The 259,504-nt window shown below is 36.7% G+C and overlaps 11 protein-coding genes across 26 annotated transcripts; 7 read left to right on the forward strand and 4 right to left on the reverse strand.

Annotated features, from left to right (window-relative positions):
• Window positions 1-538: 538 nt before the first annotated feature.
• On the forward strand, window positions 539-15,345 carry LOC306861899 (protein FAM180A-like; the record flags this gene model as incomplete). The annotated part of the gene is made up of 3 exons (XM_079404381.1): window positions 539-617; window positions 11,581-11,678; window positions 15,010-15,345. The coding sequence occupies 3 exons, from the start codon at window positions 539-541 to the stop codon at window positions 15,343-15,345; spliced, it is 513 nt and encodes a 170-aa protein (XP_079260507.1).
• Window positions 15,346-17,644: 2,299 nt separating this feature from the next.
• LOC306861807 (regulator of nonsense transcripts 2-like) lies at window positions 17,645-42,377 on the forward strand. The gene is made up of 22 exons (XM_079404293.1): window positions 17,645-17,730; window positions 19,298-19,666; window positions 21,072-21,851; window positions 22,667-22,827; window positions 22,904-23,080; window positions 23,521-23,658; window positions 23,860-23,963; window positions 24,841-24,926; window positions 25,083-25,191; window positions 25,364-25,477; window positions 26,688-26,804; window positions 26,888-27,073; window positions 27,810-28,013; window positions 28,717-28,992; window positions 31,938-32,121; window positions 34,503-34,648; window positions 35,516-35,617; window positions 35,691-35,789; window positions 36,976-37,140; window positions 38,259-38,400; window positions 40,074-40,194; window positions 41,203-42,377. The coding sequence occupies exons 1-22, from the start codon at window positions 17,726-17,728 to the stop codon at window positions 41,210-41,212; spliced, it is 3,795 nt and encodes a 1,264-aa protein (XP_079260419.1). The 5' UTR covers window positions 17,645-17,725; the 3' UTR covers window positions 41,213-42,377.
• Window positions 42,378-44,762: 2,385 nt separating this feature from the next.
• On the reverse strand, window positions 44,763-54,994 carry LOC306861808 (uncharacterized protein). Its single transcript, XM_079404294.1, has 5 exons — window positions 54,885-54,994; window positions 53,981-54,154; window positions 49,813-50,062; window positions 46,885-47,571; window positions 44,763-46,329 (listed from the first exon to the last, which is right to left on the reverse strand). The coding sequence occupies exons 2-5, from the start codon at window positions 54,035-54,037 to the stop codon at window positions 45,605-45,607; spliced, it is 1,719 nt and encodes a 572-aa protein (XP_079260420.1). The 5' UTR covers window positions 54,038-54,154; window positions 54,885-54,994; the 3' UTR covers window positions 44,763-45,604.
• Window positions 54,995-61,506: 6,512 nt separating this feature from the next.
• On the reverse strand, window positions 61,507-66,177 carry LOC306861317 (mitochondrial inner membrane protease ATP23 homolog). Its single transcript, XM_079403515.1, has 6 exons — window positions 65,123-66,177; window positions 63,617-63,662; window positions 63,459-63,540; window positions 63,237-63,374; window positions 62,106-62,189; window positions 61,507-62,038 (listed from the first exon to the last, which is right to left on the reverse strand). The coding sequence occupies exons 1-6, from the start codon at window positions 65,310-65,312 to the stop codon at window positions 61,835-61,837; spliced, it is 744 nt and encodes a 247-aa protein (XP_079259641.1). The 5' UTR covers window positions 65,313-66,177; the 3' UTR covers window positions 61,507-61,834.
• Window positions 65,347-78,978, forward strand: LOC306861316 (RNA polymerase II-associated protein 3-like). 3 transcript variants are annotated; one of them, XM_079403513.1, is made up of 17 exons: window positions 65,347-65,789; window positions 68,197-68,381; window positions 68,449-68,595; window positions 68,678-68,788; window positions 70,527-70,654; window positions 70,728-70,849; window positions 71,855-71,925; window positions 71,996-72,127; window positions 72,202-72,329; window positions 73,517-73,638; window positions 73,721-73,791; window positions 75,087-75,179; window positions 75,261-75,391; window positions 77,050-77,173; window positions 77,251-77,345; window positions 78,217-78,317; window positions 78,388-78,978. In XM_079403513.1, exons 2-17 carry the CDS (start codon window positions 68,232-68,234, stop codon window positions 78,471-78,473), a joined length of 1,812 nt encoding a protein of 603 aa, XP_079259639.1. In that variant the 5' UTR covers window positions 65,347-65,789; window positions 68,197-68,231; the 3' UTR covers window positions 78,474-78,978. The 3 variants fall into 3 exon arrangements, 2 of the variants coding, with proteins under 2 accessions (XP_079259639.1, XP_079259640.1); XM_079403514.1 differs by having other exon boundaries at window positions 65,710-65,789; window positions 68,197-68,366; XR_013783464.1 differs by having other exon boundaries at window positions 65,712-65,789; window positions 76,073-77,173; window positions 78,388-78,791.
• A 1,041-nt stretch (window positions 78,979-80,019) lies between these two features.
• On the reverse strand, window positions 80,020-130,127 carry LOC306861318 (epidermal growth factor receptor kinase substrate 8-like). Of its 7 annotated transcripts, none has more exons than XR_013783465.1 (25): window positions 112,629-112,676; window positions 106,786-106,854; window positions 105,613-105,674; window positions 104,439-104,489; window positions 104,091-104,158; window positions 101,501-101,662; window positions 99,600-99,749; window positions 98,440-98,522; window positions 98,227-98,363; window positions 98,054-98,127; window positions 96,521-96,647; window positions 96,346-96,434; window positions 96,167-96,241; window positions 95,927-96,075; window positions 90,352-90,520; window positions 90,241-90,272; window positions 88,916-89,024; window positions 88,699-88,839; window positions 88,521-88,556; window positions 88,069-88,092; window positions 87,081-87,312; window positions 84,976-85,159; window positions 83,946-84,078; window positions 81,646-82,092; window positions 80,020-81,463 (listed from the first exon to the last, which is right to left on the reverse strand). XR_013783465.1 is itself a non-coding variant. In XM_079403519.1 (25 exons), exons 2-24 carry the CDS (start codon window positions 106,842-106,844, stop codon window positions 83,672-83,674), a joined length of 2,358 nt encoding a protein of 785 aa, XP_079259645.1. In that variant the 5' UTR covers window positions 106,845-106,854; window positions 112,629-112,676; the 3' UTR covers window positions 81,261-82,225; window positions 83,631-83,671. The 7 variants fall into 7 exon arrangements, 6 of the variants coding, with proteins under 6 accessions (XP_079259643.1, XP_079259644.1, XP_079259646.1 ...); XM_079403519.1 differs by adding an exon at window positions 83,631-83,683 and having other exon boundaries at window positions 81,261-82,225; XM_079403517.1 differs by having other exon boundaries at window positions 81,111-82,092; window positions 90,142-90,272; window positions 112,629-112,678.
• Window positions 130,128-133,262: 3,135 nt separating this feature from the next.
• LOC306861391 (serine/threonine-protein kinase TBK1-like) lies at window positions 133,263-148,785 on the forward strand. 3 transcript variants are annotated; one of them, XM_079403616.1, is made up of 21 exons: window positions 133,263-133,317; window positions 134,656-134,761; window positions 134,906-135,046; window positions 135,902-136,031; window positions 136,591-136,772; window positions 136,847-137,007; window positions 137,214-137,324; window positions 137,395-137,574; window positions 138,107-138,303; window positions 139,978-140,036; window positions 140,813-140,904; window positions 141,061-141,162; window positions 141,246-141,324; window positions 142,331-142,452; window positions 143,512-143,588; window positions 143,664-143,703; window positions 143,792-143,893; window positions 145,312-145,408; window positions 145,488-145,588; window positions 147,388-147,459; window positions 148,007-148,785. In XM_079403616.1, the coding sequence occupies exons 2-21, from the start codon at window positions 134,675-134,677 to the stop codon at window positions 148,056-148,058; spliced, it is 2,184 nt and encodes a 727-aa protein (XP_079259742.1). In that variant the 5' UTR covers window positions 133,263-133,317; window positions 134,656-134,674; the 3' UTR covers window positions 148,059-148,785. The 3 variants fall into 3 exon arrangements, with proteins under 3 accessions (XP_079259742.1, XP_079259744.1, XP_079259743.1); XM_079403618.1 differs by having other exon boundaries at window positions 133,265-133,317; window positions 143,682-143,703; window positions 148,007-148,199; XM_079403617.1 differs by having other exon boundaries at window positions 133,265-133,317; window positions 141,246-141,315; window positions 148,007-148,199.
• Window positions 148,786-149,615: 830 nt separating this feature from the next.
• Window positions 149,616-160,165, forward strand: LOC306861380 (putative G-protein coupled receptor 19). 2 transcript variants are annotated; one of them, XM_079403605.1, is made up of 3 exons: window positions 149,616-149,830; window positions 150,088-150,154; window positions 157,789-160,165. In XM_079403605.1, exons 2-3 carry the CDS (start codon window positions 150,111-150,113, stop codon window positions 159,059-159,061), a joined length of 1,317 nt encoding a protein of 438 aa, XP_079259731.1. In that variant the 5' UTR covers window positions 149,616-149,830; window positions 150,088-150,110; the 3' UTR covers window positions 159,062-160,165. The 2 variants fall into 2 exon arrangements, with proteins under 2 accessions (XP_079259731.1, XP_079259732.1); XM_079403606.1 differs by lacking the exon at window positions 150,088-150,154 and having other exon boundaries at window positions 149,616-149,795.
• A 1,161-nt stretch (window positions 160,166-161,326) lies between these two features.
• On the reverse strand, window positions 161,327-163,772 carry LOC306861513 (cAMP-responsive element-binding protein-like 2). Of its 4 annotated transcripts, none has more exons than XM_079403807.1 (3): window positions 163,575-163,772; window positions 162,765-162,962; window positions 161,327-162,695 (listed from the first exon to the last, which is right to left on the reverse strand). In XM_079403807.1, the coding sequence occupies exons 1-3, from the start codon at window positions 163,584-163,586 to the stop codon at window positions 162,558-162,560; spliced, it is 348 nt and encodes a 115-aa protein (XP_079259933.1). In that variant the 5' UTR covers window positions 163,587-163,772; the 3' UTR covers window positions 161,327-162,557. The 4 variants fall into 4 exon arrangements, with proteins under 4 accessions (XP_079259933.1, XP_079259931.1, XP_079259934.1 ...); XM_079403805.1 differs by having other exon boundaries at window positions 163,644-163,753; XM_079403808.1 differs by having other exon boundaries at window positions 162,809-162,962; window positions 163,575-163,744.
• Window positions 163,773-167,665: 3,893 nt separating this feature from the next.
• LOC306861591 (dual specificity protein phosphatase 16-like) lies at window positions 167,666-191,198 on the forward strand. 2 transcript variants are annotated; one of them, XM_079403960.1, is made up of 7 exons: window positions 167,666-167,914; window positions 177,347-177,861; window positions 181,409-181,544; window positions 184,659-184,822; window positions 186,375-186,534; window positions 187,721-187,844; window positions 188,298-191,198. In XM_079403960.1, exons 2-7 carry the CDS (start codon window positions 177,637-177,639, stop codon window positions 189,043-189,045), a joined length of 1,557 nt encoding a protein of 518 aa, XP_079260086.1. In that variant the 5' UTR covers window positions 167,666-167,914; window positions 177,347-177,636; the 3' UTR covers window positions 189,046-191,198. The 2 variants fall into 2 exon arrangements, with proteins under 2 accessions (XP_079260086.1, XP_079260085.1); XM_079403959.1 differs by having other exon boundaries at window positions 177,350-177,861.
• A 1,491-nt stretch (window positions 191,199-192,689) lies between these two features.
• Window positions 192,690-196,798, forward strand: LOC306861723 (large ribosomal subunit protein eL20). Its single transcript, XM_079404145.1, has 5 exons — window positions 192,690-193,628; window positions 194,834-195,013; window positions 196,061-196,190; window positions 196,425-196,534; window positions 196,651-196,798. Exons 1-5 carry the CDS (start codon window positions 193,611-193,613, stop codon window positions 196,741-196,743), a joined length of 531 nt encoding a protein of 176 aa, XP_079260271.1. The 5' UTR covers window positions 192,690-193,610; the 3' UTR covers window positions 196,744-196,798.
• The last annotated feature ends 62,706 nt before the right edge of the window (window positions 196,799-259,504 follow it).

The following is a 259,504-nucleotide window of genomic DNA, read 5'->3' on the forward strand; positions in this document are numbered from 1 at the left end:
ATATATATAGAACATTTATTAAAATATATTAAAATTGTATTTTTACACATTTATCTTTTTTATGAAAGTATTTTTTTTATGTTTTAATCAAGCCTATTCATATGTTTATTTTTTATTTGTTGTTTTCTTATATATCTTAATTAACGTTTTTTTTTAATATAATAAACTATATTTATTTTATTTATATATTATTATTTCATCACAGTTAATGCACTATATATAAATGCATGCCACAGAAAGCTGGAGCTGATGAATTTGGTGCCTTTGAGGAAAAACAGACAGATTGTGTTTGAGTTGAGATTATTTCCAGATGAAACACACACACACACACACACATTCCAGCCTCGTCAAAGAGGGAGGAGAAATAGGTAGTATGTTGAAGGAAGAGGGACAACAGAAGGAGACAGATGGGGCCAGACTCTCTCTCTCTGTCTCTGTGTTTATCTGTCTGTCTGTCTGTGAGCTTCTGTTTATTTACCGCTGAGCTCCACGGTCTCTCGGCCTGACTGAGAAGCAGCGAGAGAAGAGGAGAAACAGCATGACAGCCCTTCGGATTCTGTCTGTGTCTGCACTGATGTGTCAGATGTCCATCACTGCGTCTCTGCACTGGAGGAAAGGTACGACACTGCTTACATCAGATCACTCACTTACAGAGCATGTGCACTTCAAATCAACACGCTTCTGCTGCTTAAATGCTTGAAATGAGTTTTGTGGACACATATAAACTGTGCCAAAAAAGTTGAGAAACATCTGAGGTCAAGATAAAAAAATAAAACATTTTGTTACCAAAATTCGTATTTCATTGGAACTGAATATGTGGTTTCAGAATATGGAAGCCCATGCAGAATAAAAGAAAAGCAATTTTGACTTTTGACTTGAAATCTCACAGTTCTGAGCTTTTTCTTGCAATTCTGACTTTATTTTCATTAACTCAGAATTTATATCATCTTTTTTTTAAGTTAGATAAACTTTCAACTGCAAGGAAAAAGTCAGAATTGTAAGATTAAAAAGTTGCAATTACCTTTTTATGTTTTTATGCATGCAGAAAAAATAGTGAGAAAAAAGTCCAATTTTTTTTGACAATTTCAGAATTCAAAACAATATAGTCAGAATTAATTATGTAAACTCTTGCAAGAAAATTGCAAGAAACTAAGTCTGCATTGTGAGATATATACTCAGAATTGCAAGAAAAAAAAGTCACAAATGTATTTTTTTTATTCTGTAATTTTTTTTTAATATGGGCTTCCAGTCCAGTTTTTATCGTTAAAGCTGCAGTCCATAACTTTTACCTCTTTGTCGCCCTCTATGTTTGAAAATCTAGAATTGCAGTTTCTTGCAGAATTATCTTCCGTGCGCGGGGTTGTGATCCGGTGTTCTGGCACGACTCCAGCGCAGATGAATCTAATGTTTTGAGGTGAATGTGTGTCAGTCAGTCACTGCACCGGTGTGGATATTTACTGTACTTCGCAATCACAGATTCTAGCCTATGTCTTGGAATATATGACCCAAATCAGCATTTTCACCGTATATTGTCATCTGAACAAGTAAGTAACAAGTCTGCCACGTTTGTTCTGACCAACTGAGGAAAAAAGCATTACAATAAAGATCAGTTTGCTCGTATCACATCTGAGTGTGCAAAGTATTATCATTGTTATACTTTGTTCTCAAATTATTATTGTTAACAACATCAGCATTGCGTGACTATGAGTATAGTATATGCGTGTAGATTTCAATTTTTGTACAGTCTAATATCTAATTGTCATACCATTAAAATTTCATATTAAGAATTTCTTTTAATCCAAAAAGCAAGTTAATCTTACTTCAAACTGGTTCTATTTAAAATACCAAAACTTGTGTAATCCCACGTTGGCTATCTGTAATCAGAAGCACATTTAAAACTGGAATATAATTTAATTTCATTCACATGTGTTTCATAAACACATAATCCTTTCTGGATTACAATCTGCCATCAAAATGATACACTTAATTATTCCAGCTGCTGTGAGAAAAGGCTATAAATGATCCGCCACCTGCAGGATCCTCACGTGCGATAGCCTACTAGCCGGGACAACTTCTTTATGTTTACAGACCTGATGTAATGACGCAGTGCCATGCTCCAATTTCCCACGGAAACCTACCCGTGCCACTCAAATCAGAAAACATTATAAAATAGCCGTTGTGAATCGGGCTAAAGTAAAGTGATAGTTTTGAACACTGGCTGGTTTTGTAATTTCTCAAATATTGATTTCGGATCATTTTTAACCAAAAAACGGACTGCAGCTTTAACTAAAACTAAAAGCATTAAAAAAGTCATTAAAAAAAACTAACTTAAAACTGGCTTAAATTAAATGAAAAAAAAAAAAAAAAAAAAGTTGCCACGGAAAATATTTCTAATTTTTGTTTACTTTATGATTAAGTACTAAAATAACTAAAAAATAAATAACTAGAACTAAAACTATTCAGATGTTAATATAACTAATAAAAATGACAAAAACACACAACAAAATAACAAAAAACTTAACTAAAATTAAAACAGAAAATCTAAATCAAAGTCATCTCAATGACAATAAAATATTAGTGTTTGACCTGCAGCCAGCGCTTGAGTCTCTGACCTCCAGAGGAACAAACACAGCAGATGTGATGGATGAGGTGGTGTCTGTTGTTTGTGGGATGTGAAGTGCTAATCATGTGAGATTGGTGACCTTGCACTTTTAAGGTGAGATCTGTGGAAGCGAGCGCTCGGCGGGATGACGGGGGCCGATAACGGCAGGATGCTGGCGGTGCCGGTGGCTCTGAGTCTCCCTATATCTGTTCTGACATTTCATTAGAGTCCTCCGCCATCCAAGGTCGCGAGCCAGGCCTCTGGCGTCTGTGTTTGGACTCAAAGTCAAGCATTTTTGGGAGGTTTTGCTGGGATTTTATGAGCTGTAATTGCAGCCGCTAACAGATGTTCAATTACTCCAGCGCTTGTAGGACGTTCACCTCCGAGTGGAATTTGGCAAAGCGTCCACCAAACAGTTTCCACCTCACGAGTCCTTTAATCAAAACAAAGTCGTAATGATACACACTGTGAGTGTGTGAAATCACTGGAATAAACACTCAAATACAAGATCTTCATCGGCTCGTTGCAGCACTTTAGTTTCACTTTATGCCTCTCAACCTCCTTTTTTTGTTAATTTATTGGGTTGTTGAGTCAAAATATGGTTATTTGTTTAGATTAAAGTCCTTAAAGTTACAGTCTTATGCATTGGTATGCATTTTTAGGAGTAATTGACCCAAAAACAACATTTACTCAATCTATGTTGTTCAAAACCTGCAGGACGTTCGAGTGAATGAGATTTTAGAGGGACGATCTTCCAGTAGCGTTTATATAATGTTCGTTATCTGGTCTTTAATAATGTCCAGGTGATTTGTGTAAAATTTGAGGTGTATGTTCACTTTTTCATAAAAGCATGAAACTTGGTACAATTGTACAGGTTAGGACCCTGAACATTTTCAGAAATGGAGCCATCAGAAAAACACCTCGTGTTTGTCATGACGACCATTTTACTTTCCACCATAAAATAAAAGATTGTTTTAATTCATTAATGATTAATTTGTTACTTTTTTCTGCGTACTCAAAGCGCTTTACATGGAAGGGGGAATCTCCTCAACTACCACCAATGTACAGCATGCACCTGGATGATGCGACAGCAGCCATATTGAGTCAGGTAGACGATAGTATGTTTCCAATACATTATTGTTCTGTCTCAACAATGCTCTAACATCACACGCAGCAGGCAACGCAATTTTGCTAAACTGTGTCCTATCTGCACTTCTTCTGCTGCACCTCTGTCATTTTCATCAAGAAGACTCCACAACCACTACTGTTCTCTCTAACAACTTCTCTTTCTCTCACACCCCCCATCAAATTGGAAGGGTACTGGTCTTCTCATTTCTAATAATTGGAAATACTCAACACACGCTTCCCTATGCAATACCATTTTTTTGAGTTTCATGCTATTATGGTAACAGCTCCTGTTAAACTCCATATTATAATGATTTATCACCTTCCTGGTCAACTGGGCACCTTTATATAGGAGCTGGATGGGCTGCTGTCCTCATTCTCTGTGGATGGCAGTCCACTTGTAGTCTTTGGTGACGTCAAAATCCATCTGGAGAAACCTTACACTGCAGACTTCCACTTCCACTCCTAGCTTCATTCGATCTCAAATGGCTTACCACCACAAGCACCAACAATCAGGCAACCAGCTTGACTTAATTTACACATGCAATTGTATCACAGACAACATTTGGTAAAACAGATATCCTCTCTTCCCTCACCCACCTATTTCTCATCTCTGGATGTAAATACAGCAACGGACACTTTATGATCCACTTTAACTTCTTGTCAAGGCAATATTTGTCTAGACTGGCCAGTGCATACTACTCCTTTTAACCTAAAAAGTCGTCCCAAGCACCATCATTACTGTATGTTTGCTGAGCAGTCTTTTGGGTGGCTCACCAATGTAATCGATTTCTCTAATACAAAAAATTAAGTAGGCTTGACCAAACTTTTTGTGGGGAGAAGAATTTATTGAAGATGGTAGTTTAAGATGTAAGCATGTCTTCCTTCAAATAATCTTAACCCTTGTATGAATCTTCGCTTCTCCCAAAGTTCTGTCTGTGGGATATAATTGTATTCCTGAAGACAAAAGGGCTAGAAACAATACTGTTAGGACCTTCCCGCTGGAGATCCTGCAATCTACAAGACGTTCCTGGGGAATGCTGTTCCTTTGTTATTCTAATGGCATGGAGCATTTGGTTCACACCTTTAAAGACAAAGTTACATTATTTCTTTCACAGAATGACCAGCTGAGCTTTAACCAATCAGGTTTCAGCAGTGACCATTCAACTGAGACTGCTTTACTGTCGGTCAGTATAGCCCTGCAGAAAGCGAAAGCGGATTCCAAATCATCAGTTCTTATTCTGCTAGATCTATCTGCCACTTTTGAGACTGTGAATCATCAGATTATCCTGTCTACCATCAACGGATCTGCACTGGTTTGAATCTTATCTCACAGGTAGGTCTTTCAGGGTTTCCTGGGGAGGAGAGGTATCCAAAGAACATCAACTGGCCACAGGGTTTCCTCGGGGATCAGTTCTTGGACCCCTCCTCTTCACCATATACACTGGGACCCATTATACAAGCACTTGGTTTCTCCTACCATTGCTATGCTGATGACACACAGCTCTATCATTCATTTCAACCAGATGATCCAGCGGTCAGGCTGCCTGGCAAACATCTCAGCATGGATGAAAGAACATCACATTTTTGTATATTTGTACATTATTTATTTTATTTTTTATTTTTATTATCTGTGTCCTGTCCTGTTGCTGTTATTCTGTCGCACTGTGGAGCTACTGTCACTAAAACAAATTCCTCGTATGTCCAAACATACCTAAAGCTGGGACCAATATGGGTTTTGTGCATGTTGCCCACTAGGGTCCCACCTAGTACGAAGTACAATCCTACATGAAATCCATCTGGGCAATTAACATGGGGCCATTATGTAACCCGCGGACAATCCCATACAGAGCCCATTTTTCAGCCCATTTCAAACCCACATGGGCCCCACATACAAATGTTGACTGGGTTAAAGCTGGGACCAATATGGGTTTTGTGCATGTTGCCCACTTGGGTCCCACCTAGTACGAAGTACAATCCTACATGAAATTCATCTGGGCAATTAACATGGGGCCATTATGTAACCCGCGGACAATCCTACATGGGGCCCATTTTTCAGCCCACTTCATACCCATATGGGCCCCACATACAAATGTTGGCTGGGTGGCAATAAAGCTCATTCTGATTCTGATTCTGATTCTGATATGCAGGTAAAATCGGAATTTCTCCAGTTATTATTAAAAAACAAGATAAACAGACTTCATAGCTAGCGTTAGTGAAGCAGTCAGAGGAATCTTTCTGCCTCCACCTAAGCTCCGCCCACAGAAAAAGGGTCTATTGCAGTGTTCTTCTAGCTGGACTTCCATCACGCGCAATCAAACCTCGGAAAAAATTTCAGAATGCAGCAGCACGACTAGTCTTCAAAGAGCCCAAAAGGGCCCACTTCTCTCCTCTGTTTATTTCCCTGCACTGGCCCCCGATTGCGGCTCGCATCAAGTTCATGATATTGATGTTTGTGTACAGAACAGCCACAAGCACCCGCTTACTTCCTCCTCACTCTTATGAATCTACATCCCCTCCAGAAGCCTGAGATCTGTAAGTAAGCGATGCCTCGTGGTAACATCACAGAGAGGCATGAATTCGTTCACCTTTCCTGGCTGGTGAAATGATCATCCAACACTTGCAGTAATTAACAGAACACCCGACACGCTATCTGACAGCAACACTAATTTAATCCCATACCCAACCCGTTTGACATAAAAACTGCGACCCAAACCACACCTGCATTAAATCTTCTACATGAGGTAGACAAAACTCATTTATTAAAACTTTTGTTCAAATTGTGAATAGATTAAATACAGAAAGCAATCAAAGAGTGCTCCCTTTAATATAACAGAGTGTCTATTTACACTAAGTGCAAACAGCCCGCCTTGTTGGCAAAGGCTATTCACATTAACTCCGCCCACTAATGTGTGATTGGAATAGTCAACACTGAAAAAAAGACAATAATTTGCCATTAGTTTCAGTGGGTAGATGGTAAGATGCATACTTTTTGATGCGATCGACCCTTTTTTTCTCCTTTTTCAAATCTCATATCGCATCGGAAAGGCATTTATTTTCAATAAAAATGAAGGAAATAATCAAAAAGTTGAAAATAAAAGTATCGGGTGGGGTTAGGGTAGGTGTAGGGAGGGCTTTATTGTCCCAAGAACTGTTTTATAATGTACTACAATACTGAGGAGCAGATAATTGCCACTATTTGCATTAAGTAGTATAAATAGCAGAAAAAGTTGCTATTTTCACTTGGTGTAAATGGAATACATTGCTATTTGCAATGTATTCTAAGAAAATATGCTATTTGCACTTAGCCGCTGCCAAATATTGCTCAGTGTGTACTGTACATAGTCAAAATAGTCTTGGTTACTGGACCTGCACCGCACCCTACACATAAATATTATTCCACCCGTCACATCAGATATTAGCGATTCACCTGCTTGTACCCGCATGCATGCAGGACTCAGGCTTCCCCCCTGTGGACAACATAATATACAACTCTGGCCCCAGAGAGTGCTTGTAAATTAAGTTTATATGAAATATGTTTGAAATTTCATTATGCATCTTCTGATATTTCATTGTAATCCTTCTCATAAAGTCACTGAATTAACCATTAACCGTTGACCTGATTGGGTTGCTGTCTGTGTGTGATGTTAGAGCGTTCTTGAGAGAGAACAAGAATGTATTGGAAACACATACCACCTACTCTGCCTGAGAGGTAAGGAAAAATACACTTATCTGAGTTTTTTTATATATATATATCTCTGAAATATATGATAGTATTCTTGAAAACAATCTTTTAATGTATTATTGAATAAAATATTAGTTAATTATCAAAGAAAGAAAAAACGAATAGCCATAATTTGGACTTTTGTAAATGCTGTGATACTGTGATGCTCAGATATTGCTCACATTGCTGATTTCACCATTAACTCTTCACCTGAACAGTTTATGTTGCTATATATGTATTCCTTGGCCATCAATTCATAGGGGTAGACATCACCTTTTCTGTGTTATCATGTTTGGTTCAGGAGATATGACAAAATACATAATTTGGTTATGGCGGAAAGTAAAATGAGGTGTTTTTGCAATGGCTCCATTTCTGAAAATATTTAAGGCCGCAAACTATACAAGTGTACCAAGTTTCATGTTTTTATGAAAACGTGAACATTATTTTCACATATCACCTGGACTACTAATGATACATCGTTAACTGAAGGTTGTTTTTTTTCCTGAAACACTTTAGTTGGATGTTCGTGTAACGTTTCATCTAACCAGTGATTTGTGTATGGGTTCAGTCATTTTAGACACTTTCAAATCTGTTGCAACACAGATGGAAATACAGTTTTTAAATACGTGAATTGTGCTTCCATCTTTGTTGCCACAGTTTTGGAAGTGCCTTCTTCTGTTCTAAAGAAGGGGGTGTCCCAATACTTTTGTCCTTATAGTGTATGTACAAGTCATTGGTGTTTGTGATGAGTTTTCGGCTCAAGGTCTGCATATAAAGTCACACCAGAGGTGTTCAGCTGAGATTAGGACTTGTCTTTCTGCAGACCAGTCAAGTTCTTCCACTCTGACTCAATCAATCATGTCTTTCTGAACCGTGTCTTATACACAGAGACACTGTCATGTTAGACCAGAAAAGGGTCCTGTCCAAACTGTTGCTATAAAATTAAAAACACACAATTTCCTGGAATATCCTTATATACTTAAACATTAAGATTTGTACTCATAGAAATGACTAAAGTAGTCAAACCTGTTCATTAGAAGGGGTACCAATACTTTTGGCAATATTGTGTGTGTGTGTGTGTGTGTGTGTGTGAGAGAGACTTAAGTGTCCAAATACTATATGACCAATCAAAAGTTTGATCAGTAAGATTTTTTTTATGTTTATGAAAGAAGTCTCTTCTGCTCACCAAGCCTGAATTTATTTGATTAAAAATGCAGTCAAATTGTGAAATATTATTACAATTTAAAACAACTGTTTTCTATGTGATTACACTGTAAAATGTAATATATTTCTGTGATCTGCAGCTGTATTTTCAGCATCATTACTCCAGTCTTCAGTGTCACATGATCCTTCAGAAATCATTCTAATATACTGATATGCTGCTCAAGAAACATTTCTGATTATTAGCAATGCTGAAAACAGTTGTGATGCACAATATATTTGTGGACACGATTCACAAAAATAGAAGTCTTAACATTATCAATGTTTTAATGCATCCAGAATGAAAGTGTTAATTTGAAATCTATTTCTGTGAGTGTGTGGTTAATCTTTGAGGACTTACTGAGGAAACTATGAAGTGTTTTCCTCAGAAAAATGTTTTGGTGAAGTAACATCATCCACACGCCTGCGTCTCATTTCCATGGAATTGCGGTGGTCACGAGGAGAAGGTTGACGGCGGCGGCTGTATGCTTTGGCTCGGCTGTGTTTATGGGTTTTAAAGGTCAGTTTAGAGCAGGAGGATCAAGTTTGCGAAGGTGAGAGTCTCAGGACCCACCGACACACATCTGCAGCTGATCGGTGCAAACAGATGTGGAATGTGTGTGATGTTGGCGACATCCTGAGCGAATCAAACACATGACCAGCTCCCGCCAACTTCAGCTTGTTTTAGGCTTGAGCCTGTTGTTCCTGCGAGTTTCTCTTCACTCAGACTTGTTATAGCACTTGGATAACATTGCTCTTTTGTTGCTTTTGATTGCTTCCATTGTCCTCATTTGTAAGTCGCTTTGGATAAAAGCATCTGCTAAATGACTAAATGTAAATGTAAATGTCATTAACTAGATAATTTCACTTGCTAGTTGTTTGGATGACTAATAACCCACCCGTACTTACGAGATATCATCCTGCATTATTCACAGTCAGAGATGTGTTTTTCAGCTGCAGGCCTGTAATGCAGATGTTAAACGCAGCCGTCATGATAAAATAAGACCAATATCTTCCAGCAACAGGCGCCTCGCTGTCCGTCAGCCGCTGACATGTGCAGAAGAGACACAGATGCACAGCTGCCCAACACATGTGCTAAAACATCAGGAAATAAACAACACTGTCAAAACTATTGTACCAGTAACCTTAAAAGACTTTTAAAATCAACAAAAACCTGTTTATTATTATCAGTAAGGTCAAAGGTAATATATACGGTGAGAAATGAACACAGGAGTTGCAGAGTAAAATATTGGCTGCGTCCTAAAGTCTAGGCAGCTGACTTGCAACCTTATCAGGCAGTGACTTTGCAGGCAGCGTTTTTGCACAAAGGACCTCATGAAACTGTTTTTAGAAGCCATAGAAGAACCTTTTTGTCTAAATGGTTCCATAAAGAACCTTTAACATCTGAAGAACCTTTATGTGTTCTTTGTGGCGAAAGGAAGTTCTTCAGATTATAAAAAGGTAGGAAGAGATGGTTCTTTGACTGAATGCTTCTTTGTGGAACCAAAAATGGTTCTTCTATGGCATCGCTGTGAGGAACCTTTTAAGCTCCTTTATTGTGTTGGACAGGCTTTTGAGGCAGCGTAACGGTTTAATGATCTACAACAAAATAGAACGAGTTTTGGTGATGACTAAATTAATATTTATTTTCAGGAAAACTGATTTCTCGCTAGAAATAATATCAAAAGTGCAAAAAGTTAGTCAGAAATATACATTTACACACAAAGTGACCACCAAACGCAACTTTAAGACGCCCACTTGAATTTTTTAGCTCAACCATCATGGAATGGATCGCACAGGATTGTGGGATATCAAAGGCAGAGAAGGATACATCTATGCTGCCTTCAAAATTCGATCAGAAGACGGTACCTCCGGAGACAGGAAGTGAAGCAGGATTTGGATTTGAACGTTCCTTGATGCCTTCTCGCCTTTAGCGCTTTGGGACGCAGCCATTGTTAAATGCTAATAGGCTACTAGAACTGTGGCAAACGTTCTTCAAGGAACATTAATAGAATGTTTGCTCAAAGTTATTGGGTCTTTAATAATGTTAGCACAAAAACATTTGTCATGGAATGTTTTCCTCAAAAGTTTTAGCTGAGTGTTCATTTTTAAATGCTAATGTAACGTTTTTAAATGTTACTAGGCTACTTGTTTTAGAATGTTCAGAGAACATTCAAAAGTAACATTCACATAATGCTTGCAAAATTATCAAATGAAATGTTCACCTAATGTTCACATAATCAAGAGAAAACATTTTAAAAACTGGACATTTCGAACGTTTGAGAACATTTGGAAAAAAAGCCCAGTTTTTATTGCTTAAAACAGAGTTTTGTTAACTGGGAAAGAATAAGTCATAATTTAAAGTTCATATTTGATGGTTTTTCATTGCAATAACTACATTTCTTCTTAATTCTCAGGGTTTTATGTGTTATGCTGTTAAATGAATGTTTATTGCATTATTTTAGTGTCGTGTGTTACCAGGACGCTGTTTAGTGTATGACATGTTGTTCTATATATTTGCTTGTGTTGAAGTTTAATTCATCATTTATCTTTATCTTTATCTCCCTATATTTAATGAGTTTGTTGAAATATGGTCAGAAGTGTTGCTACCATATTTTTTTACGGTAGAGTTCTGGCGCCCACCACAGCTGCTGTTTTTACTGTAACTTTCAATGCTTTTTTTCATTAAACTGACCCAATCCGACATAAACAACCCTCTCAAACACCTGCTTGTGTCCAAACATTAGCAGTTGCTTTAGTCTGAGAATCTGCTGGTTGAGGACGTTATTTTGAGGCGACTGCACTGCGGTAGAGAATCACTGTAGAGGATCTAAACAAGCAACAGTTGTTGACTAGAGAACTTGCTGTGAGAGTTTTAGTGTGTGATCAGTCACATAACACATTACCCATTATCCTCTCTGTCTCTCAGCTCTGTTCCCATCAGCCTTCAGAGTGAAGCGAGGGACGCCAGCACTGCTCAACCCCACATTTCAGAAATCAGCGGAGGACGCCAGCCTTCTGTATGAGGTACAGATCACGCTGGTGTGCAATATGCCGTGATATGTACCCATAACAAGAGTATTTAATATGGCAACTCTTTCTCCAAGACAGCAGAGAGATTAAATGGAGATTCTAGGGCAACATCAAACAGCATTTGTAACCCATTTACTTTAGTAATGTGACGAGATTTCAGAAGCAAACTGATTATTCAGTATATTTGATGTTTCAGTGAGACTTTTTACAGATCAGGGTTATTATAGTTAACTAAAACTAAAACCATTAAAAAAAAAATTGTTACTTGAAATAAATGTTAACTGTAATACAATTTCAACTGCTTATAGTGAAGTAAAATAAATAACATATTCTTTAAAAAAAACATATTTTATTTCAGCTAGTTTCCAAGGCAAGATGTATTTTTTCATTTAGTTTAACTGATGTACTGAAAAAAAAATAGAAAAACAAAAATAACAAAATTGAAAAAGACACACAATAAAATTACTTAAAGCTTAAAAAAAATTAACATGAATGCAGAAAATATGAAAATAAAATTAATTACAAATATTAGCAAAAGTTGATACTAAAATATCACTGATGCCAAAGAGACATTTTTTTATTTTAATTTAACTTTAACCTGATTTACTTAACTAAAACTAAAATAAAAAATAATGAAAACTATATAGACAAAAAATAAAACAAAATAACAAAAACAGCAAAATTACTAAAATGGAAATTGTAAATAAATAGAAACTATAATAGTATCTCAATAACGCTGCTATAAATCTCAACAGTGTCTCAAACTATATTCATCATCATGATCAATATAGCAATATGTGCGATCTACAGCTTTTTATTTGAGCTCAGAGAAGATTTATCAGTTTCTATCAAGCTCAGAAGAGCTCTGTATTGGCTGACTTGTTTCTCACTAGGAACTTTAGCAGAAACTGAAGTTTGCTGAGCTCCGAAACTTTCATCTGTGTTGTTTATCTGCCGTCTTTAATGTGCTTTTCAGCATCTTTGGTTGAATGAAGGAAGCGATCAATAGCTCAGCTCTTATTAGCTCTTCATACACTTGAGTTTATTCGGTTATTGAGTTGTGCTGAGTTCTGCAATCTCCTGCGCTGTCAGATCCATCAGTTCTCTGTTTAGATTCAATACAAAAAACAAAAAAGACATATTATTATTCCAGCGGTGTGAGTCTGCATGATATCAGAGCCAAACTAAAGCCTGTCGATCGGCCTCGTCACACACTAAAGACAGATTGAACGAGACGATCAGATATGAGGCTCTGCAGAATCGTCCAGATCTGCTGTTTTATTGAGCTCTCAGTCTGCTGAACGTCACGGAATCAATCCGAGCCAATCAAGAGTTCATTTATATTCTGGTGCTTCTTTTAAAAGATGCTAAATATTCAGTAATATTATCAGTTTAACTGACACTGACACTATTAGATGAGAACAAAACTCAATTGAGCTGGATGATACCCAGTTAACAAGGAATGATCTCAGAAGATTCCCTCAAAGTTATGAACAAACGGTCTTCTTGTGACATTCGTCCAAAATATCTGGTCTTTAATAATGTACTCAAAACAAAAGCATTATTCATACATCCTTCATGGAACATCTTTTCTGGAATGTTAAAAGTTAGAACGTTCAGAGAACATTCAGAAATAATGTTTTCCTGTAAATGTTAGCAAAACTTTCTCTTTGTTTGCTAGATTACAGTCGTATTCTGTAGAGCTGCTTTATAGCGAAATCAAATTTATTTCATTGATGAAGTTTCCCAGGCAACGATATTTGTTAACGTTTTGCTGATGTTCCCATTTAGCTTTTTTAAAGATCTCTGAACATTTTTTTGGTCATGTGAATAACCCTTACCAAAAAGTAGTATACTTCAAGTTTTATTAAGTATACTTAAGTAAAGTTCAAGTATATTTTAAAGTATACTTTATGTAGTAAGTATACAAATATCAATGCACTAGTAGTATACTTGTAAGTGTACTATTTCAATTCTCCTTGGGACTAAATTGGCCCACTTTCTAGTATATAAAAGTACACTTTTAAGTATAACAGTAGTAACTTTGAGTTGTACTGCAACTATACTAAAAGTGAACTTATAGGTATACTGATAGTTTACTAAGTAAATACTTGTAGTAGCATTTTTAGTACACTTTGAAGTATAGTCTCAGTAAACTTTGAGTTTAGTAGTTTTATACTGCAAGTATACTCGTAAGTTTTCTTTAAGTGAACTTTACGTCATTAAGTATACTACTATGTCCCTATTAGGTATTAATTTGTATATATTTTGTTATATGAATATCTGAACATACAAAACATCAAAAGAAAGAATCTGCTTGTAAACAGAAATATTTTATTTTAGCTTCATGCACTCTTTTTTTAAACACTTAAGTGGGTAAGTTTCATAAATAAAAAATAAAGAAATAAACAACATTTTGAACAAAAAGCTGAAAAAAGACTATGAATTGGATTCAGAATGATAATCAAAATGTAGATGGAGTCGATCAACTCCACAAAGCTTGACAGTCATTATTACCTCTTCAATGGTGACATTTTATTCCATAACGCTAAACAGTTTTGAGTCTGTTTTATGTCAGATGATCGTGTTAGATTACATGTAGAAGCATCTGTTGTTTCGGTTTCTTCTTCACATGTGTTTTTTTGTGTGGAAATTCTGTACAGAAGATGTGTACTAGTAGGAAAGTAGACTAAAAGTATACTTTCCTATTTTATAGTTTAAAAGAAGTATACTAATAGCACACTTGAACTTCTTTTACATTTATCCATTATATCATTTTGCAAACATAATGGGAATGCTACTGTTGAATGTTCTCTGAATGTTCTAAAACAAGTAGAAACATTTAAAAAATGTTAGACAAATGGCCAACTGAAACGTTTCAGAAAAATAAAAAAACATTCCATGAACAATGCATAAATATCATTTTTGTGGTAGCGTTTTACTTGTGAAAATGTTATTTCTGGATGTTCTCTGAACGTTCCAAAAAATGTGTTATTTGAATGTTACATTCCACTTTAGACTTTTGCAAACATTTTGGGAATGTTACGTTTGAATGTTCTCTGAACGTTCCAAAACAAGTAGAAACATTTAAAAAGACATTATATGAACATCCAACTAAAACATTTAAAAAAAAAAAAACATTCCAAGAATAGCCTGATGTTTTTGTGCTATTTTGAGAACGGTATTAAAGACCAGATCACTTTGAATGGGCATTCTGTTAAAGTTACTGGAAGAATGTTGGATCTATAATACTCTGTATTGTAGAAAGCGCTGTATAAAGAAAGGAGCTGAATCTCTAGTTATTTACAGTGGTTTTGTTTCACAGGTGTTGTGGTCAGGAGGGCACATGGATGCGGTGGACGGGACGCTCCACATATCTGATCAGGAGCTGGCGTCCATGAGGAAGCTGGAGGTTCTGGAGGTCCTGTGTGAGGACGTGCTTCCCAGAAGCCTCTCTGAGATCCAGCGGCTCAGTGCTCAGCTGGAGCAGCGCCGTGGCTTGCTGCGGATGGACGACTTTGAGCGCACCATCCTCACGATGGTGTTCACCGCTCAACAACTCCCCCACACCAGCCCCGGCCACCAGAGGGAGCTGTGGGCGAACGCACTCCTACGACTCTATAAAGCTGTTAAAGGAGACCTGCGGCCTGCAGATGACTGACTGACAGACACTGAGGAGCGTCTCACTTCACATCAGTCCTCTTCTCAGCCAGGAGCGTGGGTTGCAGGACTGTCCCAGCTAACAGGGAATGCTCTGGCAAGGTTCTCTCAAAGCTATGAACAAACCAGTCGCTTTCATTCAAAGTGATCTGGTCTTTAATAAGATTATCAAAGCATTAGCACATTATATATTTATTGCTCATGGACGTTTTTCTGAAACATTTTAGTTGGACGTTCATCTAACTTTTTAGATTCAGATGTTTCAGAAAGAAATTTTTCCGTAATGTTTGCAAAATGATAAAAAAGGAACATTCCCTTAATCTTTTCTCTACATTCACTATGTTCAGTATATTTATATATAATATAGAATATAAGAATATAAATGTATACATGTACATATTTTCAAAATATTTACTGTATGTGTGTGTATTTATATATGCATAATAAATATACACAGTACACACACATATATTATGTAAACAAAAGCTTTTATTTTGGATGCGATTATTCGCGATTAATCGTTTGACAGCGCTACTTTTAATTCCGTAATTCTGTTATAGTACTTTTCACAAATAAGTTGTTAAAAAACAATTAAAAATGCTAAAAATAAAATAAAAACAAAACACCCACTTCTCAAAAAAGTGCATTTATTTCACATAATACTTACAAAGTTACTTACAATAAATAAATATAAATATCATATTTGATCTTGATTAAAAAACATTAATTGGTAAAATTAACAGATTTATTGTTTAGATAGCAACTTTTTAATTCTGTGATCCTATTATAGTATTTTTCCACAAACAAGGTGTTGAAAACACAAATAAAAATTCTTAAAATAAAATTAAAAAATAAAAACAAAACACATCATTCTCAAAAATGAAAAAAAAGGTCCAAAATACAGTCCAAACTTACAAATAATGTTTTTTATAGTGGAAGAAGGTTCTTTCGATTGTTCAAATGTTCTTTACACATAAGAGCTGATCACTGAAAGGCTCTTTAGGGGACCAAAGATGGTTTTTCTATGAAAACAGCCTTCATTCTGAAGTGTAAATCTGCTTCCGGAAGCAAAACCCTGTACTGGACTTCTCTAGTTACAGCGTGGTCAGATGGATATGAGGTGCATCTTAAGAACTGTGTTTGCATAAGTTCACCTTCACAATGACAGATCACAGTCTTTGCATAAGCGTGTTGTTGGTGCAGTTGATGGCACATTATGCTGCAGAATGAGCTCTGGTGTCCTTGCAAGGCTTGTCATTTTTCCTGAGATAATGCATCTCCTAATAGAATCATTATCACGTCCTTGACCGTGTTTCCCTGGCATGTCACCTGGAAATATTCCCAGTGGCACATCAAAACCTGCTCTCCGCTCGGCTGATATCTGTGTACAGGAGAAAACATTGCTGAGAATGTGACTGATATTAAACTTCACAGCATCTTCACTGCATTAAACGAGCCCCCCTACATGAGACAATAAAGGACTGGGGTTTTCATTTCACCTGTGTTTTATTGAACACCTCAGGCAATGTTTCAGCATCTGCACCTGAGCAAAGACACACTTATGAGACACAGATGATGATGATGATGAACAAATGATCAAAACCCAGTGGATCCAGACTCATCAATTCTTCTAAATGTGTTTGTCGCGTGTCAATAGCGCCATCTGCAGGCCACCAATATAACAGTTTTGTGGCATTAATAACACATTTATATAGGCTAGATTTGCAAGCTTTTTTCGTTTTTTATATTAGATGTTTCTCAGGTTTATGACACTTTCTGATGTAAAAATGTATTTTATAAGTAGTTGTTTGAATAATGAATATGTAGCTACAACTGTATGTTTCTTTTAAATAAAAAAAATGCCATTTGTAACTATTTGTAACTTTGAAATAACTACAATCTTTCAGGTGGTTCATGATTACATAGCTAGCTAGATTTATTAAACTAAATAAAAATGACACTAAACGAATCTGAAACCTTACATTGCTAATATTAGGCTATAAATACATGCAATATATCGTTCTGGTGATTAATGATAGATAGATAGATAGATAGATAGATAGATAGATAGATAGATAGATAGATAGATAGATAGATAGATAGATAGATAGATAGATAGATAGATTTATTAAACGGGTTAAAGCTAAACATTGGAGGTGTGATGTGTATTTGTTTTAGGGATATTAGGATATATGTACGTGTTATATGTATTTTTCTAGGTTTGCAGTTTTATCATTTTTTTCCTCACGTAGGCTATTTTTGAGGTGAATGATATATTTTGATCAGGCACGTTTGGGGACGCCATATTCAGGGGTCCTATTATTGAAAACTGTCGAGCGCCGTCATTTTCAGACTAAACTTATGAATATTAACACAAGCGCATGAGGTAAGACTGACATTTCATTCAAAACACAATAATGTTCATATGACTGACAGAAAATTTCTTTGTTTCTATCATTTCCGTCTGTTTGCGGCATAAACGTGTTGATATTTGTTGATATTTGACATATGAGCGGCCTCAAACAGCTAACGGCTAATGCTAATTCATAAACACTTAGTTAAAACATCAAATCGCTTCATTAAAATGATCGCATTTATGTTATATATGAACTGCATATTATTAATTGAGATGACAGTGACAGAAAGTGTTTATCTGGTGTATTTGGCCGGCTTTTGTTAATGCAGCTGTTGCTGATTGTTTTTATTTGGACGATGTGTTTGTTCCTTGTTTTGTTTGTTATTGAGGGTCTTTTTTAGGGCATACACAGTAGGATACGTGTGTGAATGTGTTCTGAGAGTGTTTGTGTGTGGCTTGGCTTGTATGAGCCTGGAACACGGAACCGGAATCTGTCTGTAGATCAGATCCTGCAGAGTCTCTAGAACCATTAACTCATTAAACACACCTGAGCGTGATTGACAGATGTGTGTTTGAGGTGCTGACACCACCTGACCTGGACTACACCTTACATGTCTGAAATAAACCAATCAAATAATCACGGCATGGCCAAAATGTGGGGTATACATATACAACCAGAGCAGCCTGGGATGATATATATATCCCATAATGCAGTAGTACAGCTTATCCAGAGTGACTAACATTTTTAATGAATTTGATCTGATAATAGTTTTTAAAATGTGATTAAAAGTGCAAAACTTAAAAACAAAATAAAACAAACTAAACACAAACAAAAACGTGCACTGTATACAGCATAAATTTAACATATAGTAAAAAATTTGATTAAAATTGGAAAATCTTTTTAAAAAGAGACGTATTCTGTATACGGTACATTTTTCAATGCTAAATTAGATTCAAATTTGACTGCAAAATATAAAAAAAACAGTATGCTCTTACAAATATTTAAAAAAGTATGCCGTATACAGTACAATGGTTTTTTTTATGCATAGTTTGTTCAAAATGCAAAATATTTTTAAGAACAGTATGCCTTGTGCAAAATTTGATTACAAGTGCAAAATATATATAAAAAAGTATACAGTGTAATATTTTAAATGCAAAATTTTTATTAAAAGTGCAACTTAAAAAATTAAAATGTTTTAAACAGTATGCTGTATACACAACAATGTTTTTTAATGAAACTTGTATATATTTTATTTTATTATAGTATTATATATGATTATTTAAAGTATTAAATTGCAGTATAATTTTTCAGTGCCAAATTGTTTTCAAAAACGTAAAAATATTCCATGGTCATATGCAACATTTGATTACAAATATTTAAAATAAAATAAAAATGTGTACAGTGTAATATTCTTAATGCAAAATTTAGTTAAAAAATGCAGAAAAAAATTAAAAACTATGTATTTCAATACAAATAATTTGTAAATCATGTTCCATATGCAAAATTTCATTTGTAAACAGTATATTTTTCTATGCAAAATTTTATTAAAAATGCAAAATAATATGGTTGAATTTGTTTTATTGTTTTGTTTTGCAGTTGCAGTATGCCTGCTGAGCGTAAGAAGTCCGTCAACATGGAGGAGAGAGAGACGGGCTCCTTCAGCAACAAGGACAGAGACGCAGACAGACCGGCCGCCGCGTCTCGCGACAAGAGCAAAGATGAGACCAAGATGAGCGGGAAGAAGGACGGAGGCAAGACGCCGGAAGATAAGAAGAGACGGGCTGAGGAGGACAAGAGGAAGAAGGAGGAGAAGGAGCGAAAGAAGAAAGAGGAGGAGAAGCAGAGGGCAGAGGAGGAGCAGAAGAAGAAAGAGGAGGAGGAGAAGAGACAGCAGGAGGAGCAGGAGAAGAAGCTCCTGGAGGAGGAAGCCAGACGACAGAAAGAGGAAGAGGCTGCACAACTCAAGTAAGAGGGCTGGACAATATAGCACAGTTCTCTATATTTTTTCCAAAACACTAAAGGAACATTTAAGGTCATATTTATTTCAAATCATATTTACCAATAATAACATATGAAATATGATTAAATATAAAAAATGTAATATTCCTACAGAAAGTTGGTATTGTTGCAAATAAACCAAGTTCTTTGAAAAACATAATTTTCAATACAGCATTCTGATTAAAGCTCCACTTTTTATTTGTTGTTATATTTCAATTTATATATATATATATATATATATATATATATATATATGTGTGTGTGTATATATATATATATTTTTTTAAACATTTAGAATTGTTAGAACTTCTATTTAGAATTTAGAACTTCTACTGTTTATGAAATTTTGACTAGCTACTATGAGATTGATAGCCTAATTCAGATGGGCTACCTGTTATTTTTATGGTATATCAAAAAGTGTATATTTTTAAATGTGATTGTTGGTACATTTTACCAGTATTTACCATACTTTCAAAACAAAAATTAAAATAGGAAAAAATATGCAATATAAAAATTTACATTTAGTCATTTATCAGACGCTTTTATCCAAAGCTACTTACAAATGAAGACAATAGAAGCAATCAAAACCAACAAAAGAGTAATGATAAGCAAGTGCTATAACAAGTCTCGCTTAGCCTAACACAGTACACGTAGCAAGATTGATATATATATATATATATATATATATATATGAAAGAATAGAGAAAGTTAGTGTTAGAGGCTTTTTTTGTTAAAGAAAACAAGCAGTTGGAAAACGAATATAGAGTGCAAGTGTTAGAGGGTCAAGTGTTTTTTTTTTTTTTATATAAAACTAATTAAAAAGACAAATAAATAAAATCGAATTAAAATAGAGAGTGCTAGAGTTAGAGGGTCAAATAAAGATGGAAGAGATGTGTTTTTAGCTTTTTATACATATATATACAATACACACCACCGAATCAAGACGTTGCTATATGGAAAAAAATCTGTTTATTTACTTATTTCTGATTATTTTAGTAAATATTACGTAAAAAATATTTCATTTCAGCAATTGTTTAAATACATAAATTATTTACATAATGCATGATATTTTTTTTTTTTAAAGTGATATATCAGCTTTATATTGTATATTTGTAAAACACATAATAGTTAGACAACTAATACGAATACCAAAGATGAACCTCTTAAGTGATCATCACACTCACTATAATAATTTAAATATAAAAATAATTTAAGAAAAAAAAAATTCTTAATAACACAAGATTTTTATTTTTTTTGGTTTTTTTGGAAAAAGCGGGGTGGTCTTATATTCGGGTCAATACGGTAATAGCATCTCATTGCTACTTAATTAACTCTGATTCTTTGTAATCACAGTTTGTTTGTTTCTCATCAGGGAAAAGGAGGAGTCCGAACAGCTCCAGCAGGAGGCGTGGGAGCGTCACCACAGCAGGAAGGAGCTGCGAGCGAAGAACCAGCACGTGCAGGAGACGCGTCCCGAGGAGGCCTTCTTCAGCCGCCTGGACTCCAGCCTGAAGAAGAACACGGCGTTCGTCAAGAAGCTCCGCACGCTCACGGAGCAGCAGCGTGGCTCGCTGTCGCAGGACTTCGACTCACTCAACCTCAGCAAGTACATCGGCGAGGCCGTGAGCTCCATGGTGGAGGCCAAGCTGAAGATCTCGGACGTAGGCTGCGCCGTGCATCTCTGCTCCCTGTTCCACCAGCGCTACGCCGAATTCGCACCGCTTCTCCTCGGCGGCTGGAAGAGGCACTTCGAGGCCAGGAAGGAGGAGAAGTCGCCCAACGTGAGCAAACTGCGGACCGACCTGCGCTTCATCGCCGAGCTCACCATCGTGGGTCTGTTCACGGATAAAGAAGGGCTGTCGCTCATCTACGAGCAGCTGAAGAACATCATCGGCACCGACCGAGAGACGCACACTCACGTTTCTGTCATCATCAGCTTCTGCAAGCACTGCGGAGACGATATCGCCGGGCTGGTGCCGCGGAAGGTCAAGAATGCGGTGGAGAAGTTCAGCTTGTCCTTCCCTCCCAGTCAGATCATTAATGCGGAGAAACAGCAGCCGTTCCAGAACCTGCTGAGAGAATATTTCACCTCCCTCACCAAACACCTGAAGAAAGACCACCGAGAGCTGCAGAACATCGAGAGACAGAACAGGTCCGTCTGGATATTGAAGTCTTCCATTTACACAATGTTAATAACTGTGGAAAAAGAAAAAAAACATATTTCACCTAGTTGACAAGTCAGCATTTCTCATTTTTTTAAAATGATATACAAAAATAACTAAAAATGAAATAAAGAATAAAAACATGTTAAAAAAATTATAAAATTGACAAAAACACCTAAGAAAATTACTAAAACTTGAACTAAAATGAAAATAGACAAATAAAAACTACTTCAAAATTTTAATTAGAAACTATAATAAAATGTAACTAATAAAAATGACAAAAGCACCCAACAAAATGACCAAAACTTTCAAATTAAAATGAAAGCAGAAAATATGAAAATGAAATCGAATTAAAAATATTAATAAACCTATAATAAAATTTAAATATTAAAAATATTGAAAACACTCAACAAAATGACTAAAACGTTTAACTAAAATGAAAACAGAAAATATGAAAATAAATCGAATTCAAAATATTAATAAAAACTATAATAAAATAACTGATATTTAATGAAGCTCATAACTGGCATAAATGCGTTTACTTAAATTTATCCCTATCTGATCCATTTCCTTAAATCTTAATGAGTGAGTCAATGATTCATTAACTCAGTCCAGCTGATCCCTTCAGAAAGTTAGGCTACGTCTGTCTTTATGAATGGGTTATTGAATTATTCACTCAACCGATTCATTGTAAAATGCAGATTCAGAACCAGTGCTGTGTGTTGCTCTGAGATGTGCTTCAGCTTTGGAATTGTTTTCATTGATTGCACTTGAATAGTAATAATAATGTTTTGTGTCTCTGCAGGCGTATCCTGCACTCTAAAGGAGAGCTCAGCGAGGACAGACATAAGCAGTATGAGGAGTTTGCCACCTCCTATCAGAAGCTGCTGGCAAACACACAAACGCTGGCCGATCTGCTGGACGAGAACATGCCTGAACTTCCTCAGGACAAAACCATCCAGGAAGGTGCGACAGTCGGCACGACTTCATCCGTGTAAGAGTTTGTCTTGGCATGCGCATGATTTGTTGATTTGTGTGGCAGAACACGGTCCGGGCATCGATATCTTTACGCCGGGGAAACCGGGAGAGTACGATCTGGATGGAGGGATCTGGGAGGACGAGGATGCAAGGAACTTCTACGAGAACCTGGTGGATCTGAAGGCGTTTGTACCTGCTATACTCTTCAAGGACAACGAGAAGGGCAGCCAAACCAGCAAAGGTACCGAATGCTTCCACTATTACTTATATACTGTCATAGTATTTATTAATATTTAGAATTAGCCTTTATTTTTATATTATTTTTTTTTCCTTTTTGGTAATTGTTAGTAATTTCCTTAGTAATTTGTTAGTAATTTGAATAGGTTGGTATTTTTTAAAATCATTTTTATTGCTTTTATTTCCCCATTTAGCATGTATTTTATTTCAGTTGTTGTAATATTAGTACCAGTGTTGTTTTAGTATCATTGAGATATAGATTATAGTTTTTATTAATGTTATAAATCAGTTTTTATTCATACATTATTTTTTCCATTTTCTGTTTTTATTTTCATTGTAGTAATACATTTGCATTTATTTTTAGTGGTTTTGTCATTTTTAGTTTGTTTATCCAGTTTTTTATTTTTTTAAGTATGTGAAACATTATGTGGTCTTTGTGTGCAGAAGGACAAGAGGTAAACAGCACTGAGGAGTTGGAGATGGAGTTGGAAGCGCTGGACATCACTGATGACCCTATAGATCTGGACACACCTGAAGAGACTGAAAGTGAAGAACTGGCCAAAAAGTTACTGGATGAGCAAGGTAAACATGCTTTCTCAATGAAACACACTGATCAATGCACCTCCTAAACCTCCAGAGGGCACTGAAGGGGATGTGCAGGATCTTTCCAGCAGCCCGACTTTATCTGTATTTTGCTTTTTTTCCCCAGTGATTGCAATCAGATTCATTATCATAAGTCAGTGTTTGAATTGTCATGTCATTTGTGTGTGTGTGTGTGTACAGAGCAGGAGGATGAGGAGGCCAGCACCGGCTCTCATCTTAAACTCATCGTGGACGCTTTCATCCAGCAGCTCCCAAACTGCATCAACAGAGACCTGATTGACAAGGTTAAGAGTTAAAACACACACACAGTTTTAACACACAACTTTAGTACTTCAACCTAAAACTTCTTCCAATTATACTTTTTATTCAATTTTTTTAATTGAATACTTTTATTTTATGTTTAGATTTGTTTTTATTTTAATTTTAGTAATTTTGTTGAGCTTTTATAATTTTTTATTCGTTTTTTTTATATTTTATTTATCATTGATTTACTTTTATGTCAGTTTTGTAATTTTAGTAATAAAACTTTTTCTGTTATAATTGTAAATTTTTGATAAAGCTTTGCATACTTTTATTTTGTTTATATTTCAGATTTCATTTTAGTTTTAGTATTTTTGTTGTTTTTAATCATTTTATTAGGTTATTAATATTTCTATTCATCTTTAATACACTTATATATATTAGTGCAGTCTAACGATTGATCGCGATTAATTGTTTCCAAAATAAAAGTTTTTGTTTATATAATGTTTACTGTGTATATTTATTATGTGTATATATAAATACAAATGCATGCATGTATATATTTAAGAAAAATAAGTTATGTTTATATATTAAATATATTGATGAATAATATAAAATATATTAAATATATGTATAAAGTATATATATATATATATCAGTTCTATTTTTAAGTTTTTCATTGAATACTTGTATTTTTTGTTAATATATTTTCATTTTATTTGTCATTTTATGCTTTTATCATTGTAATGATTTAAAAAAAAACGTAGATTTATCTTAAATCTATTTATTTTCCACATCTAATTTTCATTTAAGAGTAAGTTTTTAATTTATTACGTTTATATTATTTCAGCTTTATTTCATATGGGGCTGATGGGTTGTTATGCTTGTTTTGTGTTCAAACGTGTTCCTGTGTGTTTTCAGGCTGCTATGGACTTCTGTATGAACATGAACACCAAGTCCAATCGCAGGAAGTTGGTTCGAGCTCTTTTCACAGTACCCAGACAGAGGTGTGTGTGTGTGTGTTTGTTTGTTTACAGCATCTGTAAATGTGAACACTAGATGGAGCCAGAGCTCTTGAGTTTTCAGTCATTTGATCTTATCAAGTGTTCATTCAGATTTGAAGTGTGGCTGTGCATTAATAATTTTACAAATGTGTGTGTCAGGCTGGATCTGTTGCCGTTCTACGCTCGTCTGGTGGCCACTCTACACCCGTGTATGTCTGACATAGCTGATGACCTCTGCTCAATGCTCAAAGGAGATTTCAGATTTCATGTGAGTGTGTTTCTCATTGGCTAAACGCTATCAAACTAGGTATTTTAGTACCAAAACAAGCTATTTTAGAGTCAGAATGCCCTAAAATGAGTCTGGGTCTGCAAGTCACCAGAAACTAGTTAACACAAATAACACATGAAAGTGAGTGTGTGTGTTTGTGTGTTTCTTACAGATCAGAAAGAAGGACCAAATCAACATTGAGACCAAGAATAAGACGGTGAGGTTCATCGGGGAGTTGGCCAAGTTCAAGATGTTGTCCAAAACGGACACGCTGCACTGCCTCAAGGTGAGCTGATGACACCTACAGTGTGTACTAGCTAGGGATGTCAACAATCCATACTAAAATAAAAAATGTAATGATAGCAATCTCTTTTAATTTGATTTATTTTTATTTAATATGTGCTTTATATTAAGGAGTGAGTTCAATACAGTGTATTTTAGTTTTTGGTCATTGAAATTAAGCTAAAATAAAATATAAATATTAGATGAAAAACTTAAACTTAAAAAAACTTTAAAACAAAATTAGAAATGTTAATAGAATTAATGAGAGAACTGAAAACTAAACAGACAAGCCAGGGTTTTTATAGTTACCTATAACTAAAACAAAAACAAACTCAAACCATAAGAAACACATTTGTTACTTGAAATAAAATTAAAATATTAAAAAAATATGTATTTCTTATTTATTTTAACTTGAAATAACTAAAAAAATCATATAGACATAAAAACTATCTAGAAAAAAAATAATAAAAATGACAAAGAACTAAGTAAAATAAAGATGCAAACTAAATATAAAAAATATTAACAATATCTCAGTGATACTAAAGTTACATGGGAACTAACTGATAAAAAATAAATACGTTTAACTTGAGGCACTAAAATAACAAATGAAACTGAAATAAAAATTAATAGAGCTATGTAGACATAATTAAAAAAAACTAATAGAAATGACAAAAAAACAACAAAATACTGAAACTTTAAGTGAAATTAAAATGATAACAGAAAATATAAAAACAATATCTTGAAAATATAAATAAAACTATAATAGTATCTCAATGATACTAAAATTACACTGGAACTAACTAATATATAAAATAATTTTAAATGGAAGTACTAAAAGTACTAGGACTAAAACTGAAGTAAAAAAAGATATAAGATATTTAAAAATAAATTAATTAAAATAAAAAAAAATTACAATGTTTTTTTTTACTAAAAATTTAAATGAAATGAAAATATAAAAAACCCTGCAAATATTAAAATTAAATTTTTAATACACTAATAGTATATCAGTAATAGTAGAATAGCACTGGGTCAGTAGCATTCTATCTTTGCTGTGATATTAAAGTTCATGTGCTGATAATAACATAGGCTGCTGAAACTTTGGTATCATCATAGCCTCAATACAGACATTTATTCCAGCATGTCTAATGCTCTCTCTGTGTCTGTGTGTGTGTGTGTGTGTGTGTGTGTGTGTGTGTGTGTGTGTGTGTGCGCAGATGCTGCTGTCTGATTTCTCTCACCATCATATCGAGATGGCCTGCACACTGCTGGAGACCTGTGGACGCTTTCTCTTCCGCTCGCCGGACTCTCACCTGCGCACGAGCGTCTTACTGGTCCGTCTTCACACAAGCAGACACACTAACATGCAAACCTGCAGCCACCCTCTTCATGCTGTTGATCATGTGTGTGTTCACAGGAGCAAATGATGCGTAAGAAACAGGCTCAGCATCTGGATGTGCGTTACGTGACGATGGTGGAGAACGCCTATTACTACTGCAACCCGCCCCCCATGGAGAAGACGGTCCGCAAGAAGAGGCCGCCGCTGCAGGAGTACATCCGCAAACTGCTCTACAAAGACCTGTCCAAGGTCACCACTGAGAAGGTGTGTCACGCATGCGGTGGACGCAGGGGTACCGCATTTATTTTGTGGCCCACATCATGCTAAATATGAACATATATTTATTATAATTTGTGGCCAAAAGAAGCATGAACATAAGGCAGTGTGATTGTCAATTATGTCACTCCTGACATGTAGCAATGTGTATGTGGTCATTAGTCCTATTAGTAGCTTGAAAATAAAACTTAAAACTGTGAATAAAAATAAAACTTAAAGTTATTATAATTGTGAATGAGTTGTATCAAGAAAGCACAATCTTAATAATCACTGAAGCCGTCAAACCCCTCAGTTCAGTGCTATATATATATATATATGATCATTTTTTAACTAGTCTATATATTATTGTAAACAAATTTTACATATAATATATAACATATAAAAATACTGCATTAACTAATATATTATGAAAAAATATTGTAAATGCTTTAAAAACACATTAAAAACAAAAAATATATTTAAATATACTTTTATAATAATGCATAATAAAATATATCATGTTTTATAATAATAGTGTGTGTGTATGTAAAGTATAAATACAATGAAAAATTGTATATATAACATAACAATATACATATAAAGATTTATTTATAAAATGTATATCATTTAAATGTATTAATGTTTGTATTAGATTTATTTTAGGCTGTTCCCAATCTACAAAGCAAAATACTGGAGGAGTGCATTTAGCTTTAGTTGTGTGTAAAATCAGTTTTGTTGTCTGTAGGTGTTGAGGCAGTTGAGGAAGGTGCCCTGGCAAGATCCTGAGGTGAAGAGTTACCTGATCTGCTGTATGATCAACATCTGGAACGTCAAATACAACAGCATCCACTGCGTGGCCAACCTGCTGGCCGGACTGGTGGCGTATCAGGAGGACGTGGGCATTCATGTGGTGGATGGTGTGCTGGAGGACATCCGCCTCGGCATGGAGGTCTGTGTGTGTGTGTGTGTGTGTGTTACAACCCATTACTTGATTGCATTACTTCTAGTCAAGTCGCTCTTATTTCTATAGTGCTTTATGCAATACAGATTGTTTCAAAGCAGCTTCGCAGTAATAAACAGGAAAAATATTTGAAATATTTTTACAATTTAAAACAGCTGTTTTCTGTGTGAATATCTGTTAAACTGTCATTTATTTCTGTGATCAAAGCTGAATTTCCAGCATCATTACTCCAGTCTTCAGTGCCACGTGATCCTTCAGAAATCATTCTAATATACTGATTTAAGATTAGATAAGATAATATAAACTTTATTGTCCCGAAGGAAATTTGTGATTTGCGAATGAGATTTGCTGCTCAAGAAACATTTCTGATTATTATCAGTGTTGAAAACAGTTGTGCTGACAATATTTTTTGAAAAAACTATGATACATGGATTATTCAAAATTCTTTGGATTATTTGGATCTGTTTAGTTCAGTGTTGATCAAGTTTAGTACTAATATAGTAACTGATTCTATAGTTCTAATTATAGTGACATTAAAAAGAGAGTTGTTTAATTGCATTTGTCAGTGCACTTATAATAATAGAACAATGTTATATGATGTAAATTCTAGTCAGAATCAAAAAACAATTATCTAATGCTTCGATTATAGATTTTTCAATGCTTTAGATGTTGATGTGTGTTTGGTTCTCAGGTGAACCAGCCCAAGTTTAACCAGCGGCGGATCAGCAGCGCTAAGTTTCTGGGTGAGCTGTATAACTACCGTATGGTGGAGTCTGCCGTCATCTTCCGCACGCTCTTCTCCTTCACCTCGTTCGGCGTGAACACAGACGGCTCTCCCAGCCCGCTGGACCCCCCCGAGCACCTGTTCCGCATCCGCTTGGTCTGCACCCTGCTGGACACCTGCGGACAGTACTTCGACCGCGGCTCCAGCAAGAAGAAGCTCGACTGCTTCCTCATTTACTTCCAGGTGAGCGTTTGCCTTTGGACCAGCCAATCACAGACGGATGATCGTGTGCGACGTCTCCTGTGATTGGTGGTAAAACCTGGGCTGTCAACAGAATAAAATCATAAATGTTGTTATCATTCTGAGCTCATAGATGATATTTCATAATTGAATTTCAGCGATAATTAAATTCCACCATACTAAAATAGTATTTGTCAGTAATATTGTAAAAAAATAAAAAAGATTAAAAAACATATAAATATATTATTAAAAATATATTAAAATTATTATAGAAAATTATATATTATATGTGACCCTGGACCACAAAACCAATCTTAAGTCTGTATTGCTTATTTGTAGCAATAGCCAAAAATACATTGTATGGGTCAAAATTATCATGGCATCTTTTATGCCAAAAATCATTAGGATATTAAGTAAAGATCATGTTCCATGAAGATATTTTGTAAATTTCCAACCGTGAATATATTAAAACTTAATTTTTGATTAGTAATATGCATTGCTAAGAACTTCATTTGAACAACTTTAAAGGAGATTTTCTCAATATTTAGATTTTTTTGCTCCCTCAGATTCCAGATTTTCAAATAGTTGTATCTCAGAAAAATATTGTCCTATCATAACAAACCATACATCAATGGAAAGATAATTTATCCAGCTTTCAGATGATGCATAAATCTCAATTTCGGAATTATGACAGGTTTTGTGGTCCAGGGTCACATATTATATTATATAATACTAGATTGCATAAATGTGTTTTTGTAAAATGTTTCGTATTTAAAAAAAATACAGTGACAGCAAATGAGTTTTCTTCTGTCTGAATTCATTTTTTTTAACAATACATTAGCTGTTTAGATGTTGTTTTTAAATCCATCATTTACATTCAAATTCCTATGCAGCAATTATAACTTGCCTCCCAAAAATAATTATAAAAATTTAAATAAAAAAAGATATTGCATAATGAAATTGAAGCCTATTTTTAGTTACATTTACTAATTTATTTTGCATTGTGGCATCATTATTATTATGGCAATTAAACACATTAAGCAAATGCATTAACTCTTAATTACACAAATGTAACATTGTTAATCATATATGATTTGGTGCTCAAATATGATCTATTACTGGTGCTCAGTTATTAATAATGGTTCTTATCAATGTTAAAGTTTTTGCTGCTTCATATGAAACTGTGATACATTTTATTTTTCAGGATTCTTTGATAAATGTAAAGTTCAAAAGAACAGCATTTATTTGAAAGAATTGTTTTGCAACATTATAAATGTCTTTTGATCAATTGAATGCGTCCTTGAATGAAAGTATTAATTTCTTTTTTTAACTCTTAATTTTTGAATGTTAGTGAATTATGGTTTCCACAAACATATTCAGCGGCACAACTGTTTTCAACATTGATAATAATCAGAAATGTTTGTTGAGCAGTAAATCAGTATATTATAATGATTTCTGAAGATCATGTGACACTGAAGACTGGAGTAATGATGCTGAAAATTCAGCTGCGCATCACAGAAATAAATTACATTTTAATATACATTCACCGGCCACTTTATTAGGTACACCTGTTCAATTGTTTGGTGTAACAAATTGCTAATCAGCCAATCACATGGTAACAACTCAATACATTTAGGCATCTAGATGTGGTGAAGACGACTTGCTGAAGTTCAAACCGAGCATCAGAATGGAGAAGAAAGGGGATTTAAGAGACTTTGAACGTGGAATGGTTGTTGGTGCCAGACGGGCTGGTCTGAGTATTTCAAAAACTGCTGATCTACTGGGATTTTCAAGCACAACCATCTCTAGGGTTCACAGAGAATGGTCCGAAAAAGAGAAAATATCCAGTGAGCGGCAGTTGTGTGACGAAAATGCCTTGGTGATGTCAGAGGAGAATGGGCAGACTGGTTAGAGATGATAGAAAGGCAACAGTAACTCAAATAACCACTCGTTACAACCAAGGTATGCAGAATACCATCTCTGAACGCACAACACATCGAACCCTGAAGCAGATGGGCTACAGCAGCAGAAGACCACACCGGGTGCCGCTCCTGTCAGCTAAGAACAGGAAACGGAGGCTACAATTCACACAGGATCACCAAAATTGGGCAATAGAAGATTGGAAAAACGTTGCCTGGTCTGATGAGTCTCTATTTCTACTGCAACATTCAGATGGTAGGGTCAGAATTTGGCGTAAAGAACATGAAAGCATGGATCCATCCTGCCTTGTCTCAACGGTTCAGGCTGGTGGTGGTGTAATGGTGTGGGGGATATTTTCTTGGCACACTTTGGGCCCCTTAGTACCAATTGAGCATCGTTTAAACGCCACGGCCTACCTGAGTATTGCTGCTGACCATGTCCATCCCTTTATGACTACAGTGTACCCATCTTCTGATGGCTACTTCCAGCAGGATAATGCACCATGTCACAAAGCTCAAATCATCTCAGACTGGTTTCTTGAACATGACAATGAGTTCACTTTACTCAAATGGCCTCCACAGTCACCAGATCTCAATCCAATAGAGCACCTTTGGGATGTGGTGGAACGGGAGATTCGCATCATGGATGTGCAGCCGACAAATCTGCAGCAACTGCGTGATGCTATCATGTCAATATGGACCAAAATCTCTGAGGAATGTTTCCAACACCTTGTTGAATCTGTGCCACGAAGAATTAAAGCAGTTCTGAAGGCAAAAGGGGGTCCAACCCGGTACTAGCAAGGTGTACCTAATAAAGTGGCCAATGAGTGTATATTCACATAGAAAACAGTTATTTAAGTTGCAATAATATTTCACAATTTTACTGTTTTTACTGTATTTTGATCAAATAAATGCAGGCTTGAAGAGCAGAAGAGACTTCTTTCAAAAACATTAACAAACTTGAATTATTCCAGACTACAGATTTGGTGTTCAGCGCAGTGAAACGCTGTTTGTTTGCGTGTGTTTTAGAGGTACGTCTGGTGGAAGAAGAGTCTGGATGTGTGGACTAAAGATCAGCCGTTCCCCATCGACATCGAGTACATGATCACAGACACGCTGGAGATTCTGCGGCCCAAAATGAAGCTGTGCTCGTCTCTGGACGAGGCCTGTGCTCAAGTCACACAGCTGGAGAGAGAGTTCCTCGTCAAACTCGGTAAAACACTCGTCTGATACTGTGTCTGTCTGTGTATGTGCGTCTGTCTGTGTCTGTGTATGTCTGTCTGTGTCTGTGTGTCTGTGTCTGTCTGTGTATGTGCGTCTGTGTCTGTGTATGTCTGTCTGTGTATGTCTGTCTGTGTATGTCTGTCTGTGTATGTCTGTCTGTGTCTGTCTGTGTGTATGTGCGTCTGTGTCTGTCTGTGTATGTCTGTCTGTGTCTGTCTGTGTATGTGCGTCTGTGTATGTCTGTCTGTGTCTGTGTATGTCTGTCTGTGTCTGTGTCTGTCTGTGTATGTGCGTCTGTGTCTGTGTATGTCTGTCTGTGTATGTGCGTCTGTGTATGTCTGTGTCTGTGCGTCTGTGTCTGTGTGTGTCTGTCTGTGTCTGTGTGTCTGTGTCTGTCTGTGTATGTGCGTCTGTGTCTGTCTGTGTATGTCTGTCTGTGTCTGTCTGTGTGTGTGTGTCTGTGTATGTCTGTCTGTGTCTGTGTGTCTGTGTCTGTCTGTGTATGTGCGTCTGTGTCTGTGTATGTCTGTGTATGTGCGTCTGTGTCTGTGTATGTCTGTCTGTGTATGTGCGTCTGTGTCTGTCTGTGTCTGTGCGTCTGTGTCTGTCTGTGTATGTCTGTCTGTGTCTGTCTGTGTGTGTGTGTGTGTGTGTGTGTCTGTGTATGTCTGTGTCTGTGTATGTCTGTCTGTCTGTCTGTGTGTGTGTGTGTGTGTGTGTGTGTCTGTGTATGTCTGTGTGTGTGTATGTCTGTCTGTGTGTGTGTGTCTGTGTTTGTATGTCTGTGTCTGTGTATGTCTGTCTGTCTGTCTGTCTGTCTGTGTGTGTGTGTGTGTGTGTCTGTGTATGTCTGTGTGTGTGTGTGTGTGTGTGTCTGTGTATGTCTGTCTGTGTCTGTGTGTGTGTGTCTGTGTCTGTGTCTGTCTGTGTGTGTCTGTGTGAAATTGTGTATTGCATGAGGTAAAGAGTGTTTTTGATAATCAGTGAATGAAGTACTTTACAAATGAATGGTGCTTCATCAGTTGATTAACTTCCTTTTATTTCACAAAATATCAGAGGACTCATATATGTTCCAGAGTTATTTTTGTGTCTAGTAGTATTTTGAATATATATATATATATATGTGTGTGTGTGTGTGTGTGTGTGTCAGTTTTCATTTTACACTTTAATTTGTTAAATGTTTAATAATGTAGTCATGTGTTTTGACCATTTTATTAGTTTATTATATTTTCTGTATTTTTTTTATATATTTGTATATATTTTAGTGATTGTATTATGTAGATTTAAATTATTTTATTTTAGTTTTGCTTTTGTCATTTTTTAATATTAGTGTTTAAGTTTAATATATCTTTTTGATTTTTAGTCATAGTTCAGTTTTAAAAGTTACTTCTAATAAAATTTTCTGTTTAATTTTTAATAACTGTTGTTGTTTTGTATTAGTATGTTGATTTCATTTCACATGTTTTAGTTTTAAATTTGAGTTTAATTAAAAGTGGTAAGTGGTGTGATTTTTTTTTTTTTTTTTTTTTTTTTTTTTTGTATTTAAGTATTTTGTTTGTGCTTTTGTCAGTTTATTTTTATATTAGCATTTAGGTTTAACTTATTTTATTTTGTTTTTTATTCTGTTTTAGTTCTGTTTTCAGGTAGTAATTTTAGTGCTTCAATTTTATTTCAACTTTTATTTTTCATTTGTTTAATTTAAGTTATTCATCTTATTATTATTATTTTTATTTATTTAACAGAAATGTTTTTAATAGTTTGACTGTTCGTTTACGATAATGGTCCCGATATGATTCATAACAAATGAATCAATCAGTCTGACGTCAGTGCAAAGACAGTTCAACATTTTAAAAAGGAGGGTTCACAATTTTAGATTGTGATCAGATGAGACATTCACTGTTAGACCGTGGAGCAGACTGATTAAATAACCGAGTGCTAGTGTGTTTTATGCAGTGTTTTGCTGAAGTCTTCAGGGCCAAATATGGCCATATTTGAGGAAACACCCACATACCGTCACACCGCCCAGCCCTAGTGTGTGTGTGTGTGTGTGCAGCCGTTCTTCTAGTTGTTCCGCTCATGTTTCTGCTCTCCCCGTCGAGCAGCATTCCTCACAGGGACACACTGGTTTGTTTTAATGCGTTCGGTCATTGACGCTTCATGCCTGACGTGTGCTGAGAGAAAGACACACATACCTGCAGCGAGTGTAAGAGTATCAGTATTAAAGCAGCTCAGACCCAGAATAGCTCTTCAGGAATGCTGTCGTGTGTGTGTGTCATCCGGCTGGTTTTAAACAACAATCGTTCTGTAGTACTGGTTTATTTTTATCCCTTGTGGTCTGGTTTAGTCAGTTATTCCTGTGTGTGTGTCCAGGCCTGGAGAAAGACGGCCGCTCCTCCAGCGCCATGGGCGAGAACGAGCCTCTGGATGAAGAGGATGATGATGATGAAGACGAGGGAGGAGCAGAGACCGAGGAGCAGTCTGGAAACGAGAGCGAGATGAATGAACCCGAGGAGGAGGTGACTGTTTTTCAGACGTGTGATTGACAGCTGTAAACTCCGCCTCCTCTCTCATACATTATAGTTTACTGATGATGCACAGAGATGGAGAAAAACACACACCAGCATGAGTCACTACAAAATCAAAATAGAATTTAATTTGCAAATAAAAAAAACACCATTTGAATTGTATTGATTTATTTATTTATACACACACATATATATGTATGTTATAAAAATAAACCATTTCATATATAAAATTATAAATTCTATATAAATTAAATTCTATGCATAACATTATTCATAAATACATTTTATATATAATAATTTTTTTATATATAATTATATGTACTAATTCAATTAATGTTAATCCTTTAAAATACAAACACATTTATTTATTATTCATTTAAATAAAAAAAACTTTGACCACGTGCCAAAAGGTACAAATTACTTTACTTTGAAAAAACCACTTTTGTTCATTTATAAATAAATACACTCACAAATAAATAAATATATATATATATATATAAGATATTCAGCTATTATATTAATTTTGGTATATATTTATTTTTTAATGTTATACCTTTTAAATAAATTTAATATTAATTTACATTTAAAAATACTTTGATAAGAGTACTTATGCTCATTTATAAATAAATCGCACACAAACACATTTTATACACTTATTTTAAACATAAAACTTAGCCATTCAGGTTTTTTTCTGTTGTCTTATGATAAATGTGCTTGATAAAAAAAAAAAAAGAGAGATTTTTCACTTCACCTCAATGGAGTGTTTAGAGACAAATTGATGCTTAGAAACAAGATGGATTAAACATTAATGCATTATTTAATCAGCTTAACTGTGTGTTTTGTCGTGCACATGTTCAGGAGGGCTCAGAAAATGAGGAAGAGGAGCGTGAGGAGGAAGAGGAGAACACCGACTATCTGACCGACTCCAACAAAGAGAATGAAACGGATGAGGAGAATAACGTGAGTGTGAAGTCGGGCTGAAGCGGGTGTTTGGCGGTTTCTCTGAGCTAACGCTGATGTTTGTGTTGGTCAGGAGGTCACTATCCGCGGCGGAGGACTCAAACACGTGGCGTGTGCCGAGGACGAGGACTTCATCCAGGCGCTGGACAAAATGATGCTGGAAAACCTGCAGGTGCACAAACACTCGAAACAAACCATCAGGATTTTGCTCTTCTGTATCCTTCTGAGAGCAAAACCGACCCTCTTTACTTACTTAATCTTAAAATTTGTAGCTTTAATCCACAAATGGATATTGTAAAGTCACATATACTGTATGCTAGTGTAGTGCTGGAAGTATGGCTCATTTTCTTTTCTTTTATAAAGCTACACCAAGAAAGTAGTCAGTAGCACTTGTGTGCTCTATTCCAAGTCATATGGTCTATTAAATGGTGTTTTTTTTCAGTTTTGGGGTTTAAAAGCTCTGGTCACTAACACTTTATATGAAAAACAGCTGCTTCAAGATTTTCTGCTATAAATCACACAAAAAATAACAGCATTCAAGTTTGAAAACATGAAGAGGAATAAAAACTATCGGCTTGAATATTTAGATCTATATTTTTAGCATATAGCTGTGCATTGAGAAATTATGCATAAAGTTCAATAACAATTCTGTGACAATGGTGCAAATAAAATGCATTTAAAAAAAATATTTTTGAAGTTACAAAGTAAAGAAAGTTTATTATTTTACAAGAAAATACGATTTCAGTCTTTCTACTTTAAAATTTTGTTACTTGCCAATTCTTTGTAATTATCTGTGAAATTTACTAGATGTTTACTAGACGTCTTAACAATTACGTTAATAATTAAAATTATATATTAAAATGTTACATTTTTAAAATTGTTTTAAAATAAAATTCAGGTTATATAAATATTAAATAAATTACAAAATTATAAAGCAGATTAAATTCCTTGTTTAAATAATGTTTATTGTTTTTGTTTCTTTTTTGCTACTTGGTGCAAAATAAAATAAATGTAATTAAATATTTTATTTAATTATAAATTAGGGCAAAGTCAATTTATATAAAAATAAATAAGTAGCAAAGAAAGGAACAAAAAATGATAAAAAATAAATACTTATAGCTAAACCTCAGTTTATCCACAGAAATTACATGCATGATCTTTAAGAATAAAATTAATTTAATTAAAAATCTGATTCAATGCACATACAATTTTAAATAAATTGTAAAACAAATTTTATTAAAGTGCAAAGAAATTTGCAAGAAATGTCATATATGCACTATATATTCCAGCTTCATATCTGCTTTATAATATCTTTGTGTGAGCTGGATAAATGTGTTGTTGACTGTGTGTGTGAGCAGCAGCGCAGTGGAGAGGCAGTGAAGGTGCATCAGCTGGACGTGGCCATTCCCCTGCAGTTAAAGAGCCACCTGAAGAAAAGCCCTGCCCCCTCGTGCACCGCAGACGCAGACATCAGCGACACCATGCAGTTCGTCATGCTCACGCGCAAGGGCAACAAACAGCAGGTACAGCGTGCGTGTGTGTGTGTGTGTGTGTGTTGGAATGGTTCAGTTCTGCAGGGTGTGTTCAGGATGTGGCTTTGGGAGTGTAAACTACAGCACACGCACACACACACAAACACACAGCATCTTTGTTTTCATTCTGCTGGTGTCTCAGTGATCCAGTTTAACCCTTCACAGTCTTTCAGAAACTTGACATTCATTCATTTTTGTCTGTCTTACTACATTTGTATTGCCAGAGCGTTTTTAACAGATAGCTGTGTGCAATGAGAAATTGTGCTAAAAAGGTACCAATGTAATAACAACAATAGTACAAGTGAAGTATTAATATATACAATTAGTGTATATAAAATAAATGTAATTAGTTTAACATTCAGTAAAAGTGCAAAATATTTTTGTGTTCTTTTTTATGTGATCTTTAAAAATAATTTAATATTTAATTAATTAAAAAATGTAAGTAAATTCTAAAATTGTCCAGAATAAATTTAAATTAAGTTAAAAAAAATAATAAAATTATTTAAATTAAGAATTAAGCTAGGAGAATCGTATTTTAACTAAAAACAAGGACAAATATTGCCTTTAATTTTGTTTATAAATAATACATTATTTTAGTTACTTTTTGATACTTTCTTAGAGCCAAGTACAATAATTTTATTTTAATTTAAACCGTTTTAAATAATTGAATTGTGATATTTGTATATGTTTTGTTAAAGTATCACATACTTTCTTATAGCTTAATATCTTCATCCACTGAAATTATATGGAAAATCTTAAATTAATTAAAAATGTAATTCAAATATTAATTATTAAGTAAAATGTAATATAAAAAAAGGTAATAAAAAATAATTAAAGGTGATATTTGTCCTTTGGTAAAATACGTTTTCATATACTTCCTTAGTTTAATATATTAGTTTATCCACAGAAATGGCATGTCTTTAAGAATAAAATTTTAAATGTAAATTTTATTTCAATTTATTTTTCACTACCAAAAAAGCAAAAAAGTAAAAAAAAAAAAAATTGAATTATTTAAACTAGGAATTAAAAGTGATATTTGTCATTTCATTGTTAAAATACTTTCTGATAGTTTGTCTCTGTGATCTGATGAGGAAACTCTCTGTGTGTAGTTTAAGATCCTGAACGTGCCGCTGTCGTCTCATCTGGCGGCGAATCACTTCAGCCAGCAGCAGGTGGAGCAGGAGGAGCGCATGCGCATGAAGAAGCTGACGCTGGACATCAACGAGCGGCAGGAGCAGGAGGACTATCAGGGTGAGCCGCTGACGCAGCTTTCTCAGGCCCTGTTTACACTAGTGCGTGTTCGTTTTAAAATCAAAACAATCCTCGTCTACACTGGTGTTTTCACAGCGTTTCAGAAACGCAAAACTCATGTCACATGACCATTCATGCAGGTACAACCATAGATGTGTATAGGTAGATTCCCTATTATTTAGATGGCGGACGCATCTACGTGCTTGGAGCGGTTGAATTGGAAATCTACCTACATATCTATAGGTACAACTATGAGAATGATGTTATTGTGTACACGGTCATCAAGGATACGCAGAGCGAATGTGGGTCCCCGTTTTGGCCCGTTTACACTGAAACGCAACCCCGGAGTTTTCAAAGGGACAAATCACTTTGTTTGAACACAGTTGTGTGGCTGCAGTGTGTGAAAACAACCAGTCTATAATGTTAAAAATCCACCAACTCATTTTTTTTATAAAACCAATAAATCATGAACAGTCTCTCCAAACGAGCTGTTTCAGATTCTCCCTCTGTTCACGTCACCGAGGGGACAAAGTCCCGCCCATTTGTGACGCTCTCTGCCCTATTAGCATAAACACAGCCCTGAGTGAGAAGCTGCGGTCCGCCATTACTGCAGATATATATAATGTCAGCGCCAAAGAGGCTTTACAAGTGTTGTGTTTTGGGATGCACTAATGAACATGGGAGTCTCCATAATCTCCCCTCATCTGAGCCGAGGACACTGTGGTTAAATTTTATTTTCCAAGGAAATATCCTCGAACAAATCGGTAACGTCCCCTAAATGTTTAGGAATCAATCCCAATGCTTCGTGCGTGAACGTCAGCTCCAGGCAAAGTAAGTATCACACGTTTGTTTTCCAAATTGCCCTTCTGAAAGAGCTTCTTGGCACTCTGTAAGGCTAATGATGCTAAAGCTAACATTGTCTCGTGTGTTTGCACTGATGCTGCCTTCAAGTGCTGCCAGAATGATTCTGAATAGGAATGTGGTGGTTAAAGTTGCATATTAAAGCAATGTGAGTCGATCGCTTGAAGTTGTCGAGCTCATAATCAGAAGTGGGACTTATAACGTTTGTGATGGCATGAGACCAGCTATGTTGTTATTTTTATCCCGTCTGTGTAATTCATAAACGCAAATTTATTATGCACAGTATAATCAGATGACTGACTTTTAAACAGAGTATGTTTTCTGTAAAGATAACAGGCTTGTATTAATAGTGGAATGCTTATTTGTAAAGACTAGTACTGCTATTGTCGAGCTTGCGCTCTTGAAGCTCCGCCCACTTCTCCGGGAGCAGCAGCTCATTTGCATTTAAAGCAACATACTCAAAATCAGTGCGTTTTGGCTCACACCCTAAAAGTAGCAATTTTAACAAGCTATAAAAAAATGTATCTGTGAAGTGTTTTGAGCTAAAACTTCACATATACGCTCTGGGCATATCAGAGACTTATTTTACATCTTGTAAAAACGGGCATAATAGGTCCCCTTTCAAACTAAAACCAGGGTCTGCAGCGTTTTCAAAAGTCTGCATTTTCAAGGGTCGAAAACGCCGGAGTAGTGTAAACGACAGGCGTAACCGTAGCAAAAGTTATGCGTTTTAAAATGAAAACGCTCTAGTGTAAACAGGGCCTCAGTGTGTCACAGCTGCTGATGGAGCGTCTGCTCGTGTGTGCTTTCAGAGATGATGCAGTCGCTCGCTCAGAGACCCGCTCCCGCAAACACCAACAGAGAGCGCCGGCCGCGCTACCAGCACCCCAAAGGAGCGCCCAACGCAGACCTCATCTTCAAGACCGGCGGCAGGTCAGACTCTCTCACACACACTCACACACTCACTCACTCACGCAGGAGCTCCATCTGTCTAATGACCACAGAAATCAACAAAACACTCAAATATTATAACATTAAAATTAAGCAGTAAAAGAAATTTGATTTTAAAACTTTTTACAAAAGGGATAGTTTCTAAATGGATTTGATTTTGCTAAACATACAATATGTCAGTTGCAAAGCATTTTGGGATAGTAATGCCCCAGCAAAAACCCACAACTAGGGATGCACTATTAAAACCAAAATCATGATATGACTTCTCAAATCACAAAGGCAGCATTTTATTTTACTGTGAAATATAACAATAGTAGTAATTGTTTTGGTTAACATTTTCATTAGTAATATTAATATTGATATTTTATTTAGTTTTACTTATAATTACATTTAAAACCTTTATAAAAAATTTATTTAACTATTATTATCATTATTTATTTTTATATATATATATATATATATATATATATATATATATATATATATATATATATATAACCCACAACTAGGGCTGCATAATTAATCAGAGTAAAACCTAAATCAAGATATGGCTCAGTGCAATTATTCCAAAGGTTGCATTTTATTTTACAGTACAATATACAGTAATATTTTCTATTTTAATATTTTTTAGTAGTAGTAATATATTTTTATTTAATAACATTTTATTAATTTAATAAATTAATTAATTAAATATATTTAATTTAATATATTAGTATGAATTATATAGTATTATTAAAATATTTTGTTTTTTATTTTATTATATATTGTATTTATGATTGTATTTTATTATTCTTTTAAAAATAAATAACTTTTATTTTATCATTTTATCATTACTACTATTATTTTATAGTAATATTGATATGTAATCAACATGTTTGATCTATAAAAATAATTAAATTATTAAATCATAAAATCACTATTACATTTTTTCCAAATTGTGCACCCTAGATCAACTCACTAACCCCTGACCTTTGACCCTGTGCACTGCAGGAGACGCTGATGATGTCAGACTGAGCAAACGACGAGTCAAAGACAGCAAGAGAGACATGTAGAGATGGACAGCGGTGCTGCTCTGGGACGACAGGAGACACACCCACCTGACTGCAGCGTCACCACGGCAACCAGAAGAGCCGCATCAGCTGGTGGACACGGATGGGAACGCGCACACACACACACACACATATATGCGAGACTGAAATGTCTCTTCATTGACACACACACACATACACACACACATAATGCGGAGGTGGTTTAATTGTGTCAGGGACAGTTTGATGGTTCAATAGCGAGCGAACCGAGACTCTAACGGAGGAAAACTCAAGTGTTTTTGTTCTTCAGACAAACTTTGGGATGTGTTCTGTTCTTTCTCCTGCTGTTTAATTCTGTTTAACCTCAGCCGGTCCGCAGTGACCGTTCCTGAGCGAGACGTGCATGGGCTGAACGCAGCTGTAAACCTGTTCGCTGTTGCAGTAAAGTGACTTCCTGTGACCGTGAGAATGTCTCTCTTTGTGTCTGTGCTCTCAAACACACTCACCAGCTTGTTTTACAGCCGTCGTGAGTCGCTGAACTCACTAACTAGTGCAGCTAATCAGAAAGCAGTCGAACCGGACGCCTGTGGGTTGAACAGGTAAGATCTAACCTGAAGAGGTTTCTGGTGATATACGTTTGAGCCGAACGTTTGTTTCAAGCATCTTTAGTCACAAATTTGATGAAGAACAGCTTAAATCGTCAACGGAGGATGTTTTAGTACTAGATTTGCAGCTCATTCTGTCCAGACACATTATTAAAACTCATAAAACCACAACATAATTAAATTCAGGTTTACAAAATAATGTACTTTAAATATTGCTGTAATGAGACATTAGGGATTTAATTGTCATTAAAAATTATTTTTAAATGCAAAAAAAAAGTATTTTGTTTCTAAATTTCTTAATGCATAGATTTTGTGAGATCCACCTTTCTGTAGTTTTTGATTTAGTTCATCTCTATTCTGTGTTTTTTGTTTGTATTGTGCTTTGAATTTGTGATTTTTGTTTTCTAGTATTTTCATTGACTTGATTAAATGTTACTGTCAAATTTGGTGAACGTTTGTGAAGTCCCTATTTTTCATCTCCAAACTCATAATCTGTAACATTCGGTTGCAAATAAACAAATTCGGACACCATAATGAGTTTCATTGAATTTATTCAGAAACAATCAGTGAAAATTAAAGATCTTCACCAATGCAAGAAAATAAGTTTACACAGAGGTGGAAATAAACTGTTGTTTTTTTTCGTGTGTGTGTTTATATAGTGTCACATTCACAATCATGCATTCTGTATCCTTCAATAACTGCTTCAATGAAAGCAAAAAACCGGAGTCGCAAAAAAAACTAAAAATCAAACACGCATACATAAACTAACACATGCTCACTCATACTGGAATCCACATTACACACTACAGGTCAAAAAACAACAGCATGTGATTGGTGGTGATTTCAGTCCAATGTGACTAACAACATGTTCCAGATCTAGATTTGGATGGCTGTGGTTTAGTGTGGGAGGAACTAAAGATATATTTACAAGACCTTCTGCGTGTTTGAAGGCTGGGGCATGCTGGGAGAGAAAGAAGAGAAAGATCTACGCCTAACAACCACCGTCCAAACCCACAATTCAACATCCAGAGAATAAAAATACATTATCATACAAACTAACCTGCTAAAATAAACATGAGAGATGACGTGCAAGATATTTCTCTAGGAAGACCCTTGAGGTATTTCTTGTGTACAGTCTGGGTTCTTCAGATATAACATATCAGACACAAAAAGTAGAAGATATTAAAACATAAACATTTAAGAAACATGAAAGTGAAAGTAAAAAAGAAAAGTAAAAATGGAAGAGCAAACAAAATGAAAGTGAAAGTAAAAAGGTGAAAAAGTAAAAATAGAAATAATAATAAAAATCTGCAAAATAAAACAGTAAAAATAAAAAAACTAACCAAAAGTCAAAATAAAACAATAAAAATCAAACTTTAAAAAAGAAAAGAAAAAACAGTAAAAAAAAGTCCAAATAAAACAGTAAAAATAAAAAAACTAACCAAAAGTCAAAATAACAATAAAAATCAAACTTTAAAAAAGAAAAGAAAAAAACAGTAAAAAAAGTCCAAATAAAACATTAAAAATAAAAAAACTAACCAAAAGTCAAAATAACAATAAAAATCAAACTTTAAAAAAGAAAAGAAAAAACAGTAAAAAAAAGTCCAAATAAAACAGTAAAAATAAAAAAACTAACCAAAAGTCAAAATAAAACAATAAAAATCAAACTTTAAAAAAGAAAAGAAAAAACAGTAAAAAAAAAAGTCCAAATAAAACATTAAAAATAAAAAAACTAACCAAAAGTCAAAATAACAATAAAAATCAAACTTTAAAAAAGAAAAGAAAAAAACAGTAAAAAAAGTCCAAATAAAACAGTAAAAATAAAAAAACTAACAAAGTCAAAATAAAACAATAAAAATCAAACTTTAAAAAAAGAAAAGAAAAGAAAAAACAGTAAAAAAAAGTCCAAATAAAACATTAAAAATAAAAAACTAACCAAAAGTCAAAATAAAACAATAAAAATCAAACTTTAAAAAAAGAAAAGAAAAAACAGTAAAAAAGTCCAAATAAAACATTAAAAATAAAAAAACTAACCAAAAGTCAAAATAACAATAAAAATCAAACTTTAAAAAAAAGAAAATAAAAAAAACAGTAAAAATAAAGTCAAAATAAAACAGTAAAAATCTAACTTTAAAAAAAGAAAAAAAAAACTGTAAAAATCCTTAATGAATAATGTTAAATAAAAATAATGTCAAAATAAAACAATAAAAATAAAAACTGTAAAAATCCAAAAACAAAGGCAAATAAGTTAATTAGTTAATTGGTATTTGAAGTTTGCTTTTTGTATTATTAAATATAGCAAAAATATAGGAATTAGAAGCATAACTGCAGTGACTGGAACTCTGAAGCATCGGGGGGAGGAGTCATCAGTCACATGACAATTAAGACTCAAGTGATTGGCTCAGTTCTGGAACCATGTGCCCATTAAGCAAAGATGGCTGCTTCCAAAGAGAGCATGCTCAACAACTTAAGCAACTACGTTTAAAATAAAGATACATGTATTCAGAAATATAAGAACTGCTTGGGTTATTTAAAGATTTGAGTATTTTGATCTATAACTTATAAACAGACAAAAAAACAACAGCTGACACCAAACAAGATGTGTGAGAGTTAGTTGTGACTTTCTTCAAACTTGCATTTGAAACTCAATCAAGATGATCATAAACCCTGCTCTGACCTTCTGGAAATCTTAAGGTAATGCCAATATTGTTTGTGTATATGATGATTGGTTAAAATCAGTGCTGGGTAGTAACTGGTTCTCTTTAAATCTGTATTAAAAATTGTTTTAAAATACTCAGACTACAGTTACTTTAGTATTAGATTAAATATTCACAAAATAACAGTAAACTATTCATAATTTATTCATTCTCCCTAATAATCCACTATTTACAGACATCATTTCATTCGTTTTCTCAATATTGCATATCTAATCACCTCCTGATGAAAATGTATTATTTTAATTATCACTCAGTGAGTCATTTAACCCTTTTAATGCTTTTTTTTTTTTTTGTCAGCTGAAACTCTGACTTAATATATTAATATGTCTCCCTGAGATTTTAGGTAGATAATTAAGAATTAAGTCAATAAGTAACACATTCTCTGATGTTGGTTACTGGTTGTTTTTTTATTTTAAACTATTGGTTTATGTAACATTTTTAAGATTGAATACATTTATCATGAACTTGCTACAGTTCCTTCACAAACCTCCGTTCTGGAAACCATAATGTAGTGCTTATGTGTACAATTAATGTAATGAGATTTATTCTATTTTACTTTTCTATTTGTGTTTTTATATCAATATGGTATCAAATTATCCTATATAAAAGTTAGGTCATCTAGTAATCTAAAAGTAATCAAAGAGTAGTCTGATTACATCAAATATGTAATCTAACAGATTACTAACTACCATTTTTGCCATGTAGCAAACTACAGTTTCTAAGTGATCTACCCAGCACTGGTTAAATGATAGCTTATCAATTGTTTCTGTACTAGAGTCTAGGCATTATTAGTTAGGGTTAGTGAACATTTGTGACCCTGGAGAACAAAACCAGTCGTAAGTAGCACGGTTATATTTGTAGCAATAGCCAACAATACATTGTATGATTCCAGATTTTCAAATAGTTGTGTATCAGCCAAATATTGTCCTATCCTAACAAACCATACATCAATGGAGAGATTATTTCCAGCTTTCATATGATATATAGATCTCAATTTAAAAAAATTGACCCTTATGACTGGTTTTGTGGTCCAGGGTCACATTTAAGACGTGTTCCTCAGCAGTCCTAGTCTGCGTAGTGCATCACGTCTGGCCTCATCTGTGGCTCCTCTGCCAGAAAACTGCACCGTTACTCCCTGAGTGCGGAAGGACGGCTTTGGCAAAGATTTGCAATGTAACTCTGGGGATTGCGGAGCGGGGCGTGACCCGGTGGGACTGAGCGGACTTTGGTGGCGCGATGGTTTTGGAGCCGGAGCGGGCGGCTGCTTCATGGGCGCTACGGGGTGCGATGCTTTCCTCTTGGGTAAGTCTTCTTTTGAATTCCTGTTTGAGCTGGAGATTTCCTCTTTTACTGGGGTGATGGTCTTGGTTTGGGTGCGATGGTTTGGCTGGGATGGAGTCATGACTCGTGATCTGCCGCCGAAGTTGTTGCTATGAATCTCTGAAGACTCTGTTCTGGGCATTGAAGATGAGAGGCTCTCGCTCCTGAAGGATGTTGTTGGGTTTAATGTGATGCTCTTACCGCCATAGCTGTTAAAATCACTGTGCATGACTTCAGCACTCGTCAAAGTTGGTGCAGGGCTAGATTTGGTTTGGCAGTGGTTTGTAGTGTCTATCACGTGGACGTTGCCGCTAGCGTTAGCTGGATTGGTAATGTTGAACGTGGTGCCACCGGTCTTGATGTTTTCTGAATCCCTCGGAGATGAATGCATGACGGATTGCCTCTGAGTGAGTCCGACTTTTGACAGCGCCTCCATCCTATTGGATCCTAGGACATATATAAACACAGTTTTAGTTCAATTCAATTAGATTTTATTGTTGGAATTTCTTCCAAAATTTGTCTTGCATCTCAAAGCGTCTCACATCAATTCACATTATTACAATTACACCAATTTAAACAAACACACCTTAATACAAAAACCAACAATACAAAAATATATATACAAACACAGCCAGAGTGCATTAATACAGTAGCGCTTTCTATTTTACAGAACCCAGAGGCCTACCCCCAATTCTGATTTATTAATTTTACAGACTGATAAACTAAAGATGTACGTGTTCTGTTCAATGTGAGAAGGGTCAGATCATTTTTCCTGACAGGGTCAGCATTTTTTTTTTCTATACAGATCTTGGCTCAAGCACTTGTCCCACAATTTTAGAACAAATAGTGCAGTTTTATTTATTTATATTGATTTATTTACAAATTATATAATTTATAGGTAGAAATTAAGTCTGGTTGACATTTATAATTTTAATTTAGTTAGTTCTTCATTGAATATTTTAATTTATACTTTAATATTAATATTTAATGTGATGCTCTTACCACCATTACTGTGCGTGACTTCAGCACTCGTCAACGTTGGTGCCGGGCTAGATTTGGTTTGGCAGTGGTTTGTAGTGTCTATCGCGCGGATGTTGCCTGGATTGGTAATGTTGAACGTGGTGCCACCGGTCTTGACGTTTTCCGAATCCCTCGGAGATGAATGCATGACGGATTGCACTCGCCTCTGAGCGAGTCCGAGCTTTGAAAGCGCCTCCATCCTAGACTTGTCTGGTGTCGGGTCTCGAAACGAAATGCTTCGCATGGGAAGGTTGCGCACACAGGCCGGTTCTCCACCGTCTAATGGGTGCTCTGGGCCGGTGATGTTAGAGAGCATCTGCGCCCGGCGCTCCTGAAAGCTGGCGGCTTCGGTGGCGATCGAGTGGGGAATGTGTTCGCGGCTGCTCTGCAACATGCTGATCCCGTCGGGGAGACGTGTGGGTTTGGCGTGGGTCGGAGGGCCGTGTTTGGCCGAGGGGTTCGTTGGCAACTCTACACTGCGTCTGCGCTGGAGCAGCTGCGATGCAGACAGGTCCTGGTGCTCGGCGATCTTGTTGGCGATTACAACCGGGGTGGGAACTGAACTTGTGGGCGGCTGGTGACGGGCTGGCGGCCCGTCTGGGACGTCCAGGTCACGTTTTGGCTTCAGCTCAAAATGGGTTTCAGGGGGTACAGTCAGCTCTTGGAAATCTGACAAGGCAAACACATTTACAATTGCGTTAATGGACCGCTGATGGTGCAAAAACATAATCTTGTGTAATGACAACACAATGTATATATGTGGCCCTGGAGCACAAAACCAGTCATAAGTAGCACAGGTATATTTGTAGCAGTAGGGTCAAAATTATCTTTTATGCCAAAATCATTAGGATATTAAGTAAAGATCATGTTCCATGAAGATATTTTGTAAATTTCTTACCGTAAATATATCAAAACTTCATTTCTGATTAGTAATATGCATTGCTAAGAACTTCATTTGAACAACTTTAAAGGTGATTTTCTCAATATTTAGATTTTTTTGCACCCTCAGATTCCAGATTTTCAAATAGTTGTATTTCAGCCAAATATTGTCCTATCATAACAATAAAGCTTATTTATTCAGCTTTCAGATGATGTATAAATCTCAATTTAAAAAAATTCGACCCTTGTGACTGGTTTTGTGGTCCAGGGTCACATAAATGTAATGACAACAATATGGCATCTAAAGAAATTTCTTTTAACAAATTTAATTTAAAAGTGCCAATTGCTTTACTGGTGAAAACATTGGGTCTCATTCACTAAGTGTGAATATCCACAAATCAGTGTGTGTGAATTCAGCATACAAGTGTTTTCATTAGCATCGTGATTCATAAATAACGCTCTTACTTTTTAATTATTTTCATTAAAATGTATATCTCACCATCAGCTAATTGCAACACTCATGTAGAGAGAACTAAAATGTCTAAGCTGTGCAAAAAAAAAAAAAATACTAAAATTAAAATTTGACTAAACTTCAATTTTTAAGGCAGCATTAATATTTGCATCAGTCTTGCGAATAGGTTTGTATTAACTGAAACTAAATCTATTAAAAACATTTTTGTTAATTGAAATTGTAATTAAATGATATTAAAAATCAATATAATTAAGATTTTAAATATTAAAGTATACATTAAAATATTAGATGAAAAACTTAAAACTAAATTAAAATTATAAATGTTAACCAAATTTAATTTCTACCTATAAATAAAACTGAATACACACTTTTTTTTTTTTTTTTTACATGACCTAGCAATGGAAAATAGTTAATTTCAACATTTACAAATACATTATTAAAAAACAAAAGTTTTGTCTGTTAATAATGTTAATGGATCTGAGCTAACATGAACTAACAGTGAACAGGTGATTACAACCAGTGTCAGAATTAACTAACATTCACAAAGATTAATGAATACGGTAACAAACTGCTCATCAATGTGAATGTTACTTCATTAATGTTAAGTAATGGGACCTTGCTGTAGAATGTTTTACCAAAAAAGCATGTAACAAAATGACTAAAACTACAAATTAAAAGTATGAAATTAAAAAGCTAATATTATGAAACCATAATGATAAATAAATGACACTAAAATAAGACAGGTTATGAATTTGTAATATGTCCTCCTGTGCATATAAATATGAAATATTCTACACTGTTATTAGTGAATGAGACCCATTGTCTGGTCTTTTGCTGTACAACGCTTATGAACATTAGCTTGAACACTGAAAACATATTTAGCATGTAAATTTGTCCTTATTGCAGCTAAAGACGCAATGACAGCATCAGCTGGATATCACTGCAGATTACTCATTTTATTTATTTATTTATTATTTGTCAATTAGCAGATGCTTTTATCCAAAGTGACTTACAAATGAGGACAATAGAAGCAATCAAAATCAACAAAAGAGCAATAAAATATAAGTGCTATGACGAGTCTGTTAGCTTAACACAGTACACATAGCAAGGTTTTTTTTTATTATTATAATATAATAAAGAAAAAAGATAGAATAGAGCAAGCTAGGCCTTTTTATGCTTTTGTTAATTGTATAATAAACTAAAAAAACGAATAGAATACAAAAAGAGTAGAAAAGCTAGTGTTAGTTTTATAAATGAGTTATAAGTATACAGTTCTTGTATACTTTGGTTATGTTTGCAATAGCCTACTAACATCCTACTCATGCTGTGTTTATACAGTGTATATATGCAAATTATACGCAAACAATTCCCTCTCTGCATTTAGTGCATTTAGTCTATGCTAAAAATTGTCAAATGGGGGAGATGCATGTTTTTCATGGGATTGTTTACATTTTTAAGAGGACAACTGGGCCTCGCCTTAATGCACTTGAAGTCATGTGACAACAATGCGTTATTATAGAACTTTATCTTAATGCATTTAGTTGGTGTTTTTTGGATACCTGGCATGACGGGCAGCGTGTCCCTCTGTTTGCTGGGATCGGGTGTAGGGTGCACCAGGTCAGTGATGTCATAATCTACAGGGCTGGGATGTCGAGCTGTAATGTATGCGGCTGGACGCTCCACCGCAAGCCTGTGCTTCCATGTGGATATTCCTGTCCTCTCATCGTCCTCCTCCAGGGAGCCGATGGTCTCCTCGAAGAACAAAATACACTCCCGCTCCTCCAGACTGAGGAACTGCAGATCATCATCCTACAAAAGCAGACAAGTGTCAAGTAATGCGCAATGTTTTTGAAAGAAGTCTCTTCTGCTCACCAAGGCTGCCTTTATTTGATCAGAAATGCAGTAAAAATTGTGAAATATTATTGTAATTTGAAATAGGTGTTTTCTATGTGAGTATATGTTAAAATGTAATTTATTTCTGTGTATTTTCAGCATCATTACTCCAGTCTTCAGTGTCACATGATCCTTCAGAAATCATTCTGCTCAAGAAACATTTCTGATTATTATCAATGTTGAAAACAGTTGTGCTGCACAACATTTCTGTGAAAACCGTGATGCATTGTATTTTTCAGGATTCACAGGTGAATAGAAAGTTCAAAAGAACAGCATTTAATTAAAATGGAAATCTTTTGAAACGATATAAATGTCTTTACTGACACTTTTGATCAGTTTAATGTGTCTTTACTAAATAAAAGTAGGCTATATTTCTTTTTTAATCTTACAAAACTTTTGAATGGCACTGTATGACTATTCCCACAAAAATATGAAGCGGAGTGAACTTGAGAACTAAAATAATATATAATAAAGATTTTATATATGAATATGTAAATATTAAATGAAAAACTAAGTGAATATTAGAAATGTTGCTTTGGCTTGACTAACTGAAAATAAATAAACTAAAGCTGAAATATAAATGGTAATATTAAATAGATTTTATTTAATATTCATTGACGATAAGAAATAATTCTTGAGTTAATAGTAACCACGTTAATAGTATGCTGTGAGTTAATAGTAACGGTCCATTACAGCTGCACGATTCATCCAAATAAAACAGAAATCATAATTACTGAATCAATTATTTATTTACTTTTCCTTCACAAGATACAGGGCTTTTACATTTGTATTAATGTAATTTCTTGTATTAAAAACAATCAAGCCCTGCTCATATTTCAAAAGTAACGCAAAAGTAACGTAACGCATTACTTTCCATAAAAAGTAACTAAGTAACGTAATTATTACTTTTTTAGGGAGTAACGCAATATTGTAATGCATTACTTTTAAAAGTAACTTTCCCCAACATTGCTTGTTAATGATGTTGTGTTATGCACATTCCAATCTACACGAAAGTCTGAATGACTGAATTTGTTTCCCATAATCATAAATCTGTTGATTATTAGGCTATTATTTAAATATTAACCCAAAAATCGGGGTTGCCTTAAAATCTAATATTTAGCTCAAATGGGTTCAGCTGACAAATAGTTTGGGAATCTCTAGTGTGTTAATGTCATGATGCATTATGCACTGTAATCTACACAGCTGCATTTATTTCCCATAATCTTAAGACTGTTGATTTTAAACAATGCATGTGCTTCAGAGATCAATCGGCTGTGTTTCAGAGGTTGACCCCTTGCTGAAGTGCCTCTCCCTGCTCAAACAGCAGAACACAGACTCCACTCACACTCTCGCTCAGGTGTGTGTGTGTCTGTGTGTGTGAGAGAACAGTGGGCTGCTTGTTCATCGCCCCGTGAACACACCCTTCACCCTGAACAGCCCCTCTGTAAGCCGTGCTGTCCGTGCACACATTGCATCACCTTTGTGGGCTGCTTTTAGTCTGTGCCATTAGATATTCAGAGACAGAAGCAGGACCGGCTTTTCTTCTCTGTAGAGAACAGCTGATGGTTTGAGTGCACTTTCTTTATCTCAAACACAGGTCTCTGGAGTCTTTTGTTCGAAGAGTTATCAAGTTACAGTCAACACAACCATGTCATGAAGAAATGGAGTGTGTGAGAGAGACCCATCAGAACGGTTTGTGGCACATAAATATAGTTTGTCTAAATAATAATTAAGGTTGTATGAATTCTACTATTTATACACCGTATATATGTATAATTGTGCATGGCACAGTATGCACTTTTATGCACATAATTTCCTGATGACCTATTTTTTGCTAAAAGACTGCCAAAACTGGAAATGGATAAAAAAAAAAAAAAGTTGCTGTAAACCTTTGCAAAAACATCTGTAAACAAAATTAATTGAAAATAATCATTAAACATCTTTTTGATGCACAATTCAGTCAATAGGAAGAGCTCATCATGTGCTAAATATGTGTATTTAATGCTGGATACACACCACAAGATAATCAGGCTGATTTTGGGCATGTAATGTCCCGATTATCTTGGTGGATCTAAAGATTATCTGATCAGATTTTCCTGTGGTGTGATGTGTGTTAAGAGTGACTGAATCTGCTCGGAAGAACATCGGAGGCGAATCGTAAATATTCTACATATCAGAAATCCAGATGTGTGGGGGGAACCCCCGAGGATCTGCAGATTATCACGTGAAACAAAGCCATATCCAATCAGAAAGTGAGCTGACAGAAGCAGAACAAACACAGTCAAGGCGCAGCACAAAAGGATTTGGACACTACCATCACAATTTCTTCCTGCCATCACCAAAGACTGGGACTTTAAAGCCTTCAATCTATTCTTTGAATAATTTGTAATTATTTATACTTAAGGAAATGCTTTTCCTTATTTATTTATTACTGTTTTTTTGTTTATTATTGTATTTGATGTCATTTATAAGTTATTGCCCTTGTATGTTCTTTGTTCTAAAATTGCAATAAAAAAAAAAAGGTTTATTCTCAAGTCTCCAGAGATTTTGTGAGGACTCTGATTGAAAATCTGTTGGTGTGCTGTCTGTCACGACACACTATAGGAGCAAAACGGTTCAATCTAGGATTTGTTTTGTCCATGTATGTGGTCTCTCACTTTTTGAAGATTTTTTAAATCTTTTAGTGTGTACCCAGCATAAGATGCATGGTTTTCACTGGATTGTTTAATCCTTATAAGATGACAAATCTTAAAAATACAAGATGTTAAAATAATGTTTCCAAAAGAAAACATGAGTGATGTTTGCACATGCGAAAGCTGCCCCACAATACTAGTCATTAATGTACTATAAAATATTCCATTCAAAATATGAATAACTATGAAAGTAATTAATATTCTGAAGATTTCATTTGTTTTTTTATTTTAATTTGTTACATTTGAATTTTTGTTTATTAGTTAATCTATGTTTTAGTTAGTCTTTATAGTTATTTTTTATTTCAGATTTAATTATTTTAGTACATCAACTTACACTAAATGGAAATTAGCCTTGGCAATTATCTGAAATAAAATATATTTATAGATTTAAAATATATTTAATTTCAGCTCAAATGCATCGCTTTAAAATTATTTTATTGTATAACAAATGTTATATAATGCTTTTTTTTTTTTTTTTTATAACCCTAATTGCAATGTGGTTTCATGAAAAGAATCAGGTTTTAATAATCTGGTCTCTAAATATGACTCATTTAAATCGGTGGGATGTTTTCACCTGTTTTATCGTCCACCTTCACAATTAAACAGCTGGGAAAATGCCACAGACTTAATTGTAATTGTTTTCTGATTACTTGGAGTAATAGTGCACGTCTCCTCAATAACACACATGAATGATTCGTGTCAAACAGACATACTTTAGGGTTTGTTCTAATCACTAATTGTGTGAGCGGTAATAATAGTGATGTGTCATTCAGAACCTGCTGGTTTTGAGTAGATCATGTCATGTTTCTCATGCTGCTCGACTGGATTCTTGTCTTTACTACAGAATCCCGTTCCTCTGGGAGTTCAGCGTATGAGACGCAAGCTCTCTAACACACACACCTGTCCTCCCAAACACAATGAGTGCCCTGTCATGCTTTAGAGACGAAGGAACTGGTTTCTCTGCTTGTGTGATTTCGGCATGAATCAGTGTTTGTGAATGTGTGGGTTATTTCCTTCCTTCATGGAAAAAAACACGCTTCATATATAATGTTTCAATCATAAATAAGATAGGGTTGGGCTCAGCTGTCAACATTATAATGAGCTTTATGTAAAAGCAATACACGTCCTGATTAATACTCACAGGACAGTTGTTCAGGCCGTAGTGAAGCGTCCGGCTCTTGTGCATGAGAGCATCCATGCTTACAGCATCCAGGGCTCGGCGTATCGAGAAAGAGTCGGGCAGTAAAGGTCAGGGGTCGCGTGAAATGATCCGAGCATTTCCACGAACCCGACTGACCAGTTTCACATGATACACCTGGAAAACACAACATAAAAATGATTAAAATGAATGAACTAACACACACAGAGCTGCTGGTGTCAGATCACTGAGGAATATAGTGTTTGTCACAGATCCCAGACTTCTGATCTGACAAAAACACATATACTTGGAAAATCAGAATTATATTGGAATATAGTTACTAATATTGGCTAAACAATATTGATGAAAACAAATAAAGCACTAAACTATTGATTGGTACACTGTAAAAAAAATAATTCTTTAGTACATAAAACATTTCAAATATTTCAAAGTCACATTTCTTTGTATTTACTAGTAATTATCGAGTGAAGATGTTGTTTTTCAGTGTAATTGTGAATCACATTCTTAACACAATTCATTCCTCAATAAACAAAACACGAACAATTAAATAAGGTATTTTATGTTACAAAATAAAACTTTTTTTTTTTTTTTTTTGCAATGTCACTATTTTACATGCATTACAGTATTTTAGTATTACAAATTATCAGTTCAATTAAATACAATAAATACACTGTATACTTCTGTAGTTTTCAAATGTACGTCATTGTCATGAACATAAGTAAATAACTAAATACAACAACATATTGTTTTGTATGTATGTGTATATATATATATATATATATATTCCGGAGTGAAATAACAACCTGGACATGTTTTCCTGAGATTCACCAAACTCTGAAAAGTTTAAAAAATTTAAAAGACTTTTAGAGAAAAAAGTTGAACTTACTGAAGCATCGTGAAACATCTGCGCAGAGACGAAGTGAAGTGAAGCAACGCGTTTAAATCAGACCCTGAGCCGCGGGAGCGCGCCGCGCGTCATCTCGCTCATCAGGTTCTGCGGGAGCGCGCGCGTCTCCTCTTACGTACAGCGCGCTCATGATGACGCGGGTTTCCTCATAAATCTCAAAGCAAACACGGCTGATAGATTCATAATTGATAAATAAGTGGTTTAGATTTAAAATGACTGAAACATTTAGTGTTTTTGTGTGTTCAGCGCCCTCTCGTGGCAAGTGCCTTCTATTACTGTTAGTCAAACACTATGATTGATTGATATTCTCCATGTTCAAATATTTAAAAATATATTTTTAAGCATTTAAAAGACTTCATGCATGTGTTATAGGTTTCATGCATGTGTTATAGCGCTTCAAAGCATCACACATTTTAATAGAATTATTTTGTTGTTCAGTAAAACATACAGATATAATTTATACTTCACACCAAATCCAAGTTTAGCATAAATTACCACACTGAAATATTAAAGTAGGAGGTCATTGTCATGAAACATTTTTTATCAATACAAAAAAAACAACTGCAACTGTTTATTGGCCTTGCTTTATGCAAAAAAAGCCTCCCAAGCAAGTTTTATTATAGGTTCATCAATTGTAAATATTTAATGAAATGCATGACATTTTAACATTGAATATCTGGTTCTAGAAACCTTGAAAATATTGTAAATGCCACACAAAAAAAATAAAAGTTCGAAAGATTGAAAACAGTGGGATACGGTCCTTGATTTATCAGGAAGAGCTCTGCATTGGTAATATCCGTGCACAACACTTGATTGAGCTTCCTTTGCTTTTTTTAGGCAGTAAAATAGTTTAAATCTCAGACCAAATCTCATGTGAAACCATATTTGGTTTTAACTGAACTGTATATATGGTGGATCACTGGAAGCAAAGCACTGCAGCTCTAAAAACCCTTAAAGGTGGCATCACCTGATCTCATCATTAAAGCCATGAAACAGGACTGAAAAATATTCTGATTAATACTCATCGCTTTGCATAATAATTGTACATTTATATATCATCTTAAGACATATTATTGGAAATATAGATTGTGTTTTTTATGTAACTATCTCCTGTGTTGTTATAAAGATCTGACTGATTTACATGACAAGGATTTTCATCATAAAAACATAAACATAAGTAGCAAATGTCATATTTCTGCTCCGTTTGAGTCTCTGAATAAAGCTGAGCTGTTTTTTCCTTGATATTCTCATTATATCACACGGTTCGAGCCAGGTGTATCAAATATGACACATAACATACAAACATCTCGTCTGAAGGTTCAAGATCCTGTTCCATTTAACCCAAAAAATTATATTTCTGATTATTGTTTCAGGCTTTAAGCATTTATTTTTTCAAATGTTTTGCTTGTGCACTATTTTTCTCTATAAACCACGTGCTTTAATTTTTGGTTATTAAATACAATGCATTTAAGACAGAACTAATTATGATTTAAGTGTCCAAATAATGTTATGGTCACAGTATTAATATCGATGGACTCTGCTGTGAATAGTTAAAACAAACTAAAAATATTTTACAGTACAATTGTAATTTAAAACACTAATATTAGTCTTCATTTAATAACCAGTTAACATAATAATAATAATAATAAATAGGATAACTGTTCACACTGATTTAGTTAGAAAGGCCAGACTATATAATGATTCCCAAACTGAGGCTGAAGTGTATGCTAGAAATTTCCCTGAAGAAATATAATATATAGTGCATATCATAACTAGAAACATGCATGTTACAAGCCTAATACACTTAGTGTCAGTTGTTTTGTTTGTGAAATGCACTGTTTTCTCTATAAACAATAGCATTTGCTTCAGCACAGAACCAATTATGATTTAAATGTCCAAATAATGTTAAGGTGCTCAGATATAAGAATAGATTTCTACTGAAGAAAAGGGCGGTTTTCCAGGTGTTTTATTGTTACAGAGGGTCGTGATTCATTTATTAAATTTGATAAAATCAATGCAAACTAATTTGAGTCAAGGTTTTCCTCTCACTCGCGTTATATCTGCAGAAATACATCACTTTAATATAATTCGCAAGATTCACCACAAGATGAAACTCCAATTATAAATGTAGTTTGTCAAATATATTAGTCAATTAAAGGGGTACATTTACATGCTTCTCGTGGTAACTGACAATTCATTAAAAATTAAATCAAAGCAAACTATTTGAATGCATTTAATGTTTTCCCCTATGGACCAGAATTAAAGATGTAGAAATAATGAAGTATATATTTTGTGGACGCACAGTAGAATCAATAACTTATTAAATAATTACAAATATTTAACATGAAGTTGCAACGGTGTAATTCACAGATATAATTCGAATATAAGTCGTGACGTATTGTCAATGGTGACCCATACTCAAAATTGGTGCTCTGCGTTTAACCCATCCAAGTGAGTGCGCGCACACACACGCGCGCGCACACACACACACACACACACACACACACACACACACACACACACACACACACACACACACACACACACACACACACACACACACACACACACACACACACACACACACACACACACACACACACACACACACACACACACGACTTTCGCCACGACTTTCCCTAAATATATCTCTAACGAAGAGAATGGCACCTAGAGAGAGTTTGGCTTGAACTCGTGCTTTTGTCTGGTTTTAGTTCATGTGTTGCAGATGATCAGGTGAGCGATACATTTCAAACAGTGAATAAACCTTGTTTTTCTCTTTTATTCTGAGTCTGCAGCTCTACATTAAAGATGAAAACGTTTAGTTTCACAAGTCTTTTAAAAAAAGACGAAAATCCCCAAAACACAAGTGAAAAGCCCGTGGAAGAGCCTGTGGAAGAGCGGTTAAAGCATCAGTTTGTGATTCCAGGTTCAGTCCCATATTGAGCTGGGAAAAAAATCTGTAGTTTTAAAGAAAAAAAGACAAAAATCCCCCCAAAAAAGAGAACTCTTGTGGAAGATCCTGTAGTCTGAGCATCAGATCTGGGAATTCCAGGTCTGAATCCAGTATGGTATTGAGCTGGAGAAAGCTTGCTTTCACTAGTGCTTTTTTATTATTTTTTTTAAGATACAAATCCAAAAAAAAAAAAAAGGGAAAGCGTGAAGGAGCCTGTGGACCGGCGGTCTGAGTGTCAGGTCAAGATCTGGGAATTCAAGGTTTGAATCCCATATTAAACTGGAAAAAAAATTAGTTTCACTAGTCTTTAAATAAAAAAAAGAAAAAAAAGAGAAGCATGTGTGGAAGATGTAGTGGTCCAGTGGTCTGAGCATCAGCTCTTTACCTGGGAGTTCCAGGTTCAAAACCTGCATTGAGCTGGAAAATAAAGTTTAGTTTTATTAGTCTTTAAAGAAAAACAGAGACAAATGTTGGCTGGTCGGTGTGAAAGAGCCTGTGGCCAGGGGTCTGAGCGTCAGGTCAGGATCTTCCAGGTTCAAATCCCATATTGCACTGAAAAAAAAAGTTTCGTTTCACTAGTTTTTAAAGAAGAGAATAAAAAGACAAAGTCTAAAAAAAAGCAAGTAGTAAGCGTGAAAGTGCCAGCGGCTCAGTGGTCTGAGTGATCCTCTCTGAACTGAAGGATCCTGGGTTCGAACCCCAGCCTGGTCACAGAAGCACGGTTACGTGACGGTCGTGAGCTTGTGACAAGCTGCAAAGCGGATCAGATCATGACCAGAAACGAGAGAAGCTGAGATGTGAAGGGGGAGTAAAGATCCAGACGCTCCCCCTGGGTCTTCCCAGACAAGATCCAGCAGCGGTTATGCTGCACCTATCAAAGTTATTTTGTTCGACTTCTAAATACTCCAGACACAGGCCAACTCCTTTTGTTATTATTAATCAGCGGCCTCAGTCTCCTCCACGCAGCAGAGGTTACCTGCTAAACGCTCAGCAGGATCTGATCCAGACACCTGCACATGGAGAAGGGGGCGTTTGGCCGGATTGTAGGAACAGAAAGGAGTTGTTTTCTCACAGAAATCAATATCAGCTCCAGACTCTTTGATCCGTGCCGGAATCACAGACAGCTCAACCATTAACAACACAACTCCATCACATTACAGCAGCGCAGATACAAACGTCACTGATCAAATGTCCATTATTTGAAGACATGTGCTGTTAAAGACAAATAAACTGGACTGTTTTAACTTTAACCTACAGATCAAACCCAGCTTATCCAGAGAAATCTCAATCTGTCAGACGCACACAAACCTTACGTGAAAACATTCAACTAACAGCACATGTTTGGAGATCAGATGATCTCTGGAAATCATGAACAGCACACAAACGTCACATTTATCCTTTTATTATTAATACACACACAAACTGATGTCCTTCTCTAATGATCATGTGTTTAAACAAGCGGCCCATCGAACCCAGAGAACGAGTCCGAGAGCTGGAAGAGTCCAGAAAGAGGTCAGAGGTCACTCAGGTCAGCGGTTGCTGCTTCTCCTGACCTCCAGCAGCTCTGAAGCAGAAACTCAAACGCCTCTCATTTCACAAACATCTTCCTGCAAGAAGCCACAAATCTCTGACAGACATACAAATTAATGTGGTGAAATGATCATGTCTCTATGAATAATAATAAAACAGGTCACTGATCTGCAAAATGTCCATTTCTACAATTATGTGGAGCTTAATGTGAAAACAGCACGATTCAAATAACACACATCTTACCTTGAAAATGTGAGGACATGCTGAAACTAATCGATCTCAGGAGACATCTTACAGATATCATTATTATTTAATAGGTCAAAGGCATTTTCTGTGATCTCAAATTCATCAGCTGCTAGAAACAACTACGAGAATAACAAGTCTAAAAATAATTACTTTAAATTAACCATGTTTTTATTTTAATGAAAGCGTAGCGAGTATGTGTTGTTTTTCTGATTAATTGATTTGTATAATCACTACTTGAAAACATTAATTGGTTAAACATCGGTTAGAAAATTAAACATTGGTGAAACTTCAGTGCTGCACAAGCCTTGGTAATTTATATAATAACCATGTTTCTTTGGCTTTTTTTAAAAAAAGAAGATTGTTTATAGGATTACAACAAACATCAGTTCGCAATATCAGCAGCAAAAACAGACTAACAAAACTAAGAGCAAATATAATAGTTGTCATAAATGTGAAGAAAACGTATTTACCGCATTCAGAGATGAGTTCTGTGTTCACGCAGTTTCTAGTTTGTTATACTAATCTAATCTAATCTCTGGCAGGTGTCTGTTATTAATCACATTATCAACCAATGGCATTACTAGCTCTGCCCACAGTCTCTCTCATAAAATACTCTTCTCTTCTATTTACTTCTGAACATCATCACTTTATAGGATCCACTGATCTATAACAGAGAATTATTTCTAGATCGGTGATAGTAACTCAGATGCTAAAGGTATATGGAAAGATGAGCTTGTTTGGGTTTATTGCGAGTCCATTAGACTCGACAGCGCCACCGTGTGGATCAACGACGCAACTGACTCTAGAACCCTATCATATACGATTTTAAAATAATATATTGATAAAAATATCTGACTTAAAATGTTAAAATTTTGTTTTTATATTAAAAAAGGGTATATTACAATTAATAAATTAATTCTTCAAATATTTATGAATTGAAAATGAATTAAATTAAAATATTAATGTATAATGTATGTACTTAAAAAACAAAATAATAAATAAATTCCTTAATTATTCAAATATTTAATATTCAATCAAAGGAATTAAAGTGTAATATCAATATTGATATAAAAATATCAAACTTAAAAAAAAAGAATTAATTTAAAATATTACTGTATAATGTATGTATTTGTATAATATAAAATAAATTAATGAATAAATTCCTTAATTATTCAAATATTTAATATTCAAAGGAATTAAAGTGTAATATCAATATTGATATAAAAATATCAAACTTTAAAAAAAAAATTAAATATCAATGTATAATGTATGTATTTGTATAATATAAAATAAATTAATTAAAAAATAAACTAATTCCTTAATTATTCAAATATTTAATATTCAATCAAAGGAATTAAAGTGTAATATCAATATTGATATAAAAATATCAAACTTAAAAAAAAGAATTAAATTAAAATATTAATGTATTTGTATAATATAAAATAAACAAATAAATTCCTTAATTATTCAAATATTTAATATTCACAAGGAATTAAATGTATGTGTAATATCAATACTGATATAAAAATATCAAACTTAAAAAAAAAATTAATACAATTAAAATATTAATGTATAATGTACTTGTATAATGTAAAATAAATTAATTTAAAAATAAACTAATAAATAAATTCCGTAATTATTCAAATATTTAATATTCAATCAAAGGAATTAAAGTGCGTGTAATATCAATATTAATATAAAAATATCAAACTTAAAAAAAGAATTAAATTAAAATATTAATGTATAGTGTATTTGTATAATATAAAATAAATAAAAATAACTGAATTAATTCTATAATTCAATGTAAATTTGAGTCCATAATCAAACTAACAGCATCAGCGCCGCCGTGTGGATCAACTGAGGAAAAACACTCATGTAAAATAACTTTTATTTAATTCTCTATTATTTAAAAATGGAAAGGTTTTCAGTTTTGTGCAGAACTCAGATTTATTATAGAAACCTGAGGCTCCATGAACACTGAATGTTTGCAAGAATAACACATAAAAACCTGTACAATCATATACAAAGACGGATTTGATCGCCAATCCATCAATAAATAATCTCCTCCATTTCAAACTGATGCTCAGATAAAGATCAACATAAATGGTGTTGTCAAGCATTTAGTGATGGAAAAGGCAAGTATGTGGTTTTATAATTCTTCCTGAACATGAATGAACAGCACAGGATCTTATATTTCTCAGAGGTTTGCGTAGTATCGGTCTCGGTTCTCGTAATCCCTGTGTGCGAACTTGGCGTCCTTCTTGCTGTGTGGGATGCGGCTGAAGGGGGCGTGGTCATGGAAACAGCTGTCAAACACCTCGTCAACAACTTGCTCCGCCTCCTCGCGGCTCACCTTGCGAACGGCGAGGATGGAGCGCAGCGCTCGGCTGCGAACACACGCCTGAAACATAAACACACGTGAACACACATCCAGAAACCATCCACGACACACAGACAAATCAACAAACCTGGTGGTGCTCTTTCAGGCCAAAGTTAAATCTGGACATCTCGTTAACGAACGAACAGTCTCCGCTCAGATTGGCGGCTCGGATCTGAAGGGAACAAAACAAACACACATTTCAGATTGCTGTAAAACGCCTCACGCTATACATTATTTTAACACAGTTTCCATCACAGTCTGCAGTTTGGTGTAGTTTGGGTTTTTTGCAGTAAACACAATGTTAACAATATTACCAGGGTGACATGTTTTAAATGTCTCTAAATAGTTTTATTTTAGTTTAAATATTTTTAAATATTAGATGTGGTTTTTAAAAAGGTTTTAGTTTAGTTATAATTCTTTAATTTCAGATGCAGTTACTAAAACATTTTTTTTGGTTTATTATTATAATTGTTTTTAGATGTAGTTTCTAAAATATTTTAATTTTGTTTATATTATTATTTCGCTATTTTTTTTTATTTTAGAAGTGGTTTCTAAAACATATTGGATGCTACTTTTAATTTTACATGTGATTTCTAAAATGTTTTATTTTGGGTTATATTTTAGATGTAATTTCTAAAATATTTATTTTTTATTTTAGATGTAGTTTTTACATTTCTTTGTTTTGATTATATTATTTTTTAAATGTTATATGTGGTCTCTAGAATTTTTTATTATGGTTACAGTATTTTTTTTATTTTTCTAAAACATTTTAATTTTGGTTATATTACGTTTCTTCATTTTAGATGTAGTTTCTAAAACGTTTTACTTGGGTTGCATTATTAAGATGTAGTTTCTAAAACATTTTGGATGCTATTTTTTATTTTATATGTGATTTTTAAAGCATTTTATTTTGAATGATATTTTTAATTTTAGATGCAATTTCTAAAATTTCTCTTTTTTTAATTTTAGATGTGGTTTTTAATTTTATTATATTATTTTTAATTTTAGATGTTAATTGTAGAATGTTTTATTATAGTTAAAAAAAAGTTTTTTGTTTTTTAGATGTGTTTTTTAACATTTTATTTTGGATTCTAATCTTTAATTTTATATGAGGTTTTTAAAAGCATGTATTTTGGTTTCAGTATTTTATATTTTAGATGTGGTTTCTAAAACCAATTTATTTTTTTAAACGTAACTTGTCCTGCCACTGTTTGCTCACCTCTGAACAGGCCAGGTGTCTGAAGTTGCTGAACCAGTCGACTCTGGCCCTGCAGTGATCGAAGGCATGGATGAGTTCGTGGGTCACCACGCGGTTCATGTGAGCCTGCTGATGGATGTTGTTCTGGCATAAGACGATCTGCAGCAGATAAACCCACATACACTCAGTTCAGACGAACATCACGATGAGTTTGGGCTCATGAAGAGGTTTTAGGGGACTCACCTGAGAGGTGACAGCATCAAACCCACCGCTGACCGTCCCGTCGCAGTCCTCACAGGAGAAATGTCTGTCTTTATAAACTGTACTGAGAGGAAATCAGATAACAACACGTCAGCGACACGCAGCTCTAGAGGAAGAGTTCATGTGAAAGAAGCTCTTACCAGCCGGAGCTCTTCATGGCACCCAGCAGGAGTTTAGCGTAAGGACCTGAAAGAGACACACACCGCTTCAGTTCATGTCTGTAGCGACTGCATACTTTACTGTAATCTGTGGAAGCTTGTTTCCGCCATGCAACAAAAAATAAAGGTAACTACAACCTATTTCATAATTGTGACTTTTTTCTTAGAATTATGAGAATTATGAAATAAAAAGTTGCAAATACCTTTTTAATTTTTTATTCTATTGTAGAAAAAAACAGCATTGCCAGACGTAAACTCAAAATTCTTAGAAAAAAAGTCTAAATTGTGATATTAAAATAGTAAGAATCATAATAAAAATATAATTGGAATTACCTTTTTTATTTTTAAATTCAGTGGCAGAGACCAAAAAAGAATTGCAAGATATAAACTTATAACTCTGAGAAAAAGTCAGAATTGTGAGATTAAAAAAAAAATACAATTAAATTTTTTAACTTGGTGGAAAAATAAAAAAATAAATACAAATAATAATAATAATTGTGAGATATGAACTCAGAGTTGTATATGTATACATATTGTGCGGCAGAGACAAATACACATCTTGTCAAATGTAAACTCAGAATTGCAAGACAAAATCTAAATTGTGAGATTCCCCCAAAACAACATCATAAATCACCCTTTTATTTTTTCCTTGTATTTTGTGATGGAAACAAGCTTTCATAGTAATGCAGAGATGATCTAAAACATGACGTGTGTGTGTGTGAGAGAGTGAGTGAGTATGTGTGTGTCTGTCTGTGTGTGTGTGTGTGTGTGTGTGTGAGTATGTGTGTGTGTGTGTGTGTGTGTGTGTGTGTGTGAGTATGTGTGTGTGTGTGTGTGTGTGTGAGTATGTGTGTGTGTGTGTGTGTGTGTGTGAGTGAGTGAGTGAGTCTCTGTGTGTGTTTGAGTCTCTGTGTGTGTGTGTATATGTGTGTGTCTGTCTGTGTGTGTGTGTGTGTGTGTGTGTGTGTGAGTATGTGTGAGTGAGTGAGTGAGTGAGTGTGTGTGTGAGTGAGTCTCTGTGTGTGTTTGAGTCTCTGTGTGTATATGTGTGTGTATATGTGTGTGTCTGTCTGTCTGTGTGTGTGTGTGTGTGTGTGTGTGTGTGAGAGTGAGTGAGTCTCTGTGTGTTTGAGTGTGTGTGTGTGTGTGTGTGAGTGAGTGAGTGAGTCTCTGTGTGTGTTTGAGTCTCTGTGTGTGTGTGTGTATATGTGTGTGTCTGTCTGTCTGTGTGTGTGTGTGTGTGTGTGTGTGTGTGTGTGTGTGTGAGACTGTGTGTGTGTGTGTGTGTGTGTGTGTGTGTGTGAGTGAATCTCTGTGTGTGTTTGAGTGTGTGTGTGTGAGTGTGTGTTTGAGTGTGAGTGAGTAACGTTAAGTGTGTGTATACAGTTCTCTACAAACACATTATTGCATACTTCTGTAAGTTAAAGTCTAGAAAGTCTTATTTTAATATTGCAATAATGGAAACAAATACTGCTGCTGTTCCCTTACTAGTGTCCATGGCGAACTGCAGCATGATCTGACACTTGTGTTTAAAGGTGAAGAGACTCTCTCCGATCGAGCCCTGCTTGAACTTGCTGCTGCCGCGCTCGGGATATAAGTTGTAGCCGAAGTCCTCCTCCTTCTGCTCTTTGTTCTCTTTATTAATAGATTCTTCTTCTTTTGCTCTGTTTTGAGCCATAGCTCTGAGCTGCGCGTGTACGCAGAGGTCACGCGGGTGTCCGCGAGTCACGTGACTGAAAGCAGCCGAAGGGTGATGGAGGGATCAAAGAAGTCGCGTTTTTACTGAACCTACTTAGTGTAGGCGGTACTTATTGTTGTATTGTTTTGCTTTTCGAAATAAGATAATTTTGCTTAAAATAAGATCTCGTCAAGGTTGTTTTTGTTTTCAGAATAAAAGTCCCCCCGACTAAACGACACTATTCTTTAAAAATATATATATTTCATATTTTGACGAACATTATAAACACCAAAAAATGAGTAATGAAGAAAATAATTATTTCTAGCCTTTTCGCTTTTTTTCGGCGCCAATACGTGCGCGCAGTGCGTTTCGCGTGCGTGACGTAGTTCGCGCATGCGCGCAGAGCAGTTTGTGCTGTCATGGCGCTGAACACAAACTCCTGATCAGAAGTCTTCTTCATCTTCACTAACGCTACAGGTATGACACACACTTCTGATTCTGATCAAACCGCTCGTTTAAACCCACCTGGATGAGTTTCTATAACATGCGTTTAAGACAAGTTTATAATTAGCAGTGAAATATCCCGCATGTGCGTTAGCATGCCAGTAACATTAACCCGTGTGTTTACTAAAAAACATTTGAGATCAAGTAAATCATAATTTAATGATCAGAGTCGTTTATCTCTGTATTTAACTCCACACAGCTCATAATAATGATGTTTCTGTCGCAGATACAGCGAATATTCTAGATTTAACTTACAAACCGACGATTTTTAATTTCGAGTCGTATTGTTTTGCGGAATCGCTTATTAATCTGTAGTTAGCAGGATTTTTCAGGATCGCTTTGTTGTTAGTTTAACTTTAATACGGTTACCATGGTAACCGTAGCTTCCGCTAGCGTAGTTACTATAGTTACCACCATTGTTTCCTAAAATCATTAAAATCAGAATTAGCGATAACGGCCGTAATAAGTAATCATTGTGTTTTAATTATATGACTCTAAAGTAATATAGATATTAAATACGAATAATTATTATTTTGATGACAGTAGTTTTCTATGGTACCCGGTGCTAATTATGGTCAAACTGTTAAACTTTTATTTGATAGATATCACCATAGATTCCTAGTTAATTAATCACAGTACATTAAGACGTTACATCTTATACTGCAAGTTTTCTGAAATGTTATATCTCATGAAAAATGCACTGATTTGCACACACACTCAGACTCACACACACACACACACACACACACACACACACTCAGACTCTCTCACACACACACACACACACACACACACACTCAGACTCTCTCTCACACACACACACACACACACTCACTCAGACTCTCACACACACTCTCAGACTCTCACTCACACACACACACACACACACACACACACACTCACTCAGACTCTCACTCACACACTCACTCAGACTCTCACACACACTCTCAGACTCTCACTCACTCACACACACACACACACACACACACACACACACACTCACTCACTCAGACTCACACACACACACACTCACTCAGACTCTCACTCAGACTCTCACACACACACACACACACACACACACACACTCACTCACTCAGACTCTCACTCACACACTCACTCAGACTCTCACACACACTCTCAGACTCTCACTCACACTCACACACACACACACACACACTCACTCAGACTCTCTCACACACACACACACACACACACACACACACACACACTCACTCACTCAGACTCACACACACACACACACACACACACACACTCACTCAGACTCACACACACACTCACACACACTCACTCAGACTCTCACTCAGACTCTCACACACACTCACTCAGACTCTCACTCAGACTCTCACACACACACACACACACACACACACACACTCACTCAGACTCTCACACACACTCTCAGACTCTCACTCACACACACACACACACACACACACACACACTCACTCAGACTCTCTCACACACACACACACACACACACACACACACACACTCACTCAGACTCACACACACACACACACACACTCACTCAGACTCACACACACACTCACACTCACTCAGACTCTCACTCACACACTCACACACACACACACACACACACTCACTCAGACTCTCTCACACACACTCACACACACACACTCACTCACTCAGACTCACACACACACACACACACACACACACACACACACACACACACACACTCACTCAGACTCACACACACACTCACTCAGACTCTCACACACACTCTCAGACTCTCTCTCACACACACACACACACACACACACACGCACACACACTCACACCTTCAGAATATAGCTAGAAATAAAACTGTTAGTTTTGGTGTTTGTAAGTGCTGCTAAAGTGGAGAAAGAAGCTCAACCTTTAAAGATATGCATTTTCACCATGTTTTTACAGATAAAATGTTGTATAAAATCAGGAAAATTATGGATAAACAAACCCCTCTGTAGAAACCTTCAGAATATAGAGAGGAATAAAACTGTAAGGTTTGGTGTAAGTGCTGCTGAAATGGAGATAGAAACTTAAAGATATGCATTTGTATCATGTTTTAGGAAACAAATGTTGTATAAATCAGTGTAAATGATACATGAACAAACCCCACAGTGAAACCTTTCTAAATATAGAGAAGAATAAAACTAAGTTTTAGTGTAAGTGCTGCTGAAGTGGAGATAAAAACTTTTCTACAGATGCAAATAGATAAAATGCAATAAATAAACCCTTTAGGATGTTTTTGTTTCCACTGGTCTGAAAGACAATGTTATGGAGCGGTGGATGAATGAACAGTGTTTGTATTGTAGTAGTCTGTAGTTGTTTTAAACTGGTGAAATCATGTGTGTTGCAGGGAATCTGTCTGATGTTGTCTCGAAGAGCTCAGTAATGTCAGGAAATAAAGCGGTGGAGCTGCAGATACAGATGCGACAGAACGCAGAAGATCTGCAGAACTTCATGAAGGAGCTGAACAACTGGGAGGAAGAAATCAAGAAGAAAGACCAGCAGCTTCACACCGGAAACGTCAGCGAACCGCCGGTAAAACTCAGAGATTCTGAGCACTTCAGATTCGGCTGTTTGTTTGCTAAAATGTGTTTTATTCCAGAAAAATCTCCCGCCGGTGAGGAACAAAGATTATAAGAAGGTAAAGAAGAGTGTGAAGCATCAGACTAACGGCGACGGCCCGAAGGAGCAAAAGGAGGCACAGCGCATAAAATCCTACGATTATCAGGCCTGGGACAAATTTGATGTGGTAATATAATATGTGTTCTGATTCAATCTCTGATGTGCATAAAGATGCAATGATTTCACCGATGAATGCTGTATGTTTGCAGGAAAAGTCTCTGGAGGCCATGGACGCAGAGGAGAGCCCGGTCCACTCCAATGAATCAGACTCTGAAGGGCTTCAGGTGGACAGAGATCTGGCGCTGACCGAGAAAGAGAAGGTCCGTTAGTGTTCACTTTGTTAGACAAAATTTGACCCTGGACCGCAAAACCAGTCTTAAGGGTCCATTTTTTTAAACTGAGATTTATGCATGATCTGAAAGCTGAATAATCTTTCATTGATGTATGGTTTGTTATGATAGGACAATATTTGGCTGAGATGCAATTATTTGAAAATCTGGAATCTGAGGGAGCAAAAAAATCTAAATATTGAGAAAATCTCCTTTAAAGTTGTTCAAATGAAGTTCTTAGCAATGCATATTACTAATCAAAAATGACGTTTATGGTAGGAAATAGGGGTGGGAGAAAAAAATCGATGCATCGCGATTCTCTCTGCAACGATTCTGAGCTTAGTTTTTAACCAGTCATGGCATGAAATGTTGCATGCATTGCGAAACAATACAGTGAATACAATACAATGAATCTAAACATCCTTAAATCAGGGATTCTGGAGAAATTGAATTGTTAATCAGTTAGGGTTAAATTGAAAAGCGAGTTTATGCTTAAAACAAGAACAGTGGAAAACTTTTCCACATTTGTCATTTTTGTAAAGTGAATTAAAAAGTAATGAAGATCGGTTGGAAGTTGTAACTTAGATTTTGTAACCCTAACCTCCCGGCTCTTAATGCATCGTGTTTCCTTCTGGAGCATCAGTGAGTGTTTGAACCTTTTATAATAGTTGTGTTTGAGTCCCTCAGTTGTCCTCAGTGTGAAAAGATGGATCTCAGAATCATACAGTCACTGCTGGAAAGGGTTCAAATATGCAAAAGATGCTGGAATTTCTTTTTGTCTTGTGGACTATATGTAAACATATTTAATGTAAAATATCTTATTCAGGACAGTACTAAATAAAAAATAGCATGCATTTTGTATGATCCCTCTTATTTTGTAAAAATTATTCACATTTTGACAGATTCTGCAAGGGGTTCACAAACTTTCGCATGATGCCCCTGTATCGAGTTATTATGGTCCCTTCAGTTTATTCCTTAAGGCGAGACACTGCAGGTGAATAGGGGAAAAAATAACTAATAGTTATCGCCTTCAATACCTAGTTGATTGATTACATTGATAATTGCAAACATTTTTTGTATTACAAGTTTTCTTAAATGTTAGGTTTAAATATGCAAATGAGGCGTTATTTAATTAAATATGTGCTAAGTTGCATACATTTATAGTACAAAAATCTAAAGACTGTATGAAGTCAGTTTCAAAATTCAGGTTTAATTTTTTTGACATATTAGAGTCAAACGTTTTTACAGAGGGAATCTCATTTTGTCACTCCATAATTCAGAAAAAAATAATTTTTAAATACTATTTTCACAATTTTGGGGGAATAAAATGTATATAATCAAGCAAATTATATATGAACAAATCCCTCTGTAAAAACCTTCAGGATATAGACAGGAATAAAAATGTTTGGTGTGTAAGTGCTACTGAAGTGAAAAACTCATTTTGAGAAAACGGCCTTTAAAAATATGTATTGTAATTGAAATCTATTGACACACAGATAAAGTGCAATAAAAGAAACACTTAACAGTGTCTTTTGGATGTTTTCTTTCCACTAGTCTGAAAAAAACACTATGAAAAAAACAAAAATTAATGAAAAAACAGTTTTTGCCTGCAGTGTCTCCCCTTAAATGTTCTTAGAAAGGCCTTGAAGTCTTCAGTTTACCTTCATAAAACCTTCTCATGATGAACTGTAATAAACCAAAATGATGTTGACCGTTTGTTGATGTTTAGGGGAATGAGTTCTTCCGGGACGGCCGGTACGACAGCGCCATTGAGTGTTACACCAGAGGAATGGACGTCGATCCGTACAGCCCTGTCCTGCCCACCAACAGAGCGGCCTGCTTCTTCAGACTGAACAAGTACAGCGTCTCCCGTCTTCTTACAGGTGTGTTCTGGTGGATCGGTCCTGATGAGAGTGTTTCTGTGCCGCAGGTTTGCTGTGGCCGAGTCCGACTGTAATCTGGCCATCGCTCTGGACGGGAAATACATCAAAGCGTACATGAGGAGAGCGGCGGCACGCGCGGCGCTCAGCAAACACCAGGACGCTCTCGAAGGTCTGAAGCTCTATCAGGAAATCATGGAAGTGAATAAAGTTACTGTCGTGACTGAATATTTATCTAGTTCTGCTCTGATCTGAAATAATCCATCAGCAAAAAAGTGCCTGAATTTGTGAGTCGATTGAATCTTTTTAATGATTCAGTTGAACTGGTTCACAAATCATTCTAAATGATTCATTGCACATTTCACACACAACGATAATTCAAAGTGCTTTAGATTTTAAAGCCTTTTTAAAAGGACATATTTCTGCCCTGGCAACTGTTCACATATTTATTTATGAAATTTGCAATGTACAACAATAGTCAAAATTTTCAAATAATTAAACAATTTTGAAAGAAGTGTCCTCTGCTCAACAAGCCTGCATGTATTTGATCAAAAATACAGTAAAAACAGTTAAATATTATTACATTTAAAATAACTGTTTTCTATGTGAATATATTGTGAAATGTAATTTATTGCTGTGATCAAATCTGAATTTTCAGCATCATTGTCTTGTTTTAATTAAATGTGTTCTAATTATTTTGTTTTAACTTATTTAATTTTTATTTAATTTTATTTTGTAAAAAATACAGTAAAAACAGCAATATTGTGAAATATTATTACAATATAAAATAACTGTTAACGTGTGTATATATAGTTAAATGAAATGTATTGCTGTAATTAAATTTAAATTTTCAGCAGATAATACTCCAGTCTTATTTTAGGTTATTCTGATTATTTTATTCTAACTTATTAAATTTTTATTTTCATTATTTTGTCATCCTATCTTTAAAATATTAAGCAGCAGTTTTCAAATAAATGCAACATAAAAGACCTTCAAAAATCTTAATTATTCCAAATTGATTAGTAGTGTAATTTTCCTTTATATATGTTTTAAATAATGTTTTAAAAAATGATCACGCATTTCAACAGATGCACAAGAAATAAAAATGACAATAAAAATTGAGTAAAAATCCAGTCTGAATCTAATCATAAAACCCAGTCTCTGTTCATTGGTCCAGATTATGAAGTGGTTCTCAAACTGGATCCTGGAAACTCGGAGGCCCAGAATGAGATCCAGAAGCTCCAGCAGGTCTGTAGCCGATCCGGTTTGACAGATGTGTGTGCGGTGAGATCTGTCAGTGACCGATGCTTTGTTCCAGGTGCTGGGATCGAGTGGAAGAACGGCGGAGAAGAGCGAGAGCGATGCTGAGCAGACAACAGCGGATCCCTTACAGCAGCAGCGGCTGCAGGAACAGCAGAGGAAACAGGAAGCAGTCGTGCAGAAGGACAGAGTGAGAAGCGTCTCTTCTTCTTCATCGTGTGATTGAGCTGATCTGAACACTGACGCCGTTTCTGTGTGTTTCAGGGGAATGCTTACTTTAAAGAAGGCAAGTACGAGGCGGCAGTGGAGTGTTACTCCAGAGGAATGGAGGCAGATGGGACGAATGCGCTGCTGCCCGCTAACAGAGCCATGGCCTACCTCAAACTCCACAGGTGACACATACCTCAGAAGTGCGCTCAATGTCTAGTGCAGTGTTGGGGTAATGCATTACAAGTACATAATCAGATGACTTTTTTCAAGTCACTAGTAAAGTAACGCATTCCTTTTTAATTTAGAAGGAAATATCTGAGGTACTTTTTCAAATAAGTAACACCAGTTATTATTGACTGACAGCTCTCGTGTTACCATGTTCAAAATGAATAAAAACATAAAATATGATGCAAAACTGCAATAATTAAATATGTGACCCTGGACCACAAAACCAGTCATAAGGGTCAATTTTCCGAAATTGAGATTTATGCCTCATCTGAAAGCTGGATAAATAATCTTTCATTGATGTATGGTTTGTTATGATAGGACAATATTTGTCTGAGATACAACTATTAGAAAATCTGGAATCTGAGGGTGCAAAAAAATCTAAATATTGAGAAAATCTCCTTTAAAGTTGTTCAAATGAAGTTCTTAGCAATGCATATTACTAATCAAAAATGAAGTTTTGATATATTTATGGTAAGAAATTGACAAAATATCTTTATGGAACATGATCTTTACTTAATATCCTAATGATTTTTGGCATAAAAGAAAAATCAATAATTTTGATCCATACAATGTATTGTTGGCTACTATTGCTACAAATATACCCCAGCGACTTAAGACTTGTGCTCCAGGGTCACATTAAATAACATAATAATAAAAGAAATCCCATTTTATTAACCAGTGTCTTTGCTTCTGACCTTCGATGATCTAATGCAACCATACTAATGAACCAAAATGACTTTAGATAAACATAATATTTGTGTTTCTTTCTTTTACTTTTTAATTGCTGAAGAGTTGTGAACTGTCCAGAATGCACAAGCCCTCTACTGTACAGACATATTTACATTACCTTCACCCTGAGGCTTATTCATTTCACTTTTGGTGTGAAAGGGCTTTTACATTTGCCAAAAATATAATAGTTTATATTAAAAACAAACAAGCAAGCCCAGCCCTGACGAGAAAAAGTAATACAAAAGTAACGTGTAACATTACTTTCCAAAAAAAGTACCGAAGTAATGCAATTAGTTACATTTTTAGGAAGTAACACAATATTGTAATGCATTACTTTTAAAAGTAACTTTCCCCAGCTCTGGTGTAGTGCGTGTTCGTTCTGTGTGTGAGCGTGTGGTTTGTGTTCGTGCAGGTTCAGCGAGGCGGAGCAGGACTGCAGCGCGGCCCTCGCTCTGGACGCCACCTACGCCAAAGCCTTCGCCAGACGAGCCACGGCCAGAGCCGCTCTAGGCAGGGTCCGAGAGGCCAAAGAAGGTTCATCATCCATCGCTTCGCTCACTTTCACAGCCTAATCCATGTTTCTGAAGAGCTCACATGCGTTTGTGTTTGTCTGCAGATTTTGAGCAGGTTCTGAAGCTGGAGCCGGGAAACAAACAGGCCACGAGTGAGATCGAGAAACTCTCAGCGGTACGTGTGACCATCATGGTTTCATGTTAGATCTCAGGATGATTTGGGGACAAAAATCTGATTGCAGTTTTATGATAAAAATTATTGTGATTGTGTTTTTAAATGCTTGTTTGTATCAGAACAATTTGACCAAAATATTTTGATTATATTTATCAATATGGCTACACTATTATTATTATGAAAAAAATGACTAAATAAAACCAAAATAAGAAATAATGCTATTAATACAATTTCTTAGGTAATTCACTTAATAAAAAGATACTTGATAAAACTTTTAAGATAAGTGTGTACATTTTTTTCATTATAGCTGTAAAATTGTTTTTATTAAGTGCACATGCAGCTTTTCTGATAAAAAAATTGGCCAAAGATTTGTGATTATGTTTCACTATAGCTATATAATATTAATAATAATATTATTATTAATAATTAAACATATAAAAAAGACAACAAAAAATATTATTATTGTGATATTTCACTAAAATAAAAAATTGTATTTAAAAATAAAATAATTATTTATTTAATTATAAATATAAAATAATAATTATTCATAATAATAAATATAAAGTGACTAAATAAAAAAATATATAATAATAATTAGTAATTGAAAATTTTATTTTATTCCAGTATTTTGCACAAATTTAAAAAAATCAAGTATTTAAAAAAATATATTATTATTTACATTACAACAGTAAAATGACGAAGCTAATATTTTTGACTTGACTAATTTTGATACCATAAAGGTTTTATTTTGGTTGAAACCCACAGAGAGCCTTCTCTTTTGTTGCAAAACTAAAAGCAAATAAATATAACCCAGCAGTCTTTAACCCTCAATATATTCATCTGTATGAGAGCAAACCAAAAAAGCATCAGACCTTTTGTTGTTCATATTAAACCACATTTACATCATTTAAATATGAACTTGGATATTTTCAATCAAACACACTTCAATTTTTTACCTCCTTGGAAATTATATACATATTTTATTATTATTATATGTAGAAAACTCTTTTATGAACTCACTTAAAGAGTTATTCAGTATAATTTTGCAAGAAAAAGTTAATGTAAAAAAACTTTAACCTATGATATATAATCCACATTGGATCTCAAACAGAAAATAGCCTACGATGCTGGCTAAAGAAAAATATACTACTGCTACTCTCTTGCTGCATGTTATAATTAGTGACTCAAACCTGGAGTGCATGCAGATAGAGTTGGTGTTGTTCATGTACTGTTATTGGTTTTGATGAATCTCACAGCTCTAGTGCGATCTGTTCACCTGTGTATCTGTTCATCAGGAGATGAGGAGCAGCGGTCTTCTGGCTCCGGAGGAGAACAAACAGAGGAGAACCATCCAGCCCATCAACAAACCTGAACACCTCAGATCCACCGTGAGTCTGTAACCAGAGAGCCTGTCTAAATATGAAGGTCGTTGAAGTGTCAACACATCATGTGTGTTTGTGTCGTCTCAGAAACCCTTGAGGAGGATTGACATACAGGAGGTGGGTGGAGAGATCTCATCGTCCACGTCTGCCGTCACGTCTTCACCGCATCACAAGATCCAGAAGATAGAGGAGATCATCTCAGACGCTCCTCTGTCCAGGTGAGAAGACGTCTCGGAGGCCTTCAATTCATAGCTTTCAGTCACGTGACCGGCTCGAAGACCTGGAGGGCAAAACATCCATAGAACTGCAGCACAAGCCTTTCACAGCCACAAATATTTCAATCACCTCTCAAAAGAATAAAACAAAGGTATTTCTGAACAAAATGCAAGTTTTGGCCATTTGCAATCCATATTAAGCACCCGCAGCAATATTTCAATCATAAACAGTGCGACATAACCTTGTAAAAACACTTAAAGTGCCTTAATATATTTAAAACATTAATATTAAAAGATCAAATTCAGTAATCACCATATTAATGATGCATAGTTTACACAGGCAAGCAGATGAGGCAGGAATATGAACGCAATCCGCTTAACGGTTCAGTGTTTTCCTTCTAATGGTTTTCTATGGGAAGACATTTAATGTCAAACTTTGCACAATGTGTTTATATTCTGGCTTCATCTGCTTGCCTGTACAAAATATGCATCATCAATGAGGTGTTTCCTGAATTTCGCCTTTTAACATCTGTGTTTTACTACATTATTACTTGATGCAATCTGCGTAAAAATAGCTGGCGGTCAGTGGAGCAAAGCTTCGTTTTGCCCTCCAGGTGGGTGTTCCTGTAAGAGTTTGACGTCACGTGAAAACTATCATTAGCCACTTTTCCACTGTCGGGCCAGTGCTTTAAACAGGCCTCGGACCTGTAGCCCCGAGTCCAAAATCACGCTGTGTTTCCTCAGTCAGGCCAGAAGCCCCACAGCGCTTCACTAACATGATTAAAGCAGCCGTTTGTTTGCATGCTTTGTTAAAGATTTAAATCCAAAAGCATCAATGTTGTACAATAATAAATGATACATTGATCATAATGAATTAATTTATCAGGATTAACTAAGTCACACAGAAATAAAGCGGTATGAACCGTTATTTCACAACAGAAAGAGGACACGTAACTTATTCAGTCGAGTCTGTTTCTGTTTATTTGTATTCACAGTATACATCACATTTAGAAAGAATGATCATTTCTATATTTTTTCCATCAAAAATACGACCTGATTGGCAGAGGGAGCTCCCGAACAAAACCCCTTAGGCTATTATATTTTTTTAACATACACGGAGCTAAAGTCTGGAATCGAGACTTATGACAGATAAAATATGTTTCTAAATAAATACACGATTGTGATAGAGAATGAGAAGCTAATTCTGATTTCTTCAAGCGGTTGTATTTACCATGTTAACGTTAATGGCTAGCGTGCATAGTCTTTTTTTAGTTTATTTCTGCCTTGTATGGCGATCATAATCCACATCGGATCTCAAACAGAAGTTATTTCAAACACTCGCTGCTGTCTGAAAGTGAGTTTTGAGCTCAAATTATTTTAAAAGTCTTTAAAGCTGTAGATGAAATAATCCACGGCGCTGACGCTCTCCAGACACGGAGAAACTCCGCCTTTGTTCATAACCACATCTATAGCCCCAGCTGGCCCGCTTTGGCCCAAGGTTCACGTGGGGCCAAAAAACCCTGGCCGTTGGCCCCGAGAAAGAACTGACGAGGCACGATCAAGCCCAGAAGTGACAGTGGAAACGTGACTGGCCCTGGCACGCACTAGCACACCCGCTTTTGGCCCGACAGTGGAAACACGGCTAATATCTTGTGTTTCAGGGCTCCTGAAGATACATCCCCAGATGCTGAATTGATTCCTCCTCCACCCAGCAGCAGTTTTCAGCTGGAGGCCGACCTCAGGAAGATCAGCCGCCAGCCACAATCCACTTACAGATATCTGAAGGTAGCGTCAGTGCCGCTCACGGTCTCCACGTGTCTTCTATCTGTGCTTCTCATCTCAACATTTCATTAACATTGCAGAAAATCAGTCCAGACGCTTATCTGAAGATCTTCCAGAACTCTCTGGAGCCTGATGTTCTCAACCACATCCTCAAGACCTTCCACAGCTCCTTTCAGTGAGTCCTCAGTGATGATGATGATGATATACATGTAAACTGTTGATGATGATGAACCAAGAATGATAACTTTAAAGGGATAGTTCACCCAAAAATGAACATTTGATGTTATCTGCTTACCCGCAGGGCATCCAAGATGTAGGTGACTGTTTCTTCAGTTGAACACAAACAAAGATTTTTAACTCAAGCCGTTGCAGTCTGTCAGTCATATAATGGCAGTCAATGGGACTCACGGCTTTGAGAGAAAAAAAAACATACACAGACAAAACCAAATTAAACCCTGCAGCTCGTGACGATACATTGATGTCTAAAGACACGAAACAATCGGTCTGTGCAAGAAACTAAACAGTATTTATATCGTTATTTACCTCTGATCCACCGCACGGTCCTGAGCGCGTTCACAACATCTGGCGCGTGACGCATCGTCGTCTTCTTGCTTTACGGCGGATCGCAGACGTATAAGTGCATTACCATGACTGCCATTATATGACTGACAGACTGCAACGGTTTGAGTTAAAAATCTTTGTTTGTGTTCAACTGAAGAAACAAAGTCACCTACATCTTAGATGCCCTGCGGGTAAGCAGATAAACATCAAATTTACATTTTTAGGTGAACTATCCCTTTAACGATAACTATTAAAATTACTATAACCATAACTAAGAATAACTATAACATTTATATTTTTGGTTTAGTTATGAATAACACTATTTAATAAAAAAATATAAGTGAAAATTAGAAATGTTACATTGGCAACTAACTGAAGTGGAAGATGTAGTAAAATGACTAATATATATAAAATTACTTCAAATGAAAACTTCATCACTTCAACATGATGTCATTTCCTGTTTCCTGTGTCTTGTGTGAATTCAGACATGAAGATGCGTCTCTTGTGCTGGCCGTCCTGAGGAGCCTGGCGAGTGTGAGGAGGTTTGACATGGCCGTCATGTTCATGTCGTCTGCTGAGAAGAAAAGTACAAACACACACACACACACACACACACACACACTGGGCACACAGCACAACTCTTTTCTTTCTGTCAGTCTTACAGGAGCTGTTTGACTGCATTCACAGCGCCGATCTGGGAGACGCTTCTGTTCAAGACTTACAGAAGAAATACGGCCTTTGACCTCCACAGAAATCTCTTCTGTTTAGTTTTATACAATCATTCTGACACTGGACTGAAAACTGGATCTCAGCCATCAGTTTGAGGGGAAACAGAAGCAAACAGCTTCAGCGTGAATGAATCAGATGCTCTGAGACCTCAGAATGGACGCTTGGTGCCTTTAAACTCTGCTTTATTTGGTTCCTGCATGAGTTTGGAGTGTCGCAGAATTTCAGGTGATATTATTACGAGTCCATCTAAAACGTTGGCTTTCGGTTCATGTGTCTCTGTGTTCTGCTTCTGTAGCTCTGAATGCTGCAGTATTAAAGTCAACATGAAATCCAAACAGACTCCGGTCTCATTCCTGCTCATGTTGTGAACCCGAGACCACAAAACCAGTCAGTTTTTTTCAAATTGAGATTTATACATAATCTGAAAGCTGAATAAATAATCTTTCCTTTGATGTATGGTTTGTTAGGATTGGACAATATTGGCTCCAACTATTTGAAAATCGGGAATCTGAGGCTGCAAAAAAAAAAAATCACTTTTAAAGTTGTTCAAATGAAGTTCTTAGCAATGCATATTACTAATCAAAAATTAAGTTTTGATATATTTACAGGAGGAAATTTACAAAATATCTTCATGGAACATGATCTTAATATCCTAATGATTTTTGGCATAAAAGAAAAATTTATGAAAACATCTTTCATCCAAATGTAATAACTTCAGACTCCATTCTGGCATGAAAATCACAATCCATCCAAAGTTTTCCTTATTAAAGGGGTCATGATGACATGGATTTTTTTTTATATGTTCCTTGAGATTTACTGATAATGTTAAAGTTATTAATGTAGAAAAACCTCATGCTGTTTTAAGGGGCGGGTCCTTTAAGGCTTGTCAGTAATTGGCCACTGTTATGATTGGCTAAGGTCCTTGCATAGGAACCACGATCAACGCCCCCTCACTATTGTGTTTTGACAACATGAAAATAATTTCTTGACAAAACATTGTGAAATCATTTACTTATGGTTCGTGATGCAGCTGCAGTCAGATCTAGTATATACATCTATATATATATATATATATATCAAGCTGTTAACTAATAATTTGCCATAATAGAGAAAATGGAATAAAATCTGCAAATATAAAATTGACTGCTTCCTATTTTCATAGCACTCCATAGAGATAAAAACATTAACAAATACTGATAATCCTTTATGGATCCAGTAAAACTTAGTTACAGTGGTAAAATATTATGCACTGCAACAATATAGTAAAAGTGATATGTAATATTAAAAAGTATATGTAGTACAAGTTGTAGTAAAGTGAATAATATAAAATAGCAAGTACAACAGTACAATAACATAAGTGATACAGTAGATTTATAATAGCAACAATTATATGTATAATACCATAATAATAAATGAATAATAGCAAGTAGAATATGTAATAATACAGAATAGACAATGAAGAATAAATTAATAGTACATTATAAAGTAAATTATAGTATATATAATAGTATTTGTGTAATAATTATTAAAGACACAACTGAAGACAAGCAAAAATGTATGGTTGTCAATTCCAAATTGTGTTTAATTAATGTGTTCCTTTAGTAAAACATAAAATATATATATGAGCTGAGATTGATTCAGAGGGTTATATATATATATGCACAGATAGATATAGATATAAAATCCTCTGAATCAATCTGCAGCTCAAGGACATTTTATTTCAGTTTTCAGTTCTAGCTTTCCCTGGGAATAGAGTGGTTTAGTTGTGACATCATCAAAACCTGACTAATAAAGAATAATTCTCCTATATTCTATAATGGGTTTTTTAAATTAATGAGTAAAATAAGGTCTGTGGTAAACAACTTGACAAAGCTTGACATTTTGCTTTACAATGCAAATTACACTCACCCATGCAGAAAACACATGTTGAAAATGTCAATATATATTACTACATAGGAATGTTTGGGCTGTGAGTGTGTGCAGTTTAAGTTGGACAACAAAATGCCAAAGTATAGTAATGTTTAACACAGACCAGAATATGAGATCCCTCCAACCCCCAAACTAATTAAGCTGAAAAAATAATGTTAAAAATGACCAAAATACATCCAGAAACAACTGTTAATTCTTACCTGTGAAAAACAAAACCCCGAGACCTCAGATCCAAACGAGACGTTTTTTGAAGCCATGCTTTGTTTATAATGAGGAAGACGTTTTAAGCTATGCAGCTTGCAGAATGATTTATAAAGACCTTTTATATGCCAAACGATCAAGGCAAATTTGATTTCTTATGTCACGACCCCTTTAAATGTATAACTTCTCTAAAATATGTACACTTTCAACTATATTAAGTCACCTATTGCTATATGCAATACAGAGCGTAATACAGTGATAAACAGGAGAAAATTAAGCAGTTCAGATCAATTACAAGTCTTGCAAAATGTGTCAGTTATGAAGCAAAGTTGATTCAGCCTTGAGGAGCGCTATAGCAGTCCAGCTCAATTTTATATTACACTCATATTTGACAAAAAGTAAACTTTAATCGGTTCTGAATTATTGACATAAAACTCCCTCCAAAAAGAAATATATAAGCGAAGACGCTTCAGTGGCTCAATGGTCTGAGTGACGTTCCTTCATGCATTGAATGCTATCTTGATTCTCTCTCTTTATTGATTTGTTTTCTTACAGGTAAGCTCTCAAGTGGCTCAGTGGTCTGCATCCCGGTTCAAATCTTGCAGTAGGTAGAAAGTGCAGGTCTGAGAGCTTTTTAACAATCACACTATCACGGACACCACACAGAGGTCACATGATTCCATTTATTCTGCACACAGTTTACATATTTACACACTGAATGTGCGAAATCTGTGTTTAAATAGGAACCTTGAACCCAGAGATTGATTTGGCCAAACATCAGTCACGTTACTGGACAGAGAAGAACATAATCAATGCTTACGAGAAGTCATTTATATTTCAGAAGCTTTGATGGCAACATCATTAGAATGAGATCTGCAGACAGAGGAAGAAGAGGATGAGACTGCAGGAGGATTTTGGCCCAAAACCATGTCCTTGTGAAACTCATCATCTCAGATATTCAGAAACAGACATTTCATTTCCATAAAGCTTCTCTTTTGGCAGTACAAAACGGTCATGTATAGAAATATTATTTTGCTAGTAAAAAAAAGTCTTACCCATACATCTCCACATACATTCAAAGCGGCTGATAAATAATCTGGCTGAACTTCAAGACGTCATTAGTCAGAAGTGTCTGTGAGGAACAATAGTTAATCGAATCAATATTTGGTCCAAGATCCAGCCAGTCGTGTGGGAATATTCACAGGTGTTTTCTGTCTGAGCAGTAAAAGTACAATATGACTGCAAATATATATGAATCGTTCCAGGATGTTGGACTATGAAGGCAGAACTCGATGGCACTAGGCTACACACTGCTCTGATGTTCTTACAGGAACCTACGGAGAACGCTGCAGCAACGTTCACATCTCTACAAAAAGCAAACTTCCTCTCGCGTCTCGTCACGCGTGTTCGTCCGCATCCGATCCAGTTCCGTTATCGGACGGGTCCAAGAGTTCTTGACGACGGCGCATTATGACAGCAAACTGAGCACGCTCCACGGCGTCCTGTAAAAGGTCAGAGGTGAGAGAGGGGTCAGTGGTTGCTCCCCTCATCGAAGGACTCCACGCCAGAATCGATTGCCGCCAGCTTCTCCTGCCGCCTCCTCATGACCTCCTGCAGCTCTGAGGCGGAGCTCCTCTACAGACACACAGACAGAACAGCAGTGAGACACTCAGAAACACCTCGCTAGGGCTGGGGATTGAGACTAATTTCACCATTTGATTCGATTTCGATTCACAAGCTTGCAATTCTATTAAGTTCCGATCAATATTGATTCCTTTGGATACATAAGCTATCAGGTACTGCCATCGGGACAAGACCACAGGAACCAGATGAGTTCCTTTATTTCATGATGGATTTATTAAATATTACTAGTTCTGTCAAATGATTAATCGCGATTAATCGCATCCAAAATAAAAGTTGTTTAATTTAAGAATTAATATCGGTTCATCAAAATGAGAATCGATTAAAATCGAGAAATCTGTATTTCCAACCCAGCCCTACACAAAATGCTCATTTAAACAAGCTGCGTGACGCTCAACACCTCAAAACACCTGCGGCGTGATGGAGAGACAGAGAGAGGAAGAGCAGAAACGAGTGAATGAGGATGAAGGGTCTTCATCAGATGCTCTAAACTAACAATGATGGACGTGTAAAGGGGCGCTTGAGGGATTCTGGGAAAGCATCTGTTCTCTAACTATGACTGGAAACATGAGACAGAAGCCACTAAACAACATACGCATCTATTACAATGTGCACTCAATGAAACGCAGATCATCAGTCATGTGCAAACAAAATCAAATGTGCTGTTGAAATATTAATATGAGCTGGAGGAAGAAACACACCAGCTGGTTGTGGCAGAAATGTGTGGCAAGTTACTAAATATTTTTGCATTATGCATTGTTATGTTTAATGGTTCAAACTAAATATTTACTGATAAGAGCAGGAGTAACAGCTGGAATAAAACAGCAGATTGACTGCTATTGTCATGTTTACCTGTCAGACTTCAGTCGTTGTGCATCATAAGATCAATCGAAATAAATAAATGCCATTTCTGTTTGTTTTTTAAATTTTGGGAGAGTTTAAAAGAAAATGTATATTGTGTAATATTATTGATTTAACTGCACTGATGCTATCAGATGAGAACAAAAATTGAACTGAATAATGACACGATTATTAATAGTACAGAGTTAGTTATGAACTAGCCAAGCGTGGACTTTATATTCCAATTTAAAGGGACAGTTCACCCAAAAATGTAAATTCTGTCATCATTTACTCACACTCAAGTTGTTTCAATTTCTTTCTTCCTTTAAACACAAAAGAAGATATTTTGAAGGATGTTGGGAATCAAACCGTTTTTGACGTCCAACATATTACGGTATCCATCAACTCTTTGCACTCCAACATTCTTCAAAAGATATTAAGAAAGAAACTCATACAGGTTTGTAAACTATCCCTTTAAGTAGGAACTGGTTAATGATGTGTTAACTAAACTGCTGTTAACTAAACAGAGCAAAGCCACCTCGCTATGATACTAAAGTACCTTCAGAGGAACGTGGATTACATGTGAAGATCATGGGAGGGTCAGAAGAAAACCTGCAGACAGCAAAAACACCACAGAAAAACCCAAGCGACACTTGCCAGAGTTGAGCAACTTGTCAGTCATTTAACTAACCGGACTCGAGATTCGATTCAGGGAATACTGTTATGCTATTACTTTCTGGATGGATCCAGAATCGTACGGTCAGTGTGATGTGATCCGGTCTGAGATATTTAGATTATGACAGAAGAGTTGAAAGAGGAATGAAGAGAGAAATAAGGAAGGATCTGTGAGGAGAAGCGGAGGAAGTCGACTCACCTCGAGAGCAGCTTTCTGGACGGTGATCTGGCTGTAGACCCGAGCGCCATCATCAGGACAGACGGTCTTCAGCTCGTCTTTGTTCAGAGAGAAGAGCTGAGCGCCGGTCAACACACCCAGACTGTTGATAGTCCTGCAGATCAAACCACAACAGCTCAACCCATCAGCCTTAAAGGGGTCATCGGATGCAACATGCAATTTATGATGTTTGGACATAAATGTGTGTTGGCAGTGTGTGCACATAACCACCCTATAATGATAAAGATCCACCCAGTGTTTTTTTTTTTTTTAAATCTCATAAAATAATTTCCCCTTTCTCATATCAAGCCATTCTCAGATGCCTGTCTGTGTGATGTCACACAGACCCAGGCCCCTCCCACAATTGTTGATTGACACTAGCGTTTTACCTTAGGCCCGCCCTGAGTGAGCTGTCATCAATCCGCCATTGTTTCACCGCTGGAGCAGATGTAGACAAGAATGTCTCCTAAACAATTGAGGTGTTTTGTTGTTGGACGTAATAATGAACATAGCAGTCGTTATTTACTCCCGACATCTGAGCCGCTGAAGACACAGTGGATTAAGTTTGTTTGTGAAGGGAATGCGCCCCCTGATCTGCCTAAATGCGTCTATGTTCGTGCAAATCATTCGTGATCCAGCTTCACCTCCAGAAGAAGTGAGTATAAGGTTCTTTTAAGAATTTTTGCAAATCGCCTTTCCTAATAAAGTGCTAGTTAGCAAGTTCCATGGCTAAAGTAAACAGTATCATGAGAACGGCTCGTCACTCCACGGAAGAGAGGGGCGGGGTCAGCAGAGCTCATTAGCATTTAAAGAAACATGGACTAAAACGGCTTGCTGAAAACAGAGCTGATTTTGACAGGGTAAAAAGGGTGTTTTTTACAGTACCATTGAGAAATTTCAACCAAAGTATGTTATAGACTTCATTAAGACCCTAAAGAATCATATCAACTTGTGGAAAATGGGCATCTGATGACCCCACTCATGATACAGAGCAGATGAACGAGTTACTCACACGTCGCTGAAGCCTTTGAGCTGCAGCCAAGCCTTGACCTCGTCTGGCGTGGAGTCGTACGTGACGTTGATCGCCGGCAGGCTGGAGGAGCGAGACGGAGCCTGGAACTTCTTCTGAGCGCTGCGGCCCAGAGTCAGTCTGTGCATCAGCTCGTCCTGAACCTCCTCCATGTTGGACTTCCGGCCTGAGAAACACACGGATAATGCTGCAGGTGTGTGTGTATATATGCGTGTCATTTACACATTGAGATACTATTACATTTTGTATTAAAGGGGTCATGAACTGCCTTTGTTTTTTATTTTGTACTGTTCTCTGAGGTCCACTTATAATGTTATCAAGATTTTTATATTAAAAAACATAATTTAGAAGTAATAGGCTATTTTCTGTCCTGTTTTTAACCCGCCTCATCAGAACGCTCTGTTTGAATAGGCGTGGAGGATCGTAGACTCGGAAGTAAATGCCCACTGCTGTGATTGGCTAATAGTTGAGGATGATTGACAGCAACATTCCTCACAGATGGACACTGCTGTGATTTAGATCAAGAACGCATAAATAACTCAATACATATCAAATGAACTGTAAGAAGAGACAAAGCAATAGTGACCACGTAATAAAAACAGTTACACTTGTGTGTTGTGACATTACTGTCGGATCCAATATAGTCACACAGCATTGTGTTTTAGTTTCAATCTTTCTGAAAATCTTGCGTCGAATTGTGCCTTGTTTGTAAATGAATCTACGGTAAAATTAAGTGAAGAAAGGACTGAGTTCTTACTGACGTGGTCTGGATCTTCAATAAAAATAAAGTTCATCCACTCATTCCTAAAGTTGGGATCAGAAGGAAGGCAACATAAACACTGTTTTTCCATAACTTGGCACTGAACAGCGTCTTGTTGTCTTCAGAGCCATCTTTATCATTTGGTTTCTGCGTAGACCTGAGCATTCGCCTCTCTCATAAACACTACATGCACAAATTGGTGGGCGGGGCTAAACAGGCAGTTATGTAGAAGCAGGTGTTGATGTTCTTCTGCGGAGGCGAGGCTTATCCACACTATTAAATCATAGAGTAGAACAGGAGTCGGCAAACTTATTGTAATTTATCGTCCCCCTTCTTCAAATTTAAAGGGGGCTTTCCTGTAGCTCAAATAGTAGAGCATGGCGCTAGCAACGCCAAGGTCATGGGTTCGATTCCCAGGGAAAGCAAGAGCTGATAAAATGTAAAAACTGTAACTTGAATGCAATGTAAGTCGCTTTGGATAAAAGCGTCTGCTAAATGCATAAATGTAAATTGCAGTTTTCATGAAAAATTTGAGACTTTATTGACACAGCCTGTTAGGAGCTATAAATACTATTAAAGTGTGAGAATTAACTTGCGCTAGTCTACGGATGAGCGCGCGACCGCTGCACATACTAGGCTCTTCAGATCAAATAAAAAGTCACGTGGCAGCACTGACAAGCAGTTTATGAGCTTCTGAATGTTACTTTTGGACACCACGATCTCCGATCTCTGTCTGCGAGTGGTGTGAGGGTGTGTGCGCGCAGAACATTAATATAGAATGGTGATTAATCTGAAAGGTTTTAATGCATTGGCCTTATCACACACACACACACACACACACACACACACATACAGTGGTGTTCAGTACGGTCACACAGTACATCTGTTATTCAAGAAACTTTTGAAAAGTTTAAAAAACAATTTATGAAAAAAATCTTAAGAAACTATTTGCATGGAAATAATTTTTTTTTAATCTAATCATTAAAAAATGCTTATGTACAGTGGTTAACCAGAAAAATTAAAAAATGGCACGTCATGCCAAAAAGGTTGCCGACCCCTGGAGTAGAACACTCCAAAAGCTGTGGCTTTGGCAGACTGCCTTCAATAGAAGCTTTTTTTAGACTAATGACAAAGTTTTGAGTTCTGAAACTTACAGGATGTTTTTATAGTACAATGACCTTTATGTCAAAAGATCAAGGGAATTTTGGTTTCTCAGTTCATGACCCCTTTAATGTTTTGAATCGATTTGCCCAGTATGGCTTATTTTTCAGAAAATGTGCTGATTGTGAGTGTGTGTGTGTGTGTGTGTGTGTGTGTGAGTGCATACGGCTGGCGGGCGCAGGTCTCTCTCTCTGATGTTCTCTCATGGTCACGCCGTCGCTCTCGCTGCTGCTGTTGTTGTGTTGTTGGCCGTCGGCTGGTTGTGTATCCTGATGTTGGGCGGGTGCAGGCGGCAGCGGGGGGGTGGGGATCTGCAGAGGGGCGGGAGGAGGCGGGGCCATCGGGGTGGGTGGGGCTTCCGTCACCACCGGTTTGGGCACATAATCTGAGCGCTGCTTCTGAACGGGACAAACAGCACAGTCAGACACTGAACTCCGCTGTGATCAAGACCTCATGAAACCAGCGCTGCACTGATGCACTTCTTGTTCACACAGGACATGCATGAAGCGCTCGTGATTTAGTTCACCTGCCAGACCTGCTGTAATCACATGATCAACTTCGATTGGACATCAGATGAGCTCATCAAAGCCATGAATCTGATTTCATGAGGTCTCTAAGGGGCCGTTCACACAGAACATGCTTTTCTATTTCAATGTGCTACTTTGTTTTTCTATGTAAACACGTACTAGATGGACGTGTATTACTATTACTCACATCTCGAGTCTTTTGCAGCATCTTGCATGAGCGCAGCGTTTTTAAGACACTGTGTCAAGTTAAAAGAATTTAAATGTTTACACGCAGCGCCGCTCTTCAATGTCAGTTCCAGAACAGTGGACCAATCAGAAGAACCCAGAGGCGGGGCAAGCATTGTTTACAGTAGCAACTTGGCATGGCAACGGTTTTATTAGACAGCAGCATGATGGAGGAGGTGTTCTGCATGTTTTTAAAAAGCTGCATCTCAAGTTTTTAGACGCAAGGACGTGTTCTGTGTGAACGGACCCTAACACACAAATCTCCAGTAGTTCATAATTTATACTGTATTAATAATTCTAATGTCTAGCCGGCCTCTACACAGACAGATCTCTATCAAAAACATACTGAGATGGTTGATTATGGGGGGTTTCACTGACTGCAAGTCAAAATAATCCAGTTACCTCATTTAACTCGCCCAGTAATTGCTTGAAAGAAAAATGAAGAGTGACTTGAAAATGAAATTCAACAACTAACACACACACAGCAAATAAAACACACACACACACACACACACACACACACACACTAGTCATTCCTTAGACATCTATTGTTTTATTTACAGCTAGTTATACTACCTAACTAACACACTAATCCTAACAGAAAACACACTGCATTTTTACGATTTATGAAAAACTGTTATTTTTTATATCATTTTTACAAATGAGGATGTCTCTAAAAGGAGGTTTAACTCACTTATGCGTACAAATTTGTCCCCAAAATATGATTAAGGAGACCCACACACAAACACACACACACACACACACACACACACACACACACACACAGAGAGAGAGGGAGATAAACTGAACTAATGCAGGAAATCAAAACAAACTGAACACAAACACTCGTTTACCTTAAACAACTCAAATTCCTTTTTTGGCATCATTAGCTTTAAGATGAACAGATGAACACAAACAATAATTCTATGACGTGACAAAACAAGGAGATGAAATGAAAGTGAAGATGAAGCATGCAGACAGAAGCTGAGTAAGCGTCTTGTGTGTGTGTGTGTGTGTGTGTGTGTGTGTCACCTGTATGGTGTGGCTGTAGATGGGCTCCCCGCGGCCCGTCATGTCCACTGCCCTGCTGATCTCCAGGATGTTGTTTGGCACATATCCTGAAGCGCCCGACCCGTTTCGCACCTTCCACCACTGCTTCCTGTCATCCAGCACCTGACAACCAATCAGATTGACATGTCACATGACAGACTGTCACACTGACGCCACATCATCACCATCATCATCATACCTCCACCACCTCGTCTTTCATCACAGACAGTTCAGTGTTGTTTCTGGCCACAAAGTCATATCTGGATTTGGCAAAGTTCCTCTGCATCTGGCTGTGAGCCTCAAGGTTCCTGAAGAGAAAGAGTCAATGAACCTCCAGAAATGAGGCATGCTGCAAAAAAAAAAATTTTAGTTTTCTAGTTTTTCACTACAAAAAGATCCATTTAACTAAGAAGCAAAATGACTTAAGATATTGTTTTCTTACCTTGTTTTCTGAAATAATAATCAAAATGAAGTGAGTTTGAGCTCAAAACAAGAATATCAGCTAATGGGGTCAGAAAAATAAACTTAATTCAAAGGAAAAACAAGATTAATTGTTTTGACTAACCTGCCAGATATTTGGTCTTGTTTTATCAAACTAGTTGTTAATGCAAACAGCATAAATTTGGTCAAAAGTGTGTATTAGACTTTTATTAATTTATTAGACTTTTATTAATAAATATACTAAAAATAAATAAATACAATTTTGTTTATGCTCATTTGTTTTATTAAGTCTATTTTACACAAGGTGCAAAAATGTGTCCACGCTGAAACTGCAATATTTTGTGTTTAATTTAAACCAGTTTAGCATAAAATCATGCAGGCTTTCATTTAAGTACTTTTTCAGCTTCTTACTATTTTCCACATTATAGTACCATTTTTTAAATCTGAAACTGCACAAAAAACAAATAATGCATCAAAATGAATGTTGTTGCTAATCATTGACATATCCAAGACTATAATAATAATAATACAAATCTGCTTAGCATTTAGTATATGGAAAATAATAGTTTTTTTTGTGTGTGTGTGGTTTTTTCCCACTATATTTCTGAAGTAATTTTGCTTCTCAAGTAAATGTATCTTGTTGACATCTTTGTACTGCAAAACAAGACAAAAACACTGAGGAACAACATGATTTTCAGCAGCAAAAACACAAGCTCGCTCTCTTTAAATGCTGACGGATGAATGTGGTTATTGACCGACCGCTGCCGCCATGGAGGAGCGTCTCAGAGCTCAAGAACGAGACGGGAAGAGTCTTTACTCCATTAGAAGACAGAAACCTGGACGTTTGAACAGATTGAGAGTTCAGGTCAGAGTTGAGAGTTTAGAGAAGCAGAATGAACCCAGAACAGACCCAGAAGCGCAGCCTGCGCTGAGCCGGTTCTCCAGGGCGCGCGGTGCGGTCGCTCGTACCCAGGTGGGTTTTACCTATCTACATGACGGCTGACCGCGTGTTTAAAAGCAGCCACGGCCATGTCTGGCTCCAGCAGGTGCAAACGCTTGTAAGAAGTGTGACTGTAGCCGTACCCGTCTGTGCCGGGGAAGTCCTGGACCACCGACTGTTGTCAGGAGAGAAAACACTTTCACTTTAACAAGTACTTCACAGCTGTAAGTGTTAAAGGTGAACAAGCGTCTCACATCGAGCGGAGATCTGTCCACAGGTCTCTGAACCTCGGTCTGCGCCGCGCCGAGCCTCTCCGCCAGCTGAGCCACGTCCTGCTCACGAGACACCAGCACCGGCGGCTCCCAACCGTCCCGGAAACGCAGCGTGTGCAGAGGAAACGGGTGATCCTTCGGCCACTCCAACCTCAACACAAGACACATCACAATACACATGCTTTCAGAGCAGGATTACATTCCTACTGTTATGTCTATAATGTGTCTTAGAGTGGGTTATAATGCTGGATAATTGTTGATGATGGATGAGAGTGTTGGTTAATAGTTGACTGTTTGTGCAGGTCATTATACGCTTTGTGTTTGAGTTTATAGAAAGCAAGCAGAAATGTGCTGAGAGTAGGGGTGTGCGATATTGCCAAAAAAATTATATCTCGATATTTTCTGGGATTTTATCGATAACAATAATTAGACGATATTTTGTGTGTATATTATTGGCTAAATACACATCTCTTCCCTCTTTACTTGACCCTCTAACTCTAGCACTCTCTATTCTAATTCTATTCTTAAAAATAATAAAAATTTACCCCTTTTAGACTTGCACTCTATTCTTGCTCTATTCTTTTTCTATTCTATCTGTTTTCCTTTTATTTATTATATAATAAAAAAATTAAAAACCTTGCTATGTGTACTGCGTTAGGCTAACTGAGACTTGTCATAGCACTTGCATATTGCTGTTTTGTTGATTTTCATTGCTTCCATTGTACTCATTTGTAAGTCGCTTTGGATAAAAGCATCTGCTAAATGATTAAATGGAAATGGATGAGATGCATTTATAGTGTTGTCTAGCACTTATATCGGTTCAGCAGTCACTCAAACACATGTCTGTGCTTTCAAAGACATTTAAGAGATTTAAATGTTGGTCGGTTGTTAACAGATTAAAATATTTGTTGATTAGGATATTTAAATATCGGTTGATTCTGTGCGATTTAAATCTGTTAAAATATTTAAAGGTGCCATAGAATGCATTGATACAGTATTTTAAATTGTTCTCTGATATCTACATAGAAGGTATGTGGCTTAGATAAGGGCAAAAAATCTCCAGAAACGGTTTTACATGTGCATTTATAACCCTAGGATTTCTCCCTAGAATGAAACGGTCTGTTATTACCATATTTGGAAGGGTCATGAATAACAATGAGCTCTGCTCTGATTGGCTGTTTCACAGTGAGGCTCATTGGCAGCAAGAAGGAAACACAGGGAGGAAAATATATATTTAAATACTTTCTCTCACAGTTATATTGTCGGGTAATTATTAGGGCTGTTCGATTCCGCATTTTTTGGAATCGATTCCGATTCTTGTTTCTGGAATCGAAAGAATCGATTCCTCACTGTTATTTTCGATTCTTTTTTTTTTTTTTATACCAACACCGTGTCTAACATATTCGCATCTTACCGTGCCACACAGTGAGAAACTCTCTACACCGGGCGTGACAAATCGACTGTTGCAAATCCATTTGATTTGATTTGATTTGATTTGATTTATAATAATGTGGACAATCCCTTTTATTAAAAAGAGCAGCTTTAGCCTCAACGGCTAATTTCCAGCTGTAGTCCCCAGCCAGTTGTTAGAAGGCATGCATCAAATAAAATACATTACAATTACAGTAAGGCTAAGCAAAACATACAAGCGTGTGGAACACAATTAAGACAAACACAAACAAGCAAGCACAAATTGCAAAGGCATAAGAGCAGTTCATGCATTAAAACAATACAGATCAACATACAAAATAACACATACAGGACCAAACATTGAAGCAGGCAGCAGAAAGCTAATGGCAGCAACATGACCATGTCACATCAACTACACAGCACAACTGTCAGATTGATGTGTGCAGTTATAATTGTCAGACAGCCAGTTTTTAAGGTGTATAGTAAAGGTGGAATACATATGTATGTCTTTAATTATAGTGGGCAATGAGTTCCAGCTTTGTATTGCTGTAACAGAAAATGATAATTGACCAAATGTGCTTTTCCTAAATGGGATTAGAAGGTCACCTCGTGTATTGCTTCTGGTGATCTGACTGCTATTGTTACGTTGAATTATAAATGAACTAAGAGGAGCAGGAGCGATGTTATGCAAAATTTTGTAGACCAGACAGATATTTTTATATTTGATTACATCTTCCCAGCTTAGCAGTTTATGCTTTTTAAGAATAATGCAATGATGTAAACTGTTAGGCTTCTGGTCCAGTACTTTAAGGTTTTTTTTATAAAGAATTACTAATGGCTTTAGTGATAAGCCATTAGTTTGTCCCCGGCTTGTCAGACAATATGTTAAGTGCGACATAATCATGGCATCCATGGCATTTGTCCTTCCTATTAGTCGTATTGCGAGTGCTGCTTGGTCATAAATAGAACGAGGCACTTTTCTCTATGGAACATAATCAAAAAACACTGTTTACATGGACAACAATACTCCGATATGAACCTGATTAGCCTAAAACAATACTCTGATTAAGAAACTACCATGTAAACAGTGATTTCTAATTACCTTAATCTGGCTAAAGTCATAATAGAAGTAAACACAAATTGAATTAAGACGTGGATTATTCCTATTTTAGTCGCATTATCGGACTGCATTACAGACATGTAGGCTACACACCTTAATCTAACTATTAACGTTGTTAATACGACGACGAAGTGACTCGTAGCTTTCGTATAATTTGTAAATGAAACAGCCAAAACTATTTATAGTACCATAAAGAAGACAAACTGTATGTTGATAATTCTGGAAGAAACGTTGGACTGCATGGCATGGAGACTTAATGATGCGTGCCATTAATCGATCTGTAACACGTAAAACGGGAACATGAACGGAATAATCTGAAAGCAACTCATGTATGTAATCACCTTAATCAGAATATTGTCTTATTCAGAATAAGGTCAATAATTAGATTACTGCTGCCCCTGTAAACGTAGTCACTGATAGCGTCAGTCTCCATACTGTACGTGGTTGTTTTTTAAAAAGCAGTGTAAGAAATCAGATTTATTCTTCTTGTCCTAAACTACAAGGAGGAAGATCAAACCCCGCCCAGCAACCGATTCTAAAGATTTCATTGGGTCAGTCATTCCGCTGATTGCTACACAACGCTGAAATAATCATCCTACCTAAACCACTCTGTGTTACGACTGGATCCATTTATTTAGTCTGAACTTTATTTCTTTACAGGTGACATGATTGTGTTGACAAATGAAATCGGCTACAGGCTGCGGTTTGTGTAAAAAAAACAAAAAAAACAAACAAAAAAAATCTTAAAGAGGAGTCGATTCCGCCTAATGGAATCGACTCTCAATTCCCAACGCCTCGGAATCGATTCTTTTTGGAATCGAGTCCCAGCCGTAGTAATTATACTGTATATAAAATACGGGCATCAGGGAGCCGTTATTAATACGTGAGGCATTGAAACTGCTTTTGAACGATCGGTCGATCACATTATAGTTTCACATAGTTTCAAGATTTGCGATCGCACGAATGTTTATACTATGGAGCGGCAGTATTTCCCACATATTTTACAAGATCAGATGCTTGTCAGTGGTGCTCAGGATCTGTAAATCATTCGCCATCATCCTCAGTCATCTCTCCTGATGGTGCGTTCACACCAGACGCGAATGAAGCGTTAAGCGCGAGTGATTTACATGTTAAGTCAATGCAAAGACGCGAATAGACATCCTGCGGCGCGATTCTCGCGAATGAGGCGGCGCGAATGACGCGATTCGCGCGAATGACGCGCCGCGAATTGAGCGTTTCGAGCGTTTGATGCGCGGAACGAGCGGTTCCCGCGAATCGCGCAAATTCAAAAATCTGAACTTTGGCAGATATTCGCGCCGCGCTAACCAATCAGGAGCTTGCTCTAGTAGTGTGATTACGAGCGAGGCAGAAATCAAAACAACAATAGAGGACTAAATCATCGTAGCTGTATCTGGAGCTGTACTATAGACCAAAGATTACCTGTTAGATTTACCCAAAACAAATTATATCTTATGTTTATCCACTACAGAGACATCAGAGCCAGCGGCAAATGTCAGAAGGACTAGCCGAGGTTATGCTCCTCTCTTCGGGATACATGAGCACGAGCGCCCGGTGATCGCCTGGAGCTCACGGCTCCGAAATCGGCGAAGCACATTTTCAAATAGGGGCTGTTTTTATAAATAAAGGGCTGATTTTATTTGCCAAATTCTATACATATGCTCTCTGTGGCAGTCATTGTGCCCCCTGGCAGAAGCCCCGCCCATGACGTGAATTTGCGTCTGTTGTGCAGTGAATTTCACGCGCGAATGAAGCGAGTAAACCCAAAATGTTCACGCGTCCAACTACGCGCGAATAGCGCGATTTATTCGCGCAAGTCGCGTCCGGTGTGAACGCACCATTACTCTGTTTATGTGGAAAGTGAAATCTTATGTACTGTAATGTAACAGGCTACCGCTAGCAAAGAGCTAGCCATGTCCCTTTAGTGGCTCGCGTTATTTTAGTAGAAAGCGTTATTCACATCCCTTGCACAGCCTGGAACATAACATTTATTTCCATGGTCTGCCATTTTCGCTGTTGTCCTCACTTGTTTATTTACAATACCTGCAGAACTTCTGATGGTTCGGCTGGCGGCTGGCATAGAACATGGGCGGGTTTATGCAAATGTTGGGGGCGTAGTGATCCCGACTGTTGCGTCACAGTCGGTGTTATGTTCTGATTCGCCTGTTTTTCAGTGGTCTTGTTTTATTCATAAGATTTACATAAGGAGGAGGAAACTATGGTGTTTGAGGCTCACGGTATGTCATTTTAATGTACAGAACTCTTATTAACTATGCCAAGGCAAAGACAGTTTTTCATTCTATGGCACCTTTAAATGTCAGTTAATTTTGTTCTGATAAAATGTTTGCGTATCGGACAGTTTTGTACAGTTGTGAGATTTAAATATCAGTCGTGTTTGTTCTTTAAAAATGTAAACATCAGTCAGTTCTGTTCTGTTAAGAGATTTAACTGTTGTTTGATTGTGTGATTAAAAGATTTAAATACCACTCTGTTTTGTTCCGTTATGAGATTTAAATAAAAGTTGGTTTTGTTTGTTTAAAATATTTAAATATCAGTTAGTTTTGTTCTGTTAAAATATTTAAATGTCGGTTGGTTTTGTTCTGTTAAGAAACTTAAATATCGGTCGGTTCTTTTAAAATATTTAAATATCGGTTGGTTTTGTTCTGTTAAGAGATTAAAATATTGGTCATATTTGTTCTATTAAAATATTTAAATATGAGCTGTTTTTGTTCATTTAAGAAAAAAATATCAGTCGGTTTTGTTCTGGTAAGAGATTTAAATATCTGTTGTTTTTGTTTTGAAAAATATTAAACATTTGTTCGGTTAGGAGACTTAAATATCGGTTGTTTTTGTTCAGTTAGGAGGATTATATATCAGCTGTGTTTGTTCTGTAAAAATGTAAACATCAGCAGTTCAGTTCTGTTAAGAGATTTATATCTTGTTTGATTTTGTTCAATGAAAAGTTTTAAATATCGGTCAGTTTTGTTATTAAGAGAGACGCTCCAGTACCTGCATTTGGTCCATCCGTCTCCCAGCGTGACCCACAGGTGTCTCTCCTCCGCCGAACCCGCCGCATGCAGGAAGTCAATGGATTCTCTGGTGAGGAGAGGAACGATCACACTTTTAGCCAGATCCACCCCTCCAGACGTCTGGATCACCTGAGAGACACAAACACACACACGGAAACACGTCAGTCCGACAGAACGACTGTTCCACACACACACACACACACACGATCAGAAGACGCACCAGTCCGAGAGGATTGAACAGGAAGTGGACCAGATCCACAGCGCTGGGGTTCTGAATGTGGTTCTTCAACTTCCCCTGGAACGACAAACAATAATCACATCACAGATCATCTGAATTAGATTTTCCTGCTAAAAATGTTTGTTATTGGGAGGGATGTAGACCTGATTATCATCACTCACCAGCAGGTTGAAGGCGTGTTTAAACTTCTGGAAGCAGTCGATAAACTCGTCCTGAGACGGAGGTTTAGCTCTCAGTGTCAAAACTCCCTCTGATCGAAGACACACAGCAAACACTCATGACACACACTGATGATAACGAGTATGATGAGGATGTGTGATGTGAGGAGACACTCACCTCCGGGTCCTTTCTTTTTGCTCTTCTTGGTTTTCTTGCGTTTGGAGAGCTCGTTAAAGGCCTCTGCGGCTTTCTGCAGTTTGGTGACGAAATGTTCTATGTCGTCCAGAATGTGATTGAGGATTTGCTGTAACACACGTCAGTATTTTACCATCTGCTGCACACACACACACACAGACGTGTGCAACACCAACGTGACTCTCACACAACCATCAATCTGACTGAAAGTCTTCAGGATGCGTTTAATCCACTACAAAATATTATTATATTATAAAACTGCAATCGCAATTTTTATCAGAAAAATCAGTACTCGATTTGTTTCCCTAATTTGTTCTTTTGTATTTTAATGAAACGGTCTCATGGCCGGTAAAAATATTTATGGCCGTTAAGTCACCAACCTTTTTTATTAAGGGGTAATATTTGTCACATTAAAATTATTTCCAGGGGCATTATTTATCTATACCTTTACAGTGCAGAGATGACACAGAAGCAGCATCAGAAGTGGCATTTACATATTTACAATGCATTTACAACTGCATAAATAATGCTATGAGGTTGTTTAAATTAGATATTATTTATAATTGTAACTTTTTAATTAAAAAGGTACTATCAAAGTAAAACCACCAGTAGGTGGCGGCAAGTGAGTTGAGTGAGTCATTCATTCAAAGATTCATTCAAACAGCAAAAGGAATGAAGCAGCTGACTGTCTTTATGAATGAGTCACTGAATTTTGGGGGCATGTAACTGCATACATATCCCACACACCTATGAACATAGAAAATGAGCTTACAACTGAACTTTTTCTTCTCTTTCTCTCTCCCTTTCACATTAAAGAGACAGAGACAATATGTAATACGTTGTCGTAAATGTCACGTGAACAAACAAATTCCCAAAGAAAGAATAGGGTCAAGGTTATTGCACACGGAGTCTGAATTTTCCTCTGAAAATTTTGCATGTTAAAAAATAAATACAACCTCACGTTGTGTCAATCACGTTTACACACTGCCTCCGAAACTTTCGGCCATCATAAAAAATTTGTATCAGGTTCGATTTTCTGTGTTTTTGCATCCATAGCAAGCCTTTTGATAGGAAAGAATGACGAATACGAAAATTTCAGACTCTGCAATGACCTTAACATTTTATTTTAAGGTGTCCTTATTAAACGTCACATGTACTTACTATTATAATAACACTAAATTATGCATTTACATGCAATTATGCAATTACATACAAGTAACCCAAAGCCAAACCCTAATCCTAACCATATAGTAAGTACATGTAGTTAAATAACATTACTCAGTACTTAAATGTATAATTACACTGTAACAAGGACATCTTAAAATAAAGTGTAACCAAGAATAGTAAAAATTATAATGTTAATTTGGTAGTTTTATGTTGGTATTTAGATATGTCTAAGCCAAAGTTTCATCCAAATTAAGTAAAAATAAGACTTTTTATAATGTTAAAGATCAAATTTAAGACTTTATAAGCATCTGCAGGAACAGGATGTTGTGTATCAGTGTAAACACTCACCACATCTCTGTCCACTTGTGCTGCGCTCATCTCAGGGGAGCCGTCCAGCTCGGTGTAATGTCTCTGTGGATCATCTGAGGACAAACACACACACACACACACACACACACACACACACACAGTGAGACTCTGGAACAGGAACTCGAGGGTTAACGACAGACACCTCTACTTACGCTCCTGCTGCTCGTTGCTCCATGCAGTCCAACTGGCCACTCGGCTCTTGCTGTCCGTTTGATTGACAGCTCCTGGAGGCTCGGGGGCGGGGCCTCCTGGGGCCGGAGGGATGGTCCCGTCACTCTTCAGGATCATTCTGACCGACACAGAGAAACGGATGCTGCGTTACCATGGCAACAGGCATCTTCATAATTCACAAGCACTGGACTTACTTAAGCACCTCCGGACGCTTCTTGACCTTGCCGCCCTTGTGGTCGCTGACGGCGCTCTCGATGTCCATGTGGATCAAATTGGCCTGATTTAATTACAAAATAAATGTAACTGTAATCAGTTACAGTTACTGAGAGAAAAATGTTTAATTAAATTACAGTCACTTCCAAAAATGTTAACTATTATAAAGGGGGATAACTGTTTTATTTCCTATTTGGCTTCATGTATATGCTTTATAATTTTTTTAATTAGCTGTTTTTTTTTCAAGGCATTGTTATATGCTAGTGTTTCCTGTCATAGCTATGCAAGGATTTGATTTCAAAAACAGTATCATAGCTATTAAACTATTTCTTGTTATGATTTTAAATCTGTATTTAAAGATCTAAAAGTAAAAAGAGGTGCTAAAGTTTTACTTTGTGGTGACTGTGCTTTAAAATTTAATTATTTAAATCAATTCAAGTGATGAAGAGTTTTGAAAGTCTGACAGTAATCAGTGTTGAGCCCTACTATAAGGTTAACCCTGCCTGCTTTAAATGTCTGAAAATGATTAACAATTGAGAAAAATTTAGAAAAAATGGTAACACTTTATTTTAAGGTGTTCTTAAAGGTGTTGATAGCCGTGGGATCATTATGATGGTATTAAGAGGTGGATTAATTAATGTAGGATGCCACTGAGGGCCTAGGTGTAAAATGCACGGCCCGCCACTGAGTATATGTGTGTGTGTGTGTGTGTGTGTGTGTGTGTATATAATATATATATATATATACACACACACACACATATACACATATACACACACACACATACTACATATGCAGGCCCATAATAAATTATGCATAATTACATGCAAATAACCCTAAGCCAAACCCTAACCATATAGTAAGTAGTTAATTAATATTCCTCAATACTTAAATGTATAATTACACTGTAACAAGGACACCTTAAAATAAAGTGAATCCAAAAACCTTTAGAAATTTAAATTTAGAAAAGTAATCAAATATAATCAGTTACATTACTTTAATACAGTAAATAAAATAGTTACACTACTTATTACATTTTAAATAGGGTAACTTGTAATCAGTAACCTATTACATTTCCAAAGCAACCTTCCCAACACTGACGGTCAGCACTCAGTAAACGCGTGAACGCTTGAGATCAGACCTTGATGTCGTCGCACTGGAACAGGTGCAGGTCCGGTTTGCCCTGACCGGACTCTTTACACACCAGCGCCAGGATGGAGTCGTAGCTGCAGGCGTTCATCACGGCCTGACAGTGCTGGATCGAGGCCAGAGGAAAGTTCTCCAGCTCGTTCTGAAACAAACACATGATCAGGACATACACGCATCACTGGAGTAGGGCCGGGAATCGAAAATCGATTCCAATTCCAGAATCGGATGCTTAAGGCAGGGCTGCCGATTCTCAAGCATTCAGCGTGAGACTCACAATTTTCTCACGCCACACATCTATTTTCTTCAGTTAAAACTGTAATAATAGGATATTGGCAAAACTGATTTGGTCAAGGCTCAACTGCGTATTTGTGTTTGCGCTCTAGAAATTGCCAAAGGATTCTATTCACAATGTATTTTCGTAGTGCTGAGCAATGTAGCCAATCACAGACATATCTGTTGATTTCTTGAACACTTTGCATTCACTCACCTCTATACACCGGATTTTTTCGCCGCACATTTGCGATTCCTCTCAATGTAACACGATGTAAATAAGAGGTACATTGATTATAAAGGAACTTTGTGAGATCGTGAACTGAAGTAAGTGACACCTTTTTAGTGATTGTAAAGTAAGGGCTATATGCGCACTTTCTAGGCTAAATATAATCCGTTCAGAATTTGAATGTACCCTGCCATGTACCCTGTATAAGCAGCACAGTTTCAGGAGTGATGTATAAATCCCTCATGAATGCAGGATTCGGAACGGGAGAAAAATATAATTTCTCAAAACAGATGTTCAAGAAATGCAGACTAATTGATCAATAAAAAATATTTGGATTTTCATGTGAAAATATTTTTAAAATGCGGTTTTTAAAAAGCAGCTAATGACTAGTAAATCTTGCAGTTCTTTCACATTATATTTCTATTCTTGTTGTGGTAAAAAGTGAATAGTTTTGCAGCACTGCAGCAGTTATTTTACATGATTTTATGATAAAAGTATGACCTTGTCCAGACTCTGCTGGCAGGTGTTTTATATATTTTTTGTGGGAATTCTCACTCCATGATGAACTTAAATGCTGGCAGCCCTGCTTACGGTCAGGAATCGGATACTTGTTGTTAAATTTCGATTCTGCGAAAGTGTGTTTTTTTCAAAATAGATTAAATCACCGTTTGAAAGTAATTTGACACGTCAAATAAAGATTTATTGATTACATTGTTACGCCAGTATGTGGTGAAAAGGGGCTGTTAAAATGTATTTTCTTTTAATCATTCAAGAGATTTGTTCAAAAACGCTGATTCATCTAATAATGAAGTAAATTGAATCATTCATTCATAAATTACATGTGATTGTTTAGTTGTCAAATGTTTTTTCTTCAGAACTGTGAGAGAGCCACAATCTCCATTTAATAAAAACAACAACAACAACTCTACTCACACTCTTAAAAATAAAGGAGCTTAAAAGGTTTTTCACAGCGATGCCATAGAGGAACCATTTTTGGTTCTACAAAATTTTTAGTTTTCTTACCTTTTTATAATCTGAAGAACCTTCTTTCACCACAAAAAACACATAAAGGTTCTTCAGATGTTAAAGGTTCTTTATGCAACCATTCAGACAAAAAGGCTCTTCTATGGCATCGTGAAGCACCTTTATTTTTTAAGAGTGTATCCAGAATAATGCAGCTCTATTTTGCACACAAACAACAACTTAATCGTGTCCAGTTTTTATGTAGCCTGCTGATTTTTGTTCATGGTATTCAACTGCAACTGAATGTTTTGCAAAAAGAAAAGAATAAATATGTTTAATCACAGTGGAATCAAAAAGAATTAGAATTGATCAAATTCAAACGATACCGAACCCTACACTGGAGGTCTGGCGGTGGACCGGTGGGTTCGTACCTTGCTGTCGTTGTCGATGAGGCTGATGGCTTTCCCGTCCACCTGCAGGATCATGTCCTGCGTCCACACCTTGTCTTTGGCGTCCAGCAGACGCAGCTTCCTGACGCCGTCCTCGATGGTCAGCATCGCCTCCTTACGGTCCATCACAAACGTGGTCAGATGCTGCAGGAGACAAAAGTCAAGTCACCTGTACTTCTATGCTTTATTGTTTCAAAGCAAGCAACTTCTCATATAGCTTTGCTTTGATTTTGGGCTTTAAAAGACTATTAATATTCAGTTATATAACTGCATCAATGCTATCGGATGAGAACAGCCCTTGAACTAAATTGATCTGAATATGTAGAGCTGCTTTACAGGTAAAACTGGATTTATTTCACAATTGATGAATTTTGCAACACTAACACGGTTATTTTCCTGTTTATTATGGTGAAGCTGTTTTAAAACAATCTGTATAGTTTAAGCGCTACAGAAATAAAGATGATTTTACGTGATGTCATGACAGGGCTGTTATAGTTAACTAAAACTAAAATAAAAAAAAACATTAAGTTACTTTAAATAAATAAACGTTAACAAATAATAATAAAATAAAATTAATTATTTTAGCTGGTGTAAAAGGCAACATTTCTCAATTTCATTCAGTTTAATTTAATGCACTAAAAACGTAAAACTATACAGATATAACAATAAAAGAAACTACTAAAAATTATGAAAACACTCAATAATACGACGGCGTTTTAGTGCCACGTTAAAATTATTATTTTTTTAAATCTAAGAGATTAAAGTCGTAATAGTTCGAGAATAAATTCAAAATTACGAGAATAAAGTTGAAATGTTTCGAGAATTTAAATCGTAGAAATTAAAGTTATAATATTTTGAGAGTATAGCCTATTGCGTATGCAAATGGCCTGGATTGGGAGCACAGGGAGAAGTTGCGTCCGAGCGGCCACATCATCTTACTGGGATGAGGAAGAGTCAATTTTAAGGACTCGCGGAAACAGCTTAATATCAAGAATATGATATTGATATGAGTGAACAGGAACTTATCTTAACATCAGCTCACACACTCATCGACATTCCTTCGGGGGGCGCCATAGTAGCTCTCTTATTTAACCCTTTTTTAATAGACAATATGTGGGGTTATTAGCAGAAATCATCCCATGTGTCATATTCGTGGGGACAGTATGCTTGGAAATAATATTTCATGTCTTCCATTGCACTCGTTATTTGTAGTGCGCCAGCCACCCAATAGCAATCAGATTTGTGCTTTTGGTACTTTTAATAGGCTATAAAACAAAGTCTGCAGCTTTCAAAATCAGTTTTATAGCGAAACACAAATTATGTGTCTTACAATAATGTGTTTCAAGCTCTTTAATGATCAGATCGCTATATTTATGTTAATCAATTCATTAAAGTATACTGTTTTCTTTGTGAAAATTCCACCACCTACTCCACAAAAACGTCTTTCATTCTTCACATGTAGCCGGTTTAATTAATAAAACTTTCTAACAGCTGAAGTGTACTCCAACTCGTTAACATAAGTTAGGTATAGCCTAGGCTGTAGGCCTATAGGCTTGTGACTATTCACAAGCTGTTTTATTCATGGTATAATACAGTAAATGATTGGACATAATATCTAACGTCTTCCATTCATTGTTTGTAGCACGCCAGCCTCCCAGTTATCACAATCATTTTGTGCTTTGGTGCTTTTAAAAACACAGCTTTCAAATTCTGTCAGTTTTATCATGAAATACAAATTATAAATGTGTTTTTCCTCTTTATTTCAAGTTTATAGCAAGATTTAGAAGTGAAGGAACAGAAGGCATGAAAAAAACAGTATAGCCTAATTTATAATGAAAATAATGTCTCGTTGTAATCGGAAAGATGATTGACTCACATGCCGCTTAAACTGAAGCGATACAGCGATCTGTCGCACCACATATAAAGAGTGTGAAAAATATAATATACATATTGTTTGTATTTCGCTATAAAACTGACAGATTTTGAAAGCTGAGAATATCTGCCGGTGCTCCCAATCCGGGCCATTTGCATGTGCAAAAGGCTAGAATATCTCATATTATAACTTTAATCTTCATTCTTGAAACATTTCGACTTTATTCTCGTAAAATTTTGATTTTATTCTCGTAGTATTCAGACTTTATTCTCGAAAGATTATGAAAAACCAGTCATAAGGGTCAATTTTTTAAATTGAGATTTATACATCATCTGAAAGCTGAATAAATAAGCTTTCCATTGATGTATGAGGGTGCAAAAAAAAAAAAGAAATATTGAGAAAATCGCCTTTAAAGTTGTCCAAATGAAGTTTTTAGCTATGCATATTATTATTATTATAAGTTTTGATATATTTACGGTTGGAAATGTACCAAATTTCAAGACTTAATATCCTAATGATTTTTGGCAAAATTGATAATTTTGACCCATACAATGTATTTTTGGCTTTTGCTACAAATGTACCCGCGGTACTTATAACTGCTTTTGTGCTCCAGAGTCACACTTGTGTGATCAGATCTTCACTCATCTCAGGAGTCTATTGATTTCTCGGTCTAATCTCCTGAACGGATGTGTGTCTCACCTCCACATGGTACTGTGACGTGTCCGTCAGGCTGTTGATGCTGTTTTTGGTGTAGTTCTTCCTTTGCTCTGAGGAAAGAGCAGAACTTGTTATATAATCGTCATCAGAGACACACGAGCGCGTCCAGACAGAATCTGCAGATTTATTCACATCTTCTGTTCTGATTCTGATTCTGGAGCTCAACTGAACAATCAGCCTCAATCTGGAACAGATTCTGTGTGGATGCACAAAACCGAACACATCATATCACACGCGTGTGAGGAGTTCATGACGCAGGAGCAGAGTCGGCTGGGAAACTAGCAGGAGAGGAGAAGACTGGACACACACACACACTCCATCAGCTTCTACCTTTCTTTTTGTGTTTGGCAGAGGTGTGCAGGAAATAAACTCCATCTGTTCCTGAGAGCAATGGCGCAGAGAAAACACACACACACACACACACAGTGAGTCTCTCTGAGTGACTGACATGTAGGTTTCTTCACTGTGACCTTTAACCTCTGCTGTGATGTGATACACACACAAACACACGCACACACTTTTAGACACCTGCAGTGATTCTGAGAACGTCTCACATCTTACGGCCCTCCAGCATGACAGACAATGCACAAATGACAAGAACATGTCAAAATCAAGAGAAATTATGCTCTCAATCAGTGTTGGGGGTAATGCATTACAAGTAATGCGAGTTACGTAATCAGATTACATCTTTCAAGTAACTAGTAAAGTAATGCATTACTTTAAAATTCACAACAAAATATCTGAGTTACTTTTTCAGATAAGAAACGCCAGTTACTTTGTTTTCCCATTTATTGACTGACAGCTCTCCTGTCCCCGTGTTGAGAAATCAGGAGTAACTGCAGAGACATTTGCACAAGGCATTACGTTCCAGTAACTAAGCAATGTAATTGTACAAATGCAATGCACTACTTTTAAAAGTAACTTTCCCCAAAACTAATCTCAATTAAGCAAACAAAGCCTGTTAAGGAGGCATCTGGATTTTCATGACAATAAAAGACAATTGACGATTGCATTGCAAAAATATTCTAATATATTATTTAGACTGTATTATACGTCATGATAATATTTGTTTGGCTTTACTAAAATTCTTCACATTACAGTATTTGTTTAATTGAGAATAACTGACTTGATCTGAATAATGACTCGATTGTCTTATGTTGAGCTGCTTTAAATTGAATTTGTTTGATGGATGAATTTTGCATTATTAACACCTGTTTACTACTGTGAAGCTGTATTGTATAAAGCGACTTGACTTAAAACTGTATTATTATTGTGTTCTCATGCAGAAAATATCAATATGAATCTTTCGGATGGAATCCCTTCTGGGAATCAGACAAAAGAGCAAACGGCTGAACATCTTCATCATGTTCTTCACGTCACACACTGAATAACACAATCCCATCATCCCTCCTGGAGCACGTTGTCATGGTGACAGCGTTTCGGAGGGTTCAGGGGTTCAGCGGCGCTGTAGTTCCCTCAGTGGACAGGAGGAGGACACACATACCGTACAGAGCTTTACCACCCGACCTTTTGGCAAAAACATCTGGAGACAGTGACCCGTGACCGCTGAGAAAGAGAGAGAGAGAGAGAGAGAGAGTTAGTACACTAGCACTCATCCATACTTACAATTTCTTTGCTGTTCTTCTAGGATTAAAGTGAATTAATTGTGATGCATGTCCTGTCCTCAGTCATTCACAGCCTGTGTGTGTGTGTGTATGTGTGTCTGTGTCTGTGTGTGTGTGTGTGTGTGTGTGTGTGTGTATATGTGTATGTGTGTGTACAGGTTTATATATCCTGGTGGGGACTTAAACCTGAATACACACAGACTCATGGGGACTCGTGTCCCGGGGGGGACCTAAGTTGAGGTCTCCATGGGTACAAAAGCTTATAAATCATACAGAATGAGTTTTTTTGAGAAAGTAAAAATGCAGAAAGTTTCCTCTAAGGGGTAGGTTTAGGTGTAGGGCGATAGAAAATATGGTTTGTGCAGTATAAAAGCCATTACGCCTATGGAGAGTCCCTACAAGGATAGCTGACCAGACGTGTGTGTGTGTGTGTGTGTGTGTGTGTGGAGTTAATGAGTAAAGTGGACACTTGATCTGTTTCATTGTGTAAGTCACACTAATTGTGCGACAGATCAATAATGAATGTGTTCAATAGATCAGGAGCAGAGGAAACATCAATAAAACATCAGATTCATCACGCTCATGTCACACCATGACTGTTTAGATGAAAAATCCCAGTGATCCATGTAATAAATAAAACTGAGTTCTGGTCAGCGATCCAGGTGCACCATTGCAAATGTGACATTGATTTGATACAACCGTTCAATAAACAAGAATTAATATAGTGTTACATTTTATGCACAATATTGTCTGTCTTTGATCAATTTTGCAAATGAAAACAGATCCAATCAAAGCTGCGACAGAACCGTTGTGACACACAGCAGCAATTCATTACTGAATGAATCACGGTTTTGAATGAATCGAGTGAGTCAATGATTCAGTGACTCATTCATAAAGACGGTTACTGAATGAATCAGCCGATTGAACAAATTGGTTGAATGAATGATTCAGTGACTCGCTAATTAAGACCTACTGGTGCTTTTACTTTCATAAAAATTTTTTTTTTTTTTTTTTTTTTAAATCTCATTAGTTGTTGTGATTGTTTGGCTTACTTTATCTGTGAGGACTGCGCTGTGACTCCAGTGTATCCGTTCATGTCTGGACTCTGCATTGCGCTCACACTGCAACACAATAAAAGCAGCGTCAGTCACACAATCACACCGGCAAACATCCGCACGCAGAACCAACAGCACACGGATGGGAGAAATACACATACATACGCCTTCGTCATCATCATCAAAGCTGTCTCACTGCTCAGACAGAATGAGATTCACACATACCACTCATATTCATTTATGACACAATCATATGAATAAAGATCATTTCTGGTTTTGTAATCAGGAAATGAGTGCTGGATGGCACATTGTGGGAGGAGTCTGATGCTGTGAGTGACATCATGTGATCATGTGACTCATGATTAGAGAACGCGTCTAAAAATGTGAGACGCAGTGCTTAGGAATGTTTTTTAAAAAACCTCCTCGTTGTTATCAAATAAAACAGTTGCCATGCCAACTTGCTACTGTAAACAAAAGCATGCCCCGCCTCCAGGGTCTTCTGATTGGTCCGCTGTTTAGGAACATTGATGAGTGGTACTCACTGATCTATAATGACCTTTGTCCGAAACCACTCCCCATCCACTATATAGTGCACTATATCGGGTGTCAACCAATTTTGTAGTGCTGTCCGAATTCTGAGTTAACGACTTAATTCCCTACATTCGTTCACTACTTTTTTTTTTTTTTTTTTTTTTTTTTTAATTAGTTACCCTATTTTTTACCCACAATGCATTCTGAATTTGAGTGTACAACCGATGTAGACTTGCTGAAACACTATTTCCCACAATCCATTGCGGAGTAGCGACAAGTTGGAAGAGAGAGCGGGAGCGAGCGAGTTTGAATGAGAGATGCCTTTTACATCTTTCTTATTTCTGCTTTAACGTTTATTTCATGCATTATTTGTTATGTAGGCATTGACTATATTTTAATATATACTATAGTTGAAAATTTTATTAATTTACTGAGGTGGCATCTTTGTTGATTTACAAAAATGATGATAATGTTTCTTCAGTAGATTTTTAGTTGCAGTCTGTCAGTCATATAATGGCAGTCAATGGGACTCACGGCTTTGAGAGAAAAAAAACATACTCAGACAAAACCAAATTAAACCCTGTAGCTCATAACGATACATTGAGGTCTAAAGACACGAAACAATCGGTCTGTGCAAGAAACTGAACAGTATTTATATAATTTTTTTACCTCTGATCCACCGCAATATCCAACTGTCCTGAGTGCGTTCATAACTATGGCTATGCCAGAGCACGTTTGACCGATCGTTTCGTGTCTTTAGACATCAATGCATCGTCACGAGCCGCAGGGTTTGATTTGGTTTTGTCTGAGTATGTTTTTTTTCTCTCAAAGCCGTGAGTTCCATTGACTGCCATTATATGACTGACAGACTGCAACGGTTTGAGTTAAAAATCTTTGTTTGTGTTCAACTGAAGAAACAAAGTCTCCTACATCTTGGATGCCCTGCGGGTAAGCAGATAAACATCAAATGTTCATTTTTGGGTGAACTATCCCTTTAACGGTCGCCTGAGGGCGCTTTATGACCATTGGCATCTTATCAGAGTGCAAAACGCTTCTCGGGAGAGTTTCAAAATACTACAAAAAACCCAATAAATACATACAATTATGAACACGTGTTAATGTGTGTTTATTTTTGATGACAGTATTTTAATAGTATTTATGAACAAAGCAATACAAAACAAATTAATAACATACCATCAATAAACCACAAAGCTGACGTGGAGGTATGTACAATTACAATATAAAAAGTTATTTTAAGTGTTACTGCTATTAATATTATCATATTTCTAAAATAAGTTACATGTAATATAAAAGTACATATGACGAAGATATTGAAGTATGTCACCATCCGAATCCGTTCACTCCTTTCTGATATAGTCCACTCAGCTGCCATACACTATATAGGGATTAGTGAATGAGTGAGCGATTTCAGACACAGCTATAGATTTATATAGATCAGTGGTGGTACTGCATGTAAAAGTTGAAATTCTTTTAACTTGACACGGTGTCTTAAAAACACTGCACTGCAAAAAAGCGAAATGTCATACATATCCATCTAGTGCCTGTTTACATAGAAAAAACAATGGAAAAGTAGCGCAGTGGAATGGAAAAACATGTGAACAGCCCCTTACTCAACTGAGTTCAACAAACAAGTTCTCATCTGATGTTCTTTAATTAACTAACATGTAATCAGAGACATCTGGACTGGAAACAGCATGTGTGTGGCTCATCCAAAATGTCTCGAGTAGGTACTTTTTTAATAAGTAATTACTTCGCGAACCACAAAAAGATTGTTCTATATAGTGTGAATGTAATCTGGACATACTACATTCGGCATGTTGCTATTGTCACGTAGTGTTGCTTTCGTCAATGAAAATTATGACTTTTATCGAACTTTTATCACGTGACGAAAACGAGACGAGACAAAAATGCTGGTCATGTGACGATGACGATAACTAAATGTATAATGCAATATTGAGACAATGTGGTTTACAAAATAAAAACTATGCTAAAATGCCTCTTCATTTTCATTGACTAAAGCGAGACGAAACTAAATGTTATAACGTTGCAGACGCAGGCGACGTCACTTCCTCAAGCCCCACTCACGGCATTATTTAGAAGACGACAACAAATTTAAGTCTGACACAGAGAAAGGAACCGATGGGGTTCGTCTTTGGGAGATGTGTGTGTACTTCTAACATGTGTGGTTGGTAAAATAAATGTTGTAAATTCAAATCAGAGCGTCTTCCGTGTCTGTATTCTTGAGTCTATAAGGTAACAATATTATAATAAGATAACCTTGTTTGAAATGGGTTTGGCTAAAAGAAAATGTTGGTTTTGTCTATACTATTAGGTACTTATACTATATTGACTGGGTTAAATAGAATTGTATTACTAAAAAGAGACTAAAATACAGTTTTCATTGACGAAAACTAGACTAAAAAGAGTATGAACGTGACTAAAACTAATAAAAACTAAAATGACAGCTTCACACAAAGACTAGAAACAACACTAATTGTCAAAAACAACACTATTGTCATGTGCCCCATCACTGCCATTCATAAATCCTCCCCCATGGCCTCATGGGATAGTACAGTTCGATCTTATGCACACTTCATAATCAGTGTTGGGTGTAACTAATTAGTTACTGTAATTTAATTATGCTTCCCTTGAAAAAAATAAAAGGATTACTCTTATTTTTTCTGTATTTTAATTACAGTTACTTCATACGTAATTGAACTTAATACGGTGTATAGAACATTTATACACAATCGTGGATTTAACAAAGTCTGACCTTAAAACGCATGCTTTTTAATTACCCTTCACGCTTTAAATACTTTAATACTTTAGCTTTATACACTAAATACTTTAGCTTAATAATTTATACACTAAATACTTTAGTGTCCAATTCTCACTATTGGTTATAAGCTGTTGCTTATAAGTACTGTTGGTTATAAGCATGAATATTACTGGGATATTGGCTGTGCATTATTACTTAAAAAGCAAGACCTTATTCTAAATCCTTAATCCTGCCCAATTCTTAAACTTAACAATTTTACTAAGTATTAATAAGCAGTAATTAGAAGTATTTTGACACAAAACTCATAGTTAATAATTAGTTAATAGTGAGAATTGGACTGAATAATTTATGTAGTTACTTGAAAGAATTAAAAGAAATGTTTTATGTCTATCCTTGCCTCATTAACTTGTCGAGGCTGATATAGGATTTATAAAGTAATTAGTAATAAGTAATTAAATACTTTTTGGAGAGAGTAATTTGTATAGTAATCTAATTGCACTGTTGAAGATGTAATTAGTAACTAGTATTTAATTACTTGTTTTTAGAGTAATTTACCCAACACTGTTCATAATCACACCAGAAGGTCATCCGGCTACTTTGAATACTTCTTTTGTCACATTCTGTTTTTCGCCTAGAGTTGGGAAAAGTTACTTTTAAAAGTAATGCATTACAATATTGCGTTACTCCATAAAAAAGTAACTAATTGCATTATTGCATGGAATGTAATGCATTACAATACCTTTTGTCACCTGAGCTGGGCTTTTTGGCAGCTGTAAGGGCCCTTTCACACCAAAAGTGAAATTAATAAGCCTATCAATAAGACAGGGAGAATTAAGTCAACGCTCCGCGTCACATTGATGCTGCTGTTAAAGACTCGTTCAGTGCATTCGAGGTGAAACGGAGTCAAACTCTGAGATGATGAATGATCAGACAGTCAGTCTCCACCGCTCGTGGCCACAAGTCTATAATTAGCCCCGCGTGGGCCGTTAGCAGATTAATCTTGCCGATTGAGTAACGAGCCCGACTGACAGAGTTAAACTGTCCAAGACCATAAGCCTGTGCGACGTCAATCATTGAGCCGAATGTAAACACTGAGAGTTTATTCTGACAGGTTAAACACCTGAAACCGATCCTTAACCAGCACATCCCTAGTGAAAAATACATATACTTAAATTAAATGTCCTGCAATTGTACTTTTAGTGTACTAAACTGGAACAACTAATTTTGTACTTAATGCACTTTAATTGTGCAGAAGTGGTGCTGAAGTGCAATTAAAGATATGTTTAGTATATTTTATTGTGCTAAAGTGGAACTATTGCAAGTATACTTCAGGTACACTTTGAATAATATCAGATTTTTAATGTAAAATATTTAAAGATCATACAATCCTCATCAAAAGTGACATTAAAACACATTAATATTAAGAAAAGTGCATTATGCACAAGTAATATGCCAAGTAAAGTTTAATTATATTTTTTAAATCAGTTACTTTTTTACTAGGGATGTGCTGATAACCACACACACACACACACACACACACACACACACACACACACACACGTGTCCTACAGACAGAAACACACTGGTAGAAGAACCAGAGATCGGGTCCAGCAGCTGCTGACCGTATGAATGATTGATCAGATCACAGGCCGGTTTGTGGGTCAAACGACTGGAGTCTGTTCCACTACAAACCCTGAGTTACAGCATTACATACAGTACACCACCGGCCAAAAGACTGGAATCAGTACGATCCAACATTATAAAAACATTAAAGAGCAAGAACAAAAATGTTATCAGTATTGATAACACTCAATATTTTCCTGGAAATCATTAAAAAATGTGGGATAATTAAGATTTTACAGTAGTTTTATTCATCAAGGAGTCAAGCACGCATTCAATTGTTTAAAAGTGACAGTAAAGACATTTATAAAGTTACAAATATTTATATTTCAAATAAATGCTGTTCTTTTGAACTTTCTATTCATCTGTGAATCCTGAAAAATAAAATGTATCAGTTTCCACAAATATATATTGGGCAGCTCAACTGTGTTCAGCATTGATAATAATCATAATGTTTGATCACAGAAATAAATTTCATTTTAACAGATATTCACATAGAAAATAGCCATTTAATATTGTAATAATATTTCAAAATTTTTACTGTATTTTTGCCTTGGTGGGCAAAAGACTTCTTAATTATTCCAAACTTTTGGCCACTAGTGTATATATACACACACAACAAAAGCAGTGTCAGATGAGTCATCAGATATTATTAGATTCACATTCACACTGTGATGTAAGAACATCAAACATGAATCACTTCTGTTCGACAAAAGAGCATCAAATGCAGCATTCAAACACGTTTCTCCTCCTGCATCAGCGTTACGTCTGAAACGGATCGACACGAGCCACATCAAACCCAGCGATTCATACAAACAAACATTGAGGAATCATGGCACACCTGTGTGAATCACACAGCAAACAGAACAAACTCTCTCTTCGCTCGTACCTGTTCACAGCCTCCACGCGTGAGAACTGCCACGATGTGCGGTTTCTTCTCACTGTGAAATCTTTAAGAGGATTTGTAAGGAGCTTTACAAACTCACACGGGTCTGTGATTATCCACTCCAGCGCAAAGGATGCTGGGACACGCAGATTCTGGAAAACTTCTTCAGTTCTGTTCTTCTGAACATCTTAACACGATCATAACATAAATCTGGTGGACTGTCAGAGTCTAATGGAGTCTGATGAATCACTTGAAGTGAATCTCGACTGACCTGCTTCCTTCTGCAGGTTAATATAAAAGCATCAATCTTTGTCCATTCAGGTCCGTTTGCTAAAGATTTTTTAAATCAGGACTTCCAGTGTTTTACATCACAAACGGGCTTTTTTACCTTAATTCATACAAGTGATTTTATATTTGGATCTTAACAACATACATTGCATTTACTTATTTATGTACGTATTTATTTTGTATAAATTTATTTATTTATATTTATATTATTTTATCTTTTTTTTTCATTTATATTTTTTATTTTATTTATTTTTGAAATTATAATTTACCCATAATGAAGCCCAATAACTCATTGTGTTTCTGTGTCGGCTGTGAATCCATACACTGCACATTATTCCTCTTTAATCCCGTTATCTCTTCTCTTTGCGTCTCCAGGCCTGTGTACCCAGAATCCCCAGCGCTTGCTGACATTACAGACCTGTCCTGATCCTATTAAACACAGCTATTTTAAGATCTTTATGAGCACTGTGACACAGGCAACATATGAAAATTAAGCAAATGAAACCTCTCCTTTAGCTATATGAGGTCAAAGGTGACCCGTTAAAACACACCGTTAGTCTTCATATGTAGCTCAAACTGAGACACATTAACTGGTGAATCTCTCAAACACGTCAAGTACACGTCACAGGTCACTCTGAATCAAAAGACATCATATTCTGTATTTCATGACAACTAATGTATGTAAATGGTAAAGTGTTACAGTGAGACGGATCATGATTAGGGTGTTCATCCGCGGTGTTTCCGTCTGTCTGTGTAGGAAGCGCTTTGAATTCACTCGTCAGCGTCTCTTCAGTGGGATTGTGAAGAGAAGCGTGAAACTTTCCACTGTTTAGACTTCATTTACAAACAGCTCACAAACCGCACTGAGGAGACGAGGCGAGACGAGGCGGCTGATGTATATGGAGAAGCTCGCTCAGCGTTCAGCTGAAATCACTGCTTCTCCAGCGCTGAAAACTCAAGCCAGTAATTAAGACTCACAATAGAAGTGTCCCAGAAACGCCCAGCAATCAATCACACACGACAGCGCTGGACCAACCAAACACACACACGACGGGCCGGATCATCACTGTTTAACTGTTTTCCACTTACTATGTTAGTACAGCTCTGTGTCATCATAACTTTTTCATGACCATATTCTCCAGCCTCTCTCAGACTGGCAATATTTTCACTTTGGGTTTTCTGTCAGGTCCAGGCACGGATTGGCTAATCAGGAGCACCGGGAGGATTCTGATTATCTCAGTTTAAATGCAGCGATCCAACTTAACAGTGAATCCAATCACCATTCAGGCAAAACTTTGCTTCATGAATGAGCCACAATGTTAACATGATCTAATCGCTAGCACACCCTGAGCACATGTGAGTTACTGTATTCCTCTTATCAGTAAGACATACCGTCATCATTTTTCATATCGGGCCGATTCCAATATTAACATTTAAAGCTAGGCATGCACGATATTAGATTTTTGCCGATATTTTTTAATCTATTTGGCCGATACTTATACCGATATATTTCCTTTTGTTTGGAAACAACACCAAGTCTCTCCTGTGCAGAAATTATAAGCAAAATATTTGTAATTTTGGTTAGTTTTTAACAAGAACTTATTTATTAGAATTAAATAAAAAATTATGTTTTTTTTAACAGTACATTGAAGCTTTGAAAATAACTAAATAAATAAATAAACTATATCAATCGCATTTTTCCCTCCAGAAAGACGCAGCGTTAACCCTAACATTTTAAGATTTAACATTTGTAGATGGTCTAAAATAGAAGAGTTGTGAAAATTCTGAAAATCTTTTAGAGCTCATGATTTGTTTAAAAAATTAAATATATTACACATTAATGAATAAATCAGCATATATAAAATTAATTTACAAGTGTCATGTTTGTGATCTTTTTTTTCATGTAAGCTACAGCTTCTGACCATTAAATCAAAACCTACTCATTTTATGACATCAATTACTGCTTTATTTAATCAGAAACACAGTCTAAATGTTATTTGTGTAGGCTATTTGTCTTTTAATTTAATTAGAAGTAGGCCAACAGCGCCCCCTACAGATTAAACCTCCAGGCATTAGGACCCGGGGGAGGCTGCCGCTGCACGTGCTATTACTGTTTACTCAATCACACACTAGGGCTGCATCAAATGATTATTTTGATAATCGATTAATCTCCCGATTATTCGACCGATTAATCGACTAATCATCGATTATTTCACTGGTTAATCAGTAGACTTTAATTGATTATTCACCTTTTTCAATTAGTTAAAATATTAAGTTATACATATTCTAACATAAATAAGGTCCCTTCAGCTTTAGAAAAGCATATTATGTCATTACAATTATTATACAATTAATTGGTAACCCTTTACAATAATGTTCATTAGTTAACATGAACTAAGAATGAACAATACTTCTACAGCATTTATTAATCTAATCTTAATTTCAGCATTTACTAATGCATTTATAAAAATCACAAGTTGTGTTTTTTAATATTGGTAAATGCACTGTGAACTAACATGAACAAACAATGGACAACTGTATTTTTATTAACCAACATTAACAAAGATTAACAAATTGTTCATTCATGTTATTTAATACATTAACTAATGTTAACAAATGATACCTTATTGTAAACGGTTACCAATTATACAAATAGATGCATTTGGCACACAAAATGAGATGACAGACAGAGACACTCTCTCAGCTTTTATTTAGCTACATGAAAAAGTAACTGAATGACACATCATTCTGCCTAACATCTCCTTTTGTAAGTCATATAGATAAGAAACTAAATAAAGGTAAGCGATTAGATGCTTTGGATAAACTATTTTATTCACAACATAATGTTTTAAAGCTTTGACTATCCAATCCAAACTATTACTTTAATGAAATTATTTTTTTTCCACTAATAATAATATTTTACCATTAGCTAGCTCCACACTGGAGAGCAGCTTTATAACAGAAAATCAAGTTGTAATTCTAACTGAAAGCGACACTGGCTCTGGTTTTTTATGTTTAATACAGTAAAGCTGCTTGAATTAAGTCTATCTATTGCATAAAGTACTATATAAATAAACATGATGTGACCAGACTTTACTGGAGTACTGAACTGTAGAGCTCATGCAAACATCCACATCGTTGTAATCAGATGCATTTTTAACTGCTGCTTTCACACTGTCAGTTTTTGTTGTGTTTAGAGATCGACCGATATATCGATTTACCGATATTTTTCCCGATATTTAAGCATTTTTCCATAATGCATGCAGTTAACACAAATTTAAAATGCTTGAAATTATTTCACACACAAGCCCAAAACAATGGATTTTTACTGCCAAATTTACAATGTTTTCACACTGTATATCAGAACAGATAACATCATTTTCTAAACCTAACTTTGTAATAGTCACCTATTTCTGCCTTTTGTTACAACTTTATAGGCTAAAGCCAAAGTGAACAGCTGTTCATATTGTGAATTTTAAACACAAATATATACCATTTTTTATTCATTAATGAGAAACAGCTGCTTGCAAATATATAATGTTATGCAAATATATAAATTACAGCTGATTCCCGTCTAGGAAACACACTCAGGTGTTGAGGTTCTTTCGATTGCATGACCATACAGTATACAGCAAAAGAGGATCTCTTTGGGCTGATCTTGTGTTGAAAGTGCACTCCTGCATAAATGTGAGCTTTTAGAAGATCTGCATGAAAGACTTGTGCCAGAGGTAGAAAGGGGACAGGTGGGAGATCTGTCAGTATATGTGATCACATGGAACAATGTAGCATTCCACTATTCCCGTGCAGTCACAGCCTGGTTAGATGCCCCTTTTCGTTGCCCCTTACTCCCCTTTCCACAACCCCATTGAGGAGTTTTTCCTCAACCTGGAGATGGAAGGTTTTTGACCAAATGTCCCTCCTGGATGCAATGGATGCTGTATGCCAAGACATCACAGCTGAACACTGCCAGGGGTGGATAAGGCATACCAAAAGATACCTTGCCAGAGAAGAAGATATCAGGTGTGATGGGGATGAGAACATGTGGCCAAACACAGAAGACCAGGCAGATGATTTATTTATATTTTATTCTTCTGTGGCTTTTTCTGTTTGTATATTTTGTACTTTCATATATAAATGGCAACTGTATTGCATATTTTTGTTATCTTGCAGTAAAGTCCTGTGGCAAATAAAGCCTTTACTTCAGTAATTCTGTCTCTGTCTTCTTTTTTCACAAACCGTACATTCTTTAAAGCTACTCTGAGACGGGTCATTCATTCTTTCGCATTGAATTTTTGTAGCAAAAGATACAAAATGTATGCATTTACCAAACCTAATGAAACAAAAATGTAGCTTTGGCAAATTTTTTATTGTATGATCAATACGTGTTCTCTTCCAACATCAAATTATTATTCCAAAACACTAACACATGTTCTCTTCCAACAGGAAAATTTAGTCAATCATAGCACAATATCATAAAAACACTAAAATCAGACTGAATTATAGAAACTGAGAATTATAGAAAGGGCAGATCTGACACATAAAATAATGCAGTTTCTATAATTCAGTCTGATTTGAGTGTTTTTATGATATTGTGCTATGATTGACTAAATTTTCCTGTTGGAAGATAACATGTGTTAGTGTTTTGGAATAATAATTTGATTTTGAGACATGTTTGCAGTGCTTTGGTGAACAGTGTATTGTGTTAGTGTATTATTGTATTTTGAAAATTAATGTTGAAGTTTAGTTTGCAATGTGTGATTTTGAGAATGAAATTAACTGTTTTGCGAATTGTGTGTTGGTGCGTTAAGAGTTTAGGAAAATTGTTAGGAGAATTGAAAAAATTGTCATAGCGATTGTAAAAAACTGTATTTCGTTACTGCCAGGAATGCGCGCAATATATATTTACATATTCTTTCAATATGTTACATTAGCTCATATGAGATCAAACGACTACTCGACAACAAAAATATCTGTCGACAATTTTTTGTCGACGTTGTCGATAATGTTGACTAATTGTTGCAGCCCTATCCCACCGAACGCGTCATTCTGCAGCGATTCAAAACAGTCAAACTAATCGTCATTCAGACAAAACTTTGCTTTAAGAATGAGCTAGTTCACTAGCACACCCTGAGCACATGCGAGTTAACCCATTCCTCTTATCGGCAAGACGTATTGGCATAATTTTTCATATCAGGCCGATGCAGATATTTAGGCAGATATTTAGGCGATACAGGCTTTCCTGTAGCTCAAATCCTGTAGCAACGCCAAGGTCATGGGTTCGATTCCCAGGGAAAGCAAAAGCTGATAAAATGTAAAAACTGTAACTTGAATGCAATGTAAGTCGCTTTTGATAAAAGCGTCTGCTAAATGCATAAATGTAAATGTAAAGCCATTATCGGCCTATTCCGATATCAGTCCAATAATATTGTGCATCCCTATTTAAAGCCATTATTGGCCGATTCCCATATTGGTCCGATAATATCGTGCATCCCTAGTATAATACGGAATTGTCCCGTATTTAAAGCATCAAAGAAGCATCCCATATGAAAGCTATAGCTTACAGAACAGTTTGTCATGTATTCGCAGGCATATGCTGTATGACCACCAGACCATATGAAATTCTCAATCGATAACTAATCAAGTTTTTTTTCCCAAATCGTTGTTTTATTTGAACGTAGCTGTTTGAGGAAGGCTTTAAGACCAAGCGAAATCCTCTGCTGCTTCCACTTCACAGTCAGCGGGACTCGTGCTAACAGCAATTCCCTTCAAAAAATTTCATGCCGATGCTTTTTTTTTTTTTGTGTGTGACATTAAAATTATTTTTAGAATAATTGTACATAAATAGGTTAAGCAATACAAATGTGATTATTTCTGAGAGCGTTTTAACTGCAGGCAGATATACATAACAGTGCAAATATTTTGAGCGTCCCTTATTCTGTCCCTTGTTTCCTGTAGTCAGTCGTGAACTAAAGTGGGCCGGTCTGGCAGGAAATGAGTCCCACTCTGGCCCTGGTCAGGTGGTCCAATATAGTTTTGAACTGCTCATCCTTCAATAACAGCCTCTTTGAAAGCCACACCATAACAGATTCATGTGCCGCTCAAACGATTCAGATCAGACTGAAATGATCAGGGATTTTGTTGAAAATATATCTCTGCTTGTTTCTAACATTGCTAACATTTGGTTGAAGGAATGGTTCAATGACTCATAAATAGTGAATTGTTTCGTTTCACGGTTCCTGAAGGAATCATCGCATGAATGATTTAAATAACTCACTCATAAAGATTCATTCCTAAATCCATCAGTGTATTTGAACAAATCAGTTGAATGAATGATTCAAATGACTCGAATTCTTCCTGAATGAAAGAGCGTTCATGAATGAACTCTTGAATTAATGAATCACTGACTCACTCATAAAGACTGTAACTTGTCGCCACCTACTGGTGTAACGACGAGATTCAATGGCCTGAACGAACTCTTGTATAAGGTACAATGAAAACCTCTCCTCTGTCCAAAGATTAAGGAAAAGACTACATTTATGAAGATCATACTGCTCTGATATAACATGAACACTTCTAATCCACACCAATAGAAACTATTAGACCGTCCAGCACAAAAACACTGCTGAAGGGGTTTTCCTCACTGATTAGAGTCGTATGACTCAGAACCACTGACCTGGACACACACACACACACACACACACACACACACACACACGTCAGAAGGTCAAAGGTCATTACACTGGCTAATCTACGTCCTGCTTTCCGCTCCACCCAGAGGGAAATGACATCATCAGCGTGAGGCTTCATTATCTGTTCGGTTCTGCAGCAGAGTCCTCTGTCGCTAATTGAATTGTCTAATTAAAGTTCAGTAAAGATCACACACCGCCTCAGTAAAAGACAGAGAGGATTCTGGGTAAAGACAGGAGCGGCAGAAAGGTTTCCTAGAAATACAGTGATGTTTCTATGATGTTTTGTGAATCACTTCACACCCTCCAAAGCAAACAGAGCCGCTCACATGCTCCGCTCCTCCAGCTGCTGCTTAAGTCTCTTTTAATGAAGAGAGATCAAGCGGAGCCCGGCGTGAGACACACACGTGTGTAACTGCAGCACAAAACAGAAAACAACCGTGCTGTTTGTTAGTTAACCACGGTTAACGGATAATTAGCACATTCCACCTACAGCTGGAGGTCAAGGAAGCGTAGGAACGTCTTTACAGGAAAGGAAATAAAGCCACATACGATTAGATTACTAGAGCTGCTGACTTCAGTGAACACACCAGATAAAGCCAGAAAGTGATTTCACACACGTATGACCCTCAGTGTGTGTGTGTGTGTGTGTGTGTCGTTACTAAACTATCATGAACTAAAACAAAAACCATAAAAGAGAAAACTTTAGTTACTTGAAATAAGCATTACATTAACTAAAATAAAATTTTAACTTATTTTATTACATATTTTATTATGTATTTTATTATGTGAAATATAACAAACTTATTTTATTATATATTTCTTTTTAAAAAAACTGGCAACATTTCTTATTTTCATGTAATTTAAGTTGAAGTACTAAAATAAAAAATAAAAAAAAAATAAAAAAACATGAAAAATTACTAAAGGCCTAACCCATTTTCTTTTAGCTATTTGGCAACATTTAGTTTAAATTGAAGTACTAAAATAACCAAATAAAAAATAAAACTATATAAAACTAATAAAGCTAAAAATATAACTACGCAGACATAAAAAAGGACAAAGAAATTACTAAAATGAATAAAACATTTATAAAATAAAACTACATAGACAATTTTTAATTAAAAATCAACAAAAAAAAATAACAAAAAAATACTAAAAGCCTAACCATGAATAAAATTAGTGGAAACAACAAACAAATATAAAAATAAAACCTAATTTAAAATATTAGCAAAAAATAGTATATTAATGATACTACAATAACACTGGACCGTGAGACGTGAGCATATCTCTGAAGAACACGTCAAACACAGTCACATGTCCACAATTACTTCACTATCCACTACAACTCAAAGAAATAAATAAGTAAATAAATAAATGTAGAGATGGAACAGGTGCGAGACGCAGCAGAGTTAAAGAAGCAGGTGGAACCAGAACCTTCTTGACCTCTGTGACATTCAGGAACCCGATCCGGCCGCACCCTCCGCCCGAGGTCCCGCCCCACACGCGTCACATGACGCTCTAACAGTAGGTGCGTTCGACTTCATGCAGCACTTAGCAGACCGATCGGCGGCTGACTTGAAGCAGTGCATGCCGGTTAGAAATTTAGTCCGACTTGAACCGGCGCCGACCACACGTCACTGTCACGTGTGGCATCAAAGTACCGCGATAGGTTTCGAGAGCAGCCGGCTGACTCAGCCGGCGCAATTTCTCCAGAGCGACTGCGGGAGCGCTGATGACGACACAGCTGTTTCACGATTGGCCAAATTCACCACATGACAACAAGGACGTGTATTTCGGGTTTATTCTGACAACTTCAGTCCCACTAATGCTCATATACGGACTTTCAAAAAAATAAAAATAAATTAACTTTTCATGTCATCATCTCGTAAATCATGTTTATTAAAAGATTACAATTATTTTTACTGCAATCACTTTTTTGTTAATTCGTTTATATAGGTTTTGTGCATAGGTTTATTTTGGACCTTTTTCATACAGACCTTTTACAGTATTAAGCTGCATAACCTATTTAGATAATCATTTTTTTATGGAATAAATCAAGTGTCAATCTTACAGACTTTTAATATAATGTGGTCATCATGGATTCTGATTGATACTAATTGTCTAGTTGCTGGGTTCATCCATCTTCACTTGCATGTGATTACTGCCAACAACTCTGGCTGGATGTAAACTTAATACAACATTCAGATCACTTTCATAAGCTGGTATAAATCATAATAGAAAGGCAAATAAATTGGGCTTATCCGTAGGCCTGTTCATGGTGTTCACGTATGAATGTTCATGGTGTTTTGTCTTACTAAAATGTGCTTACCTAACTGGAGAAATAGAAAAATAAGTAAACAAATATGTAACATCCTAATTCTTTTATCTGTAATGAAAACCACATTTAGTATATACAATTATTATCTTCATAGATTATTAAGTTGCAGTAGCAAAAACACACATAATGAATCATACTACACAAGTCAAATTTTCAATATGTTCTGTTTATTTACTTAAAACTTGTTTCTGTCGCGATGACACCCTTTCAAAATATTACATACATCTTAAAGGTTTATTAAAACATAAACCAACATAGTAATAAAAAAAGAATCACTTCTAATGAAAATTGTTAAGTGTAATTGCATTGATTGGTTAGTATTAGAAATAACGAGTCACACTGGTGTTGGGTATGGTCCCATGTCCCTTTGGATATATAAAAACATTGAACCTTACATAATTACATTGAACCTTTACTCACTTTCGTTGTTCATTGTGCTCAATTTCATACAACAATAACGGCATTTCCATAGCTTCCAGTTCGTCTGCAATAAAGCAAGCAAACACCACGTGATCTGCCATGACTGAGGTAGATGCAGCAAACTACGAGAGCCCCGAAGTGTCTGACTTGACGACTCCGTTTTCAACTCCGCCCCTGACTGCAAGCGGCTACTCTCGCTGACCACCGTCTGTAGCCGTGCTTCAAGTCGAACGCACCTAGTGTGTTTCCAGTGACGACACACACGACCTGATCAAACATCAGCTGTGTGACGACACACCAGACGGCTGACTCCACAGCAACACAAATTAAACAACAAAATAATTTAAAAACGGATACTTTTTTTAATGTGAACTTGAAAAGTCTATATTTTCAATATTATTTGTTTATTCACAAATACACATTGTTTCAGAGCAGCTTTACAGAAAATCATGATGTTAATGTTTGTAATATCTTCATATCATGTAGTCGCATTTATCAGATTAGAGCTGGATGATAATAAAGATACATTTTTTGATGATATAAACAATCAAGCAATTGATATTTACTTTACAGTATCGCCTTCAATAAGTATATCCAACTTTATACACAGAACTGTGCAATAATATTGTTACATTGCACAGGTGAGATCAGCTAGTATATATATATATATATATATATTATTTAATGTGATCCAAACTTTAAAAGTACATTAAAACAGATACAATACAAAGTTATTTTGTATTGAAATGCAGTAATAAGTCATGTTCAATTATAATTTCCCTAGATAATTGTTGCATATCGGGCACTTTGCTTTGACAGGGATGCAGCACGCGAGCAGGACAGATACTATAGGCTACTTTAACTTTTCCATTTTTTAAATACTTTTTTTTTTTTATTATTATTGATCTTAGGAAATATTCTAATATTTTGAGATACTGGATTTTTGACTTTCATTAGCTGTTAAGGTCTAATCATCAAAATTAAAACAAAAAACTTCTGAAATGTTTTACTTTACATGTAACGAATCTAGAATGTATGGAAGTATCACTTTTTTTTAAATGGGTTACAAATGTTTTTTTTTCACGATATTCAAATTTTTTTAGATGCACTTGTCTTTGATTTTTGTATTTTTTCCAGATATCTGGGGACTTATGGTGACAATTCTGTCTCCTCACTGTAGTGATGTAAACACACACACACAACCCTCCTCCTGTTGTTTTAACAGAACTGTGATCACTAATTAACCAGTGACTGAACACACACACACACACACGGTTGTGAGCGGAGGCTGCGGTGAATAAGGAGACACATTTGATCATTTACAGCTCATAAGAGACAATGTACTGTACTGTACTGAGTGTGAAATGAGCTGTTACTCTGAAGATGTGATCCACTTCTCACTACATATGTGTATGTGTGTGTGTGTGTGAGAGAGAGAGAGAGCGAGAAAGAGAGAGAGAGAGAGAGAAAACACTGTACACTGCAGTTCAAAAGATTGGGATCAGTGTGATTTTTTATGTTTTTTTAAAAAAAGTCTCTTCTGCTTATGGAGGCTGCATTTATTTGATCAAAAACTTTAATTTTGTGAAAATTTTTCAATTTAAAATGACAGTTTTCTATTTTAATATACTTACAATAATTTACTCTTGTGATGCAAAGCTGAATTTTCAGCATCATTACTCCAGTGTTCAGTGTCACATGATCCCTCAGAAATCATTCTAATATGATCATTTATTATCAATGTTGAAAACTGTTGTGCTGCCGAATATATATATATATATATATATATATATATATATATATATATATTTTTTTTTTTGGAACCCGTGTTATCTTTTTTGGAAGGGGGGGGGGGGGGGGGGTTCCTTTAATTAAAGAAAAAAGAACAACATTTATTTGAATTAAGAATCATTTGTAAGAATATACACTACTGTTCAAAGGTTTGGGTCAGTAATCTTTTCTTTCTTTTTTTAAAGAGATTAATATGCATTTATTCAGAAAGGCTGTGTTAAAAAGTGATAGTAAAGACTTTAATTCTTAGAAAAGATTTCTACTTTGAATAAATGCTAAAAACTTTTTATTCATCAAAGAATCCTGAAAAAAGTATCACAGGTTCCAAAAAAATATATTTAAGCAGCACAACGGTTTCCAACACAAAAAATAATAATAAATCGACATATTAGAATGATTTATGAAGGATCATATGACCTTGAACACTGGAGTAATGGGTGAGGAAAATTCAGCTTTGCATCACAGAAATAAATTATATTTTAAAAGTATATTAAAATAGAAAACTTATTTTAAATTGTAATAATATTTCACAATTTGACTGTATTTCCAAAATTTTTGATCAAATAAATGCAGCCTTGATGAAACAGAAGAAATTTCTTTAAAAAACATTAAAAATCCCAAAATTTTGAATTGCAATGTGACATGAGGGTGTGTGTGTGTGTGTGTGTGTGTGTGTGTGTGTGTGTGTGAGTGAGTGAGTGAGTGAGTGAGTGAGTGAGTGAGTGAGTGTGAGCGAGTGTGTGTGTGTGTGAGTGAGTGAGTGTGAGTGTGAGTGTGAGTGTGAGAGTGTGTGAGTGTGTGAGTGAGTGTGAGCGAGAGTGTGTGTAGGTGTGTGTGTGTGTGTGAGTGTGAGAGAGAGAGTGTGTGTGTGTGTGTGTGTATGTATGTATGTGTGTCAGTGTGTGTGAGCGAGAGTGTGTGTAGGTGTGTGTGTGTGTGTGTGTGAGAGTGTGTGAGAGAGAGAGAGTGTGTGTGTGTGTGTATGTGTGTCAGTGTGTGTGAGCGAGAGTGTGTGTGAGAGTGTGTGTAGGTGTGTGTGTGTGTGTGTGTGTGTGTGTGTGTGAGTGAGTGAGTGAGTGAGTGAGTGAGTGAGTGAGTGTGAGCGAGAGTGTGTGTGTGAGTGAGTGAGTGTGAGCGAGTGTGTGTGTAGGTGTGTGTGTGTAGGTGTGTGTGTGATAGTAAAGACAGAAAAGAACACAGAGTAACAGCACTCACTCCTGACCAACATCAGAAGGTCGTTTCACCCTGAACACACGGCTGAGATGTGCTCACATGACGAACTCTAAACATCTCGTTTGCTTTGCTGTCGCTCTGATAGATAGAGAGCGATGTGATCAGTTAATGAGCTAACACCATCAATCTCATTATCTCATTAGGAAACCTGCTTGTCAAACACGGGCTGCGCTGATATGATTCAGCATTTGTATCTCGGATACTTTTGCTCTGTTTGTCGCTCGCATGCAGGAAGTAAAAGAAACAGAAGTCATTGTGATCTGAGGTCGTCACAGGAGCAGCTGTGCTATGAATAGAGGACAATAAAGGACGTTATGACTTTGTAGATAAGGCAGGAGGAAACTCGCTCAATGGAGGCATGTTCGGCTCGTTTGTGATGATCAGAAACAGTCAACAACCAGACAACATTAACATCACACAGAAATCAGAAGAGTTTCGCTCTTATACAGGAGAGTGTCAAAACAACCACCTGGAACTCCAGGTAAAATCATACGAGTGTGTGAAAACTATGAGTTAATGACAGTAAACTGAAGGTGATGACGCATACTACAGTTTCTAAGGTCAGCACATGACTTAAGGGCCATTCGCACAAAATGTGTCTGCATTTAAAAACGCGAGACGCTGAGCTCAGGAATGTTTTTTAAAAAAGCACAGCAGAGAATGCCTCCACTGCCATTTTAGATCTCAGTGGCACATGTGACTATGCCAAACACGGAGTAGTGAATAATCTGAGTGATACCAAACCCATGGGCTCTGTTTCAGTCAGCCGAGATTCTCTCGCAGAGACAAAACGGCATAATCACTTCACAACAAGCTGCCAAATAAACGATACACTTACTGAACTCAGCTGACGTCATCATGGCACACAAACACAAACAAACGCTGAGAACATCCAGAAATACTCCCGCAGAATCACAGGCCTCGGGCCAGCGGAGGTTTCACATGGTCCCAGATGAGGAACAGCTAGACGCAGCTGGTGTTTTTAACCGCTCGCGGTCAGAAGTGTCTTCAGTGCTGCTGGAGCAAAAGTCTTTACATAACACTGCATATTCAGTGTTGGGGGTAACGCATTACAAGTAACGAGTTATGTAATCAGATTACTTTTTCAAGCAACATTACTTTTAAATTTACTTACTTTTTTAAATAAGTAATGCCAGTTACTTTGTTTTCCCATGTATTGACTGACAGCTCGTGTTGCCATGTTGAGAGAAATCAGGAGTAAGTGCAGAAGCATTGTGTGTGAACATGATCTTACTGTAGTTCTAGACTAAATGTAGATTCAGTGTTCCTTAAAATGAATGAAAACAATGAAATGCAAACTCAGAATATGATGCAAACCTCCAATAATTATGTTAAACAACACAAATATCCTTTATGTATTTAATCCCATTTTATTAGCCAGTGTTCAATGATCCAATTTAGCCAAGCCGATAAGAAAAAATGACTTTAGATAACCATAGCATTTGTGTTTATTTATTTTTTCATTGCTGAAGAGTGTTGAACTTTCTTCTTCTGTGTCCTATTCTTCATGCACAGCTGAAATGTTTGCTTGAGCCGTGCCCTCATTTACTTCAGCCTATTCATTTCAGTTTTGGTGTAAAATGGCTTTTACATGTGCCAAAAATATAACTTTTTATATTAAAAACAAACATGCAAGCCAACTCAGACTTGCCCCAACTCAACTTTCCCCAACACTTAAGATATTAGTGAAGAGCATCCTGTTAGAAAGCTCACGTTCAGGTTAAAGCTCCTCAGTGAAAAATCATCATAATACAATAACCAGCAGCTCAAAGCTCATGATCCAGCGAACCCCGGTGTGAACCCTTAAAATAAGACAGGACCGTAAGGTGTCTCAGCAGCTGAAGATAACACCACGGCTCAATGAAATTAATGGAAACATTAGCGGTTATGTAACAGAGCTCCATATTTAACCCGTAGCACTGGGACCTGCCCCGCTCATAACACCAATTACTGAAACTCACTGGAGAGCGACTCCGTCTTACAGAGCGTCCCTATTAAGGGCCGTTAACCATTTACTTCCCTGCACAGAACCTCCTCAGATTTGAGCTTCTCAGAATTAAAGTCAAGGTTCAGGAAGTGCTAAATCATCGACAGCAGTGATGCATTAATGCAGTCTTATCTCTGCAATACTTGTAATTAGAGCATATTTCATTTGATAATGCTCATAATCAGATTAGTTACTTTTTATGGATTATGTGATTACATATTTTTCACACAGTGGCATTTAATTATTCATCATCTACTGATTCCCCTAAATTCTTAATTTTTTCTTATTTAAATGTTAGACTATGTATGCAACAAATAATTATGTAAGTTACTAAACACTGGTGATGTATAGTTGTCATCACCCTGGACCACAAAACCAGTCTAAAGTCACTGGAGTATATTTAGCAATTTTTCTTTTATGCCAAAATCATTAGGATATTAAGTAAAGATCATGTTCCATGAAGATATTTAGTAAATTTCCTACTGTAAATATATCAAAACTTAATTTTTGATTAGTAATATGCATGGCTAAGAACAACTTTAAAGGAGATTTTCTCAATATATTTTTTTTTTTGCACCAGATTCCAGATTTTCAAATAATTGTATCTCAGCCAAATATTGTCCTATCATACCAGGTTAAGCTTTATTTATTCAGCTTTCAGATGATGTATAAATCTCAATTTCGAAAATTAACCCTTACGACTGGTTTTGTGCTCCAGGGTCACAAATATTTGAAACCTGGAAGACTTTGGGTATATAATGTCATTGCAGTATTCATTTTTATTAATATTTGTTGATGTAATGCAGGGATTCCCAAATGTTTTTGTCAGCCAAACCCCTTACAATAAAATATTTAGCTTCAAATAATTAATATTTCAATAATTTTTTGTATGTTTACAGTTCTCTGATGTCAGTTAATGGTCACTGGCATGCAGCTAAACAAATATTCTTATGATTTAATTAATTATTAGCATTCTGTCAACTCAATAACCCAATGCCATTCTTATATCAAGCCCAGTTTGTGAAACCGTGGTGTAATGTAATGTTTAATGCATTTTATGATGTTGGAAAATAATTTCTGTGTCTTTGCTTTTTTACATTATATTTACATTTAATCGTTCAGTTGACGCTTTTATTCAAAACGACATAAATATGACCTTTTATATCAGTATGGTGCATTTAGTGTAGTATTCATAACAGACTACAATTTGTAAGTAATCTGCCAGCACTGTGTATTAATAAGATCTGAATGAAGTGGTGATATAAACAACTGCAGTGAAGTCTGATCTCAAAACTAATATAAACATGAATGAAGTGATGCATGTAATAATACAATCTGATGCACAGCACGGATATTAATGTAACGACAGTGAAGTCTGATTACAGTAGTGATTAGTGGTGTGAGAGATATTGACAAAAAATAATACCTCTATTTTCTGGGATTTTATTGATAACAATAATTAGACGATATTTTGTGTGTTATTGTGATTGCTGTGGACAGCTGACTCCTAAAGTGTTTGATATTCTTCATATTCTGTGTGGTGGTCAGTTCACACTGATAGAAATTAATCCTTTCCAACAAGTTTAAACTGATTTTTACATATTATGGCCATTTTTACCTTTATAAAGCCATTTTTTCTAAAAGTGTCCATTATCTTTTCAGTCAAATTGTTACATTTAATCATTGAATTAGAATAATAAGACATTTAGGCTGACATGAATGCATTTAACCTGCAATTACAAATGCATAAATAATGTTTTGATATATTAAACATAAAACATTGATATTGATATATATATTACTGATATTTGAAATTATTTAAAACATGAATAAAGGCTGGGCGATTATAATATATGTTTATGGTGAAACATTTTTGTTGGTGAAATAGAGCAAAAACAGCTAATATGGTGTCTAAAACGTAAATCTCTTAACTTATTGTTTATTGAACTATTGTAAAAAATCAATATCACATTTGTAATTATGGAAATATTTGGAAAAATAAAACCCGTGAAATGTATTAACTATATGAAGTGGTATAAATATATACACTTTCTGCCCCCATATCTTGAACTTGTGCTCATTCTAAATGTATTTTAATAAACTGTAGCTTGTTATTTGTGCTCTGTAGGGTGTTTTAATGGTTTTTGCCAAATACTCGATCATGTCAAATCACACATAAGTGTTAAAACTACAATTACCGCACACCCCTAAACAACTGCAGTGATGTAATAATAACATCTGATCTCAGTGTGATATATTGGTGAAGTCGGTGATAATAGCACAAATATTACCGCATTAATTGAGAAGCGTGCACAGGCGCGTGCACGTGACGGGCTCTGCCATGGCAACCGGGACAGTATTTACCGCGCGCTGCCGTTAAACCGTGATCAACACAGAAAATAAACACAATAATACACACTACAACACAGATATGGGCGCGAACGCGCTTTTGGTTGTGTTTAAAGAGAGTGATTTACAAACACCGCCTGTGTGTGTGTGTGTGTGTGTGTGTGTGTGTGTGTGTGTGTGTGTGGTGTGTAAACGCACACTCACCTGTTTCTGTGTTTCTCCCCGCTTTTACCGCATGGCAGAAGCACTAACACGCACGGCTCGGCAGGTGACGGTGACTGTCAATGAGTTTCTCGGTTAAATGCCAAAATGAAGAGCCGCTTGTGTGAGTTTGACTCGCGCTCCGCCTCACCGACCCCCGCGCGCGACCCGACAGCGCCTCCACGCGCGCGCGCGCATCATCACACCTGAGCGCGCAGGTGAACGTGCCATTCAAATTAATGACAGCTGTGTCTATCTATCTATCTATATGACCCATACAATGTATTGTTGGCTATTGCTACAAATATACCTGTGTTACTGATGACTGCTTTTGTGCTCCAGGGTCAAATATTAATAATAATGATGCTTCAAATATCCAGTGTTGGGAAGTAACTAGTTACATGTAGCCTAACTAAATTACGTAAATTAATTACAAAATAAATGTAACTGTAATCAGTTAGGCCTATAGTACTGAGAAAAAATGTGTCATTAAAATCACAGGTACTTATAAAAATGTTAACGATTACAAAGGGGGATACATCTGAATATTTTCACACACACAGACATAAATTGCATTGACTGATTTAAAATATGAGACACCAGGAGTTTAGAACACAGGATAATTTCCTATTTGGGTTTGTGCTTTAGTTTTTAAGATTAACTCTTTGTTTCCAAGCTATATTGTTAGATTCCAGTGTTTCCTGTCATATGCAAAGATTTGATTTCAAAATCAGTATCATAGCTATTTCTTGTTATGATTTCAAATCTGTATTTAACCTCAGAATGATCTCAAAGTAAGTCTGATTTTGCATGTGCTTTAAGATTAAATTGTTGTAATCTTTCAAGTGATGAAGGATTTGGCAAGTGTCCGTAATCAGTTACTGTAAGGTTAACCCTGCCTGCTTTACATGTTTGAAAATTAAAATTTAGACAAGTAATCAAATGTAATAATCAGTTACATTACTTTAATACAATAATTGACATATTATGTTTTAGATAGGGTATCTGTAACCTATTTCCAAACCTTCCCAACTCTGCAAATTAACAATAAATAAACACACCATTCTCAACATCCACATCACCAGCTGGAAATATGAAACCATATTCATTTCAAACACTGTCTGATGATGAAGGCGGTTTATTAGTTCAAACAAAGCAGAACAAAAGATCTATTGGGATGTGTTTGACTCTGGGTGTGACGGTGAACTAGTCCTGCTTTAATCTCAATGAAAACACTTCTTCTCTGACTATTTTGTTCTGTGCTAATATTTATTGGAAAATGGTGAGCTCTGCCTTAATGTAAATCATTAATAAACAAAAGATCAGCTCAATTCAAAGCAAAAGGGCAGCATTTCTGGTACATCGTGTCGTGTGTATATATGTGTGTGTGTAACTGTTTTAGGGAGCAAATGTCCCCACAAAGACAGTAATTTTGGCTTTGGGGACATTGTTGGTTCCCATAAGGAAAAAAGCTCATAAATCAAGAATTTTGAGAATCTAAAATAGGAGAAAGTTTCCTGTGATGGATAGAAAATACAGTTTTTACAGTAGAGAAACCATTAAATCTATGGAATGAACCCATAAAACATGCAAACCAGTGTGAGTGTGTGTGTGTGTGTGTGTGCACCTGGTATTCATCACGTCCTGGGGACCAAATGTCCCCACAAGGATAGTAATACCAGTAAATCTTAATCTTGTGGGGACATTTTTTGGTCCCCATGAGGAAACAAGCTTATAAATCATACAGCATAAAGTTTTTTGAAAATCTAAAAATGCAGCATGTTTCCTGTGAGGGCTAAGTTTAGGTGTAGGGTTGGTGTAGGGCAATAGCAGATTGTACAGTATAAAAACCATTACGCCTATGGAGAGTCCCCATAAAACATGGAAACCCAACATGTGTGTCTGTGTGTGTGTGTGTGTGTCTGTCTGTCTGTGTGTGTGTGTGTGTGTGTGTGTGTGTGTGTGTGTGTGTGTGTGTGTGTGTGTGTGTGTGTGTGTGTGTGTAAATAACACTCCTCTTTTTACACACCTTCTCTTATTTACATTTTGCTTAATCTAAGTTTTATTTTCCCAGTGTGGACATATCAGAAGCTATAGTCCTTTAGGAAAATTAGCCATGGTTTTACTACAAATAAAACCAAAAAAACATGGTTAGGCTATTATAGTTAACCACAAACTAACAACGGTTTTGCTACATTAACCATGATGTTTGCAATAAAACTGTGGTTATACAAATGGTAGTCAATATGACAAAAAAAACCTAACATTTAATATAGGCTAATTAAACCATGGTTAATTTGTCATGAAAATTGAAAAATAATATAGCAGTATAATATAACAGTATTAAAAAGTAAGCATGTTGCAGTAAAACTAAAACAATGTAAAACACAATAATAACCGTGTAATAGTAATATTCACTGTAACTATGTATTGTGTTGCTTTAGTAAAATCGTTGGTTGTAGTTCTTTCTTTGATGCTTTTACTATCATGTTGGGTAGTTAGCACTTTTTTTATGTATAACAAAATTAGCAGAGGATGGTTTCGATCCATCGACCTCTGGGTTATGGGCCCAGCACGCTTCCGCTGCGCCACTCTGCTTGCGCAATACGAGCGAGAATTTCTCTGTTCATCAACACAACACGCCTCTAATACATAAACACGCTTACTGTCAGGTTACTATTAGAATTATGACATTACTTATAATGGTGACTCATATGACATTTGCATTATGTATTTATATATATATACACATCTTTACATATTCATAGGAGTTCGCTTTGCTTCTTCTATCGCTACATCTTAAAAATATATATTAAAAAAAAATGAAAAAAAAATAACCCATACACAGTGGTGACTAATAACTAAGTAATTAGTTACTGAAATTTAATTACTTTCTCCTTGAAAAAGTAAAGTAAGGGATCGCCCTTATTTTTTTCTGTACAGTTACTTCTTATCTTGTCGAGGCTGATATAGGATTTATAAAGTAATTAGTAATAAGTAATTAAAAATACTTTTTGGAGAGAGTAATTTGTTACACTGTTGAAGATGTAATACATTTTTTTAGCCTACACTGTTCATTCGGTAGTTTTTATGCTCCTCTACTATGATATTTACGGCTGTGTTCGCAATGGAACACTAGCGTACTACTTAGTGTACATACTTTAATTAAAATATTACGTGAAGCTGTACACGAAACGATAGACAATGCTGAGCTGTGGGATATTACCGTAACATTTTATTTCCTGCGCACTAGAAGAAAGCTACTGCAGAAGTAGTATGAGTAGTATGCGTAGTACGGTAGTGTGGTATTGCGAACACAGCCTGCGTCCCTCATGTGATGAAAACACGGAAAACGGAAGAGACTTTCCTGCTCTCGAGGTGAGAAAATAAACATCAAATACATCGTATAATCCTCATACACCGCTCATGTCACCTAATTCGTCTTCCTGATCTAATATCGCTGTGTTTACGTGATTAATCTTATGCTCGACGTACCAATGCAATGTTTTGATGAAGTGTATTTATTTATTTATCGCATAGAAAAAACAAGGCGCGCGCTCAGTGCTGGATATTCGTCTTTTTCTTCATTCATATCTCAAGATCGCGACAATTAAACCGCTTTATTCCGACAGAATTTTAACATACTTTCAGTTTCACGCGGTTCGGTGTCATAAACACCCGCACAAATACTCTGAACCCCACGATTCGTTCTCGCTTCTGCTTTTATGTGTCTTTTAACTGATTTTATTCTAGTTTCATGCAAAAAGGCTGAAAGGATCACGCGCTGATGCGGGAATTTCCCGCAGATCTGTGACGTAACGAAACAATCCCGCAGCTGATTGCGCAATATCCTCATTACACGCACATTATCATCATATTGACTGCGATTATACTTAATGTAGTGTACACTGTCGGGAAACCGAAAGCTGAGAGCAGCTGGGCTGCCATAGTATCAGATGTTATCTGAAAATATACTATAGTGTGTATAACTCATGGTTATATGATCAGTGTTGGGGAACGTTACTTTTAAAAGTAATGCATTACAATATTGTGTTACTCCCTAAAAAAGTAACGAAATACGTTACGTTTTATAGAAAGTAATGCGTCACGTTACTTTCGCGTTACTTTTAAAATATGATCAGGGCTTGATTGTTTGTTTTTAATACAATAAATTCTAATCATAGCAAATTTAAAAGCCCTTTTTTTTTTTTTAAGTAACTCAGATATTGTCTTGTAAATTAAAAAGTAATGCGTTACTTTACTAGTTACTTGAAAAAAGTCATATTATTACGTAACTTGCGTTACTTGTAATGCATTACTCCCAACACGGGTTATATGTGACCCTGGACCACAAAAGTAGACAATTTTATGAAATTGAGATGTATGCATGATCTGAATAATGTATGGTTAGCAATGCATATTACTAATCAAAAAAATAAGTTTTATATATTTACGGTAGGAAATGCACAAAATATCTTCATGGAACATGATCTTTATATCCTAATGATTTTTGGCCTTAAAGAAAAATTGATAATTTTGACCCAAACAATGCTATTGCTTCAAATATACCCCAGCGACTTAAGGTTCTTCTAATGTTCATTATCATGGATTGCTCGTGTTGATGCTGTTATTTGTGTATTTGATTTGTGTTTTCAGAATATGCATTGAATCAAGCTGATCCTCATGAATATGTAATGTATGCTAATGTGTTTCCAGGTGAATCTAAAGAGTCATCATGCAGAGTACGGCGAATTACCTGTGGATGATGTCTGACCTGCTGGGTCAGGGAGCCACAGCCAACGTTTACCGCGGTAGACACAAGGTATCACTGTGTTTATGTTGATACTTCATTTGCTTTGTCCTACAGTCTGGATCTCACACACATGCTAGATTTTGATTCAGTGAATCTTTTGAATGATTCGTTTACATTGTTGACTTATTCTGAGTGATGGCTGTGTGTCTGTAGAAAACCGGTGATCTCTATGCGGTCAAAGTGTTCAATAACCTGAGCTTCCTGCGTCCGCTGGACGTCCAGATGAGGGAGTTTGAGGTGCTGAAAAAACTCAACCACAAAAACATCGTGAAGCTCTTCGCCGTTGAGGAGGAGGTGAGACCGACGCGGTCTTAAAACGATCTTATTTTAGCAACTGCTATGTCAAATGTAGCTTATATTAAGGAATAGTTTCTCCAAAAATGGAAATGTTCTCAATCTCAGGCCAATCGAGATGTAGATGAGTTTGTTTCTTTGTCAGATTCGGAGAAATGTAGCATTGCATCGGTGTCTCTGCAGTGAATGGGTGCCGTCAGAATAAAAACATTATAATAATCCACAGCACTCCAGTCCATCAGTTAACATCTGGAGAAGACAAAAGCTGAAACTAATCCATCATTAAAATACAAGTCCATAATAACGCTTCCTTCAGTGAAAAAGTGCATCTCCTGTTGTTTCTCAAAATCAAAATCCAGCCATATATTTGTTTAGAGCTGCTTTGGCATCTGTGCAGATTTCTCTCCTGATTCAGACCAGAACACTGTTTCACTGGAGGAAGCGTTATTATGGATTAAAAGCGTCTTAATGCTGGATTAGGTTCAGTTTTTGTCTTCTCCAGATGTTAACTGATGGACTGGAATGGTGTGAATTATTATGATGTTTTTATCAGATCTCATTCTGACGGCACCCATTCACTGCAGTGCTACGTTTCTCCAAACCTGATGAAGAGAGAAACTTGGGTGAACTGTTTCTTTAAAAAAACCTTTCAGCTCATATAAGAATAATATCAGTTTAGTTTCATGATGGTTTTGATTTTCTGCTTCTCTGTCAAACTCTTCCCTGTTTTACTTTCACAAGTAACACCTGTAATACCTGTTTGCTCCAAACTAGGAACATCACAGGTCACTGTTTTGTGTTCTTGTCGTTCAGAAATATGATGATCATTTGTTGAATGTTTGTGTTGTGTGTCAGTCGAACACGCGTCATAAGGTGTTGGTGATGGAGTACTGTCCGTGCGGAAGTCTCTATACGGTTCTCGAGGAACCGACGAACGCTTACGGGCTCCCGGAGGACGAGTTCCTCATCGTTCTGCAGGATGTTGGTAAGTTCAGTGCAAAAACGTTCTTTAGATTGTTAAAATGTTCTTCAGACTAAGGGGTCGTTCACACAGAAAGCGTTTTTCTATTCCAGTGCGCTACTTTTCCATTGTTTTTCTATGTAAACGCGCTAGACAGATGTGTATGAGCGTTGTGCTCGCATCTCACGTCTTTTGCAGAGCTGTGTCAAGTTAAAAGAATTTCAACTTTTACACTCATGCCGCGCATCGATGTCATTTCCAGAGTAGTGGACCAATCAGAAGAGCCTGGAGGCGGGGCAAGTGTTGTGAGGTTTTGTTTACAGTAGCAAGTTGGCATGGCAGCTGTTTTATTTGCACTAATGTGCTACTTTTCCATTGTTTTTCTATGTAAATGCTGTAGATGGAAGTGTATGACTATGGTTTATTTGATGGCAACATGGCTAGAGGAGGCGGGCTGTGCCACGCTTTTTTAAAAACCATTCTCGTGTTTTTAGACGCAAATACGCATTCTGTGTGAACGTTTCTTTGGTGAAATTCCCTTTTCATAGTTTTGCGAGTTTCTCAGTGCTGATGTTTGTAACAGTGGCAGGAATGAATCATCTGAGAGAGTACGGGATCGTCCATCGAGACATCAAGCCTGGGAACATCATGCGTGTGATCGGAGAAGACGGACGATCCGTCTATAAACTGACCGACTTCGGAGCCGCACGTGAGCTGGAAGACGACGAGCAGTTCGTGTCGCTTTACGGCACAGAGGAGTATCTGGTGAGCTGAGGATGATGGGAAACGTGACGCCCGTGTTTCGCGATCCTCGCTGATCTCTCTGTGTGTTTATACAGCATCCTGACATGTACGAGCGAGCCGTGCTGAGGAAAGACCACCAGAAGAAATATGGAGCCACGGTGGATCTGTGGAGCATCGGAGTCACGTTTTATCACGCCGCCACCGGCAGCCTGCCGTTCAGACCTTACGAAGGGCCCCGCAGAAACAAAGAAGTCATGTGAGTGCCATCAAGCACACGTCAGATTCACATGTTTGACTTAGGGCTGGGCGATATAACGGTAAAAGCATATATTTTCATTTATATTTTGTCTTAAATCTCATTTTGTTAAACGATGAGAAAATCATATCGTGAATTGTATCGCATCGTGAGTTGAGTGAATCCAATCCATATTGTCTAGATGCTGATTGTTGTTGATCTGGCAGGTATAAGATCATCACAGAGAAGCCGCCTGGCGTGGTCTCAGGCCATCAGAAGTTTGAGAACGGGAAGATCGAGTGGAGCTCAGAGATGCCGATCTCCTGCAGCCTCTCCAAGTGAGTCTGCGTCTCCAGACCGTCTGAGGTCTTTAGAGAAGTGTGTCTGATGTGTGTTTGTGTGTCTCAGGGGTCTTCAGAGTCTCCTCACTCCAGTGCTGGCCAACATCCTCGAAGCAGACCAGGAGAAATGCTGGGGCTTCGACCAGTTCTTCGCCGAGACCAGCGATATCTTACACCGCATCGTGGTCTATGTGTTCAGCCTGCAGCAGGCCACGCTTCACCACATCTACATACACACATACAACACGTGAGCACGCGTGCAACACACAACACTTGATCACACACTGCAATGATGCTCTTTGTTTTCATTTTTTAAAAATGTAACACATTTATAAGACTATATTTTGTGATTTAATTACAGAAAAACTAGTTAATTTGCTGCATGTTCGACATGTTGACAAACCCATTTCCACCATTGAAATAAACAAATAAAAGTAACTTTTTATATCATAATTCTGACTTTTCTTCTCAGAATTAGGAGTTTAGTGCAATTGCAAGTTAACATCACATTTATGAAAGAAATCAGAAATGTGAGATAAAAAGTCGCAATTACCTTTTGAAAATATTTATTCCATTGCAAAAACAAAAAGAATAGCGAGATACTCATAATTCAGAGGAAGTCACAATTGCAAGATAGAAAGTCAGATCGAGTTTACATCTTGCAATTTAGTTTTAAATCTCAGAATTCTTTGCAGTGTGCAATAAGCTATTTTCTGTGAACATTTGAGTCATCATAACGTGTTATTACAGTCACAGTGCATTATTTTCTCTCCGTCCAGGGCAAATCTCTTTCAGGAGCTGCTCTTCAGACGGACCAACATAACACCGTCCCATCAGGACTTTCTGTACGAGGGCCAACGCCTCGTCCTCGACCCCAACCGGCAGGCTCAGATCTTCCCCAAGACCTCCAGAGAGAATCCCATCATGCTGCTGAGCAGAGACCCCGTCAACACCGTCGGCCTGCTGTTTGAGGACCGTGAGTCTGACCACGCCCCCAGTCACTAATAACTAATAACTAGGGATGCAACAATATCAAAATCTCACTATACGATATTATTGCGATATGAAGTCCACGATATGATCTTTATTGCGATATTTAAAAATAAATTAAGAAAAAATTATTTTTAAAGTTTAATTATTCTATCTAGTGCACTTTGAGAGTTCAAAATGAAGAGCTCCAACCCATGCTCTTAACTAAGAAAAGTCAGTGAATTGTAGCTGAACTTTAAAGAGGACTCAACCCTCTTTTTATTTGTGATATATCGTCTCAGTTTAAATTACATTCACGCTGGTGTTTTAGGAAGACAAGCAAATTATAATATAATAATAATAATAGTAATAACAAAGACAGTAGTAGCTATATATTGTAAAACAATTGCACTGTAAAATAAATTAAAATGAATAGGGAAAATTACAATAGAAGTAGGGAAATTACAATACTTCTTTCCTAATTTCTACACTTGAAAGCGATATTTTGAATTTGGAGTGCTTTTAAACCGCTGGCTGTCTGCCTTTAAGCTTTTATTTAGACGGAAACGGCAGTAGAGCTTTTATTTTGAAGGATAACTCCAGCTTCAGTGAAAACAGGCTTACAAAAACACATCTAGTGAAATGCTGTAGTCATCTGCCTTGAAAATAAAGCCTAGCTGGTGGCCGTTTCGTTCCTAAACACGCGCTAAACTCACAGCATGTGAAATAAACGAGTTGACTGCATTGATTCAGTGTGAACGGAGCCGACACCGGATCACCAGCTGATCGCATGAACAATGTGTGCGCTTCGCTTTGAAAACAGACTTGAAGAAGGGATTAAGCCATATTGTGCTTTCAGTTTTAGTTCTTTTGACAGATACTGTACCAAAGCATAATGGCCCAAAACAAATATATTTTAAAAACTACACTTTTTGCCCAGAAGACCTATCGTTTCATATCGTCATGTGACCACGATAATATCGAGACAGTTTTGCTATCGCGATATCATTACATCGTTTGCTAATAACGACGGCCTGTGTTCTTCTTCCTTTTTTTGGCACGTTGCATTCTTTGCGTATATCGCCACCTACTTTTGCTGTTGTGCAGTCATGATTTATTTCTAATCAGTTTTTCCTTGCTTGTGCTCTTAACTCTCACACATATCCATAGGAAGAGTTCATTTGCAAAAACAGATAACTCCGTTTTTAACAACTTTCAGAAATCATGTGTTTTCATTGTGCATTCCGATTAATCTCAATCAAACTGCAGTTGGGTTATTTTGATTAAGTAAAAAAAAAACAATACAGCTTACTAACAATAAAACACAATAAAAACATGATAACATAATAAAAAACATGCATATACATACATATACATATACATATACATAGGGCAGTCGTGGCCTAATGGATAGAGAGTAGGACTTGTAACCTGAAGGTGTTCACTACTGAGTGTGCACTTGAATGGCTTAAATGCAGAGCACTAATTCCGAGTATGGGTCACCATCCTTGGCCACACACCACTTCCCTTTCCCTTTATAATAATATAAATAATAATACACACATATATACACAAACACATACATACATATTCATACTAATATATAATTATTTGATGCTCCATCCCATTCCATAGCATTCTTACTCTATATTGAAATCCTTTCTATGGCCTGTGTTTGCAGCCAGCCCACCTAAAGTGCAGCCGCGCTACGATCTGGATCTGGACGCCAGCTACGCCAAGGTAAGAAACGACTTTCTGTCCGTTTAGTGAAATCAGAAGCACAGTGCTGAGTCTCTTAAAGGTGCCATAGAATGGAAAACTGTCTTTATCTTGGCATAGTTGAATAATAAGAGTTCTGTTCATGGAAAAGACATGCAGTGAGCCTCAAACACCATTGTTTCCTCCTTCTTATGTAAAAAAAAGACCACTGAAAAACAGGCGTATCAGAACATAACACCGACTGTTACGTTACAGTCGGGATCACTAATAGCTACGCCCCCAACATTTGCATAAACCCGCCCATGTTCTAGGCCAGCCGCCAGTCGAACCATCAGACGATCTGCAGGTATTGTGAAGAAACAAGCGAGGACAACAGTGAAAATGGCAGATCACGGAAATAAATGTTATGTTCCAGGCTGTGCAGGGGATGTGAAGTGCAGGGATGGGTTGGTGTCTGTATTCAGAAAGGCACGGAAAGCAAATAACGCTTTCTACTAAAATAACGCGAGCCACTAAAGGGACATGGTTAGCTGCTAGCGGTAGCCTGTTACATTACAGTACATAAGATTTCACTTTCCACTTAAACAGAGTAAAGAGAGATGACTGAGGATGATGACGAATGATTTACAGATCCTGAGCACCACTCACAAGCATCTGATCTTGTAAAATATGTGGTACTGCCGTAGATATCAGAGAACAATTAAAAATATGTATCAATGCTTTCTATGGCACCTTTAATCTGAGTTTGGTCAGAAATATAGTTTATTTTAATCACTGCTGGTTGTGTTTCTGCCAAGACGTTCGCTGGTGATGTTGGATATCTGTGGAAGACGTCCGATTCTTTGCTTCTGTACCAGGAGCTGGTGAGGAAAGGCGTCCGAGGCCTGATGTGAGTTCATGAATCAAACGAATCAAAGCGACTCGCGCTGATGAAGCGAACTGAATTGATTCACTACTGTCTTCTGTACAGCTGCTTTACAGATTTTTTGCAGCCTTATCACTGTTATTTTCGGTCTGTAAGCGCTATATGAACTCTGTTTTTCAGCGAGCTGATCAGAGACGAGTACAGTGAGACGGCACACAAGAAGACGGAGGTGACTCACATGTGTAACTACTGCAGCCAGACGCTGGAGCGAACCGAGCAGCTGTGAGTGACGCGTGATTCAGACGGAGCTCTGAGCGAGATCTCGCCAGATCGTCATCGTCCCTGTGTGTGTGTGTGTGTTTCAGGTGTGAGGTTCTGATGCAGGGAAACCTCCTGTCGGCGGAGTACGATGAGATCCGGGACACGAGGAAGAAGGTGATGCGGGTGAGATGCTGATGATTCTCAATGTCTCGTGAAAGTCTGGGCCTGGTTGCATGACAGCCCTTAAGCTAAGAAATCCCTTAGTTGTAAGGTTAAGGGAACCCTTAATGAAACTTGGGTTGGAAGAAAAAAAACCTAAGCGTCAACTTAAGGGGCCTTAAAGGGATAGTTCACCCAAAAATGTAAATGTGATGTTTATCTGCTTACCCGCAGGGCATCTAAGATGTAGGTGACTTTGTTTCTTCAGTTGAACACAAACAAAGATTTTTAACTCAAACCGTTGCAGTCTGTCAGTCATATAATGGCAGTCAATGGGACTCACGGCTTTGAGAGAAAAAAAACATACACAGACAAAACCAAATTAAACCCTGCGGCTCGTGACGATACATTGAGGTCTAAAGACACGAAACAATCGGTCTGTGCAAGAAACTCTGGTCCAACTGTCCTGAGCGCCACCAATAACATGATATTTAGCCCCTGGAATGTGAATTTTATCAGGGAACTCCCCTTGAAATGCATTTGAGCTAGTTTTGAGTAGCAGTTGGGTGGGTTTTGTTGTGAAAACCTGGCAACCCTGAGCTGCCATTAAGTATTTCCCTTAATTATTTAAGTGTTGCTACAAAGTAACCATTTCACCCTAATACATTTAAGGGATCAAAAGAGCTCCCTTAAGTCATCTTAAACACATTGGCTGATTTTAGGTTAATTGAAGAGGAGGAAGAATCAAGGCTCGTTTTAATAATCAAAATAGGCACGGTTATAATGATCATTAAATATCCGTAAATATATCAAAACTTCATTTTTGATTAGTAATATGCATTTCAAAGAACTTCATTTGGACAACTTTAAAGGTGATTTTCTCAATGTTTAGATTTTTTTTGCACCCTCAGATTCCAGATTTTCAGATAGTTGTATCTCAAGGATACCATTAAGGCAAAATACTTCAGGACTTTCATGCATCCGTGATCTCTTCGTGAAAGCGTGTTCATCACGTGTGCTCTGTGTGCAGCTCTCCAGCTCTCTGGGCTCCATGGAGCAAACGCTACAGGACATCAGCAGCATGTTCCTGCCGGGAGGAAGTCTGAGCGATACGTGGACGCAGCAAGTGGGAACGCACCCGGAGGACAGGAAGTGAGTGTCACTGCTTCAGTGTTCATTACACTGGAGAACCAATCGTCTCATTTCCTCAAAACAAACAGGGCAAAGCGCTGTTCATAACAATGCAAAAAATCAGGTTCTTCCTCATTGCATTTGTCTTGTTTTCCAGTACAAAATGAAAATAACGAATAATCCCTAGCAGACTCGTTTATCCGAAGCGACTTAGAAAAAAAAAACATTTCCATTACTTGAAACAAACTAAACGTTAGCTGAAGGAAATCAGGATAAATTTACTGGAGAAGCAAAATTACTATAGATTTTAAGTTTTGTTTTCTGAATAATATATCAAAATTAAGCTTAAAACAAGAACAAATATCTACCAGTGGGGTAAAAATGAATTTTGGTAAATCTGTAAAACTCAATATTTTAATTAGTGCTGTCAAACGATTAATCGCATCCAAAATAAACGTTTTTATTTGCATAATATATGTGTGTGCTGTGTATATTTATTATGCATATATAAATACAACACATGCATGTATATATTTATGAAAAACTGTTTATATTTGAAATATATTTATATATAATATAAGTTATATGAATATAAATATATGTAATTATTTCGCAATATATACTGTATGTACACAACACACACACATTTATTATGTAAACAACTTTTATTTTGGATGCGATTAATCACGAATTAATCATTTGACAAGTCTAATCCAGTAAATGTATCTTGATTTAAGATTGTTTAGATATTTTACTGGAGAACAAGACAAAAAAAAAAAGTTATTTTAGTATCATTGAGATATTATTATAGTTTTTGTTAATATTTTGTTGTGTGTTTTTATTAGTTTTTGTTGTTTTGAGCTTTGTTTATTTTAAACTACATGAAAATGATAAAAGTTGAAATGTAATTTAATTTTATTTCAGCTAACGTTGATTTTGTTTCAAGGAATGAAAATATATTTTTTTATGGTTTCAGGTTTAGTTTGTGTTGACTCTAATAGCCCTGAGAAAAACACAGAAGAAGAAGATAATGTTCTGCAGTGAACACATTTTAAGTGTGTTTCTGTGTCTCTCGTCTAGTGTGGAGAAGATCAAGGTTCTGCTGGACGCCATCAGCAGCATCTACCAGCAGTTCAAGAAGGACAAGGCCGAGAGACGTGAGTCTGACAGCTCCTGAGATCTCATTAGCGCTCGTTTGCTTTTTATGTTTTTGACGTGTCTTATCTCCTCAGGTTTGCCTTATAATGAAGAACAAATCCACAAGTTTGACAAGTGAGTATCGTGTGTGTTCGCTGTAGCTGAAGAACTGAACGCATGTGACGCAGAGTCATGATGACACGAATCGCTCTGCTTTCTGCAGGCAAAAGCTGGTTCTTCACGCCACCAAAGCGCGGGCGCTCTTCACAGACGAGTGCGCCATGAAATATCGCCTCTTCATCTCCAAGAGCGAGGAGTGGATGAAGTAAGAGGCTCTCGTTCAGCAGTCACCTGTGATCCAAACAGTCCAGCTAGAAATGATTATAACAGTTATAAATGTTATTATTAGTGCTGCCAAACGATTAATCACATCCAAAATAATTGTATTTTCTGAATAATATATCAAAATTAAGCTTAAAACAAGAACAAATATCTGCCAGTGGAGTAAAAATTAATTTGGATAAATCTGTCAGAAAACTCTTAATATTGTATCTCAGACAAATTTGTGTCTCAGACTTAATATTTATACAAAAGTATAAAAGAAACGCGCAGAGCTGCTGTGTTTACAGCGGCAACACAGGAAGTTCTGTACCGCTGTTCCATAAGCGCCACCTGCTGTCAGAGAGGGAAAATGCATCTGATTCAGCCCGGCTGCGGTTTCCGTTTCACATAGCATCATTTCACAAAGCTAAAGTCACACCATTCTGGTTTTGCTTCAGATTTTCTAAAATAAATCAAACATTGCACGTGTTTTTTTTTTTTTTTATTGATTCATGATTAAAATGCAGTGGTTGCCTTGCCACTAATTTCAAATGAAATGAAATCAATGAAAAATCAAGGTGCAACAAAACATATGCAAATGTTATTTTATAAGTAATTATTCAATTTCTGTACCTGAACACCTACAAACATAAAAACTTAAGCAAAATTTAATTTCTATCTTTGTGCTATATATTTAATTTAACTGGCTGTTACTTATCTTTAATAATGTTTGAACTTTATATTAGTTAGGCTAGTGTTTTTTTTGTCATTTTATTCCCTTCCCGCTCGTCAGCTGGCAATCACTAATGCAGTCACCAGGCTGTACCGGTTAACTAAGGCAAATATGCCATATGACCTCTTCAATAAAAAGTATAAAAAATATCAAAGAGCATTTAAGGGTAAAAAGCTAAAAAAGTGCTCCGCACAACATCGGCCTGTTTTTCCGTTCATTATAGGTCATGGAAATTCAGCTTTGTAGTCGGTGAAAGTCAGGGAATGTGACATTTAGCTTAGAGCGGGAACCCTGGATAACGCACGTTTATTTATATCGCACATCTCGTACACAATGGTAATTAAAAGTGCTTTACATAAAAATAATCACAACAATAAAACAAAGAATTTAAAAATAGAAAATGATTATATATAAAAGTGCAATCAGTTCGGACGCAGCACAGTGCTCATTCAATAAATGTATAGTTGTGGTGTGAACTCACTGTTCTTATAGAATTTGAACGATTATTAAAACTTTAACATTTAGTCACATTTAGTGTGAACGGGCCTTTACGGTGATTTTACCACAGGTAAGTAACCGCAGTCAGTGTCAACAGCTCTTCTGCTGTGTTGCCATGGAAACTGTGTCCGAGATGTTCTGGAGATCCGGCAGACACATGCAGTGACTGATGCATTAACGTCTCCTTACAGGAAGTTCCATCACGTGCGGAAGCACCTCCTGTCTCTGACTGGTCAGTTCAGCAGCATGGAACAGGAAGTGACCCTCTTCATGCAGCGCGTGTATAAAGTGAGTAAACAGGAAGTGCTGTGCGTTTAGCTGCACTGTAACCACACCCAGATGATGCTAATGGCTCTCATGTGTGCAGCTGCTGGAGCTGTTACCGCAGAAGATGGTGCCCATGACGTCCGGAGGAATCAAACCGCAGGCGTACCTCAGTCCCAACACACTGGTGGAGATGACGCTGGGGTGAGAGATGAGCACATGTCCGCTGACGCTGATTCACTCAGTCCAAGTAACAAATTTCAGTTCCCAAGAATGTTCCCCATTGGTTAGCCAGGAAAGTTTTCTTAACGTAAACAGAACGTTCCAGAATGCTCTCTTCAATTAGACTCTCATATAAATATATTAATCATAAGTAATTATTCAATAAATGAATGTTAGTCAGTAAGTAAAACACAATCATTAATTTGTCACTTCCGTGGAAGACAGGAGAAAACGAAGGGCTGGAGAAGCATGTGCAATCAGAGGAGCGCAGTAAAGAAACTGTTTATAATATGCTTTTCAGAGTATGCTTAACCTTGGCTTAATTTCATTTATAAAATTGGAATTATATTATCATTATAATGTGATTTGACTACTTGATTAAAAGCTTATTTCAGACACGAAATTCTGCTAAAATAGTTTGTTTATGATTAAAAAATACAGATTTTAGCATTAGAATAATCAGAAACATCTGCCAATTTTTTATTAGATTATATGGTTATGACAACTAAACATAACCTACAGGGAACGTTCTGGGAAGGTTCCTTTTGGGTAATTAATAAAAGAACCTATAGGGAATATTGCTAGAACGTTCTTATTTGGTTCCCAAATAAATAACCAAATGGGAACGTTTGGGGAATGTTGTGTGTTTGTTGGGATAACAGTAGATCAACCTGCCAAGAGCTAGTTTTAGGGCTGTCGATTTATTTCCTTAATTTGGTGTGATTAATTAAATGAAAGAATGATGATTTGTGCATTTAGCACAGCCTCCCTGCTGAGACCTGTCCATCATCTGACAGTGATGCAACTGCTGTTGAACACGATGCAGGACGACTGACTGTGTGATTAGAATGCAGTTATATGAGCCTAAAATTCATGATATTCTTATATTTATATGATATGATATAGTGCTGTTTTTCCCCAACATCTGCACCATTGCAAATGTGATTTGGTACAACACTTCAATAAATAAGAATTATTATTGTGTTACATTTTAGATGTATTTTTTCCGTAAGCCATGAACCAAATTAACCATCTACGAGGAGAATTCCAACATTAAACTAATTTATTTGAAGCAAAAAAAGCATTTGAAAATCAGACAAAGGGACAAGACTGTGTATATAACAATATAAGTTTATTGTAAAATATGCATATTTAAATATTAAAGTGTTTTGAGAGTTTGCGCGATTTGTTCGTTGTGACTTTCACCAAAGATCCCGCTGTTGAACATGATTATTTAAAACATACGTTTAAATAATGCAAACTGATGGCTATGACAAAAGCATAAATCATTGATTAACAACCTAAGAGCTCACAGTAGGTCTGTCCTTTAATCTTTTATAAGTTATCATTTAAATCAATATCATCAAAATCAAATCAATTTACAAATCAAATGGAGTTTTTTTGCTGAATGAATCTGCGGTTTTTAATGAATCGAGTGAGCCAGTGATTCAGTGACTCATTCATAAAGATTCGTTTCTGAATGAATCAGCCGTTTGAACGAATCAGTTGAATGAATGACTCACTCATTAAGACTTGTCAATCTAAATATTTCTTTCTAAAGCTACTTTTTTAAGTTGATTGATGTGTAATCAATCCACAATTAATTGGATTAATTAACCATCATGTAATTAACTAGATTTAATATTTTAATCAGTTATTTTATTTTAGAAATTATCGTAGAGTTGTAAACATGCCGATGATAATCAGGTGTGTGTAATCTACAGGTGCAGAATGGGTTATCCAGTGAAAATTCATCCTAAACACATAATTCTGCTTAACAGGATGAAGAAGCTGAAGGAGGAGATGGAAGGAGTCGTGAAGGAGCTGGCGGAGAACAACCTGTTCCTGGAGAGGTCAGCTTTTACATTTACTCGGATTTCTATAGCGCTTTATACAATACAGACATATAACAGTGTGAATGTTACAAAATTCATCAAATTTTCAGCTCTAAAGGACAATAGAGTCATTATTCAGATCAATTCAGTTCAAAAACAGTAATAATTTGGGGTGTTGCAAAATACAGTGATTGTAATATTTAAAAATGAAATATCATTATTGTGTTAATTAGGGGTGTCACAATATATCGCAATTACGATGATGATGAATCATAAAATGAAAAGTACATCGTGCATAATTTTTTTCATTCATACTCGCCGCTGGAGGGCGCCCTCACACAGAAACTCCCCAAGAGAGACTCACAGGAGTAATAAAACAAATGATGTTCCAGGAAATCCAGGGCATCTGTTATCGCTGCAGCTGATAGAAATGTTTGGCTGATGAAACGTGAAGAGAGTTAACACACTATTGCGACAGTATATGGTTTATTTGTGTTCTTCAAGCCATTAATGATGTAAACCCATCAGCGATGTAACTGTAATTACGCTGGCGCTTGTGTTTCAGGTTCGGGACGCTGACGGTGGACGGTGGCATCAGGGCGGTGGATCGAATGTGACGCGCTCGTCTCTCTCGGATCATCAGCACAAATGACGCACTCTGTTAGTTGTACATATGAATAGAATGTAAATAATACACATCTTAAACTTTACTTTATGCCATTATTTTAATCTTGCATTAATTCTCTGAATGTCAACATCAAACTATAGTTGCTCTTAACTCCGAATAAGAGATTAGATTTCTGTTCTCGCCATAAAAATGAAGTATATTCATCATTATGATCCGTATTGGTGAACGTTACAGAAGGATTCACTAAAGCAGAAGTGTTTTCCTTAAGTGTAAAAGAAAGCACTTGAACTAGACTTAAATGTGGTTTCATGTGTGTAAGCTGCGTTAAAAAGCATCGTCCTCCTCTCTGCATCTCTGATGATACAGTTATCAGTCGCCATGACAACAGACACAAAAGCACAATCTCTGCTCAGCTGCTGTTGCCATGGCAACACTCAGACAACAGCTTCAGTGTTACAAGCATCCACTAGCAGACGTGATGCTCTTTTACATTCATATTCACTGATGCCAGAATGATAGTACACACCATAGCTCTCAACGGCTCTGAACTAAACATAATATGCAGAAATGTTAGTGTAGACGATAGAATTTCACTTGCTCAATATTAACACAATCAATTGTTCCCACGAGAAAACATGCTAAATAATGTACAAATGAATATTGTACTGATGAAACTGTGAGGAATGATAGAATCTCTTGCTATAGCAATCGATCACAAAGAGCTGAATGAGAGAAAACTTAAAGGAAGACAAGTAACTTGGACTTAATAATTATTATATTATTATTATTATATGAATTCATGCTTTTATTACACATTTTTGCAGTTGCTCAACGTGTTTCAAAGCTATTATAGTAATTGAATAATTACATTTATATATTTTTATTTGTTAAATATAATACAATAATAATGAATTATATAGTATAATTATATACATATATATATATAAACTAAAATATATATAATAAACTATAAACAACTATATTTGCAGTAAGCACATATTCTGTGGTCAAAATGATCATAAAATGCAAAATAATATGCCTAATCAGGGATAGATACATTTCCAAAGGCATAAACATAAAATTACATTTGAAGTTTGTGAATATGATATAATAAAGTTAGAAAATGTTAAAAATATTTGTTAAATATCGTTTTATTTATTTGTGTTTATGTTCTCTATATTTATTTTTGTAATGTGTTTAAGTCATCATTTTATTACAATATATTACTGTTTTATTTGTGTATGTTTGCTATATATAGTTAATATTTAATGTTTTTCATAGTGCTTTCATAGTGATTTTGTATGTACAAAAAACTAGAGACAGTTTGATCCTCATATATTTAATGATATTTTAAACGTTTCAATAGGAAATGTCCCCGGACCTTATACTAATATAATATAACATAATATAATAATCAGAAAAGTTTGCGTGAGGATAAGATTTCGAGGATAGAGAATATGATTGGTTCAGTTTTATAACTCGGATATGAATAATTCATGAGCTCAATCGAACCTCCGCGTCACGGATCGATTTGCATACGCTGACTGGAGCGCGCGCGCGTGTCCGTGGCTCTGCTAGTCTCGAGTGATGCTGGATGCTGTGATTGATTTGTGAATCTGATGTAAAGATAGTATAAAGAAACACGCGGATGATGATGATGATGAGAATCGACGCGGATTCACGATGGAGGCAGTAAATGATCCGAGGAGGAGGAGCAGAAACTGAGGTGCGTTTCTGAAGCATCTGACAGAAACACGACGAGTGAGTGAATGTGTGTCAAAACAACACGATCTAAACACGACTGACGCGTTTTATTGATGCTTCACATCCACAGGCCTTCAGAAGATCCGAACATCTCACAGGAGATGATGCTTATTTAATCTATTCACACGTTATCCGTCATAAATCGGGGGTTTAAAATGATATTGAGTTGATATGATTGTAATATGTAAATATAAACGAGGGTTTTCCTCGAAGGAATCCGTCATGAATCTTTTGTGTTGGAATTGTTTTGGCAGATGCTGCAGTGTGTTTGGATGAGATGATGATGTTGTCAAGGCTTCATGAATTACAGCAGCCACCAGAGTAAACACACACACACACACACACACACACTTGTTTCACTATCCTTGTGGGGATTCTCATAGGTGTAATGGTTTCTGTACAGACCGTATATTCTATCGCCCTACACCTAAACTTAGCCTTAAACTGTTTGCATTTTTAGATTTTCAAAAAACGACATTCTGTGTGATTTATTAGCTTGTTTACCTGTGGGGACCTCAATTTAGGTCCATGAGTTCCCATGAGTCTGTGTATTCAGGTTTAAGTCCCCACCGGTATATAAAAACACAAACACTCACTCACTCACTCACTCACTCACACACATACATAAATACACACACACACACACACCCTAATGAATGCCTCTGGAGGAACATCTTCAGCATTTAGTCTCGGATGGCTTTAATTGAATTTCTGCTTCAGCTCGAGCTCTCTGGAGGATTCTGATCCACAACACAACGATTTCATTTAAAGGGATATAAATGGACATTCTGTCATTAATTACTCACCCTCATGTCGTTCCAAACCCGTAAGATCTTCGTTCATCTTTGGATCACAAATTAAGATTATTTTGATGAACTCTGAGAGCTCTCTGATCTTCCCATAGACAGTAAGCATCTTAACATGATCAAGTCTCAGAAACGGAAGGACATCGTTAAAATAGTCCATGTGACATCATCGGTGGTTCAACCATAATTTTGAGATGGTCCTCACTGCAGAACACAAGATCCAGGGGCCGTGGTTGAATCTAGATCCAACTCCTCCCACCTTACATTTACCTAAACCTGCCCGTCTCCACCCCCTGGATGTGGAATACATTGAATGGAAAACAATACATATGTGTCCCTGCAGCACAAAAGCAGTCATCAGTAGCACAGGTATATTTGTAGCAATAACCAACAATACATTGTATGGCTCAAAATTATACATTTTTATTTTATGACAAAAATATTAGGATATTAAGATCATGTTCCATGAAGATATTTAGTAAATTTCCTACTGTAAATATATCAGAACTTAATTTATGATTAGTAATATGCATTGCTAAGAACTTCATTTGAACAACTTTAAAGGAGATTTTCTCAATATTTAGATTTTTTTTGCACCCTCAGATTCCAGATTTTCTAATAGTTGTATCTCAGACAAATATTGTCCTATCATAACAAACCATACATCAATTAAAACATTATTTAATTAGCTTTCAGATAATGTATAAATCTCTATTTCACAAATTGACCCTTATGACTGGTTTTGTGGTCCAGGGTCACACATCATTTTTTAAAAAGTGGACTAGTCTTAAATGTACTTTTATAAATCCTGTAGAAACCCTGATTTACTGGAAATGTATTCAGCTCAGTTAAACTTATGAATCTCTATTAAATGTTTACGTTTCACAATATTAAAAACTAGTGCTGTCAAATGATCAATCACGATTAATCGTATCCTAAATAAATGTTTTTGTTTACATAATATGAGTGTGTACTGTGTATATTTATGATGTATATATAAATACATACACATGCATGTATATATCTATATATATAGATATATACATGCATGTGTTTGTATGTGTATATATATATATATATATATATATATATATATATATATATATATATATATATATATATATATATACACACGCACAATAAATATGCACAGTACACAATCATATTATGCAAAAAATATATATATTTTGGATGTGATTAATCGTGATTGATCGTTTGACAGCACTATTAAAAACTCAGTTTTGCTCAATCATTGCTCTAGAACGTCCATCTGATTCAGATGTTTCTACAAATAGTCATCATGTCATCATGTACTCACCATCATGTCATTCCATATCCAAGCCGAACGTTTAACCTGCTCGTTTCCAATAAGCAGCATCATGAAGTTCATCTCATCTGAGTGTTTGTGTCTGTAATGACACACTGGGTTCAGATGCTGGAGTCTTTCCTAATGAGCTGCTGAGCTCCATCACATGTGTTCAAGAGCTCGTATCATTCATCTGATTTGAATTTATGTACTTCATGTAAGACATTTCTCACCTGCACATGTAACATCATGTGTTTCCACCTGCCTTCAAATCCTTCAGCACATCGAAAGCAGATGATGATGCACCTTTACCTGTTGAGACCTTCCTTGTGTGTGTGTGTGTGTGTAAAATGGACCCAAAAATAAATGGTTCTAGATGACAAAATCAGATAAACTGTCCCTGGTTACGGATGACAGGCTTGATTCAATGGGAACAACAGCTGTGGAAACATGTTTTGACGTGTTTTGCAGTGAACACAATTGATTTTCTGATCTGTGAGCAATCAAAAAACCCAGTGTTAGGGTTAAAAGCAGACAATAAAGCAGATACTTACCTAAAATTATATAAATAACAGTTGTCACACTATATCTCCAGTAATATGTCTGATATTTAAATGCTCCAAACATATAATGCAATCCAATGCTGATTGAGAGATGAAGAAATAATCTACTGAAAGTAACTTTATAGGGTGAAAATATTAAAATATTATAAACTTTAAAGGGATAGTTCACCCAAAAATTATGAAATGAATGAATGAAAATTCTGTCATTAATTACTCACCCTCATGTCGTTCCAAACCCGTAAGACCTCCGTTCATCTTCGGAACACAAATTAAGATATTTTTGATGAAATCCAAGAGTTTTCTGACCCTCCATAGACAGCAAAGCAACTGAAATGTTCCCAGGTCCAGAAACGTGGTAAAGACATCGGTAAAACAGTCCATAAGACATCAGGGGTTCAACTGTAATTTTACGAAGATGCGAGAATACTTTTTGTGCACAAAGAAAACTTAACACAAAACGTAATTTATCACAAAAAGTTCATTTGTTTAGTGTTTTTTACGATACAAATCGTTGCAAAGCAGCTCTACAGGAAATTTAGTTTCCACAATATATTTATATATCGCAGAACCTTAATATATTTAACTTATGGCACAATTTGTTAATTCTGTATGTTGTCTGAGCGTTGGCATCCTCTGAGGTCCTCTGAGGGGTTGGCATTATCTTTTCTCAGGTGTTCGGTCGTCTCAGATCATTTAAGGGTTGGATCCAGACTGAAGCTTCTGTAATTACCACGGGATGTTAATCAACAGAGAAACAAATAGAGACATAATTAGCGTAGCTGCTGTTCCATCTAAGCAAAAATTATTTGATCAACCCAAGCTAAAGAATAATAATAATGTACATTTGATCAGATATAACTGCAGTACAAGATTATAAGATGCATTATGTGAATGCTTGGCTAAAGAGATGTGTCTTTAATCTAGATTTAAACAGAGAGAGTGTGTCTGAACCCCGAACGTTATCAGGAAGGCTATTCCAGAGTTTGGGAGCCAAATGTGAAAAAGCTCTACCTCCTTTAGTGGACTTTGCTATCCTAGGTACTACCAAAAGTCCAGAGTTTTGCGACCTTAGGGAGCGGGTTGGATTGTAGCGTGGTAGAAGACGAGTTAGGTACGCAGGTGCTAAACCATTTAGGGCCTTATAGGCAAGTAATAATATTTTGTAAATGATACAGAACTGAATAGGTAGCCAGTGCAGAGACTGTAAAATTGGGGTAATATGATCATATTTTCTTGACCTGGTAAGAACTCTAGCCGCTGCATTTTGGACTATCTGTAGCTTGTTTATTGAAGATGCAGGACAAGCAGCTAGCAGTGCATTACAATAGTCCAGTCTAGAGGTCATGAATGCATGAACTAGCTTTTCTGCATCAGAAACAGGTAGCATGTTTCGAAGCTTGGCAATGTTTCTAAGATGGAAGAATGCCGTTTTTGTAACAGTAACGAACGGACAGGTAGGATCTAAACCATCTTAAAGCCTGCCCTTGAATACCTGTATAGTTTTGTAATCGATCTATGAGTATATCATGGTCTGTAGTGTCGAACGCAGCACTAAGATCAAGTAATACTAGCAATGAGGTGCAGCCTTGATCCGAAGCAAGAAGTCATTAGTAATTTTAAGTGCAGTTTCTGTGCTATGGTGAGGGCTGAAACCTGACTGAAATTCTTCATAGAGATCATTTTTTTGCAAGAAGGAGCACAATTGAGCAGACACAACTTTTCCTAAACTTTTAGTCCTAAACGGAAGATTTGAAATGGGTCTGTAATTTGCCAGTTCATAAGAATCTAGTTGTGGTTTCTTAATAAGAGGCTTAATAACCGCCAGCTTGAATGGTTTTGGGACGTGACCTAAAGATAACGATGAGTTAATAATATTGAGAAGCGGTTTTTCTGCTACAGGTAACAACTCTTTCAGTAGTTTAGTGGGTACAGGATCTAATAAACACGTTGTTGGTTTAGATGCACTGATAAGTTTATTTAGCTCTTCCTGTCCTATAGTTGTAAAGCACTGCAGTTTTTCTTTGGGTGCGATGAATGAAGCTGAAATACTAGACGCAGTAGAATCTACATTTGTTATTGTATTTCTGATGTTATCTATTTTATCAGTAAAGAAATTTTGAATAGTAAAAGTCATTACTATTAAACTAATAGGGGTGTGATGGCGCAGTGGATAAGACACATGCCTTTGGTGTGAGAGACCCGGGTTCGAATCCACTGTGAGACACCAATGTGTCCCTGAGCAAGACACTTAACCCCTAGTTGCTCCAGAGGCGTGCGACCTCTGACATATATAGCAATTGTAAGTCGCTTTGGATAAAAGCGTCAGCTAAATGAATAAATGTAAATGTAAACTGTGAGGGAATATTTAGATTGGGTGGCATGTGTTTATTTATTAATCTAGCCACTGTGCTAAATAAGAACCTTGGATTGTTTTGGTTATTATCTATGAGTTTGCGGATATGCTCTACCCTGGCAGCTTTTAGAGCCTGTCTATAGCTGGACATACTGTTTTTCCACGCAATTCTAAAAACTTCCAAGTTAGTTTTTCTCCATTTGCGCTCAAGATTACGATTTTCTTTCTTGAGAGAATGGGTATAACTGTTGTACCATGGCGCAGTACGTTTTTCTCTAACCTTTTTCAATTTGAGGGGGGCAACAGCTTCTAATGTATTAGAGAAGATAGTGCCCATATTGCTAGTACTTCTATCTGTGGGTAGAACAAAAGTCATCATAGCAGTTATTTGAGAGTTGGCTTACTAGTCAGATGGAGCGTAGCGTCCTGGAGATGTTGTCTGACAGGAGTTCCGCTCCGACTCTGCTGGGGTGCAGGCCATCAGCACTTTATTAACAAAGAGCAGTTTATGTTCTTTACACCATGACAATAACCATTCGTTTAAAGCAAACAGTCTACTGAACCTTTCGTATCCTCGTCGATACGTGGGAAGCGGTCCTGACTAGATGATCGTTGTCGCGGGCGATGTGCTGCGTACCGTCTCGATCAGGCTCCTGAAGTCCCTCTTCAGTGTCTCCGTCTGCCGCAGCTTGGTGTCGTTAACCCCCGCGTGCAGCACGACAGCACCGATGCTCTCATAGCCCTTCAGGATCGCGGGTATCTGCGCAGAAACATCGAGAACACAAGCACCGGGGAAACAGTGAGTGTGCACTTTACATTCAGCTAACGTAGCACGGACGTGCCGGACGATGGAGTCTCCGACGATCACCGAGCCACGTTCCGTCTCGCGGAGGGGAGCGAAGTGGTTCCGGGTGGAGATCTCGAAGACCAGAGGCGGCGGAGGGGGAGAGGTCGTCGCCCGGGGCCTGGCTCGCGTCTTCCGCTGCTGGTGCACCCATGATCCGTGGCATCCCGGCGCCGGAGTGAAGGACATCTGGGAAGATCGCGTCCTGGGTGCACAGGGTCTGTGCAGAGAAACACACGGAGTAGAGGTGGTGGGAGTGTTAGCAGGGTGCTGTATACTTACCCCGGACTTGTGAGCATCAGCCCGGGATGTTTCCAGCGCGGCTCTCCGCACTCTCAGCTGGGCCTGCTTCTCCACGGCCTCCAGCTCTAGCTGCACCAAATGCAGCTCGAATGTGTCCTCACCTGCACTCAAAGGTAGACACAAATCCGCCATTTAAGCAAGTAACAGTGAAACAATGGTAATATGTGTGAATAGAGTATTAGCAATCTAAGCGAGATTAGCGGCAGCCACGCTGCCGATGCTAACGGGCTATAAGCTAATAGCAGACTCGAGAAATCAAAATAAAACTAGTGATAAGGCGCTCTGATTGGTATTTGTGGCTATAGTGGATATATTCACGTTATAGAAACGAAAATGATAGTGTATAAAATAGTTTTTAAGATAGAAAATAGCCGATAAAGAATCAGCTTGATGGAGCTCAAACTCAAAACACGCTGTCAAAAGTATTCTCGCATCTTCGTAAAATTACGGTTGAACCACTGATGTCCTATGGACTGTTTTAACGATATCCTCACTACATTTCTGTGCCTTGACCATGGTAGTCCCTAGGGAAAAAATAGTATACTTAAGCACAATTTATTCATATGTACTGTAGTATAACTAAATGTATTTGTGGCACACTATAAATAATTTTAATAATGTTAGAATTACATTATTAAAAGACGAAGGAACAAACAAATATCAATACGCAGGATGTGTCTTTTGTGCCATAGTCTTAGGTGAAATATTACTTCAATATTTATCAAATTAAATTGTTTTATTTGCAAATTGCTCATTTGCGCTCTAGGCAAAAGTTGCGTTTGGAAATAATGCCCTTACAGCACCTGTAAGCAGAAACAAAGTAGATGTTTCAATGCATACCTCTCTTTTTCTTTGATTTGCCCAAAAACCAAGTCTCATCATAAAAAAAATTTAAAAAAATTACACAGCATCATTTTACCAGATTACGCACACACAGATTACCAGATTAACGACACCAACAGGAACGAGCGCACATGACGATGAATGACATGAAATATGCTGTGTTTTCTGCCAACTGGCAACCCGGGGTGCCGAAATACAATTGAGTAAACTGGCAGTGGGTGGGTTTCACAAACCAAAACAGAGGCAGACATTCCGGCCCGGAACGCACATTTTTAAAGGAGAATAACTAGCATTGTTTTTCAGATAAACAAATATGTTAACTTAGCATGTTTCTTAAATATCTGCAAACATATTATGGTATTTTTATGCTTTAGTAGAGTCAAACTTGCATACAAAACAGACATACATTAATATGCCTTCATGCATGTACTCCGGATCATAAGATGAGTTGCCTCATTCATCCCTTACCGATTCTAATTGTTTGGTTGAGTAAGCATGGACATGTCATTAGGGTTATGATCCCACGCTGTTTCATCCAGTTAGTTTATATGGGTGTGTGTAGGTCATATTTAAAGTTTTTTTTTTCTGCTCAGAGAACACCATTATAAAAATAGCTTTTTTAAACATGTTGTAAATAGAATTAAGAGCCTAGCCAGTTAACTTTAAGGATGGGGAAAAAAAATATTTTTATATATATATATATATATAAAAAATATGCACTAAGACCACTATGTGCACTAAGTTTGTGCTAGCTCTTGGATTTCATCAAAAATATCTTAATTTGTGATCTGAAGATGAACAGAGGTCTTACGGGTTTGTAACAACATGAGGGTGAGTAATTAATGACAGAATTTTTATTTTTGGGTGAACTAACCCTTTAACATCATGATTGTCCTTCGAAACGCAGTGATTTAATTGTACTTGTCGTGTCTTTCAGCTTTGATCCGACACAGAGAGGGCAAATGGTGTACTTCCTGTCTGCGGAGGGCATAAAGCCCTCGTTCCACTCCGCCCTCCTCTTCAACCCCGCAATCAACTACTCCGACAGGAATGATTCCTCCACGCCGACACCCGTCGTCTGCCGTTTGGACGCCTCCCCGCAGAGCAACGTCTCGCTGACGTCGTACGACCTGTCGCCGGCGGAGGTCACGCTCTTCGGCCTCGTGTTCGGGGTTTTCTGGGTCATATCAGTGCTGGGGAACTCGCTGGTGTGTCTGGTGATCCATCGGAGCCGCAGAACTCAGTCGACCACCAACTATTTTGTGGTGTCGATGGCGTGTGCAGATCTGCTGTTGAGCCTAGCCTGCGCGCCGCTAGTTCTCCTGCAGGTTTCCGCTGGTCACTGGCCTCTGACCGCGGCCGCGTGCAAAGCTGTACGATACTTGCAGCACCTGTGCCCTGGCGTCCAGGTCTATGTGCTTTTGTCCATATGCGTGGATCGTTTCTACACCATCGTGTATCCATTGAGCTTTAAAGTGTCGCGCGAGAAAGCCAAACGAATGATTCTGGCGTCTTGGCTCTTCGACGCTGCATTCGTATCGCCGTGTTTGTTCTTCTACGGATCGTCTACATCGCAAAACCACTGCGACTTCTTTCTGGCGGACAGCTGGGACGGGTTGGCGTACGCCGTCGCGCATCTTCTCTTTGGTTTCTTGGTGCCGGCGCTGCTCATCGTGTCCTTCTACCAGCGGGTGGTGCGCTACATCTGGAGGATCGGCGCTGACGGGCGAACGGTGCGCAGGACCATGAACATCGTCCCCAGGACTAAAGTCAAAACCATTAAGATGTTCTTGATGCTCAACGCCGTGTTCCTCCTCACCTGGACGCCGTTTTACGTCGCACAGCTTTGGCACCCGACAGAAAAGACGGGCCCAAGCAGGCGGTCAGCGCTGTTCTTCATCGCCGTGGCCTGGATCTCCTTCAGCTCCACAGCATCCAAACCCACGCTGTACTCCGTGTACAACGCTAACTTCAGACGCGGCATGAGAGAGATGTTCTGCATGTCGTCCATGAAGTGTTATCGCAGTAATGCGTACACCATCACCGCCAGCTCGCGCATCGCCAAAAAGAACTACGTGGGCGTGGTCGATCTTCCCGTGCCGGCAAAGACGCTTGTCAAAGACTCGGTTTATGACACTTTTGACCGGGAAGCAAAGGAGAAGAAGTTAGCATGGCCTATTAGCTCTAACCCACCCAACACGTTCGTATAAAGGCTCAGAAATTAACGTTGAAGAGAAAATGACAATTCTGGCGTTATTTACTCACCCTCAAGTTGTTTCAAACCTGTATGAGTTGCTTTCTTAGGGGCCGTTCACACAGAACGCGTTTTTCCATTCCAATGCGCTGCATTTTCATTGTTTTCTATGTAAACGCATGCTAGATGGACGTATATGACTGTTACGCTCGCGTGTAGCACATGAGCGCTGCGATTTTAAGATGCCGGATAAAGTTAAAAGAATTTACATTTTTACACACAGCGCCGCTCATCAATGTCAGTTCCAAAACAGTGGACCAATCAGAAGAGTGCAGAGGCGGGGCAAGCATTACAAGCTTATGTTTACTGTAGTAAGTTGGCATGGCAACTGTTTTATTTGACAGCAACATGACGGAAGATGCGTTCTGTACGCTGGTTTTTAAAAAAAAACATTTCTGAGCACTGCGCCTCGCGATTTTAGACACAAAAGACACGTTCTGTGTGAACAGCCCTTTGTAAAAGATATTTTGAAGAATGTTGGTAGCCAAGCAGTTGATGGTCCCCATTGACTTCCATCATGTTTGTTTTCATACCATGGAAGTCAATGGGGACCAACTGTTTGGTTACCAACATTCTCGAAATCTCTTCTTTTGTGTTCAGCAGAAGAAACTCATAAATAACTTGAGGGTGAGTAAGCGATGACAAATTTAAAATTTGAGCGAACTGTTACTTTAACAGCCATTGCACCACGATTACATGCAACAGAATCAACATGACTAGACTAAATCTGTTGAAATGCAAAAAAACGTGGTGCTAACTAGTTCATATACTCGCTGATGACATTGGAGGAAGACTACAAAACACCCTTATCGTCACTGCAGTGATCCAGTGGAAGGAAAGTGTTGATCGTCATGTGTTCTTCTGTTTGTGTTTCTGATCAGTCTGTGATCCTACGGTGGCCTAGTGGCACCAAACAGGGTTCATGTTATTCTTCAGAAGATGTGTTTTTTGTGTAGTAACAGATAAATTTTGTCTCATAGTTTTGTGTGTCATTTCATGATGCAAGACAGACGTGTGTCCCTGTGATTTTACAATTAAACATTCTGTACGATTTAAATGTAAGCCACTGTCTGAATGTCCCTGTTTATATTTACTAAAGCTGTATTTCAAAGAGCAGTTCACCCAAAAATGAAAAGGAACTGAAAATGTGCTCACCCTCAGACCATCCAAGAGTTTGTTTCTTCATCAGATTTTGTCTCTGCATCAGTGTCTCAGCAATGGATGCTCTGCAGTGAATGGGTGCCGTCAGAATGAGAGCTGATAAAAGCATCACAGTAATCTTCTCCAGTCCATCAGTTAACATCTGGAGAAGATCTGTGCAGATTTCTCTCCTGATTCAGACCAGACCAATTTATCACAGGAGGAGGCGTTATTATGGATTATGGACTCGTATTTTAGTTAAAAATGTATTAAATATGGACTTATTTACCACAAACATGCAGCTTTTGTCTTCTCCAGATGTTAACTGATGGACTGGAGTGGTGTGGATTATTGTGATGTTTTTATCAGACTCTCATTCTGACGGCACCCATTCACTGCAGAGCATCCATTGCTGAGACACTGATGCAGAGACACATTTGTCCAAATCTGACAAAGAAACAAACTCAGTTTAGTACATTTTTATTTTTTCACTTTCACTTTTTGAATGAACTATTGATTTAAAGCTACACATGCAAACTAATCAAAATATTGTATTCCCACAAACTGTGATAATGAACCAATTAAAAGATTTCAGTCATTCTTTGAAGTTTGATCTTCATGTTACTGAGCTGAACTGACTGAACCCGATGAAGACTCGTCGTCCGCTGCTCAGCGTGACATTTCCAGCACAATTTCTCCATATTCAGTGTCGGATGACGATGCTCTATTGTTATTCAAGATGAAAGGGAAGGGCTTTAATGAAACACATCATAATGAGATTTCATATTGAGAGTGAGGACAATGAAGGCGCTTGTGCTGCTCTGAATTCTGAACCGAGACAAAAACAACCTTCAGCTGCACAAAATGACAGCAGCAGCACATTTACCTGCATCATGATCAGTTTGTGCTAGAAATATAATCATCACTTTCAGCTTTGTCAGTTATTTTGTCCATCTGACAACACACAAACAGAACATTTTGGGTTTGGAAACCCCCTAGTTTGTAATCACAGGTTTGATCTGAGCACTAATAAATGAGCTCTAATCATAAACTGAATTGATGCAAAAAAGACAAGAAGATTCAAATTCAATGTTTTTATATTCATGATCACAAAGCAAAGCTACATCGTTTAATAAGACATTAAGCATCATCCTGCAACAAATTTCAATCTACATTTTATACACGCCATATAAAAATATACATTTGAGCTCTAAATATAGATTATGCCAGCCAGAATCAGGAGTCACAAGGAGAAGTGCTGAAGGCCAAAGAAAGTGTTTCACGTTCATTAAAACTTGAACTTTTCACAAAACACTTCTACCTCTCTGTGTTTGGGCCGATCAACACTGATGAAATAGTTTCACATTCATTACATTTATTCAGATCGTATCTCATCTGTGCTGAAATATTAGTCATTTTTGTTTTCAAACCTGCCAAATAAAGCAGAAAAATGAAACTGAAAGTACAAAAATTAGAGCTTTGAAGGAAAGTGCTTTAAGTTTCAGTTAGTGAAATAAATACACGATCAACAAGACACCGACAAACTCTATTTGTACGAGAGAAAAGGGAAGTGCTATGCGTTGAAATCTTTCAAATCTCGTAAAGTGCAAAGAGCCGAGCAACAGATTTTGGCAAAAGTCCATCTTATAATGTCTTTGTCTATAGGTTTAAACTGATTGTAACACATCAGAGTGACAAATCTGTCACATGGAAGCTTGTTTCAGCCATCAAATAGTGAATAAAAAAGGGAATTCCGACTTTTTATCTCACAATTTTAAGAAAAACTAGCCAGATATAAACATAGCATTCTGACTTTTTTCACACAATTCTGAGTTTACATCTTGCAATTCTATTTTTGGTTTCCACTAAAACAAATAAAGGTAATTGCTACTTTTTTATTTCACAATATCTTACAATCTTTCACGTTTCTTCTCAGAATTGCAAGTAACTTGGTTATAAGCTTACAATTTTGAGTTAATATCTCAGAAAAAGGCCTGAATTGTGACGCGTAAACTCAGAATTGTGAGATAAAAAGGCACGATTAGCTTTATTTTTTTTATCCAGTGGTAGATTGGACTCATGAACGCTGAATCCTTCATCACAAGTGATTTGGTACCAGAACGGTTTCAAAATAAATATACAAAGGAGGAGGAAATGTTTACGAATCACACAGAACGCTCACGCATCAACACAAAAGCTGAACGTGAATAACTCTCTAATGTCTGAATGGTCATGTTATTGTGAATGCAAACAGAAAAGCTTATTTTAAACACTGAATCAACACTGTCCAAACGCACTCGCTCCGGATCCGTCTAAGACGTCTTGTTCTTGCCGTTCTTGGGGATCTTGTTGCTGGAGCTCTGCAGTGCTTTCTGCTCGTCTCCGGTCAGGAGGGCTTTGATTTCGGACGGGATCTTCCCCTGGTCCATGGCCAGACACCACTGCTTGTACTGCAGACACAGGAACAGCATCAGACACAGGTTAGCGTCAGCGACAGATCAGACGGAGCGTGTGTTTACCATGTCCAGCTCCTCTCGCAGCGCACAGATGGCTCTCTCCTTACTGGACACCAGCTCCTCCAGATACTGGTAGCGCAGCTTTTTCCTGGCGCGACACTCTCTGGCGCTCTGCCGGCTTCTCTCCAGCTTGGCCTTCAGGTCGATCTTGGCAGGTTTGCGGCCACGTTTGCCTGGTTTCTTCACTTTTCCAGCAACCATCTACAGATCAGAAGAGCCTTTACGGTGAAACACTCATGTGGTGATCATGCCACATAAATAAACAACACAATGGAAGATATAAGTGCTGTAAACAAGACAAAATATACATTTGTTGTTTCATAATTGATACATTTTACAATACTGAGCAGACTCTATTTTCCTCCATAGACTTAAAATGAATTAATTTCCTATTTTATGAATTTGTTATGTTATTTTCCTAATTTATTGAGCTCAATTCAAACAAAACTGAACGGAATTGATCTGAATAATAACATTATTGTCTTTTGTAGAGGTGCTTCGCGGCTGAAATTGTGTTTTAGCTGAATAATTAACTGTTATTTCCCTGTTTATTAATGTGTAGCCGCTTTGAAAGAATCTGTATTGTATATAAATCAATGTAAGTTGACTTAATAAACATTACATAAGTATTTTGACGGTATTGTAAAATAATGGTATCAGATTTGATTACCGTTGTATTTTCATATATACCACGATTCGATTATATTAATATGCTACTCCGAGGTATTTGACAGAATATGAGAACTGAAGTCATATGAATCCAGCTGATCATGAGCTGTAGTCAGTTATGTTCATATTATTAATATGACGCACTTTGTCATCCATCGCGTGTTTTCCAATCGACGCGAGTCTGCAGTCGCGCGCTGATCCTCGATCATTCACCTGTAATCGATCACAGAGTCCGATTGAGATGATTATTGATCAATCTTCCAGTGGAGCTGCCTGTGTTTTTAGCCGAATGCTAACAGCGCTCTTCCGGTTCTGGCGCAGGTGCCGCCCACCGCGCTGCATGCTGGGACCTGTAGTTTCTTCCTGATGGCCAAAATGAAACATTCTAGAAAGATCATCAGTTTACAAACACACACACATATATTTATAGCCTACACAACACCAATCTGGAAGCAACATTAAATGTGTTATTTCACATGCACTGAAAAAACAAGAAGTTAAATTTACTTTACTTTGAAAGTTTTTGCATGCATATATTTTAAGTAAAATTTAAATACATAATTAAGTCAAATCTACTTAAGTTATGTAAAATTAGCAAATGAAATAAGTAAATTTAACGTGGCCACACTGAAAAAAAATCTAGTTTTTACAAAATAATTTTGGCAGGTGTCGTTGCCTTAGTAAAAAAAATACAGTTAAAACTGTAAAATAAAAATACAGTATAAAACTGTAATTTACAAACAAGGAAATTTGAATGTAAGCCATTATATTCAACAACACACACTGTTATTAAAATCTGTTTTGTACCTTTAACATACTGACAACCACCATAATAACGCAGATGGTGAAAGAGAAAGCCACATGAAGAATCAAAGCTGGAGTAGTTTCCCCAGAATCAGAAGTACAGTATATACTAACATATCATTCATGCAAACACAAAACACCACCATGGTAGCACACCTTATACTTAAATAATGCAATAAACTTTCATTAAACAACAGATGTAACATAAAGCCCAAATATACAGAACTGATAACAAAAACTATTAAAAAACATGATTATTTAAACAAAATACTTTCAAATGTGGAGTGTCATGCAGGGAATTCTGTTAATATCAGTTTACAGTTTTTTACTGTAAATTACATTGATTTGTTTTTTACTTCTAAAAACGGTATTTTTACATGAAATCTTTGGTTAGATCTTTTACAGTTTTTCCTGTATATAGCACTGGAACATACTGTTAACTTATTAAAACAGTTTTTTCCCGTAGCGTTTTTACAAAACTTCAAATTGCACTTATTTTTTACAGTGCAGGTAAAGTTTAATGAGTAATTTCTACTTAATTATTTTAAGTTTACCCTGCGATACTCAAGTACACTTCACTCACTCACGGTTTGGAAACTTTATTCAAGCAACATTGCACTGAAAAAAACTGCCTGTAAAGCATGTGGTTACAGTCATGTATGTAAGCAAGTAGACAGCTCATTACTCTAAAGTAATTAAAGGTTAAAGGTAATATGTTGACGCAATTAAGTTACTAACAGACACCTGGATACTTGACACGACACACAATGACGGTAACAATCAATGGATAGTGTTTGAGTATCAATGGATCATTTTGAGTGTCACAAAACAGCAAGTTTCTTAACCTAACTACGAAAGCAACCATAAAATAATGTAAATACATCTCGAAAACAGCAAAAAAATTACCTTATTAATTATTCATGTCCAAGTGCATGATGGGAACAACGGGATCATGACTTTAATATTTACTTAAACAATCTTTGTAAAAATAACAAACAATTCCAAGTTCAAACTTTAATTTCTACAAGCTTAAATTGAGTGCTAATATTGAATTTACTCTCTTTTTTTAATTCTTGCCTGAACTAAATTATTGATGTAGAATAATTATGAAATTATTTAGAAATGACATTTGTTTTTCTGTAGTATTTACAAAATCATTTTGATCAGTGTGGGAAGGACTACAGAGGGTAATGCCACTAGGCCTACTGTTTTAGTATGTGCTGTGTTATCATGATCACAGTCTTTCATGTTGTGAAGGTGTGTGTGTGTGTGTCATACACCTGCTGCTGCTGATGCTTTGGTAGCTGCTGTCAGTGTCACAGCAGGACACACACACACACACACACACACACACACTTATATATGTGGTTTACGTTGATATTCAATAAGCGTAATGGTTTTTATAATGTACAAAACCCTACACCTAAACCTACCCCGGGAGCTGGGTAGATTATGTACGAATTGTAATCCGATACAGATTCAAAATTACATGACAAAAATTGAAGTTAGTAACCTAATCCATTACATTACACATTTTAGGTAATCAGAATCAGAAAGAGCTTTTATTGCCAAGTATGCTTGCGCATACAAGGAATTTGTTTTAGTGTCATAAGATTCCAGTTCACAGAGACAACAACAGAGACAATAAAAATAAGATGAGAATAAAAAAATACACATTTGTAAATATAAATAAACAAAAAATGTAAAAAGAAAAAAATAATTGAAACATAAATGATCGTATATACATTTGTGCAATAGATGATAGAATTTAACTGTTCATAAATTGGATTGCCTGGGGGAAGAAACTGTTCTTGTGCCTGGCTGTCCTGGTAATTGTGGCTCTGTAGCGCCGGCCAGATGGCAAAAGTTCAAAAAGGGGACGGCTTGAATGTGAGGGATCCAGAGTGATTTTCTGAGCCCTTTTCCTCACTCTGGATGTATACAGTTCTTGAAGGGTGGGCACCGATAATCCGTTCAGCAGTCCGAACCGTTCTCTGTTGTCTTCGTAGCTGAACCAAACCAGACAGTTATTGTTGTACACAGGACAGACTCAATGACGGCTGAGTAGAACTGTTTCAGCAGCTCCTGTGGCAGGTTAAACGTCCTCAGCTCGGGAAGGAAGTACAACCTTTGTTGGGCTTTTTTTTTTACAATGGCGTTGATGTGAGTGTCTTAATTCAGGTCCTGAGAGATGATGGATCCCAGGAACTTGAATGTCTCCACTGCAGTCATGTATCAAAGAACATTATCATTGACTTCAGTCTAGCCAGAGTTCAAGCACTCTCAAAAACTCCTATTATAATCACTGAAGATTTTTTCATAATAATTTTTTTTCATAATAATTTTTTCTCAATATTTAGATTTTTTTGCACCCTCAGATTCCAGATTTTCAAATAGTTGTATCTCAGACAAATATTGTCCGATCCTAACAAACCATACATCAATGGAAAGATTATTTATTCAGCTTTCAGATGATGTATACATCTCAATTTAAAAAAAATTGACCCTTATGACTTGGTTTTGTGGTCCAGGGTCACATATTTTAATATTATATTATGCATATTATTTTACAAACATATCTAAGTTAACATATATAAAATATATTTTTTGCTGAGACTTCATCGCACAAAGGCATCACAGCATAATTTAGCAACTTTTAGCAACAAATCGACCTTCCTTTAGCAACTTTTTCTGAAAATTAGTTGGCAACACTGTTCAAAATCCACTTGGCTCAAAAATCTGAGGGGGCACATGACTGGGCATGACGCCTCTGCCAGATAATACCCAGCTCTGCCTACCCCTCACATAAACTTTCTTCATTTTTAGATTTTCAAAAAGCTTAATTCTGTATGATTTATAAGCTTGTTTCCTTATGGGGACCAAAAAATGTCCCCACAAGGTCATAATTTACTGCTATACTTGTGAGGACCGTATAACATATACCTTAAGCTACACACACGTTGGTTTTTATGGTTTATGGGGACTCTCCATAGGCGTAATGATTTTTATTCTATACAACCGGTCTTTTCTATCGCCTACCCCTCACAGAAAACTTTGTGCATTTTTAGATTTTTTTAAAAAACGCATTCTGTATGATTTATAAGCCCTTGTTACGGGGACACCGAAAGTGTCATGTTGTAATACCCATGTCATACAAATTTGTGTCCTCATAAACCACATAAACACACACACACACACACACACACACACACACACACACAGGGGGCCCTCAGGGGACACTGGCCCCAATCAGGAATTTGTCTAATGTCTCTATTAAATCACCTAAAAGACTTAGTTAATGATTTTTAGTTAATGTTGACGCGTGTAACTCGTAATAAAGCGAAATGAACAGAGTTCTGCTGTTTATTATGTAATGAGCGCCGGATCAAGCTCCGCCTCTTAAACTAATTTACACTGTTTTACACTCATTTACACCCAGAGTCAGTGTGAACAGCCTCATCAGCGGATGTCAGCAGATCTGCGGCTTTATTCTCGGTTTTAGCTCTGTTTGTTGAGTGTGTTTGTGGCCGGAGTGAGTTTCAATGACGCCATGATGTTATTTTTACCCGATGAGCTCACCAGCTTTAACTAGTTTAACTACCCACCCGCTCATCTCTACTCATCCGGTCATCTTTATCAGTGGATTTACTGTAAAATGAGACGGACATAAAACGTTCACGGTGAGTTTCGTGTGCGTGTGCGTGTGTGTGTGTGTGTGTGTGTGGAGACACGATGTTCTTGTTAGTTTCGTTTACTTAGTAAAGTTGGTTAAAATGAGTTTAAAGTTTTGGAAAGTTCCGTTTATTGTTCGTTAGTATGTGTTTAGCTAAAGTTCATATGACACATAATGAGACTGACATATAACGTTACAAAAACACACTCGTGTTCTGTTGACAATTACTCAAATGTTACTCAAAATGTTCTTTAGAGTAAAGTACTACTGTGGTGAAACCATGGTACTGTGATGGTATCATATAGACCATGACACTGAATGATTATCACACTTGTGTACCGTGTACTTAAGAGAATACTACAGTATTACCATAGTATATTCTGTTCATACTTATATAACAGCACCTTAATATCATTATCAGTCACTTTGAATAAAATGTGTGCTAAATGAATACATGTAAATCCGTCTATTTCAGGGCTGTTATAGTTAACATAAATTTTTTTTGTTGCTTTAAATAAAAAAAGTTAACTGAAGTACAATAATATATATATATATATATATATATATATATATATATATATATATATAAACGTAAACTTATTTTAACTATAGTTGCCAAAGGCAACATTTCTCCTTACCCTAAAATAACTGAAACTAAAACTGAAATAAAAATGAATAAAAACTACAAATAAAAAGACAAAAACACTAAAGCTTTAACTACAATTAACATGAATTCAGAAAGTATTTAAAAAAAAGCATTAACCAAAACTGTAATAGGATCTCAATAATACTAAAAATAACACTGATCAAAAAAATACTGATCAAATATATCTTTTTGAAAACACGGTAATACCATGGTACTGTTATTTTCTGTTTTCATTGTGTGAGGGTCACATGATCACGTCTCTCATTTCAGGATATTTCTGAAAGGGAAGTTCAGCATGTTTATTCACCAGCGGCGTTATAAAAATCACCTGTGGAGGAACAGAAAGCGCTTATGGTGTTGTTGTGCGACTGTTTCTATGTTACAAACACAAACTCAGAGTAAACATGGCATGTGTTAAGGGTCACTACCTGCACTAAAACATCATTTCTTCACAAATACGAGTCTCGGAAAGACTTTCCCATTGATTTAAAGACAGCATTTCCCAACAGAACGGCTCTAACCAGAAGAGTACAAATCAAGCCAAAGGTGGGTTTGGGTTTGTGTGTTTCTATCATGTTTAAGCGAGTCTGAAGGTGTTCAGATGTCCATATGAAGGGTCAGTCAGTGTGATGTTGTTCTGTGAGCGTCTCAGGAGGAAGTCGGTCTGCTAATCGCGGCCTGGCGTCGCTCCAGGGGTGTGACGGCACTGAAGGAGAACTTCCTAAAATTAACCTCTCACACTCTTGCATCCATGTTTAAAGAGGATGTCGTGATGTGCGGGTTCTTTACGACTGACAGCGGACAGACAGTGAGAGTCATGGTGCTCGTTATCGTCTCCTCGTCAAACACAGGCGCGCAGGAGGAGGTCTGTCATTAGGATCTGCCTCGGCTTCCTGGCGGTTTGTTGTGGTTGCGAATCTGGCGATGAGGAACTTGTATCTGTGATGTTCTGGAGGAATCGAGAATTTCCCCTCGTAAAGATGAATGCGCTCACGTCACTGTTTCATTTCCACAAATGTCTTACCTGAAGAAGCCGGTTAGATCAGGCTTGAGAAAACCAACCAACTGATCTACTGTTTAAAGAGGTCATTGGATGCAAAATTCACAAGTTGTTTGGATGTAAATGTGTGTTGGAAGTGTGTGTATAGTGATAAAAATCCACCCAGTGTTTTTTTTTTAAATCCCTGTTTTAAAATCCCCTTTCTCAAATCAGGCTGTTCGGAGAGTCCTGTCAGAATGATGTAATTCTGCACAGGCCCCTCCCACGAGAGTTGATTGACAAGACCGTCTTACCTTAGCCCCGCCCTGAGTGAGCTGTCATCCGTCCACCATTGTGTTGACTCCGGTGCAGGGGAAGACAAGATGTCTCAGATTAATCGATTTGGGTAATTTTGTTGTTGGATGTAATAATGAATATAGCAGTCGTTATTTACTCCTGACATCTGAGCCGCTGAAGATGCAGAGGATTAACAGTACTTTCGTTTTGAAGGGTATGTGCCGATCCCGATCTACCTAAATGCATCTATGTTCACCCGAAACATTCGTGATCCAGCTTCATCTAGAGAAGTAGTGAGTGTAAGGGTTTTTATGAATCTTTGCAAATCACTATTCCTAATAATGTGCTAGTTAGCCAGTTTCGCAGCTGAAGTTTACAGTCTGCTCATCACTCCATGGAAGAGAGGGGCGGGGTCAGCAGAGCTCATTAGCATTTAAAGCAACATGGACTATAATGACTTGATGAAGACAGAGCTGATTTTGACAGGGTAAAGGTGCTTTTTTACACTACCATTGAGAAATTTTAACCAAAGTATGTTATAGACTTTTCATTAAGACCCTAAAGAATCATGTCTAGAATCATATCATAACTTGTGTAAAATGGGTATCCGATGACCCCTTTAAGCTTCTTCTTCTGAGACCAGATTTGGACTATAGCTTATCTCCTCCTAGAGTTTTGAAGCTACAACCACCAAACTTGGGTCAGACCTTCAGACTGGTCTGACGTGGGTTGCTACATCTTTTCTAACTGATCGGACTAACAATTTTCTTTTAACGGATGATCAAATCTATTAAAAAATCCCATAGACTTTCATTGAGTGGGTAAAAATTTTGTACAGCAAAGGTCCTAGCACACAGTTTTTCGAATGCATTTTTTATTTTTTTAGTATTCGTCATCCTTTCCTGATCGAACCTGGTCTGAATTTTTTTATGACGGACGGAAGTTTCGGAGGCAGTGTGTAAACGTGATTGACACAACGTGAGGTCGTATTTAGGCCTATTTTTTAACGTGCTAAAATCACTTACCCCCATGTCGTTCCAACCCCGTAAAAGCTTCATTCGTCTTCGGGAACACAGTTTAAAGGTGCCATAGAATGGACAACTTTCTTTACCTTGGCATAGTTGAATAATAAGAGTTCTGTACATGGAAATGACATGCAGTGAGCCTCAAACACCATTGTTTCCTCCTCCTTATGTAAATCTCGTGAATAAAAAAAGACCACTGAAAAACAGGCGAATCAGAACATAACACCGACTGTTACGTAACAGTCGGGATCACTAATAGTTACACCCCTGACATTTGCATAAACCCGCCCTTGTTCTAGGCCAGCCGCCAGCCGAACCATCAGAAGTCCATCAGAAAACAACACAAGCCACTAAAGGGACATGGTTAGCTGCTAGCGGTAGTAGCCTGTTACATTACAGTACATAAGATTTCACTTTCCACTCAAACAGAGTAAGGAGAGATGACTGAGGATGATGGCGAATGATTTACAGATCCTGAGCACCACTGACAAGCATCTGATCTTGTAAACTATGTGGCAAGTACTAGGGCTGCCACTAACGACTATTTTTATTTAGATTAATCTATCGACTAATTTATCGATTAATCAATTAATCTAAACGATTAATTTCCCACAAAAAAATCAACCATTTAGCTTTATGAATATTTTATTAAACCAAATTAAATCCAAATTTCTATGAAATCCTGTTTTTAAATCAAAAGTAAAGTGCAACAAAAAGTGCAAGAAGCAAGTGTCCATCTCATAAAAACTTTTAAAATATAAAATCAATTAATTGAATATGCTTTTGATTATTAAAATGTAATAATACACAGAAAATAATGGAAAACAGAATTTGGTACTGATAAAACTCAATTAATTAGACAGGCTGTCTATAAAATTTAATTTAACCATTAAAACAGAGTATAGAAACATGAAAATGGAATTTGGAAATAAAGCGGATTTCATAGGGCCCTATAATTCTAATAAATCTTTTTGTGGTAATAAAAATAGAACAATAGCTTTTAAAATGACTTAAAATACATATATAATAGCAATGATGCAATAATAATTAGTTCAAATAAAGTATCAAAAGCAAGAAATCATATGGTTTTATTGAACAAAACTGTTAAAATACATAATGTATAATAATAAAGCTAATGTAGATTACGCATCACAACAAAGGCCTGCAGGGGCGCCGACGGCCTGATGATTGATTATTTTTGCACATTACTGCGCGATATTTGTTTAATATTGTCAGAGCAGAGCTCAACATTATTATTCATGACCCTTCCAAATAAACCAATAACAGACCGTTTCATTCTGGGGAGAAATCCTAGGGTTGTAAATGGACATGTAAAACTGTTTCTTGAGAAATCTTGCCCTTACCTAAGCCACATACCTTCTATGTCGATATCAGAGAACAATAACAAATACTGTATCAATGCATTCTATGGCATCTTTAAGATATTTTGGATCAAAACCAGGAGGCTTGTGACTGTGTTCCACTGTCAAGGCACATGAAAGTATAAAAAAACATCGTCAGAATAGTCCATCTGCCATCAGTGGTTCAACCGTAACATTATGAAGCTATGAGAATACTATTTGTACGTAAAGGAAAAAAAAAAGACTTTATTCAACAATTTGTCTCCTCTGTGTCAGCGTAGCACCATTTTGGAGAGTATCCACTGGCAGTGCAGCTGACGTTTTTTTTCTTTGCATACAAAAAGTATTGTCGCAGCTTCATATCGTTACGGTTGAACCACAGATGGACTATTCTGACAATGTTTTTTTATTCTTTTCTGTGCCTTGATGGTGAAAATTGGTTTGCAGTCAATGGAACAGTCACAAGCCTCCCAGTTTTCATTCAAAATATCTTTGTGTTCCGAAGACGAACGAAGCTTTTACGGGTTTGGAGCGACATGGGGGTAAGTGGTTAATGACAAAATTTTCATTTTGGGGGTGGAGTAACCCTTTAAGTACTTTTAAAAGCAAAATCTGTCTTTACAACTATCACTTGTAATGGAGTAATATTTGACCAGCAGTATCTGTACTTTCAGGCAGGTAATAGAGTTGTGCACTTTGTCCACTTTAAAACATGCCAGCAACATGGTAATCATGATAGAAACACATTATCAACATGGTAACAACATGTTAATCATGCTAGCAACACGGTAATCATGTTAGAAACATGCTAATCATGCCAACAACATGCTTAATCATGTTAAAAACATGTTAACAACACTAAAAATGTTAACAGCATGCTAGCAACATGTTAATCATGCAAGATACATGCTACCAGCATGTTTATGTTAACAACATGCTAATCATGCTAGAAACATGTTAAACATGCTAACATGTTAGCAGAATTCGAATCATGCCAGAAACATGCTAGCAACATGGTAACAAGTTAAAACATGTTAAAAACATGTTAGCAACATGCTAATCATGCTAGCAACATTGTAATGACATGCTAATCATGCTAAAACATGCTTGCAACATCCTCACAGCATGTTAAACCATGCTAGCTAGCAACATCTATCTGTCTAAAATTTCAAGCTTCAAGCTTTTAAAACTGCTTCAAACTTTCAGGATAGGCTTTCTCAAGCCAACCTCAAAGTTTGTTCACAAACTTTACTCATCTACTTTATTTCTCGCATCTGTTTGAATGAGCAACTGGAAGTAGTAAAGCATAGACATTTCGAACTATGTATAAGATTAAATGTCCCTCATTATGCATAAAATATGTTTCCCCTCGGCTATTGATCACACAACATACGGTATCTTAAATAATCTTAAATTTGATTTTAGAACAGCTGTTTTTAACATAATTTTAGAGGTTTCAGCATAACTTTCGACTGATGTTCACCTCAGAGACTGGAAAGCTCAGTTTGCACGTTTCATTTGCAACGTCTTGGGCCTTTAAAGCATAGTGGTTTTATTTCAGCCTCGTTTGATCTGTTTGTGTTCTGATGGCTGACCGACGGGTCAAAGTCCTCCATGACTGTTATCTCTGCCAGGCAGGTTGAGCTATTAACCTTCGATCAGAAAAACACACAGCAAACAGTTTTAATTCAGCTCAGCCTTTCGCAAACAAGGCCAGAGAAAATTTAAACCGTGATGTGACTCGAAGAAACCGTGATGCCAATGTGCGTCAACCATTTTAAAAGCTGAGAAAAACAATAAAATGTGTTTTATGAGGAAATGCTCATCGCTCCAGTTTCATGTTATTAGAGGGAAACATAAGATGCAGAAACTCTGGTTTTGTTCAATATTTGATGGGGGATGGAAACGCTTTTCTCCCAGAGGCCCGAACAGACCCTATTCATGATGACGTCACCTGATCTCATGTTGCCGCCTCCACACACGCGTGTGAAGCTGATCTTCTCATGTCAGCATGGCTTCGGTCTCGCTCACATCTGGACTTCGCTTTCACTCTTTCGACTGATGCTTCTGTGACAATTTAAAGGGATCATATGATGCGATTTCAAGTTTTCCTTTCTCTTTGGAGTGTTACAAGCTGTTTGTGCATAGATAAGATCCCTGAAGTCTCAAAACCAAAGAGATATTCTTTATCAAAGTTAAGACTTGTCCACGTGATTTATTTTTTCTCGCTGTAGTATTGTTGCTGCCGCCGGCATCATGTCCTGGAGACGCTGTGTTTCGTTGTGAAAGCGAAACTACTTTCGTTATTTGTTTGGGCTTCCAAAAGTGGACAAAACTAGAAATCAGTGGTTAAATTATATTTACAGCACTGTTCCAGAACAGTTCAACCCAAATATTAGAGTGTGTGCAGCGCATTTTATGGAGGACTATTTCCTGAACCTGGCAGGAGAGTAGCCTACAATGCTGGCTTGCTCAAAGGCTGTTTCTATAAAGTGGGGCAATTCCAACTTTGCAAGGACAGTCGGACGCTTCTGACTCTCAGCCTGTAAGTATGTTTCTGCTACTGACTTTTCAAATACGAGTTTTGAGCAGTGTGGAGTAGTGCTTGTTGTTTGTTGTTTCCCCGATCACAAATGCAGACATGGTAATGTTTAAGACAGTATAAGTTATTATAATCAGTAATTATGTCCCCTCTGGATGCAACAAATGCTTAGTTTGTAATGGGTTTTATTGTTTTAGTCTCGTCGGCATTAGGAAACGCCATCACAATATGGTGAAGGGCGTAACATTTCTGTCACACGCTTGAGGTATTCGGCCAATCACAACGCACAGGATAGCTGGCCAATCAGAGCATGCCTCGCTTCTCAGAACAATGAGCTTTGTGAAAAGTTACACGTTTCATAAAGGCGGAGCATAGAGAAGTAACAATGTACAGTATGTGGAAAATAATGTGTTTTTTGAACTTTAAACCACATAAACATATTGCATTACACCAAATACACCAAATATTGTTCTTGTATGACCCTTTAAAACAGTGATCCTGACGTCATGATTGACTTCGTTTACATTCTGAATTCATGGAGTCTTCATAAAGTCAATGGTTCATGTTAGTATAGTAATGACAGACGTGAGATGGAAGCGTTTGTGAAACAAACAGATGGAAAGATTGATGGTTTTTCCAGATAAGTGCTGATGTCGGGATCAGAGCTTTGATTTGATCCAGACACATGTGACACAAAACTGTTCAGCCACCCGTTCACACTAAAGACGATGACCATTACGATAACTGTACAGTTTTAATAATTACTTTAACTCTAAGAGAATACAGTCTGGAGTAAAATGATTTGCACAACAAGGCATAAACGAATTTAGTGAAAGTGAAGTGACTTGTGGCCGAGTATGGTGACCCATACTCAGAATTTGTGGTGTGCATTTAACCCATCCAAGTGCACACACACACCATGAACACACACCCGGAGCAGAGGGCATCCATAATGCTGCGGCGCCCGGGGAGCAGCTGGAGGTTTGGTGCCTTGCTCAAGGGTCTCATCTCAGTCGTGGTATTAAAGGTGGAAGAGAGCGCTGGTTATTCACTCCAAAATCAAAATGGCTTAATAATTGAGACTGTTTAGGTTTTTGGGGGAATTTCTATTATTGTAGGGTGGTTGTGTCCACAAACTGCTAAGACACATTTATATGCAAATTAAGATATTTTTCATCCAATGTCTCCTTTAAAATTTAAATATTATAATCTTAATTCAAGTGATGAAAGATTTTGACAGTCTGACAGTAATCAGTGTTGAGTACTACTGTAAGGTTAAACCTGCCTGGTTAACATGCTTTAAAATTATTAACAGTTGAAAACATTAGAAATTTAGAAAAGTAATCAGTTACATTCATAAATTAATTGAAAAGTTACAGTACTTATTACATTTTAAGAAGGGTAACTTGTAATCTGTAACCTATTACATTTCCAAAGTAACCTTCCCAACACTGCGTATGTTTAATTGCCGGTCGTGTGCTGCTGCTATTGTTGTTGTTGGGAGTTTCTCGTCATACAGGACTGTCTGGCAGGCTTTTATGGCACGCAGGGGAATTTCACTGGTTTCTGTGTAGTTCTGTAAACATTAATGACAAGATGACATAACTAAAGCAGAACTTTCTTGTTGAGGCTTATTAATTTCACTCTTGGTGTCAAAGAGCCCTTAACAGTTGCCAAAAATATAACTTTTGTTTTTTGTTTGTTTTGTTTTATTTTGTTATTGAAAACAAATAAACAAGCCCAGACAAGGTGACAACGAGTAACGCCAAAGTAACGTAATGCATAACACAGTTACTTTTTAATGGAGTAATGCAATTTTGTAATGCATACAGTATTGTGAAGTAAAGGCCCGTTCACACCAAGGATGATAACTATAAAGATAGCGATAAGGATATCGTTCTCAGTATTAAAGAACAGCACACCACAGCTGTAATGATAAAGGCACAGAGAAACGATTTCGTTGGAATCAATTTCAGAACTAATTTTTTTCCAGCTGATGAACGATACAAACATTAACACCCAATCAGAAATCATCCTGCTATAATGAGCTTGAGGATTTAAAGCAGCAGATGAGTGTGCGCTTAGAATAAACAGACGATATCGTCCGCTGGTGTGGATGTTAAGATCTTTATCTTTATAGTTATTGTTCTTGGTGTGAATGGGGCTTAAGGGAATAGTTCACCCAAAAATGAAAATTCTGTCATTAATTACTCACCCTCATGTCGTTCCAAACCTTCGGAACACAAATTAAGATATTTTTGATGCATTCCGAGAGCTCTCTGATCCTCCATAGACAGCAAGCATCTTAACATGATCAAGGCTCAGAAACATAGCAAGGAGATCGTTAACAAATCCATGTGACATCAATGGTTCAACCTTAATTTTACGAAGCTATGAGAATACTTTTTGTGCGCAAAGAAAACAAAAATAATGACTCAATTAAAAAATATCTTAATTTGTGTTCCGAAGATGGTCGAAGGACGAACGAAGGTCTTACGGGTTTGGAATGACATGAGGGTGAGTAATTTTTGGGTGAACGATCCCTATAACACTGGACATGAGTGCTCACAGGTTGTTTTTGTGTCTCAGCAGGAGATCTTCATGATGGAGCTCAGTGGTCAGGAGCTGTCGCTCGTCTGTAGAGCCCCTGTGATGGTGTGAAAGAAACTCCCATCAGCCACTGCGCCCCAAACACACACACACACACAGTGCGTTTTTCCTCTGGAGTTTCCTCTGGCTTTTTCTCACACGTTTTTAGGCCACCACCAGGTGACATCATCCACTGCTACAATGGGGCCGTTGATCTCCTGAGGGTCCGCCGGCAGCGTCACTGAGACACAGAGACTGTTAGCGACGAGAACGACTGAGGGATTGTGGGTATGTGCGAGTGCACGGCACGGCCCATCGGGGCCGAGGGTCTGGTGGCTCTGCTGGAGGGCGGTCTGGACCACGTGCTGCTGATCGACAGCCGCTCGTTCGTGGAGTATAACACGTGTCACATCCTGGAGGCTGTGAACGTCAACTGCTCCAAGCTGATGAAGAGGAGATTACAGCAGGACAAGATCCAGATCAGTGAACTCCTGCAGCATTCGGCCAAGAGGAAGGTGCGTGAAACTACAGGAAGTATGAGTTAGAGTTTAGGAGCCTGATGGCCTGGGGAAGAAGCTCCTCCTAAGTCTCTCAGTTTTTGCCATCAGGCTACGGAAGCGCTTACCAGATGGAAGCAAAGTGAATAGACGGTTAGCACGGTGATTAGAGTCCTTGATGATTTTAACAGCTCTATTTTTGCAGCGTTTGAGGTAGATGTCCTGCAGAGAGGGGAGAGCAGACCCTGAGATGCGCTCAGCTAAGCTCACAACTCTCTGTAGTGCTTTGCAGTCCTGATTGGAGCTGTTTCCATACCACACTGAGATGCACTGAGTCAGTAATAATACGAGGAAAATGCTTTAAAAAAAATCTGAAAAGTCAAGGTAATTCAAATTCAAAATGACTGAAGATATTACACCAGTAGACTATTATTAACTATAAATTTGACCCTGATTCACAAACCCAGTCATTAGGGTAAATTGTATTATACATCATCTGAAAACTGAATAAATAATCTTTCCATTGATGTATGGTTTGTTATCATAGGACAATATTTGTCTGAGATACAACTATTAGAAAATCTGGAATCTGAGGGTGCAAAAAAATCTAAATATTGAGAAAATTGCCTTAAAGTTGTTCAAATTAAGTTCTTAGCAATGCATATTACTAATCAAAAATTAAGTTTTAATATATTTACGGTAAGAAATTTACAAAATATCTTCATGGAACATGATCTTTAATATCCTAATGATTTTTGGCATAAAAGAAAAATCAATAATTTTGACCCATACAGTGTATTGATGGCTATTGCTACAAATATACCCCAGCGACTTAAGACTGCTTTTGTGTTGCAGGGTCACAAGTGTTCTGTAAAAACAACAGCAGCTTTCAGCCTGCCACCATGAGGGAAACATGAAAAATCAGACATACACTAGTAGTTCTTCACAGGTTTCTTATTCGCTTGCACTGCTTTTCCATAGTTTTTTCTGTGTAAACATGGACGCATTTGACTGTTGCACTCGCATCTCTTGCAGTGTCTCATGCATGAAACGGCATTATAAAAATGCGGTGCTCAAGTTAAAAGAAGTTTATTCCCATCTTCGTGCACGTTTTTCCTAATCCACTGCCCACGTCACATCTTTGTCAACACAAAAGCGCATTCTGCTTGAATGGAACCGAGCAATATATTCTACTTGTGGACCTTCACTGTTATCATTGGCATATTGTCAAAGTGTCTAATTCTAACGTTTAGTAATATTTCTATTCAAAATTGCAATTCCTCGATTTCTAAGAAATAAAATCGTGGCAAAACATTAAATTCGAATTAATCGATAAAATCTGAAAAATCACCCAGCCCTAGTGTCATCTGAAGCAGATGTTTAGCAGGATGTTCACGCTGCTCTTTTACAGTCAAACTGGATGCTGTTTGATGCTCAAAACAAAGCAGTGTTTTGAACCTGAATCGCTCATTGCATGTAAAAGAGCAGCGTGAATATCCTAACACAAAACTTTGCGTATGTGTTATATCATATGTGAGCCTGGAGCACAAAAGCAGCCATGAGTAACACAGGTATATTTGTAGCAATAGCCAACAATACATTGTATGGATCAAAATTATACATTTCTCTTTTATGCCAAAAATCATTAGATATTAAGTAAAGATCATGTTCCATGAAGATATTTTGTAAATGTTCTACCGTAAATATATAAAAACCTAATTTATGATTAGTAATATGCATTGATAAGAACTTCATTTGAACAACTTTAAAGGAGATTTTCTCAATATTTAGATTTTTTTGCTCCCTCAGATTCCAGATTTTCCAATAGTTGTATCTCAGCCAAATATTGTCCTATCATAACAAACCATACATCAATAAAAGATTATTTATTCATCTTTCAGATGATGTATTAATCTCAATTTAGAAAAAATGACCCTTATGAGGTCCAGGGTCACATATTTGATAACTGAGCAAAAATATGCAATTTGGTGCTGATGCTGATATATGATGAAGTATAAATGTAAATCAATGAGATCTTTATAACAGTGCAGCAGATACTGACATAAAATGATATACAAATTTCAGTGGTCACTCTATATCATAATATGTCTTAGTAAGCTGAGATTGTAATGATCCAAACATATAATGCAATGCTGATCGAGAGATGAAGAAATAAACGCTCCTCAGAAGATGTGAGATGTTTTGGAGGCTTGTGAAGATCATTCCTCCGCTGAGGAACAGAGAAAGTAAAGCTTCTGGAAACAAACGCTCCTCAAAAGATCCTGATGATCAGATTTGAGACGCACTGATTTTACAAAAAAATGATTGATGGAGAATCAAGTAAAGCTGAGCTGCTTCAGTCCAGGAAGTGTTCATCTGGAAATATGACTGCAGTTATTCTGAAGTTTACTTAGTCCAGATTTAACAGCAAAAAACACATGAAGCACCAGGTGAAGCTGGACGTTTGTACAATTGCACTAAAAGACCTTTAACTTAAAAAACTAAACTATCAATCAGACGACAGAAGGCATGGAGTAGATTGTGTGAAACAGCAAAGTTTGATCATGTTGATCATTTAAAGCCTTAGAAAGGTTTATAGGCTATAAAGTGTGCAGCAGACCTGAGTGTGTGTGTGTTCACAATGAACAAATGAAACAAACAAGCCATCGTCTCTCACGAGGGCCATTGAGACGCCTTAGCAACAGGTTGCCGAGTGACCTCATCCCATAGTTATCTGTGCGAGTGCTCAGTCTTTGTCAGCGCGTATCGCTCTTTATATCCTTCAGTGATCAGACCGAGCATCTGCTCCTCTAGAGTCCTGTTTCTATCAGAGGACCCGAGCGGCGTTATGTGGGTCGCTGCTGTAAGTGGGCCAGAGATCTGCAGCACCAGCTTTACTTTCAAACGTTAGCAACACTTCAAACTACCAGTTTTGGGGGTAACGCATTACAAGTAATGCGAGGTATGTAATCAGATTACTTTTTTTCAAGTAACGAGTAAAGTAACACATTACTTTTAAATTTGTAATGAAATATCAGTTACTTTTTCAAATAAGTAGCGCAGGTTACTTTGTTTCCCATTTTTTGATTGACAGCTCTCCTGTCCCTGTGTTGAGAGAAATCAGGAGTGAGGTTCAGAGGCAATTCCTTCAGCATGAGGCTTATTTCTTTCACTTTTGGTGTGAAAGGGTCCTTACAGCCACCAAAAATATAACTGTTGGGTTTTTGTTATTAAAAAAACAAATAAGCAAGCCCAGTCAAAAGTAACAACTTTCCATAAAAAGTAACTAAGTAACACAATTAGTTACTTTTTAATGGAGTAACGCAATATTGTAATGCATTACTTTTAAAATGAACTTTCCCCAACATTGCAAGCTACTAACTAAGGTAGAAAACTGCACTGACACAACTGGACAAAGAGTAGTATGAATATAGAGCTATTAGATAAACATTATTTTAACAACCAGAACACTAGAGCGACAAAGATTTTACTAGAAATCTAGAAAACAGGGAATAAGGAGCAGATATGAACTCAGCGTTTCATTACGTGTGTGTGTGTGTTTCAGCTGGAGCTCCAGGGTCAAGAGGTCGTGGTGTATGACCAGAGCTCGTCTGACCCCGCCTCCCTCTCATCAGAGGCCTTTCTCAGCGTCCTATTGGCCAAGCTGGAGAAGAGTTTCCCATCAGTCCACCTGCTCTCAGGTTCAAATCACACACACTCACTCACACACACACACACACACACTACATATAGCTATCTTTGTGAGGACATACATTGACACAATGCAATCTCTAGCTCCTTACCCTTAACCTAACCTTTACACAATTCTAACCTGATCGCTAAAACCAAGTCTTGACCTTCAAACAAGCCTTTTACTGGGGTCTCAGAAAGTGAGAACCAGCCAAAATGTCCTCACTTTACAAGATTGTCCTCACTGCAATGGTCTAAAACTCAAATCGGTCCTTACAAAGATAGCTGTGCAAGAGCACACACACACACACACACACACACACAACCCCCCCCCCCCCTCTCACACACACAAACACAAATTCTCCAACACAGAAACAGACACACACACACACACACACACACCCTCTCTCTCACACACACACACACACATACAAACACATTCTCCAACACAGAAACAGACACACACACACACCCTCTCTCTCACACACACACACACACATACAAACACATTCTCCAACACAGAAACAGACACACACACACACACACACCCTCTCTCTCACACACACACACACACATACAAACACATTCTCCAACACAGAAACAAACACACACTCACACCCTCTCTCTCTCACACACACACACACACAAACACACACTCCCTCTAACACACACACACACACTCTCTCCCTCTCACACATACACACACAAACACACACTCTCTCCCTCTCACACACACACACACACTCTCCCTCTAACACGCACACACACTCTCTCCCTCTCACACATACACACACACACACACTCTCTCCCTCTCACACACACACACACACACACACACTCTCCCTCTCACACACACACACACACTCTCTCTCACACACACACTTTAACATTGTTTTTTGAGTCTTTTCTGCTCGTATACAACTATTTTGACTTTTGAGGAACAAACACTCAGTTCAGCTCTAGTATGACCTCATTATTACATAACTGCACATGTGTGTGTGTGTGTGTGTGCGACTCTCACCGCTGACATTACACAGGAAGTGACTCCAGAGGTGGAGAGGAACTGAAGCTCACCGGAGTTTTGTTTCATGTATTTGTTCCTCTTTTCTCTGTCACTGTAATGTTTCTCTTGTTTTCCTTGCGTTGATCTGGTCAGGTTCGCTGGGTTGTGTAACACTAGAACACACAGCTAGCGATCAGACTGACTCATGATCAGATACCGTATCATACGTGACCATAATGAGGTCAAAGAGATGAACGTGTTTGGTGCATCTGATTGCTTCTTACAGTTTTTCTCGATTGCTAACACTATAACTGCTTCATTTGGCACAATTTTCCAAACCATTCATACAGTTCTCGAAACAAAGACACGTTTCTCAAAACGTGCATTTTCATCTCAAAATGAAAGTAAACTTACACATAGGTCCATGTCAAAAAACGGCCATAACAATTTGAAGCTTGGGAGCACAGACTTAAGTTTGGTCTCATTTTAAAGAAGACCCATGGCTGATAATTGTTGAAGTTTATGAAAATTATTTATGAACAATATTTTATATAAAATATATATTTTATGAAACATGTTGAACTCTAAACCTGCTAGGCCATAAATCTAAACAAGTTGTGTTCCAAATTTGAGGTTGATATCTCCAAAAATGTGCTTTTAGTAAGATTTTGTTTGGGCGCAGTACCACATTTTCCCCATTAGATGCCAGCAAAACTCCGCTGGTGCTCACAGTGGTTGGATTTGGGATTTGCAGTAGAGTTTCTCTCTCTCAAATATTACAAGAACACACACAATGTTATTTTATGACGCACATACAAACCACACTCTGACATCCATACCAACACACACACACAATTATAGCTGCATTATTTATCCAATTGGCTCTATAATACAGCAAAGGCAGAAAACAGGAATAAAGCAAGTATTTGCTTTATAGACCAAACCTGAAAAAATGGCACCATCTGGTAAAAAATAGTAAAAAATTAAATTTTAAAGATAGAAAAACAAACTGAAAAGGACAAAAATGTCCAAAAGTTCGCAAAAGTGTATTGCTGTATTTTACTGTATATGTACTGCTCTATTTATGCTGCATACTGTAACAGACATTTACTTGCAAATTTTTCCTGTTTCCCAAAAGGAGGTTTTTGTAACAGATTTGTCATCTGAGGCTAAAGAGAAAATGGTGAAGTGTGTGTTAGCAATTGAGAAAACGTAAATGTATCTTATTAACGTAAACGTTCATCCCCTATTCACTGTGAGACGAATGAGACACTATTCATATGTTTATTCATATTCATAATGTTTTTTATGTCTATTAATATTTAACATTTGCAGTTTTCATTTTAACTTTTTTTTTTTTGTAATTTAATTTTAGTGAATTATGTTATGTGCTTATGTCATTTCAGTTTTTTAGGGTTAGTTTGAGTTTTTCTTTAATACAAGTTAATAATGTTAGTGCTTCACATTTTTAAGTATGACTGTTTAGGTATCAATTAATTGTGTTTTTCTGTTTTAGTTCAGTTTTACTTTTTATTTTAATTTTTAGTTATAGTTTTTTTATTTTATTGTTAGTAATTTTAGTGCTTTAGCTTTTTAAATGATGACTTTAAGTTTAATTTCAGCTTTACATTATTAATTAAACATTTAATTTTAGTTCAGTTTTAGGTTTTATTCATTTCCATTTAATAATTTTAGTGCTTCGACTTTTTTAAATATTACTATTTAGGTTTCTGTTTTATTTATTTATTTTTTTGTATATTTTATTTTAAATTTTATTAACATTTTATTTAAAGAATTTAATTTCAGCTTTAGTTATTTATTTCCAGTTAGTAATTTTAGTGCTTCAACTTAAACTTATCTAGTTGCCAAGGTAGCATTTCTCATTTTAAGTTGCTATTTTTAATTTTATAGTGTTAATTTTCATCTAAAGCTGTTTATAGTGACGACAGACCAACACAAACCTGGATGCAAGCTTAAAAACACGATTTGCTCGACACATTAATCCTTTGAGGGTGTCTCTTTTAGCAGGTTTTCATCGTCGCTCTGTCTTCATCCGGCCTCATCAACACTAGTTTGACCAAACGCACCGGTTCTTCATAGCGTGTTCTCTCCTGGTCCGCAGGTGGTTTTGTGGCGTTCTCGCACCTGTTCCCGGGTCTGTGTGAAGGGAAGTCCACGCTGGTGCCGTCATGCATCTCTCAGCCCTGTCTCCCGGTCAGCAGCAGCGGGCCGACCCGGATCCTGTCACACCTGTACCTGGGCTGCCAGAGAGACGTGCTCAACAAGGTGACGCTCACAAATAACAATCCACATTCGAATGCAAATATTCTAGGTGTGCGTCAGGCAGCTTTATCAGTGGCACACAAGATGCAGTGACGATGTAGTTGTCATTGCATTTTAATGTTTTTTTAGCTTATGCAGTTGAACCCAGTAGATGCAGCGCTGCTCATTCAAAATATTGCGGAGAAAGAGAACATCAATGCGGATCAATCATCTACGGCAAAACTGAAACCAAGCCGTTCACACAAAACACATATGTGTCTCTGCAGCACAAAACCAGTCATCAGTAGCACAGGCATATTTGTAACAATAGCCAACAATACACTGTATGGATCAAAATTATACATTTCTCTTTTATGCCAAAAATCATTAGGATATTAAGATCATGTTCCATGAAGATATTTAGTAAATTTCCTACTGTAAATATATCAAAACTTCATGTTTGATTAGTAATATGCATTGCTTGGGACTTAATTTGAACAACTTTAAAGGAGATTTTCTCAATATTTAGATTTTTTTGCTCCCTCAGATTCCAGATTTTCAAATAGTTGTATCTCAGACAAATATTGTCCTATCATAACAAACCATACATCAATGAAAGATTATTTATCCAGCTTTATGACTGGTTTTGTGGTCCAGGGTCACATATTTATTGCATGTTCTATAGGGATGTATCACCGTTGCACTCGCACAAGAGAGCCACATGTTTCGAGAAGCATGTAAAATTAATGTAACTTTAAAAAAAGCATGTCTCGAGACTTCATGGGGTTTTTCCCAATTCAAAAGTATTCTTGATTAGATTTCAGTCCTTTGTAATTAACTATACATACATACATGATGTAGTTTTGTTTCTAATTGTTTAAGCAACTTAATTAATTATATTTAGTTTATAAACATTTTAAATATCATGCACTTTTATCAAATATAGTCTGTTATTTTATTGCTTTGAATAACCGTGGATTAGTAATATTTAGCTCGATGCTCAGGAGCGAAGCCAAAAGCTTCATTCAGAAATTATGCTTTTTAACTTCGAATATTGATCATATTTAAATACAAAATTCGAATTTAGTTTTTATTTAATACAAGTTAATAATATTAGTGCTTCAGGTTTTTAAATATGACTGTTTAGGTTTGCATTAATTGTGTTTTTCAGTTATAGTTCATTTTTTCCTTTTATTTTTGTATTTTATAATTAGTAATTTTAGTGCTTTTGTTTTTTTAAATGTGTCTATTTAAGTTTAATTTCAGCTTTAGTTTGTTTTAGTTCAGTTTTAGGTTTTATTAATTTCCATTTAATAATTTTAGTGCTTCAACTTTTTAAATATTACTATTTAGGTTTGATTTTATTTTGTTATTCACCTTTAGTCTGTTTTAGGTCTGTTGTATTTTTAATTATTTATTTTTTTTAGTAATTTTAGTGCTTCAACTTCAACTTTAGTTTTTAATTTCTCATTTTAAGTTGTAATTTTTAATTTTGTAGTGCTAATTTCCATCTACAGTTATTTATGGGGATGACAGACCAACACAAGAGTTTTTTCTGATGTGTGTGTTCCCGCAGGAGCTCATGCAGCAGAATGATATCGCTTATGTGCTCAACGCCAGCAACACCTGCCCCAAACCAGACTTCATCCCCGAATCACACTTCCTGCGCGTGCCGGTCAACGACAGCTTCTGCGAGAAGATCCTGCCCTGGCTGGACCGATCCGTGGAGTTCATAGGTCAGACACCATCATATATATCTTAATATAGATATATATATTTAATTGTTCCATTCCAGAGGAAACGTTCCATGACCATGGCAGTTCAGGAAATATCTGAGCGTTTTGCTTTAATATAATCAATCCATTTAGTCCATATTTAAAAAAAACTTCTTAAAGAGAGATTTGTTTCCGTCACATATATATTATTTAATACATCAATCCATTCTTCAACTGTGGCTCTGATTTGAACCATTTCTTTTTAATTAGAAAAATCAGTTTCTTGTTCCACCCACATCTTTGAAGTTTCTAATAATATTTTGAATTCTTATTTTTAGTTTTCATTTTAATTTTAGTGTATTTTTTATTGTTTATGTTATGTGCTTTATTCATTTATTTTTTTTAAATATTCACTATATTTACAATTTTTGTTGTTTGAATGTTTTAGTTTGTTTTAGTTCAGTTTTTATTTTATATTTAGTTTTTATTTAATCCCAATTAATAATTTTAGTGATTCAACTTTTTAAATTTAGGTTTCATTTCATTTTGTTTTTAAGGCTCAATATTTGTTTATTTTACAGTTTTTATATTTTATTTGAAATATTACTATTTACATTTAATTTAATTTCAGTTTTATTAAGTTTTAGTTTTTATTTAATACATTATTTCCAGTTCATAATTGTAGTGCTTCTGCTTTTTTTATATGTTACTATGTATGTTTCATTGAATTTTTCATTTGGGTTTTAGTTTGTTTTAGTTCAGTTTTAGTTTGGCCTGTGTAAACATTTTATTTCTTCCACATATATACAGTGCTGGCCAAAATTATTAGAACGCTGTATCTTTGCAGGAGGTTTCTTGAAGCTTGGAGACACAGTTCTTCTGGATTTAGTCTCAGTTTGTTCATGTCATTCCAGACAGATGATGATGATCAGATCTCTGTGTGGAGATTATTACCATTAATGACTAAATGAATGTTTGTAAATATAAACTGATATTTCCTTCTGACACACTACAGCAAAAGATACAAATAACTGACTTAAAACCAGTTTTAGCTGCTGGAGATACTAGTGTTCTAATCATCTTGGCCACCGCTGTATTTTCATAGACACAATCAGACAGGATCATGTGATTGTAGATGTAATAATGAGGGTCGTGTTGAGAGTGGGAGGTCAGCTGACAGGAAGTGTTTTTGTGTGTTTCCTGTCAGAGAAAGCCAAGGCCAGTAACGCCAGAGTCCTGGTGCACTGTCTGGCAGGAATCTCTCGCTCGGCCACCATCGCCATCGCCTACATCATGAAGAGGATGGACATGTCTTTAGATGAAGCGTACAGGTACTACAGCAGATTCTGTCAGCCTTCATTCATCTGTTAATTAAAGACTGAATCTCAAACACACCCAGCTCATATTTCAGCATCAGATCAACAGAATCCTCCTCGTATTGTGATATTATTATTATTTAGATGACAGTTCAACACATTCTGACTACTGTCATGCAAAAAAAATTACTTGTTGAGCTGAATTTAACTTGTAGATATCTTTTATTTAACTTTTTTTCTTGCAATTTTGACTTTTTTTCTTGCAATTCTGACTTTTTTTTCTTGCAATTTTTACTTTTTTCTTGCAATTTTTACTTTTTTCTTGCAATTGTGAGTTTATATCTTGCAATTTTGACTTTTCTCGCAGTTCTAATGACAATTTTGTTTAGATTTGTGAGATAAAAACTTGCAATTATCGACTGATCTGAGATCTGTGTCTGATCTCACTAAATGCGTGTCTGTTCTCAGGTTCGTGAAGGAGAAACGGCCGACCATCTCGCCCAACTTCAACTTCCTGGGTCAGCTCCTGGACTTCGAGAAGAAGCTGAAGAGCGCGAGTGACGCGCCGCTCAAACCCCGACCGCCGCCGGACGAGGAGAAGCCGGAGCCGCTGACGATGCCCTGCGTTCTGGCCGGCGTCCCCGAGGAGCATCTTCTGGCCCGAGCGCTCTGCAGCCTTCAGCTCGGCGAGGAACCGGAGGAGAACGTCCGGCCTAAACGCTCCTTCTCCCTGGACATCAAGTCATACGGCGAGCCCGGAGCGTCTCTGCGAGCGTTTCCCGTCGGCGAACCCTGCCAGTTCTCGCCGGTGCAGGAGGTTTCGGAGCAAAGTCCGGCTGAAGATAATAATAAAATGCTCCAGCGCAGCGGCAGCGTGGATGGAGCTCTGTCTAAAACGGCCGAAGCGCTAAAAGGCTGGCACTCAGACATCGTCCTCGGACCCGTAACCGGAAACTGGTTCCTCTCCTCCGAGTCGGCGTGCTTCTACAGCTGCGCTCCGGGTCTGGAGGCGGTGAGGAGACGCGGCCGGCAGCGCAGCGGAGACGGAGGAGACTCTCGCAGGAGCTGGCACGAGGAGAGCAGCTTCGAGAAGCAGCTGAAGCGCAGGAGCTGCCAGATGGACGGCATGACGGCCAGCCGATCCCGAGAGGAGATGGCCAAGAGGAGCAGCCAGTCCAGCTTCTCCGGAAGCATGGAAATCATCGAGGTCTCCTGAGGACTCCACACGCAGTCATTTGTTTCTTTGCTTTGTTCTCATTCAGATTTGGACTCCGCACGGACACATGAATGAAGGTGGAGAGTCTCTCTGAACGCCAGACATCCAGTACCTCACAATACAAATTAATGCAAGACACTACAGGCAAAACACTGTACATGTCAAGTTTAACATTTTGGGCTTTTTGGTTTTTCAGACTAGTGGAAAGAAAACATCCTTAAGTGTTTCTTTTATTGCACTTTATCTATTTGTGTCAATAGATTTCAATTACAATACATATTTTTAAAGGCCATTTTCTCAAAATGAGTTTTTTCTCCTACACTGAGCCATAAACCTCCAGTAGCACTTATACACACCAAACTTTAATCTTTATTCCTGCCTATATTGGGTTTTAGGGATTTGTTCATTTATAATTTGCTTGATTATATGCAACATTCTAATCACAAATGTCTCGATTTCTCTGTCAGTATTAATTCTATCAAAAAATATGGAATCTTGAGACTCAGAACTTGCCGAACGATATGTATTTTGTCAAGATTATAAAAAATTTATTCTAAAAGACCGTAATACATTTTGTAATATGACACTTGACTCCACCCACTAAGGGGAGGAGACTGCTAAAATATTTTAAAGTACCATTTCCATGGTAACGCAAAGCCTGATTTAAAAATGGTTATCACAGGATGAATTCTATCATTTATGATGATTACTCAAATATGTGATACAGTCAAATGAAGAATGTTTGAATGTAATATGTCACAGTTGACTTTATTTTGCTATCCTCACTTACATAAATGAACTATAGTGTCCTGCACCCACTAGTAAAGAAAATATCAAAAATTATATCTGGAGTCTGAATAATTTTTGGTTTGACTATACATCACCAGAGGATTTATTACGTCAAGAATTACAAATATGAAATATATACATTTAAAAATATGCATAATTATTTAATTTACATGCATAATTCAATGTCAGAATTAGTTATACACATATAATTAATTCCATAATTAAATATGGGCTAATTTATATACATTTCCAGCACATAAATCTGAACATTTAATAAATCCAGGTTGACTATTCTTGTTTGATTTTGTTGACATTAAAGTTTTTTTATTTCCAGAGGGGTTATGGACAATTACGTTTTCACCATGTGTGAATGATTAATGAGCAAACCCCTCACTAAAAGCCTTCAGAATATAGATGGGAATAAAACTGTAAAGTTTGGTGTATGTAAGAGGGAAAAAAACACTCTTCAAAGATATGGATTGCAATTGGAATCTACAGATGCAAAAAATATATAAACTAAAGTGTGTATATTGGATGTTTTAGTCTACTAGTCTGAAAGAAGAAGCAAAATAGAACTCAAAACTGAGCAGTGCATTAAAACGCCTGTAGTGTCTTACCTTAAGAGCGTCTTTTGATGTATTTTTGACATGCATGTGTTGAATTATGATCTCAGGAAGTTGCAAATCTGTTGGAGATCTAGACACACACACACACACACGTGTGATGATGCTCGTTTCCATCAAGGTTGAACAGACATGACGTCTCTGTTTCTCTGATTCATTGATGCTGCATCCGAAACCCTTGAACCTCCAGCAGCTTCTTCACACGAGCCGTCAGACCTGATGAGACACCGACGAGAAACACTTCATTAGTCTGAGCACTTTACCGCCAGAAACCCTCTCTCCTTCATTGGTGCTGTAGTGTGGATCCAGAACAGTGTTGATGTTCACAGACTCACACTGAGCTGTGCAGGTTTACCTTCTTAAAACTTGCTCCTCGCATCACTGCTCATCAGCATTGAATCGTCTGTTCCAGGATCAGCTAAAAGACTCCTAAAAACCATCTTCCTCTGATCTGCGTTTGAAGACTGAGCAGAAGGACAGAATCAGAGTTTCCTAAAGCTGTGAAAATAGAGCTGAAGACAGAATCAGAAGCAGAAGCATATCTACAGTGATCAATGTTTTATATTTTTACAATAAAGTCAAATGACTGATATAATCATTCATAAGACAGATCAGCAGTTATTTTTGTGATTTGTGTCTCGGAAGGTACTGCTGTGAGATGAACGAGAGTGTTTCTGGAGATATTAATCAGTAGCTGTTTATTGATTGTTGAAATAAAACACAATGGTACTTGAACATCTCAAAGTAAGTCTGATTTTGCGGTGGCTGGTCTGCAACATACTTTGGTTAAAATTCCCCTTTTTACCTTACTCTGTTCACAGAGACTCATTTTGGGGCATGTCCCTTTAAATGCTAATGAGCTCTGCTCACTCGCCGCTTTCTTCTGTGGAAGAGGCGATTTGCAAATAATCATAAAAAATATAAAGTGTCAGACTTACTTCTTCTGGAGGTGCAGCTGGATCACGAACAATGGGTACTGATCCATCCTTGAGTTTTAACTTTTTAACAAAACCTGCCTTGAATTGTCCCTCATTCAGAAAGCAGTGTGGAGTAAAATTATTTGGGCAGACATAAATACTGTTGCCGAGAGAGTTCAACGCTCTGCAACTTCAGAAAACACACTGCAAATAGAAAAAAAACACCTGCAAATCAAGAAAACAACTTCGTGAGTCTGACAACAGGCGCTGAAAGTGCTCACAACACAACCAAATAAAGAATTTTATTTGCAGCTGTGAGCATTTTCAGCGCGCGTCAGACTGACGAAGTTGTTTTCTTGATTTGCATGTGCTTTTTCTATTTGCAGTGTGTTTCTTTATTTGGTTGTGTGCATCAGGCGGGGCCTGAGCAATATGACATCATACTGCTCAGAAAATCAAAACGGCTTGATAATTGAGACCGTTTAGGATTTTGGGGGATTAAAAAAGGAGTGAATGGATTTTTATCATTGTAGGGTGGTTGTGTCCACACACTGCTAAGATACATTTAAATGAAACACGATGTAAAATTGAATTTTGCACTATTTTCTACTTTAAAATTGAAATATAATCTTAATTCAAGTGATGAAGGATTTCTAAAGTCTGACAGTAATCAGTGTCGAGTACTACCGTACGGTTAAACCTGCCTGGTTAACATGCTTGAAAATGATTAACAGTTGAAAACATTAGAAATTTAGAAAAGTACTCAAATGTAATCAATTACAATACTTTAATCAAGTAATTGAAAAGTTACACTACTAACTTGTAATCTGTAACCTATTACATTTCCAACACTGACTGCTGCTCAAAAGTTTGGGATCAGTAAGATTTGTAATGTTTTTAAGGAAGTCTCTTCTGCTCATCAAGGCTGTATTTATTCGATCAAAAATACAGAAAAAACAGTAATATTGTGAAATCTTATTGCAATTTCTAATATTGGTTTCCTATTTTAATATACTTTAAAATATAATTTATTTCTGTGATGCAGAGCTGTATTTTCAGCATCATTCTGCCAGTCTTCAGTGTCACATGATCTTCAGAAATCATAATAATATACTGATTTATTATGCGTGTTGAGACTGTTGTGCTGCTTCATATTATGTTTTTGGAACGTGATGCTTTTTTCTTTGATTCTTTAATGAATTCTTTTTCATTTGCGCTTCTAACTCTTGTGGGGGCGGGGCTAGCAGCGGTGTGTTCTCATTGGCTACTGAGTTTTTGATTGACAGCTTCTTGACCTGGATGTGAAGGCGTCAGTGTTGCGCCCCCAGTGTGGATGTGAGAGTCTCTTAGCGGCTTCCTATTTCATTTTAATGATATAAAATAATATAGAAATATTTGTATTATTATTATTTTTATCAGTATTGTTCTGCTGATACACTACATTGTTGAGATGATTTCTTAGGAATAGCACAGCGAATGATATCATCATCATTATCATCAATCATCGTTGTTATCAGGATACTCATGGGAAGTTGTCTTGATTTATTTTATAGCGTATAGCTAAAACTAAGATAATATACGCTGCTGCTGTGTTTGTGTCCAGCAGGCGGCAGTAACGCGCAAAACAGCTCTTCTGACGCGATTCGCTTTCTCTGAAGGATCATGGGTAATGCAGTTTTCCCACCAGGAGTCCATCTCACCACAATGTTCTTTTTGTAATTCTGAATCTGAATCTCGCATATTTATTCTCTAAGTACAATTCTTCTAAAAAGTTTTGGAAGCAGTTGTCGATGATGATTTTTGATTCATTCAACAAACTTATTAAAACAGACGAATCTATAATCTCCGATGATAACTCATTACAGGCTGGGACGTTCTATTACACCCTAATTTAGATTTTTCTGTAATGATCTTAAAAAATATTTTATGACTCATTGAATTCAAGAAGTGTATAAAATATCTCTTAAAATAAATAATTTGCAGAATCTAATACTTTACCACCATGTATTATGTAGGTAAGTAAGGTGTTACATCCTTCATTTCTTTGACTTTTTGTATGAATTGCATGTTCTTTTAAAGTTAAATTAAATAAAAAAGAAACAAACGGCTATGATTGACGTCTCTGAGTGGCCAATAAAAACGCTTCCAGTAAGACCCGCCCCTCGGAACAGGATTGACGTCAGGATACTCCGCCCTGCTACTTCCTCTTTCACAGTGGCCGTCAGCGAGAGACACCATGAAGGCGTCTGGCACAGTACGTAAAATCCTTTTAAAATCATTTCACAGTCGCGTAAACCTCACGGTTGTATATCGAAAACACACATAAGACACTAAACTATCCATAACGGTGACTTTACGCGACATTATACGGATTAAAGCGCTAGATTTGCTTTGAGGCGTTGATTGTAGCGGAGAGAGGAACATGGCGGCTCCATGTGCTCATCATCGAACACACACACACACACACACACACACACACACATCTCAGGATTAAACACACACACATCTCAGAATTACACACACATCTCAGTTAATCTGCTGTCTAACACTCTCAAGGGACTTATTCTCATATTTTAGGCAGTTTTATTAAAGTTATGCGGTTGTTTTCCTGCAGCTAATCTCGAGCAGTTAGCATGAAGCTAGTATTCAAGCCTGATTTAGAAATGATTTGATTGTTTTGTGCGCTTTTAAATAAATGTGAATCAAGTATAGGGACATCTAGATCAAAGATGCTCAATCATTCTCCTTCCTGCAGGGTTTAATTAGTCCACTTTGAACGTGATAATTTACTGCTAAAAGTGTCCGCAACGAAATCGTAAAATACCTAATAATCCGTAGAAAACAGGGTAAAAAGTGTTAACTTTTCACTTAGAAATCGCAAGTAAATTCAATGCTTAAAGAAGTGGCAGGTAACACATTGAGTTAAGTGCATTTTTGAAGTAGAAAGACTGAAATATTTTCTTAACACACTCTGGATGTCTTTATTTACAACTTAAAGGCATAATTCACCCAAAAATGAACATCCTGTCATTTACTCACCCTCAAGTAGTTCCAAACCTGCATGAATGTGTTTGTTCTGCTGAACACAGAGGAAGATATTCTGAAGAAAGTTTGTAACCGGGCTGTTTTGGGTCACCATTGACTTCTATAGTAGAGAGAAAAATGCTATGGAAGTCAATGGTGCCCCAGAAGTGCTCTGTTTCCCTCATTCTTCAGAATATCTTCCTGTGTGTTCAGCAGAACAAACACAATCATGCAGGTTTGGAACTACATGAGGATGAGTAAATGACAGGATGTTCATTTTTGGGTGAACTGTCTCTTTAAAGTAATTTTTTTTACATTCTTCTCTAATCATTCACACCTGAACTATTAAAGAGTCAAGTATTCATCTTCAGGTTTCCTAATGTAATCATGTAGGACTCACCAAACTAATGTTTGCGTTTATCTCTCTCTCCGCAGCTTCGGGAGTATAAGGTTGTTGGGCGTCTCTTGCCCTCTGCTAAAAACCCCGCACCCCCTCTGTACCGCATGAGGATCTTCGCCCCAAACCATGTGGTGGCCAAGTCTCGCTTCTGGTACTTCGTCTCCCAGCTGAGGAAGATGAAGAAAGCCTCCGGAGAGATTGTCTACTGCGGCCTGGTATGAATAGGGCTGTTTGATTCCCAGATGGGTTTTGGAGTCGATTCCCTTTGCCTGATTGGTATTTGTTAGTAGTATGCCATTTGAAACTCAGTGTTACAGAACAATACTGACGACAAATCTCTGTTTTAGTGAGTGTAAGGTGATAAGCAATATACGTTCTCACTTACAGCTTTATTGCAGTGCTTCAGCTAGACATACTATGACTAAAAGAGCATCTGGAATAGTTTTTTTGGTTTTTATCAATTTATTGTAAAGAATAGTCCGAAAGAACCAGTTTGCTGAAATGAATCAGACATCCCATCCCTATTAGTGAGCAAAAGATATTAATTAATGGTTCACTCTATTGAAGGCTGTTAAAGAAGAGCCCTTTTGACGGAGGGTGGGTCGATTCCCTTTGACAGTGAGTGCCGTGAAACACTCGCGTTCAACCTGCACACATTAACCCAAAGGTCATTTCTTCCCAGTGTCATGCCCTTGCCATGTGTGCGAAAAGGAACACAGAACCTTGTCGCCTTTCATAGGCTGTAAAATGTGCCACTGAAAGTGAATTCAAGGTGCGACACGATCCTGATGCATGAGCGATGCTGCTCTGTTACTCTATCAGCCGTCGTTTCTTATGTGAAAACATGAATCGGTTGCTTTTTGACAGGTGGGGTCGATTCCCTTTTTTTTTTTTTTTACGGATGGGGGTCGATTCCCTTTTATTTGACAGGTCGCTTCCCATTTGTTGATGTGTGGGGTTCAATTCCCTTTTTTGAAGTGGGAGGTCTTTTTTTTTTTTTTTTTGATGGGTTGTGGTTCGATTCCCCTTTTTGGACTGAGGGGGGTTGATTCCTTTTGGATTTATTTATTTATTTATTTTTTTGCAATCGATTCTGAGCTGCTAGTAATGAAAGCATGAAGCATAGAGCTTTTACTTTGAGATGCTACAAAATAGTGTGTTTAATGTAGTCGAGCTATAACTCATGAGCTTTCTTCCTGTTGCTGAGACGACATGCCTGGAGTTTAACCGCTTGTTTATTTCTATATTGTGTTCCTGCACAGGTCCATGAGAAATCACCCCTCAAGGTGAAAAACTTTGGCATCTGGCTGCGTTACGACTCTCGCAGTGGAACCCACAACATGTACCGCGAGTACAGAGACCTGACCACGTCTGGAGCCGTCACTCAGTGCTGTGAGTTTCACAAACACACTCGCGTTTAACCTGCACACACAAACCCAAAGGTCATTTCCTCCCAGTGTCATGCCCTTGCCATGTGTGCACAAAGAAAAACCGAACCTTGTCGCCTTTCTTAGGCTGTCAAACGTGCCACTGAAAGTGAATTCAAGGTGTGACATGTGACCTTGCTGCACAAGTGATGCTGCTGTATTTTTACTCTATAGTAAATGTCATGTTTTTGTGCATCAGATCGTGATATGGGTGCCAGGCATCGTGCCCGTGCTCATGCCATCCAGATCATGAAGGTGCAGATCATCCCAGCCAACAAATGCCGCAGACCCGCCATCAAGCAGTTCCACGTGAGTTTGCATGTTCAAATGAGTTTCTTATATCAAATGCACATTGATGCAACCGTAATTGCGAGTTGTTTAAACTTGAATCTAAAGGCGTTAATGTTTTTTTCTCGACTCAACAGGATTCCAAGATCAAGTTCCCTCTTCCTCACAGGGTTCTGCGCCGCCAGCACAAGCCCCGTTTCACCACCAAGAGACCAAACACTTTCTTTTAAAGTGTATGTTTGTGCTTTTCACATTACAGATGAATAAAAGTGGACATTATTCGAAGTCTTGTTGTTGCATGGTTTTTAATTGACTTAAAGTCCTTGACTGATTGGTGAGATCCTTAAAGAATGTCTGGTTCACCTTACAATCAGAAAGGGGGACATTTGCAAAAAGAAAATATATTTAGGACCAATAAAATTGCATTGTGACATTTGGGACAGTATGTGATTGTAAAATGTTACAATTTGGTTTTTGTACCTTTTTATATCTTTTATTATTGTTAGTCATTTTTTATGTGACCCTGGACCACAAAACTAGTCATAAGGGTAAATTTTTCGAAAAATCATCTTATCATCTGAAAGCTGAATAAACAATCTTTCCATTGATGTGTGGTTTGTTATGATACGACAATATTTGTCTGAGATACAACTATTTGAAAATCTGGAATCTGAGGGAGCAAAATCATCTTTAAAGTTGTTCAAATGATGTTCTTAGCAATGCATATTACTAATCAAAAGTTTTGATAGATTTACATTAAGAAATTTACAAAATATCTTCATGGAACATGATCTTTACTTAATATCCTAATGATTTTTGGCATAAAAGAAAAATCAATAATTTTGACCCATACAATGTATTGTTGGCTATTGCTATATATGTATATAGCTGTGCTACTCATGACTGCTTTTGCGCTCCAGGGTCACATTTGAGGTTATCTGGTCACTGTGCAAAATAGTGTAATGCCTAATGAACTTTAAAGGAAAACCAGACAATTATAAGACTATTACTCTGGCGATGAAATGGCTGGAATACATTGAACTTCATGTACAGTGGGTTTCTCTTAAAATCAAGAGTAAATCTAGCTAACATTGGCAGGTGTTCATAAACCCTTTTTATTCGTACATTTACCCAGTGATGTAGTTGTAATATCAGTGACGATGTTGACCCTATTATTTGTAGTTTTAAAGCCACATGTTGGGGAAAAGTGATTTTAATGAGCACTGAGCAGTGTTGGGGAGTAACTAGTTACATGTAACAGAATTACGTAATTACAGAATGTAACTAATCTGTTACAGTTACTGAGGATGTAGTTAAATTAGTTACAAAAATGTTAACTATTACAAAGGGTGTTACGAGACACCAATGTTTCAGGAGTTTAGGACATGTTTACTTGATCACTTTTATTTCCTATTTAATTTTTTTTTGTAAGATTTCCAAGGCATTGTGAGATGCCAGTGTTTCCTGTTATAGCTGTGCAAAGATTTAATTTCAAAAACAGCATCATATATGAATCTATTTCTTGGTATGATTTTAAATCGGTATTTAACCTCAGAATGATCTCAAAGCATAAAGAGATGCTAAAGTCTGATTTTGTGGTGGTTGTGCTTTAAAATTAAATTATTATAACCTTAATTCAAGTGATGAAGGATTTTGACTGTAAGGTTAACCCTGCCTGCTTAATAATCAGTTACATTACTTTAATAAAACTAATTGAGATAAAGTTACACTTCTTACATTTTAAATAGGGGACTTTGTATTCTGTAACCTATTACATTTCCAAAGTAACCTTCCCAACACTAGAAGAAATAGGTTTGAAATATTGCAACTGTGTTTCTCAGTCGCTGCCACAAGATGCCAGGGTTTCTCCAGGAATGGAGCGTCTTGGCAACATGCATTATGTATTATATCCTCCTGAGACCCAGCTCTGGAGGTTTTGCCTCTGTAGTGGACATTCTGTTTTAGTGAATTTCTCTGAGACCTCACATGTCATGGTTTTAATCTGGATGTCCTGTACAGAGAACATTCTGGGCTTTTTAGAGATGCTAAATGTGACCCTGTACCACAAAACCAGTCATGAGGATCAATTCTTTAATAAATAATGTTTCCACTGATGTATGGTTTGTTATGATAGGACAATATTTGTCTGAGATACAACTATTAGAAAAACTGGAATCTGAGGGAGCAAAAAAATCTAAATATTGAGAAAATCTCTTTTAAAGTTGTTCAAATGAAGTTCTTATCAATGCATATTACTAATCAAAAATTAAGTTTTGATATATTTACAGTAGGAAATTTACTAAATATCTTCATGGAACATGATCTTTACTTAATATCCTAATGATTTTTGGCATAAAAGAAAAATCAATAATTTTGACCCATACAGTGTATTTTTGTCTATTGCTACAAATATATACCCCAGCGACTTAAGGTCTTTAAATATGGCTAAATTTAATTTAGTGAAAATTTTTACATCCTTATGGAAATATGATTATATTTTGTCATTGTCATTTAAATCTGAATAATTTTCAAATTGTTTGTCATAAAGCAACATCTCGGGAAAATGTTATGGGTTTTCAAATTCAAATATGATTTGTTGTTATGAAACAGGACATCATTTCATACATGTCCACTGTAGAGGACACCAGGACTAAAAGCATGTTTAATATGCATTTTTAGGAGACATAACAATTGAATAGGAAAATAAATTATATATCAATTTTCTTATGAAATTCTTTTGTCAACATGCTGTTCCAACAGCAACACATTAATATGCAAATTAGATACAGTGTATAGATACCTGTGTTTAAAGGGAAAACCAGTTTATGGAAATTTTACACACACATATTGCATAAAACAAAATGGTATAGCAAATCATTTTGTTATATATTTTAGTTGAGAATCATCCTTAAACAAAGTTTAGTATAAAAAACCCTGAAACCTAAAAACTGATCCCATTGTTTTTGCCTTTTTGATGTCTGTTTGTGCCATTTTATTATTTAGAAAAACTGAGTCCTATAGTGTCCTCTACAGAGGACATAGAATAAAATATGAATAAAATGTAATTTTTCAGAAACGTTATTTAAAAAATAAATAAATTATGCTCAGACTAAACAATGTAATGACATGAAAAAATATTAAATTTGCAAAGCTTTTTTGGGGGGGTGGTGGGGTGGGGGGGGGGGGGGGGGGTTCAGGAGGATATTTAATTCAGAGACTGAGCGCTGTAGTATCAGCGTATAATAGTGACTAAACAAAAACAGCATATGATAATTGTGCTCTTATTATGGCATTCCCAATCTCAAAGCCAGTATTATCTTCAGATTTCATTGATTTCATTGGTAGAGTTAGAGTTAATTCAGATAAATTAACTTCAGGTGTGTTTGATTACAGGGCAATGCGTTTAATCAGATACAGGCACCACATTATAATAAAAGAGTACATGTTTGAATAATGAAAGAATTATTAGGCCATATATTAATATAGATGATGACATAATCTTCAACACTGTGCCAAACGACATCATTTGCAGGTAAGACAAACTTTGTTTTGATGTTTGTCTGTTCCTGCTACAATTATAACTTATTGTGGATTTTTGCTACGGTGTTGTTTTTGGTTACTAGATCACTTAACACTGACTGAAGTCAAATCCAAAGTCTGAAAAGCCAGGTACGTAAACATAACCTATTTTTAAAGCGGATTTGGGATTATATCATAAAAATGCTGGATAGAAACACCGATATGTCCAATAGTCCAGCCTAGACAGAACAAGAGCTTGAACAAATAGTTGTGAAGCATGTTCCTAAAGAAAGGGCCTGATCTTCTTGATGTTGAATAAAGCAAATCTGCAGGACCGGGCAGTTTTAGCAATGTGGTCTGAGAAAGTCAGCTGATCATCAATCATAACTCCAAGGTTTCTGGCTGTTTTTGAAGGAGTTATGGTCGATGAGCCTAACTGGATGGTGAAATTGTGATGAAACAATGGGTTTGATGAAACCACAAGCAGTTCTGTCTTGGCAAGGTTGAGATGAAGGTGATGGTCCTTCATCCAGCAAGAAATGTTTGTTAGACACGCTGAGATGCGAGCAACTATTGTTGGATCATCAGGATGGAATGAGAGGTAGAGTTGAGTGTCATCAGCATAGCAGTGATATGACAAGCCATGTTTCTGAATGACAGAACTTAAGGATGCCATGTAGACAGAGAAGAGAAGAGGTCCAAGAACTGAGCCCTGAGGCACCCCAGTAGTTAGATGTTGCGACTTGGACACCTCACCTCTCCAAGATACCTTGAAGGATCTGAGAGGTAAGACTCAAACCACTGGAGTGCAGTTACTGAGATGCCTTTTCTCAATAGGGTTTAGAGGAGGATCTGGTGGTTAACCGTGTCAAAAGCAGTGGACAGATCTGAGCTGTAATAGTGTGTATCTACCTTTAAATATGTTCAATAAAAATAAATTTGCTTGCATACAACTACTTATTCTGCTAGCTATATAGCGATTATGCATACAAATTCCACGGTTTTATTTTTTAAAGACAATCTCTAGGCTCACTCACAATAAGAACTATAAATATAGTGATAAAAGTAAAGATTTAAAATCTTTCTAATCCAGTTGGAATCACTTTTCAGAATGATTTTTTTTTTCATCTGAGGAAGGATAAAAACATTGACAGCCAATCAGAATTCAAAGAACGCGAGTACTCTGAAACTCAACAAAAGGCCAGTCGGTGGGCAGAGCCTGTGCGGGACACTTCTGTGCATGTCATGAGTCACTCACCTGCTGGTGCATTAGCATAAAGCTGATTTATTGATATATCGATAGGTGACTCTGTGGGTTTGGCAGGTTGATTTGTGGGCTGTGTGGGATGACACTTTCCAGGAAGTGTCCAGCACCCAAGCCTCATATTCCACCACAGCACATAAAGCTCTGGGTTCAGACGGTTACTGGCAGGTAGAGCGAGTCTCATGTCTGTGACGGCGTCTGTGAGGTTAAACCTGTGGATTCTTTGAAAATACTTGATGTGATTTGACTTGATTTAACTTCTTTTGCAAGTTTTTGCATGCATATTTTAAAGTAAAATTTAAGTATGGAATTAAGTAAAGGAAGCAAAGGAAATAAGTAAATTTAACACAGCCAGTTAGAGTTTGATGAGTAAATTCTTCTTAATTATTTTATTTTAAGTTTACCCATGTGCGTTTTACTCAGTCACAGTTTGTAAACTTTACTCAATATAGCACTGAATAAAAATGCCAACAGAGCATGAGGTTCACTTACAAACATGTACATAAGCAAGTAGGATGCTAGTTATTCTTATTGTTTTCAAGGAAATGTTTACTCAATATAGATATTAACTGAATGAATACAGAGACCTCAATACTTGACACATGATACACAATGACGGTGACAATCAGTGAATGTTTGAGTATGAACGGGTCATTCTGAGTAGAAAATTAACTCCAGATGTCACGAAACAGCAAGTTACTTTACCTAATGACAAAAGCAATTATAAAACAGTGTAAATCCATCTCGAAAACAGCAAAAAAAAAAAAATTACTAATTATTAATTATTCATGCCCAAGCGCATGATGGGAACAACGAAATCATGACTTTGATGTTTACTTAATCTTTGTAATCTTTAAATTCTTCAAGCTTAAATCGAGTACTAATATTGAATTTACTCAGTTTTTTTTTTTTTTATTCTCGCCTGAACTAAAGTATTTAATGTAGAAGTTACATTTGCTTTTCTGTAGTATTTACTTCACCACAAAATCATATTTATCAGTGTGGGACACTAATGACAAAATTGCTTTGTTTGCTGTGGACTCAAGACATCTGCAAATATGATTAAAAGATGAATACGAAAACTACAGAATGCCACATTTACAAATACATGCTTTACCAAATAAAAAGGACAGCACTTCAAGAGTTTCATCCCCCTATCTGATGTGAGCATAAGTATTGGGACAGTTGAACTTGAAGCAGATGTAAAAGATTAAAAGCTAATATTTAGTTGTGAATCCCAATCACAGCAGTGAGTCTGAGACCTACAGACATCACCAGACTCTTGGTCTCATCCTATGAAATACTTTTCCCAGCCTATTTCAGATGGGGCTTGTTTTGGGGAGTTTCTGCCTTTGGTCTCCTCTTTAGCTGTTGAAATGCATGTTCAATAGGATTTAAATCTTGGCAATCTTCTATTTCTTTGCTCTGATAAACTCCTTGACTGAACTGATGAGCCTGGTGGCATTTTTCTTGTTCATGTTTTGTACACTTCTGCATTCATTCTGCTCTCACCATCCTTCATTAAGTCATCAGTAAAGTTGAGAGGGCCTGTTCCAGAGACAGCCATGCATGCCCATGCCATGACACCACCTCCACCATGCTTTACAGATGAGGCTGTATGCTTGGGATCATTTGTAGTTCCTTTTTTTTTTTTTTTCTCCACACTTTTGTTTTCCCATCACATCACTTAAAAAAAAGGTGCTATATATAGCACTAAAAGTGGTTCTTGGCTCGTAATCATAGGGGAACCACTTTTGGTGCTATATAGCACCATATCTTTAAAGGTGCTATACAGCATCTTTGTCAAATGGTGCTATGTAGAACCATAAGAGGTGCCATATTGCATTGTATTTCTTCAACAAAAATGGTGCTAAACAGCTCCAAAAGTGGTTATTTGGCCCATAAAGAACCTTTAAAGAAGCTTAACAGGTTCTTTGAACGGCAGTGGTGCTATATAGCACCTTAATCGCCCCAAAGAACCACTGAAGTACCATACAGGATCTTAACAGGTTCTGTATATGGTAGCGATGCTATATAGCCCCTCAGTCATGCCGAAGAACTACTGAAGCACCAAGATTTTGTACAGCACCAAAAGTGGTTCCACTATGATTACGAGCCAAAGAACCACTTTTAGTGCTATATAGCACCATTTGTTTTTCAGAGTGAAGGTTAATCTTTGTCTCATCTGCCCATAAAACTCAGTTCCAAAACTCTTCTGGCTCACCTTTGTGCTTTTTTGCAAACTCTAATCTTGCCTTTCTTTTTCTGGTGCTGGTCAGAGGTTTGCATCTTGCTGTGTAAATTCTCCTGACGAAGTCTCCTGCGGTCAGCAGATTGTGAGAGCATAACCCCAGCTTTCTGGAGGTTGTTGGTGATTTTAGACACTTATTTTAGTTTTCTTTTTCACAGCTTTTATGATTTGTCTGTCATCAACTGCTGTTGTTTTTCTCAGCCAACCAGGTTGTTGTTGGTTGCTGAAGTCGCTGGTGGTTTCTTCCTTTTATTTGGACATTCCTATTGATTTTCCCATGCCAATTGTTTTTGATATATTTCTAATTAAATTCCTCTTTTCTTTTAGCATCCGAATTGCTTGATTTTTCTCTCAAGGTCAGCTGTGTGTGTGTGTGTGTGTGTGTGTGTGTGTGTGTGTGTGTGTGTGTCAGAAGTGAGTTCACCCCTCATATTTTTGTAAATGTTATTATATCTTTTCGTGTGACAACACTGAAGAAATGACACTTTGCTACAGTGTAAAGTAGTGAGTGTACAGCTTGTATAACAGTGTAAATTTACTGTCCCCTCAAAATAACTCAACACACAGCCATTAATGTCTAAACCGCTGGCCACAAAAGTGAGTACACCCCTAAGTGAAAATGTCCAAATTGGGCCCAATTAGTCATTTTCTCTCCCCAGTGTCATGTGACTCGTTAGTGTTACAAGGTCTCAGGTGTGAATGGGGAGCAGGTGTCAGCCTGTCAGTGCTCAGACCATACGCCGCACACTGCATCAAATTGGTCTGCATGGCTGTCGTCCCAGAAGGAAGCCTTTTCTAAAGATGATGCACAAGAAAGCCTGCAAACAGTTTGCTGAAGACAAGCAGACTAAGGACATGGTTTCCTGGAACCATGTCCTGTGGTCTGATGAGACCAAGATATACTTATTTGGTTCAGATGGTGTCAAGCGTGTGTGGCGGCAACCAGGTGAGGAGTACAAAGACAAGTGTCTTGCCTATAGTCAAGCATGGTGGTGGGAGTGTCATGGTCTAGGGGTGTACTCAGCGGTTTAGACATGGCTGTGTGTTGAGTTATTTTGAGGGGACAGCACATGTACACTGTTATACAAGCTGTACACTCACTACTTTACATTGTAGCAAAGTGTCATTTCTTCAGTGTTGTCACCCTGCAGGGTGATATGGCCACAGCCAAACCTCTTTTTAAAGCCAAATGAAATATTATGCTTTTTACATGCACTGGTCAATTTGGAGATTTTGGGCTATTTTGCCTCCATAACATGACTAGTGGAAAGAAAAGTAACAATTACAATACGTTTATATAAAGGCTGTTTCTAATTCCTTTTTTTTTCCCCCACATTCAGTAGCATTTACAGACACCAGACTTTCCATTTTTTTACAGAGAGGTTTGTTCATATGTCAATCCCACTTATTTATATTACATTTTGTTCCTAAAAATTAATTATGGCTGTTACAGCATTTTCTGATTTATGATAAAAAGTGAAAGGTGTCCAAAACCTCCTCTGTGATTATTCTATTGTCAACATTTGGAAGTCGCTTTGGATAAAAGCGTCTGCTAAATGACTAAATATAAATATATAATTTTGAATAACATTGCATCAATAATTGCATGACTCTCAATAAGAATATGCATTAAGAAAGTAAACCAAGTCAGTTTTGATTACAATGACTTTAATAAAAGTTTACCCAATTTTTTTGTTTGCCTTTTTTAGCATTAAACTGTCCTGAGTGGAGTGAATGTCTGAAAACACAGTTCTCCCACACACTACCTGAGTCAGAAGCGCTGACCCAGCAGCTCACGGCCCACGGAAGCCAATTTGATTGATTGGACTAAGAGTTCCCACATTCAGGACACAGGGAGAGTTTCACAGGATGTGCAGTAGAACGCAGAGAGCCATGTCAAAACCTCCCACTGCGGTAGTGCTTCAACACTTGGTCCAAGCAAACACTTAAAGTATAATGTTTTTGAGACACAGGCCAGCTACTGAAAACCTGCCATGAATGACTGGCCTCACACACGGATCTAAAAAGAGAGAAAATCAACATGGGAAAGAGAAAAAAAAATAATTAAATAGAACATTTCATGCTGAAGTATCAGAACAGATGACTGTAGTATGTAGTATATACTGTGTGCTGAGTATGGGAATGGTCTGTATATGCACAGAATACACAGATGATCTATTTACAGTATAAGATCGTCAACAAATTCCATATACCTGGAGTATTTATCCATTAACATCTGAATAGCAGTCATTCATTTGGCTCACAACACCCTGGAAATATGCAATTAGAAATCTGACACTTTACACACTGTACAGAATATGGAATCCCACAATGCATTGTGCTAAACCTTCACTTTATATGGAAGCTTGTTTCCACCATGGGCTAAAAAAAACTCAGAACTGAAAAATGTCAGAATTTTGAGATAAGCAATTACCTTAAAAAAAAAGTCTAAGATCTCAATTGGAAAAAGTCAGAATTGCGGGACGTAAACTTGGAATTCTGGGAGAAAAAGAATCATAATTTTGATATTTGAACTCAGAATTCCGAGAAAAAAAGTTTGAATTGAAGATACAAACTCAGAATTCCAAGAAAAAATTTGCAACTGTGAGATGTAAACAGAATTCAGAGGGGAAAAGAGTCAGAATTGTAAGACGTAAACTCTTTTCCGAGTTGAAAAAAGTCATAATTGCCAGTTCCATGCTCAGAATTTCAAGAAAAATAAGTTGGAATTGCGAGATGCAAACTCTGGATTTTTTGCAACTGTGAGATATAAACAGAATTCAAAGGAAAAAAAGTCAGAATTGTGAGATGTAAACCCATAATTCCAAGAAAAAAGTCAGAATTATAAGAGAATTTACAATTACCTTTTTTAATTTTTAGATTTTGTGACACAGACATAATTTTCATTCTTATAAATAAAGCGAAAAACAGTCTTGTTCTAAACTTCTTTTGATAAGATTGTCAAATGTTAAGATGACTATAATGCAAAATAATAATTTTTGTTAGATGATAAGTAGCCTTCAGGCTGATGGCAGAAGGTTTGGGAACCTTGGCTGCTTTGAATGACCAAGTCCCGCCCAAGAAGCCATATGACTGACAGGTAAAGCAACCAATCACGTTTCGATCTACGAAATCAATCAACAGTCCGAGGGCGTGACGTCTGGGGCCAGATGATAAGTGGATGCCACACCCTAAATTAAACATGAATGTAATAAAGTCACATGACAACAGCATATCAGGAATCATTCTATTGTGGAAACAGAGCTGTTATATCAGTTCGTGTCTGAGGTTTTGAAGGACTCTCATTCTGTTTATTCACGGCTGAAGCCCATCATGGGAATATATCTCAGTCTGCTTAGTTCAGTGTTGACTGAGAATGAGGAATCGTGGCGTGAATCTCCAAACGAAATGCCTTGTGATCACTAACATGGGCAACAACGCATGGACAAGGTCTCCATTCAGACTCACGCTCCGCTTGGCGTGAGCAACTAGAGCAACAATGAGGGAAAGTCAGAAATGACTTTGAAGCGCCTGCCCGTCAGTATCTGTTTCACAGGCTAAGCGTTCAGCACAGAGCGGCGCCAGCGGCCTCCGGGGAAAAGAGCTGCAGCACGAGTGAGAAGCTGAACACGATGAGTCGGACAGAAAACTAGACATTAACACCACCTACGCTCGTGCATTTCAAGTGCATTAGTGTACATGATGGCTTTAGTGAGAATCCGTTTCCCTAGGGAGAAAATTAATGGATTTTTATAGGGAAGTACAAACTCCATTCATTTTTTCCATATAGAGAAATTGATTTTTAATGATAACTGATAAACCTTTTAAAAACAGGCCTGTGTTGATTGATTGTGAAAAGGGGAAAGGGAAAGGAAGTGGTGTGTAGCCAAGTATGGTGACCCATACTCAGAATTTGTGCTCTGCATTTAACCCATTCAAGTGTACACACAGTAGTGAACATACACCCGGAGCAGTGGGCAGCTAATGCTGTGGCGCCTGGGGAGCAGTTGGGGGTTCGGTGCCTTGTTCAAGGGTCTCACCTCAATCGTGGTATTGAGGGTGGAGACCTTCGGGTTACAAGTCTGACTCTCTATCCATGGGGCAGTCGTGTTTTAAAGGGATAGTTCACCCAAAAATAAAAATTCTGTCATTTACTCACCCTCATGTAGTTCCAAACCTGTATGAATGTCTTTGTTCTGCTGAACACAAATGAAGATATTCTGAAGAATGTTGGCAACAGAGCAGTTCTGGGGCACCATTGACTTCCATAGTATTTTTTTTTCCTACTATAGAAGTCAACGGTGCCCCAAAACAGCCTGGTTACAAACTTTCTTCAAAATATCTTCCTTTATGTTCAGCAGAACAAACACAATCATGCAGGTTTGGAACTACATGAAGGTGAGTAAATGATGACAAAATTTTAATTTTTGGATGAACTATCCCTTTAATTGATCGTGTATGCTTTTGTTGAACCCATCTGTTTGCATCAACTTTTTTTTTTTTTTTTTTTTAAAGGATTGTTTAATGTAGGAATTCATTGTGAAATACTACATTACCCATGATGCTGTTCAGAAAAACCCACCAATCAGAGAGTTGTAATGAGCAAAGAGTGCCAAAAGAGATTTTTAGCCCCACCCATTCTCATGAAGTAGGCTGGAAAAAAATTATTAATCGAATTTACTAAAAATTTTTTAAGGCAAGTGGTTGCAATCAGTTTATTTCAGCTGCATTTAAATAAACAAATTTAGTTGACTAACTTTCAACTTTTTTTTTTTTTTTAATGTAGCTAAAATAATATTTTTGCAAGCACTTACCTTAAAAAAATTTAGTATCATTTTTTCAGTGTACCGTGCTCGAGTCAGTCTCTCTACACTCTCAATGCTCAAGTATTTGTGTGTATATATGCATATTTTGCAATGAACTTAAAATATACGGTTTCGATACATTCAGCCAACAACTTTAAATAGTTTTACATTTCTACATCAGTTTTAATTTGATTAATGTCATACGCAATGCTTCATGGGTTTGTAGTTCTTTCCCTCACTAAAAGTTTGCAGTCTTGTAACTTTGTCTTTTTATATGATTTTCATTGACTTTTTTGTTTCAAATCAGAGTTTGTAATGTTGGGATTCTCCTCGTTGCTGGTTGGTTTGGTTAATGCATTAGCAAAGACATTTTAGAAAATCCCTATGGGAAAAATCAATGGAAAAATACTTCCAGGATCAGTGCAGCTGGAAAGTGGGCGGGCGCTAATGCACTCTATTTACTCGATGGAACTCTCTGATTGGTGGAGATTTCTTTGCAGAATCATGGGTAACGTAGTTTCTCACCACGAATTCCATTGTTAAACATGATTCTAAGTATAAATAATGTGAAAAGTTGGCTTCAACAAAAGCATATACCGTCAATCAACAACATAAGAGCTCACAACTGGTCTGTCTTCAAATGTTTATAAGTTATTAAAAATCACTTTCTCTATGGAGAAAATGAATGGAGTTTTTACTTCCGGAACAGACGGTTGCTGTAACGCTCACAACTCCCATGAACTTCTTGCTTCATCCAGCTTCTGCAAGGAAAACGCTCCTTGGTGTGTTTCTGGCCAAAATCCCCCTCGCTCGCTGAAATAAAGCCAGCATTATCAGAGGATGGCGCTCTGGTTGCTGAAGGAACCGAATACACATGCTTTTGTATGTTCATTGAGTTCAAATTGACCCCTTTTCCTTTAAAAGTCCAGTAGTCTTTCCACAAATGGATTTTTGATCCATTAAGAGAAAAAAATGCGGGAGAAAGAAGGCCTCTACTTTCAGGTTGACAGCAGGGGAATTCTGGGATGTGTTGCCAGTGGCGACCACAGGATGAACTTGAGGAACGTCAGCGAGAGCGTTGGCCAAAGCGGAGCTCAAATATATCTGCTCTTTGATTCCCCCAGACAGGAGAGAAGCTTATTTTAACGTTCCAGAGGTTGAAAGTGCACTGCCAGCATGTCAGCGTTGCTATAAAAAGATTTATACCCCAAAAAATAAAAACAACTCGGGCTGAAATATAAATACTTATCACATTTCATGGGTTTGTTCGGTCTGGTTTAACTGGTGTTTCACAAATTACAGGCATCAGTTGATCGCTGTTGTTTTCTTGCAAAATCTTGATTCAGAACAGACTTCATTTGCAGAATTGGATTTGAATTGAATTGAACTGATTGAATTTTCATTTATAAAACCTTCCTGTTGTGTAGAAAATATGGCTACTGGATTTGTGGGGTTAAATTGACCCATATTGGTTTCCATGCAATTTGCCAACAATAAACACTACGAAAACACCAAATAGTCATGTTTTTACATTGAAACCTTTGTTGTAGCTTGTTGGAAACCAAAAAAGAAAAAAAAAAAACAGACAGAGAAATAATGAACTATTGTGATTGTTTTTTGGCAAATTGCATGGAAACCAATGGGGGTCAATTTGGTGGCCATCGTAATCATCAAATTGTGTTCAGCCTTTCCAAAACAAATTTATGCGTTGAATCTTTGCTTTTAAATTTGTGAGCCCAAATGAGACAAATCCACCAAATTTCAAGAAGAAATAAATAACGAGCATTTCAACCAGTTTAAAAATCAAATATGGGTCAAATTGACCCACAATGCAGTAGAAGGGTTTTAAAAACTGTAGTTTGATTTAGACAAGTTCTCATGTATTTCATATTTTAGTCTTTGACCCTAAAGATTTTCTTAGACTCTTTGCTGTTTTTCAGAGTGTTGATTTTTGGTGAATTGCATGGAAACCAATGGGAGTCAATTTGACCCCAACACCATTGCAGTCACCAAATTGTCTTCAGCCTTTCCAAAACGCATCTATGTCTTGAAACTTTGCATGCATGTTCAAGACCCCAAATAAGACAAATCCACCAAATTTCAAGAAGAAATAAATAGTTTAACCAGCGTTTATAGCAGTTGGAAATCAAATATGTCAATAAACAATAAAATAATAAAAAAATAATGATAAAAATGTTATTTGTTTAACAAAAAATGGGTTTGTGTCATCTTGTAGAGCACAGATTCACTGCTGTAATATCATAATGTTGTTTATTTTAATGCACGGTGGTCAGAATGTCTAGAGTACATCTGCTGAAACAAACGTGAGAAATGGTTGTTTTTATACGTCCATTTCTTTCCGAGCCAAACCCTGATGGAGGCCGCTCTCCCGTGGCATGCTGGGAGTTTTCAGCGCAACCTGAGAGGGTGACGAGGCAACCGCACGCTGGAGACACACCAGGACTGTCATCGACGGGAACCCTGAGTTTGACGAACTGTTTCCCTCTTTTGCAGGGCCAGGCCCGTTCCAGAGCCCTGGCCGTCTGAATGGAGGCTTGTGTTTGTACCGGACCCGCACCTCTCTCACGGGAAACTTCACACGTGTCTAAATCACGCAGGTAAAGGCCGCTCAGGACGTGGAAGTTGAGCTGATTTAAAACAAGCACACATCTGAGGCTCAGATTGCTTGATACTGACTGGGTGGCCAGTGTGGATGTTTAGTGAAAAAAAACATAAATGTCCGCACACTTATGCTTTATTGTCCGTATTTTATTGTCACATAATTTATAGACAGATAATACATATGTTTCTGTATAGCTTTTAAGTATAATAATTATATATATAAATTTAAAAGTGTGTGTATGAATATAAAAATAAAACAAAACGAGTAACTAATTAATAACTTATAATAAATAACTAAAATATTAAAATTTTAAACCGACAATTTAGATATTTATTTTGTTTTTCTAAAAGGTCTTCAAATTAAACTTATGTATATTCTTAATGAATGTATGAATATTAAGTGTGTGCATATATATATATATATATAATGTATTAATATATATACATAGGTTTATTTTAAGACCTCCAACAAAAAATAAAATTTTAATTTAAATTGGTATGACTATATTTTATATTTGAGATATATATATATATATATGTATGTATATGTATATATGTATATAATATATATACACACCCACACACACACATATAAAGCTTAAAAATAAACAAAAATTTCTAAATGCAACAAAAAATTAATACTATATATATATATATATATATATATATATATATATATATATATATATAAATATTTAGTATATAGTATTTTTTGTTGCATTTAGAAATTTTTGTTTATTTTTAAGCTGTATATGTGTGGGTGTGTGTGTGTGTATATATATATATATATATATATATATATATGTATATATATATGTATTTTCTGCTGCCAGCGGGATTGTGGGATGATCGACTTCCTCTGAGCACAGCTCACTGCACTTTACTGTAATTCTACAGACAAACCCGAGCAAAAATTAAAAATTAAACCCTTCACATTTTGTCAGCGGGGGGACGGAGCAAAAACAGCGTGAGCGGCGAATGACAAGAAAACGCCATCATAGCGTGTCAGCGGAGGAACCATGTTTTCCCATAATGCACTGGGGTGAGACTGAGTGGATGATTCAGTTATCGGAAGCTGTTTAAAATTTCAACATTAACTTACTGCCATTTGACATCATTTGAAGTCTTTATTTCTACTGTGTTTATTGTTTATAAGGTTGTAAGTTATTGATCTAGTTTATGAATGCTGTTTAAAGTAGTTTCAGGTGAACTGTAGCATGAACGGCTTGAAATGTCAAGCATCTAATATTCAGGAGCAATAGATTGATTGTTTTGTCATTTCTTGATTTGTGCGACAAAAACACAACCAATGAAATATTTAATTACAAACACAAAAAAAAAGAATAAATTAAGTTTATAAATAAAATAAATAGTTAAATAAGTTTTATTTATTTAATATACATTCATTTTTTTTTTAAATGAATATATTATAATTAATTTATTATTAATTAAGTTTATTAAGTTCATTAAAGAAATGGAAAAAAAGATATTATATATTTAATAAATGGTTGTCTGTATCTGTCTTCGGCAGTTTTTGTGTTATGCAGTTTTATTTATTTATTATAATTTTTTTTATATATTTAAATGTTCTTGGAAATAAAAATAACAAACAACTAACCATTTTGAATATGTTCAAGAAAAACACACCAAAAAATTCTAATTAATTTATTATTTATTAAATAAACATATATTTACGGTAGTGTGTCCATATCCGGAGACTAGACGACTGGATCGGGATGTGAGGAATCGTTCCAGACTGTGCAGCGATTGTTTGACATGAAGCTTTTACAGCCTTATTTCTACTTTACACACGTAATGCATAAATACATGTATGAGCGAGAGGGTATTTCACATGGAAACTCTTCTCCTCAATGTATACCGTGTTTCAGTGCTGTTATGGAAAAGTAATTGCAGTAATTTTCTGGGGAATGACATGCCTCATGAGCTCAGGGGCTTTCCCTGCAAAACGCCAATGGAAACACTTCAGAAACACTCTCACCTTTCCACAGAGAGCGATACACACACCTCAAACCAATGCACATACTCACACACACACACACACACCTCAAACCAATGCACATACTCACACACACACCTCAAACCAATGCACATACTCACACACACACACCTCAAACCAATGCACATACTCACACACACACCTCAAACCAATGCACATACTCACACACACACCTCAAACCAATGCACATACACACACACACCTCAAACCAATACACACACACACACCTCAAACCAATACACATACTCACACACATACACACACACACACACCTCAAACCAATGCACATACACACACACACACACACCTCAAACCAATGCACATACTCACACACATACACACACACACACCTCAAACCAATGCACATACTCACACACACACACACCTCAAACCAATGCACATACTCACACACACACACACCTCAAACCAATGCACATACTCACACACACACCTCAAACCAATGCACATACACACACACACACACACACCTCAAATCAATGCACATACACACACACATACACACACACACCTCAAACCAATGCACATACACACACACACACCTCAAACCAATGCACATACACACACACATACACACACACACCTCAAACCAATGCACATACACACACACACCTCAAACCAATGCACATACACACACACATACACACACACACCTCAAACCAATGCACATACACACACACACCTCAAACCAATGCACATACACACACACATACACACACACACCTCAAACCAATGCACATACACACACACACCTCAAACCAATGCACATACACACACACACCTCAAACCAATGTACATACTCACACACACACCTCAAACCAATGCACATACTCACACACACCTCAAACCAATGCACATACTCACACACACCTCAAACCAATGCACATACTCACACACACCTCAAACCAATGTACATACTCACACACACACCTCAAACCAATGCACATACTCACACACACCTCAAACCAATGCACATACTCACACACACCTCAAACCAATGCACATACTCACACACACCTCAAACCAATGCACATACTCACACACACCTCAAACCAATGCACATACTCACACACACCTCAAACCAATGCACATACTCACACACACCTCAAACCAATGCACATACTCACACACACCTCAAACCAATGCACATACACACACACACCTCAAACCAATGCACATACACACACACATACACACACACACCTCAAACCAATGCACATACACACACACACCTCAAACCAATGTACATACTCACACACACACCTCAAACCAATGCACATACTCACACACACCTCAAACCAATGCACATACTCACACACACCTCAAACCAATGCACATACTCACACACACCTCAAACCAATGCACATACTCACACACACCTCAAACCAATGCACATACTCACACACACACCTCAAACCAATGCACATACTCACACACACCTCAAACCAATGCACATACTCACACACACCTCAAACCAATGCACATACACACACACACCTCAAACCAATGTACATACTCACACACATACACACACACACCTCAAACCAATACACGTACTCACACACACTCACACACACACCTCAAACCAATGCACATACACACACACACCTCAAACCAATGCACATACTCAAACAAAAAAACACATCGACCGATCTGTGCTTCTGTAGGTGGCTCAAGGAATATTCAGGGTTAAACTGACAGTATTTGTGGCGTGTAAAAAGGAGGTTTAAAAGCAGAACTGTGTCTTTGTTAAAGCACTTGCATTAATTATTCAGTGAAAATGTTTATTTGATCCAGGAAGTCGTGTAAATCATCCATTCTAGGTGAATGAACTTATACTGACATAATTCCTGTGGGTGGAGATTGTAGAAATATGTTTTATGTAAACCAGTAGTTACCATCATACAAGAGTTTTCTGAGTTCATGTATTTAGTTATTTTTAAAGAATATGTTTTATTCAAACAAACAAACATAATAATAAATAAATACATTTTATGTTATTTTTTTTAAATAATTTATATATTCCATTTTGTTTAGTTTAACTTGGAGTATTAAAATAACCAACACAATATATATACAATATAATAATAAAATAACAATATATATATCTACATGTTAAAAAACTACCGGAAATGACAAAAACACAACAAAATAACAAACTAAAAAATTAATAGAAATTCTTCAGACATTTAAAAATATATATAAATTTAATGAAATTACATTTAAAGTGAAAACAAAGTATAAAAATAAAATCTAATTGAATTTATTATCAAAAACTATAGTTATATCAATGATAAAATTGCTGTGAATCTATAAATGAAGGACTAATAAGCGTTCCAGCCTTGAATGAATGAAAGTGTTTTTTGAGTGACACTCGTGCACATGTGTGGTCACTCTGTAATAGTTTCGTCATCATTAAACCAGTAGTTCGACTCTTTTTCTCTCTCGAATCTCCATCTGAAGGCTCGAGGAAACCTTCTGCATGACTAAAAATAACCTGCACTTGATTAATGAGCTTCAAATGGGAGTTTCCCATGCGTGAAACACGCCGGTGGTCAGCGGCCCGTAATTCTTCGTTTAAATGCTGAACAAATAACCAGAGAGTCCATGTGTCCTGCAGCCGGAGAGAGAGAGAGAGACATGTCTGTCCATCTTCTGCTGCTCCGTGTGTCTCACAGCTGGAGTCAGGAATGTTTCCTACAGCACATGATCATCTCACATCTGCAGACGGCAGGCCGCTGGGGCCAAAACCATTAAAAACCAGCAGCTCTCATTTAGTCTGCAGGTGAAGTCCTGGCCTCGTCAAGCTTTAAAAGCAATCAAAAAAAATTGTAGAACATACAGGTGCATTCTAGTAATGAGAAACTGTAGGAAAACATGCTTATAATATAATACAAAACATGTCAAATTCTTAATGGTCATTAAAACACACTTAATTTTCTTGGAGAAAAAAATTATAAATCATATCTGTCTGTCTGTCTAAACTGAGATATATATATGCAACTGTACTGTATAATGTATTTTGAAGGGCCTAATTAACTCTTAAATGCTAAAAAAGTATAAAAAAATGCAACCTAATAAAAAGGACTAAATATAAAATGAAACCCCAATAAATGCATGATAAAAATAAAACAAACAATGAATAAATAAGTTAACAAACAAACAAACAAATAAGGAAAAAGAGGGAAAATATCATTAAAAAAATGTCACAAAAAAATCTTGATGGTCCTTAAAATAGGCTTATCTTGAAAAAGTGAACAATGTTATATAAATATATATATAAAAAAAATTATTCTTTTCATTTGAAAGTTAGATATGACCTGAATGTGTTTATGAAGAAAAAGAAAAGACTGAAAACACAACAAATGCACAATTAAATAAATAAATAATACAATTATAAAAAAACACACAAATTAACTTAAATGGAAATGGAAAATTAACTTAAATGTTCATAAAAATAATGCCACAAAAAATCTTAATGGTCCTTAAAATAGGCTCAATTTTATGGAAAATGTTAACAATATAATATAAATAAATAAATAAATATACATTTCTTTTGATTTTGAAGTTAAATGTGAAATAAAATCTAGAATGAAAATACAACAAATGCACATTTAAATAAACAAAACTATAAAAAATAGTACAACATTTATATGCATTATGGTAATGAGAAAATAGGGCAAAATTTGCTTAAATGTCATAAAAATAATGTCACAAAAATAAGCTTTATTTATTTTTTTATTTTTTTGAAAATGTGAAAAATATTTTATATATATATATATATATATATATATATATATATATATATATAAATATTTTTTTATTTTGATTTCAAAGTAAAATGTGACCTGGGCATGTTTTGATGAGATTCATCCCCTGTGTGCGTGCAAATGTTTTCGGCTGCATGAGTGCGTATGAGAATGGATGTTTCGGCAAACGTCCCACCAGACAAGCTGAACATAAATAAACCGAGCTGCTGCTTTTACTGAGGAGCGAAAGACACAGATGGATGGAAAGAAAGAAGAGAGAAAGCGAAAGAGAGAAAGACGGGGCTGGTTTGGGGGGTGAAGGGTCAGACAGCAGCTTTATGGGCCGTGCCTGACGCTTCACCAGACCAAACTATTCAAAGCTTCTCAGAGAAACTAACAGGCAGATGTCTGGGATGTTTCACAGATGGAGATCAGACTCCACCTGCTCTTCTGTGCTGTGCTGCAGATCAAAATCCACCTTACATGCCCTAAATAATTAAACTTTATTAGTGGAATTAAGTATTAGATATTTAAAGATTTATTTCAATGACATAACTGCACATTTGCAAAATACTAACGACATGATCCCTTTTATTAGACAGGACAATTAAAAGGATAGGAAACCAAGTGGGAGAAACACGAGCTTGAAACGAGCCCATGAATGAATCACCATTTTTAAACAAATCACTTGAGTGAATGATTCAATATCTCATTTAAAGCTTCTATGAATGAGCTTCTTCCCCGAGGCTGTGACACTTCTGAACGCCACACCACCAATCTAACCTGCACCTGCTTATTACTGCACTGGTCACAGTACTTTACACACATGCATTTGCACTACTCATATTTTGCACAGACTGCACATTGTTAAAGTTATTACACTATAAACTGTCTAAAGTTGTTACTGTACAAAGCACAGTAAACTATTTCTATAAAATATTGCACTACTGTTATTTTGCATAGAATACATTGTTCTATCAATACTTGCACACACTCATCCAGCTGTATTTATTTATTACCACTGTTCTCACGTCTCTGCTGTTCATAATGTGTATATATAATCCCACATTGCTCTGTTCATAAGGTACATACAATCCCTACATTGCATTCCTATTTATATTCTGTATATACTCTGCTCAATACTGTATATAGCAATTCCACTGTACATTCTGTAAATCATATCTTCACTTACTCTGCACTTATATGTATATAAAACACTATATTCTTGCACTTCTGGTTAGATGCTAACTGCATTTCATTAGCTCTGTACTTGTACTCTGCATAAATGACAATAAAGTTGAATCTAATCTAATAAATACAGCCACTTGTTTAGTTCCTTAAAGGTAGGGCATGTAAAGGTAGGGTATGCAGAATTACCAGACTTGCGTCGTTCTGTCCGCGGGAGCTCAGACTCCCGAGTCTAACTCGTGAAGTCCAAACTACTGAGGACGCACGTCCGAAATTTTTGACCTGAACCGAAATTTTTCTAAACTAAGATGGCGCCGCTGATGGCAGCTATTGTGCGTTGCTCTTCAGTGTTTGTACTGTTTTTGTTTGTTTTTCCTGTTTTTTGTTTTTCAAATACATCAGTTTTACCAGGGATGACCTGCTGAACATTCGGCAGAATACACTACAAAATATTTTACCGGATTTGCATTTTTGAAGCGTGAAGCTTCGTCAGCGCGGATTTCGAACGGCGCTGCCTAGCATCCATTTGGCGAATCTCCGCTCTCTACCCAACAAAACGGATGAACTCCTTCTACTCTCCCGGACAAACAAGATTTTTCTAGCTCTGCTGCCCCTGTGTTTCACGCGGACAGCGCGATTCATCTGCCTAATTACCAGCTGATCAGAGCAGATCGGGACGCGGAATCAACGGGGAAATCGTGCGGCGGCGGGTCGTGCTTTTACATCAATGAGAGGTGGTGTACAGATGTAACTGTGTTAAAGAAGATGTGCTGTTTAGATCTAGAAACGCTCTTCATTAACTGCAAGCCGTTCTATTCGCCGCGGGAGTTCTGTTCGTTCATTCTCGTGAGTGTCTACATTTCACCGCAAGCGCACGTGAGCACAGCTTTACAGAAACTCGCTGATCTGATCACAGACACAGAACAACAACACCCATACTCTGTTTTAATCATTCTCGGGGGCTTTAATAAAGCAAATCTCTCCCGTGAACTGCCAAAATACAGACAGCACATCACATGTCCCACCAGAGACAGTAATATAGTGGATCACTGTTACACAAAAATAAAGGACGCATATCATTCGGTTCCACGAGCAGCTTTAGGACTCTCTGATCACTGTTTGGTTCATCTTATTCCGTCCTACAGGCAGAAACTTGAATCTGCAAAGCCTGTATTAAGATCCGTTAAAAGATGGACTAATGAAACCGAGTGGGATTTACAAGCCTGTTTCGACCTCACTGATTGGTCTGTTTTTGAAGCCGATGCCATCGATCTGGATGAGCTCACAGAAACTAACATCTTATATCGGTTTCTGTGAGGATATGTGCATTCCTAACAGGACTCATCTAATCTACAACAATGACAAACCATGGTTCACTGCAAAACTCAGACAGCTCCGTCAGGCCAAAGAAGATGCTTACAGAAAGGGGGATAAAGTCTTGTACAAATAGGCCAAATACACACTGGAAAAGGAGATCAGAGTGGCAAAGAGGAATTATTATGACAAGCTAAGGAACAAATTCTCTTCCAGTGATCCGGCTTCAGTGTGGAAAGGTATGAAAGATATCACCAGTTACAGGACACCATCCCCCAGCACTCTGGAGAATCAACACCTGGCAGACGACTTGAACGAGTTCTATTGTTGTTTTGAAAAATCATCCCACACCTGTCCTGAACACCTCTCCACACCACCATTAACACCTCCAGCAACCCTCCTCTCCCCCACACCTACAATTCAAATCAGCGAAGAAGATGTATGCCAGGTCTTCAGAAAGAACAAAAGAAGGAAAGCACCAGGCCCAGACGGTGTGTCACCAGCCTGCCTAAAAACCTGTGCTGACCAGCTGGCCCCCATCTTCACACAGATCTTCAACAGATCACTGGAGCTGTGTGAAGTCCCCTCATGCTTCAAACGCTCCACCATCATCCCCGTCCCAAAGAAACCCAAAATTACTGGACTTAATGACTACAGACCTGTGGCTCTAACGTCTGTAGCCATGAAATCATTTGAAAGACTGGTTTTGGCTTATCTGAAGGACATCACTGGACCCTTACTGGATGCCCTGCAGTTTGCCTACAGAGCAAACAGGTCTGTGGATGATGCAGTCAACATGGGACTGCACTTCATCCTGCAGCATCTGGACAGACCAGGGACTTATGTGAGGATCCTGTTTGTGGACTTCAGCTCCGCTTTTAACACCATCATCACGGAAACACTTCAGAATAAACTAACCCAGCTCTCCGTCCCCACCTCTGTCTGTCAGTGGATCAACAGCTTCCTGATAGACAGACAGCAGTTAGTAAAGCTTGGTAAATTCACATCCAGCACTTGTACCATCAGCACTGGAGCTCCTCAGGGCTGCGTTCTCTCCCCACTGCTCTTCTCCCTCTACACTGACGACTGCACCACTAAAGACCCCTCTCTCAAGCTCCTGAAGTTTGCAGACAACACCACACTGATCGGCCTCATCCAGGACGGTGATGAGTCTGCTTACAGACAGGAGGTTAAGGAGCTGGCTGTATGGTGCACTCTTAACAACCTGGAGCTTAACACGCTCTCAACTTTTGTTACGGCCCATATTAATAGGGTGAGACGCGAAAAAGTGATGTAAACAGGATTCCGACCACGGCCAACAGATCACCAAAAACAACACATAAGTTTAAATGATTTATTAAAGAATGATTTAGGAAATATAAAGAGCATTAGCTTCGGAGAGGCCCAAGGCCAAAATAACAAACAAAAGAACTAAATAAAATAAAAATATAAATAACCTAATTATAAAGAAAAGAAAATATACAGATGAACTTCCCTAACTCCCTAAACAAAAACACATAGAGCGTAGGAGAGGTCTGCTATTTATTTTGATCTGATTTATTCTAATGAATTTTCGTAGGATAAACAGAATAAATCACAAATCGAAACAGCCACAACCAATAACCACGAAGCCGTTGATGATCTGTTGACGGAGGCGGAATCCGGAGCTCTTCACACCACGACAGCAAACGCCAAAGTGAGCTCTCCAGGTGTTTGTAGCGCCGCCCTTTTATAGTCACCCGCTTCAGGATCCACCAGTCACGTTCCTTAATGAAGAGCCAATGCCTGCATACATACACACTCACATACACAAAGCAAAACATACGAAAACAACGATGCCAAGGATCGTAACACTGTGGAGATGATCATGGACTTCAGGAGAAACCCACCTGCTCTTCCCCCACTGTGGAGTCATTCAGATTCCTGGGCACCACCATCTCCCAGGACCTGAAGTGGGATATTCACATAGATTACATTGTCAGAAAGGCCCAGCAGAGGTTGTACTTTCTTCGCCAGCTGAGGAAGTTCAACCTGCCACAGGAGCTGCTGAAACAGTTCTACTCCGCCATCACTGAATCCATCCTCTGCACTTCAATAACTGTCTGGTTCAGCTCAGCTACCAAATCTTACCTCAGAAGACTACGGAGGGTAGTCTGTACTGCTGAGCGAATCATTGGTACAACCCTCCCCACTCTCCAAGAGCTGTACTTATCCAGAGTCAGCAAAAGGGCTGGTAAAATCACTCTGGACCCCTCACATCCAGCACACTCCCTCTTTGAACTGTTACTGTCTGGTCGACGCTTCAGAGCTCTGAGCACCAGAATGACCAGACACAGGAACAGTTTCTTCCTTCAGGCAATCCATCTCATGAACACTCAACAATAAATGTAGAACACACAACTATAATACATAATCCATTCACCACACTCACTTATTTTATTTTTATTTTCTCATTTCTAATTGGCACATACTTGACCTGTACATACATAGTTGTCTATATTATATATTGTGTTTTTGCTGCTTTGTACATTGCCTATTTGTTTAGTATTCTTTTATTATCTGTGTCCTGTTGCTGTCTTTCTGTTGCACTGTGGAGCTTCTGTCACTACAACAAATTCCTTGTATGTGTAAACATACTTGGCCAATAAAGCTCATTCTGATTCTGATTCTGAAATTTGCGTACTTGGTATTGACCTAACGTTACGTCACCAGACTATTTGCCTAATCTTCTCTGTACTTTAGACCGCGATGGAAACGCAGACAGCAACAGGTCTGGGGGAAAAAAGTTCCTGGGACATATTGTTCCAGGTAATTTTGGTGGAAAAGCGGCTTGTGTTTCACAGAACTAATCGTTGCCTGGGTTGCGTGGGCTACATATATGTGGGGCAGATCTATCAAAATAGGGATGAGACCATTTTAGGGTAGGGGTGTGTTTGTTTTGGTGATTTCAAATATCAACATTGGCTTCCAGAAATCGCTTACCCCACCTTTAATGAATCAGTCGAGCGAATGATTCAATGTCTCATTTATAAATACGGCCGCTTGTTTATTTCCTTAATGAATCAGAACATTTGAATGAATCAGTTGAGCGAATGATTCAATGTCTCATTTATAAATACGCTCACTTGTTTAGTTCCTTAATGAATCAGAACATTTGAATGAATCAGTCGAGCGAATGATTCAATGTCTCATTTATAAATACGGCCGCTTGTTTAGTTCCTTAATGAATCAGAACATTTGAATGAATCAGTCGAGCGAATGATTCAATGTCTCATTTATAAATACAGCCACTTGTTTAGTTCCTTAATGAATCAGAACATTTGAATGAATCCTTTGATTGATTCAATGTCTTACTCAATACAAAAAAAAAAACAATCACTTAGATCACCTTAGAAACCACATTGCAATACCCTGGCAACCACATAACAATACCCATGACATCACTGATTTTCTTTACAAAAATCTACTTGATATTTGAAAATTTATGATAGAATTAATAATTTTAATGTTATATCTGAATGGATTTTTAAATATAAAATATAATTAACATATAAATCAGATATTTAAATAATATAATAATATAGAAAATAAATGTAAATATATATAATCTTTTTACTCGCCAAGTCATAAATTGTGACCCTGGACCACAAAACCAGTCTTAAGCCGCTGGGGTATATTTGTAGCAATAGCCAAAAATACATTGTATGGGTCAAAATTATTGCTTTTATGCCAAAAATCATTAGGATATTAAGTAAAGATCATGTTCCATGAAGATATTTTGTAAATTTCCTACTGTAAATATATCAAAACTTAATTTTTGATTAGTAATATGCATTTGCTAAGAACTTTATTTGGACAACTTTAAAGGAGATTTTCTCAATATTTAGATTTTTGCACCCTCAAATTCCAGATTTTCAAATAGTTGTATCTTGGCCAAATATCGTCCTATCCTAACAAACCATACATCAATGGGAAGATTATTTATTCAGCTTTCAGATGATGTATAAATCTCAATATCAACAAATTGACCCTAATGACTGGTTTTATGGTCCAGGGTCACGTATGATTTCTGCAGTGAGGAGCCCTTTATTTACAGTCATTTGCCTGGCATCACCTCTCGCACACTCACACTCTCTCTCTCTCTCTCTCTCTCTCTCTCTCACACACACACACACACACACACACACACAAGCACAAGCACGCACTGTTCATTATTCTGGTTTCAGACTTGTCTCTGTCCCTGTGTTCATGCAGTGAGTGTGCAGTGACATCTCCCAGACTCCTCTGATGTGTGTCTCCTCATCCAGGAGACTGGAGCTGCTTTAGCACTTATCCTCAACTCTTTTACCCCATTTACCCTTCACCCGAATCCAGTGACCCGTCACAGCACTGCAACGCAGGTACAGGGAGTTCTGCTCACTGAGAGGGAACAAATATGCTAAACATATTCACATTTTTATGATATTAGTATGAAAAAAAGTAATGCTCAACAGTCTCAGCATTAATAACAGTACTTTTCAGTCAGTCTTTCTCCAGGTTACATAGTTACACCAGTAGGTGGTGACACAAAACTGTCAGTGAATCATTCACTCAACCAATTTGTTCAAACATGCTGATTCATTGAGGAACCAAACAACTTACTGATTTTATTAGTGAGACATTGAATCATTCAATCAGTCATTTTGTTCAAAAATGCTGATGCATTTAGGAACAAAACAAGTGAAGCTTTTTATTAAAGAAATATTAAATCATACACTCAGCTGATTCGTTTAAACATGCTGATTTGTTAAGGTACGAAACAAGTGACTGTTTTTAGCCATGAGACATTGAATAATTCACTTCATTCAAACATGCTGATTCATTAAGGAACAACTATTTTTATTTGTGAGACATTGAATTATTCACTCAACCATTTTGTTCAAAAAGGCTGATTTATTAATGAACTTGTTTCATGTGTATTTCTCCCACTTTGTTTCCTTTCTTTTAAATTATCCTGTCTAATAAAAGGCAGAATATATCATCAGTATTCAGCAAATGTGCAGCCATGTCACTGAAGCAAATCTTTAAATATCTAATGCATCCTAATATTGTAGACATTGAAGATAACCGCTTCAGATTTTGAGTGTGCATATTAATGTCAACTTGCATTAAAACCACTGATCTCTCCATATAAATATTTTGAAATGTTTATTCTGTGCAATATTAGTAGATCAGAGAATCAAAGAGAAGTTGCTTTCCAAATCGTGTACAGATTACAGATTTGACTGATAGTGGTGCCTGTGCAAACATCGCTAATTAACCAGAATATGAGAATTTGAAGTCTACATCTAGGTAAAAACTTTTCCAGGCAGATATCATCCCAACATCATGCACAGTCTTCCTGTTGCAGCTTCACACACACAGCGTCTCGAAACCGTCTGAAATTGACTGACGGTTGCAGCTCTTTAGTGATGGAGGCCGTTGAAATAATCAGATATTACTGCTCCCCAGATGTCTGTTTTTTCCCTCTCTTTCTCCTTCGCTCGTAATGACTTTTCCAGCAGCAGCAGCTTTGATGCCAGTCATTTGTGCGTGTCACAGTATTTCTCCTCACACTTTCCCTCAGTCTCTGTCCAGAGCCGATCGGCTCCTGAGGGCTTCAGAGTTACAGCATATGGCACACGGGAATCGCTATAAACATTCACTCCTAATGCCTGCGTTTCATGAAGACCCAATAAGATGTCAGTGCAAATCCAGCAGAGTACGCAAAAGAAATGCATGTCTCCTCTAACTGTGTTCCTGAAGAAAAAGACAGTAATTGCACGTTTTTATCTCACAATGCAGAATTTTTTCCTCGCAGTTCTGAGTTTATATCTTACAGTTCTGACATTTTCCTTGCAATTTTGAGAAATTTCATAATTGCAAGATATAAGCTGCCTCGCATTTCTGAGTTTGTCTCGCCATTGTGACCTTTTTGCCTTTAGAATTCACAATTCTGATAATTACGAGAAAAACTCAGAATTGCAAGGAAAAATCTAATAATTGTGAGAAAAGAGTTGCAATTACCTTTTATTATATATATATATTTTTTTAAGCTTTCATACCTACTTTTCTCAGAATTATGAGAAAAAAGTTTGAATTGAGAGGTAAAAATTGCAATTGTTTTTATTTATTTATTTATTTCAGTGGAGATTTGCAACAATTTGATCAGTGTTTAGTGAAATAAATTACATTAGAGCAATGTTGATTGTTTATATTGCCGACAGGGATGTCAAAAATATGTTTTCCATCTCTTATTTAGCATATTTAGCCAGCAATTAAAAAACAACAACCACATAGCAATTATGCGACCAGTGCTGTTCTTAGTAAAACAGTTAGGCTACTAATAAATTATAAATGATAAATTGAAAAATAAGGTTATAATTTTGACTTTTTATCTCCCAATTCAGACTTTTTTTCCAAACAATTCTCATGCAGTTTATATCTCGTAATTTTGACTTCTTTTCAAGCAATTCTCAGTTTATATCTTACAATTCAGATTTGCAAGAAAAAAGTCAGAATTGTTAGATATAAACTTATATAATATATAGATATATTGCAAGATTTGGACAATTTGGATTACTTTTTTCAGAGTTTATATCTAACAATTCATACTTTTTTTCTCACAGTTATGATATATTTAGAAATATGAATTCACAGTTCTGAGAAAAAAAGTCAGAATTGTGAAATATAAACTCTCAAATCTGGTAATAAAAAACTGATTGTGAGTTAAAAAGTCCCAGTTACCTTTTTTTTTCTTTTTTTTTCTTTTGTGAAAAAAAAGGATGTTAGAGACATTAACTCAAAATTGAAAAAAAAAGTCACAATTGTTTATTTTTATTATAACAACACAACAACAAAACTATTATGAGATAAAAAGTCTGAATATCTCGCAGTTGGTGAGATAAAAAGTTGCAATTAACTCTGTTTTGTTTTTCTGCTGTGGCAGAAACGGCTATCCATATTTTATTCTGAGCAGCTCTCCATTCAGCAGCACTGAAGTTGTTTTAGTGCCAGTCATCTGCTCTGTCCTCATGCTGCTCCTCGTACCCATCGCAGCCCAAGTAAACACGTCAGCTACAAATGAAGTGTGAAGCAGACTGATGCTGATGTACTGTAACTCCATAACAAGTGTTTGCATGGCGTTCCAGAAGATTTGACCGAAGGAAGTCTGTAATAACAAGCCAGAATCCATTTTTAGTGTCTTAAAGTAGGTCAGTTTTTACATTTGTCAGCGCTCTGTCATCTCATGCGGTCCGGAGTTTGTATGCATCACACATAGTTTAGGTTTGGGTGTGAATTGCAGCAGGTTTGGAGAATCTGAATCCTCTTATTAAAGCACATGTCATTGAACATATATTTACAGTTGCATTTAAACCGCTTTAACCATCAGATGTCCTCAGTGTGCAGAACAGTTTGAATCCGTGAATCATTTTGCGAAGTAACAGATTTGTTGATTCAGAGCTTTATGCATTTACACTGCAGTTTACATATAAACTTTTAAATATAAACCACACTGAATATATAAATATTAAATGTCAAGAAAAAATGAAAGGATATTTTAAGTATAAAACTAAAACCCATAGTAGGTGGTGGCAAGTCACCGTCTTAATAAGTGAGTCATTGATTCATTTGTTCAAACGATTAGTTCTAAACGGCTGACTCTTTCAGCAACAAACCAAGAGACTGTGTTTATGAATGAGTCATTGAATCGTTTACTAACCTGATTTGTTCAACAACAAAGAAAAGAATCATGAAGGAACAAAACACCGCGTTGTGTTTATCTGAGATGCAACGGTTCTGCTGCTTGATACTTGCTTGAGGAAAAACAGTCGATATTGACAATATTGTGTATAAAATTTGTTGCTTAATATTATAGTATTCAGATTATACATGAGTTGCCGAGTTGTAAGGTGAGTACTGTTTAAAAAAAAAAGAGAAATGTAAACTCAGAATTAAAAAAAACAAAAAAAGTTTATTAATAAATTATACATTCAGGAAAGCAGATAAGCCCAGAATATGAACAGAAAGTGCTAAATTGCACATTTTCATAAAGAAAACGCGGCTTAATGAAGACGTGATTAAAAAAAAAGGATCAAATATGCTCTAGAAATTATTACAAATATATTCTGTATACATGCAAGCAGACGAGCCCAGAATATGAGCTGAACTGCATGATAAGCGTTTTCTTCCCTACAGAAAACCAAATTAAACACTGCAGCTCGTGACGATACATTGAGGTCTAAAGACACGAAACAATCGGTCTGTGCAAGAAACTAAACAGCATTTATAGTATTTTTTGTGGGTCCCATTGACTGCCATTATATGACTGACAGTCTGCAACGGTTTGAGTTAAAAATCTTTGTTTGTGTTCAACTGAAGAAACAAAGTCACCTACATCTTGAGCTACTGGTTTAGTACATGAAGCCACATTAAGCATTTTACAATGTCCCAAAGCCATGCCTTGAACTAAGCTCTGACTGTATTTCTTTTAACTTGAGTCTTAAAACTTTATGAAACGCTACAATGTGAAAATATACAGAGCTGTATGAACCACTACAGGCTGTGAAATAAACAGGAAGTGTTTGAACGAAATCAACTGGTTTTGCGAGAGAACGCAAAAAATAAAAATATATATATTTTCCTTCCACCCCAAATTTTTTCCACCACCATGTCCCTTTAGGGGCTCCATACATCTGTATTATGTTTTGCATTTGAATGCTTTACACATTATAATAATGATTGCCAGAACTGAAGATGCAAGTTCCCCAAATAATAACTAAAACCGAAATAAATAGATTGCAACATCCAATACTACTAATTTAATTGATTTTGCTTGTTATGCTACAAAGTCATACAAAAAAGTGCAAACTGTAACATAATATAAAAAACTATATTCTTCATGGGCAACCAGACTTTACACAATATAATAAGTGTGGCCTGCTAATCTTTTCAGTCTGTAAATGGTCTTTTTATGGCATGAATGTGTGTTATTGTGGCTTTGTGCTGATGTTGTTTTCTAAAGCCACAGACCTGGGTGAATAAATAAGCATTTTTGGGTGACCTTTTATATGCTAATTTTACCTCAAAATCAGCCTGTGATGGCCATCTCTAGTCTGAAAGTAAAACCCAAACCCTCCATCTGGCATTAACATGTAGACAAATAACTGAGTAGCAACTGCTGCATAAATGCTCCATTGAATAAAAACACAGAGATGTAGAGTTTCTGCTACCGAACCCGCAGTATATTTCTTTAAGACATTTACATGGAACACAATAAACAAACAGTGCTTTTTATTTGCTGCAAGGCCTCACGCAATCCGAGGAAAGGGAACGTGGCGATAAGTTTTATCTGCAAACTCCTACTGCTGCTGGTTAATGTGAAACAATAACTGGGTGACAAGACTGTGATGGGATCCGGCCCCCGTCGGTCTCGCTGACTTGTGTCTTTGTTCCAGCACGTCGTCTGCTGCAAGTTTGATTGTTCCTGCCTGCGTCATTTTAAAACTCAATTACACCGATTATTTTAACTAAAACGGACGTGTTTTTTGCAGAAGGGGTCAAATCGTGGCTTTCGCTAACTGCGCTCGATCTAGACCCGCCTTGGTGCCGACACACTTCGATAAGACAAACACAGCAGAAATTTCAGTTGCAGACCCGAGCACATGACATGCATTTAGCGTTTGCGATGGAGATTTTGTGAGTGTGGGTCCATTACAATGAAATTGAGCTTGACTGCTGTTTAGAGTTTGGCTGCATGTTTCTGACCAACACAATCACCAAATTATATGATCACGCTTCATTACCTTCACAATCAACAGTGCATTAACCCAAGCTACACTAAATGTGAGATTTATGTATTTGAATTGCATAAACAACTGGGATTGCACAGTTTTAACAAACTCAACATTTGTCAGTCAAACATGCATGACATTTCTGCAATATTGTTTTATATACACAGTGTTATTCACCAATACATCCCATTTATTTTAATCTGATGCATTTTAACTAATTGAATATATTATTTTAACCATCATTTCTAACAGAATAAATGTAAATATTTTTACAATTTGAAGATATTTAGTTTTGAGCAATTTGCATAAATGCATTCTGAAAATATGATTTTTTTTCAAATATTAAAAAAAAATCTAATCGATCAAATAATAAATTATGCCATAATTGTTTTTTAGCGCATTTATTTATGACTGACAAATTGTTGGTTTATGATAAACTGTCTCATACAAATATATAGAAATGTTATAAATATTTACGATTAAAATTGTAACTTTTTTTCTCATTTATTTATAAAATGTTTAATATAAATCTTTGGATCATCTTTGACATGTCATTTAAATGTATGCATTTTATGTGTTCTTATATGTTTCACGGTTTATGTACATATTCATACAAACAGAAACATTGCAGATTGTTTGTGCAAAACATTTTGGAGCAGAACTTGCTTATAGGAAGTGGCTTTATAAATGACAACAGTTGTTAAGAATCTGTTATATGGAGTGTTTCAGAAACTGTTGAACGTGATGATGAGTTTATTTGCGATGTTCATTAAAGTGGAGAAGCTGAAAGGTCAGCCACAGCTTGTGTGCTAATTAAACACTGAGAAACACTGCAGTCGTTAAGCTGATCTGACAGCAGACGTTCAGTGAAGAGCAAGTCCTTCAGCGATTCTTCACCTGGAAGTGCACTAGTTACTCATATGGTTCATTACAAGTTCAGTTGTCAAACTCCAGCAATGATCTGGCTTCTGGATGAAGCCTTCTAAAAAATAATACAGGATTTTCAAATTATATGGAAAGTCCTTACTGATTTTCTCCTCATTAGTCATCCAGAGTGATCACATTATGGTCTTTAGATACTGTAATTCTCTGTCTGCTGGATTGGTTTGCCTCCTTTGTCTTCTGCCAGATGAAAATTGTGAATCTGATCCCTTAGTAAGTCCTCAACAAGACAAATTATTTGAGGAATTATTCATATCTGGAGCAGAAACGCTGCAGGACCTGAAGTTCTGAAGACAACCCTCAAATCACACATATATATATAATTAGTAAGAACAATAAAAAATAAAAATAAATAATTAAATATAATAACTTTAATGCTTATATATAAGGGTTATACGGGTTTGTTTAAATCACAAAGTAAATAAATAAAAAAGTTGAATATTTAATAATAATAAAACAATTATATTAAGTTTGTTATAATAGGGCTTGTTTATCACAAAATAATAAAAACAATAAAAATAAAAATAAATAATGAAATATAATTGTTAATACTATGGTGATAGGAGTTCAAGCCATAATAACAGGGGTTTGTGCAAATCATTCATGATCAGTCAATCAATTGAAATGCAATCGAAATTAGGCCAGTGCATTTCTGGCATGGTAACATCCCAAACATTTGCACAAAAGTAAAAGATGGCTCAGCAGCTATACTCAGAGCTAATGTTAAGCTGATAAATCAGGCTGATTAATGAGTTTGCGTGCGAGCTGCTCTTTTCAAACAGCAGGCCGTGATGGAGCAGGACAGGACATCCACACAGGACACAGAGCCCTTTACTCTGACATTTAATACCCGATAATGTCCTTAAATAAAACACTCGTCCGCCTGTCAGCTCCGATCTCGTCAGAAATTAAAACATGCTGACCAAACGTTAACCAAGACCGCTAATTGTAAGTGATTACTGTGCATTTACACCCAAATAATAAGCTACCGGCTCAACTTTCCTATAAATCTGAATTTTTCTGCACAAAACGTAAGGTTAGTAATTGAAAAGGGTGTCCAGATGTACGTGTAAAGCCTCATTCATTTCACTTGGGCTCTCTGTGATTTGAGAAAACAATTTGAAGTCTTTGGTTAACCACTGTAAGCACACAGTACATGTATAATGTACTTAAGGGGGAAACATGGTTTCCCTCTGAAAAATGAATTTGTGCGGCGCGGTGCTGTGCTGCATGTCGCAGCTCTTTTCTGCAGGACGCTGAGCAGAGGGAAGTGTGTGCGACACGGTGTGTGTGCTAATAGAAAGAGTTGGATTTAGTTTTTCATCTAATTATTCTCTCGTTTCTCACACAGCACTTGTTTTGGTGCTTTTCTGGCCTGAGCAGCTTTGTGCGAGTGCATTACAAGTTAAGTCATGTTTATTTATATGGCGCTTTATAGCAGCTTCACAGTAATAGACAGGAAAATAACAGCGTTACTGTTGCAAATTCTTCACTTAAGAAATTAATTTCAGGTGTAAAGCAGCTTTATAGAAGACAATAGTGTCATTGTTCAACTCAATTCAGTTCAGTTCAATAATTAATTAATTAATGTTGTAAAATTCATCATTTCAATTTGAGAAGACAATTGTGCCATTATTCAGTTCAATTTAGGCAACCAATTATGAAACAAATTTAATCTTAGCAGCTCTATGGAAGACACAACTCAGAATTGTGCAATATGAACTCAGAATTGCGAGATATAACAATTGTGAGATATAAACTCAGAATTGAGCGATAAAAACAGTTGCGGGATGTAAACTCAGAAATGTGCAATATAAACAATTGCGAGATATAAACTCAGAATGGCGAGATATAAACTCAGAATTGTGAGATACTGTATAAACTCAGAATTGCATAAACAGAGTTGCAAATGATGAACTCAGAATGGTGAGATATAAAATAAGAATTGCGCGATAAAAACAATTGCGAGATATAAACTCAGAAATGTGCAATATAAACAATTGCGAGATATAGGCCTATACTCAGAATTGCGTGATAAAAACTCAGAATTGCAAGATACTGTATAAACAGAATTGCACAATATAAACAGTTGCGAGATATAAACTCAGAATTGTGAGATATAAACTCAGAATTGTGAGATATAAACTCAGAATTGTGAGATATAAACTCAGAAATGTGCAATATAAACAATTGCAAGATATAAACTCAGAATTGTGCAATATAAGCAAATGCGAGATATAGGCCTGTACTCAGAATTGCGTAATATAAACTCAGAATTGCAAGATATAAACTCAAAATTACGAGATATAACAATTGCGAGATATAAACTCCGAATAGTGCGATATAATTGCAATTTATAAACTCAGATTCGCAAGATAAACTCAGAATCACGAGATATAAACTCAGAACTGCGAAGTATAACAATTGCAAGATATAAACTCAGAATTGTGCAAAATAAGAACTCAGAATTGCGAGATATAAACTCACACAAGATACAAACTCAGAACTGCATGAAACTCAGAATTGAGAAGCTTCCTTATGAACTGTGTTCTGGAATGAATGACAGTAATGTCTCGCATGCATAGACATATGATTTTGGGCGGGCTGGCGATATAATATAATTAATTACTTTTATTAAGATTAATTGCCACTGCACCTCAGACGTACTTTGCTCTATAAACGCTGGTCGTGTAAGGATCTGGCAGCCGTGCGCGCGGTGGGGGGTCCGTGTTTCAGAGCAGCGCGAGCAAGCGAGGCTTTACTCAGGAAGTGAATCGCTCTGAAAGGAGATGTGTGTGCTGCTTTGTTTCAGAGACCGTAAAGCTCCCATGAGACGGCCGCACACGTCAACAGGGTAAAAGAAGAAACCCTTCGTGAGCTAAAAGCTGTTTGTTCTTCGGCTACCTGAGGGATTGGCACGGATGGGGAGCCTAAAATCAAAGAGGAACTCAAAACCGGTGCCAAATTATTAGCTGAAGGCAATTTATCTCACATCTGGGATTCATCCGGGCTTTAGTGATTTCACTGATCGTCTCCTCGTCGCTGTCAGGTCGCAGATCCGCCAAACGATCAGTGCTGAAAAGAGCATGAAGGGGTGGCAGATATTTAGAGTCCAGTGCGGTTCCTCATCTGCTTCACGCCATGATTTCATGCACATCAGCGCAGCTGGAAAACATGATATCAGCAATACCTTCAGCACCACAGAGGCCCGTCCCACGCCAAAATGGACTTCCTGTTCCAAATCCACATGATTGATTTAGAAACTGAAAGGATATTTCAATAGTGGAAAGCCATTCAGTCTAATTCTGTCATTATGGTTTCTGGATAGTGTTTTGAGCTTGTTTGACATGCTGTGACAGTCATTCAGAAGGCCATGGATGTCTGTGGTTTCAGATATGGTTTCAGAATGAGAGACTCTTAAAAAAAATTATATTATTGGCCAGTGAAATATTAAAAGTTGGATATATAGTACCTACTTCATTTGCGTACATATAGTACACTCGCATAAACCAATATATGCACTAGGCCTATAAGACAAATATTACCCACATAAATATTTGTAACATCACAAAAATGTAACTATATTATCGTAAATGTAAATATATATATATAATAAATTGGATACATTGTCCAATTTTATCCACATACATACAGTACACTTACATAAAGTTATATAGATGGATATATATTATAAGCAGTATATTATATTTATGCTATAAATATATTTTTTATTTTGTTGTATAATAAAACTATATTATTGCCCAGTTCTTTGGATATATAATTATGCTCAACTTGAAATACATACATAGAGTGTATTCACGTAGGGTGATATATGTTATTTTAGTATAACTGAGATACTCCTATTGTTTTTATTTTTATATTTTCTGTTTTCATTTTTATTTAAATTAAAGTTTTAGTAATTTTGTTGAGTTTTTATTCCCTTTTTTATTTATTTACCTAAATGTCCATATAGTTTTTTTAATTAATTCGTATTACATTGTTGGTTATTTTAGTAGATTAATTTAGTAGATGTTGCATTGGTAACTAGCTGAAATCATTTAATTTAATTTGAAATTTAATTTATTTCAAGTAACAAAAATGTTTTTACGGTTTTAGTTTTAGTTAACTATAATAACCCTGATATACCAAATCTCAAATGCTTAATAGTTTATTGTTGCAAAATGTAACTATATTATTGCTCAGTTCTAATATCGTTCAGCTCTAAATGCGAATGTAAGGCATGAAGATATTAAGATATATTATAAACATTAACATCATGATTTGCTGTAAAAGCTTGCCTTTTAAACACACACTTAAGTGCTGGAAAAAGAGATACCTGGGAGCAATTTACTCAAGGACTGGTAACAAATTAAACCGGTAATTTTGACTAATTGCCAGTCATTTGATAACCAGCAATCTCACACTCTGGAGCCGTGGCGGGATTCTGTGAGGTTTCTATCAATGTTGTCATTGTTCCCAGAGTAACCGCTGTGATATATAAGGTTTTTGTCAATACAGTGTTGATGGTACCAGAGCCATCATAACTTAAGCTGACCTTGAACTCAAAACTGAACTGTGGCGGTTTACATGAGCGCTGGAGTTCTGTAGAGTTTTGTTCTTCTGAAATGAAGTGCCATGCAGACTGAGAGTCTAGTATCACTGGAGAAACGCTTCGGATGCAGTAGAAACCCAAAAGACTATTGCAGTTTGTCTCTGGACTCTTCAGCTGATAAGATAAACGCATCAGTGTGCTTTAATCATGATATTCAGCCAAATGCTTGAGGATTGCATTGTGTGGCTTGAAAATATTTGCGTCATTCATCAGATTCAAATCTTTTGATTCTGTTCAACAAAAAGATTAGTTAATTAACTCCTTCTGTGGATTACATTATTATGAGTAAACCATTGTTTCATTCACTCAAAAATATTAAACACATGCATTTACTGACAGACTCTTGAAACAGTGTTGCACCATTTACATTAGTCTTTATGAATGAATACAGAATTATTATATTATTTCTTTACTGTGTCTCTCAACTGCTGGGTTTGAGTTTATGAATGGACAGTTGTATAAATAAAAACATATCATAATAGAGTGTCGGGAGAACATTTTATTTTTTACTTATTTTGTTACAATGTGCACCAAAACACTGGATTTCCAATAGGCTACTAACAATTCATCCCATTCACTAAATAAATAAATTAATAATTTATATATATATATATATGTATTTTGTTTCTTTCTGGCCAAAATATATTTGAAATATATGCTAATTATATGTTGTAAATAATGAAGCTCGTTGAAATATTTTTTGAAATTGAAAATATATTTTGTTGAAACCTTCATATACCAAAATTCAATTCAAAATGTATAATATATTTAATATATTATAATAATATATTTTTTGGCCATTTTTTTATATTTTGAAATGAAATGAAATGCAAGTAAATAAATAAAGGCTGTATGGGATGTCCTTTTTTAAAAAAACATTCTCTTTATTGTTTTTCGTAGAGAGAGAGAACAAAAAAACCAAAAACATACTTAGAAATTACAACACTGCAGAAACATCACACCTTTCATAACAAAATGAACTTTGAATACCCTTCCCAGTTTCTTTTCCAAAAAATAAAAGAAAAAAAAGGGGGCTGTCACAAGTGTTTCAAAGTGGAAACAATACATTGTCACTTTCAAAAAAGTCTATAAATGACCAAGTGTCATAGAAGTAATAAGATTTATCCTTTATAGCAAACCTATTCTTTCTAACTGAAGATACTGCATGACCTCTCTTATCCAAGTGAAATGAGTCAGGGGTTTTTCTGTTTCCAATTAAGAAGAATAAGTCTTCGTGCAAGAAGCATCACAGATGTAATCACAGGATATTGACTCTTTGGTATTGTAACGTTATCATCTTTTACCCCGAAAAAGAGCTAATACTGGGTCTGGGTCCAGAGGTCTTCTTATAAGGGATGTCCTTTTAATTGTGTATGATCAAGCTACTTGTGAATGATAATTGAATTAATTTTTTCGGAGTTGGCGACTGACCTGTTTCTGACCACACGGACCACATTCCATGTTAATTTCTGTGTTTTTGGAAGCATAAAATTGGCATTCCAAAGTGGCGCTGGAAGTGGAGCCACAGTGCCAGCAATCCTAGAACACTGACATCATCCAAATAAAAAAACACTCCACCCAGCTCATGCATCGCTCCAGTGGAGTTCAGTTCATCTTCTCCCCTCCTGAATCACCGAGTCCATCAAAGAGGGAAAAACCTCTGCTCAAAGTGAGCATTCATGGCAAACTCTCCTCCGGTACATGACGTCTTTTTTCCAAAAGTTTTCCTTTACAGTCGAGGCTACACATCATTACTTCTACCAAGTTCTCTCTCTCTCTGGATAGAACCAAAATAACTTTTAACCATTGAGAGGTGTTTAAAAAACCAAAATCTATAAATTACAGGTATAGCATTTTATAATACACAAAATAAGTCAAATGTATTTTAATTATGGTAAACACTTGATAAAATGAAATGTTTGCATGAAACATTGATATAAGTAATATATGTATATATATACATGTAATGCATTTTCTACAGTAAAAGGTCAGATGCATGCAAAAAGTTATCCATACATCCATAAGTTGATATTCTGATCATAATTGTTTCCAAGCACATTTTACCAATTCCAAACCACATCAATCTTTCTACTATTTTGTATTTAATCATTTATAAGTGATATATAATTATCCATGAAGGCTGGAAGTGAAAACTTCTTATATTCAGGTGTGCATAATTATCAAGCAGGTTTTCTTTTATGGATAATATGAGCCAAAATAAGAGATTCAGACTGAAAAGTCAAAAATGATTAAATGTCCATGAGAAGGATGCAATACTAGAATTTGAAAAGTTAAGGCATGACCATTGGACAGCAAGATGCCCATTGGGTCAGCGGGGTCAGAAAAAAACAGGTGGAGAAGAAAAGATACATGTTAACTGCAAAAAATTAAGAATTAATGTGAAGAATTAGTTGGGAAACCATCAGGAACCATTTAGTCTCCAGCATCACCATTTTCCAAAACTGCAACCTACCTGGAGTCTCCAGAAGACAAGGTGTCAGGTTCTCAGAGATTTAAGAATCCCACTTAATATGAAGCACATGCTGAAGTGTAGTAAAATACATGAAGACTGATATTTTAAAGGTTTATGGACAGATACGTTGGGAGTGACTCTTGAAGGACCAGAACCTCTTCCATTTGTACCACTGTTTGAAGAATTGATCTAATCTAGCGTCTTTTTAGTCCTATCCTGAAAAGTCTGTCTTGCTGAGATGGACTAAAATTTATCTCCTAAAATCTCCCTATCTGACTTTTTTATTTTTTACAGAACAGTAATGAGAATGAGCTCTTTTTCTTTTGTATAAGGCTACTAAGAAATGGGACAGATAAAAAGTGCTTAATTGTCACACAAATTAGATTACAATTAAAAAATAGCTTACTTTTATATTAAATAGCTTACTTTTACACTGTTTGCAAAATAGAATTTCATATTTTTCTTTGTTTCATTTGATTGAGGGTTGAAATATGGCATGATATTCACTGGTGTAAAATTTTGTTTATTTTTTGTTAACCAACGATTTTCAGTTGAATTGGGATTAACTCAAAAAAACAGGCGTTATTATGTAATTAAGAGTATTAAGACATCTATTGTTGTAGAAATAGTTATAAAGAAATGCTATGATTTATTTTTCTTATTTGTTTCTTCTGACTTTCAGGAATTCTCATCCATTTACCCAGCATCCTTAGCAAAATGACCACAGAGAAGAATGTGACTGATCCACTGAACCATCTGTTATAATACTTCAGCATGCACGTGCTTTTCAGTAATCATAACATATTCAGACCTCATAAAACTATATCACCTGAATATAAGCTATGACATATCTATAGCTCGAGATCACAGATAAAGCTCACACAGTATCACCAGCCTGCTAGAGGAGGAACGGAACGAAAATCCATAAGGACATCAGTGAGCGAAATCCTCACTCAGCACGATCTCCGCTGAAATATGCTCCCAATTCTGCTGAAAAATAAACATCCATGAACCTCTCAGGTGGAAAATGACCATCAGCCATCAGTGAAAGCAGGTCTATACACACAAACACATGCATGCTGGGCCAGCGGTGACAGCATTACGTCGCTCCTACTGGAGAGACCACACAAGCAGAGGGAGGACTGCTGGAGCCTTTCATCTGGATAGAGGAATGAAGGATGAAGGGGTGATGCTCATTCAGAGACCTGCCAGAGCGTGAGATGACACAGTGAAGTAAAGGTAAAGCCAGAGGAATGCCTTGGAAAGTAAGCTTAAGTTTGAGGGATAGCATGTAAAGATAGAAGGAAGATGGAATTGTGGTATTATTGTAATTGTTGCAAAAGAAAAACAAGCATTATTAGAATGCAGTTAGAACCCCAAAATTCAATATATGGGATTTTTTGTCTTACATTTCTATATGAGACAATTAAGCAATATTACATGAGCATGAATGCTGTTACATCAGCATGATTGCAAATCAAGAAGAAGAAGTTAATATTGTGAGTTAAATGACTGTTTTACTTCTATCTTGCCCACAAAGTCGTCCAAAACCAAGCAACATACAGTGGTGTTTCCTTTCTGAAAGATTCAGCATTTCTGAACCCTTCAATGATTCAACAGTCCATTTATAAAGACTGTTGCTCGCTTAGTTCCTAAACGAATCAGTCATCTGGATGAACTGGTTGAGTGAATAATTCAATGACTCACTCATTAAGCTTCATCACTTCTTAAATTAATCACCTTTTTTGAACAAATCAATGATTCAAAGATCCATTCATAAAGACAGTCACTTGCTTCATTCTCATTCATTCTCTCCACCCTCAATACCACGACTGAGGTGAGACCCTTGAGCAAGGCACTGAACCCCCAACTGCTCCCCGGGTGCTGCAGCATTAGCTGCCCACTGCTCCGGGTGTGTGTTCACTACTGAGTGTACACTTGGATGGGTTAAATGCAGAGCACTAATTCTGAGCATGGGTCACCATCCTTGGCCACACATCACTTCCCTTCATTCTTGAATGAATCAGTTGTTTGGATGAATTGGTTGAGTGAATAATTCACTCATTAAGCCTCCTACTGGTGGTTTTAGTTACATGTTTAAAGTATCATAAAGGTAATATTTCAATATTCAAATATTATTTAAAAAATCTCTGCATTATTTGCAGTGTAAATACATCTAAAGATGTCATCTAAATGCATCTTAGATGCAGCTTCTGTGCCATTTTTTGTAGGGCAAAATTCGATTTTGTTGATATTGATTTTATTAGATTGGTAAAAGCATATAGTGTCTTGTTATTCTAATCGAATTTATTGATTAAATTTAAGAATTAAGGTTAGAAAAACTTGCCATTAGAAAAGTAAAAATGCCCCTGGAAATCAATTTAAGGTTGCAAATATCACCCATTAAGGAAAAAGTTAATAGAGGTTTGGGTCACAAAACGTTTGGGAATCCTTGAAGTTAATAATCAAGACTTTCGACTTTTTTCACAGACTTAGAATTAAACAACATGGAGTAGTACAACATCCCTTCCTTAAGAACTTAAGGCGGTTTAGAGCAGATTTTTCTGGTATTTCGACAACAGCTTCTGTTCACACATAACCTCTAAATGGAAAAATGCTGTAAAATATTCAGAAAAGGCTTTATGTTTTCCATTTTATTCGTTTTACTTGATCTTGCCAAAGAATGACCTGACATTTGTTCAAACAGAAAATCCAATGACTGCAAAAAGTCAAAATGTACATCCCAAGATCACTGGAAGCGAAATCTTTTCAAACATGTGATGAAAAGAGAGATAAAAAGGAAAAATCACACAAATGTGGCCAGAAAACTTTGGCGAGACTCTCTTTTCTTTTGCTCAAGTGCTTTATTATATTAAAGCAAAGCATATTTGAAGTAAATTCTGCCGTTAAAGACTACAAAATAAAGTGTAACCCAATCCCGTCGTTTAAATGGAGGTACAGAGGAAAGGGCGGGCAGAGGAACAAGCCAGCAGGAAAATGGCTTTTATGCAGGGAAATAACGCTTGGCGCATGTTTGTCTTGCTGTGGCATTAATCCTGTCGCCTTTTTTCATCCCTAATCCTTACAACAACACAGCCTTCGGGAACTAATAAATGGACGGATTCGATTTCCTCCGTCCATGCCAAACACCACAGCCTCACCTTCACGAGCTTGAGGTCAGACGGGAGAAGAAGGGGACGAGTGGGCTGTTTATATTCTGGGCGTTCCCCTTATTGATATTACATATCAGTTGGTGCTCAGCACAGTTGGTGAGTATTACAGATAAGCTCAGGCTGAGTCGTGTAACATGGATCATATCAAAGGCCTGAGCACAAACACAGAGGCCATCGTCCTCAAGCACATTTGTGTTTGTACAGTTTTTACATAGATCTTCAAAGATCCAGACCCTCCCAAAGTAGAGTCAACAGCGGCCCGTGAGAACGGCCAGCTCAGGAGAGGACCTGATTGAAAGCCGCGCCACTTCATGACCTCATTGCAGTTCCTGGCCGGTGGCGGCAGAGATGTGTCTGCTGATAATAGACGAGAGGCCGAGCGTGTGTGGTTTGAGTTAAGACTGAGACAAAAAAGCGCTTGTTTGCAATGGCTGGAATTATACAGGCGTAATTGCGTACAGTAAAAATTAAAGCTTTTCTACAGATTGAGTTTGATTTTAACAGCAGAGCATGGAGAACATAATGGCGTTTTTAACCTAAGAAATCTAGATCAAATCACTTTCAGAAACTTTTTTTCTAGCTGATGAACAATAACAACCTTGACATCCAATCAGAATCCATCCTGAATTAAAGAGCTTGAGCATTTAAAGTGGCAGATGACAATACTGCAGCTTATTATTATAATAAACAATGTTTTTATGAGCTAGTGTGGGCGCTAATATAGTTATTGTTATAGTTATTGTTGGTGTGAACGGGCCTTTGTTCTAAAATCGTGACTATGTGGGACAATGATTTGCATGCAAGTAATATCAGAGTAATAGGAAAAAAATCTAGGTGTGCCGTTTTTATTTATTTTCTTTAAAAGTATTATATTTACCCCCCCCCCCCCTTCTCAAAAAGAGCACTGTTTAATGCATTTACATGACCTTAAATAGCCACATAATTGGGTTATTAGGCATAACCAGTAGATTGTACATGTAAACGCACTCAGAGCCTTTGTAATTGTCACAGCTGATTGTTATGGCAGCTGCATTAGGGAGTCGACAAGGCTTTAAAAACCAGTTGGTTGTTCAGAGATGGAAGGGTGTGCTCAGTAGATAGCCCTAAATAATTATTTTATACTGTAATTTTATGTAATGCTGCTCAACCACGGCCAGGGGAAGTTATAACCATAACACAGTTAGGACAATATCCCTATATTTGTACCTGAGATGTATTTTTGTCTTTTTGTAGTGACTGGCTGAAGTGACCAGTGACAGATCATAACAATCATCTCAAAGCTGACCCGCAGAGGAAGAAAGTGTTAAACAAATAAAGCCAAAGAATGACCCTGATGTCAGACATGTGGTCTAGTCATTCATAAGACACCAAAGCTGGCCAGAAGATGAAAGCAAGAGCTGGGAGTTTTGATTTGCAACAGACAGTGTTGTGGAAAGTTATTTTTAAAAGTAATGCATTACAATATTGCGTTACTCCATAAACAGTAACTAATTGCATTACTTAGTTACTTTTTAATGCAATATGTTACTTTTTTGTCACATGGGCTGGGCTTGCTGATTAGTTTTTTTAATAACAAAAACCCCCAAAGTTACAATTTTGGCAACTGTAAGGGCCTTTCACACCAAAAGTGAAATAAATAAGCCTCAGGCTGAAGGACGTGCCTCTGCACCTCACTCCCAATTCCTCTCAACATGGGGACAGGAAAGGTGCCAGCAGTGTTGGGAAAGTTACTTTTAAAAGTCATGCATTACAAAATGCATTACTCCCTTAAAAAGCTAACGTAACCAGTGTTAATTTTGGCAGGCATTTTTGATTTAGTCTTAGTCTTTATCTTGAGACGAAAATGCTTAATAGTCTTAGTCACATTTTAGTCATTTGAGTCTATCATAGTTTTAGTCTAGTTTTAGTCATTTGAGTCTTTCATAGTTTTAGTCTAGTTTTAGTCATTTGAGTCTTTCATAGTTTTAGTCTAGTTTTAGTCATTTGAGTCTTTCATAGTTTTAGTCTAGTTTTAGTCATTTGAGTCTTTCATAGTTTTAGTCTAGTTTTAGTCATTTGAGTCTTTCATAGTTTTAGTCTAGTTTTAGTCATTTGAGTCTTTCATAGTTTTAGTCTAGTTTTAGTCATTTGAGTCTTTCATAGTTTTAGTCTAGTTTTAGTCATTTGAGTCTTTCATAGTTTTAGTCTAGTTTTAGTCATTTGAGTCTTTCATAGTTTTAGTCTAGTTTTAGTCATTTGAGTCTTTCATAGTTTTAGTCTAGTTTTAGTCATTTGAGTCTTTCATAGTTTTAGTCTAGTTTTAGTCGACGAAAAGTCATTGCATTTTTGTCAACTTTTAGTCAAACTGCAGTTACCAACATTTATTTTGGTAGCTATTTTATATGTAGTATTTAAACAAAAACAGTCATCAATTCTTCTCTCTTTAGACCAAAACAATTAAGCTTAGTTATGAGAAATTTGAATCAAGGATTGAATTTGGAAAAACTGGAATAAATTTTCATTTTTTGGTAGAAATATAAATTAAACTCATTTTTCAGATACAGTAGGTTTACTTAACAAGTATACATTTATTTAACATCTTTTGTTGGTTAACATTTATGACAGATAATTAGGAAAGCTGTCCATTTAAGACGGAAGGTATGTATGTAATAGCCTACTGACATACATTCAGTTTTCACCCACCTGTTTAAGCTCACTTAAACCATAACGGACTGTATTTCCGTGAGATGCTCTACATGAGAGACATGTGGACTGCTGTGTGTGTATTTGAGCACAGAGAACTGATCGCGCGCTGTATGAGAACTGAAGAAGTGGAGCGCGCGCGAGAGAGAGCACTTCTATCAGCGCGTTTCCGCCTATCGCACCTTCACTAACTTTAAGTTAATCGACAATGAATTGTGACTCCCGGGAAAAACGGGACGTCTGGTCACCCACTCCCTAACCCTTCGGTTGCTGAGGCCATTGTTTCAGATCGCTATAGTTCGCGTTTTGGTAGCCTATCCGTCCACCGCGGCTGCATACGCACATTTTGAAAGACAAGACAGTTAATTTAGCCTATAGGATGTATTTTGAATGTCCGGTAGTCCTCAAATAACATTTTAGTCCCGTCTCGTCTTGTTAACGAAGACGCGCATAAATTTCGTCATAGTTTTTATCATCAGATATTAGTTTTAGCTCGTCAACGTCTCGTCTTAGTCACAGAAAAAAGGTTCGTTGACGAATATTTTTCGTCGTCGTCTTAGTCAACGAAATTAACGCTGAACGTAACTAATTATGTTAGTTACTGTTTATGGTAAGTAATGTGTTACATTACTTTTGTGTCACTTTTTAAATTTGGGCTGGGCTTGCTTGTTTGTTTTCAATATAAAAAAGTTCAATTTTTGAGTAAACGCATGTTCACGTTCAGTTTAGAGTTACAGTATCCATCATGTTTATCATGCAAGAGCTGATAAAATGTAAAAAAACTGTAACTTGAATGCAATGTAAGTCGCTTTGGATAAAAGCGTCTGCTAAATGCATAAATGTAAATGTTTACACAACACACACAACACCTCTGCACTTACCTGATTTCTCTCAATATGGCGACAGGTGACCTGTCAGTCAATAAATGGGAAAGCAAAGTAACTTGCATTACTTATTTGAAAAAGTAACTCAGAAGTTTTCTTGTAAATTAAAAAGTAATGTTACTTGAAAAAACTAACTCAAGTTACTTGTAATGCATTAACCCATTAACACAGTAAGCTACTTATTTGAAAAAATAACTCCGATATTTTGTTGTAAATGAAAAAGGAATGAGTTACTTTATTAGTTACTTGAATAAAGTAATCTGATTACGTAACTCATGTTACTTGTAATGCATTAACCCCAACGCTGTGTGTCACGGAGTAAAAGGGAAAGCACAGTAAGCTACTTATTTGAAAAAATAACTCCGATATTTTGTTGTAAATTAAAAAGGAATGAGTTACTTTACTAGTTACTTGAATAAAGTAATCTGAGTACGTAACTCAAGTTACTTGTAATGCGTTAACCCCAACACTGGGTGTCAGTGAATAAATGAGAAAACGTAAATACGTAAAACATATTTGAAAAAGTAACTCAGATATTTCATTGTAAATTTAAATGTAATGCATTACTGGTTACTTGAAAAACGTAATCGGATTACATGACTTGCATTAATTGTAATGCATTACCCCCCAACACTGGCAACAGGACATAAAAGAGCATGAACTCTGCAGGACGAGGTAAGAAAACATCTGCTTTTGTCCACTGTAACAAACCAGCTTGAGGGCTTGGTACTGTCTGGATGCCTATAAACAACACAAGGCCTCATTTACAGTCTCAGTGCTGTTTGGCTGAGCCTATCACACATCCTGTTATCCATGTGGCGGCACTTGACCTTTGTTTTTTTGAAACACATCAACAGTGACACGCACGCTGAGAGGCAAAGGATTGCATGACTACTCTGCTGTCCCACCACAGGCATTTACCATGGCAGAGAAACTACTTGACGAAGACATGAGGAAGAAACCACTCTGCACCATGTTGGACACGGAGATCTTCTACAATAAACAAAAAAAGATGTTCCAAACACCAGAACTGCAGCAGTATGTTTCAGGATGTGCACCAGGTGTTCCTCTTTTCATCTGTGGCTTTGCTACGTGCAAAATACTCATGTCTTTCTCCATTCTCTTCTTTTTTCCGTGAGATTTTTACCTTGCCACTCACTCCACCATGGCCAAAGCCTTCGTCTGTTTATTTGCTAAAAGACATACCAGGAAGTACAACTTAAAACAATGGCCTGAAGTTATAAACCTCATTCCTTTCTATGGCCCACCTGGATGAAGCCATGAAACGGAGGGGAAATTCCTAGGGAATGGGCACACATGCCAGTTTGACGACTCACCAAACAAAGACTGTCTGGGAGCAGCACATTTTTGGAGACAGAAAAGTGTAATTGTGAAAAAATGACCAAGATGTCTATGGTACCAATTTTAGCTCCTCTGAAACAGCTGCAACACTTCCTGGTTCTCTGGATGTTGGCGGGACTAGTGTGGAAGACATACTGAACAAAGAGGATAGGAACTCACAGATTTTCACTTTTTCAATTATAAACATAATTTTTTTTATACGTTTTGGCTGTTAATTTACACAACAGGGCGGCTAAAAATGCAAACTTTTTAAAACGGGTTTCAAAGTGCATGCTTTCGAAAACGATGCCATTATATTCTCTGTGTAAACTACAAAAAAGTGTATTTTTGTGAAAACGGTGACATCATGCATATGCATATTACGTGTTCGCGCCTTTCTTTTAGAATGTATACGTGTGCAGGTGCATAGTGTTTATTTACAAAGTGACATCGCCACCTACTGGCCTGGCACGCATAAAACAGCATTTTCAGTTGTTTTCGCAGATCCGTGTAAATGGGGATCATTAATGTTTGTACGTAAAACTTTTAAAATATGCAAAGTTAAATTGTTTCCATAATATGGCATGCTTGGATGTATGTTGCATTACGGAAGAAACAATCTGTTGCTACTTTTGTTTCATTAAAACTGTTACTAAAACTAATTCCTCGTATAACATACCTGACAATAAAGCTCATTCTGATTCTGATAGGGACTTTTCCATACTGTTTCTGAGTCAATGTTTCCTTTGCCTTAGTAGGTTAGCAGTCTAAAGGGACTTTATTAAATAGACATCACATCTTTCCATTTTGTCTGTTGGTTTTTGTGCAACTAGCAGTGCAGTCCGATTCATGTATTCTTTTGTTCAGTATGTAATTATGACCCATTTGGATGACTCAAAATAATCAAGCTGACTCAAATGGCATAAGTACAATGGACTTTTCATTCCCTTCACCATGACATTCCAGATTTCATTCCAAATTCAAAAAAGTGTAGATGCCATGAGCACCCATGTGAGATCCGTACATCTAGACTTTATGATGTTTGATGGTCTGATGGTGCATTTAATGTAATTTCCCCCCATTATTAGAAACTAACATGCTGTTGTATAATATGTTTCCTTGTCCAATATATTTTCTTATATATGGTATCAATTGTGTAGTCTTAAAAATAATATTGTAATATTTGAAAAATTGTTTTATGGCCTTCACCATCTGCTTTTCATATCGAGCGTCCGAATGAAACCCTTCTGTCTGTCTTTGAAAGAATTCTTCTGCTCTGTTTCAGCTTCTACAGTAGAGCGGCTTACATAACACACAAGTTGGAAAAAAGACGTTAGGGAGTTGTTGAAAGGTGAAGATTCTTCAGGCCACAGAGTTAAAGCTATTCAGGAACTCAGTGAGAAGTGTGAAGGCAGAGCGTAATCATCATTTGTCACTGCAGTGATTTAATTATAAGCTCCAATTGGCATCAGTTAAAGCTCAATCATCTGAAAACTAGATGTGAGTGAATGCATACCAGGAAACATATTTATTATTGAATATGCAGTTATGTGTTGCAGCTTTTTGGACCACTGAGATTGTACTGTGGAAAGAACTACGCACAGCAAAATGAAATTGGGTACCAACCCCTTTGTAGCCATAGTTTTAAATATAAAAAGTAATTTGTTACATTTAAATTACTTTAGTTATTTCTGATTACGTAAACTTACTGTGTTAATCAATTAACACTGGCAACAAGCAACACTGACCAAAATGTCAGCAGTTTCAAAACTTCAGTGTAGTAAGCTGCTTGTAGTTTTTATCATTAGAGTTTATTATAGCTGTGAGCTTCTGACGAACATTCTATTTCTAGAACATTGGGGTAAATTAATGTTAATGTGATTAAGCATTTTGCAAAGTGGATGCATTTCTGAGTTTAAGGAACAGTTCAGAGTAGAACTTCAGAGCTGCAATGCCATAATTACAGTAATTGGATGATGTTAATGCAAGATTAGACCAAGCCCATTCTTATCTTATGTAAATGCAGTGTTGGGGAAAGTTACTTTTAAAAGCAATGCATTACAATATTGCGTTACTCTATAAAAAAAAGTAACGAATTGCGAAAGCAATTTCACCTGCTTTTGGTTTGTCACCTGGGCTGACCTTGCTTGTTTGTTTTTAACCTAAAAGTTAAATTTTTGGCAATTATAAAGGCCCTTTAACACCAAACGCGAAATTATTAAGCCTCATGCTGAAGGAAGTGCCTCATTCCCAATTTCTCTCAACACGAGGAGATCTGTAAAGTCAGTAAATGGGAAAACAAAGTAACGTGCATTACTTATTTGAAAAAGTAACTTCAATATTTTGTTGTAAATTTAAAAGTATATGTTACTTTACTAATTACTTGATTACGTAGCTCATGTTACTTGTAATGCTTTACCCCCAACACTGTGTAAATGCATTATACAGATTTATTATTTAGAATTTTTAAGCATTTGGCAGAGACTCTTATCCAAAGTGACTTGCATTGCTTGTTTTCATCAGTTCTCTGATGTTGGTTAATGGTCACATCGGCATGCAGGTAAACAAATGAAATATTTCTGCTTTTATTAACTCACGAACCCACTGCAGTTCTTATATTAACCCCAGTTTGGGAAACTCTTGTGTAATAATGTTTAGTGCACTTCATGATTTTAATATCAAATACAGGTTTATTATTTAGAATTTACAGAGACTCTGCATTAAATTGCTTTTTTTTGCATGTGTTTTAGCAGTTCTTGCATTCCTTTGAAATCGAACCCATGCTCTACTGTTTGATCTACAGGAATGCCCTCTCAGGTTAAATGTTTATGTAGGTCTGATAGTTTCCTGGACACTGTGAAGTGGGGGGCCTTCCTGAAAACGCACCCTTCAGAGTGCTCCGCACAACTCGTTAACCTCCTCAAACAGACAAACTCACCCAGAGCTATTTTTAAACATTACCTCAAATGAGAATGGAGGTCAGTTGCCCCTTTTCCCCAACCGTGCCCATGTGTGTTCCAGAAAAAGTCTTGAGTTGATCACTTTAACAGACGAGCCATTCAGTTTGAGTTTTCTATTTAAAGAAAGACCCCTAGATATACGCACCGGGACTCCCCTCACTCATTTGTTTACCTCGAACCTCCCGGGAGGCCAAATATAAGAGTGTGAATTCTTGAAGGGCCCCTAAATTGGATGGAAAGTATCTTGTAAAGAGCTGGAACATTTGATGTCTTTCAAAGCTTGTGTCCCTTGAACCTGTGAGCGGCCGCTGCAAGATTTGTCTTTCTGTTAATGCCTTTGGTTTTCTTCACAATTTGGGCTCCTTTCACAACCATTCTATATTTTACTTTCTGCAGGTCTTAAAAACTATTAATTTGCCCACAAATAAAACAATTCTTAAGAAAGTCTTAAAATCATAGTCATGGCATTAATGCACTGCAAAAATGAATATCTTCCTTAGTGTTTCTGTCTTGTTTTCCAGAACACATATCTAAAAATATTTTTAAATTAAGATGCATTTACTTGAGGTGCAAAATGAAGATAAACAGTTGTTGATTTTTTGAGAAACTCATCAAAATTACAACAAGAACAAATATCTGTTAGTGAGTTCTGAAGACTTGTTTTCCCTTTGAATTAAGTTTGTTTTTCTGAGTCTTTTGGAAGATATTTGATTTTGTTATGATCATAAACTCACTCAATTTTGATCAGTTTCTCAAAAAACAAGACTTATGTGATTTTGCTTCTCAATGTGTTTTGAGTTAAGAATCTTTAGAAGTTAGAACTTCAGTAGAAGTTATTTGCATCTAGCAATTTTTTTAATTAATTAAAAATGAATGGAGATTGGTTGGAAGTTGTATTGTCAAACTTTGAAGTGTCTAATACAACTCATTGTGTGTTCCCTGAACATTAACATTTATTGAAGATATTTTAATGTATTGAGTTCTGTTCAATTAGTTCCTTGAATTTTCTTTAATTGGTCTTAAAATGGTCTTCTTAAAACCTGCAGAAAATGTAGGCACCATAGATGTTCTCATTTGCTAAATGTTTTATAATTTGTATTATAAAACTGCTGTTGAGACTTTGCCTATATGCATATAAAATAGCACTTTCAATGCAATCAAATACTACATCTCACAACTTCTCCGCCGTTTGTCCCATTTAATATAAACGTGGCCACTTCAGACAGCCATAGGACTCTCATTAAACTAGACATGGGCCATTTATCAAGCACCTGCAGCACAGCGTAAACCTCTGCTCAAGTAATCACCTGCGGTTCCTTGCAGATCTCGCTGGGATATGTAAGAGCCCAACCAAAGGAAAAACCTGGAACGAAATCCATAGTCCAACAAAAACCATTTGGCTCCGCAACAAGCCTATTTCCTTTCTCCGCAATTACTGAATTCCTATTAACATTCTGGCTGTTTTGTTTTCTATGTTCATTACTAAGGTGAAATGTGGTCTCATGCAGGACTTGAGTGATGGCGTATGAGCATAACGGCGTCTACGCCGGACACATTGTGATGTGATAAAACAAGGTCTACACCGGAAGTCCTGATTTGGCGCATTGAAGTTCCTTCAGTGCTTCACAGTCATTCTTAATATAATTTAAATGACTTCTCGTTACACTAAAGGCAGAATGTGATATTTATATTCTAATTGGCCTACTTTTGTTTTTAGGTATTGCATTTTTTTTTTTTATTCTCAAATGTTGACTTAAAAACTCTTTTGACTTAAAATATCAACAACACAGTCACTTGTTCACAGTTCTCTGATGTTGGTTAATGGTCACATCGGCATGCAGGTAAACAAATGAAATATTTCTGTTTTTATCAACTCACGAACCCACTGCAGTTCTTATATTAACCCCAGTTTGGGAAACTATTGTGTTATAATGTTTGATGCACTTCATGAATTTAATATCAAATAATGGAATATATTTTCTTTCTCTTAGCATTTTTTTACATCAATATGATACAGTTGTATTAAAACAAGTTAAGCGATACATTTAAAGTTCAAAACAAGTTTGGTTAAAAAAAGAAGAAGTAATCTAAAAGCAATTTAAAAACCTAGATTACATTGCAAACCACAATTTTCATCATGCAATCTGTAATCAGTAATGGATTACAATTTGTAAGTAATCTACTCAGCACTGTCCAACTCAGTGTGTGTTCATCAGTGAAATTTCAGAGAGAAAATGCATTGATTGTGTTACTTTTCTGAGCAATCACATTTAAGCATATCTAGAATCCAAAACATTGTAGAGAGTTGAGAGAGAAAACCACTCAAAACACTCACATTGCATCCTCCTAAAGCACCCTAGCATCTCATCTACAAATGAGAGCAGGCTGCCAAACTGTGCTTTAATGTATTGATTAAGGACATTAAAGGCTGCGCATGTGTGAACCCAGCATGAGAGATTTGCAGTCTTGGGTGGCAGTGAAAATCTGCAAGCGATTAAAAGACTTTAGATTCTTTCCTGATTAGATATAAGTTCTCCCCGGGTGTGTTCTGTAAAGGTATGTAAAGTACAGTTACCGCCTTAAAAATTTCACAGTTTAAAGTCACATTTCATAAAAGGCTTTAAGGTCCGTGGGTGGCTTACTGAGCTTAAGTGTGTTGGTTTGTATGTGGACGGTTTAATATGTTGCTTAGTTAAGTATCTTGATTTCCTGTTATCGTCACCCGTCAGTTTAATTGCTTTCTGGAGTGTGGAGAACGTAGATTAAACCACACACTTGACATATTTTTGGCACTAGGTTTATTGTGCCTGTTTATAGGGGACCGGTTGCAATAATTTACACAACTGCATGTAATAAAAGTTGTGCTTGTGCCAATAATGAATCACCAAGGCATGAATCGACTGTAAAGCTTAGTGACTCTTTGTGTGAGGCTGCTATGCATGTGTCTATTGCACTTGGGATAAGCACAGTTCAGAGAAGAAGTCACAGGTATTTATGTCATGAAAGGTCAGAGCAGAAATATGTCAAGAGTTACACGATGCCGGCTGATTAGGGTTTGAGGTGCAGCTCGGCTTACGATGAGAACAACCCTCAAAGGCACAACAACTATGACCTTCACCAGACCTTGCGGTGATAAAAACAAGCAGAAATGTCAGAAAAGAGTCAATTCTGAAAAAAACAGGATGTTAGTAAAGGGTGGCAAAAATATTAACCTATGCTAGAAGGAAGAAAAGGCAGCATCATAGTATCGTAGTTGGGTAACATTTGATTGATGTTGTGTTTCTCGCTTTCATGAGCTTTTGTTGATTATATAATGTGCCCTAAGGTTGGGTTTCTCAATATTACTTTTAATGCAAAACTTAGCATTGATATATACTGATGTACTGTTTTCCAGTGAACACTGGAATGCATAATTATCTTAAGAAACGAAATTAAGAAAAAAATGTGCTATTCACTGCGCCTAAAATGCATAATTGCCGAAAAAATATATACGTTGTATTGAACATTAATGGAGCAACAGATTTTGTGTGAATATTAAATCATTCAATTTGTTTATTTTGTTTAAAAATCTTATAAATGTATGATGTGGCAAGGGGGTAAAAGGCACACAGTATTGACACAAATACTTCAGCTAAAATAATGTTTTGTTTAATAATGTCTAAGTTAATACTTGTTAAAAACAATCACTTTAGCAAAGTTTGTACTGTTTTCAGCTTAATTTGAAAAAAAAAAATTTTGTTCAATAAATGTAGGCCTACTGTCATTAAAATATGTTAATATAAAAAATATATTTAAAATACAGAAATAAAATCATTTTAATAAGTAAAGATTCTGAAAGTATTGAAGGAGATCCAATAATAATTGAAAATATATTTACAGTAGTAACAACAAATTATATTTTATTATATGATATGATTAATAAATATGATTGTTTCATTCTAAACATGGTGATTGTCTTTAATATTGACACATACATAATATATATATGATATTTATAACAACATAATATATGATATTTACCATCTGAATCTAACCATGTCATGTGAACATATGGAAAAGTCAGCGATCTATTAATTATCATGTTAATTACTGTGCGCCTTTAGCCCCAACAGCAGGGGCGCTTTTACCCCAAATACATACTAATACATATTCTTTTGTTATTTAAAAACTCTCGCTTTAATTATCTTAAGCAAAGCTGAAAATCATGAAGATCTTTGTCTCAAAATATATGCATTCATTTTAGCGATTCTCATTTGCTACTTAAATCAACAACATTTTAAAAAACATAAAATATTAGATCAAGTAAGCACAGAATCAACTTTGCGCTGCTGTGCGCGATCGCTTCAAAGATCAGACAAATAAACACGTGCATGCTGAAAAGTGAATGTTTTGCAAAGTGGTTTTTGTGCCATCTAGTATTTTAGATGAAAATAATAGCAAAGGCACCTTTTACCCCGGGGCGCCTTTAGCCCCATTGTGCCCTACTGATGAAGAGCCTGCTTAGACAGAGATTATTTTTTATGATTGCTTCATTCAGGACAAAATGCATATGAATATGCTTAAAGAACCGTGTTGTACTAACCAGGCCATGCATTGCCATTATCGGAGTGTCTATTTACACTAACTCCGCCCACCAACGTGTGACTGGGATAGTCAACATTATAAAAAATGGCTTTGATTTATCAGCACCAGTGGTGCACATGGTAAAGCTCATGCTGTGGTCTTTTTGATGCAATCGACCCGGGTTCAAACCCGCCTTTTGCCGAACTTTTTTTTTCTCCCTTTTCAAATCTCATATCACATCCTAAAGGCATTTATTTTCAATAAAAATTAAGGAAATAACCAAAAAGTTGAAAATAAGGTATTTTAACATAGTATAAATAGAATCTATAGCTATTTGCATTTAGTGTAAATAGCATCTATCACTAAGAAAATATGCTATTTGCATTTAGTGCAAATAGCCGCTGCCTTATTTTATAGCTCTATCAGTAGAGCATGGTACTGGCAATGCAGAGGTCAAAGGTTTGATTCCCAGGGAAAGCAAGAACTGATAAAAATGTACCTTGAATGCAATGCAAGTCACTTTGGATAAAAGCATCAGCTAAATGCATAAATGTATATGGTCTAGAACAAAAGGGATGGACTCCATGCCTATTTATGGGTTCATTGTTAAACAGTTTCCATCGACAGTTGAGTGTCCGATCTCAGCTTTCGGGCTCCCAAAAACCACAAGCCCAAACACACTTAGCTTCGGGCCGAGCCACAAAGGCCTGCTGTTCACCTCTCCTCTGACCAACACGCACCCGGCATGTTTAGAAAACAGCAGCGCGGTCCAAAACACACAACCAGTTTCACCACTGAAATAAATCTCAATTTCCTTCAGCCTTTCTCTACATTTTGCAGTTATGTAATGAATTAGCGACCGGGTTGACTGCTGAAACCACCCACCATCTCACTCAACGGCCAGTTAGCGAGGCTTTGCGATCTTCGCCATGCGACTGGATGAAGATGTCGTGCAGTCGCGTCTCTGTTGATCATATACAGAACTTGTCCTGGTATAGCGTGAGGGAAGCTGCTGAGCTGCTTACCGACGACCAGCAAAGCCATGTCAGATTTAATGGAGCTGTCAGGAGAAGCTAAGGTGTGTTGCCAGTCATTTTCCAAATAATTACCCTTTCTAACAGAGGCCTGATTGTGTTGGGCCATGTGGTCCGAACGCAGAACACGCAGGAGGGAGCCGAGCGCGAGTGAGAGCCAGAACGTCTGGGGGGTTCATCTATGATTCACGCTGACTATGTGGGCCACGTCAGTGTCAGGCATTTCGGAAAAATTGCCATCATTCGGTTTATCAGTATCCCGTTATTTAGACCCGATTCGAATGAGCCCTGTTGGCGCAAACGAGCCAATTAGTCATAGGTAGAGGAAGTGCATCGCTGCTGAGTAACACAGTGGGTGGAGTGACCATGAGATCACCTCAGGAGCTATTGCACAAAACGGTGGGTCACACATCAGACTGGGTTTTTCTGAACCCTAAAGAGTGTGCAGGTTCAAGTTAAGGCAGTCTTCCAAAAGCTCAAATACAGATATTTTCAACATTCAACCACCTTTGTCTTGAGCGAACTCTTTTGTTCATGCATGTTGATTTTGCAGATTTTAAAGAGACCTGTTTGCACATGCTCTGATTGTTGACTCATTTGAAAGTGACTAGATGTTTCATAGTTCGGTGTTCATTCATGTCGTGCTTCTATCCTTTCTCATACACGTCATTTGAGGTAGATTCTACTGATGTCTGTCACATGCTACTGTTCTTACATACAGATTCATTATATTATTACCAGTCGAGAGCATAGGTTTGCATACTCCTTAGTTTATAAAACCCTTGCACAATTTATATATATGTATACACTAGAAACAAAAGATCTTATTGTTAAAGGGGTCATATAATGTTGCTAAAAAGAACATTATTTTGTGTATTTGGTGTAATGCAATGTGTTCATGTTTACACATTATTTTCCACATACTGTACATTAATGTTGCTCCTCTATGCTCCGCCTTTATGAAACGCGTCGATTTTTACAAAGCTCATCGTTCTGAGAAGCGAGGTGTGCTCTGATTGGGCAGCTATCCAGTGCATTGTGATTGGCAGAATACCTTGTAATGTTACGCCCCCTTACCATATTGTGATGCCGTGTCCCGGCGCGATGAGACAAAAACAATAAAACCCATTATAAACGAGACATTTGTTGCATCCAGTGGGGACATAATTCCTGATTATAATGACTTATACATTACCATGTCTGCATTCGTGATTGGAGAAACGACAACAACAAGCGCTACTCTACACTGCTCAAAACTCGCGTTTGAATCGTCAGTGGCAGATTCTTTAAACATGAAAACATACTTACAGGCTGTGAGTCAGAAGCGTCAGACTGTCACTTGTTTGTAGAAGTTTGCTTCCATTTGGTTGCACCATCTTGAGCATCAAATGATTGTCATGCATCAGATATTTGCAGCTTTTCCCATTGACTTTCATTGTATTTTTCAAAACATGATCTTTTGTGGTGCACTGAAGAAAGTCACCCAGGTTTTGAACCACATGAAGGTAAGCAAATTATGAAGAAAAAAAAATAGTTGAACTATTTCAAGTTTCTGACTGATGGCGTTCATGTAAGCTCATCTCGTAAATATGATCATGAGTTAGCAGAAGCATATAATTTTGTGCAAGTGTTTCTGAGCCTAACTGTGCGTATGAACAGACCTGCATGAGTGTATTTATGTGTGTGGTCAGGCCGAGTGCTCTGAAAGTTGCAGTAGTCTGGGTTATGGGTGTCCTGTCATGGCTAGACAGACAGCTTGTTCAGACGTCGGGTCTCCTGTGTTTGTGCAGCCTCAGGACCGGCAGAGTGAAAAAAATCCCAGCATGGCAGACCCAAAATAATCAGGCCGTAAATATTTGTACAAGTTAGAGCAACATAATCACTCAGGGCTCTTACCTGCCGTGGGTCTGGGCTTTATGTTTCCTGTTTTAATCATACTGTATAGATGGCCAGTGACACACACACACACACACACACACACACACACACACTACAGCTCTCACGTTTTACCAGTTCAAGATATTCAGCCAGTACCTTCAAATCTGGAGCTTAACAAATCCTACTGAAAACAGGAACTAAATAAGCAAACCGTTTCTCAAGCCTAACCATTAATAACACAGTACAGGACACACGCAATCAGTCCAGGATAAACTAGTCCTAGCGTTAGACCGCCCACAATCCAATTACAGAGGGAACCATGCATACTAAAAACAAAAATTGCAAGATCTTCCTGAAATTTGAGGTTTTAGATTGGAATCTGACTCCATATTCAGTTGTCAAAAGACTTGTTAGAAAGTAAACTAGTCGACATATTTATTCTGCATTATTTTGTACATAAAAGCAGAGTTGGGGGTAATAATGCATTACGATTAACGCATTACATAATCAGATTACTTTTTTCAAGTAACTAGTAAAGTAATGCATTACTTTTTTAATAAAAAACAAAACAAAAAAAAACTCTTGAGTTACTTTTTCAAATAAGTAATGCAAGTTGTTTTCCCATTTATTGACTGACAGTTCTCCTGTGCCCATGTTAAGAGAAATCGGGAGTGTTGGAAAGTGTTGAACTTTCTTAATTCTTCATGCAATCCAGAATGGCAGCACAATTGCAAGGTTTGTTTGAGCTTTTTGAATTTACGTTTGCTTCAGCCTGAGGCTTATTCATTTCACTTATGGCATGAAAGGGCTTTTACATTTGCCAAAAATATAACTTTTTTATGTTAAAAACAAACAAGCAAGCCAAAAAAGTAACTTAGCTCATTACTTTCCATAAATAGTAAGTAGGGAGTGACACAATATTATATTGCTTTACTTTTAAAAGTAACTTTCCCCAACACTGCATACAAGTATAATACATTTTAAATGTACCTGAGCAGGACAAACTATCGTTGCTCGTTTTACATGTCAGTCTCTTTCAGCTGGCAGATCATAACCACAGTGGACCAGAAAATTCATCAAGACTTTGCCATGCTCTTTAACGTGCATTTTTTTTGTAAGTATATCACATTACTGTAACCAGGGACAAAGTGGACCTTCAAACACATTTATGGCGAAGTACATCATCAGAAACGGTGAACGGTTGTACCAAAAAATGGGTCAATACATTCCTTTCCCATGTAGCATTTATGAGAGTCGAGCAACTCTCTGGTTTCAAGGAAAGGAAAAAATGAAGGAAAGAGAGGAGAGAAAAAAACGTGTCACTGAGGTGTTTAGGAGTAAGCAGAAGGCAGTCTGTTTTGAGGGCATGAACATGTTTAATTACTCTGTGCATGCTGTAATCCAGGAAATGCGGCCATGCAAAATTCAGAAAGTCTGTGTGTGTTTGCAGACGCCATCCATTAGAGGGCAGTGTTCGTGGATGGCTATCATACCTGGCCCTGACCTACTGATGGACTTACATAATTCCTCTGGAAACCTTTGTTCAGTCCAGGTGCGGAAAAATTAATTAAAGCCCTTGGAGCGTGGGGTTATTTTAAATCATGCTCAATCAAAAGTAATAATCCGGCGCGTGGATATAAACTTTGAGGGTCTCCCGGGGGGTGATGGGGGTCACGGTTTCCCAGAGGTCTCTTTGGCAGGTAAGACATCATGCAATTCGTCATCATGATCTCTGAACAAGAAAACTGACTTCCCAGAAACAACCGGGAGAATAATGCATGATTGCTTCGAGGTGACAATCCTAAAAGTTGTTTTGTTTTGATAGTTTTTAATCCAGTCATTAATTATTAATTTCAGTACTACTTGTGCTAATTAAATTGTGTAATTTTAGCCTTAAAGCCATGCACAGGTCTCCATTTACGCTGGAAAATAAAATAAACACCTGCTGTAGAAAAACAAAACAGTGATGTAAGTTTTAAATATTTGTTTTTGACTTGGACTAGGAACTTGGTTAATTAGCTGCGTGTGTGTGTTTTTAATTTCTCTAATTCTTTCCTCACTTAGCTTGTTTCAAGTGGTTTATGAGACGACGAATGACCTCAGACTTAATATAAGATGATGGCTGTTGTCCAAAACCTGTTCTCTCCCCATGCCATCCCCGATCAGGACGGTGGGCTCCGATTGGCTCCAGTGACACAGACCCCCCTGACTCTGGATCAGTTGTGTTGATGGAGCTTCATAATGAATGCAGACCACACAAACTCTGAGTCTGCATTTCGCAGCTATTTCCTCTTGTAAATATTTTGTGCTGTTTGCGTGTGCCAAGCTGTCAGAGAGAGAGTGTGTGTGTGTGCTCTACGGCCCGGGGATATTCTTTAATTTAAGTGCTGGCTTTCATGTTGTTTAAACCTGTTTCCAGATATAGTCCAGGTATGCATTCAAGTCGTTTATTTCTTTATGAGAATATTTTTTTGCTGTAATATGATGCATAACATTAGTGCTTTGTGCAAATTACACTTTTTATCACTCGTTGTACAATATAATTATTATATGCAACAACATTATGGGATTTAATTTGACAGCAGATTATCCTGGTAAGGTTTTAAAAGATTAAGCTAAATTAAACTAGTGTTCTTCCTTGAAACACAAATGATTTATATTGAGTGATTTATATTGCCTAGCTCCAAAAAGCACCCAAAATAGTCTGCCAAAGTGTTTAGCACATGGCAAACCACAACAATGGCAGTGGGAATAGTAGACATTGTAAAGCTATAATCAGTGGCTATGTTGCTTGATTTATATTTTAAACTATACAAGTTGTTGTGGCACACATTTTGGAGAAATTTTGAATAATTTTACCTATATTAAAGGATATATTTTTAAGACTAAAGCCGCCTTTTTGCTGTCTCTAACAGATGATGGGCCGTAAGTTATTATTTTAAAGTGGAGAATTGCTTAAGATTTCTGACCATCCATGAATGTGGAATTTTTACATCCGATTTGAGCTTCAGTTAAAATAATTCTATTTTTTTTTTATTGAAATAAATAAAGTGTTGGGGAAAGTTACTTTTAAAAGTTATACATTACAATATTGTGTTACTCCCTAAAAAAGCAACTGTGTAATTGTGTTACTTAGTTACTTTTTATGGAAAGTAACGTGTTACATTACTTTTGAATTACTTCTTTTGCATAAATCTGGGCGGGGCTTGTTTGTTGTCAGTCAGTAAATGGGAAAACGGCGTTACTTATTTGAAAAAGAACATTTTCTTGTAAAATAAAAAGTAATATGCTACTTTATTAGTTTAAAAAATTTAATCATTATGTAACGTTACATGTGTGTTACATGTATATATACACGTGTGTGTGTGTACTATTTGTAATGTGTCTCAAGAGGTTAAACGTCCTATATTTACTAAGCATGCAAATATTAAAAGCTGCACCTTATCCGAAGATTAACAAGGCTTCCTAGTTTTTAATCATAATAATTAATCATTTGTGGTCACCTTGTCACACAACCATTTCCTTCGCAAAGACCACTTTCGGTCCAACCGCGTATGTGCGTGAAGTTACGAAATCATCAAGTGTACATGCTGAAAAGATTTATGTTCTGTTAAGTCACTGTGTGTAACTACCTTACTGAAAGTGAAAATGAATCATTACCTGTGAGTGGACGGATGTACACAGAGCTCATAAAGCTGTTTAAATATGAGGTGTTCACACAGCCACAGGGCTGATTTGACTTGGAAACCACCAGCTTAGTTAAGACAAGCTAGTTTACACCTCGTCATTGGCTTTGAGTGTGTTGTAAGACGTGATAAGGCTCAGATGTCTGTTATTGCTGGTCTGGTTTGCCCCTAATCTTGTTCTGTTTATGTTAATCACCATTTTTC

This window comes from Barbus barbus (genome assembly GCF_936440315.1).
Source record: "Barbus barbus genome assembly, chromosome: 42".
Lineage (NCBI taxonomy): Eukaryota > Metazoa > Chordata > Actinopteri > Cypriniformes > Cyprinidae > Barbus > Barbus barbus.

What these genes read in the sequence shown, in the direction of transcription:
- LOC306861380 (XM_079403605.1), top strand. Translation starts at nt 150,111, where the DNA reads ATGATGATGTTGTCAAGGCTTCATGAATTACAGCAGCCACCAGA. An exon ending in GAATTACAGCAGCCACCAGA is followed by an intron (nt 150,155 to 157,788) that starts GTAAACACACAC and finishes CGTGTCTTTCAG; the next exon opens with CTTTGATCCGACACAGAGAG.
- LOC306861316 (XM_079403513.1), top strand. Translation starts at nt 68,232, where the DNA reads ATGTCAGGAAATAAAGCGGTGGAGCTGCAGATACAGATGCGACAGAAC. An exon ending in GAAACGTCAGCGAACCGCCG is followed by an intron (nt 68,382 to 68,448) that starts GTAAAACTCAGA and finishes GTTTTATTCCAG; the next exon opens with AAAAATCTCCCGCCGGTGAG. An exon ending in GGTCCGAGAGGCCAAAGAAG is followed by an intron (nt 73,639 to 73,720) that starts GTTCATCATCCA and finishes GTTTGTCTGCAG; the next exon opens with ATTTTGAGCAGGTTCTGAAG.
- LOC306861591 (XM_079403960.1), top strand. Translation starts at nt 177,637, where the DNA reads ATGTGCGAGTGCACGGCACGGCCCATCGGGGCCGAGGGTCTGGTGGCT. An exon ending in ATCAGTCCACCTGCTCTCAG is followed by an intron (nt 181,545 to 184,658) that starts GTTCAAATCACA and finishes CCTGGTCCGCAG; the next exon opens with GTGGTTTTGTGGCGTTCTCG. An exon ending in AGAGAGACGTGCTCAACAAG is followed by an intron (nt 184,823 to 186,374) that starts GTGACGCTCACA and finishes GTGTTCCCGCAG; the next exon opens with GAGCTCATGCAGCAGAATGA.
- LOC306861513 (XM_079403807.1), bottom strand. An exon ending in TGCGAGAGGAGCTGGACATG is followed by an intron (nt 162,696 to 162,764) that starts GTAAACACACGC and finishes CTGTGTCTGCAG; the next exon opens with TACAAGCAGTGGTGTCTGGC.
- LOC306861723 (XM_079404145.1), top strand. An exon ending in AGATTGTCTACTGCGGCCTG is followed by an intron (nt 195,014 to 196,060) that starts GTATGAATAGGG and finishes GTTCCTGCACAG; the next exon opens with GTCCATGAGAAATCACCCCT. An exon ending in TGGAGCCGTCACTCAGTGCT is followed by an intron (nt 196,191 to 196,424) that starts GTGAGTTTCACA and finishes TTTGTGCATCAG; the next exon opens with ATCGTGATATGGGTGCCAGG.
- LOC306861318 (XM_079403517.1), bottom strand. Translation starts at nt 106,844, where the DNA reads ATGCAGAGTCCAGACATGAACGGATACACTGGAGTCACAGCGCAGTCC. An exon ending in CGTCACAGTACCATGTGGAG is followed by an intron (nt 101,663 to 104,090) that starts GTGAGACACACA and finishes TGTCTCCTGCAG; the next exon opens with CATCTGACCACGTTTGTGAT. An exon ending in TCTACAGCCACACCATACAG is followed by an intron (nt 88,557 to 88,698) that starts GTGACACACACA and finishes TTCATCTTAAAG; the next exon opens with CTAATGATGCCAAAAAAGGA.
- LOC306861808 (XM_079404294.1), bottom strand. Translation starts at nt 54,037, where the DNA reads ATGGATGCTCTCATGCACAAGAGCCGGACGCTTCACTACGGCCTGAAC. An exon ending in CACGCTGCCCGTCATGCCAG is followed by an intron (nt 47,572 to 49,812) that starts GTATCCAAAAAA and finishes TTGCCTTGTCAG; the next exon opens with ATTTCCAAGAGCTGACTGTA. An exon ending in AGTCACGCACAGTAATGGTG is followed by an intron (nt 46,330 to 46,884) that starts GTAAGAGCATCA and finishes TATATGTCCTAG; the next exon opens with GATCCAATAGGATGGAGGCG.
- LOC306861807 (XM_079404293.1), top strand. An exon ending in GGGCAGCCAAACCAGCAAAG is followed by an intron (nt 23,081 to 23,520) that starts GTACCGAATGCT and finishes CTTTGTGTGCAG; the next exon opens with AAGGACAAGAGGTAAACAGC. An exon ending in GCTTCCTCATTTACTTCCAG is followed by an intron (nt 28,993 to 31,937) that starts GTGAGCGTTTGC and finishes CGTGTGTTTTAG; the next exon opens with AGGTACGTCTGGTGGAAGAA.
- LOC306861317 (XM_079403515.1), bottom strand. Translation starts at nt 65,312, where the DNA reads ATGGCTCAAAACAGAGCAAAAGAAGAAGAATCTATTAATAAAGAGAAC. An exon ending in GCAGTTCGCCATGGACACTA is followed by an intron (nt 63,663 to 65,122) that starts GTAAGGGAACAG and finishes TGTCTCTTTCAG; the next exon opens with GTCCTTACGCTAAACTCCTG. An exon ending in TTGATGCTGTCACCTCTCAG is followed by an intron (nt 63,375 to 63,458) that starts GTGAGTCCCCTA and finishes TATCTGCTGCAG; the next exon opens with ATCGTCTTATGCCAGAACAA.
- LOC306861391 (XM_079403616.1), top strand. Translation starts at nt 134,675, where the DNA reads ATGCAGAGTACGGCGAATTACCTGTGGATGATGTCTGACCTGCTGGGT. An exon ending in ACGGCACAGAGGAGTATCTG is followed by an intron (nt 136,773 to 136,846) that starts GTGAGCTGAGGA and finishes GTGTTTATACAG; the next exon opens with CATCCTGACATGTACGAGCG. An exon ending in TACATACACACATACAACAC is followed by an intron (nt 137,575 to 138,106) that starts GTGAGCACGCGT and finishes CTCTCCGTCCAG; the next exon opens with GGCAAATCTCTTTCAGGAGC.